Below are 288,358 nucleotides of genomic sequence, written 5' to 3'. Positions count from 1 at the left end.
CCTCTCCCTTTCCGCTGCCTCCTTCTGCGTTATCACAATCTCGCAGAAGGAGGCAAACGCTGCTCTTGACCTCTCGCTGCCGATCATGTGGTCGACCACGACCGGCAACGAGAGGTCCATACCAATAACGCCCCTTAGGTCTCTGTGCGGTGCCGACCAAGCTGGACATTCTTCCAGCGTATGCCGCGCAGAGTCCTGGGCCTCCTCGCAGTGGTGGCACTGCGATCCTCCCAGTGCCAGTTATGAACACACAGTTTGAGGAAACGGCTGTATGCAGGTAATTTAACGTATGCGCATGCATTGCTGCAACGTGTGCTGTATAATTTACAATTTTGTTACCGCGCCATCCGATTTTTATACATGTGCAAATACTCGTACACGCTGCATTGTATTTTTTTCCGCACGCGACAAGGAGGGGACAGAGGCGAGTTCCGGCTCGCGTCTGTCCCCTCCCCCCGTCCCGCCCCCCACGTCGACCCGCATAAAACTTAAAAATACGATAAAATAATAGATAAAATCAATAAATGAAAACGTTTATAGATAAAATAGATAAAATAAAAGTCAATAAATAAATAAATAATAATAAGTAAATAAATACATCGGACAAAACACAACAAACATAAGAAGGGGTGGCAAAATAAAGGGGAATAATAGATAAAGATAAAATTTATAATATAGAATATAAAATATATATAGAATAAAATGAAATATTAAAAAATAAAAGGAGGGGGGTCGACCGGCAGGTCTCATCTTTGTAGAGGGGGGGAGGGGATTATTGCTCCACCTCGCCCCCCGCGACCTGCCCACCCCAGGGGCGCCTTAACGGCCAGCCCCCCTTGGCGGCGGTGGAAGTACTAAGTAGTCCCACCGCCGCCATTACGTCTGCGGCCCCTTACAGGGGGCCGTCGGCCTCGTCGGGGTTGCCCCGCCGATGCTAACCTCCTGGCGGAGAGGGGGCCGGCATCCCTCTCCTTCTGCGTTATCACAATCTCGCAGAAGGAGGCAAACGCTGCTCTTGACGTCTCGCTGCCGATCATGTGTTCGACCACGACCGGCAACGAGAGGTCCATCCCAATAACGCCCCTTAGGTCTCTTCGCGGCGCCGACCACGCTGGACATTCTTCCAGCGTATGCCGCGCAGAGTCCTGGGCCTCCTCGCAGTGGTGGCACTGCGATCCTCCCAGTGCCAGTTATGAACACACAGTTTGAGGAAACGGCTGTATGCAGGTAATTTAACTTATGCGCATGCATTGCTGCAACTTGTGCTGTATAATTTAGAATTTTTGTTACCGCGCCATCCGATCTTTATACATGTGCAAATACTCGTACACGCTGCATTGTATTTTTTTCCGCACGCGACAAGGAGGGGACAGAGGCGAGTTCCGGCTCGCGTCTGTCCCCTCCCCCCGTCCCGCCCCCCAGGTCGGCCCGCATAAAACTTAAAAATACGATAAAATAATAGATAAAATCAATAAATGAAAACGTGTATAGATAAAATAGATAAAATAAAAGTCAATAAATAAATAAATAATAATAAATAAATAAATATACTGGACAAAACACAACAAACATAAGAAGGGGTGGCAAAATAAAGGGGATTAAAAGATAAAGATAAAATTTATAATATAGAATATAAAATATATATTGGACAAAATGAAATATTAAAAAATAAAAGGAGGGGGGTCGACCGGCAGGTCTCATCTTTGTAGAGGGGGGGGAGGGGATTATTGCTCCACCTCGCCCCCCGCGACCTGCCCACCCCAGGGGCGCCTTAACGGCCAGCCCCTCTTGGCGGCGGTGGAAGTACTAAGTAGTCCCACCGCCGCCATTACCTCTGCGGCCCCTTACAGGGGGCCGTCGGCCTCGTCGGGGTTGCCCCGCCGATGCTAACCTCCTGGCGGAGAGGGGGCCGGCATCCCTCTCCCTTTCCGCTGCCTCCTTCTGCGTTATCACAATCTCGCAGAAGGAGGCAAACGCTGCTCTTGACGTCTCGCTGCCGATCATGTGTTCGACCACGACCGGCAACGAGAGGTCCATCCCAATAACGCCCCTTAGGTCTCTTCGCGGCGCCGACCACGCTGGACATTCTTCCAGCGTATGCCGCGCAGAGTCCTGGGCCTCCTCGCAGTGGTGGCACTGCGATCCTCCCAGTGCCAGTTATGAACACACAGTTTGAGGAAACGGCTGTATGCAGGTAATTTAACTTATGCGCATGCATTGCTGCAACTTGTGCTGTATAATTTAGAATTTTTGTTACCGCGCCATCCGATCTTTATACATGTGCAAATACTCGTACACGCTGCATTGTATTTTTTTCCGCACGCGACAAGGAGGGGACAGAGGCGAGTTCCGGCTCGCGTCTGTCCCCTCCCCCCGTCCCGCCCCCCAGGTCGGCCCGCATAAAACTTAAAAATACGATAAAATAATAGATAAAATCAATAAATGAAAACGTGTATAGATAAAATAGATAAAATAAAAGTCAATAAATAAATAAATAATAATAAATAAATAAATATACTGGACAAAACACAACAAACATAAGAAGGGGTGGCAAAATAAAGGGGATTAAAAGATAAAGATAAAATTTATAATATAGAATATAAAATATATATAGGACAAAATGAAATATTAAAAAATAAAAGGAGGGGGGTCGACCGGCAGGTCTCATCTTTGTAGAGGGGGGGGAGGGGATTATTGCTCCACCTCGCCCCCCGCGACCTGCCCACCCCAGGGGCGCCTTAACGGCCAGCCCCTCTTGGCGGCGGTGGAAGTACTAAGTAGTCCCACCGCCGCCATTACCTCTGCGGACCCTTACAGGGGGCCGTCGGCCTCGTCGGGGTTGCCCCGCCGATGCTAACCTCCTGGCGGAGAGGGGGCCGGCATCCCTCTCCCTTTCCGCTGCCTCCTTCTGCGTTATCACAATCTCGCAGAAGGAGGCAAACGCTGCTCTTGACGTCTCGCTGCCGATCATGTGTTCGACCACGACCGGCAACGAGAGGTCCATCCCAATAACGCCCCTTAGGTCTCTTCGCGGCGCCGACCACGCTGGACATTCTTCCAGCGTATGCCGCGCAGAGTCCTGGGCCTCCTCGCAGTGGTGGCACTGCGATCCTCCCAGTGCCAGTTATGAACACACAGTTTGAGGAAACGGCTGTATGCAGGTAATTTAACTTATGCGCATGCATTGCTGCAACTTGTGCTGTATAATTTAGAATTTTTGTTACCGCGCCATCCGATCTTTAACATTTGCAAATACTCGTACACGGTGCATTGTATTTTTTTCCGCACGCGACAAGGAGGGGACAGAGGCGAGTTCCGGCTCGCGTCTGTCCCCTCCCCCCGTCCCACCCCCCAGGTCGGCCCGCATAAAACTTAAAAATACGATAAAATAATAGATAAAATCAATAAATGAAAACGTGTATAGATAAAATAGATAAAATAAAAGTCAATAAATAAATAAATAATAATAAATAAATAAATATACTGGACAAAACACAACAAACATAAGAAGGGGTGGCAAAATAAAGGGGATTAAAAGATAAAGATAAAATTTATAATATAGAATATAAAATATATATAGGACAAAATGAAATATTAAAAAATAAAAGGAGGGTGGTCGACCGGCAGGTCTCATCTTTGTAGAGGGGGGGGGAGGGGATTATTGCTCCACCTCGCCCCCCGCGACCTGCCGACCACAGGGGCGCCTTAACGGCCAGCCCCTCTTGGCGGCGGTGGAAGTACTAAGTAGTCCCACCGCCGCCATTACCTCTGCGGCCCCTTACAGGGGGCCGTCGGCCTCGTCGGGGTTGCCCCGCCGATGCTAACCTCCTGGCGGAGAGGGGGCCGGCATCCCTCTCCCTTTCCGCTGCCTCCTTCTGCGTTATCACGATCTCGCAGAAGGAGGCAAACGCTGCTCTTGACGTCTCGCTGCCGATCATGTGTTCGACCACGACCGGCAACGAGAGGTCCATCCCAATAACGCCCCTTAGGACTCTGCGCGGCGCCGACCACGTTGGACATTCTTCCAGCGTATGCCGCGCAGAGTCCTGGGCCTCCTCGCAGTGGTGGCACTGCGATCCTCCCAGTGCCAGTTATGAACACACAGTTTGAGGAAACGGCGGTATGCAGGTAATTTAACTTATGCGCATGCATTGCCGCAACTTGTGCTGTATAATTTAGAATTTTTGTTACCGCGCCATCCGATTTTTATACATGTGCAAATACTCGTACACGCTGCATTGTATTTTTTTCCGCACGCGACAAGGAGGGGACAGAGGCGAGTTCCGGCTCGCGTCTGTCCCCTCCCCCCGTCCCGCCCCCCTGGTCGACCCGCATAAAACTTAAAAATACGATAAAATAAAAGATAAAATCAATAAATGAAAACGTGTATAGATAAAATAGATGAAATAAAAGTCAATAAATAAATAAATAATAATAAGTAAATAAACTCAATGGACAAAACACAACAAACATAAGAAGGGGGGCAAAATAAAGTGGATTAAAAGATAAAGATAAAATTTATAATATAGAATATAAAATATATATAGAATAAAATGAAATATTATAAAATAAAAGGAGGGGGGTCGACCGGCAGGTCGCATCTTTGTAGAGGGGGGAGGGGATTATTGCTCCACCTCGCCCCCCGCGACCTGTCCACCTCTGGGGCGCCTTAATGGCCACCCCCCTTGGAGCCGGTGGAAGTACTAAGTAGTACCACCGCCGCCATTACGTCTGCGGCCCCTTACAGGGGGCCGTCGGCCTCGTCGGGGTTGCCCCGCCGATGCTAGCCTCCTGGCGGAGAGCGGGTCGGCTTCCCTCTCCCTCTCCGCTGCCTCCTTCTGCGTTATCACAATCTCGCAGAAGGAGGCAAACGCTGCTCTTGACCTCTCGCTGCCGATCATGTGTTCAACCACGACCGGCAACGAGAGGTCCATCCCAATAACGCCCCTTAGGTCTCTGAGCGGCGCCGACCACGCTGGACATTCTTCCAGCGTATGCCGCGCAGAGTCCTGGGCCTCCTCGCAGTGGTGGCACTGCGATCCTCCCAGTGCCAGTTATGAACACACAGTTTGAGGAAACGGCTGTATGCAGGTAATTTAACTTATGCGCATGCATTGCTAAAACTTGTGCTGTATAATTTAGAATTTTTGTTACCGCGCCATCCGATTTTTATACATGTGCAAATACTCGTACACGCTGCATTGTATTTTTTTCCGCACGCGACAAGGAGGGGACAGAGGCGAGTTCCGGCTCGCGTCTGTCCCCTCCCCCCGTCCCACCCCCCACGTCGACCCGCATAAAACTTAAAAATACGATAAAATAATAGATAAAATCAATAAATGAAAACGTGTATAGATAAAATAGATAAAATAAAAGTCAATAAATAAATAAATAATAATAAGTAAATAACTACAATGGACAAAACACAACAAACATAAGAAGGGGGGCAAAATAAAGGGGATTAAAAGATATAGATAAAATTTATAATATAGAATATAAAATATATATAGGATAAAATGAAATATTATAAAATAAAAGGAGGGGGGTCGACCGGCAGGTCTCATCTTTGTAGAGGGGGGGTGGGGATTATTGCTCCACCTCGCCCCACGCGACCTGCCCACCCCAGGGGCGCCTTAACGGCCAGTCCCCCTTGGCGGCGGTGGAAGTACTAAGTAGTCCCACCGCCGCCATTACGTCTGCGGCCCCTTACAGGGGGCCGTCGGCCTCGTCGAGGTTGGCCCCGCCGATGCTAACCACCTGGCGGAGAGGGGGCCGGCTTCCCTCTCCCTTTCCGCTGCCTCCTTCTGCGTTATCACAATCTCGCAAAAGGAGGCAAACGCTGCTCTGGACCTCTCGCTGCCGATCATGTGGTCGGCCACGACCGGCAACGAGAGGTCCATACCAATTACGCCCCTTAGGTCTCTGCGCGGTGCCGACCACGCTGGACATTCTTCCAGCGTATGCCGCGCAGAGTCCTGGGCCTCCTCGCAGTGGTGGCACTGCGATCCTCCCAGTGCCAGTTATGAACACACAGTTTGAGGAAACGGCTGTATGCAGGTAATTTAACTTATGCGCATGCATTGCTGCAACTTGTGCTGTATAATTTAGAATTTTTGTTACCGCGCCATCCGATTTTTATACATGTGCAAATACTCGTACACGCTGCATTGTATTTTTTTCCGCACGCGACAAGGAGGGGACAGAGGCGAGTTCCGGCTCGCGTCTGTCCCCTCCCCCCGTCCCGCCCCCCAGGTCGGCCCGCATAAAACTGAAAAATACGATATAATAATAGATAAAATCAATAAATGAAAACGTGTATAGATAAAATAGATAAAATAAAAGTCAATAAATAAATAAATAATAATAAGTAAATAAATACAATGGACAAAACACAACAAACATAAGAAGGGGGGCAAAATAAAGGGGATTAAAAGATAAAGATAAAGTTTATAATATAGAATATAAAATATATATAGAATAAAATGAAATATTATAAAATAAAAGGAGGGGGTTCGACCGGCAGGTGGCATCTTTGTAGAGGGGGGGGAGGGGATTATTGCTCCACCTCGCCCCCCGCGACCTGCCCACCCCGGCGGCGCCTTAACGGCCAGCCCCCCTTGGCGGCGGTGGAAGTACTAAGTAGTACCACCGCCGCCATTACGTCTGCGGCCCCTTACAGGGGGCCGTCGGCCTCGTCGGGGTTGCCCCGCCGATGCTAGCCTCCTGGCGGAGAGCGGGTCGGCTTCCCTCTCCCTCTCCGCTGCCTCCTTCTGCGTTATCACAATCTCGCAGAAGGAGGCAAACGCTGCTCTTGACCTCTCGCTGCCGATCATGTGTTCAACCACGACCGGCAACGAGAGGTCCATCCCAATAACGCCCCTTAGGTCTCTGAGCGGCGCCGACCACGCTGGACATTCTTCCAGCGTATGCCGCGCAGAGTCCTGGGCCTCCTCGCAGTGGTGGCACTGCGATCCTCCCAGTGCCAGTTATGAACACACAGTTTGAGGAAACGGCTGTATGCAGGTAATTTAACTTATGCGCATGCATTGCTGCAACTTGTGCTGTATAATTTAGAATTTTTGTTACCGCGCCATCCGATTTTTATACATGTGCAAATACTCGTACACGCTGCATTGTATTTTTTTCCGCACGCGACAAGGAGGGGACAGAGGCGAGTTCCGGCTCGCGTCTGTCCCCTCCCCCCGTCCCACCCCCCACGTCGACCCGCATAAAACTTAAAAATACGATAAAATAATAGATAAAATCAATAAATGAAAACGTGTATAGATAAAATAGATAAAATAAAAGTCAATAAATAAATAAATAATAATAAGTAAATAACTACAATGGACAAAACACAACAAACATAAGAAGGGGGGCAAAATAAAGGGGATTAAAAGATATAGATAAAATTTATAATATAGAATATAAAATATATATAGGATAAAATGAAATATTATAAAATAAAAGGAGGGGGGTCGACCGGCAGGTCTCATCTTTGTAGAGGGGGGGTGGGGATTATTGCTCCACCTCGCCCCACGCGACCTGCCCACCCCAGGGGCGCCTTAACGGCCAGTCCCCCTTGGCGGCGGTGGAAGTACTAAGTAGTCCCACCGCCGCCATTACGTCTGCGGCCCCTTACAGGGGGCCGTCGGCCTCGTCGAGGTTGGCCCCGCCGATGCTAACCACCTGGCGGAGAGGGGGCCGGCTTCCCTCTCCCTTTCCGCTGCCTCCTTCTGCGTTATCACAATCTCGCAAAAGGAGGCAAACGCTGCTCTGGACCTCTCGCTGCCGATCATGTGGTCGACCACGACCGGCAACGAGAGGTCCATACCAATTACGCCCCTTAGGTCTCTGCGCGGTGCCGACCACGCTGGACATTCTTCCAGCGTATGCCGCGCAGAGTCCTGGGCCTCCTCGCAGTGGTGGCACTGCGATCCTCCCAGTGCCAGTTATGAACACACAGTTTGAGGAAACGGCTGTATGCAGGTAATTTAACTTATGCGCATGCATTGCTGCAACTTGTGCTGTATAATTTAGAATTTTTGTTACCGCGCCATCCGATTTTTATACATGTGCAAATACTCGTACACGCTGCATTGTATTTTTTTCCGCACGCGACAAGGAGGGGACAGAGGCGAGTTCCGGCTCGCGTCTGTCCTCTCCCCCCGTCCCGCCCCCACGTCGACCCGCATAAAACTTAAAAATACGATAAAATAATAGATAAAATCAATAAATGACAACGTGTATAGATAAAATAGATAAAATAAAAGTCAATAAATAAATAAATAATAATAAGTAAATAAATACATTGGACAAAACACAACAAACATAAGAAGGGGTGGCAAAATAAAGGGGAATAATAGATAAAGATAAAATTTATAATATAGAATATAAAATATATATAGAATAAAATGAAATATTATAAAATAAAAGGAGGGGGTTCGACCGGCAGGTGGCATCTTTGTAGAGGGGGGGGAGAGGATTATTGCTCCACCTCGCCCCCGCGACCTGCTCACCCCGGGGGCGCCTTAACGGCCAGCCCCCCTTGGCGGCGGTGGAAGTACTAAGTAGTACCACCGCCGCCATTACGTCTGCGGCCCCTTACAGGGGGCCGTCGGCCTCGTCGGGGTTGCCCGCAGATGCTAGCCTCCTGGCGGAGAGCGGGTCGGCTTCCCTCTCCCTCTCCGCTGCCTCCTTCTGCGTTATCACAATCTCGCAGAAGGAGGCAAACGCTGCTCTTGGCCTCTCGCTGCCGATCATGTGTTCGACCACGACCGGCAACGAGAGGTCCATCCCAATAACGCCCCTTAGGTCTCTGCGCGGCGCCGACCACGCTGGACATTCTTCCAGCGTATGCCGCGCAGAGTCCTGGGCCTCCTCGCAGTGGTGGCACTGCGATCCTCCCAGTGCCAGTTATGAACACACAGTTTGAGGAAACGGCGGTATGCAGGTAATTTAACTTATGCGCATGCATTGCTGCAACTTGTGCTGTATAATTTAGAATTTTTGTTACCGCGCCATCCGATTTTTACACATGTGCAAATACTCGTACACGCTGCATTGTATTTTTTTCCGCACGCGACAAGGAGGGGACAGAGGCGAGTTCCGGCTCGCGTCTGTCCCCTCCCCCCGTCCCGCCCCCCAGGTCGGCCCGCATAAAACTGAAAAATACGATAAAATAATAGATAAAATCAATAAATGAAAACGTGTATAGATAAAATAGATAAAATAAAAGTCAATAAATAAATAAATAATAATAAATAAATAAATATACTGGACAAAACACAACAAACATAAGAAGGGGTGGCAAAATAAAGGGGATTAAAAGATAAAGATAAAATTTATAATATAGAATATAAAATATATATAGGACAAAATGAAATATTAAAAAATAAAAGGCGGGGGGTCGACCGGCAGGTCTCATCTTTGTAGAGGGGGGGGAGGGGATTATTGCTCCACCTCGCCCCCCGCGACCTGCCCACCCCAGGGGCGCCTTAACGGCCAGCCCCTCTTGGCGGCGGTAGAAGTACTAAGTAGTCCCACCGCCGCCATTACGTCTGCGGCCCCTTACAGGGGGCCGTCGGCCTCGTCGGGGTTGCCCCGCCGATGCTAACCTCCTGGCGGAGAGGGGGCCGGCATCCCTCTCCCTTTCCGCTGCCTCCTTCTGCGTTATCACAATCCCGCAGAAGGAGGCAAACGCTGCTCTTGACGTCTCGCTGCCGATCATGTGTTCGACCACGACCGGCAACGAGAGGTCCATCCCAATAACGCCCCTTAGGTCTCTGCGCGGCGCCGACCACGCTGGACATTCTTCCAGCGTATGCCGCGCAGAGTCCTGGGCCTCCTCGCAGTGGTGGCACTGCGATCCTCCCAGTGCCAGTTATGAACACACAGTTTGAGGAAACGGCGGTATGCAGGTAATTTAACTTATGCGCATGCATTGCTGCAACTTGTGCTGTATAATTTAGAATTTTTGTTACCGCGCCATCCGATTTTTATACATGTGCAAATACTCGTACACGCTGCATTGTATTTTTTTCCGCACGCGACAAGGAGGGGACAGAGGAGAGTTCCGGCTCGCGTCTGTCCCCTCCCCCCGTCCCGCCCCCCTGGTCGACCAGCGTAAAACTTAAAAATACGATAAAATAAAAGATAAAATCAATAAATGAAAACGTGTATAGATAAAATAGATGAAATAAAAGTCAATAAATAAATAAATAATAATAAGTAAATAAATACAATGGACAAAACACAACAAACATAAGAAGGGGGGCAAAATAAAGGGGATTAAAAGATAAAGATAAAATTTATAATATAGAATATAAAATATATATAGAATAAAATGAAATATTATAAAATAAAAGGAGGGGGGTCGACCGGCAGGTCGCATCTTTGTAGAGGGGGGAGGGGATTATTGCTCCACCTCGCCCCCCGCGACCTGTCCACCTCTGTGGCGCCTTAAGGGCCACCCCCCTTGGCGGCGGTGGAAGTACTAAGTAGTCCCACCGCCGCCATTACGTCTGCGGCCCCTTACAGGTGGCCGTCGGCCTCGTCGGGGTTGCCCCGCCGATGCTAACCTCCTGGCGGAGAGGGGGCCGGCATCCCTCTCCCTTTCCGCTGCCTCCTTCTGCGTTATCACAATCTCGCAGAAGGAGGCAAACGCTGCTCTTGACCTCTCGCTGCCGATCATGTGTTCGACCACGACCGGCAACGAGAGGTCCATCCCAATAACGCCCCTTAGGTCTCTGCGCGGCGCCGACCACGCTGGACATTCTTCCAGCGTATGCCGCGCAGAGTCCTGGGCCTCCTCGCAGTTGTGGCACTGCGATCCTCCCAGTGCCAGTTATGAACACACAGTTTGAGGAAACGGCTGTATGCAGGTAATTTAACTGATGCGCATGCATTGCTGCAACTTGTGCTGTATAATTTAGAATTTTTGTTACCGCGCCATCCGATTTTTATACATGTGCAAATACTCGTACACGCTGCATTGTATTTTTTTCCGCACGCGACAAGGAGGGGACAGAGGCGAGTTCCGGCTCGCGTCTGTCCCCTCCCCCCGTCCCGCCACCCAGGTCGGCCCGCATAAAACTTAAAAATACGATAAAATAAAAGATAAAATCAATAAATGAAAACGTGTATAGATAAAATAGATAAAATAAAAGTCAATAAATAAATAAATAATAATAAATAAATAAATATACTGGACAAAACACAACAAACATAAGAAGGGGTGGCAAAATAAAGGGGATTAAAAGATAAAGATAAAATTTATAATATAGAATATAAAATATATATAGGACAAAATGAAATATTAAAAAATAAAAGGAGGGGGGTCGACCGGCAGGTCTCATCTTTGTAGAGGGGGGGAGGGGATTATTGCTCCACCTCGCCCCCCGCGACCTGCCCATCCCAGGGGCGCCTTAACGGCCAGCCCCCCTTGGCGGCGGTGGAAGCACTAAGTAGTCCCACCGCCGCCATTACGTCTGCGGCCCCTTACAGGGGGCCGTCGGCCTCGTCGGGGTTGCCCCGCCGATGCTAACCTCCAGGCGGAGAGGGGGCCGGCATCCCTCTCCCTTTCCGCTGCCTCCTTCTGCGTTATCACAATCTCGCAGAAGGAGGCAAACGCTGCTCTTGACCTCTCGCTGCCGATCATGTGTTCGACCACGACCGGCAACGAGAGGTCCATCCCAATAACGCCCCTTAGGTCTCTGCGCGGCGCCGACCACGCTGGACATTGTTCCAGCGTATGCCGCGCAGAGTCCTGGGCCTCCTCGCAGTGGTGGCACTGCGATCCTCCCAGTGCCAGTTATGAACACACAGTTTGAGGAAACGGCGGTATGCAGGTAATTTAACTTATGCGCATGCATTGCTGCAACTTGTGCTGTATAATTTAGAATTTTTGTCACCGCGCCATCCGATTTGTATACATGTGCAAATACTCGTACACGCTGCATTGTATTTTTTTCCGCACGCGACAAGGAGGGGACAGAGGCGAGTTCCGGCTCGCGTCTGTCCCCTCCCCCCGTCCCGCCCCCCAGGTCGGCCCGCATAAAACTTAAAAATACGATAAAATAATAGATAAAATCAATAAATGAAAACGTGTATAGATAAAATAGATAAAATAAAAGTCAATAAATAAATAAATAATAATAAATAAATAAATATATTGGACAAAACACAACAAACATAAGAAGGGGTGGCAAAATAAAGGGGATTAAAAGATAAAGATAAAATTTATAATATAGAATATAAAATATATATAGGACAAAATGAAATATTAAAAAATAAAAGGAGGGGGGTCGACCGGCAGGTCTCATCTTTGTAGAGGGGGGGGAGGGGATTATTGCTCCACCTCGCCCCCCGCGACCTGCCCACCCCAGGGGCGCCTTAACGGCCAGCCCCCCTTGGCGGCGGTGGAAGTACTAAGTAGTCCCACCGCCGCCATTACGTCTGCGGCCCCTTACAGGGGGCCGTCGGCCTCGTCGGGGTTGCCCCGCCGATGCTAACCTCCTGGCGGAGAGGGGGCCGGCATCCCTCTCCCTTTCCGCTGCCTCCTTCTGCGTTATCACAATCTCGCAGAAGGAGGCAAACGCTGCTCTTGACCTCTCGCTGCCGATCATGTGGTCGACCACGACCGGCAACGAGAGGTCCATACCAATAACGCCCCTTAGGTCTCTGTGCGGTGCCGACCAAGCTGGACATTCTTCCAGCGTATGCCGCGCAGAGTCCTGGGCCTCCTCGCAGTGGTGGCACTGCGATCCTCCCAGTGCCAGTTATGAACACACAGTTTGAGGAAACGGCTGTATGCAGGTAATTTAACGTATGCGCATGCATTGCTGCAACGTGTGCTGTATAATTTACAATTTTGTTACCGCGCCATCCGATTTTTATACATGTGCAAATACTCGTACACGCTGCATTGTATTTTTTCCGCACGCGACAAGGAGGGGACAGAGGCGAGTTCCGGCTCGCGTCTGTCCCCTCCCCCCGTCCCGCCCCCCACGTCGACCCGCATAAAACTTAAAAATACGATAAAATAATAGATAAAATCAATAAATGAAAACGTTTATAGATAAAATAGATAAAATAAAAGTCAATAAATAAATAAATAATAATAAGTAAATAAATACATCGGACAAAACACAACAAACATAAGAAGGGGTGGCAAAATAAAGGGGAATAATAGATAAAGATAAAATTTATAATATAGAATATAAAATATATATAGAATAAAATGAAATATTAAAAAATAAAAGGAGGGGGGTCGACCGGCAGGTCTCATCTTTGTAGAGGGGGGGAGGGGATTATTGCTCCACCTCGCCCCCCGCGACCTGCCCACCCCAGGGGCGCCTTAACGGCCAGCCCCCCTTGGCGGCGGTGGAAGTACTAAGTAGTCCCACCGCCGCCATTACGTCTGCGGCCCCTTACAGGGGGCCGTCGGCCTCGTCGGGGTTGCCCCGCCGATGCTAACCTCCTGGCGGAGAGGGGGCCGGCATCCCTCTCCTTCTGCGTTATCACAATCTCGCAGAAGGAGGCAAACGCTGCTCTTGACGTCTCGCTGCCGATCATGTGTTCGACCACGACCGGCAACGAGAGGTCCATCCCAATAACGCCCCTTAGGTCTCTTCGCGGCGCCGACCACGCTGGACATTCTTCCAGCGTATGCCGCGCAGAGTCCTGGGCCTCCTCGCAGTGGTGGCACTGCGATCCTCCCAGTGCCAGTTATGAACACACAGTTTGAGGAAACGGCTGTATGCAGGTAATTTAACTTATGCGCATGCATTGCTGCAACTTGTGCTGTATAATTTAGAATTTTTGTTACCGCGCCATCCGATCTTTATACATGTGCAAATACTCGTACACGCTGCATTGTATTTTTTTCCGCACGCGACAAGGAGGGGACAGAGGCGAGTTCCGGCTCGCGTCTGTCCCCTCCCCCCGTCCCGCCCCCCAGGTCGGCCCGCATAAAACTTAAAAATACGATAAAATAATAGATAAAATCAATAAATGAAAACGTGTATAGATAAAATAGATAAAATAAAAGTCAATAAATAAATAAATAATAATAAATAAATAAATATACTGGACAAAACACAACAAACATAAGAAGGGGTGGCAAAATAAAGGGGATTAAAAGATAAAGATAAAATTTATAATATAGAATATAAAATATATATAGGACAAAATGAAATATTAAAAAATAAAAGGAGGGGGGTCGACCGGCAGGTCTCATCTTTGTAGAGGGGGGGGAGGGGATTATTGCTCCACGTCGCCCCCCGCGACCTGCCCACCCCAGGGGCGCCTTAACGGCCAGCCCCTCTTGGCGGCGGTGGAAGTACTAAGTAGTCCCACCGCCGCCATTACCTCTGCGGCCCCTTACAGGGGGCCGTCGGCCTCGTCGGGGTTGCCCCGCCGATGCTAACCTCCTGGCGGAGAGGGGGCCGGCATCCCTCTCCCTTTCCGCTGCCTCCTTCTGCGTTATCACAATCTCGCAGAAGGAGGCAAACGCTGCTCTTGACGTCTCGCTGCCGATCATGTGTTCGACCACGACCGGCAACGAGAGGTCCATCCCAATAACGCCCCTTAGGTCTCATCGCGGCGCCGACCACGCTGGACATTCTTCCAGCGTATGCCGCGCAGAGTCCTGGGCCTCCTCGCAGTGGTGGCACTGCGATCCTCCCAGTGCCAGTTATGAACACACAGTTTGAGGAAACGGCTGTATGCAGGTAATTTAACTTATGCGCATGCATTGCTGCAACTTGTGCTGTATAATTTAGAATTTTTGTTACCGCGCCATCCGATCTTTAACATTTGCAAATACTCGTACACGGTGCATTGTATTTTTTTCCGCACGCGACAAGGAGGGGACAGAGGCGAGTTCCGGCTCGCGTCTGTCCCCTCCCCCCGTCCCACCCCCCAGGTCGGCCCGCATAAAACTTAAAAATACGATAAAATAATAGATAAAATCAATAAATGAAAACGTGTATAGATAAAATAGATAAAATAAAAGTCAATAAATAAATAAATAATAATAAATAAATAAATATACTGGACAAAACACAACAAACATAAGAAGGGGTGGCAAAATAAAGGGGATTAAAAGATAAAGATAAAATTTATAATATAGAATATAAAATATATATAGGACAAAATGAAATATTAAAAAATAAAAGGAGGGTGGTCGACCGGCAGGTCTCATCTTTGTAGAGGGGGGGGAGGGGATTATTGCTCCACCTCGCCCCCCGCGACCTGCCGACCCCAGGGGCGCCTTAACGGCCAGCCCCTCTTGGCGGCGGTGGAAGTACTAAGTAGTCCCACCGCCGCCATTACCTCTGCGGCCCCTTACAGGGGGCCGTCGGCCTCGTCGGGGTTGCCCCGCCGATGCTAACCTCCTGGCGGAGAGGGGGCCGGCATCCCTCTCCCTTTCCGCTGCCTCCTTCTGCGTTATCACGATCTCGCAGAAGGAGGCAAACGCTGCTCTTGACGTCTCGCTGCCGATCATGTGTTCGACCACGACCGGCAACGAGAGGTCCATCCCAATAACGCCCCTTAGGACTCTGCGCGGCGCCGACCACGTTGGACATTCTTCCAGCGTATGCCGCGCAGAGTCCTGGGCCTCCTCGCAGTGGTGGCACTGCGATCCTCCCAGTGCCAGTTATGAACACACAGTTTGAGGAAACGGCGGTATGCAGGTAATTTAACTTATGCGCATGCATTGCCGCAACTTGTGCTGTATAATTTAGAATTTTTGTTACCGCGCCATCCGATTTTTATACATGTGCAAATACTCGTACACGCTGCATTGTATTTTTTTCCGCACGCGACAAGGAGGGGACAGAGGCGAGTTCCGGCTCGCGTCTGTCCCCTCCCCCCGTCCCGCCCCCCTGGTCGACCCGCATAAAACTTAAAAATACGATAAAATAAAAGATAAAATCAATAAATGAAAACGTGTATAGATAAAATAGATGAAATAAAAGTCAATAAATAAATAAATAATAATAAGTAAATAAACTCAATGGACAAAACACAACAAACATAAGAAGGGGGGCAAAATAAAGTGGATTAAAAGATAAAGATAAAATTTATAATATAGAATATAAAATATATATAGAATAAAATGAAATATTATAAAATAAAAGGAGGGGGGTCGACCGGCAGGTCGCATCTTTGTAGAGGGGGGAGGGGATTATTGCTCCACCTCGCCCCCCGCGACCTGTCCACCTCTGGGGCGCCTTAATGGCCACCCCCCTTGGAGCCGGTGGAAGTACTAAGTAGTACCACCGCCGCCATTACGTCTGCGGCCCCTTACAGGGGGCCGTCGGCCTCGTCGGGGTTGCCCCGCCGATGCTAGCCTCCTGGCGGAGAGCGGGTCGGCTTCCCTCTCCCTCTCCGCTGCCTCCTTCTGCGTTATCACAATCTCGCAGAAGGAGGCAAACGCTGCTCTTGACCTCTCGCTGCCGATCATGTGGTCGACCACGAGCGGCAACGAGAGGTCCATACCAATTACGCCCCTTAGGTCTCTGTGCGGTGCCGACCACGCTGGACATTCTTCCAGCGTATGCCGCGCAGAGTCCTGGGCCTCCTCGCAGTGGTGGCACTGCGATCCTCCCAGTGCCAGTTATGAACACACAGTTTGAGGAAACGGCTGTATGCAGGTAATTTAACGTATGCGCATGCATTGCTGCAACGTGTGCTGTATAATTTACAATTTTGTTACCGCGCCATCCGATTTTTATACATGTGCAAATACTCGCACACGCTGCATTGAATTTTTTCCGCACGCGACAAGGAGGGGACAGAGGCGAGTTCCGGCTCGCGTCTGTCCCCTCCCCCCGTCCCGCCCCCCACGTCGACCCGGATAAAACTTAAAAATACGATAAAATAATAGATAAAATCAATAAATGAAAACGTGTATAGATAAAATAGATAAAATAAAAGTCAATAAATAAATAAATAATAATAAGTAAATAAATACATCGGACAAAACACAACAAACATAAGAAGGGGTGGAAAAATAAAGGGGAATAATAGATAAAGATAAAATTTATAATATAGAATATAAAATATATATAGAATAAAATGAAATATTATAAAATAAAAGGAGGGGGGTCGACCGGCAGGTGGCATCTTTGAAGAGGGGGGGGATTATTGCTCCACCTCGCCCCCCGCGACCTGTCCACCCCAGGGGCGCCTTAACGGCCAGCCCCCCTTGGCGGCGGTGGAAGTACTAAGTAGTCCCACCGCCGCCATTACGTCTGCGGCCCCTTACAGGGGGCCGTCGGCCTCGTCGGGGTTGCCCCGCCGATGCTAACCTCCTGGCGGAGAGCGGGTCGGCTTCCCTCTCCCTTTCCGCTGCCTCCTTCTGCGTTATCACAATCTCGCAGAAGGAGGCAAACGCTGCTCTTGACCTCTCGCTGCCGATCATGTGGTCGACCACGACTGGCAACGAGAGGTCCATACCAATAACGCCCCTTAGGTCTCTGTGCGGTGCCGACCAAGCTGGACATTCTTCCAGCGTATGCCGCGCAGAGTCCTGGGCCTCCTCGCAGTGGTGGCACTGCGATCCTCCCAGTGCCAGTTATGAACACACAGTTTGAGGAAACGGCTGTATGCAGGTAATTTAACGTATGCGCATGCATTGCTGCAACGTGTGCTGTATAATTTACAATTTTGTTACCGCGCCATCCGATTTTTATACATGTGCAAATACTCGTACACGCTGCATTGTATTTTTTTCCGCACGCGACAAGGAGGGGACAGAGGCGAGTTCCGGCTCGCGTCTGTCCCCTCCCCCCGTCCCGCCCCCCACGTCGACCCGCATAAAACTTAAAAATACGATAAAATAATAGATAAAATCAATAAATGAAAACGTTTATAGATAAAATAGATAAAATAAAAGTCAATAAATAAATAAATAATAATAAGTAAATAAATACATCGGACAAAACACAACAAACATAAGAAGGGGTGGCAAAATAAAGGGGAATAATAGATAAAGATAAAATTTATAATATAGAATATAAAATATATATAGAATAAAATGAAATATTATAAAATAAAAGGAGGGGGGTCGACCGGCAGGTGGCATCTTTGAAGAGGGGGGGGGGATTATTGCTCCACCTCGCCCCCCGCGACCTGTCCACCCCAGGGGCGCCTTAACGGCCAGCCCCCCTTGGCGGCGGTGGAAGTACTAAGTAGTCCCACCGCCGCCATTACGTCTGAGGCCCCTTACAGGGGGCCGTCGGCCTCGTCGGGGTTGCCCCGCCGATGCTAACCTCCTGGCGGAGAGCGGGTCGGCTTCCCTCTCCCTTTCCGCTGCCTCCTTCTGCGTTATCACAATCTCGCAGAAGGAGGCAAACGCTGCTCTTGACGTCTCGCTGCCGATCATGTGTTCGACCACGACCGGCAACGAGAGGTCCATCCCAATAACGCCCCTTAGGTCTCTGCGCGGCGCCGACCACGCTGGACATTCTTCCAGCGTATGCCGCGCAGAGTCCTGGGCCTCCTCGCAGTGGTGGCACTGCGATCCTCCCAGTGCCAGTTATGAACACACAGTTTGAGGAAACGGCTGTATGCAGGTAATTTAACTTATGCGCATGCATTGCTGCAACTTGTGCTGTATAATTTAGAATTTTTGTTACCGCGCCATCCGATTTTTATACATGTGCAAATACTCGTACACGCTGCATTGTTTTTTTTTCCGCACGCGACAAGGAGGGGACAGAGGCGAGTTCCGGCTCGCGTCTGTCCCCTCCCCCCGTCCCGCCCCCCACGTCGACCCGCATAAAACTTAAAAATACGATAAAATAATAGATAAAATCAATAAATGAAAACGTGTATAGATAAAATAGATAAAATAAAAGTCAATAAATAAATAAATAATAATAAGTAAATAAATACAATGGACAAAACACAACAAACATAAGAAGGGGGGGCAAAATAAAGGGGATTAAAAGATAAAGATAAAATTTATAATATAGAATATAAAATATATATAGGATAAAATGAAATATTATAAAATAAAAGGAGGGGGATCCACCGGCAGGTCTCATCTTTGTAGAGGGGGGGAGGGGATTATTGCTCCACCTCGCCCCCCGCGACCTGCCCACCTCAGGGGCGCCTTAACGGCCAGCCCCCCTTGGCGGCGGTGGAAGTACTAAGTAGTCCCACCGCCGCCATTACGTCTGCGGCCCCTTACAGGGGACCGTCCGCCTCGTCGGGGTTGCCCCGCCGATGCTAGCCTCCTGGCGGAGAGCGGGTCGGCTTCCCTCTCCCTTTCCGCTGCCTCCTTCTGCGTTATCACAATCTCGCAGAAGGAGGCAAACGCTGCTCTTGACCTCTCGCTGCCGATCATGTGGTCGACCACGACCGGCAACGAGAGGTCCATCCCAATAACGCCCCTTAGGTCTCTGCGCGGTGCCGACCACGCTGGACATTCTTCCAGCGTATGCCGCGCAGAGTCCTGGGCCTCCTCGCAGTGGTGGCACTGCGATCCTCCCAGTGCCAGTTATGAACACACAGTTTGAGGAAACGGCTGTATGCAGGTAATTTAACGTATGCGCATGCATTGCTGCAACGTGTGCTGTATAATTTACAATTTTGTTACCGCGCCATCCGATTTTTATACATGTGCAAATACTCGCACACGCTGCATTGAATTTTTTCCGCACGCGACAAGGAGGGGACAGAGGCGAGTTCCGGCTCGCGTCTGTCCCCTCCCCCCGTCCCGCCCCCCACGTCGACCCGCATAAAACTTAAAAATACGATAAAATAATAGATAAAATCAATAAATGAAAACGTGTATAGATAAAATAGATAAAATAAAAGTCAATAAATAAATAAATAATAATAAGTAAATAAATACATCGGACAAAACACAACAAACATAAGAAGGGGTGGCAAAATAAAGGGGAATAATAGATAAAGATAAAATTTATAATATAGAATATAAAATATATATAGAATAAAATGAAATATTATAAAATAAAAGGAGGGGGGTCGACCGGCAGGTGGCATCTTTGAAGAGGGGGGGGGATTATTGCTCCACCTCGCCCCCCGCGACCTGTCCACCCCAGGGGCGCCTTAACGGCCAGCCCCCCTTGGCGGCGGTGGAAGTACTAAGTAGTCCCACCGCCGCCATTACGTCTGCGGCCCCTTACAGGGGGCCGTCGGCCTCGTCGGGGTTGCCCCGCCGATGCTAACCTCCTGGCGGAGAGGGGGCCGGCATCCCTCTCCCTTTCCGCTGCCTCCTTCTGCGTTATCACAATCTCGCAGAAGGAGGCAAACGCTGCTCTTGACCTCTCGCTGCCGATCATGTGTTCGACCACGATCGGCAACGAGAGGTCCATCCCAATAACGCCCCTTAGGTCTCTGCGCGGCGCCGACCACGCTGGACATTCTTCCAGCGTATGCCGCGCAGAGTCCTGGGCCTTCTCGCAGTGGTGGCACTGCGATCCTCCCAGTGCCAGTTATGTACACACAGTTTGAGGAAACGGCGGTATGCAGGTAATTTAACTTATGCGCATGCATTGCTGCAACTTGTGCTGTATAATTTAGAATTTTTGTTACCGCGCCATCCGATTTTTATACATGTGCAAATACTCGTACACGCTGCATTGTATTTTTTTCCGCACGCGACAAGGAGGGGACAGAGGCGAGTTCCGGCTCGCGTCTGTCCCCTCCCCCCGTCCCACCCCCCACGTCGACCCGCATAAAACTTAAAAATACAATAAAATAATAGATAAAATCAATAAATAAAAACGTGTATAGATAAAATAGATAAAATAAAAGTCAATAAATAAATAAATAATAATAAGTAAATAAATACAATGGACAAAACACAACAAACATAAGAAGGGGGGCAAAATAAAGGGGATTAAAAGATAAAGATAAAATTTATAATATAGAATATAAAATATATATAGAATAAAATGAAATATTATAAAATAAAAGGAGGGGGATCGACCGGCAGGTCGCATCTTTGTAGAGGGGGGAGGGGATTATTGCTCCACCTCGCCCCCCGCGACCTGTCCACCTCTGGGGCGCCTGAATGGCCACCCCCCTTGGCGGCAGTGGAAGTACTAAGTAGTACCACCGCCGCCATTACGTCTGCGGCCCCTTACCGGGGGCCGTCGGCCTCGCCGGGGTTGCCCCGCCGATGCTAGCCTCCTGGCGGAGAGCGGGTCGGCTTCCCTCTCCCTCTCCGCTGCCTCCTTCAGCGTTATCACAATCTCGCCGAAGGAGGCAAACGCTGCTCTTGACCTCTCGCTGCCAATCATGTGGTCGACCACGACCGGCAACGAGAGGTCCATCCCAATAACGCCCCTTAGGTCTCTGCGCGGTGCCGACCACGCTGGACATTCTTCCAGCGTATGCCGCGCAGAGTCCTGGGCCTCCTCGCAGTGGTGGCACTGCGATCCTCCCAGTGCCATTTATGAACACACAGTTTGAGGAAACGGCTTTATGCAGGTTATTTAACTTATGCGCATGCATTGCTGCAACTTGTGCTGTATAATTTAGAATTTTTGTTACCGCGCCATCCGTTTTTTATACATGTGCAAATACTCGTACACGCTGCATTGTACTTTTTTCCGCACGCGACAAGGAGGGGACAGAGGCGAGTTCCGGCTCGCGTCTGTCCTCTCCCCCCGTCCCAACCCCCACGTCGACCCGCATAAAACTTAAAAATACGATAAAATAATAGATAAAATCAATAAATGAAAACGTGTATAGATAAAATAGATAAAATAAAAGTCAATAAATAAATAAATACTAATAAGTAAATAAATACATCGGACAAAACACAACAAACATAAGAAGGGGTGGCGGGGGCGCCAGGAGGCACTGAGAGAGTAAAGACGTGTGTTAGAGTGTTAAGCGATTTTTTGGAGTTTTAAGTGGGAAAACTAACGGAGAAAAATCAGAGAGCAAAGGTAGAGGAGGCGGAAGCATCAAGGGAAGGAGCCAGATGTAAGAGAAAGTAAGGAGAAACAACGTTTAGGCAGAAATAGGAGGAAAAACCTCTCCATAACACGTGGCAAGTAAGAAACAGTCGGTATAGTGACGTGTGACAAGCAATTAAGCAGCGAGATAATAGGTGGAGCCAGGTGAGAGGATCAAGAGGAGTAGAAATATTGACCGATAAGGCATCGATCGGTCGATAAGGTGGGTAGCCGGAAAAGATTTAGGATAACTAAAAATAGCACCTGCTAATGAGCTCCACAGATAAAAACAACAACGATAAACTAAGAAAGAAAGGAAGACCAACGTTGGCGGTACAGCTAGGACGTCAAAGAGCTGGGAGCGTGGGAAGTATAGAGGAATCTTTCAAAAGAAAAAGAGAGGGGGATAGAGAGAGAGAAAAGGCAGAAAAGGAAATATTAGAAAACTTCCAAAAACAAAGAAAGATAGGAAGATCACCACCTAAGAAAGAAAAAGAGGGGGAAGGAACCAAAGAAGAGAGAGATACGTGTACCGCGGCAGAAGACAAAGACAAAAATATGGAAGAATTAACTGAATTAATAAAATCAATAAAGAAAGACACAATGGAAATAAAACAAGAGAACAGTGAGATAAAACAAGAATTGAAAAACCTAAAAGAAGATTGGATCCGTAGACAAGCAGAATGGGAAAAAGAAAAAAGAGAAATAGAAGAAAGAATAAAAGGCTTGGAATCGAAGGAAAAAGAACATCAAGATCTGCTGGAAAGAATAAAAAGAATAGAAAAAGGTGAAGAGGAGAGAGAAAAAAGAGTGAGAAAAAACAACATAATAATTAAAGGGGAAGACCTGAAAATAGAGGCAACCCCAAAGCAAACAGCGGAGAAGTTAATAAAGGACGAATTACAAGAGGAGGTAGAAATAGAAGATGCATTCTGGATAAAGAAGAACCAAGGAGAAAACATACTGTTAGCGAAAGCAAAGAACTGGCAACAGAAAAAGATGATAATGCTGAAGAAAAATAAACTCAAAGGTAAAAAAATCTATATAGAGAACGATCTAACTAAAAGGGAGAGAGAAATTCAGAGAGAAATCTACGAAATAGCAAGAACAGAAAAAAATAAAGGAGAGAAAGTTAAAATAGGCTACAAAAAACTGCAAATCGGAGAAAAATTTTTTCACTGGAAAGAAGACGAAACAGGAGTCGAAGAAAAAAAATTCTGGAGCAGACAGCACACGAGGAATCTCTAAACAACGGGAGAACATCGAGCCAGGGCAGACAAACATGAACACGTCCACACCCGGAATGCACATGACAATTTACAACCAAGGTGAAGTGGCTAAGGAAATCAGATCAAATGATGTAAATAAGGAGAAAACAAAAGCCAAATACGAGTATAGTACAGTTAAAATAGGATTCTGGAATATAGCTGGTCTAACAAATAAAGATAAGAATTTTTGGGATTTTGTTAAGCAATGGGATTTTATTGGACTAATAGAGACATGGATAGAAGAAAAACAATGGGAAAAAATAAAAGGAATCTTACCACACGAATTTAATTGGAATTGTAAATATGTAACCAGAGAAAACAAGAAAGGTAGAGCGAGCGGAGGAATTATTACCGGCCTAAGGAAAAGCATACAAGAAGAGGAAACAGGAAAAGAATTAAACTTTGGAGAAGAGAGAAGAATAAGGATAGAAGACGAAAGATGGAGAATAATAACAGTATATAGCAAAGATATGGGAAGCACAAAGGAAGAAATACAACGGGGGATAAGGGAAATAGAGGAAGGAAAATTGATAGTGGGAGGGGATTTCAATGCGAGAACAGGCCGGGAAGGTAATATCTACCAATTCGGAGAAAAAAACAAGACAAGGAATTCTAAAGACAAAAAGATAAATTCGGAAGGCAAACTATTATTGGAATTAACGGAGGAGAGAGGGTGGAACATACTAAATGGTAACACGGAAGGAGATGAGGCAGGAGAATTCACGTATGTCGGCCCAAGAGGAAGCACGGTGATAGACTATGTAATAGCGAACGCAGAGACGACTGAAAATATCAAGAAACTAACAGTAGAAGAAAGAATCGAGTCAGACCATATGCCCGTTATAGTAGAACTGTACAAGAAAATGGAAAGACAAAAAGAGCAAAGCGAAAAAAGCAATAGAATAAAGAGTGTCTGGACAGAAGATAGCATACGGGAGTTCCAAAAGGAACTAGAAAAAAGAAACTTTAACAAGTCACACATTGACGACATGGTCGAAGAATTAACAGATAGTATAAATAAAGCAGTGCAGAGAAAAGTAATCCAGATAAAGAAATGGAGAATAGGAAGCTTTAAATGGTGGAACGCGGAATGTACAAATAAGAAAAGGGAGGCGAGAAAAGCCCTGAGAAAATGGAAGAAAGGAAATGGTGAAAAAGAAAATTACCAGGAAAAGAAAAGGGAATTCAAGAAAGTATGCGAAGAAAGAAAAAGAGAACTACAGGAGAACATGGAGAAAGAGATAAGCCAGATCAAAGACGAGAATCAAATCTGGGATTTCATAAACAAAGAAAGAAGAAAGAGAATAGGAATCACAGAAAAAATAGGAATGGAGGAATGGAAAGAATACTTTAAAGAGTTATTAGAAGGGGAAGATGACTACAACAGAAAAGAAAAGGAGGAAGAAGAAATCGAGACTAGCAGAGAGGAGGAAATAACAGAACTAGAAGTAAGGGATCAAATAAAGAAATTGAAAAAGAAAAAGGCAGCCGGAGAGGATAGAATTGAAAACGAAGCCTGGATTTTCGGAAATGCAAAAATAATAAGAAGGCTAACAGAAATTTTCAATGAGGTATGGAAAGGTAAAGGGTTTCCAGAGAGATGGAAAGAAGGGGTGATTTCACCCATTTTTAAGAAGGGTGACAGAGAGAAAATAAGTAATTATCGAGGAATAACAATTCTCAACACTGCTTACAAGATATACGCAATGGTCTTAGAGAAACGACTAAAGGACGAATTGGAAATGAAGAATATAATCCCTGACACCCAAGCAGGTTTTAGAAGCGGTAGATCAACAATAGACAACATTTTTATTCTAAATTACATAGTAAACAGGGAGATACAGACCAAAGGAGGGAAATTGTATACATGCTTTATAGATTTGAGTGCAGCCTTCGATAAAATAAATAGAGAAAAATTAAAGAAAACTATGGAAAAACAAGACATCAGTAGACGGCTAAGGATAAGAATCGGAGAAATCTATGAGGAAACAAGGAACATAGTAAGAATCAACGGACAAACGACATCAAAATTCTGGACAACAAAGGGTGTAAGACAAGGTTGCCCACTGAGTCCGACTCTATTTAACTTGTACATAGCGGACCTAGAAGAGACAATGAGGAAAAACCAAGCGGGAGGTATTGTAATACGGAGAGAAAAAATTTGGACGTTAGCGTATGCTGACGATATGGCGTTACTAGCGAAAGACCCTCAAGATCTGAAAGATATGATAAAAAGAGTCGCAAAATACTTCGATGACAAAGAACTACAGCTGAATACGGATAAAACCAAAATTATGATATTCCATAAAGGGAGGGGGAAGAAGAAAAAAGAGGAATGGGAATACCAAGGACAAAAACTAGAGGAAGTGAAGGAGTTTAAATATCTAGGATACCATTTCCAGAAAAACGGAAGCAGCGAAGCACATGTAAGAGAAACAACGAAAAAAGCAAGAATAGCTATGGCACAAGTATGGGGAATAGGTCAAAGAAAGTTTAGAAACAACTATGAGAGGCGAATGAAGATGTTTAACAGTTTAGTTAAAAGTATTTTACTGTACGCTTCATAGATATGGGGATGGATGGAGGCTGAGAAAATGGAAAAAATACAGGAGAAGTATATACGCTGGACCTTAGGACTAGATTTTAACACACCTGCATATCTAATACTAGAAGAAACAAAAACGGACAAAATAAGAATAGAAGCAGGAAGAAGAGCATTAAGATACGAGGAGAAAACCAAAAGTCAGAGTAGCAACGCAATTATAAGAGAAAGTTGGAAAGAGATAGACAGGAAACAAGAAAAGAGGAAGTCAAAATGGGAAAAAACAAGAGACTCATATTATTTCAACAAAGGAATAGACATGGAAACAATGGAAGCGGAAAGAAGAGAAGGTAAAAAGTACGAAGAATTTCTGATACAAACCGATAGAGCGGAGCAGTTACAATGGCAATATGACAAAATAACAGAAAGCAGATACAACAAACAGTATAGAGAAATCAGGGAGGCTCAGATGGCTGGATACCTATGCAAAGCATACGAGGGCAGAGACCAAAGAATGATTGCCAGATTCAGATGTGGGAATGAGGAACAGAACAACAAGTACTGGACTAAGGAGAAGGATAGAGTCTGCAGACTATGTAAAGAGAAGCCAGAGACCCTAATCCACATGGTAAGAGAATGTAAGGAGCTGAAAAGAGTAGACATAGGAGTGCGAGGAATTCTGAAAGGAGACAAAGAGGGCACAGAGTGGATGAGGAGAGTTTTAGAAAAAAGGAAGAATAAGTTAGAAAATATTCAAATAAACATACACTGACACAAACACACATGTACCCCCCATTTTAAGGCCGAAAGGCAAACAAAATAAATCTATTTACTACTACATAAGAAGGGGTGGCAAAATAAAGGGGAATAATAGATAAAGATAAAATTTATAATATAGAATATAAAATATATATAGAATAAAATGAAATATTATAAAATAAAAGGAGGGGGGTCGACCGGCAGGTGGCATCTTTGAAGAGGGGGGGAGGGGATTATTGCTCCACCTCGCCCCCCGCGACCTGCCCACCCCAGGGGCGCCTTAACGACCAGTCCCCCTTGGCGGCGGTGGAAGTACTAAGTAGTCCCACCGCCGCCATTACGTCTGCGGCCCCTTACCGGGGGCCGTCGGCCTCGCCGGGGTTGCCCCGCCGATGCTAGCCTCCTGGCGGAGAGCGGGTCGGCTTCCCTCTCCCTCTCCGCTGCCTCCTTCAGCGTTATCACAATCTCGCCGAAGGAGGCAAACGCTGCTCTTGACCTCTCGCTGCCAATCATGTGGTCGACCACGACCGGCAACGAGAGGTCCATCCCAATAACGCCCCTTAGGTCTCTGCGCGGTGCCGACCACGCTGGACATTCTTCCAGCGTATGCCGCGCAGAGTCCTGGGCCTCCTCGCAGTGGTGGCACTGCGATCCTCCCAGTGCCATTTATGAACACACAGTTTGAGGAAACGGCTTTATGCAGGTTATTTAACTTATGCGCATGCATTGCTGCAACTTGTGCTGTATAATTTAGAATTTTTGTTACCGCGCCATCCGTTTTTTATACATGTGCAAATACTCGTACACGCTGCATTGTACTTTTTTCCGCACGCGACAAGGAGGGGACAGAGGCGAGTTCCGGCTCGCGTCTGTCCTCTCCCCCCGTCCCAACCCCCACGTCGACCCGCATAAAACTTAAAAATACGATAAAATAATAGATAAAATCAATAAATGAAAACGTGTATAGATAAAATAGATAAAATAAAAGTCAATAAATAAATAAATACTAATAAGTAAATAAATACATCGGACAAAACACAACAAACATAAGAAGGGGTGGCGGGGGCGCCAGGAGGCACTGAGAGAGTAAAGACGTGTGTTAGAGTGTTAAGCGATTTTTTGGAGTTTTAAGTGGGAAAACTAACGGAGAAAAATCAGAGAGCAAAGGTAGAGGAGGCGGAAGCATCAAGGGAAGGAGCCAGATGTAAGAGAAAGTAAGGAGAAACAACGTTTAGGCAGAAATAGGAGGAAAAACCTCTCCATAACACGTGGCAAGTAAGAAACAGTCGGTATAGTGACGTGTGACAAGCAATTAAGCAGCGAGATAATAGGTGGAGCCAGGTGAGAGGATCAAGAGGAGTAGAAATATTGACCGATAAGGCATCGATCGGTCGATAAGGTGGGTAGCCGGAAAAGATTTAGGATAACTAAAAATAGCACCTGCTAATGAGCTCCACAGATAAAAACAACAACGATAAACTAAGAAAGAAAGGAAGACCAACGTTGGCGGTACAGCTAGGACGTCAAAGAGCTGGGAGCGTGGGAAGTATAGAGGAATCTTTCAAAAGAAAAAGAGAGGGGGATAGAGAGAGAGAAAAGGCAGAAAAGGAAATATTAGAAAACTTCCAAAAACAAAGAAAGATAGGAAGATCACCACCTAAGAAAGAAAAAGAGGGGGAAGGAACCAAAGAAGAGAGAGATACGTGTACCGCGGCAGAAGACAAAGACAAAAATATGGAAGAATTAACTGAATTAATAAAATCAATAAAGAAAGACACAATGGAAATAAAACAAGAGAACAGTGAGATAAAACAAGAATTGAAAAACCTAAAAGAAGATTGGATCCGTAGACAAGCAGAATGGGAAAAAGAAAAAAGAGAAATAGAAGAAAGAATAAAAGGCTTGGAATCGAAGGAAAAAGAACATCAAGATCTGCTGGAAAGAATAAAAAGAATAGAAAAAGGTGAAGAGGAGAGAGAAAAAAGAGTGAGAAAAAACAACATAATAATTAAAGGGGAAGACCTGAAAATAGAGGCAACCCCAAAGCAAACAGCGGAGAAGTTAATAAAGGACGAATTACAAGAGGAGGTAGAAATAGAAGATGCATTCTGGATAAAGAAGAACCAAGGAGAAAACATACTGTTAGCGAAAGCAAAGAACTGGCAACAGAAAAAGATGATAATGCTGAAGAAAAATAAACTCAAAGGTAAAAAAATCTATATAGAGAACGATCTAACTAAAAGGGAGAGAGAAATTCAGAGAGAAATCTACGAAATAGCAAGAACAGAAAAAAATAAAGGAGAGAAAGTTAAAATAGGCTACAAAAAACTGCAAATCGGAGAAAAATTTTTTCACTGGAAAGAAGACGAAACAGGAGTCGAAGAAAAAAAATTCTGGAGCAGACAGCACACGAGGAATCTCTAAACAACGGGAGAACATCGAGCCAGGGCAGACAAACATGAACACGTCCACACCCGGAATGCACATGACAATTTACAACCAAGGTGAAGTGGCTAAGGAAATCAGATCAAATGATGTAAATAAGGAGAAAACAAAAGCCAAATACGAGTATAGTACAGTTAAAATAGGATTCTGGAATATAGCTGGTCTAACAAATAAAGATAAGAATTTTTGGGATTTTGTTAAGCAATGGGATTTTATTGGACTAATAGAGACATGGATAGAAGAAAAACAATGGGAAAAAATAAAAGGAATCTTACCACACGAATTTAATTGGAATTGTAAATATGTAACCAGAGAAAACAAGAAAGGTAGAGCGAGCGGAGGAATTATTACCGGCCTAAGGAAAAGCATACAAGAAGAGGAAACAGGAAAAGAATTAAACTTTGGAGAAGAGAGAAGAATAAGGATAGAAGACGAAAGATGGAGAATAATAACAGTATATAGCAAAGATATGGGAAGCACAAAGGAAGAAATACAACGGGGGATAAGGGAAATAGAGGAAGGAAAATTGATAGTGGGAGGGGATTTCAATGCGAGAACAGGCCGGGAAGGTAATATCTACCAATTCGGAGAAAAAAACAAGACAAGGAATTCTAAAGACAAAAAGATAAATTCGGAAGGCAAACTATTATTGGAATTAACGGAGGAGAGAGGGTGGAACATACTAAATGGTAACACGGAAGGAGATGAGGCAGGAGAATTCACGTATGTCGGCCCAAGAGGAAGCACGGTGATAGACTATGTAATAGCGAACGCAGAGACGACTGAAAATATCAAGAAACTAACAGTAGAAGAAAGAATCGAGTCAGACCATATGCCCGTTATAGTAGAACTGTACAAGAAAATGGAAAGACAAAAAGAGCAAAGCGAAAAAAGCAATAGAATAAAGAGTGTCTGGACAGAAGATAGCATACGGGAGTTCCAAAAGGAACTAGAAAAAAGAAACTTTAACAAGTCACACATTGACGACATGGTCGAAGAATTAACAGATAGTATAAATAAAGCAGTGCAGAGAAAAGTAATCCAGATAAAGAAATGGAGAATAGGAAGCTTTAAATGGTGGAACGCGGAATGTACAAATAAGAAAAGGGAGGCGAGAAAAGCCCTGAGAAAATGGAAGAAAGGAAATGGTGAAAAAGAAAATTACCAGGAAAAGAAAAGGGAATTCAAGAAAGTATGCGAAGAAAGAAAAAGAGAACTACAGGAGAACATGGAGAAAGAGATAAGCCAGATCAAAGACGAGAATCAAATCTGGGATTTCATAAACAAAGAAAGAAGAAAGAGAATAGGAATCACAGAAAAAATAGGAATGGAGGAATGGAAAGAATACTTTAAAGAGTTATTAGAAGGGGAAGATGACTACAACAGAAAAGAAAAGGAGGAAGAAGAAATCGAGACTAGCAGAGAGGAGGAAATAACAGAACTAGAAGTAAGGGATCAAATAAAGAAATTGAAAAAGAAAAAGGCAGCCGGAGAGGATAGAATTGAAAACGAAGCCTGGATTTTCGGAAATGCAAAAATAATAAGAAGGCTAACAGAAATTTTCAATGAGGTATGGAAAGGTAAAGGGTTTCCAGAGAGATGGAAAGAAGGGGTGATTTCACCCATTTTTAAGAAGGGTGACAGAGAGAAAATAAGTAATTATCGAGGAATAACAATTCTCAACACTGCTTACAAGATATACGCAATGGTCTTAGAGAAACGACTAAAGGACGAATTGGAAATGAAGAATATAATCCCTGACACCCAAGCAGGTTTTAGAAGCGGTAGATCAACAATAGACAACATTTTTATTCTAAATTACATAGTAAACAGGGAGATACAGACCAAAGGAGGGAAATTGTATACATGCTTTATAGATTTGAGTGCAGCCTTCGATAAAATAAATAGAGAAAAATTAAAGAAAACTATGGAAAAACAAGACATCAGTAGACGGCTAAGGATAAGAATCGGAGAAATCTATGAGGAAACAAGGAACATAGTAAGAATCAACGGACAAACGACATCAAAATTCTGGACAACAAAGGGTGTAAGACAAGGTTGCCCACTGAGTCCGACTCTATTTAACTTGTACATAGCGGACCTAGAAGAGACAATGAGGAAAAACCAAGCGGGAGGTATTGTAATACGGAGAGAAAAAATTTGGACGTTAGCGTATGCTGACGATATGGCGTTACTAGCGAAAGACCCTCAAGATCTGAAAGATATGATAAAAAGAGTCGCAAAATACTTCGATGACAAAGAACTACAGCTGAATACGGATAAAACCAAAATTATGATATTCCATAAAGGGAGGGGGAAGAAGAAAAAAGAGGAATGGGAATACCAAGGACAAAAACTAGAGGAAGTGAAGGAGTTTAAATATCTAGGATACCATTTCCAGAAAAACGGAAGCAGCGAAGCACATGTAAGAGAAACAACGAAAAAAGCAAGAATAGCTATGGCACAAGTATGGGGAATAGGTCAAAGAAAGTTTAGAAACAACTATGAGAGGCGAATGAAGATGTTTAACAGTTTAGTTAAAAGTATTTTACTGTACGCTTCATAGATATGGGGATGGATGGAGGCTGAGAAAATGGAAAAAATACAGGAGAAGTATATACGCTGGACCTTAGGACTAGATTTTAACACACCTGCATATCTAATACTAGAAGAAACAAAAACGGACAAAATAAGAATAGAAGCAGGAAGAAGAGCATTAAGATACGAGGAGAAAACCAAAAGTCAGAGTAGCAACGCAATTATAAGAGAAAGTTGGAAAGAGATAGACAGGAAACAAGAAAAGAGGAAGTCAAAATGGGAAAAAACAAGAGACTCATATTATTTCAACAAAGGAATAGACATGGAAACAATGGAAGCGGAAAGAAGAGAAGGTAAAAAGTACGAAGAATTTCTGATACAAACCGATAGAGCGGAGCAGTTACAATGGCAATATGACAAAATAACAGAAAGCAGATACAACAAACAGTATAGAGAAATCAGGGAGGCTCAGATGGCTGGATACCTATGCAAAGCATACGAGGGCAGAGACCAAAGAATGATTGCCAGATTCAGATGTGGGAATGAGGAACAGAACAACAAGTACTGGACTAAGGAGAAGGATAGAGTCTGCAGACTATGTAAAGAGAAGCCAGAGACCCTAATCCACATGGTAAGAGAATGTAAGGAGCTGAAAAGAGTAGACATAGGAGTGCGAGGAATTCTGAAAGGAGACAAAGAGGGCACAGAGTGGATGAGGAGAGTTTTAGAAAAAAGGAAGAATAAGTTAGAAAATATTCAAATAAACATACACTGACACAAACACACATGTACCCCCCATTTTAAGGCCGAAAGGCAAACAAAATAAATCTATTTACTACTACATAAGAAGGGGTGGCAAAATAAAGGGGAATAATAGATAAAGATAAAATTTATAATATAGAATATAAAATATATATAGAATAAAATGAAATATTATAAAATAAAAGGAGGGGGGTCGACCGGCAGGTGGCATCTTTGAAGAGGGGGGGGAGGGGATTATTGCTCCACCTCGCCCCCCGCGACCTGCCCACCCCAGGGGCGCCTTAACGACCAGTCCCCCTTGGCGGCGGTGGAAGTACTAAGTAGTCCCACCGCCGCCATTACGTCTGCGGCCCCTTACAGGGGGCCGTCGGCCTCGTCGGGGTTGCCCCGCCGATGCTAACCACCTGGCGGAGAGGGGGCCGGCTTCCCTCTCCCTTTCCGCTGCCTCCTTCTGCGTTATCACAATCTCGCCGAAGGAGGCGAACGCTGCTCTTGACCTCTCGCTGCCGATCATGTGTTCGACCACGACCGGCAACGAGAGGTCCATCCCAATAACGCCCCTTAGGTCTCTGCGCGGCGCCGACCACGCTGGACATTCTTCCAGCGTATGCCGCGCAGAGTCCTGGGCCTCCTCGCAGTGGTGGCACTGCGATCCTCCCAGTGCCAGTTATGTACACACAGTTTGAGGAAACGGCGGTATGCAGGTAATTTAACTTATGCGCATGCATTGCTGCAACTTGTGCTGTATACTTTAGAATTTTTGTTACCGCTCCATCCGATTTTTATACATGTGCAAATACTCGTACACGCTGCATTGTATTTTTTTCCGCACGCGACAAGGAGGGGACAGAGGCGAGTTCCGGCTCGCGTCTGTCCCCTCCCCCCGTCCCGCCCCCCACGTCGACCCGCATAAAACTTAAAAATACGATAAAATAATAGATAAAATCAATAAATGAAAACGTGTATAGATAAAATAGATAAAATAAAAGTCAATAAATAAATAAATAATAATAAGTAAATAAATACATCGGACAAAACACAACAAACATAAGAAGGGGTGGAAAAATAAAGGGGAATAATAGATAAAGATAAAATTTATAATATAGAATATAAAATATATATAGAATAAAATGAAATATTATAAAATAAAAGGAGGGGGGTCGACCGGCAGGTGGCATCTTTGAAGAGGGGGGGGGATTATTGCTCCACCTCGCCCCCCGCGACCTGTCCACCCCAGGGGCGCCTTAACGGCCAGCCCCCCTTGGCGGCGGTGGAAGTACTAAGTAGTCCCACCGCCGCCATTACGTCTGCGGCCCCTTACAGGGGGCCGTCGGCCTCGTCGGGGTTGCCCCGCCGATGCTAACCTCCTGGCGGAGAGGGGGCCGGCATCCCTCTCCCTTTCCGCTGCCTCCTTCTGCGTTATCACAATCTCGCAGAAGGAGGCAAACGCTGCTCTTGACGTCTCGCTGCCGATCATGTGTTCGACCACGACCGGCAACGAGAGGTCCATCCCAATAACGCCCCTTAGGTCTCTGCGCGGCGCCGACCACGCTGGACATTCTTCCAGCGTATGCCGCGCAGAGTCCTGGGCCTCCTCGCAGTGGTGGCACTGCGATCCTCCCAGTGCCAGTTATGAACACACAGTTTGAGGAAACGGCTGTATGCAGGTAATTTAACTTATGCGCATGCATTGCTGCAACTTGTGCTGTATAATTTAGAATTTTTGTTACCGCGCCATCCGATTTTTATACATGTGCAAATACTCGTACACGCTGCATTGTTTTTTTTCCGCACGCGACAAGGAGGGGACAGAGGCGAGTTCCGGCTCGCGTCTGTCCCCTCCCCCCGTCCCGCCCCCCACGTCGACCCGCATAAAACTTAAAAATACGATAAAATAATAGATAAAATCAATAAATGAAAACGTGTATAGATAAAATAGATAAAATAAAAGTCAATAAATAAATAAATAATAATAAGTAAATAAATACAATGGACAAAACACAACAAACATAAGAAGGGGGGGCAAAATAAAGGGGATTAAAAGATAAAGATAAAATTTATAATATAGAATATAAAATATATATAGGATAAAATGAAATATTATAAAATAAAAGGAGGGGGATCGACCGGCAGGTCTCATCTTTGTAGAGGGGGGGAGGGGATTATTGCTCCACCTCGCCCCCCGCGACCTGCCCACCCCAGGGGCGCCTTAACGGCCAGCCCCCCTTGGCGGCGGTGGAAGTACTAAGTAGTCCCACCGCCGCCATTACGTCTGCGGCCCCTTACAGGGGGCCGTCGGCCTCGTCGGGGTTGCCCCGCCGATGCTAGCCTCCTGGCGGAGAGCGGGTCGGCTTCCCTCTCCCTTTCCGCTGCCTCCTTCTGCGTTATCACAATCTCGCAGAAGGAGGCAAACGCTGCTCTTGACGTCTCGCTGCCGATCATGTGTTCGACCACGACCGGCAACGAGAAGTCCATCCCAATAACGCCCCTTAGGTCTCTGCGCGGCGCCGACCACGCTGGACATTCTTCCAGCGTATGCCGCGCAGAGTCCTGGGCCTCCTCGCAGTGGTGGCACTGCGATCCTCCCAGTGCCAGTTATGAACACACAGTTTGAGGAAACGGCGGTATGCAGGTAATTTAACTTATGCGCATGCATTGCTGCAACTTGTGCTGTATAATTTAGAATTTTTGTTACCGCGCCATCCGATTTTTATACATGTGCAAATACTCGTACACGCTGCATTGTATTTTTTTCCGCACGCGACAAGGAGGGGACAGAGGCGAGTTCCGGCTCGCGTCTGTCCCCTCCCCCCGTCCCGCCCCCCACGTCGACCCGCATAAAACTTAAAAATACGATAAAATAATAGATAAAATCAATAAATGAAAACGTGTATAGATAAAATAGATAAAATAAAAGTCAATAAATAAATAAATAATAATAAGTAAATAAATACAATGGACAAAACACAACAAACATAAGAAGGGGGGGCAAAATAAAGGGGATTAAAAGATAAAGATAAAATTTATAATATATAATATAAAATATATATAGGATAAAATGAAATATTATAAAATAAAAGGAGGGGGATCCACCGGCACGTCTCATCTTTGTAGAGGGGGGGAGGGGATTATTGCTCCACCTCGCCCCCCGCGACGTGTTCACCTCTGGGGCGCCTTAATGGCCACCCCCCTTGTCGGCGGTGGAAGTACTAAGTAGTACCACCGCCGCCATTACGTCTGCGGCCACTTACAGGGGGCCGTCAGCCTCGTCGGGGTTGCCCCGCCGATGCTAGCCTCATGGCGGAGAGCGGGCCGGCTTCCCTCTCCCTCTCCGCTGCCTCATTCTGCGTTATCACAATCTCGCAGAAGGAGGCAAACGCTGCTCTTGACCTCTCGCTGCCGATCATGTGGTCGACCACGACCGGCAACGAGAGGTCCATACCAATAACGCCCCTTAGGTCTCTGCGCGGTGCCGACCACGCTGGACATTCTTCCAGCGTATGCCGCGCAGAGTCCTGGGCCTCCTCGCAGTGGTGGCACTACGATCCTCCCAGTGCCAGTTATGAACACACAGTTTGAGGAAACGGCTGTATGCAGGTAATTTAACTTATGCGCATGCATTGCTGCAACTTGTGCTGTATAATTTAGAATTTTTGTTACCGCGCCATCCGATTTTTATACATGTGCAAATACTCGTACACGCTGCATTGTATTTTTTCCGCACGCGACAAGGAGGGGACAGAGGCGAGTTCCGGCTCGCGTCTGTCCCCTCCCCCCGTCCCGCCCCCCACGTCGACCCGCATAAAACTTAAAAATACGATAAAATAATAGATAAAATCAATAAATGAAAACGTGTATAGATAAAATAGATAAAATAAAAGTCAATAAATAAATAAATAATAATAAGTAAATAAATATACTGGACAAAACACAACAAACATAAGAAGGGGTGGCAAAATAAAGGGGATTAAAAGATAAAGTTAAAATTTATAATATAGAATATAAAATATATATAGAACAAAATGAAATATTAAAAAATAAAAGGAGGGAGGTCGACCGGCAGGTCTCATCTTTGTAGAGGGGGGGGAGGGGATTATTGCTCCACCTCGCCCCCCGCGACCTGCCCACCCCAGGGGCGCCTTAACGGCCAGCCCCCCTTGGCGGCGGTGGAAGTACTAAGTAGTCCCACCGCCGCCATTACGTCTGCGGCCCCTTACAGGGGGCCGTCGGCCTCGTCGGGGTTGCCCCGCCGATGCTAACCTCCTGGCGGAGAGGGGGCCGGCATCCCTCTCCCTTTCCGCTGCCTCCTTCTGCGATATCACAATCTCGCAGAAGGAGGCAAACGCTGCTCTTGACCTCTCGCTGCCGATCATGTGGTCGACCACGACCGGCAACGAGAGGTCCATACCAATAACGCCCCTTAGGTCTCTGCGCGGTGCCGACCACGCTGGACATTCTTCCAGCATATGCCGCGCAGAGTCCTGGGCCTCCTCGCAGTGGTGGCACTGCGATCCTCCCAGTGCCAGTTATGAACACACAGTTTGAGGAAACGGCTGTATGCAGGTAATTTAACTTATGCGCATGCATTGCTGCAACTTGTGCTGTATAATTTAGAATTTTTGTTACCGCGCCATCCGATTTTTATACATGTGCAAATACTCGTACACGCTGCATTGTATTTTTTTCCGCACGCGACAAGGATGGGACAGAGGCGAGTTCCGGCTCGCGTCTGTCCCCTCCCCCCGTCCCACCCCCCACGTCGACCCGCATAAAACTTAAAAATACAATAAAATAATAGATAAAATCAATAAATGAAAACGTGTATAGATAAAATAGATAAAATAAAAGTCCATAAATAAATAAATAATAATAAGTAAATAAATACAATGGACAAAACACAACAAACATAAGAAGGGGGGCAAAATAAAGGGGATTAAAAGATAAAGATAAAATTTATAATATAGAATATAAAATATATATAGGATAAAATGAAGTATTATAAAATAAAAGGAGGGGGGTCGACCGGCAGGTCTCATCTTTGTAGAGGGGGGAGGGGATTATTGCTCCACCTCGCCCCCCGCGACCTGCCCACCCCAGGGGCGCCTTAACGGCCAGTCCCCCTTGGCGGCGGTGGAAGTACTAAGTAGTCCCACCGCCGCCATTACGTCTGCGGCCCCTTACAGGGGGCCGTCGGCCTCGTCGGGGTTGCCCCGCCGATGTTAGCCTCATGGCGGAGAGCGGGCCGGCTTCCCTCTCCCTCTCCGCTGCCTCCTTCTGCGTTATCACAATCTCGCAGAAGGAGGCAAACGCTGCTCTTGACATCTCGCTGCCAATCATGTGGTCGACCACGACCGGCAACGAGAGGTCCATCCCAATAACGCCCCTTAGGTCTCTGCGCGGTGCCGACCACGCTGGACATTCATCCAGCGTATGCCGCGCAGAGTCCTGGGCCTCCTCGCAGTGGTGGCACTGCGATTCTCCCAGTGCCATTTATGAACACACAGTTTGAGGAAACGGCTGTATGCAGGTTATTTAACTTATGCGCATGCATTGCTGCAACTTGTGCTGTATAATTTAGAATTTTTGTTACCGCGCCATCCGATTTTTATACATGTGCAAATACTCGTACACGCTGCATTGTACTTTTTTCCGCACGCGACAAGGAGGGGACAGAGGCGAGTTCCGGCTCGCGTCTGTCCTCTCCCCCCGTCCCAACCCCCACGTCGACCCGCATAAAACTTAAAAATACGATAAAATAATAGATAAAATCAATAAATGAAAACGTGTATAGATAAAATAGATAAAATAAAAGTCAATAAATAAATAAATACTAATAAGTAAATAAATACATCGGACAAAACACAACAAACATAAGAAGGGGTGGCAAAATAAAGGGGAATAATAGATAAAGATAAAATTTATAATATAGAATATAAAATATATATAGAATAAAATGAAATATTATAAAATAAAAGGAGGGGGGTCGATCGGCAGGTGGCATCTTTGAAGAGGGGGGGGAGGGGATTATTGCTCCACCTCGCCCCCCGCGACCTGTCCACCCCGGGGGCGCCTTAACGGCCAGCCCCCCTTGGCGGCGGTGGAAGTACTAAGTAGTCCCACCGCCGCCATTACGTCTGAGGCCCCTTACAGGGGGCCGTCGGCTTCGTCGGGGTTGCCCCGCCGATGCTAGCCTCCTGGCGGAGAGCGGGTCGGCTTCCCTCTCCCTCTCCGCTGCCTCCTTCTGCGTTATCACAATCTCGCAGAAGGAGGCAAACGCTGCTCTTGACCTCTCGCTGCCGATCATGTGGTCGACCACGATCGGCAAGGAGAGGTCCATACCAATTACGCCCCTTAGGTCTCTGTGCGGTGCCGACCACGCTGGACATTCTTCCAGCGTATGCCGCGCAGAGTCCTGGGCCTCCTCGCAGTGGTGGCGCTACGATCCTCCCAGTGCCAGTTATGAACACACAGTTTGAGGAAACGGCTGTATGCAGGTAATTTAACTTATGCGCATGCATTGCTGCAACTTGTGCTGTATAATTTAGAATTTTTGTTACCGCGCCATCCGATTTTTATACATGTGCAAATACTCGTACACGCTGCATTGTATTTTTTTCCGCACGCGACAAGGAGGGGACAGAGGCGAGTTCCGGCTCGCGTCTGTCCCCTCCCCCCGTCCCAACCCCCACGTCGACCCGCATAAAACTTAAAAATACGATAAAATAATAGATAAAATCAATAAATGAAAACGTGTATAGATAAAATAGATAAAATAAAAGTCAATAAATAAATAAATAATAATAAGTAAATAAATACAATGGACAAAACACAACAAACATAAGAAGGGGGGGCAAAATAAAGGGGATTACAAGATAAAGATAAAATTTATAATATAGAATATAAAATATATATAGGATAAAATGAAATATTATAAAATAAAAGGAGGGGGATCGACCGGCAGGTCTCATCTTTGTAGAGGGGGGAGGGGATTATTGCTCCACCTCGCCCCCCGCGACCTGCCCACCTGAGGGGCGCCTTAACGGCCAGCCCCCCTTGGCGGCGGTGGAAGTACTAAGTAGTCCCACCGCCGCCATTACGTCTGCGGCCCCTTACAGGGGGCCGTCGGCCTCGTCGGGGTTGCCCCGCCGATGCTAGCCTCCTGGCGGAGAGCGGGTCGGCTTCCCTCTCCCTTTCCGCTGCCTCCTTCTGCGTTATCACAATCTCGCAGAAGGAGGCAAACGCTGCTCTTGACGTCTCGCTGCCGATCATGTGTTCGACCACGACCGGCAACGAGAGGTCCATCCCAATAACGCCCCTTAGGTCTCTGCGCGGCGCCGACCACGCTGGACATTCTTCCAGCGTATGCCGCGCAGAGTCCTGGGCCTCCTCGCAGTGGTGGCACTGCGATCCTCCCAGTGCCAGTTATGAACACACAGTTTGAGGAAACGGCGGTATGCAGGTAATTTAACTTATGCGCATGCATTGCTGCAACTTGTGCTGTATAATTTAGAATTTTTGTTACCGCGCCATCCGATTTTTATACATGTGCAAATACTCGTACACGCTGCATAGTATTTTTTCCGCACGCGACAAGGAGGGGACAGAGGCGAGTTCCGGCTCGCGTCTGTACCCTCCCACCGTCCCACACCCCACGTCGACCCCCATAAAACTTAAAAATACGATAAAATAATAGATAAAATCAATAAATGAAAACGTGTATAGATAAAATAGATAAAATAAAAGTCAAAAAATAAATAAATAATAATAAGTAAATAAATATACTGGACAAAACACAACAAACATAAGAAGGGATGGCAAAATAAAGGGGATTAAAAGATAAAGTTAAAATTTATAATATAGAATATAAAATATATATAGGACAAAATGAAATATTAAAAAATAAAAGGAGGGAGGTCGACCGGCAGGTCTCATCTTTGTAGAGGGGGGGGGAGGGGATTATTGCTCCACCTCGCCCCCCGCGACCTGCCCACCCCAGGGGCGCCTTAACGGCCAGCCCCCCTTGGCGGCGGTGGAAGTACTAAGTAGTCCCACCGCCGCCATTACGTCTGCGGCCCCTTACAGGGGGCCGTCGGCCTCGTCGGGGTTGCCCCGCCGATGCTAGCCTCCTGGCGGAGAGCGGGTCGGCTTCCCTCTCCCTTTCCGCTGCCTCCTTCTGCGTTATCACAATCTCGCAGAAGGAGGCAAACGCTGCTCTTGACGTCTCGCTGCCGATCATGTGTTCGACCACGACCGGCAACGAGAGGTCCATCCCAATAACGCCCCTTAGGTCTCTGCGCGGCGCCGACCACGCTGGACATTCTTCCAGCGTATGCCGCGCAGAGTCCTGGGCCTCCTCGCAGTGGTGGCACTGCGATCCTCCCAGTGCCAGTTATGAACACACAGTTTGAGGAAACGGCGGTATGCAGGTAATTTAACTTATGCGCATGCATTGCTGCAACTTGTGCTGTATAATTTAGAATTTTTGTTACCGCGCCATCCGATTTTTATACATGTGCAAATACTCGTACACGCTGCATAGTATTTTTTCCGCACGCGACAAGGAGGGGACAGAGGCGAGTTCCGGCTCGCGTCTGTACCCTCCCACCGTCCCACACCCCACGTCGACCCCCATAAAACTTAAAAATACGATAAAATAATAGATAAAATCAATAAATGAAAACGTGTATAGATAAAATAGATAAAATAAAAGTCAAAAAATAAATAAATAATAATAAGTAAATAAATATACTGGACAAAACACAACAAACATAAGAAGGGATGGCAAAATAAAGGGGATTAAAAGATAAAGTTAAAATTTATAATATAGAATATAAAATATATATAGGACAAAATGAAATATTAAAAAATAAAAGGAGGGAGGTCGACCGGCAGGTCTCATCTTTGTAGAGGGGGGGGGAGGGGATTATTGCTCCACCTCGCCCCCCGCGACCTGCCCACCCCAGGGGCGCCTTAACGGCCAGCCCCCCTTGGCGGCGGTGGAAGTACTAAGTAGTCCCACCGCCGCCATTACGTCTGCGGCCCCTTACAGGGGGCCGTCGGCCTCGTCGGGGTTGCCCCGCCGATGCTAACCTCCTGGCGGAGAGGGGGCCGGCATCCCTCTCCCTTTCCGCTGCCTCCTTCTGCGTTATCACAATCTCGCAGAAGGAGGCAAACGCTGCTCTTGACCTCTCGCTGCCGATCATGTGGTCGACCACGACCGGCAACGAGAGGTCCATACCAATAACGCCCCTTAGGTCTCTGCGCGGTGCCGACCACGCTGGACATTCTTCCAGCGTATGCCGCGCAGAGTCCTGGGCCTCCTCGCAGTGGTGGCACTGCGATCCTCCCAGTGCCAGTTATGAACACACAGTTTGAGGAAACGGCTGTATGCAGGTAATTTAACTTATGCGCATGCATTGCTGCAACTTGTGCTGTATAATTTAGAATTTTTGTTACCGCGCCATCCGATTTTTATACATGTGCAAATACTCGTACACGCTGCATAGTATTTTTTCCGCACGCGACAAGGAGGGGACAGAGGCGAGTTCCGGCTCGCGTCTGTACCCTCCCACCGTCCCACACCCCACGTCGACCCCCATAAAACTTAAAAATACGATAAAATAATAGATAAAATCAATAAATGAAAACGTGTATAGATAAAATAGATAAAATAAAAGTCAAAAAATAAATAAATAATAATAAGTAAATAAATATACTGGACAAAACACAACAAACATAAGAAGGGATGGCAAAATAAAGGGGATTAAAAGATAAAGTTAAAATTTATAATATAGAATATAAAATATATATAGGACAAAATGAAATATTAAAAAATAAAAGGAGGGAGGTCGACCGGCAGGTCTCATCTTTGTAGAGGGGGGGGAAGGGGATTATTGCTCCACCTCGCCCCCCGCGACCTGCCCACCCCAGGGGCGCCTTAACGGCCAGCCCCCCTTGGCGGCGGTGGAAGTACTAAGTAGTCCCACCGCCGCCATTACGTCTGCGGCCCCTTACAGGGGGCCGTCGGCCTCGTCGGGGTTGCCCCGCCGATGCTAACCTCCTGGCGGAGAGGGGGCCGGCATCCCTCTCCCTTTCCGCTGCCTCCTTCTGCGTTATCACAATCTCGCAGAAGGAGGCAAACGCTGCTCTTGACCTCTCGCTGCCGATCATGTGTTCAACCACGACCGGCAACGAGAGGTCCATCCCAATTACGCCCCTTAGGTCTCTGCGCGTCGCCGACCACGCTGGACATTCTTCCAGCGTATGCCGCGCAGAGTCCTGGGCCTCCTCGCAGTGGTGGCACTGCGATCCTCCCAGTGCCAGTTATGAACACACAGTTTGAGGAAACGGCGGTATGCAGGTAATTTAACTTATGCGCATGCATTGCTGCAACTTGTGCTGTATAATTTAGAATTTTTGTTACCGCGCCATCCGATTTTTATACATGTGCAAATACTCGTACACGCTGCATTGTATTTTTTTCCGCACGCGACAAGGAGGGGACAGAGGCGAGTTCCGGCTCGCGTCTGTCCCCTCCCCCCGTCCCGCCCCCCACGTCGACCCGCATAAAACTTAAAAATACGATAAAATAATAGATAAAATCAATAAATGAAAACGTGTATAGATAAAATAGATAAAATAAAAGTCAATAAATAAATAAATAATAATAAGTAAATAAATACAATGGACAAAACACAACAAACATAAGAAGGGGGGGCAAAATAAAGGGGATTAAAAGATAAAGATAAAATTTATAATATAGAATATAAAATATATATAGGATAAAATGAAATATTATAAAATAAAAGGAGGGGGATCGACCGGCAGGTCTCATCTTTGTAGAGGGGGGGAAGGGATTATTGCTCCACCTCGCCCCCCGCGACCTGCCCACCTCAGGGGCGCCTTAACGGCCAGCCCCCCTTGGCGGCGGTGGAAGTACTAAGTAGTCCCACCGCCGCCATTACGTCTGCGGCCCCTTACAGGGGGCCGTCGGCCTCGTCGGGGTTGCCCCGCCGATGCTAGCCTCCTGGCGGAGAGCGGGTCGGCTTCCCTCTCCCTTTCCGCTGCCTCCTTCTGCGTTATCACAATCTCGCAGATGGAGGCAAACGCTGCTCTTGACCTCTCGCTGCCGATCATGTGGTCGACCACGACCGGCAACGAGAGGTCCATCCCAATAACGCCCCTTAGGTCTCTGTGCGGTGCCGACCACGCTGGACATTCTTCCAGCGTATGCCGCGCAGAGTCCTGGGCCTCCTCGCAGTGGTGGCACTGCGATCCTCCAAGTGCCAGTTATGTACACACAGTTTGAGGAAACGGCGGTATGCAGGTAATTTGACTTATGCGCATGCATTGCTGCAACTTGTGCTGTATAATTTAGAATATTTGTTACCGCGCCATCCGATTTTTATACATGTGCAAATACTCGTACACGCTTCATTGTATTTTTTTCCGCACGCGACAAGGAGGGGACAGAGGCGAGTTCCGGCTCGCGTCTGTCCTCTCCCCCCGTCCCAACCCCCACGTCGACCCGCATAAAACTTAAAAATACGATAAAATAATAGATAAAATCAATAAATGAAAACGTGTATAGATAAAATAGATAAAATAAAAGTCAATAAATAAATAAATAATAATAAGTAAATAAATACAATGGACAAAACACAACAAACATAAGAAGGGGGGGCAAAATAAAGGGGATTAAAAGATAAAGATAAAATTTATAATATAGAATATAAAATATATATAGGATAAAATGAAATATTATAAAATAAAAGGAGGGGGATCCACCGGCAGGCCTCATCTTTGTAGAGGGGGGGAGGGGATTATTGCTCCACCTCGCCCCCCGCGACCTGCCCACCCCAGGGGCGCCTTAACGGCCAGCCCCCCTTGGCGGCGGTGGAAGTACTAAGTAGTCCCACCGCCGCCATTACGTCTGCGGCCCCTTACAGGGGGCCGTCGGCCTCGTCGGGGTTGCCCCGCCGATGCTAACCTCCTGGCGGAGAGGGGGCCGGCATCCCTCTCCCTTTCCGCTGCCTCCTTCTGCGTTATCACAATCTCGCAGAAGGAGGCAAACGCTGCTCTTGACCTCTCGCTGCCGATCATGTGGTCGACCACGACCGGCAACGAGAGGTCCATACCAATAACGCCCCTTAGGTCTCTGCGCGGTGCCGACCACGCTGGACATTCTTCCAGCGTATGCCGCGCAGAGTCCTGGGCCTCCTCGCAGTGGTGGCACTGCGATCCTCCCAGTGCCAGTTATGAACACACAGTTTGAGGAAACGGCTGTATGCAGGTAATTTAACTTATGCGCATGCATTGCTGCAACTTGTGCTGTATAATTTAGAATTTTTGTTACCGCGCCATCCGATTTTTATACATGTGCAAATACTCGTACACGCTGCATAGTATTTTTTCCGCACGCGACAAGGAGGGGACAGAGGCGAGTTCCGGCTCGCGTCTGTACCCTCCCACCGTCCCACACCCCACGTCGACCCCCATAAAACTTAAAAATACGATAAAATAATAGATAAAATCAATAAATGAAAACGTGTATAGATAAAATAGATAAAATAAAAGTCAAAAAATAAATAAATAATAATAAGTAAATAAATATACTGGACAAAACACAACAAACATAAGAAGGGATGGCAAAATAAAGGGGATTAAAAGATAAAGTTAAAATTTATAATATAGAATATAAAATATATATAGGACAAAATGAAATATTAAAAAATAAAAGGAGGGAGGTCGACCGGCAGGTCTCATCTTTGTAGAGGGGGGGGGAGGGGATTATTGCTCCACCTCGCCCCCCGCGACCTGCCCACCCCAGGGGCGCCTTAACGGCCAGCCCCCCTTGGCGGCGGTGGAAGTACTAAGTAGTCCCACCGCCGCCATTACGTCTGCGGCCCCTTACAGGGGGCCGTCGGCCTCGTCGGGGTTGCCCCGCCGATGCTAACCTCCTGGCGGAGAGGGGGCCGGCATCCCTCTCCCTTTCCGCTGCCTCCTTCTGCGTTATCACAATCTCGCAGAAGGAGGCAAACGCTGCTCTTGACCTCTCGCTGCCGATCATGTGTTCAACCACGACCGGCAACGAGAGGTCCATCCCAATTACGCCCCTTAGGTCTCTGCGCGTCGCCGACCACGCTGGACATTCTTCCAGCGTATGCCGCGCAGAGTCCTGGGCCTCCTCGCAGTGGTGGCACTGCGATCCTCCCAGTGCCAGTTATGAACACACAGTTTGAGGAAACGGCGGTATGCAGGTAATTTAACTTATGCGCATGCATTGCTGCAACTTGTGCTGTATAATTTAGAATTTTTGTTACCGCGCCATCCGATTTTTATACATGTGCAAATACTCGTACACGCTGCATTGTATTTTTTTCCGCACGCGACAAGGAGGGGACAGAGGCGAGTTCCGGCTCGCGTCTGTCCCCTCCCCCCGTCCCGCCCCCCACGTCGACCCGCATAAAACTTAAAAATACGATAAAATAATAGATAAAATCAATAAATGAAAACGTGTATAGATAAAATAGATAAAATAAAAGTCAATAAATAAATAAATAATAATAAGTAAATAAATACAATGGACAAAACACAACAAACATAAGAAGGGGGGGCAAAATAAAGGGGATTAAAAGATAAAGATAAAATTTATAATATAGAATATAAAATATATATAGGATAAAATGAAATATTATAAAATAAAAGGAGGGGGATCGACCGGCAGGTCTCATCTTTGTAGAGGGGGGGAAGGGATTATTGCTCCACCTCGCCCCCCGCGACCTGCCCACCTCAGGGGCGCCTTAACGGCCAGCCCCCCTTGGCGGCGGTGGAAGTACTAAGTAGTCCCACCGCCGCCATTACGTCTGCGGCCCCTTACAGGGGGCCGTCGGCCTCGTCGGGGTTGCCCCGCCGATGCTAGCCTCCTGGCTGAGAGCGGGTCGGCTTCCCTCTCCCTTTCCGCTGCCTCCTTCTGCGTTATCACAATCTCGCAGATGGAGGCAAACGCTGCTCTTGACCTCTCGCTGCCGATCATGTGGTCGACCACGACCGGCAACGAGAGGTCCATACCAATAACGCCCCTTAGGTCTCTGTGCGGTGCCGACCACGCTGGACATTCTTCCAGCGTATGCCGCGCAGAGTCCTGGGCCTCCTCGCAGTGGTGGCACTACGATCCTCCCAGTGCCAGTTATGAACACACAGATTGAGGAAACGGCTGTATGCAGGTTATTTAACTTATGCGCATGCATTGCTGCAACTTGTGCTGTATAATTTAGAATTTTTGTTACCGCGCCATCCGATTTTTATACATGTGCAAATACTCGTACACGCTGCATTGTATTTTTTTCCGCACGCGACAAGGAGGGGACAGAGGCGAGTTCCGGCTCGCGTCTGTCCCCTCCCCCCGTCCCAACCCCCACGTCGACCCGCATAAAACTTAAAAATACGATAAAATAATAGATAAAATCAATAAATGAAAACGTGTATAGATAAAATAGATAAAATAAAAGTCAATAAATAAATAAATAATAATAAGTAAATAAATACAATGGACAAAACACAACAAACATAAGAAGGGGGGGCAAAATAATGGGGATTAAAAGATAAAGTTAAAATTTATAATATAGAATATAAAATATATATAGGACAAAATGAAATATCAAAAAATAAAAGGAGGGATGTCGACCGGCAGGTCTCATCTTTGTAGAGGGGGGGGAGGGGATTATTGCTCCACCTCACCCCCCGCGACCTGCCCACCCCAGGGGCGCCTTAACGGCCAGCCCCCCTTGGCGGCGGTGGAAGTACTAAGTAGTCCCACCGCCGCCATTACGTCTGCGGCCCCTTACAGGGGGCCGTCGGCCTCGTCGGGGTTGCCCCGCCGATGCTAACCTCCTGGCGGAGAGGGGGCCGGCATCCCTCTCCCTTTCCGCTGCCTCCTTCTGCGTTATCACAATCTCGCAGAAGGAGGCAAACGCTGCTCTTGACCTCTCGCTGCCGATCATGTGTTCGACCACGACCGGCAACGAGAGGTCCATCCCAATAACGCCCCTTAGGTCTCTGTGCGGTGCCGACCACGCTGGACATTCTTCCAGCGTATGCCGCGCAGAGTCCTGGGCCTCCTCGCAGTGGTGGCACTGCGATCCTCCCAGTGCCAGTTATGTACACACAGTTTGAGGAAACGGCGGTATGCAGGTAATTTGACTTATGCGCATGCATTGCTGCAACTTGTGCTGTATAATTTAGAATATTTGTTACCGCGCCATCCGATTTTTATACATGTGCAAATACTCGTACACGCTGCATTGTATTTTTTTCCGCACGCGACAAGGAGGGGACAGAGGCGAGTTCCGGCTCGCGTCTGTCCCCTCCCCCCGTCCCAACCCCCACGTCGACCCGCATAAAACTTAAAAATACGATAAAATAATAGATAAAATCAATAAATGAAAACGTGTATAGATAAAATAGATAAAATAAAAGTCAATAAATAAATAAATAATAATAAGTAAATAAATACAATGGACAAAACACAACAAACATAAGAAGGGGGGGCAAAATAATGGGGATTAAAAGATAAAGTTAAAATTTATAATATAGAATATAAAATATATATAGGACAAAATGAAATATTAAAAAATAAAAGGAGGGATGTCGACCGGCAGGTCTCATCTTTGTAGAGGGGGGGGAGGGGATTATTGCTCCACCTCGCCCCCCGCGACCTGCCCACCCCAGGGGCGCCTTAACGGCCAGCCCCCCTTGGCGGCGGTGGAAGTACTAAGTAGTCCCACCGCCGCCATTACGTCTGCGGCCCCTTACAGGGGGCCGTCGGCCTCGTCGGGGTTGCCCCGCCGATGCTAACCTCCTGGCGGAGAGGGGGCCGGCATCCCTCTCCCTTTCCGCTGCCTCCTTCTGCGTTATCACAATCTCGCAGAAGGAGGCAAACGCTGCTCTTGACCTCTCGCTGCCGATCATGTGTTCGACCACGACCGGCAACGAGAGGTCCATCCCAATAACGCCCCTTAGGTCTCTGTGCGGTGCCGACCACGCTGGACATTCTTCCAGCGTATGCCGCGCAGAGTCCTGGGCCTCCTCGCAGTGGTGGCACTGCGATCCTCCCAGTGCCAGTTATGTACACACAGTTTGAGGAAACGGCGGTATGCAGGTAATTTGACTTATGCGCATGCATTGCTGCAACTTGTGCTGTATAATTTAGAATATTTGTTACCGCGCCATCCGATTTTTATACATGTGCAAATACTCGTACACGCTGCATTGTATTTTTTTCCGCACGCGACAAGGAGGGGACAGAGGCGAGTTCCGGCTCGCGTCTGTCCTCTCCCCCCGTCCCAACCCCCACGTCGACCCGCATAAAACTTAAAAATACGATAAAATAATAGATAAAATCAATAAATGAAAACGTGTATAGATAAAATAGATAAAATAAAAGTTAATAAATAAATAAATACTAATAAGTAAATAAATACATCGGACAAAACACAACAAACATAAGAAGGGGGGGCAAAATAAAGGGGATTAAAAGATAAAGATAAAATTTATAATATAGAATATAAAATATATATAGGATAAAATGAAATATTATAAAATAAAAGGAGGGGGATCCACCGGCAGGCCTCATCTTTGTAGAGGGGGGGAGGGGATTATTGCTCCACCTCGCCCCCCGCGACCTGCCCACCTCAGGGGCGCCTTAACGGCCAGCCCCCCTTGGCGGCGGTGGAAGTACTAAGTAGTCCCACCGCCGCCATTACGTCTGCGGCCCCTTACAGGGGGCCGTCGGCCTCGTCGGGGTTGCTCCGCCGATGCTAGCCTCCTGGCGGAGAGCGGGTCGGCTTCCCTCTCCCTTTCCGCTGCCTCCTTCTGCGTTATCACAATCTCGCAGAAGGAGGCAAACGCTGCTCCTGACGTCTCGCTGCCGATCATGTGTTCGACCACGACCGGCAACGAGAGGTCCATCCCAATAACGCCCCTTAGGTCTCTGCGCGGCGCCGACCACGCCGGACATTCTTCCAGCGTATGCCGCGCAGAGTCCTGGGCCTCCTCGCAGTGGTGGCACTGCGATCCTCCCAGTGCCAGTTATGAACACACAGTTTGAGGAAACGGCGGTATGCAGGTAATTTAACTTATGCGCATGCATTGCTGCAACTTGTGCTGTATAATTTAGAATTTTTGTTACCGCGCCATCCGATTTTTATACATGTGCAAATACTCGTACACGCTGCATTGTATTTTTTTCCGCACGCGACAAGGAGGGGACAGAGGCGAGTTCCGGCTCGCGTCTGTCCCCTCCCCCCGTCCCGCCCCCCACGTCGACCCGCATAAAACTTAAAAATACGATAAAATAATAGATAAAATCAATAAATGAAAACGTGTATAGATAAAATAGATAAAATAAAAGTCAATAAATAAATAAATAATAATAAGTAAATAAATACAATGGACAAAACACAACAAACATAAGAAGGGGGGGCAAAATAAAGGGGATTAAAAGATAAAGATAAAATTTATAATATATAATATAAAATATATATAGGATAAAATGAAATATTATAAAATAAAAGGAGGGGGATCGACCGGCAGGTCTCATCTTTGTAGAGGGGGGGAAGGGATTATTGCTCCACCTCGCCCCCCGCGACCTGCCCACCTCAGGGGCGCCTTAACGGCCAGCCCCCCTTGGCGGCGGTGGAAGTACTAAGTAGTCCCACCGCCGCCATTACGTCTGCGGCCCCTTACAGGGGGCCGTCGGCCTCGTCGGGGTTGCCCCGCCGATGCTAGCCTCCTGGCTGAGAGCGGGTCGGCTTCCCTCTCCCTTTCCGCTGCCTCCTTCTGCGTTATCACAATCTCGCAGATGGAGGCAAACGCTGCTCTTGACCTCTCGCTGCCGATCATGTGGTCGACCACGACCGGCAACGAGAGGTCCATCCCAATAACGCCCCTTAGGTCTCTGCGCGGCGCCGACCACGCTGGACATTCTTCCAGCGTATGCCGCGCAGAGTCCTGGGCCTCCTCGCAGTGGTGGCACTGCGATCCTCCCAGTGCCAGTTATGAACACACAGTTTGAGGAAACGGCGGTATGCAGGTAATTTAACTTATGCGCATGCATTGCTGCAACTTGTGCTGTATAATTTAGAATTTTTGTTACCGCGCCATCCGATTTTTATACATGTGCAAATACTCGTACACGCTGCATTGTATTTTTTTCCGCACGCGACAAGGAGGGGACAGAGGCGAGTTCCGGCTCGCGTCTGTCCCCTCCCCCCGTCCCGCCCCCCACGTCGACCCGCATAAAACTTAAAAATACGATAAAATAATAGATAAAATCAATAAATGAAAACGTGTATAGATAAAATAGATAAAATAAAAGTCAATAAATAAATAAATAATAATAAGTAAATAAATACAATGGACAAAACACAACAAACATAAGAAGGGGGGGCAAAATAAAGGGGATTAAAAGATAAAGATAAAATTTATAATATATAATATAAAATATATATAGGATAAAATGAAATATTATAAAATAAAAGGAGGGGGATCCACCGGCAGGTCTCATCTTTGTAGAGGGGGGGAGGGGATTATTGCTCCACCTCGCCCCCCGCGACGTGTTCACCTCTGGGGCGCCTTAATGGCCACCCCCCTTGGCGGCGGTGGAAGTACTAAGTAGTACCACCGCCGCCATTACGTCTGCGGCCACTTACAGGGGGCCGTCAGCCTCGTCGGGGTTGCCCCGCCGATGCTAGCCTCATGGCGGAGAGCGGGCCGGCTTCCCTCTCCCTCTCCGCTGCCTCCTTCTGCGTTATCACAATCTCGCAGAAGGAGGCAAACGCTGCTCTTGACCTCTCGCTGCCGATCATGTGGTCGACCACGACCGGCAACGAGAGGTCCATACCAATAACGCCCCTTAGGTCTCTGCGCGGTGCCGACCACGCTGGACATTCTTCCAGCGTATGCCGCGCAGAGTCCTGGGCCTCCTCGCAGTGGTGGCACTACGATCCTCCCAGTGCCAGTTATGAACACACAGTTTGAGGAAACGGCTGTATGCAGGTAATTTAACTTATGCGCATGCATTGCTGCAACTTGTGCTGTATAATTTAGAATTTTTGTTACCGCGCCATCCGATTTTTATACATGTGCAAATACTCGTACACGCTGCATTGTATTTTTTCCGCACGCGACAAGGAGGGGACAGAGGCGAGTTCCGGCTCGCGTCTGTACCCTCCCACCGTCCCACACCCCACGTCGACCCGCATAAAACTTAAAAATACGATAAAATAATAGATAAAATCAATAAATGAAAACGTGTATAGATAAAATAGATAAAATAAAAGTCAATAAATAAATAAATAATAATAAGTAAATAAATATGCTGGACAAAACACAACAAACATAAGAAGGGGTGGCAAAATAAAGGGGATTAGAAGATAAAGTTAAAATTTATAATATAGAATATAAAATATATATAGAACAAAATGAAATATTAAAAAATAAAAGGAGGGAGGTCGACCGGCAGGTCTCATCTTTGTAGAGGGGGGGGAGGGGATTATTGCTCCACCTCGCCCCCCCGCGACCTGCCCACCCCAGGGGCGCCTTAACGGCCAGCCCCCCTTGGCGGCGGTGGAAGTACTAAGTAGTCCCACCGCCGCCATTACGTCTGCGGCCCCTTACAGGGGGCCGTCGGCCTCGTCGGGGATGCCCCACCGATGCTAACCTCCTGGCGGAGAGGGGGCCGGCATCCCTCTCCCTTTCCGCTGCCTCCTTCTGCGTTATCAGAATCTCGCAGAAGGAGGCAAACGCTGCTCTTGACCTCTCGCTGCCGATCATGTGGTCGACCACGACCGGCAACGAGAGGTCCATACCAATAACGCCCCTTAGGTCTCTGCGCGGTGCCGACCACGCTGGACATTCTTCCAGCGTATGCCGCGCAGAGTCCTGGGCCTCCTCGCAGTGGTGGCACTGCGATCCTCCCAGTGCCAGTTATGAACACACAGTTTGAGGAAACGGCTGTATGCAGGTAATTTAACTTATGCGCATGCATTGCTGCAACTTGTGCTGTATAATTTAGAATTTTTGTTACCGCGCCATCCGATTTTTATACATGTGCAAATACTCGTACACGCTGCATAGTATTTTTTCCGCACGCGACAAGGAGGGGACAGAGGCGAGTTCCGGCTCGCGTCTGTACCCTCCCACCGTCCCACACCCCACGTCGACCCCCATAAAACTTAAAAATACGATAAAATAATAGATAAAATCAATAAATGAAAACGTGTATAGATAAAATAGATAAAATAAAAGTCAAAAAATAAATAAATAATAATAAGTAAATAAATATACTGGACAAAACACAACAAACATAAGAAGGGATGGCAAAATAAAGGGGATTAAAAGATAAAGTTAAAATTTATAATATAGAATATAAAATATATATAGGACAAAATGAAATATTAAAAAATAAAAGGAGGGAGGTCGACCGGCAGGTCTCATCTTTGTAGAGGGGGGGGGAGGGGATTATTGCTCCACCTCGCCCCCCGCGACCTGCCCACCCCAGGGGCGCCTTAACGGCCAGCCCCCCTTGGCGGCGGTGGAAGTACTAAGTAGTCCCACCGCCGCCATTACGTCTGCGGCCCCTTACAGGGGGCTGTCGGCCTCGTCGGGGTTGCCCCGCCGATGCTAACCTCCTGGCGGAGAGGGGGCCGGCATCCCTCTCCCTTTCCGCTGCCTCCTTCTGCGTTATCACAATCTCGCAGAAGGAGGCAAACGCTGCTCTTGACCTCTCGCTGCCGATCATGTGGTCGACCACGACCGGCAACGAGAGGTCCATACCAATAACGCCCCTTAGGTCTCTGCGCGGTGCCGACCACGCTGGACATTCTTCCAGCGTATGCCGCGCAGAGTCCTGGGCCTCCTCGCAGTGGTGGCACTGCGATCCTCCCAGTGCCAGTTATGAACACACAGTTTGAGGAAACGGCTGTATGCAGGTAATTTAACTTATGCGCATGCATTGCTGCAACTTGTGCTGTATAATTTAGAATTTTTGTTACCGCGCCATCCGATTTTTATACATGTGCAAATACTCGTACACGCTGCATTGTACTTTTTTCCGCACGCGACAAGGAGGGGACAGAGGCGAGTTCCGGCTCGCGTCTGTCCTCTCCCCCCGTCCCAACCCCCACGTCGACCCGCATAAAACTTAAAAATACGATAAAATAATAGATAAAATCAATAAATGAAAACGTGTATAGATAAAATAGATAAAATAAAAGTCAATAAATAAATAAATACTAATAAGTAAATAAATACATCGGACAAAACACAACAAACATAAGAAGGGGTGGCAAAATAAAGGGGAATAATAGATAAAGATAAAATTTATAATATAGAATATAAAATATATATAGAATAAAATGAAATATTATAAAATAAAAGGAGGGGGGTCGATCGGCAGGTGGCATCTTTGAAGAGGGGGGGGAGGGGATTATTGCTCCACCTCGCCCCCCGCGACCTGTCCACCCCGGGGGCGCCTTAACGGCCAGCCCCCCTTGGCGGCGGTGGAAGTACTAAGTAGTCCCACCGCCGCCATTACGTCTGAGGCCCCTTACAGGGGGCCGTCGGCTTCGTCGGGGTTGCCCCGCCGATGCTAGCCTCCTGGCGGAGAGCGGGTCGGCTTCCCTCTCCCTCTCCGCTGCCTCCTTCTGCGTTATCACAATCTCGCAGAAGGAGGCAAACGCTGCTCTTGACCTCTCGCTGCCGATCATGTGGTCGACCACGATCGGCAAGGAGAGGTCCATACCAATTACGCCCCTTAGGTCTCTGTGCGGTGCCGACCACGCTGGACATTCTTCCAGCGTATGCCGCGCAGAGTCCTGGGCCTCCTCGCAGTGGTGGCGCTACGATCCTCCCAGTGCCAGTTATGAACACACAGTTTGAGGAAACGGCTGTATGCAGGTAATTTAACTTATGCGCATGCATTGCTGCAACTTGTGCTGTATAATTTAGAATTTTTGTTACCGCGCCATCCGATTTTTATACATGTGCAAATACTCGTACACGCTGCATTGTATTTTTTTCCGCACGCGACAAGGAGGGGACAGAGGCGAGTTCCGGCTCGCGTCTGTCCCCTCCCCCCGTCCCAACCCCCACGTCGACCCGCATAAAACTTAAAAATACGATAAAATAATAGATAAAATCAATAAATGAAAACGTGTATAGATAAAATAGATAAAATAAAAGTCAATAAATAAATAAATAATAATAAGTAAATAAATACAATGGACAAAACACAACAAACATAAGAAGGGGGGGCAAAATAAAGGGGATTACAAGATAAAGATAAAATTTATAATATAGAATATAAAATATATATAGGATAAAATGAAATATTATAAAATAAAAGGAGGGGGATCGACCGGCAGGTCTCATCTTTGTAGAGGGGGGAGGGGATTATTGCTCCACCTCGCCCCCCGCGACCTGCCCACCTCAGGGGCGCCTTAACGGCCAGCCCCCCTTGGCGGCGGTGGAAGTACTAAGTAGTCCCACCGCCGCCATTACGTCTGCGGCCCCTTACAGGGGGCCGTCGGCCTCGTCGGGGTTGCCCCGCCGATGCTAGCCTCCTGGCGGAGAGCGGGTCGGCTTCCCTCTCCCTTTCCGCTGCCTCCTTCTGCGTTATCACAATCTCGCAGAAGGAGGCAAACGCTGCTCTTGACGTCTCGCTGCCGATCATGTGTTCGACCACGACCGGCAACGAGAGGTCCATCCCAATAACGCCCCTTAGGTCTCTGCGCGGCGCCGACCACGCTGGACATTCTTCCAGCGTATGCCGCGCAGAGTCCTGGGCCTCCTCGCAGTGGTGGCACTGCGATCCTCCCAGTGCCAGTTATGAACACACAGTTTGAGGAAACGGCGGTATGCAGGTAATTTAACTTATGCGCATGCATTGCTGCAACTTGTGCTGTATAATTTAGAATTTTTGTTACCGCGCCATCCGATTTTTATACATGTGCAAATACTCGTACACGCTGCATTGTATTTTTTTCCGCACGCGACAAGGAGGGGACAGAGGCGAGTTCCGGCTCGCGTCTGTCCCCTCCCCCCGTCCCGCCCCCCACGTCGACCCGCATAAAACTTAAAAATACGATAAAATAATAGATAAAATCAATAAATGAAAACGTGTATAGATAAAATAGATAAAATAAAAGTCAATAAATAAATAAATAATAATAAGTAAATAAATACAATGGACAAAACACAACAAACATAAGAAGGGGGGGCAAAATAAAGGGGATTAAAAGATAAAGATAAAATTTATAATATATAATATAAAATATATATAGGATAAAATGAAATATTATAAAATAAAAGGAGGGGGATCCACCGGCAGGTCTCATCTTTGTAGAGGGGGGGAGGGGATTATTGCTCCACCTCGCCCCCCGCGACGTGTTCACCTCTGGGGCGCCTTAATGGCCACCCCCCTTGGCGGCGGTGGAAGTACTAAGTAGTACCACCGCCGCCATTACGTCTGCGGCCACTTACAGGGGGCCGTCAGCCTCGTCGGGGTTGCCCCGCCGATGCTAGCCTCATGGCGGAGAGCGGGCCGGCTTCCCTCTCCCTCGCCGCTGCCTCCTTCTGCGTTATCACAATCTCGCAGAAGGAGGCAAACGCTGCTCTTGACCTCTCGCTGCCGATCATGTGGTCGACCACGACCGGCAACGAGAGGTCCATACCAATAACGCCCCTTAGGTCTCTGCGCGGTGCCGACCACGCTGGACATTCTTCCAGCGTATGCCGCGCAGAGTCCTGGGCCTCCTCGCAGTGGTGGCACTACGATCCTCCCAGTGCCAGTTATGAACACACAGTTTGAGGAAACGGCTGTATGCAGGTAATTTAACTTATGCGCATGCATTGCTGCAACTTGTGCTGTATAATTTAGAATTTTTGTTACCGCGCCATCCGATTTTTATACATGTGCTGCGACGTTGTCCCTTTTTCGAACGGTTTTATGGCCGACGAAAAACGGTCAACCCCGAGATTTTATAGGCTCTGAGACCGGGCCGTGCGCGGCCGTGCGGACACGGTCCTCTCGGTGCAAAGGCGGAACTCGATGGAGGCTTGAACGAACAACGCGACGATAGTTCGGGCGCCAGGTATTTAGAAAATACCACGCGAAACACGATGGTGACCTCGAACTCGGGGAAGCCGAGTCCGAGAGTCAAGCCTCCACGAAACGCGGTCTGAAATAATGACGCGAACGGCCAGATGATTCGAGCGCAGGAGATAACGGGGACAGCCCTCACGGCAGGACGGATCTCGCAGGTGAAGAAACAACAAACGGAATTGGCTCTTAATCTTTAATGGTCACGAAAGTAAAAGATACAGGTGAGCGGCCACGAGGCCGCGAACCGGGAGCCCGCGCTCCTTGTACACTTTAGCGGAAGATGATCGTTCGCTGAGCGCGTTAGTCTATCGTGATTCTATCGCGGACGTACGATGCTACGGTACAATATACGATTTGTTCGTCGATACAAGATTCCGCGAGGCGCGGATGAACGGCGCAATTCCTACGACTGTTGCGAGAGTCCGAGGCGAAGCGAAATTGCCGACGTGCGATGGATAATCCACGGCCGTACGCGGGATTCGAGGCGCGTAGACCGCCGCGGTTCACGCGTAATTCCGCCTACGCTTCTATCGTCGCCGACTATCCGAACCGAAGACTATTCGAGACTTATTCGATACCGACACAACTCCCGAGGAAGACTTCCGATTTACGCAATTAAGGGAACTCTTGTCGCGAAGGCTCACAGCGTCCTTCAGAAGGACGCGAGCGAAGGCTCGAGGCGCCCTGCGCCTCGGCTCTTACGAAATCTCCGAGGACGAGACGAACACGTGTCGTCCTCGCGCGAATAACACGAGCCACCACGATTAACGAATCGAGGAATCACAGAATCGACTTACCGTTGACGATATTTGTTCGAACCGTTCACCAGACTTCTGGACCCTCGTAGTAGGTCGTTTCTCGTTACAATTTCCGCGGTGAAAGGAACCCGGAATAAAGCCACCCGCGACGCGATACAACTACGGTATTTGCGGGATTCGGTAGTCGGAAAGAACGATATTGATGGAGCGTAAATACGACTGTACTCAAGGAGTCTCGGTGCGACAGTGGTTCCTCGATCCGCATCGACGGAACGCATCGATCCTGGTTCCCCCCACTCTGAGCGTATTGCCGAATTTTCCGATAGGTGCCGTACGCAACGCGACTAGGTTGTCGCAGGATCGCAACTACGAAAAAGTCCTAGGGCCCCAGACTTTACGCGACCACTTAATTTACCGCGACCTTTGAATTCCCGCTCGCCCTCGGCGAGCGGTTCGCATAATCCTCGGCAGCCAATTCGACACACCACCCACGCTGAGATCCTAGTTGAGCGGGATGAGACGACGGCGGGACTCGGGCATGCTGTTGTTCGCTATAGGATCTCTTCGTCCCACGACGGCGCCTCCGGGTTTGTTCGCCCGTGTGTGGTGACTTGTTTTGCTGCTTCCGGCGCCGGATTTGTTCGTTGGCCATCCTTTTATTCGGTATTTGATCCTTTGGCACCTTTTCGGACTCGTACGCTTTCTTTAGGATCGATAATTGCCTGAAACGTCGTACTCCGTACGCACAACAGATGGCATTAGTACGGTGCCCGAAATCGGAAGATTTTCCTCTCGGAGTGCTCTTATGGCCTGCGGGTGGCTTTCGTAACCGAAAAAGGTCGGTCCGGTCCACACGTAATTCGGCTGTTTGACCGAGTTCAAACGGCGAAGTGACGTCGCACGCTTGCAACGTCACAACTCCCCCCCCCTTAAAAATGGACCGGACTGCCCCGTGGCTTGTCGACTCTGTGACTTTATGGCTCGCCAAATAAGAGCATTCCCTTCGGAAGTCAACCTTTACAGTAGAGCCTCCACCAGTGGACAAACACATACCCAATTCTTACCCTTCGATTACCGCTATCTTCTTCATGCTTTTTCCTTCTACTTCGGACGAGACCTGTTCACAACACCAAAAACGGAGGGAGAAGGTTCGCGAACTCGCAATGAATGTTACTACCTGTTACATACGAAAATATAAAGTTTTATTTATTCCCGCCTAACGGTCGGGACTGTCAACTTTCCGCTGCTGCGGATTTACAACCAGTGGATCGGGTCCGTATGGAACTGAAATCTATACTAAACAAAACGATTTTGATTCGATTTTTAAAGTAACTCTTTGGCAAACTCTTTGGGTGACCGAAGTTGTTTCGGGAGTCGGTATTGCTCCTCACGCTTCTATACTTCGTAATATTCCCTTTTTGGGGCCCCGATCTTCGCGCGGTATTCTTCATTCATTTTCCGCCAAGCAGGTCCGCACGTCGGACACGTGCGCACCGACTTGCCGGGCTGGCCGCATTTGTAACAGTGCTCCTCCGCTTCCTTCTTACACTGGCTGCGGACGTGGCCATATTCACCGCAATTCCAGCAAGCGTCCGGGTCTTTGGCCCTGCTGGTGCTCGTCCCCTCGATCCTGGCCTCGAACTGCTTCCAGTTCGGGAGTTGGCGGCGGGGTTTATGGTACTCCGGTACCTCCGCGGTCGCTTGCTGGGGTGGATTCGGTGTCGGTGGCCGTGCCGACGGTGCGGGTGCCGAGATTGGCAATTCCTCTCTCCTCGGGGCTGTTGCCATTAGCCCGTACGGGGCTGCTCGTCTGGCCTCACAAACGGGGCACTTCGGTTCCGTTTTTGGAGGCTGGCGGAAGTATTCTCTCACGGCCCTCAAGTGCTGGATGGCCTTGCCGAAGTCCTTGGCTACCGCCTGGTAGCAACTGTCCAGCTCCGGCCGGACTATTAAGGCCTCCTCTTCTGGTTCATCGCGTGGTTCCTCCGTCATGGTCCCCTTCTCCACTGAGACCGGCTCGGGAGTAAGCAGTAACGTCAAGTTACTCTCCTCTTCGACCAAGGGTCCCAATAAATCGTCGATCGGGACTTCCTCGTTGGTCTTGGTCGGCGGACGGAGTGCCAACTCGAGACCTTCGAGAGTTTTCTCGAGTGACTCGAGGTCGGAGTCGATTTGGCGGTACTGCTCCCGCACCTCCGGATTCACCTCGAGATTCTGCATCTGTAATTGATTCCGTTGTCGTATCGAGTTGTTCTTCCTCGCTCTGCTTCGGCGGGGTGTATGTCTTAAGGTCTGACACGTGTGCTTTTCCTACGTCTTTGCCTTCCATTGTGGTCAGGCCGTAAACTACCGTCGAAAGTTTTTTCGCAATTCGCAACGGTCCGGCGTATTTCGGACATAATTTCGCAGCTATGTTCTGCGCTGCGGATGACAATACGCGATTTCGTCGCAGCACTAAGTCTCCTACCTCAAAACGCGTGTCCCTATGCCGTAGATTGTAATACCGCGATTGCGTTTCGTACGCCCTATCCAGATTTTCGGTTACCCAATGTCGTAGGGTCGCGAGGTGAGTCATGCGATCCCTCCACTCTCCTGTGAACGATACTTCGAGATCTACCGGCGGTTCCTGTTCCGCTCGACAACATTTTGCAGGTCTCGGCTCTCGTCCGAAGTTTAGGAACGCTGGCGATGTTTGCAGTACTGTGTGGTGTGCGGTATTGTATGCGAATCGAAATTTCGAGATATTCGCATCCCAATCGCGATGGTCTTTTCCGATATACGCGACGATCATTGTTTTCAATATCCTATTAACCCGTTCGACGGGATTTGCTTGGGGATGGTACGGCGGAGTTGTCGCGATTGTTATCCCGTAATCTTCTGCCAATTCGTGAATGGCCTTATTGACAAATTCGGTACCGTTGTCTGTTAGTAATACGTCGGGGGTTCCCCATCGCGAAAATATTTGATCTTCTAATACTTCGGAAATTTTCGGTCCCGTGGCTCTACGGAGGGGGCAACATTCAACCCATTTCGTGAATAAATCTTGCATTACTAATAGATACGAGAATCCAGCACGACTGGGTGGAAGCGGGCCCATTATATCAGTGGCTACGACCATCCATGGTGCTGCGATGCGACGCCTTCCCATGAGCCCGGAGGGGAGGGATTGTTCCACCTTCGTAGCTTGGCACGTAGGGCAGCGTCGCACGTATTCCACGGCGGTTCGAAACATCCCCGGCCAATAATACTTGGTCGCGATGCGATGATATGTTTTCTCTACCCCTGGGTGCGCCGCTTGCACTTCGTCGTGTGCCTCTCTTAGTATCTCGGTTCTTTCGGCTAACGGGACTACGAGTTTCCACTCATTTAAATCTCCCCCAAGAATTTCCGAAATCAATGGGTCGGTACGACGGTGATATAGCCTACCCTCGCGAATTGACCAGTCGGGGTATTTTTCCGGATTCGATTCTACTACTTTGAATCTCTCGTCATGCCAGTCTAACTGTGTCGCGGCTACTATCGGAATCTGTTCCCCTTCTCCTTCTGTTCCTTCGAACATTCGCGAAAGTGCGTCTGGTACGTGATTTAACGCTCCTTGTCGGTATGTAATGTCGAAATCATACTCTAGCAGTTGTAATGCCCACCGCGCGAGCCTTCCCGAAGGGTTTTTCAATTGCCGTAACCAACGCAAACTACTATGATCCGTAATGATCGTAAAATGATACCCTTCGAGGTATGCTCGAAATTTTTCCACGGCCCACACGATAGCGAGACACTCTAATTCCGTCGCGGAGTACTTTCGTTCGGCGGAATTCAACGAGCGGCTCGCGAACGCGACTACTCTTTCCTCTCCCTCGATTTCTTGAACCAGTACTGCACCGAGCCCTACCGTGCTTGCGTCGGTCTGCAGGACGAATGGGATGTCAAAATGTGGACAAGCGAGAGTTGGCGCGGTTGCCACTAATGATCTTAATTTTTCGAAGGCGGTTTGTTGTCCGTCCTCCCATTTCCACGTCTTGCCTTTCCGTAGTAAGATATTTAAGGGCTCCGCTACAGTCGCGAAATCCGGAATAAATCTTCGATACCACGAAGCCATTCCGAGAAATCGTCGTAACTGTTTTAAGTTCTTAGGAGCTGGGAAAGACAAGACGGGTTCAATTTTATCCGCGTCAACTTTTAACCCTTCGCGACTCACTACAAATCCCAGGTACCGAACTTCTTCCCTGCAGAACTCGCATTTTTCGGGATTTATAATTAATCCAGCTGATTTTATTTTATTTAATACCCGACGCAGCCACTCGAGGTGCTTTTCGAAAGTTGTTGTTGCGATAATTATATCGTCCAGATACGCAAAAACATGTGGCTCCATTTCTGGACCGATCAATCGATCTAACAGTCTCTGAAATGTTGCCGGTGCTCCGGTGAGTCCGTACGGCATTCGCTTAAATTGAAATAGCCCTTTTCCGGGGACTGTAAACGCGGTAATCTCACGGCTGTCTTTCTCTAGCGGTATTTGGAAATAAGCCTGGCTCAGATCGAGAGTGGAAATGTAGCGCGCGGCGCGTAATTTATCGAGAATGCTCGTCATTATCGGTAGCGGGTACGCGTCCTTCTTGGAAACCGCATTGACTTTGCGAAAATCTAGACAAAATCGGTATTTGCCGTTGGGTTTTTTCACCATTACTACCGGACTGGACCATTCACTTTCAGATGGTTCAATAATATCGTTGGCCAGTAACGAATCTACCTCCTTGTAAATCGCTTCCTGTACCATAGGTGAGACAGGATAGTACCTTTGTTTAATAGGCCTATTCTCTCCCACATCAATTCTGTGAGTAGTCAAAGTGGTTAATCCCGGTACTTTGGCAAAGTCACTGAGTTCCTTTTCCAAGAATTCGCATAATTGTTCTTTTTCACCGCCCGATAATATTTGTAGGCCGCAGCAAAGTTGCTCGTTCGAAATTGAACCGAAAGGGAATTCGATTCTCGGTCGCGACGCGAAGTACCAGCTTCCCCGGTGGTATTCGACAACGATACCGAATTGCGCTATTACGTCAATCCCTAGCAACAATGGATTCACAAGGTTATCGAGAACGCGGACGAAAATTTTTCGAGTTTCGTTCCGTATTGTTATATCTAATTCGGCCTGTTCCGAAGCTCTATCTACGGCCCCTGTTGCTAACAGAAAGTAGCAAGGTCTCTCCGAGATTGTTAACTTCGCGTGATTTCCGACAGCTTGTATTAACGCTCGATTAGCAAACGAAATGGATGATCCGGAATCTATTAACGCTCGTGCCCTGTACGTGCCGATTTGCGCGTCGATAATTAATAAAGACGGTCGAGACTTGGAATCGTTCTCCGCGTTAGTTTCCGAAATTCGGGCCGAGATTATCATTTGGGAAACCGTTCCGACCCCTACGAGCGGTTCCGTCGGTAGTTTTCCGACTTCCGATCGCATTTACGACAGTCGCGAGTTGTTACGTCCGGTTCTCCGCAGCGATAGCAATGAATACGCGGTTTTTCCTTGCAATTCCTGGATCGATGACCAGGTTTAGTGCAATTCCAGCAAAGCTCGTTGCTTCTCGGTTTGAATTCCGAGGAGCAGATAGCGCAGATGGTTTCGTATTCGACGCGTTTGCTATTCGGCTGATTTCGGGAGTTCCCGCGCCTACTCGGATTTTCTCTCTGGCACGCGTGTCGTGTTACCGGACGGGACTGTTCGCGGAAACGGGGATTCCGTCCTCGGCAACCTCCCTTACATTCGGTCTCGGCGATGGCGTTTACCGATTCGTAACGCGGATTTCGATAAAATCTACCGCGACCAGATTCCTTCGACTGATTACTATCCTTCGGCGGTTGATAGGCATAAATTTTATTGGCGATCTGCTGCGATCGATAATTATCTGCTCTACCGGGCGACACGTTGCTTTCCGCTTCGCGTAGTTTCTTTTCTACCTCTTTCATCGTTTTGATGTTATCGATCCCTAATACATTTCGAAGCTTTTCCCTCGCGTTCCAGATTATTCTCTTTACGCATTTTTCCTCCGACCACGGTTTATCTAATCGGCTCATCATAATTTCCATGCAAGCAAGATAATCTCGTACCGGTTCTTCTTCGCCCTGTTTCCGTACTCGTAAATCGTGTTCTAATAATTCCTGATAATCGGGATCGAAAAAATTTTGTCGCCACTCGGAGACGAATTCGGCCCACGAGGTTAATCTTCCGCGAGTCTTATACCAGAAGGCCGCGTTTCCCGAAAAACAAATTGGTAGACAGTCGAGGAGGTCTTCGTCCTCGATTTTCGAACTCGATCTCAAATCCTCTAGAGTGGAGAGAAACGTTTCCGCGTCCTCGTCCGCTCTCCCGGCAAAATTCAAACGCCACTTTCTAATGGTGTCGAATGCTGCTGAGGATTTATCTCGCTCATCGTCTGATGATTCGGAACTATCGTCTGTCCTTCCTCCTCGAATCTCCGGTACTTTACGCGATCCGTATTGACGTGGGGACGGGCGTGGTGGCCGAAGTCTCGTATTATCGCTAGCTTTCGTTTCGTTTACGGTCTCTTCCTGTATGAATGGACCGTGCGAGGGAGGATCGCGAGACGTCCCTTCTCCCGGATCATAATCGCTATCGCTGTAAGCGGAGCGATAGTCTCTGTCCATTTTCGAGTCACCCGATATATTCGGTACGAAATTCGGATGTTTATTTTCCCTACGATAGCTAGCGCGCGGTCCTTCGTCGCCAAGGCCTTCGGTCGCTCGCGTTGTTTACTTTCCGCGTCCGGACGCTCTATCTCCCCGTACGAGATCTCTTGTTACGCTCTGTCGCCACGCGGCTCGAAATTGTCTCTCGAAAGTGTCTTTGTTCTCGATAACCCTGACTCTCGAATTTGAAACCGTTGCCACACAGTACGCCTATTGTTCCTATTACCTTGAAGCGTTCTTGCTTCAACAAGGTCGCGAAGACAAAAAATTTTACCGATCGCGTAAATATTCTGTTCACGAACAAAGACGTGTACGACGAAATTCTAGGCTACGAAATTCTGGCCCAGCACCGTAAGACGTACACTCCCGTAATACAATTTATTACAATTTCACAATTATTACACGAAAATCAGTAAATCATGGCAATAAAATTGCTCGTCAATTTTGTACACAGAATATTTCGTGCTGGCTCTCCGGAATCTTCCTCGCCAGACTCGCAACGAATCGAAATCAAAATTTTTCGCTTTCGAATTGAGTGTGTTTCTCGTGTCTCACTGGGTCGGATCGAACAGTCTCTTTCGAACGTTCGCGATTTCACGATTCTACGAGAATACGACCTCGAGATTCCCGTAATTTACCACGATCAGGTAGTACCGTACGCTACCTGCGAGAGTCACCCGTTATTTTCCTGTGCCTCTCTCCGTTGTCGGGAAAAACCCTTGCGAGAGAGAGGTCCCTGTTCGGGCGCCAATTTGCGACGTTGTCCCTTTTTCGAACGGTTTTATGGCCGACGAAAAACGGTCAACCCCGAGATTTTATAGGCTCTGAGACCGGGCCGTGCGCGGCCGTGCGGACACGGTCCTCTCGGTGCAAAGGCGGAACTCGATGGAGGCTTGAACGAACAACGCGACGATAGTTCGGGCGCCAGGTATTTAGAAAATACCACGCGAAACACGATGGTGACCTCGAACTCGGGGAAGCCGAGTCCGAGAGTCAAGCCTCCACGAAACGCGGTCTGAAATAATGACGCGAACGGCCAGATGATTCGAGCGCAGGAGATAACGGGGACAGCCCTCACGGCAGGACGGATCTCGCAGGTGAAGAAACAACAAACGGAATTGGCTCTTAATCTTTAATGGTCACGAAAGTAAAAGATACAGGTGAGCGGCCACGAGGCCGCGAACCGGGAGCCCGCGCTCCTTGTACACTTTAGCGGAAGATGATCGTTCGCTGAGCGCGTTAGTCTATCGTGATTCTATCGCGGACGTACGATGCTACGGTACAATATACGATTTGTTCGTCGATACAAGATTCCGCGAGGCGCGGATGAACGGCGCAATTCCTACGACTGTTGCGAGAGTCCGAGGCGAAGCGAAATTGCCGACGTGCGATGGATAATCCACGGCCGTACGCGGGATTCGAGGCGCGTAGACCGCCGCGGTTCACGCGTAATTCCGCCTACGCTTCTATCGTCGCCGACTATCCGAACCGAAGACTATTCGAGACTTATTCGATACCGACACAACTCCCGAGGAAGACTTCCGATTTACGCAATTAAGGGAACTCTTGTCGCGAAGGCTCACAGCGTCCTTCAGAAGGACGCGAGCGAAGGCTCGAGGCGCCCTGCGCCTCGGCTCTTACGAAATCTCCGAGGACGAGACGAACACGTGTCGTCCTCGCGCGAATAACACGAGCCACCACGATTAACGAATCGAGGAATCACAGAATCGACTTACCGTTGACGATATTTGTTCGAACCGTTCACCAGACTTCTGGACCCTCGTAGTAGGTCGTTTCTCGTTACAATTTCCGCGGTGAAAGGAACCCGGAATAAAGCCACCCGCGACGCGATACAACTACGGTATTTGCGGGATTCGGTAGTCGGAAAGAACGATATTGATGGAGCGTAAATACGACTGTACTCAAGGAGTCTCGGTGCGACAGTGGTTCCTCGATCCGCATCGACGGAACGCATCGATCCTGGTTCCCCCCACTCTGAGCGTATTGCCGAATTTTCCGATAGGTGCCGTACGCAACGCGACTAGGTTGTCGCAGGATCGCAACTACGAAAAAGTCCTAGGGCCCCAGACTTTACGCGACCACTTAATTTACCGCGACCTTTGAATTCCCGCTCGCCCTCGGCGAGCGGTTCGCATAATCCTCGGCAGCCAATTCGACACACCACCCACGCTGAGATCCTAGTTGAGCGGGATGAGACGACGGCGGGACTCGGGCATGCTGTTGTTCGCTATAGGATCTCTTCGTCCCACGACGGCGCCTCCGGGTTTGTTCGCCCGTGTGTGGTGACTTGTTTTGCTGCTTCCGGCGCCGGATTTGTTCGTTGGCCATCCTTTTATTCGGTATTTGATCCTTTGGCACCTTTTCGGACTCGTACGCTTTCTTTAGGATCGATAATTGCCTGAAACGTCGTACTCCGTACGCACAACAGATGGCATTAGTACGGTGCCCGAAATCGGAAGATTTTCCTCTCGGAGTGCTCTTATGGCCTGCGGGTGGCTTTCGTAACCGAAAAAGGTCGGTCCGGTCCACACGTAATTCGGCTGTTTGACCGAGTTCAAACGGCGAAGTGACGTCGCACGCTTGCAACGTCACAGTGCAAATACTCGTACACGCTGCATTGTATTTTTTCCGCACGCGACAAGGAGGGGACAGAGGCGAGTTCCGGCACGCGTCTGTACCCTCCCACCGTCCCACACCCCACGTCGACCCGCATAAAACTTAAAAATACGATAAAATAATAGATAAAATCAATAAATGAAAACGTGTATAGATAAAATAGATAAAATAAAAGTCAATAAATAAATAAATAATAATAAGTAAATAAATATACTGGACAAAACACAACAAACATAAGAAGGGGTGGCAAAATAAAGGGGATTAAAAGATAAAGTTAAAATTTATAATATAGAATATAAAATATATATAGAACAAAATGAAATATTAAAAAATAAAAGGAGGGAGGTCGACCGGCAGGTCTCATCTTTGTAGAGGGGGGGAGGGGATTATTGCTCCACCTCGCCCCCCGCGACCTGCCCACCCCAGGGGCGCCTTAACGGCCAGCCCCCCTTGGCGGCGGTGGAAGTACTAAGTAGTCCCACCGCCGCCATTACGTCTGCGGCCCCTTACAGGGGGCCGTCGGCCTCGTCGGGGTTGCCCCGCCGATGCTAACCTCCTGGCGGAGAGGGGGCCGGCATCCCTCTCCCTTTCCGCTGCCTCCTTCTGCGTTATCACAATCTCGCAGAAGGAGGCAAACGCTGCTCTTGACCTCTCGCTGCCGATCATGTGGTCGACCACGACCGGCAACGAGAGGTCCATACCAATAACGCCCCTTAGGTCTCTGCGCGGTGCCGACCACGCTGGACATTCTTCCAGCGTATGCCGCGCAGAGTCCTGGGCCTCCTCGCAGTGGTGGCACTGCGATCCTCCCAGTGCCAGTTATGAACACACAGTTTGAGGAAACGGCTGTATGCAGGTAATTTAACTTATGCGCATGCATTGCTGCAACTTGTGCTGTATAATTTAGAATTTTTGTTACCGCGCCATCCGATTTTTATACATGTGCAAATACTCGTACACGCTGCATAGTATTTTTTCCGCACGCGACAAGGAGGGGACAGAGGCGAGTTCCGGCTCGCGTCTGTACCCTCCCACCGTCCCACACCCCACGTCGACCCCCATAAAACTTAAAAATACGATAAAATAATAGATAAAATCAATAAATGAAAACGTGTATAGATAAAATAGATAAAATAAAAGTCAAAAAATAAATAAATAATAATAAGTAAATAAATATACTGGACAAAACACAACAAACATAAGAAGGGATGGCAAAATAAAGGGGATTAAAAGATAAAGTTAAAATTTATAATATAGAATATAAAATATATATAGGACAAAATGAAATATTAAAAAATAAAAGGAGGGAGGTCGACCGGCAGGTCTCATCTTTGTAGAGGGGGGGGGAGGGGATTATTGCTCCACCTCGCCCCCCGCGACCTGCCCACCCCAGGGGCGCCTTAACGGCCAGCCCCCCTTGGCGGTGGTGGAAGTACTAAGTAGTCCCACCGCCGCCATTACGTCTGCGGCCCCTTACAGGGGGCCGTCGGCCTCGTCGGGGTTGCCCCGCCGATGCTAACCTCCTGGCGGAGAGGGGGCCGGCATCCCTCTCCCTTTCCGCTGCCTCCTTCTGCGTTATCACAATCTCGCAGAAGGAGGCAAACGCTGCTCTTGACCTCTCGCTGCCGATCATGTGTTCAACCACGACCGGCAACGAGAGGTCCATCCCAATTACGCCCCTTAGGTCTCTGCGCGTCGCCGACCACGCTGGACATTCTTCCAGCGTATGCCGCGCAGAGTCCTGGGCCTCCTCGCAGTGGTGGCACTGCGATCCTCCCAGTGCCAGTTATGAACACACAGTTTGAGGAAACGGCGGTATGCAGGTAATTTAACTTATGCGCATGCATTGCTGCAACTTGTGCTGTATAATTTAGAATTTTTGTTACCGCGCCATCCGATTTTTATACATGTGCAAATACTCGTACACGCTGCATTGTATTTTTTTCCGCACGCGACAAGGAGGGGACAGAGGCGAGTTCCGGCTCGCGTCTGTCCCCTCCCCCCGTCCCGCCCCCCACGTCGACCCGCATAAAACTTAAAAATACGATAAAATAATAGATAAAATCAATAAATGAAAACGTGTATAGATAAAATAGATAAAATAAAAGTCAATAAATAAATAAATAATAATAAGTAAATAAATACAATGGACAAAACACAACAAACATAAGAAGGGGGGGCAAAATAAAGGGGATTAAAAGATAAAGATAAAATTTATAATATAGAATATAAAATATATATAGGATAAAATGAAATATTATAAAATAAAAGGAGGGGGATCGACCGGCAGGTCTCATCTTTGTAGAGGGGGGGAAGGGATTATTGCTCCACCTCGCCCCCCGCGACCTGCCCACCTCAGGGGCGCCTTAACGGCCAGCCCCCCTTGGCGGCGGTGGAAGTACTAAGTAGTCCCACCGCCGCCATTACGTCTGCGGCCCCTTACAGGGGGCCGTCGGCCTCGTCGGGGTTGCCCCGCCGATGCTAGCCTCCTGGCGGAGAGCGGGTCGGCTTCCCTCTCCCTTTCCGCTGCCTCCTTCTGCGTTATCACAATCTCGCAGATGGAGGCAAACGCTGCTCTTGACCTCTCGCTGCCGATCATGTGGTCGACCACGACCGGCAACGAGAGGTCCATCCCAATAACGCCCCTTAGGTCTCTGTGCGGTGCCGACCACGCTGGACATTCTTCCAGCGTATGCCGCGCAGAGTCCTGGGCCTCCTCGCAGTGGTGGCACTGCGATCCTCCAAGTGCCAGTTATGTACACACAGTTTGAGGAAACGGCGGTATGCAGGTAATTTGACTTATGCGCATGCATTGCTGCAACTTGTGCTGTATAATTTAGAATATTTGTTACCGCGCCATCCGATTTTTATACATGTGCAAATACTCGTACACGCTTCATTGTATTTTTTTCCGCACGCGACAAGGAGGGGACAGAGGCGAGTTCCGGCTCGCGTCTGTCCTCTCCCCCCGTCCCAACCCCCACGTCGACCCGCATAAAACTTAAAAATACGATAAAATAATAGATAAAATCAATAAATGAAAACGTGTATAGATAAAATAGATAAAATAAAAGTCAATAAATAAATAAATAATAATAAGTAAATAAATACAATGGACAAAACACAACAAACATAAGAAGGGGGGGCAAAATAAAGGGGATTAAAAGATAAAGATAAAATTTATAATATAGAATATAAAATATATATAGGATAAAATGAAATATTATAAAATAAAAGGAGGGGGATCCACCGGCAGGCCTCATCTTTGTAGAGGGGGGGAGGGGATTATTGCTCCACCTCGCCCCCCGCGACCTGCCCACCCCAGGGGCGCCTTAACGGCCAGCCCCCCTTGGCGGCGGTGGAAGTACTAAGTAGTCCCACCGCCGCCATTACGTCTGCGGCCCCTTACAGGGGGCCGTCGGCCTCGTCGGGGTTGCCCCGCCGATGCTAACCTCCTGGCGGAGAGGGGGCCGGCATCCCTCTCCCTTTCCGCTGCCTCCTTCTGCGTTATCACAATCTCGCAGAAGGAGGCAAACGCTGCTCTTGACCTCTCGCTGCCGATCATGTGGTCGACCACGACCGGCAACGAGAGGTCCATACCAATAACGCCCCTTAGGTCTCTGCGCGGTGCCGACCACGCTGGACATTCTTCCAGCGTATGCCGCGCAGAGTCCTGGGCCTCCTCGCAGTGGTGGCACTGCGATCCTCCCAGTGCCAGTTATGAACACACAGTTTGAGGAAACGGCTGTATGCAGGCAATTTAACTTATGCGCATGCATTGCTGCAACTTGTGCTGTATAATTTAGAATTTTTGTTACCGCGCCATCCGATTTTTATACATGTGCAAATACTCGTACACGCTGCATAGTATTTTTTCCGCACGCGACAAGGAGGGGACAGAGGCGAGTTCCGGCTCGCGTCTGTACCCTCCCACCGTCCCACACCCCACGTCGACCCCCATAAAACTTAAAAATACGATAAAATAATAGATAAAATCAATAAATGAAAACGTGTATAGATAAAATAGATAAAATAAAAGTCAAAAAATAAATAAATAATAATAAGTAAATAAATATACTGGACAAAACACAACAAACATAAGAAGGGATGGCAAAATAAAGGGGATTAAAAGATAAAGTTAAAATTTATAATATAGAATATAAAATATATATAGGACAAAATGAAATATTAAAAAATAAAAGGAGGGAGGTCGACCGGCAGGTCTCATCTTTGTAGAGGGGGGGGGAGGGGATTATTGCTCCACCTCGCCCCCCGCGACCTGCCCACCCCAGGGGCGCCTTAACGGCCAGCCCCCCTTGGCGGCGGTGGAAGTACTAAGTAGTCCCACCGCCGCCATTACGTCTGCGGCCCCTTACAGGGGGCCGTCGGCCTCGTCGGGGTTGCCCCGCCGATGCTAACCTCCTGGCGGAGAGGGGGCCGGCATCCCTCTCCCTTTCCGCTGCCTCCTTCTGCGTTATCACAATCTCGCAGAAGGAGGCAAACGCTGCTCTTGACCTCTCGCTGCCGATCATGTGTTCAACCACGACCGGCAACGAGAGGTCCATCCCAATTACGCCCCTTAGGTCTCTGCGCGTCGCCGACCACGCTGGACATTCTTCCAGCGTATGCCGCGCAGAGTCCTGGGCCTCCTCGCAGTGGTGGCACTGCGATCCTCCCAGTGCCAGTTATGAACACACAGTTTGAGGAAACGGCGGTATGCAGGTAATTTAACTTATGCGCATGCATTGCTGCAACTTGTGCTGTATAATTTAGAATTTTTGTTACCGCGCCATCCGATTTTTATACATGTGCAAATACTCGTACACGCTGCATTGTATTTTTTTCCGCACGCGACAAGGAGGGGACAGAGGCGAGTTCCGGCTCGCGTCTGTCCCCTCCCCCCGTCCCGCCCCCCACGTCGACCCGCATAAAACTTAAAAATACGATAAAATAATAGATAAAATCAATAAATGAAAACGTGTATAGATAAAATAGATAAAATAAAAGTCAATAAATAAACAAATAATAATAAGTAAATAAATACAATGGACAAAACACAACAAACATAAGAAGGGGGGGCAAAATAAAGGGGATTAAAAGATAAAGATAAAATTTATAATATAGAATATAAAATATATATAGGATAAAATGAAATATTATAAAATAAAAGGAGGGGGATCGACCGGCAGGTCTCATCTTTGTAGAGGGGGGGAAGGGATTATTGCTCCACCTCGCCCCCCGCGACCTGCCCACCTCAGGGGCGCCTTAACGGCCAGCCCCCCTTGGCGGCGGTGGAAGTACTAAGTAGTCCCACCGCCGCCATTACGTCTGCGGCCCCTTACAGGGGGCCGTCGGCCTCGTCGGGGTTGCCCCGCCGATGCTAGCCTCCTGGCGGAGAGCGGGTCGGCTTCCCTCTCCCTTTCCGCTGCCTCCTTCTGCGTTATCACAATCTCGCAGATGGAGGCAAACGCTGCTCTTGACCTCTCGCTGCCGATCATGTGGTCGACCACGACCGGCAACGAGAGGTCCATACCAATAACGCCCCTTAGGTCTCTGTGCGGTGCCGACCACGCTGGACATTCTTCCAGCGTATGCCGCGCAGAGTCCTGGGCCTCCTCGCAGTGGTGGCACTACGATCCTCCCAGTGCCAGTTATGAACACACAGTTTGAGGAAACGGCTGTATGCAGGTTATTTAACTTATGCGCATGCATTGCTGCAACTTGTGCTGTATAATTTAGAATTTTTGTTACCGCGCCATCCGATTTTTATACATGTGCAAATACTCGTACACGCTGCATTGTATTTTTTTCCGCACGCGACAAGGAGGGGACAGAGGCGAGTTCCGGCTCGCGTCTGTCCCCTCCCCCCGTCCCAACCCCCACGTCGACCCGCATAAAACTTAAAAATACGATAAAATAATAGATAAAATCAATAAATGAAAACGTGTATAGATAAAATAGATAAAATAAAAGTCAATAAATAAATAAATAATAATAAGTAAATAAATACAATGGACAAAACACAACAAACATAAGAAGGGGGGGCAAAATAAAGGGGATTAAAAGATAAAGTTAAAATTTATAATATAGAATATAAAATATATATAGGACAAAATGAAATATTAAAAAATAAAAGGAGGGATGTCGACCGGCAGGTCTCATCTTTGTAGAGGGGGGGGAGGGGATTATTGCTCCACCTCGCCCCCCGCGACCTGCCCACCCCAGGGGCGCCTTAACGGCCAGCCCCCCTTGGCGGCGGTGGAAGTACTAAGTAGTCCCACCGCCGCCATTACGTCTGCGGCCCCTTACAGGGGGCCGTCGGCCTCGTCGGGGTTGCCCCGCCGATGCTAACCTCCTGGCGGAGAGGGGGCCGGCATCCCTCTCCCTTTCCGCTGCCTCCTTCTGCGTTATCACAATCTCGCAGAAGGAGGCAAACGCTGCTCTTGACCTCTCGCTGCCGATCATGTGTTCGACCACGACCGGCAACGAGAGGTCCATCCCAATAACGCCCCTTAGGTCTCTGTGCGGTGCCGACCACGCTGGACATTCTTCCAGCGTATGCCGCGCAGAGTCCTGGGCCTCCTCGCAGTGGTGGCACTGCGATCCTCCCAGTGCCAGTTATGTACACACAGTTTGAGGAAACGGCGGTATGCAGGTAATTTGACTTATGCGCATGCATTGCTGCAACTTGTGCTGTATAATTTAGAATATTTGTTACCGCGCCATCCGATTTTTATACATGTGCAAATACTCGTACACGCTGCATTGTATTTTTTTCCGCACGCGACAAGGAGGGGACAGAGGCGAGTTCCGGCTCGCGTCTGTCCTCTCCCCCCGTCCCAACCCCCACGTCGACCCGCATAAAACTTAAAAATACGATAAAATAATAGATAAAATCAATAAATGAAAACGTGTATAGATAAAATAGATAAAATAAAAGTCAAAAAATAAATAAATAATAATAAGTAAATAAATACATCGGACAAAACACAACAAACATAAGAAGGGGTGGCAAAATAAAGGGGATTAAAAGATAAAGTTAAAATTTATAATATAGAATATAAAATATATATAGGACAAAATGAAATATTAAAAAATAAAAGGAGGGAGGTCGACCGGCAGGTCTCATCTTTGTAGAGGGGGGGGGAGGGGATTATTGCTCCACCTCGCCCCCCGCGACCTGCCCACCCCAGGGGCGCCTTAACGGCCAGCCCCCCTTGGCGGTGGTGGAAGTACTAAGTAGTCCCACCGCCGCCATTACGTCTGCGGCCCCTTACAGGGGGCCGTCGGCCTCGTCGGGGTTGCCCCGCCGATGCTAACCTCCTGGCGGAGAGGGGGCCGGCATCCCTCTCCCTTTCCGCTGCCTCCTTCTGCGTTATCACAATCTCGCAGAAGGAGGCAAACGCTGCTCTTGACCTCTCGCTGCCGATCATGTGTTCGACCACGACCGGCAACGAGAGGTCCATCCCAATAACGCCCCTTAGGTCTCTGTGCGGTGCCGACCACGCTGGACATTCTTCCAGCGTATGCCGCGCAGAGTCCTGGGCCTCCTCGCAGTGGTGGCACTGCGATCCTCCCAGTGCCAGTTATGTACACACAGTTTGAGGAAACGGCGGTATGCAGGTAATTTGACTTATGCGCATGCATTGCTGCAACTTGTGCTGTATAATTTAGAATATTTGTTACCGCGCCATCCGATTTTTATACATGTGCAAATACTCGTACACGCTGCATTGTATTTTTTTCCGCACGCGACAAGGAGGGGACAGAGGCGAGTTCCGGCTCGCGTCTGTCCTCTCCCCCCGTCCCAACCCCCACGTCGACCCGCATAAAACTTAAAAATACGATAAAATAATAGATAAAATCAATAAATGAAAACGTGTATAGATAAAATAGATAAAATAAAAGTCAAAAAATAAATAAATAATAATAAGTAAATAAATACATCGGACAAAACACAACAAACATAAGAAGGGGTGGCAAAATAAAGGGGATTAAAAGATAAAGTTAAAATTTATAATATAGAATATAAAATATATATAGGACAAAATGAAATATTAAAAAATAAAAGGAGGGAGGTCGACCGGCAGGTCTCATCTTTGTAGAGGGGGGGGGAGGGGATTATTGCTCCACCTCGCCCCCCGCGACCTGCCCACCCCAGGGGCGCCTTAACGGCCAGCCCCCCTTGGCGGTGGTGGAAGTACTAAGTAGTCCCACCGCCGCCATTACGTCTGCGGCCCCTTACAGGGGGCCGTCGGCCTCGTCGGGGTTGCCCCGCCGATGCTAACCTCCTGGCGGAGAGGGGGCCGGCATCCCTCTCCCTTTCCGCTGCCTCCTTCTGCGTTATCACAATCTCGCAGAAGGAGGCAAACGCTGCTCTTGACCTCTCGCTGCCGATCATGTGTTCAACCACGACCGGCAACGAGAGGTCCATCCCAATTACGCCCCTTAGGTCTCTGCGCGTCGCCGACCACGCTGGACATTCTTCCAGCGTATGCCGCGCAGAGTCCTGGGCCTCCTCGCAGTGGTGGCACTGCGATCCTCCCAGTGCCAGTTATGAACACACAGTTTGAGGAAACGGCGGTATGCAGGTAATTTAACTTATGCGCATGCATTGCTGCAACTTGTGCTGTATAATTTAGAATTTTTGTTACCGCGCCATCCGATTTTTATACATGTGCAAATACTCGTACACGCTGCATTGTATTTTTTTCCGCACGCGACAAGGAGGGGACAGAGGCGAGTTCCGGCTCGCGTCTGTCCCCTCCCCCCGTCCCGCCCCCCACGTCGACCCGCATAAAACTTAAAAATACGATAAAATAATAGATAAAATCAATAAATGAAAACGTGTATAGATAAAATAGATAAAATAAAAGTCAATAAATAAATAAATAATAATAAGTAAATAAATACAATGGACAAAACACAACAAACATAAGAAGGGGGGGCAAAATAAAGGGGATTAAAAGATAAAGATAAAATTTATAATATAGAATATAAAATATATATAGGATAAAATGAAATATTATAAAATAAAAGGAGGGGGATCGACCGGCAGGTCTCATCTTTGTAGAGGGGGGGAAGGGATTATTGCTCCACCTCGCCCCCCGCGACCTGCCCACCTCAGGGGCGCCTTAACGGCCAGCCCCCCTTGGCGGCGGTGGAAGTACTAAGTAGTCCCACCGCCGCCATTACGTCTGCGGCCCCTTACAGGGGGCCGTCGGCCTCGTCGGGGTTGCCCCGCCGATGCTAGCCTCCTGGCGGAGAGCGGGTCGGCTTCCCTCTCCCTTTCCGCTGCCTCCTTCTGCGTTATCACAATCTCGCAGATGGAGGCAAACGCTGCTCTTGACCTCTCGCTGCCGATCATGTGGTCGACCACGACCGGCAACGAGAGGTCCATCCCAATAACGCCCCTTAGGTCTCTGTGCGGTGCCGACCACGCTGGACATTCTTCCAGCGTATGCCGCGCAGAGTCCTGGGCCTCCTCGCAGTGGTGGCACTGCGATCCTCCAAGTGCCAGTTATGTACACACAGTTTGAGGAAACGGCGGTATGCAGGTAATTTGACTTATGCGCATGCATTGCTGCAACTTGTGCTGTATAATTTAGAATATTTGTTACCGCGCCATCCGATTTTTATACATGTGCAAATACTCGTACACGCTTCATTGTATTTTTTTCCGCACGCGACAAGGAGGGGACAGAGGCGAGTTCCGGCTCGCGTCTGTCCTCTCCCCCCGTCCCAACCCCCACGTCGACCCGCATAAAACTTAAAAATACGATAAAATAATAGATAAAATCAATAAATGAAAACGTGTATAGATAAAATAGATAAAATAAAAGTCAATAAATAAATAAATAATAATAAGTAAATAAATACAATGGACAAAACACAACAAACATAAGAAGGGGGGGCAAAATAAAGGGGATTAAAAGATAAAGATAAAATTTATAATATAGAATATAAAATATATATAGGATAAAATGAAATATTATAAAATAAAAGGAGGGGGATCCACCGGCAGGCCTCATCTTTGTAGAGGGGGGGAGGGGATTATTGCTCCACCTCGCCCCCCGCGACCTGCCCACCCCAGGGGCGCCTTAACGGCCAGCCCCCCTTGGCGGCGGTGGAAGTACTAAGTAGTCCCACCGCCGCCATTACGTCTGCGGCCCCTTACAGGGGGCCGTCGGCCTCGTCGGGGTTGCCCCGCCGATGCTAACCTCCTGGCGGAGAGGGGGCCGGCATCCCTCTCCCTTTCCGCTGCCTCCTTCTGCGTTATCACAATCTCGCAGAAGGAGGCAAACGCTGCTCTTGACCTCTCGCTGCCGATCATGTGGTCGACCACGACCGGCAACGAGAGGTCCATACCAATAACGCCCCTTAGGTCTCTGCGCGGTGCCGACCACGCTGGACATTCTTCCAGCGTATGCCGCGCAGAGTCCTGGGCCTCCTCGCAGTGGTGGCACTGCGATCCTCCCAGTGCCAGTTATGAACACACAGTTTGAGGAAACGGCTGTATGCAGGTAATTTAACTTATGCGCATGCATTGCTGCAACTTGTGCTGTATAATTTAGAATTTTTGTTACCGCGCCATCCGATTTTTATACATGTGCAAATACTCGTACACGCTGCATAGTATTTTTTCCGCACGCGACAAGGAGGGGACAGAGGCGAGTTCCGGCTCGCGTCTGTACCCTCCCACCGTCCCACACCCCACGTCGACCCCCATAAAACTTAAAAATACGATAAAATAATAGATAAAATCAATAAATGAAAACGTGTATAGATAAAATAGATAAAATAAAAGTCAAAAAATAAATAAATAATAATAAGTAAATAAATATACTGGACAAAACACAACATACATAAGAAGGGATGGCAAAATAAAGGGGATTAAAAGATAAAGTTAAAATTTATAATATAGAATATAAAATATATATAGGACAAAATGAAATATTAAAAAATAAAAGGAGGGAGGTCGACCGGCAGGTCTCATCTTTGTAGAGGGGGGGGGGAGGGGATTATTGCTCCACCTCGCCCCCCGCGACCTGCCCACCCCAGGGGCGCCTTAACGGCCAGCCCCCCTTGGCGGCGGTGGAAGTACTAAGTAGTCCCACCGCCGCCATTACGTCTGCGGCCCCTTACAGGGGGCCGTCGGCCTCGTCGGGGTTGCCCCGCCGATGCTAACCTCCTGGCGGAGAGGGGGCCGGCATCCCTCTCCCTTTCCGCTGCCTCCTTCTGCGTTATCACAATCTCGCAGAAGGAGGCAAACGCTGCTCTTGACCTCTCGCTGCCGATCATGTGTTCAACCACGACCGGCAACGAGAGGTCCATCCCAATTACGCCCCTTAGGTCTCTGCGCGTCGCCGACCACGCTGGACATTCTTCCAGCGTATGCCGCGCAGAGTCCTGGGCCTCCTCGCAGTGGTGGCACTGCGATCCTCCCAGTGCCAGTTATGAACACACAGTTTGAGGAAACGGCTGTATGCAGGTAATTTAACTTATGCGCATGCATTGCTGCAACTTGTGCTGTATAATTTAGAATTTTTGTTACCGCGCCATCCGATTTTTATACATGTGCAAATACTCGTACACGCTGCATAGTATTTTTTCCGCACGCGACAAGGAGGGGACAGAGGCGAGTTCCGGCTCGCGTCTGTACCCTCCCACCGTCCCACACCCCACGTCGACCCCCATAAAACTTAAAAATACGATAAAATAATAGATAAAATCAATAAATGAAAACGTGTATAGATAAAATAGATAAAATAAAAGTCAAAAAATAAATAAATAATAATAAGTAAATAAATATACTGGACAAAACACAACAAACATAAGAAGGGATGGCAAAATAAAGGGGATTAAAAGATAAAGTTAAAATTTATAATATAGAATATAAAATATATATAGGACAAAATGAAATATTAAAAAATAAAAGGAGGGAGGTCGACCGGCAGGTCTCATCTTTGTAGAGGGGGGGGGGGAGGGGATTATTGCTCCACCTCGCCCCCCGCGACCTGCCCACCCCAGGGGCGCCTTAACGGCCAGCCCCCCTTGGCGGCGGTGGAAGTACTAAGTAGTCCCACCGCCGCCATTACGTCTGCGGCCCCTTACAGGGGGCCGTCGGCCTCGTCGGGGTTGCCCCGCCGATGCTAACCTCCTGGCGGAGAGGGGGCCGGCATCCCTCTCCCTTTCCGCTGCCTCCTTCTGCGTTATCACAATCTCGCAGAAGGAGGCAAACGCTGCTCTTGACCTCTCGCTGCCGATCATGTGTTCGACCACGACCGGCAACGAGAGGTCCATCCCAATAACGCCCCTTAGGTCTCTGTGCGGTGCCGACCACGCTGGACATTCTTCCAGCGTATGCCGCGCAGAGTCCTGGGCCTCCTCGCAGTGGTGGCACTGCGATCCTCCCAGTGCCAGTTATGTACACACAGTTTGAGGAAACGGCGGTATGCAGGTAATTTGACTTATGCGCATGCATTGCTGCAACTTGTGCTGTATAATTTAGAATATTTGTTACCGCGCCATCCGATTTTTATACATGTGCAAATACTCGTACACGCTGCATTGTATTTTTTTCCGCACGCGACAAGGAGGGGACAGAGGCGAGTTCCGGCTCGCGTCTGTCCTCTCCCCCCGTCCCAACCCCCACGTCGACCCGCATAAAACTTAAAAATACGATAAAATAATAGATAAAATCAATAAATGAAAACGTGTATAGATAAAATAGATAAAATAAAAGTTAATAAATAAATAAATACTAATAAGTAAATAAATACATCGGACAAAACACAACAAACATAAGAAGGGGTGGCAAAATAAAGGGGAATAATAGATAAAGATAAAATTTATAATATAGAATATAAAATATATATAGAATAAAATGAAATATTATAAAATAAAAGGAGGGGGGTCGACCGGCAGGTGGCATCTTTGAAGAGGGGGGGGAGGGGATTATTGCTCCACCTCGCCCCCCGCGACCTGTCCACCCCGGGGGCGCCTTAACGGCCAGCCCCCCTTGGCGGCGGTGGAAGTACTAAGTAGTCCCACCGCCGCCATTACGTCTGAGGCCCCTTACAGGGGGCCGTCGGCTTCGTCGGGGTTGCCCCGCCGATGCTAGCCTCCTGGCGGAGAGCGGGTCGGCTTCCCTCTCCCTCTCCGCTGCCTCCTTCTGCGTTATCACAATCTCGCAGAAGGAGGCAAACGCTGCTCTTGACCTCTCGCTGCCGATCATGTGGTCGACCACGATCGGCAAGGAGAGGTCCATACCAATTACGCCCCTTAGGTCTCTGTGCGGTGCCGACCACGCTGGACATTCTTCCAGCGTATGCCGCGCAGAGTCCTGGGCCTCCTCGCAGTGGTGGCGCTACGATCCTCCCAGTGCCAGTTATGAACACACAGTTTGAGGAAACGGCTGTATGCAGGTAATTTAACTTATGCGCATGCATTGCTGCAACTTGTGCTGTATAATTTAGAATTTTTGTTACCGCGCCATCCGATTTTTATACATGTGCAAATACTCGTACACGCTGCATTGTATTTTTTTCCGCACGCGACAAGGAGGGGACAGAGGCGAGTTCCGGCTCGCGTCTGTCCCCTCCCCCCGTCCCAACCCCCACGTCGACCCGCATAAAACTTAAAAATACGATAAAATAATAGATAAAATCAATAAATGAAAACGTGTATAGATAAAATAGATAAAATAAAAGTCAATAAATAAATAAATAATAATAAGTAAATAAATACAATGGACAAAACACAACAAACATAAGAAGGGGGGGCAAAATAAAGGGGATTAAAAGATAAAGATAAAATTTATAATATAGAATATAAAATATATATAGGATAAAATGAAATATTATAAAATAAAAGGAGGGGGATCCACCGGCAGGCCTCATCTTTGTAGAGGGGGGGAAGGGATTATTGCTCCACCTCGCCCCCCGCGACCTGCCCACCTCAGGGGCGCCTTAACGGCCAGCCCCCCTTGGCGGCGGTGGAAGTACTAAGTAGTCCCACCGCCGCCATTACGTCTGCGGCCCCTTACAGGGGGCCGTCGGCCTCGTCGGGGTTGCCCCGCCGATGCTAGCCTCCTGGCGGAGAGCGGGTCGGCTTCCCTCTCCCTTTCCGCTGCCTCCTTCTGCGTTATCACAATCTCGCAGATGGAGGCAAACGCTGCTCTTGACCTCTCGCTGCCGATCATGTGGTCGACCACGACCGGCAACGAGAGGTCCATCCCAATAACGCCCCTTAGGTCTCTGTGCGGTGCCGACCACGCTGGACATTCTTCCAGCGTATGCCGCGCAGAGTCCTGGGCCTCCTCGCAGTGGTGGCACTGCGATCCTCCAAGTGCCAGTTATGTACACACAGTTTGAGGAAACGGCGGTATGCAGGTAATTTGACTTATGCGCATGCATTGCTGCAACTTGTGCTGTATAATTTAGAATATTTGTTACCGCGCCATCCGATTTTTATACATGTGCAAATACTCGTACACGCTTCATTGTATTTTTTTCCGCACGCGACAAGGAGGGGACAGAGGCGAGTTCCGGCTCGCGTCTGTCCTCTCCCCCCGTCCCAACCCCCACGTCGACCCGCATAAAACTTAAAAATACGATAAAATAATAGATAAAATCAATAAATGAAAACGTGTATAGATAAAATAGATAAAATAAAAGTCAATAAATAAATAAATAATAATAAGTAAATAAATACAATGGACAAAACACAACAAACATAAGAAGGGGGGGCAAAATAAAGGGGATTAAAAGATAAAGATAAAATTTATAATATAGAATATAAAATATATATAGGATAAAATGAAATATTATAAAATAAAAGGAGGGGGATCCACCGGCAGGCCTCATCTTTGTAGAGGGGGGGAGGGGATTATTGCTCCACCTCGCCCCCCGCGACCTGCCCACCCCAGGGGCGCCTTAACGGCCAGCCCCCCTTGGCGGCGGTGGAAGTACTAAGTAGTCCCACCGCCGCCATTACGTCTGCGGCCCCTTAAAGGGGGCCGTCGGCCTCGTCGGGGTTGCCCCGCCGATGCTAACCTCCTGGCGGAGAGGGGGCCGGCATCCCTCTCCCTTTCCGCTGCCTCCTTCTGCGTTATCACAATCTCGCAGAAGGAGGCAAACGCTGCTCTTGACCTCTCGCTGCCGATCATGTGGTCGACCACGACCGGCAACGAGAGGTCCATACCAATAACGCCCCTTAGGTCTCTGCGCGGTGCCGACCACGCTGGACATTCTTCCAGCGTATGCCGCGCAGAGTCCTGGGCCTCCTCGCAGTGGTGGCACTGCGATCCTCCCAGTGCCAGTTATGAACACACAGTTTGAGGAAACGGCTGTATGCAGGTAATTTAACTTATGCGCATGCATTGCTGCAACTTGTGCTGTATAATTTAGAATTTTTGTTACCGCGCCATCCGATTTTTATACATGTGCAAATACTCGTACACGCTGCATAGTATTTTTTCCGCACGCGACAAGGAGGGGACAGAGGCGAGTTCCGGCTCGCGTCTGTACCCTCCCACCGTCCCACACCCCACGTCGACCCCCATAAAACTTAAAAATACGATAAAATAATAGATAAAATCAATAAATGAAAACGTGTATAGATAAAATAGATAAAATAAAAGTCAAAAAATAAATAAATAATAATAAGTAAATAAATATACTGGACAAAACACAACAAACATAAGAAGGGATGGCAAAATAAAGGGGATTAAAAGATAAAGTTAAAATTTATAATATAGAATATAAAATATATATAGGACAAAATGAAATATTAAAAAATAAAAGGAGGGAGGTCGACCGGCAGGTCTCATCTTTGTAGAGGGGGGGGGAGGGGATTATTGCTCCACCTCGCCCCCCGCGACCTGCCCACCCCAGGGGCGCCTTAACGGCCAGCCCCCCTTGGCGGCGGTGGAAGTACTAAGTAGTCCCACCGCCGCCATTACGTCTGCGGCCCCTTACAGGGGGCCGTCGGCCTCGTCGGGGTTGCCCCGCCGATGCTAACCTCCTGGCGGAGAGGGGGCCGGCATCCCTCTCCCTTTCCGCTGCCTCCTTCTGCGTTATCACAATCTCGCAGAAGGAGGCAAACGCTGCTCTTGACCTCTCGCTGCCGATCATGTGTTCAACCACGACCGGCAACGAGAGGTCCATCCCAATTACGCCCCTTAGGTCTCTGCGCGTCGCCGACCACGCTGGACATTCTTCCAGCGTATGCCGCGCAGAGTCCTGGGCCTCCTCGCAGTGGTGGCACTGCGATCCTCCCAGTGCCAGTTATGAACACACAGTTTGAGGAAACGGCGGTATGCAGGTAATTTAACTTATGCGCATGCATTGCTGCAACTTGTGCTGTATAATTTAGAATTTTTGTTACCGCGCCATCCGATTTTTATACATGTGCAAATACTCGTACACGCTGCATTGTATTTTTTTCCGCACGCGACAAGGAGGGGACAGAGGCGAGTTCCGGCTCGCGTCTGTCCCCTCCCCCCGTCCCAACCCCCACGTCGACCCGCATAAAACTTAAAAATACGATAAAATAATAGATAAAATCAATAAATGAAAACGTGTATAGATAAAATAGATAAAATAAAAGTCAATAAATAAATAAATAATAATAAGTAAATAAATACAATGGACAAAACACAACAAACATAAGAAGGGGGGGCAAAATAAAGGGGATTAAAAGATAAAGATAAAATTTATAATATAGAATATAAAATATATATAGGATAAAATGAAATATTATAAAATAAAAGGAGGGGGATCGACCGGCAGGTCTCATCTTTGTAGAGGGGGGGAAGGGATTATTGCTCCACCTCGCCCCCCGCGACCTGCCCACCTCAGGGGCGCCTTAACGGCCAGCCCCCCTTGGCGGCGGTGGAAGTACTAAGTAGTCCCACCGCCGCCATTACGTCTGCGGCCCCTTACAGGGGGCCGTCGGCCTCGTCGGGGTTGCCCCGCCGATGCTAACCTCCTGGCGGAGAGGGGGCCGGCATCCCTCTCCCTTTCCGCTGCCTCCTTCTGCGTTATCACAATCTCGCAGAAGGAGGCAAACGCTGCTCTTGACCTCTCGCTGCCGATCATGTGTTCGACCACGACCGGCAACGAGAGGTCCATCCCAATAACGCCCCTTAGGTCTCTGTGCGGTGCCGACCACGCTGGACATTCTTCCAGCGTATGCCGCGCAGAGTCCTGGGCCTCCTCGCAGTGGTGGCACTGCGATCCTCCCAGTGCCAGTTATGTACACACAGTTTGAGGAAACGGCGGTATGCAGGTAATTTGACTTATGCGCATGCATTGCTGCAACTTGTGCTGTATAATTTAGAATATTTGTTACCGCGCCATCCGATTTTTATACATGTGCAAATACTCGTACACGCTGCATTGTATTTTTTTCCGCACGCGACAAGGAGGGGACAGAGGCGAGTTCCGGCTCGCGTCTGTCCTCTCCCCCCGTCCCAACCCCCACGTCGACCCGCATAAAACTTAAAAATACGATAAAATAATAGATAAAATCAATAAATGAAAACGTGTATAGATAAAATAGATAAAATAAAAGTTAATAAATAAATAAATACTAATAAGTAAATAAATACATCGGACAAAACACAACAAACATAAGAAGGGGTGGCAAAATAAAGGGGAATAATAGATAAAGATAAAATTTATAATATAGAATATAAAATATATATAGAATAAAATGAAATATTATAAAATAAAAGGAGGGGGGTCGACCGGCAGGTGGCATCTTTGAAGAGGGGGGGGAGGGGATTATTGCTCCACCTCGCCCCCCGCGACCTGTCCACCCCGGGGGCGCCTTAACGGCCAGCCCCCCTTGGCGGCGGTGGAAGTACTAAGTAGTCCCACCGCCGCCATTACGTCTGAGGCCCCTTACAGGGGGCCGTCGGCTTCGTCGGGGTTGCCCCGCCGATGCTAGCCTCCTGGCGGAGAGCGGGTCGGCTTCCCTCTCCCTCTCCGCTGCCTCCTTCTGCGTTATCACAATCTCGCAGAAGGAGGCAAACGCTGCTCTTGACCTCTCGCTGCCGATCATGTGGTCGACCACGATCGGCAAGGAGAGGTCCATACCAATTACGCCCCTTAGGTCTCTGTGCGGTGCCGACCACGCTGGACATTCTTCCAGCGTATGCCGCGCAGAGTCCTGGGCCTCCTCGCAGTGGTGGCGCTACGATCCTCCCAGTGCCAGTTATGAACACACAGTTTGAGGAAACGGCTGTATGCAGGTAATTTAACTTATGCGCATGCATTGCTGCAACTTGTGCTGTATAATTTAGAATTTTTGTTACCGCGCCATCCGATTTTTATACATGTGCAAATACTCGTACACGCTGCATTGTATTTTTTTCCGCACGCGACAAGGAGGGGACAGAGGCGAGTTCCGGCTCGCGTCTGTCCCCTCCCCCCGTCCCAACCCCCACGTCGACCCGCATAAAACTTAAAAATACGATAAAATAATAGATAAAATCAATAAATGAAAACGTGTATAGATAAAATAGATAAAATAAAAGTCAATAAATAAATAAATAATAATAAGTAAATAAATACAATGGACAAAACACAACAAACATAAGAAGGGGGGGCAAAATAAAGGGGATTAAAAGATAAAGATAAAATTTATAATATAGAATATAAAATATATATAGGATAAAATGAAATATTATAAAATAAAAGGAGGGGGATCCACCGGCAGGCCTCATCTTTGTAGAGGGGGGGAGGGGATTATTGCTCCACCTCGCCCCCCGCGACCTGCCCACCTCAGGGGCGCCTTAACGGCCAGCCCCCCTTGGCGGCGGTGGAAGTACTAAGTAGTCCCACCGCCGCCATTACGTCTGCGGCCCCTTACAGGGGGCCGTCGGCCTCGTCGGGGTTGCTCCGCCGATGCTAGCCTCCTGGCGGAGAGCGGGTCGGCTTCCCTCTCCCTTTCCGCTGCCTCCTTCTGCGTTATCACAATCTCGCAGAAGGAGGCAAACGCTGCTCCTGACGTCTCGCTGCCGATCATGTGTTCGACCACGACCGGCAACGAGAGGTCCATCCCAATAACGCCCCTTAGGTCTCTGCGCGGCGCCGACCACGCTGGACATTCTTCCAGCGTATGCCGCGCAGAGTCCTGGGCCTCCTCGCAGTGGTGGCACTGCGATCCTCCCAGTGCCAGTTATGAACACACAGTTTGAGGAAACGGCGGTATGCAGGTAATTTAACTTATGCGCATGCATTGCTGCAACTTGTGCTGTATAATTTAGAATTTTTGTTACCGCGCCATCCGATTTTTATACATGTTTAAATACTCGTACACGCTGCATTGTATTTTTTTCCGCACGCGACAAGGAGGGGACAGAGGCGAGTTCCGGCTCGCGTCTGTCCCCTCCCCCCGTCCCGCCCCCCACGTCGACCCGCATAAAACTTAAAAATACGATAAAATAATAGATAAAATCAATAAATGAAAACGTGTATAGATAATATAGATAAAATAAAAGTCAATAAATAAATAAATAATAATAAGTAAATAAATACAATGGACAAAACACAACAAACATAAGAAGGGGGGGCAAAATAAAGGGGATTAAAAGATAAAGATAAAATTTATAATATATAATATAAAATATATATAGGATAAAATGAAATATTATAAAATAAAAGGAGGGGGATCCACCGGCAGGTCTCATCTTTGTAGAGGGGGGGAGGGGATTATTGCTCCACCTCGCCCCCCGCGACGTGTTCACCTCTGGGGCGCCTTAATGGCCACCCCCCTTGGCGGCGGTGGAAGTACTAAGTAGTACCACCGCCGCCATTACGTCTGCGGCCACTTACAGGGGGCCGTCAGCCTCGTCGGGGTTGCCCCGCCGATGCTAGCCTCATGGCGGAGAGCGGGCCGGCTTCCCTCTCCCTCTCCGCTGCCTCCTTCTGCGTTATCACAATCTCGCAGAAGGAGGCAAACGCTGCTCTTGACCTCTCGCTGCCGATCATGTGGTCGACCACGACCGGCAACGAGAGGTCCATACCAATAACGCCCCTTAGGTCTCTGCGCGGTGCCGACCACGCTGGACATTCTTCCAGCGTATGCCGCGCAGAGTCCTGGGCCTCCTCGCAGTGGTGGCACTACGATCCTCCCAGTGCCAGTTATGAACACACAGTTTGAGGAAACGGCTGTATGCAGGTAATTTAACTTATGCGCATGCATTGCTGCAACTTGTGCTGTATAATTTAGAATTTTTGTTACCGCGCCATCCGATTTTTATACATGTGCAAATACTCGTACACGCTGCATTGTATTTTTTCCGCACGCGACAAGGAGGGGACAGAGGCGAGTTCCGGCTCGCGTCTGTACCCTCCCACCGTCCCACACCCCACGTCGACCCGCATAAAACTTAAAAATACGATAAAATAATAGATAAAATCAATAAATGAAAACGTGTATAGATAAAATAGATAAAATAAAAGTCAATAAATAAATAAATAATAATAAGTAAATAAATATGCTGGACAAAACACAACAAACATAAGAAGGGGTGGCAAAATAAAGGGGATTAGAAGATAAAGTTAAAATTTATAATATAGAATATAAAATATATATAGAACAAAATGAAATATTAAAAAATAAAAGGAGGGAGGTCGACCGGCAGGTCTCATCTTTGTAGAGGGGGGGGAGGGGATTATTGCTCCACCTCGCCCCCCGCGACCTGCCCACCCCAGGGGCGCCTTAACGGCCAGCCCCCCTTGGCGGCGGTGGAAGTACTAAGTAGTCCCACCGCCGCCATTACGTCTGCGGCCCCTTACAGGGGGCCGTCGGCCTCGTCGGGGATGCCCCGCCGATGCTAACCTCCTGGCGGAGAGGGGGCCGGCATCCCTCTCCCTTTCCGCTGCCTCCTTCTGCGTTATCACAATCTCGCAGAAGGAGGCAAACGCTGCTCTTGACCTCTCGCTGCCGATCATGTGGTCGACCACGACCGGCAACGAGAGGTCCATACCAATAACGCCCCTTAGGTCTCTGCGCGGTGCCGACCACGCTGGACATTCTTCCAGCGTATGCCGCGCAGAGTCCTGGGCCTCCTCGCAGTGGTGGCACTGCGATCCTCCCAGTGCCAGTTATGAACACACAGTTTGAGGAAACGGCTGTATGCAGGTAATTTAACTTATGCGCATGCATTGCTGCAACTTGTGCTGTATAATTTAGAATTTTTGTTACCGCGCCATCCGATTTTTATACATGTGCAAATACTCGTACACGCTGCATAGTATTTTTTCCGCACGCGACAAGGAGGGGACAGAGGCGAGTTCCGGCTCGCGTCTGTACCCTCCCACCGTCCCACACCCCACGTCGACCCCCATAAAACTTAAAAATACGATAAAATAATAGATAAAATCAATAAATGAAAACGTGTATAGATAAAATAGATAAAATAAAAGTCAAAAAATAAATAAATAATAATAAGTAAATAAATATACTGGACAAAACACAACAAACATAAGAAGGGATGGCAAAATAAAGGGGATTAAAAGATAAAGTTAAAATTTATAATATAGAATATAAAATATATATAGGACAAAATGAAATATTAAAAAATAAAAGGAGGGAGGTCGACCGGCAGGTCTCATCTTTGTAGAGGGGGGGGGGAGGGGATTATTGCTCCACCTCGCCCCCCGCGACCTGCCCACCCCAGGGGCGCCTTAACGGCCAGCCCCCCTTGGCGGTGGTGGAAGTACTAAGTAGTCCCACCGCCGCCATTACGTCTGCGGCCCCTTACAGGGGGCCGTCGGCCTCGTCGGGGTTGCCCCGCCGATGCTAACCTCCTGGCGGAGAGGGGGCCGGCATCCCTCTCCCTTTCCGCTGCCTCCTTCTGCGTTATCACAATCTCGCAGAAGGAGGCAAACGCTGCTCTTGACCTCTCGCTGCCGATCATGTGTTCAACCACGACCGGCAACGAGAGGTCCATCCCAATTACGCCCCTTAGGTCTCTGCGCGTCGCCGACCACGCTGGACATTCTTCCAGCGTATGCCGCGCAGAGTCCTGGGCCTCCTCGCAGTGGTGGCACTGCGATCCTCCCAGTGCCAGTTATGAACACACAGTTTGAGGAAACGGCGGTATGCAGGTAATTTAACTTATGCGCATGCATTGCTGCAACTTGTGCTGTATAATTTAGAATTTTTGTTACCGCGCCATCCGATTTTTATACATGTGCAAATACTCGTACACGCTGCATTGTATTTTTTTCCGCACGCGACAAGGAGGGGACAGAGGCGAGTTCCGGCTCGCGTCTGTCCCCTCCCCCCGTCCCGCCCCCCACGTCGACCCGCATAAAACTTAAAAATACGATAAAATAATAGATAAAATCAATAAATGAAAACGTGTATAGATAAAATAGATAAAATAAAAGTCAATAAATAAATAAATAATAATAAGTAAATAAATACAATGGACAAAACACAACAAACATAAGAAGGGGGGGCAAAATAAAGGGGATTAAAAGATAAAGATAAAATTTATAATATAGAATATAAAATATATATAGGATAAAATGAAATATTATAAAATAAAAGGAGGGGGATCGACCGGCAGGTCTCATCTTTGTAGAGGGGGGGAAGGGATTATTGCTCCACCTCGCCCCCCGCGACCTGCCCACCTCAGGGGCGCCTTAACGGCCAGCCCCCCTTGGCGGCGGTGGAAGTACTAAGTAGTCCCACCGCCGCCATTACGTCTGCGGCCCCTTACAGGGGGCCGTCGGCCTCGTCGGGGTTGCCCCGCCGATGCTAGCCTCCTGGCGGAGAGCGGGTCGGCTTCCCTCTCCCTTTCCGCTGCCTCCTTCTGCGTTATCACAATCTCGCAGATGGAGGCAAACGCTGCTCTTGACCTCTCGCTGCCGATCATGTGGTCGACCACGACCGGCAACGAGAGGTCCATCCCAATAACGCCCCTTAGGTCTCTGTGCGGTGCCGACCACGCTGGACATTCTTCCAGCGTATGCCGCGCAGAGTCCTGGGCCTCCTCGCAGTGGTGGCACTGCGATCCTCCAAGTGCCAGTTATGTACACACAGTTTGAGGAAACGGCGGTATGCAGGTAATTTGACTTATGCGCATGCATTGCTGCAACTTGTGCTGTATAATTTAGAATATTTGTTACCGCGCCATCCGATTTTTATACATGTGCAAATACTCGTACACGCTTCATTGTATTTTTTTCCGCACGCGACAAGGAGGGGACAGAGGCGAGTTCCGGCTCGCGTCTGTCCTCTCCCCCCGTCCCAACCCCCACGTCGACCCGCATAAAACTTAAAAATACGATAAAATAATAGATAAAATCAATAAATGAAAACGTGTATAGATAAAATAGATAAAATAAAAGTCAATAAATAAATAAATAATAATAAGTAAATAAATACAATGGACAAAACACAACAAACATAAGAAGGGGGGGCAAAATAAAGGGGATTAAAAGATAAAGATAAAATTTATAATATAGAATATAAAATATATATAGGATAAAATGAAATATTATAAAATAAAAGGAGGGGGATCCACCGGCAGGCCTCATCTTTGTAGAGGGGGGGAGGGGATTATTGCTCCACCTCGCCCCCCGCGACCTGCCCACCCCAGGGGCGCCTTAACGGCCAGCCCCCCTTGGCGGCGGTGGAAGTACTAAGTAGTCCCACCGCCGCCATTACGTCTGCGGCCCCTTACAGGGGGCCGTCGGCCTCGTCGGGGTTGCCCCGCCGATGCTAACCTCCTGGCGGAGAGGGGGCCGGCATCCCTCTCCCTTTCCGCTGCCTCCTTCTGCGTTATCACAATCTCGCAGAAGGAGGCAAACGCTGCTCTTGACCTCTCGCTGCCGATCATGTGGTCGACCACGACCGGCAACGAGAGGTCCATACCAATAACGCCCCTTAGGTCTCTGCGCGGTGCCGACCACGCTGGACATTCTTCCAGCGTATGCCGCGCAGAGTCCTGGGCCTCCTCGCAGTGGTGGCACTGCGATCCTCCCAGTGCCAGTTATGAACACACAGTTTGAGGAAACGGCTGTATGCAGGTAATTTAACTTATGCGCATGCATTGCTGCAACTTGTGCTGTATAATTTAGAATTTTTGTTACCGCGCCATCCGATTTTTATACATGTGCAAATACTCGTACACGCTGCATAGTATTTTTTCCGCACGCGACAAGGAGGGGACAGAGGCGAGTTCCGGCTCGCGTCTGTACCCTCCCACCGTCCCACACCCCACGTCGACCCCCATAAAACTTAAAAATACGATAAAATAATAGATAAAATCAATAAATGAAAACGTGTATAGATAAAATAGATAAAATAAAAGTCAAAAAATAAATAAATAATAATAAGTAAATAAATATACTGGACAAAACACAACAAACATAAGAAGGGATGGCAAAATAAAGGGGATTAAAAGATAAAGTTAAAATTTATAATATAGAATATAAAATATATATAGGACAAAATGAAATATTAAAAAATAAAAGGAGGGAGGTCGACCGGCAGGTCTCATCTTTGTAGAGGGGGGGGGAGGGGATTATTGCTCCACCTCGCCCCCCGCGACCTGCCCACCCCAGGGGCGCCTTAACGGCCAGCCCCCCTTGGCGGCGGTGGAAGTACTAAGTAGTCCCACCGCCGCCATTACGTCTGCGGCCCCTTACAGGGGGCCGTCGGCCTCGTCGGGGTTGCCCCGCCGATGCTAACCTCCTGGCGGAGAGGGGGCCGGCATCCCTCTCCCTTTCCGCTGCCTCCTTCTGCGTTATCACAATCTCGCAGAAGGAGGCAAACGCTGCTCTTGACCTCTCGCTGCCGATCATGTGTTCAACCACGACCGGCAACGAGAGGTCCATCCCAATTACGCCCCTTAGGTCTCTGCGCGTCGCCGACCACGCTGGACATTCTTCCAGCGTATGCCGCGCAGAGTCCTGGGCCTCCTCGCAGTGGTGGCACTGCGATCCTCCCAGTGCCAGTTATGAACACACAGTTTGAGGAAACGGCGGTATGCAGGTAATTTAACTTATGCGCATGCATTGCTGCAACTTGTGCTGTATAATTTAGAATTTTTGTTACCGCGCCATCCGATTTTTATACATGTGCAAATACTCGTACACGCTGCATTGTATTTTTTTCCGCACGCGACAAGGAGGGGACAGAGGCGAGTTCCGGCTCGCGTCTGTCCCCTCCCCCCGTCCCGCCCCCCACGTCGACCCGCATAAAACTTAAAAATACGATAAAATAATAGATAAAATCAATAAATGAAAACGTGTATAGATAAAATAGATAAAATAAAAGTCAATAAATAAATAAATAATAATAAGTAAATAAATACAATGGACAAAACACAACAAACATAAGAAGGGGGGGCAAAATAAAGGGGATTAAAAGATAAAGATAAAATTTATAATATAGAATATAAAATATATATAGGATAAAATGAAATATTATAAAATAAAAGGAGGGGGATCGACCGGCAGGTCTCATCTTTGTAGAGGGGGGGAAGGGATTATTGCTCCACCTCGCCCCCCGCGACCTGCCCACCTCAGGGGCGCCTTAACGGCCAGCCCCCCTTGGCGGCGGTGGAAGTACTAAGTAGTCCCACCGCCGCCATTACGTCTGCGGCCCCTTACAGGGGGCCGTCGGCCTCGTCGGGGTTGCCCCGCCGATGCTAGCCTCCTGGCGGAGAGCGGGTCGGCTTCCCTCTCCCTTTCCGCTGCCTCCTTCTGCGTTATCACAATCTCGCAGATGGAGGCAAACGCTGCTCTTGACCTCTCGCTGCCGATCATGTGGTCGACCACGACCGGCAACGAGAGGTCCATACCAATAACGCCCCTTAGGTCTCTGTGCGGTGCCGACCACGCTGGACATTCTTCCAGCGTATGCCGCGCAGAGTCCTGGGCCTCCTCGCAGTGGTGGCACTACGATCCTCCCAGTGCCAGTTATGAACACACAGTTTGAGGAAACGGCTGTATGCAGGTTATTTAACTTATGCGCATGCATTGCTGCAACTTGTGCTGTATAATTTAGAATTTTTGTTACCGCGCCATCCGATTTTTATACATGTGCAAATACTCGTACACGCTGCATTGTATTTTTTTCCGCACGCGACAAGGAGGGGACAGAGGCGAGTTCCGGCTCGCGTCTGTCCCCTCCCCCCGTCCCAACCCCCACGTCGACCCGCATAAAACTTAAAAATACGATAAAATAATAGATAAAATCAATAAATGAAAACGTGTATAGATAAAATAGATAAAATAAAAGTCAATAAATAAATAAATAATAATAAGTAAATAAATACAATGGACAAAACACAACAAACATAAGAAGGGGGGGCAAAATAAAGGGGATTAAAAGATAAAGTTAAAATTTATAATATAGAATATAAAATATATATAGGACAAAATGAAATATTAAAAAATAAAAGGAGGGATGTCGACCGGCAGGTCTCATCTTTGTAGAGGGGGGGGAGGGGATTATTGCTCCACCTCGCCCCCCGCGACCTGCCCACCCCAGGGGCGCCTTAACGGCCAGCCCCCCTTGGCGGCGGTGGAAGTACTAAGTAGTCCCACCGCCGCCATTACGTCTGCGGCCCCTTACAGGGGGCCGTCGGCCTCGTCGGGGTTGCCCCGCCGATGCTAACCTCCTGGCGGAGAGGGGGCCGGCATCCCTCTCCCTTTCCGCTGCCTCCTTCTGCGTTATCACAATCTCGCAGAAGGAGGCAAACGCTGCTCTTGACCTCTCGCTGCCGATCATGTGTTCGACCACGACCGGCAACGAGAGGTCCATCCCAATAACGCCCCTTAGGTCTCTGTGCGGTGCCGACCACGCTGGACATTCTTCCAGCGTATGCCGCGCAGAGTCCTGGGCCTCCTCGCAGTGGTGGCACTGCGATCCTCCCAGTGCCAGTTATGTACACACAGTTTGAGGAAACGGCGGTATGCAGGTAATTTGACTTATGCGCATGCATTGCTGCAACTTGTGCTGTATAATTTAGAATATTTGTTACCGCGCCATCCGATTTTTATACATGTGCAAATACTCGTACACGCTGCATTGTATTTTTTTCCGCACGCGACAAGGAGGGGACAGAGGCGAGTTCCGGCTCGCTTCTGTCCTCTCCCCCCGTCCCAACCCCCACGTCGACCCGCATAAAACTTAAAAATACGATAAAATAATAGATAAAATCAATAAATGAAAACGTGTATAGATAAAATAGATAAAATAAAAGTCAATAAATAAATAAATAATAATAAGTAAATAAATACAATGGACAAAACACAACAAACATAAGAAGGGGGGGCAAAATAAAGGGGATTAAAAGATAAAGATAAAATTTATAATATAGAATATAAAATATATATAGGATAAAATGAAATATTATAAAATAAAAGGAGGGGGATCCACCGGCAGGCCTCATCTTTGTAGAGGGGGGGAAGGGATTATTGCTCCACCTCGCCCCCCGCGACCTGCCCACCTCAGGGGCGCCTTAACGGCCAGCCCCCCTTGGCGGCGGTGGAAGTACTAAGTAGTCCCACCGCCGCCATTACGTCTGCGGCCCCTTACAGGGGGCCGTCGGCCTCGTCGGGGTTGCCCCGCCGATGCTAGCCTCCTGGCGGAGAGCGGGTCGGCTTCCCTCTCCCTTTCCGCTGCCTCCTTCTGCGTTATCACAATCTCGCAGATGGAGGCAAACGCTGCTCTTGACCTCTCGCTGCCGATCATGTGGTCGACCACGACCGGCAACGAGAGGTCCATCCCAATAACGCCCCTTAGGTCTCTGTGCGGTGCCGACCACGCTGGACATTCTTCCAGCGTATGCCGCGCAGAGTCCTGGGCCTCCTCGCAGTGGTGGCACTGCGATCCTCCAAGTGCCAGTTATGTACACACAGTTTGAGGAAACGGCGGTATGCAGGTAATTTGACTTATGCGCATGCATTGCTGCAACTTGTGCTGTATAATTTAGAATATTTGTTACCGCGCCATCCGATTTTTATACATGTGCAAATACTCGTACACGCTTCATTGTATTTTTTTCCGCACGCGACAAGGAGGGGACAGAGGCGAGTTCCGGCTCGCGTCTGTCCTCTCCCCCCGTCCCAACCCCCACGTCGACCCGCATAAAACTTAAAAATACGATAAAATAATAGATAAAATCAATAAATGAAAACGTGTATAGATAAAATAGATAAAATAAAAGTCAATAAATAAATAAATAATAATAAGTAAATAAATACAATGGACAAAACACAACAAACATAAGAAGGGGGGGCAAAATAAAGGGGATTAAAAGATAAAGATAAAATTTATAATATAGAATATAAAATATATATAGGATAAAATGAAATATTATAAAATAAAAGGAGGGGGATCCACCGGCAGGCCTCATCTTTGTAGAGGGGGGAGGGGATTATTGCTCCACCTCGCCCCCCGCGACCTGCCCACCCCAGGGGCGCCTTAACGGCCAGCCCCCCTTGGCGGCGGTGGAAGTACTAAGTAGTCCCACCGCCGCCATTACGTCTGCGGCCCCTTACAGGGGGCCGTCGGCCTCGTCGGGGTTGCCCCGCCGATGCTAACCTCCTGGCGGAGAGGGGGCCGGCATCCCTCTCCCTTTCCGCTGCCTCCTTCTGCGTTATCACAATCTCGCAGAAGGAGGCAAACGCTGCTCTTGACCTCTCGCTGCCGATCATGTGGTCGACCACGACCGGCAACGAGAGGTCCATACCAATAACGCCCCTTAGGTCTCTGCGCGGTGCCGACCACGCTGGACATTCTTCCAGCGTATGCCGCGCAGAGTCCTGGGCCTCCTCGCAGTGGTGGCACTGCGATCCTCCCAGTGCCAGTTATGAACACACAGTTTGAGGAAACGGCTGTATGCAGGTAATTTAACTTATGCGCATGCATTGCTGCAACTTGTGCTGTATAATTTAGAATTTTTGTTACCGCGCCATCCGATTTTTATACATGTGCAAATACTCGTACACGCTGCATAGTATTTTTTCCGCACGCGACAAGGAGGGGACAGAGGCGAGTTCCGGCTCGCGTCTGTACCCTCCCACCGTCCCACACCCCACGTCGACCCCCATAAAACTTAAAAATACGATAAAATAATAGATAAAATCAATAAATGAAAACGTGTATAGATAAAATAGATAAAATAAAAGTCAAAAAATAAATAAATAATAATAAGTAAATAAATATACTGGACAAAACACAACAAACATAAGAAGGGATGGCAAAATAAAGGGGATTAAAAGATAAAGTTAAAATTTATAATATAGAATATAAAATATATATAGGACAAAATGAAATATTAAAAAATAAAAGGAGGGAGGTCGACCGGCAGGTCTCATCTTTGTAGAGGGGGGGGGAGGGGATTATTGCTCCACCTCGCCCCCCGCGACCTGCCCACCCCAGGGGCGCCTTAACGGCCAGCCCCCCTTGGCGGCGGTGGAAGTACTAAGTAGTCCCACCGCCGCCATTACGTCTGCGGCCCCTTACAGGGGGCCGTCGGCCTCGTCGGGGTTGCCCCGCCGATGCTAACCTCCTGGCGGAGAGGGGGCCGGCATCCCTCTCCCTTTCCGCTGCCTCCTTCTGCGTTATCACAATCTCGCAGAAGGAGGCAAACGCTGCTCTTGACCTCTCGCTGCCGATCATGTGTTCAACCACGACCGGCAACGAGAGGTCCATCCCAATTACGCCCCTTAGGTCTCTGCGCGTCGCCGACCACGCTGGACATTCTTCCAGCGTATGCCGCGCAGAGTCCTGGGCCTCCTCGCAGTGGTGGCACTGCGATCCTCCCAGTGCCAGTTATGAACACACAGTTTGAGGAAACGGCGGTATGCAGGTAATTTAACTTATGCGCATGCATTGCTGCAACTTGTGCTGTATAATTTAGAATTTTTGTTACCGCGCCATCCGATTTTTATACATGTGCAAATACTCGTACACGCTGCATTGTATTTTTTTCCGCACGCGACAAGGAGGGGACAGAGGCGAGTTCCGGCTCGCGTCTGTCCCCTCCCCCCGTCCCGCCCCCCACGTCGACCCGCATAAAACTTAAAAATACGATAAAATAATAGATAAAATCAATAAATGAAAACGTGTATAGATAAAATAGATAAAATAAAAGTCAATAAATAAATAAATAATAATAAGTAAATAAATACAATGGACAAAACACAACAAACATAAGAAGGGGGGGCAAAATAAAGGGGATTAAAAGATAAAGATAAAATTTATAATATAGAATATAAAATATATATAGGATAAAATGAAATATTATAAAATAAAAGGAGGGGGATCGACCGGCAGGTCTCATCTTTGTAGAGGGGGGGAAGGGATTATTGCTCCACCTCGCCCCCCGCGACCTGCCCACCTCAGGGGCGCCTTAACGGCCAGCCCCCCTTGGCGGCGGTGGAAGTACTAAGTAGTCCCACCGCCGCCATTACGTCTGCGGCCCCTTACAGGGGGCCGTCGGCCTCGTCGGGGTTGCCCCGCCGATGCTAGCCTCCTGGCGGAGAGCGGGTCGGCTTCCCTCTCCCTTTCCGCTGCCTCCTTCTGCGTTATCACAATCTCGCAGATGGAGGCAAACGCTGCTCTTGACCTCTCGCTGCCGATCATGTGGTCGACCACGACCGGCAACGAGAGGTCCATACCAATAACGCCCCTTAGGTCTCTGTGCGGTGCCGACCACGCTGGACATTCTTCCAGCGTATGCCGCGCAGAGTCCTGGGCCTCCTCGCAGTGGTGGCACTACGATCCTCCCAGTGCCAGTTATGAACACACAGTTTGAGGAAACGGCTGTATGCAGGTTATTTAACTTATGCGCATGCATTGCTGCAACTTGTGCTGTATAATTTAGAATTTTTGTTACCGCGCCATCCGATTTTTATACATGTGCAAATACTCGTACACGCTGCATTGTATTTTTTTCCGCACGCGACAAGGAGGGGACAGAGGCGAGTTCCGGCTCGCGTCTGTCCCCTCCCCCCGTCCCAACCCCCACGTCGACCCGCATAAAACTTAAAAATACGATAAAATAATAGATAAAATCAATAAATGAAAACGTGTATAGATAAAATAGATAAAATAAAAGTCAATAAATAAATAAATAATAATAAGTAAATAAATACAATGGACAAAACACAACAAACATAAGAAGGGGGGGCAAAATAAAGGGGATTAAAAGATAAAGTTAAAATTTATAATATAGAATATAAAATATATATAGGACAAAATGAAATATTAAAAAATAAAAGGAGGGATGTCGACCGGCAGGTCTCATCTTTGTAGAGGGGGGGGAGGGGATTATTGCTCCACCTCGCCCCCCGCGACCTGCCCACCCCAGGGGCGCCTTAACGGCCAGCCCCCCTTGGCGGCGGTGGAAGTACTAAGTAGTCCCACCGCCGCCATTACGTCTGCGGCCCCTTACAGGGGGCCGTCGGCCTCGTCGGGGTTGCCCCGCCGATGCTAACCTCCTGGCGGAGAGGGGGCCGGCATCCCTCTCCCTTTCCGCTGCCTCCTTCTGCGTTATCACAATCTCGCAGAAGGAGGCAAACGCTGCTCTTGACCTCTCGCTGCCGATCATGTGTTCGACCACGACCGGCAACGAGAGGTCCATCCCAATAACGCCCCTTAGGTCTCTGTGCGGTGCCGACCACGCTGGACATTCTTCCAGCGTATGCCGCGCAGAGTCCTGGGCCTCCTCGCAGTGGTGGCACTGCGATCCTCCCAGTGCCAGTTATGTACACACAGTTTGAGGAAACGGCGGTATGCAGGTAATTTGACTTATGCGCATGCATTGCTGCAACTTGTGCTGTATAATTTAGAATATTTGTTACCGCGCCATCCGATTTTTATACATGTGCAAATACTCGTACACGCTGCATTGTATTTTTTTCCGCACGCGACAAGGAGGGGACAGAGGCGAGTTCCGGCTCGCGTCTGTCCTCTCCCCCCGTCCCAACCCCCACGTCGACCCGCATAAAACTTAAAAATACGATAAAATAATAGATAAAATCAATAAATGAAAACGTGTATAGATAAAATAGATAAAATAAAAGTTAATAAATAAATAAATACTAATAAGTAAATAAATACATCGGACAAAACACAACAAACATAAGAAGGGGTGGCAAAATAAAGGGGAATAATAGATAAAGATAAAATTTATAATATAGAATATAAAATATATATAGAATAAAATGAAATATTATAAAATAAAAGGAGGGGGGTCGACCGGCAGGTGGCATCTTTGAAGAGGGGGGGGAGGGGATTATTGCTCCACCTCGCCCCCCGCGACCTGTCCACCCCGGGGGCGCCTTAACGGCCAGCCCCCCTTGGCGGCGGTGGAAGTACTAAGTAGTCCCACCGCCGCCATTACGTCTGAGGCCCCTTACAGGGGGCCGTCGGCTTCGTCGGGGTTGCCCCGCCGATGCTAGCCTCCTGGCGGAGAGCGGGTCGGCTTCCCTCTCCCTCTCCGCTGCCTCCTTCTGCGTTATCACAATCTCGCAGAAGGAGGCAAACGCTGCTCTTGACCTCTCGCTGCCGATCATGTGGTCGACCACGATCGGCAAGGAGAGGTCCATACCAATTACGCCCCTTAGGTCTCTGTGCGGTGCCGACCACGCTGGACATTCTTCCAGCGTATGCCGCGCAGAGTCCTGGGCCTCCTCGCAGTGGTGGCGCTACGATCCTCCCAGTGCCAGTTATGAACACACAGTTTGAGGAAACGGCTGTATGCAGGTAATTTAACTTATGCGCATGCATTGCTGCAACTTGTGCTGTATAATTTAGAATTTTTGTTACCGCGCCATCCGATTTTTATACATGTGCAAATACTCGTACACGCTGCATTGTATTTTTTTCCGCACGCGACAAGGAGGGGACAGAGGCGAGTTCCGGCTCGCGTCTGTCCCCTCCCCCCGTCCCAACCCCCACGTCGACCCGCATAAAACTTAAAAATACGATAAAATAATAGATAAAATCAATAAATGAAAACGTGTATAGATAAAATAGATAAAATAAAAGTCAATAAATAAATAAATAATAATAAGTAAATAAATACAATGGACAAAACACAACAAACATAAGAAGGGGGGGCAAAATAAAGGGGATTAAAAGATAAAGATAAAATTTATAATATAGAATATAAAATATATATAGGATAAAATGAAATATTATAAAATAAAAGGAGGGGGATCCACCGGCAGGCCTCATCTTTGTAGAGGGGGGGAGGGGATTATTGCTCCACCTCGCCCCCCGCGACCTGCCCACCTCAGGGGCGCCTTAACGGCCAGCCCCCCTTGGCGGCGGTGGAAGTACTAAGTAGTCCCACCGCCGCCATTACGTCTGCGGCCCCTTACAGGGGGCCGTCGGCCTCGTCGGGGTTGCTCCGCCGATGCTAGCCTCCTGGCGGAGAGCGGGTCGGCTTCCCTCTCCCTTTCCGCTGCCTCCTTCTGCGTTATCACAATCTCGCAGAAGGAGGCAAACGCTGCTCCTGACGTCTCGCTGCCGATCATGTGTTCGACCACGACCGGCAACGAGAGGTCCATCCCAATAACGCCCCTTAGGTCTCTGCGCGGCGCCGATCACGCTGGACATTCTTCCAGCGTATGCCGCGCAGAGTCCTGGGCCTCCTCGCAGTGGTGGCACTGCGATCCTCCCAGTGCCAGTTATGAACACACAGTTTGAGGAAACGGCGGTATGCAGGTAATTTAACTTATGCGCATGCATTGCTGCAACTTGTGCTGTATAATTTAGAATTTTTGTTACCGCGCCATCCGATTTTTATACATGTGCAAATACTCGTACACGCTGCATTGTATTTTTTTCCGCACGCGACAAGGAGGGGACAGAGGCGAGTTCCGGCTCGCGTCTGTCCCCTCCCCCCGTCCCGCCCCCCACGTCGACCCGCATAAAACTTAAAAATACGATAAAATAATAGATAAAATCAATAAATGAAAACGTGTATAGATAATATAGATAAAATAAAAGTCAATAAATAAATAAATAATAATAAGTAAATAAATACAATGGACAAAACACAACAAACATAAGAAGGGGGGGCAAAATAAAGGGGATTAAAAGATAAAGATAAAATTTATAATATATAATATAAAATATATATAGGATAAAATGAAATATTATAAAATAAAAGGAGGGGGATCCACCGGCAGGTCTCATCTTTGTAGAGGGGGGGAGGGGATTATTGCTCCACCTCGCCCCCCGCGACGTGTTCACCTCTGGGGCGCCTTAATGGCCACCCCCCTTGGCGGCGGTGGAAGTACTAAGTAGTACCACCGCCGCCATTACGTCTGCGGCCACTTACAGGGGGCCGTCAGCCTCGTCGGGGTTGCCCCGCCGATGCTAGCCTCATGGCGGAGAGCGGGCCGGCTTCCCTCTCCCTCTCCGCTGCCTCCTTCTGCGTTATCACAATCTCGCAGAAGGAGGCAAACGCTGCTCTTGACCTCTCGCTGCCGATCATGTGGTCGACCACGACCGGCAACGAGAGGTCCATACCAATAACGCCCCTTAGGTCTCTGCGCGGTGCCGACCACGCTGGACATTCTTCCAGCGTATGCCGCGCAGAGTCCTGGGCCTCCTCGCAGTGGTGGCACTACGATCCTCCCAGTGCCAGTTATGAACACACAGTTTGAGGAAACGGCTGTATGCAGGTAATTTAACTTATGCGCATGCATTGCTGCAACTTGTGCTGTATAATTTAGAATTTTTGTTACCGCGCCATCCGATTTTTATACATGTGCAAATACTCGTACACGCTGCATTGTATTTTTTCCGCACGCGACAAGGAGGGGACAGAGGCGAGTTCCGGCTCGCGTCTGTACCCTCCCACCGTCCCACACCCCACGTCGACCCGCATAAAACTTAAAAATACGATAAAATAATAGATAAAATCAATAAATGAAAACGTGTATAGATAAAATAGATAAAATAAAAGTCAATAAATAAATAAATAATAATAAGTAAATAAATATGCTGGACAAAACACAACAAACATAAGAAGGGGTGGCAAAATAAAGGGGATTAGAAGATAAAGTTAAAATTTATAATATAGAATATAAAATATATATAGAACAAAATGAAATATTAAAAAATAAAAGGAGGGAGGTCGACCGGCAGGTCTCATCTTTGTAGAGGGGGGGGAGGGGATTATTGCTCCACCTCGCCCCCCGCGACCTGCCCACCCCAGGGGCGCCTTAACGGCCAGCCCCCCTTGGCGGCGGTGGAAGTACTAAGTAGTCCCACCGCCGCCATTACGTCTGCGGCCCCTTACAGGGGGCCGTCGGCCTCGTCGGGGATGCCCCGCCGATGCTAACCTCCTGGCGGAGAGGGGGCCGGCATCCCTCTCCCTTTCCGCTGCCTCCTTCTGCGTTATCACAATCTCGCAGAAGGAGGCAAACGCTGCTCTTGACCTCTCGCTGCCGATCATGTGGTCGACCACGACCGGCAACGAGAGGTCCATACCAATAACGCCCCTTAGGTCTCTGCGCGGTGCCGACCACGCTGGACATTCTTCCAGCGTATGCCGCGCAGAGTCCTGGGCCTCCTCGCAGTGGTGGCACTGCGATCCTCCCAGTGCCAGTTATGAACACACAGTTTGAGGAAACGGCTGTATGCAGGTAATTTAACTTATGCGCATGCATTGCTGCAACTTGTGCTGTATAATTTAGAATTTTTGTTACCGCGCCATCCGATTTTTATACATGTGCAAATACTCGTACACGCTGCATAGTATTTTTTCCGCACGCGACAAGGAGGGGACAGAGGCGAGTTCCGGCTCGCGTCTGTACCCTCCCACCGTCCCACACCCCACGTCGACCCCCATAAAACTTAAAAATACGATAAAATAATAGATAAAATCAATAAATGAAAACGTGTATAGATAAAATAGATAAAATAAAAGTCAAAAAATAAATAAATAATAATAAGTAAATAATTATACTGGACAAAACACAACAAACATAAGAAGGGATGGCAAAATAAAGGGGATTAAAAGATAAAGTTAAAATTTATAATATAGAATATAAAATATATATAGGACAAAATGAAATATTAAAAAATAAAAGGAGGGAGGTCGACCGGCAGGTCTCATCTTTGTAGAGGGGGGGGGGGAGGGGATTATTGCTCCACCTCGCCCCCCGCGACCTGCCCACCCAAGGGGCGCCTTAACGGCCAGCCCCCCTTGGCGGCGGTGGAAGTACTAAGTAGTCCCACCGCCGCCATTACGTCTGCGGCCCCTTACAGGGGGCCGTCGGCCTCGTCGGGGTTGCCCCGCCGATGCTAACCTCCTGGCGGAGAGGGGGCCGGCATCCCTCTCCCTTTCCGCTGCCTCCTTCTGCGTTATCACAATCTCGCAGAAGGAGGCAAACGCTGCTCTTGACCTCTCGCTGCCGATCATGTGGTCGACCACGACCGGCAACGAGAGGTCCATACCAATAACGCCCCTTAGGTCTCTGCGCGGTGCCGACCACGCTGGACATTCTTCCAGCGTATGCCGCGCAGAGTCCTGGGCCTCCTCGCAGTGGTGGCACTGCGATCCTCCCAGTGCCAGTTATGAACACACAGTTTGAGGAAACGGCTGTATGCAGGTAATTTAACTTATGCGCATGCATTGCTGCAACTTGTGCTGTATAATTTAGAATTTTTGTTACCGCGCCATCCGATTTTTATACATGTGCAAATACTCGTACACGCTGCATAGTATTTTTTCCGCACGCGACAAGGAGGGGACAGAGGCGAGTTCCGGCTCGCGTCTGTACCCTCCCACCGTCCCACACCCCACGTCGACCCCCATAAAACTTAAAAATACGATAAAATAATAGATAAAATCAATAAATGAAAACGTGTATAGATAAAATAGATAAAATAAAAGTCAAAAAATAAATAAATAATAATAAGTAAATAAATATACTGGACAAAACACAACAAACATAAGAAGGGATGGCAAAATAAAGGGGATTAAAAGATAAAGTTAAAATTTATAATATAGAATATAAAATATATATAGGACAAAATGAAATATTAAAAAATAAAAGGAGGGAGGTCGACCGGCAGGTCTCATCTTTGTAGAGGGGGGGGGAGGGGATTATTGCTCCACCTCGCCCCCCGCGACCTGCCCACCCCAGGGGCGCCTTAACGGCCAGCCCCCCTTGGCGGCGGTGGAAGTACTAAGTAGTCCCACCGCCGCCATTACGTCTGCGGCCCCTTACAGGGGGCCGTCGGCCTCGTCGGGGTTGCCCCGCCGATGCTAACCTCCTGGCGGAGAGGGGGCCGGCATCCCTCTCCCTTTCCGCTGCCTCCTTCTGCGTTATCACAATCTCGCAGAAGGAGGCAAACGCTGCTCTTGACCTCTCGCTGCCGATCATGTGGTCGACCACGACCGGCAACGAGAGGTCCATACCAATAACGCCCCTTAGGTCTCTGCGCGGTGCCGACCACGCTGGATATTCTTCCAGCGTATGCCGCGCAGAGTCCTGGGCCTCCTCGCAGTGGTGGCACTGCGATCCTCCCAGTGCCAGTTATGAACACACAGTTTGAGGAAACGGCGGTATGCAGGTAATTTAACTTATGCGCATGCATTGCTGCAACTTGTGCTGTATAATTTAGAATTTTTGTTACCGCGCCATCCGATTTTTATACATGTGCAAATACTCGTACACGCTGCATTGTATTTTTTTCCGCACGCGACAAGGAGGGGACAGAGGCGAGTTCCGGCTCGCGTCTGTCCCCTCCCCCCGTCCCGCCCCCCACGTCGACCCGCATAAAACTTAAAAATACGATAAAATAATAGATAACATAGATAAAATAAAAGTCAATAAATAAATAAATAATAATAAGTAAATAAATACAATGGACAAAACACAACAAACATAAGAAGGGGGGGCAAAATAAAGGGGATTAAAAGATAAAGATAAAATTTATAATATAGAATATAAAATATATATAGGATAAAATGAAATATTATAAAATAAAAGGAGGGGGATCGACCGGCAGGTCTCATCTTTGTAGAGGGGGGGAAGGGATTATTGCTCCACCTCGCCCCCCGCGACCTGCCCACCTCAGGGGCGCCTTAACGGCCAGCCCCCCTTGGCGGCGGTGGAAGTACTAAGTAGTACCACCACCGCCATTACGTCTGCGGCCCCTTACAGGGGGCCGTCGGCCTCGTCGGGGTTGCCCCGCCGATGCTAGCCTCCTGGCGGAGAGCGGGTCGGCTTCCCTCTCCCTCTCCGCTGCCTCCTTCAGCGTTATCACAATCTCGCCGAAGGAGGCAAACGCTGCTCTTGACCTCTCGCTGCCAATCATGTGGTCGACCACGACCGGCAACGAGAGGTCCATCCCAATAACGCCCCTTAGGTCTCTGCGCGGTGCCGACCACGCTGGACATTCTTCCAGCGTATGCCGCGCAGAGTCCTGGGCCTCCTCGCAGTGGTGGCACTGCGATCCTCCCAGTGCCATTTATGAACACACAGTTTGAGGAAACGGCTGTATGCAGGTTATTTAACTTATGCGCATGCATTGCTGCAACTTGTGCTGTATAATTTAGAATTTTTGTTACCGCGCCATCCGATTTTTATACATGTGCAAATACTCGTACACGCTGCATTGTATTTTTTTCCGCACGCGACAAGGAGGGGACAGAGGCGAGTTCCGGCTCGCGTCTGTCCCCTCCCCCCGTCCCGCCCCCCACGTCGACCCGCATAAAACTTAAAAATACGATAAAATAATAGATAAAATCAATAAATGAAAACGTGTATAAATAAAATAGATAAAATAAAAGTCAATAAATAAATAAATAATAATAAGTAAATAAATACAATGGACAAAACACAACAAACATAAGAAGGGGTGGCAAAATAAAGGGGAATAATAGATAAAGATAAAATTTATAATATAGAATATAAAATATATATAGGACAAAATGAAATATTAAAAAATAAAAGGAGGGGGGTCGACCGGCAGGTCTCATCTTTGTAGAGGGGGGTGGAGGGGATTATTGCTCCACCTCGCCCCCCGCGACCTGTCCACCTCTGGGGCGCCTTAATGGCCACCCCCCTTGGCGGCGGTGGAAGTACTAAGTAGTACCACCGCCGCCATTACGTCTGCGGCCCCTTACAGGGGGCCGTCGGCCTCGTCGGGGTTGCCCCGCCGATGATAGCCTCCTGGCGGAGAGCGGGTCGGCTTTCCTCTCCCTCTCCGCTGCCTCCTTCAGCGTTATCACAATCTCGCCGAAGGAGGCTAACGCTGCACTTGACCTCTCGCTGCCAATCATGTGGTCGACCACGACCGGCAACGAGAGGTCCATCCCAATAACGCCCCTTAGGTCTCTGCGCGGTGCCGACCACGCTGGACATTCTTCCAGCGTATGCCGCGCAGAGTTTTGGGCCTCCTCGCAGTGGTGGCACTACGATCCTCCCAGTGCCAGTTATGAACACACAGTTTGAGGAAACGGCTGTATGCAGGTTATTTAACTTATGCGCATGCATTGCTGCAACTTGTGCTGTATAATTTAGAATTTTTGTTACCGCGCCATCCGATTTTTATACATGTGCAAATACTCGTACACGCTGCATTGTATTTTTTTCCGCACGCGACAAGGAGGGGACAGAGGCGAGTTCCGGCTCGCGTCTGTCCCCTCCCCCCGTCCCAACCCCCACGTCGACCCGCATAAAACTTAAAAATACGATAAAATAATAGATAAAATCAATAAATGAAAACGTGTATAGATAAAATAGATAAAATAAAAGTCAATAAATAAATAAATAATAATAAGTAAATAAATACAATGGACAAAACACAACAAACATAAGAAGGGGGGGCAAAATAAAGGGGATTAAAAGATAAAGATAAAATTTATAATATAGAATATAAAATATATATAGGATAAAATGAAATATTATAAAATAAAAGGAGGGGGATCCACCGGCAGGCCTCATCTTTGTAGAGGGGGGGAGGGGATTATTGCTCCACCTCGCCCCCCGCGACCTGCCCACCTCAGGGGCGCCTTAACGGCCAGCCCCCCTTGGCGGCGGTGGAAGTACTAAGTAGTCCCACCGCCGCCATTACGTCTGCGGCCCCTTACAGGGGGCCGTCGGCCTCGTCGGGTTTGCCCCGCCGATGCTAGCCTCCTGGCGGAGAGCGGGTCGGCTTCCCTCTCCCTTTCCACTGCCTCCTTCTGCGTTATCACAATCTCGCAGAAGGAGGCAAACGCTGCTCTTGACCTCTCGCTGCCGATCATGTGGTCGACCACGACCGGCAACGAGAGGTCCATACCAATAACGCCCCTTAGGTCTCTGCGCGGTGCCGACCACGCTGGATATTCTTCCAGCGTATGCCGCGCAGAGTCCTGGGCCTCCTCGCAGTGGTGGCACTACGATCCTCCCAGTGCCAGTTATGAACACACAGTTTGAGGAAACGGCTGTATGCAGGTAATTTAACTTATGCGCATGCATTGCTGCAACTTGTGCTGTATAATTTAGAATTTTTGTTACCGCGCCATCCGATTTTTATACATGTGCAAATACTCGTACACGCTGCATTGTATTTTTTCCGCACGCGACAAGGAGGGGACAGAGGCGAGTTCCGGCTCGCGTCTGTCCCCTCCCCCCGTCCCAACCCCCACGTCGACCCGCATAAAACTTAAAAATACGATAAAATAATAGATAAAATCAATAAATGAAAACGTGTATAGATAAAATAGATAAAATAAAAGTCAATAAATAAATAAATAATAATAAGTAAATAAATACAATGGACAAAACACAACAAACATAAGAAGGGGGGGCAAAATAAAGGGGATTAAAAGATAAAGATAAAATTTATAATATATAATATAAAATATATATAGGATAAAATGAAATATTATAAAATAAAAGGAGGGGGATCCACCGGCAGGTCTCATCTTTGTAGAGGGGGGGAGGGGATTATTGCTCCACCTCGCCCCCCGCGACGTGTTCACCTCTGGGGCGCCTTAATGGCCACCCCCCTTGGCGGCGGTGGAAGTACTAAGTAGTACCACCGCCGCCATTACGTCTGCGGCCACTTACAGGGGGCCGTCAGCCTCGTCGGGGTTGCCCCGCCGATGCTAGCCTCATGGCGGAGAGCGGGCCGGCTTCCCTCTCCCTCTCCGCTGCCTCCTTCTGCGTTATCACAATCTCGCAGAAGGAGGCAAACGCTGCTCTTGACCTCTCGCTGCCGATCATGTGGTCGACCACGACCGGCAACGAGAGGTCCATACCAATAACGCCCCTTAGGTCTCTGCGCGGTGCCGACCACGCTGGACATTCTTCCAGCGTATGCCGCGCAGAGTCCTGGGCCTCCTCGCAGTGGTGGCACTACGATCCTCCCAGTGCCAGTTATGAACACACAGTTTGAGGAAACGGCTGTATGCAGGTAATTTAACTTATGCGCATGCATTGCTGCAACTTGTGCTGTATAATTTAGAATTTTTGTTACCGCGCCATCCGATTTTTATACATGTGCAAATACTCGTACACGCTGCATTGTATTTTTTCCGCACGCGACAAGGAGGGGACAGAGGCGAGTTCCGGCTCGCGTCTGTACCCTCCCACCGTCCCACACCCCACGTCGACCCGCATAAAACTTAAAAATACGATAAAATAATAGATAAAATCAATAAATGAAAACGTGTATAGATAAAATAGATAAAATAAAAGTCAATAAATAAATAAATAATAATAAGTAAATAAATATACTGGACAAAACACAACAAACATAAGAAGGGGTGGCAAAATAAAGGGGATTAAAAGATAAAGTTAAAATTTATAATATAGAATATAAAATATATATAGAACAAAATGAAATATTAAAAAATAAAAGGAGGGAGGTCGACCGGCAGGTCTCATCTTTGTAGAGGGGGGGGAGGGGATTATTGCTCCACCTCGCCCCCCGCGACCTGCCCACCCCAGGGGCGCCTTAACGGCCAGCCCCCCTTGGCGGCGGTGGAAGTACTAAGTAGTCCCACCGCCGCCATTACGTCTGCGGCCCCTTACAGGGGGCCGTCGGCCTCGTCGGGGTTGCCCCGCCGATGCTAACCTCCTGGCGGAGAGGGGGCCGGCATCCCTCTCCCTTTCCGCTGCCTCCTTCTGCGTTATCACAATCTCGCAGAAGGAGGCAAACGCTGCTCTTGACCTCTCGCTGCCGATCATGTGGTCGACCACGACCGGCAACGAGAGGTCCATACCAATAACGCCCCTTAGGTCTCTGCGCGGTGCCGACCACGCTGGACATTCTTCCAGCGTATGCCGCGCAGAGTCCTGGGCCTCCTCGCAGTGGTGGCACTGCGATCCTCCCAGTGCCAGTTATGAACACACAGTTTGAGGAAACGGCTGTATGCAGGTAATTTAACTTATGCGCATGCATTGCTGCAACTTGTGCTGTATAATTTAGAATTTTTGTTACCGCGCCATCCGATTTTTATACATGTGCAAATACTCGTACACGCTGCATAGTATTTTTTCCGCACGCGACAAGGAGGGGACAGAGGCGAGTTCCGGCTCGCGTCTGTACCCTCCCACCGTCCCACACCCCACGTCGACCCGCATAAAACTTAAAAATACGATAAAATAATAGATAAAATCAATAAATGAAAACGTGTATAGATAAAATAGATAAAATAAAAGTCAATAAATTAATAAATAATAATAAGTAAATAAATATACTGGACAAAACACAACAAACATAAGAAGGGGTGGCAAAATAAAGGGGATTAAAAGATAAAGTTAAAATTTATAATATAGAATATAAAATATATATAGAACAAAATGAAATATTAAAAAATAAAAGGAGGGAGGTCGACCGGCAGGTCTCATCTTTGTAGAGGGGGGGGAGGGGATTATTGCTCCACCTCGCCCCCCGCGACCTGCCCACCCCAGGGGCGCATTAACGGCCAGCCCCCCTCGGCGGTGGAAGTACTAAGTAGTCCCACCGCCGCCATTACGTCTGCGGCCCCTTACAGGGGGCCGTCGGCCTCGTCGGGGTTGCCCCGCCGATGCTAACCTCCTGGCGGAGAGGGGGCCGGCATCCCTCTCCCTTTCCGCTGCCTCCTTCTGCGTTATCACAATCTCGCAGAAGGAGGCAAACGCTGCTCTTGACCTCTCGCTGCCGATCATGTGGTCGACCACGACCGGCAACGAGAGGTCCATACCAATAACGCCCCTTAGGTCTCTGCGCGGTGCCGACCACGCTGGACATTCTTCCAGCGTATGCCGCGCAGAGTCCTGGGCCTCCTCGCAGTGGTGGCACTGCGATCCTCCCAGTGCCAGTTATGAACACACAGTTTGAGGAAACGGCTGTATGCAGGTAATTTAACTTATGCGCATGCATTGCTGCAACTTGTGCTGTATAATTTAGAATTTTTGTTACCGCGCCATCCGATTTTTATACATGTGCAAATACTCGTACACGCTGCATAGTATTTTTTCCGCACGCGACAAGGAGGGGACAGAGGCGAGTTCCGGCTCGCGTCTGTACCCTCCCACCGTCCCACACCCCACGTCGACCCCCATAAAACTTAAAAATACGATAAAATAATAGATAAAATCAATAAATGAAAACGTGTATAGATAAAATAGATAAAATAAAAGTCAAAAAATAAATAAATAATAATAAATAAATAAATATACTGGACAAAACACAACAAACATAAGAAGGGATGGCAAAATAAAGGGGATTAAAAGATAAAGTTAAAATTTATAATATAGAATATAAAATATATATAGGACAAAATGAAATATTAAAAAATAAAAGGAGGGAGGTCGACCGGCAGGTCTCATCTTTGTAGAGGGGGGGGGAGGGGATTATTGCTCCACCTCGCCCCCCGCGACCTGCCCACCCCAGGGGCGCCTTAACGGCCAGCCCCCCTTGGCGGCGGTGGAAGTACTAAGTAGTCCCACCGCCGCCATTACGTCTGCGGCCCCTTACAGGGGGCCGTCGGCCTCGTCGGGGTTGCCCCGCCGATGCTAACCTCCTGGCGGAGAGGGGGCCGGCATCCCTCTCCCTTTCCGCTGCCTCCTTCTGCGTTATCACAATCTCGCAGAAGGAGGCAAACGCTGCTCTTGACCTCTCGCTGCCGATCATGTGGTCGACCACGACCGGCAACGAGAGGTCCATACCAATAACGCCCCTTATGTCTCTGCGCGGTGCCGACCACGCTGGACATTCTTCCAGCGTATGCCGCGCAGAGTCCTGGGCCTCCTCGCAGTGGTGGCACTGCGATCCTCCCAGTGCCAGTTATGAACACACAGTTTGAGGAAACGGCTGTATGCAGGTAATTTAACTTATGCGCATGCATTGCTGCAACTTGTGCTGTATAATTTAGAATTTTTGTTACCGCGCCATCCGATTTTTATACATGTGCAAATACTCGTACACGCTGCATAGTATTTTTTCCGCACGCGACAAGGAGGGGACAGAGGCGAGTTCCGGCTCGCGTCTGTACCCTCCCACCGTCCCACACCCCACGTCGACCCCCATAAAACTTAAAAATACGATAAAATAATAGATAAAATCAATAAATGAAAACGTGTATAGATAAAATAGATAAAATAAAAGTCAAAAAATAAATAAATAATAATAAGTAAATAAATATACTGGACAAAACACAACAAACATAAGAAGGGATGGCAAAATAAAGGGGATTAAAAGATAAAGTTAAAATTTATAATATAGAATATAAAATATATATAGGACAAAATGAAATATTAAAAAATAAAAGGAGGGAGGTCGACCGGCAGGTCTCATCTTTGTAGAGGGGGGGGGAGGGGATTATTGCTCCACCTCGCCCCCCGCGACCTGCCCACCCCAGGGGCGCCTTAACGGCCAGCCCCCCTTGGCGGCGGTGGAAGTACTAAGTAGTCCCACCGCCGCCATTACGTCTGCGGCCCCTTACAGGGGGCCGTCGGCCTCGTCGGGGTTGCCCCGCCGATGCTAACCTCCTGGCGGAGAGGGGGCCGGCATCCCTCTCCCTTTCCGCTGCCTCCTTCTGCGTTATCACAATCTCGCAGAAGGAGGCAAACGCTGCTCTTGACCTCTCGCTGCCGATCATGTGGTCGACCACGACCGGCAACGAGAGGTCCATACCAATAACGCCCCTTAGGTCTCTGCGCGGTGCCGACCACGCTGGACATTCTTCCAGCGTATGCCGCGCAGAGTCCTGGGCCTCCTCGCAGTGGTGGCACTGCGATCCTCCCAGTGCCAGTTATGAACACACAGTTTGAGGAAACGGCTGTATGCAGGTAATTTAACTTATGCGCATGCATTGCTGCAACTTGTGCTGTATAATTTAGAATTTTTGTTACCGCGCCATCCGATTTTTATACATGTGCAAATACTCGTACACGCTGCATAGTATTTTTTCCGCACGCGACAAGGAGGGGACAGAGGCGAGTTCCGGCTCGCGTCTGTACCCTCCCACCGTCCCACACCCCACGTCGACCCCCATAAAACTTAAAAATACGATAAAATAATAGATAAAATCAATAAATGAAAACGTGTATAGATAAAATAGATAAAATAAAAGTCAAAAAATAAATAAATAATAATAAGTAAATAAATATACTGGACAAAACACAACAAACATAAGAAGGGATGGCAAAATAAAGGGGATTAAAAGATAAAGTTAAAATTTATAATATAGAATATAAAATATATATAGGACAAAATGAAATATTAAAAAATAAAAGGAGGGAGGTCGACCGGCAGGTCTCATCTTTGTAGAGGGGGGGGGGGAGGGGATTATTGCTCCACCTCGCCCCCCGCGACCTGCCCACCCCAGGGGCGCCTTAACGGCCAGCCCCCCTTGGCGGCGGTGGAAGTACTAAGTAGTCCCACCGCCGCCATTACGTCTGCGGCCCCTTACAGGGGGCCGTCGGCCTCGTCGGGGTTGCCCCGCCGATGCTAACCTCCTGGCGGAGAGGGGGCCGGCATCCCTCTCCCTTTCCGCTGCCTCCTTCTGCGTTATCACAATCTCGCAGAAGGAGGCAAACGCTGCTCTTGACCTCTCGCTGCCGATCATGTGGTCGACCACGACCGGCAACGAGAGGTCCATACCAATAACGCCCCTTAGGTCTCTGCGCGGTGCCGACCACGCTGGACATTCTTCCAGCGTATGCCGCGCAGAGTCCTGGGCCTCCTCGCAGTGGTGGCACTGCGATCCTCCCAGTGCCAGTTATGAACACACAGTTTGAGGAAACGGCGGTATGCAGGTAATTTAACTTATGCGCATGCATTGCTGCAACTTGTGCTGTATAATTTAGAATTTTTGTTACCGCGCCATCCGATTTTTATACATGTGCAAATACTCGTACACGCTGCATTGTATTTTTTTCCGCACGCGACAAGGAGGGGACAGAGGCGAGTTCCGGCTCGCGTCTGTCCCCTCCCCCCGTCCCGCCCCCCACGTCGACCCGCATAAAACTTAAAAATACGATAAAATAATAGATAAAATAGATAAAATAAAAGTCAATAAATAAATAAATAATAATAAGTAAATAAATACAATGGACAAAACACAACAAACATAAGAAGGGGTGGCAAAATAAAGGGGAATAATAGATAAAGATAAAATTTATAATATAGAATATAAAATGTATATAGGACAAAATGAAATATTAAAAAATAAAAGGAGGGGGGTCGACCGGCAGGTCTCATCTTTGTAGAGGGGGGTGGAGGGGATTATTGCTCCACCTCGCCCCCCGCGACCTGTCCACCTCTGGGGCGCCTTAATGGCCACCCCCCTTGGCGGCGGTGGAAGTACTAAGTAGTACCACCGCCGCCATTACGTCTGCGGCCCCTTACAGGGGGCCGTCGGCCTCGTCGGGGTTGCCCCGCCGATGACAGCCTCCTGGCGGAGAGCGGGTCGGCTTTCCTCTCCCTCTCCGCTGCCTCCTTCAGCGTTATCACAATCTCGCCGAAGGAGGCTAACGCTGCACTTGACCTCTCGCTGCCAATTATGTGGTCGACCACGACCGGCAACGAGAGGTCCATACCAATAACGCCCCTTAGGTCTCTGCGCGGTGCCGACCACGCTGGATATTCTTCCAGCGTATGCCGCGCAGAGTCCTGGGCCTCCTCGCAGTGGTGGCACTACGATCCTCCCAGTGCCAGATATGAACACACAGTTTGAGGAAACGGCTGTATGCAGGTAATTTAACTTATGCGCATGCATTGTTGCAACTTGTGCTGTATAATTTAGAATTTTTGTTACCGCGCCATCCGATTTTTATACATGTGCAAATACTCGTACACGCTGCATAGTATTTTTTCCGCACGCGACAAGGAGGGGACAGAGGCGAGTTCCGGCTCGCGTCTGTACCCTCCCACCGTCCCACACCCCACGTCGACCCGCATAAAACTTAAAAATACGATAAAATAATAGATAAAATCAATAAATGAAAACGTGTATAGATAAAATAGATAAAATAAAAGTCAATAAATAAATAAATAATAATAAGTAAATAAATATACTGGACAAAACACAACAAACATAAGAAGGGGTGGCAAAATAAAGGGGATTAAAAGATAAAGTTAAAATTTATAATATAGAATATAAAATATATATAGAACAAAATGAAATATTAAAAAATAAAAGGAGGGAGGTCGACCGGCAGGTCTCATCTTTGTAGAGGGGGGGGAGGGGATTATTGCTCCACCTCGCCCCCCGCGACCTGCCCACCCCAGGGGCGCCTTAACGGCCAGCCCCCCTTGGCGGCGGTGGAAGTACTAAGTAGTCCCACCGCCGCCATTACGTCTGCGGCCCCTTACAGGGGGCCGTCGGCCTCGTCGGGGTTGCCCCGCCGATGCTAACCTCCTGGCGGAGAGGGGGCCGGCATCCCTCTCCCTTTCCGCTGCCTCCTTCTGCGTTATCACAATCTCGCAGAAGGAGGCAAACGCTGCTCTTGACCTCTCGCTGCCGATCATGTGTTCGACCACGACCGGCAACGAGAGGTCCATCCCAATAACGCCCCTTAGGTCTCTGCGCGGTGCCGACCATGCTGGACATTCTTCCAGCGTATGCCGCGCAGAGTCCTGGGCCTCCTCGCAGTGGTGGCACTGCGATCCTCCCAGTGCCAGTTATGTACACACAGTTTGAGGAAACGGCGGTATGCAGGTAATTTAACTTATGCGCATGCATTGCTGCAACTTGTGCTGTATAATTTAGAATTTTTGTTACCGCGCCATCCGATTTTTATACATGTGCAAATACTCGTACACGCTGCATTGTATTTTTTTCCGCACGCGACAAGGAGGGGACAGAGGCGAGTTCCGGCTCGCGTCTGTCCCCTCCCCCCCTCCCACCCCCCACGTCGACCCGCATAAAACTTAAAAATACGATAAAATAATAGATAAAATCAATAAATGAAAACGTGTATAGATAAAATAGATAAAATAAAAGTCAATAAATAAATAAATAATAATAAGTAAATAAATACAATGGACAAAACACAACAAACATAAGAAGGGGGGGCAAAATAAAGGGGATTAAAAGATAAAGTTAAAATTTATAATATAGAATATAAAATATATATAGGACAAAATGAAATATTAAAAAATAAAAGGAGGGATGTCGACCGGCAGGTCTCATCTTTGTAGAGGGGGGGGGAGGGGATTATTGCTCCACCTCGCCCCCCGCGACCTGCTCACCCCAGGGGCGCCTTAACGGCCAGCCCCCCTTGGCGGCGGTGGAAGTACTAAGTAGTCCCACCGCCGCCATTACGTCTGCGGCCCCTTACAGGGGGCCGTCGGCCTCGTCGGGGTTGCCCCGCCGATGCTAACCTCCTGGCGGAGAGGGGGCCGGCATCCCTCTCCCTTTCCGCTGCCTCCTTCTGCGTTATCACAATCTCGCAGAAGGAGGCAAACGCTGCTCTTGACCTCTCGCTGCCGATCATGTGTTCGACCACGACCGGCAACGAGAGGTCCATCCCAATAACGCCCCTTAGGTCTCTGCGCGGTGCCGACCTCGCTGGACATTCTTCCAGCGTATGCCGCGCAGAGTCCTGGGCCTCCTCGCAGTGGTGGCACTACGATCCTCCCAGTGCCAGTTATGAACACACAGTTTGAGGAAACGGCTGTATGCAGGTAATTTAACTTATGCGCATGCATTGCTGCAACTTGTGCTGTATAATTTAGAATTTTTGTTACCGCGCCATCCGATTTTTATACATGTGCAAATACTCGTACACGCTGCATTGTATTTTTTTCCGCACGCGACAAGGAGGGGACAGAGGCGAGTTCCGGCTCGCGTCTGTCCCCTCCCCCCGTCCCGCCCCCCACGTCGACCCGCATAAAACTTAAAAATACGATAAAATAATAGATAAAATCAATAAATGAAAACGTGTATAGATAAAATAGATAAAATAAAAGTCAATAAATAAATAAATAATTATAAGTAAATAAATACAATGGACAAAACACAACAAACATAAGAAGGGGAGGCAAAATAAAGGGGATTAAAAGATAAAGTTAAAATTTATAATATAGAATATAAAATATATATAGGACAAAATGAAATATTAAAAAATAAAAGGAGGGATGTCGACCGGCAGGTCTCATCTTTGTAGAAGGGGGGGAGGGGATTATTGCTCCACCTCGCCCCCCGCGACCTGCCCACCCCAGGGGCGCCTTAACGGCCAGCCCCCCTTGGCGGCGGTGGAAGTACTAAGTAGTCCCACCGCCGCCATTACGTCTGCGGCCCCTTACAGGGGGCCGTCGGCCTCGTCGGGGTTGCCCCGCCGATGCTAACCTCCTGGCGGAGAGGGGGCCGGCATCCCTCTCCCTTTCCGCTGCCTCCTTCTGCGTTATCACAATCTCGCAGAAGGAGGCAAACGCTGCTCTTGACCTCTCGCTGCCGATCATGTGTTCGACCACGACCGGCAACGAGAGGTCCATCCCAATAACGCCCCTTAGGTCTCTGCGCGGTGCCGACCTCGCTGGACATTCTTCCAGCGTATGCCGCGCAGAGTCCTGGGCCTCCTCGCAGTGGTGGCACTACGATCCTCCCAGTGCCAGTTATGAACACACAGTTTGAGGAAACGGCTGTATGCAGGTAATTTAACTTATGCGCATGCATTGCTGCAACTTGTGCTGTATAATTTAGAATTTTTGTTACCGCGCCATCCGATTTTTATACATGTGCAAATACTCGTACACGCTGCATTGTATTTTTTTCCGCACGCGACAAGGAGGGGACAGAGGCGAGTTCCGGCTCGCGTCTGTCCCCTCCCCCCGTCCCGCCCCCCACGTCGACCCGCATAAAACTTAAAAATACGATAAAATAATAGATAAAATCAATAAATGAAAACGTGTATAGATAAAATAGATAAAATAAAAGTCAATAAATAAATAAATAATTATAAGTAAATAAATACAATGGACAAAACACAACAAACATAAGAAGGGGAGGCAAAATAAAGGGGATTAAAAGATAAAGTTAAAATTTATAATATAGAATATAAAATATATATAGGACAAAATGAAATATTAAAAAATAAAAGGAGGGATGTCGACCGGCAGGTCTCATCTTTGTAGAAGGGGGGGAGGGGATTATTGCTCCACCTCGCCCCCCGCGACCTGCCCACCCCAGGGGCGCCTTAACGGCCAGCCCCCCTTGGCGGCGGTGGAAGTACTAAGTAGTCCCACCGCCGCCATTACGTCTGCGGCCCCTTACAGGGGGCCGTCGGCCTCGTCGGGGTTGCCCCGCCGATGCTAACCTCCTGGCGGAGAGGGGGCCGGCATCCCTCTCCCTTTCCGCTGCCTCCTTCTGCGTTATCACAATCTCGCAGAAGGAGGCAAACGCTGCTCTTGACCTCTCGCTGCCGATCATGTGTTCGACCACGACCGGCAACGAGAGGTCCATCCCAATAACGCCCCTTAGGTCTCTGCGCGGTGCCGACCACGCTGGACATTCTTCCAGCGTATGCCGCGCAGAGTCCTGGGCCTCCTCGCAGTGGTGGCACTGCGATCCTCCCAGTGCCAGTTATGTACACACAGTTTGAGGAAACGGCGGTATGCAGGTAATTTGACTTATGCGCATGCATTGCTGCAACTTGTGCTGTATAATTTAGAATTTTTGTTACCGCGCCATCCGATTTTTATACATGTGCAAATACTCGTACACGCTGCATTGTATTTTTTTCCGCACGCGACAAGGAGGGGACAGAGGCGAGTTCCGGCTCGCGTCTGTCCCCTCCCCCCGTCCCGCCCCCCACGTCGACCCGCATAAAACTTAAAAATACAATAAAATAATAGATAAAATCAATAAATGAAAACGTGTATAGATAAAATAGATAAAATAAAAGTCAATAAATAAATAAATAATAATAAGTAAATAAATACAATGGACAAAACACAACAAACATAAGAAGGGGGGCAAAATAAAGGGGATTAAAAGATAAAGATAAAATTTATAATATAGAATATAAAATATATATAGAATAAAATGAAATATTATAAAATAAAAGGAGGGGGGTCGACCGGCAGGTCGCATCTTTGTAGAGGGGGGAGGGGATTATTGCTCCACCTCGCCCCCCGCGACCTGTCCACCTCTGGGGCGCCTGAATGGCCACCCCCCTTGGCGGCGGTGGAAGTACTAAGTAGTACCACCACCGCCATTACGTCTGCGGCCCCTTACAGGGGGCCGTCGGCCTCGTCGGGGTTGCCCCGCCGATGCTAGCCTCCTGGCGGAGAGCGGGTCGGCTTCCCTCTCCCTCTCCGCTGCCTCCTTCAGCGTTATCACAATCTCGCCGAAGGAGGCAAACGCTGCTCTTGACCTCTCGCTGCCAATCATGTGGTCGACCACGACCGGCAACGAGAGGTCCATCCCAATAACGCCCCTTAGGTCTCTGCGCGGTGCCGACCACGCTGGACATTCTTCCAGCGTATGCCGCGCAGAGTCCTGGGCCTCCTCGCAGTGGTGGCACTGCGATCCTCCCAGTGCCATTTATGAACACACAGTTTGAGGAAACGGGTGTATGCAGGTTATTTAACTTATGCGCATGCATTGCTGCAACTTGTGCTGTATAATTTAGAATTTTTGTTACCGCGCCATCCGATTTTTATACATGTGCAAATACTCGTACACGCTGCATTGTATTTTTTTCCGCACGCGACAAGGAGGGGACAGAGGCGAGTTCCGGCTCGCGTCTGTCCCCTCCCCCCGTCCCGCCCCCCACGTCGACCCGCATAAAACTTAAAAATACGATAAAATAATAGATAAAATCAATAAATGAAAACGTGTATAAATAAAATAGATAAAATAAAAGTCAATAAATAAATAAATAATAATAAGTAAATAAATACAATGGACAAAACACAACAAACATAAGAAGGGGTGGCAAAATAAAGGGGAATAATAGATAAAGATAAAATTTATAATATAGAATATAAAATATATATAGGACAAAATGAAATATTAAAAAATAAAAGGAGGGGGTTCGACCGGCAGGTCTCATCTTTGTAGAGGGGGGTGGAGGGGATTATTGCTCCACCTCGCCCCCCGCGACCTGTCCACCTCTGGGGCGCCTTAATGGCCACCCCCCTTGGCGGCGGTGGAAGTACTAAGTAGTACCACCGCCGCCATTACGTCTGCGGCCCCTTACAGGGGGCCGTCGGCCTCGTCGGGGTTGCCCCGCCGATGATAGCCTCCTGGCGGAGAGCGGGTCGGCTTCCCTCTCCCTCTCCGCTGCCTCCTTCAGCGTTATCACAATCTCGCCGAAGGAGGCAAACGCTGCACTTGACCTCTCGCTGCCAATCATGTGGTCGACCACGACCGGCAACGAGAGGTCCATCCCAATAACGCCCCTTAGGTCTCTGCGCGGTGCCGACCACGCTGGACATTCTTCCAGCGTATGCCGCGCAGAGTCCTGGGCCTCCTCGCAGTGGTGGCACTGCGATCCTCCCAGTGCCATTTATGAACACACAGTTTGAGGAAACGGGTGTATGCAGGTTATTTAACTTATGCGCATGCATTGCTGCAACTTGTGCTGTATAATTTAGAATTTTTGTTACCGCGCCATCCGATTTTTATACATGTGCAAATACTCGTACACGCTGCATTGTATTTTTTTCCGCACGCGACAAGGAGGGGACAGAGGCGAGTTCCGGCTCGCGTCTGTCCCCTCCCCCCGTCCCGCCCCCCACGTCGACCCGCATAAAACTTAAAAATACGATAAAATAATAGATAAAATCAATAAATGAAAACGTGTATAAATAAAATAGATAAAATAAAAGTCAATAAATAAATAAATAATAATAAGTAAATAAATACAATGGACAAAACACAACAAACATAAGAAGGGGTGGCAAAATAAAGGGGAATAATAGATAAAGATAAAATTTATAATATAGAATATAAAATATATATAGGACAAAATGAAATATTAAAAAATAAAAGGAGGGGGTTCGACCGGCAGGTCTCATCTTTGTAGAGGGGGGTGGAGGGGATTATTGCTCCACCTCGCCCCCCGCGACCTGTCCACCTCTGGGGCGCCTTAATGGCCACCCCCCTTGGCGGCGGTGGAAGTACTAAGTAGTACCACCGCCGCCATTACGTCTGCGGCCCCTTACAGGGGGCCGTCGGCCTCGTCGGGGTTGCCCCGCCGATGATAGCCTCCTGGCGGAGAGCGGGTCGGCTTCCCTCTCCCTCTCCGCTGCCTCCTTCAGCGTTATCACAATCTCGCCGAAGGAGGCTAACGCTGCACTTGACCTCTCGCTGCCAATCATGTGGTCGACCACGACCGGCAACGAGAGGTCCATCCCAATAACGCCCCTTAGGTCTCTGCGCGGTGCCGACCACGCTGGACATTCTTCCAGCGTATGCCGCGCAGAGTTTTGGGCCTCCTCGCAGTGGTGGCACTACGATCCTCCCAGTGCCAGTTATGAACACACAGTTTGAGGAAACGGCTGTATGCAGGTTATTTAACTTATGCGCATGCATTGCTGCAACTTGTGCTGTATAATTTAGAATTTTTGTTACCGCGCCATCCGATTTTTATACATGTGCAAATACTCGTACACGCTGCATTGTATTTTTTTCCGCACGCGACAAGGAGGGGACAGAGGCGAGTTCCGGCTCGCGTCTGTCCCCTCCCCCCGTCCCGCCCCCCACGTCGACCCGCATAAAACTTAAAAATACGATAAAATAATAGATAAAATCAATAAATGAAAACGTGTATAAATAAAATAGATAAAATAAAAGTCAATAAATAAATAAATAATAATAAGTAAATAAATACAATGGACAAAACACAACAAACATAAGAAGGGGTGGCAAAATAAAGGGGAATAATAGATAAAGATAAAATTTATAATATAGAATATAAAATATATATAGGACAAAATGAAATATTAAAAAATAAAAGGAGGGGGGTCGACCGGCAGGTCTCATCTTTGTAGAGGGGGGTGGAGGGGATTATTGCTCCACCTCGCCCCCCGCGACCTGTCCACCTCTGGGGCGCCTTAATGGCCACCCCCCTTGGCGGCGGTGGAAGTACTAAGTAGTACCACCGCCGCCATTACGTCTGCGGCCCCTTACAGGGGGCCGTCGGCCTCGTCGGGGTTGCCCCGCCGATGATAGCCTCCTGGCGGAGAGCGGGTCGGCTTTCCTCTCCCTCTCCGCTGCCTCCTTCAGCGTTATCACAATCTCGCCGAAGGAGGCTAACGCTGCACTTGACCTCTCGCTGCCAATCATGTGGTCGACCACGACCGGCAACGAGAGGTCCATCCCAATAACGCCCCTTAGGTCTCTGCGCGGTGCCGACCACGCTGGATATTCTTCCAGCGTATGCCGCGCAGAGTCCTGGGCCTCCTCGCAGTGGTGGCACTACGATCCTCCCAGTGCCAGTTATGAACACACAGTTTGAGGAAACGGCTGTATGCAGGTAATTTAACTTATGCGCATGCATTGCTGCAACTTGTGCTGTATAATTTAGAATTTTTGTTACCGCGCCATCCGATTTTTATACATGTGCAAATACTCGTACACGCTGCATTGTATTTTTTCCGCACGCGACAAGGAGGGGACAGAGGCGAGTTCCGGCTCGCGTCTGTACCCTCCCACCGTCCCACACCCCACGTCGACCCGCATAAAACTTAAAAATACGATAAAATAATAGATAAAATCAATAAATGAAAACGTGTATAGATAAAATAGATAAAATAAAAATCAATAAATAAATAAATAATAATAAGTAAATAAATATACTGGACAAAACACAACAAACATAAGAAGGGGTGGCAAAATAAAGGGGATTAAAAGATAAAGTTAAAATTTATAATATAGAATATAAAATATATATAGAACAAAATGAAATATTAAAAAATAAAAGGAGGGAGGTCGACCGGCAGGTCTCATCTTTGTAGAGGGGGGGGAGGGGATTATTGCTCCACCTCGCCCCCCGCGACCTGCCCACCCCAGGGGCGCCTTAACGGCCAGCCCCCCTTGGCGGCGGTGGAAGTACTAAGTAGTCCCACCGCCGCCATTACGTCTGCGGCCCCTTACAGGGGGCCGTCGGCCTCGTCGGGGTTGCCCCGCCGATGCTAACCTCCTGGCGGAGAGGGGGCCGGCATCCCTCTCCCTTTCCGCTGCCTCCTTCTGCGTTATCACAATCTCGCAGAAGGAGGCAAACGCTGCTCTTGACCTCTCGCTGCCGATCATGTGTTCGACCACGACCGGCAACGAGAGGTCCATCCCAATAACGCCCCTTAGGTCTCTGCGCGGTGCCGACCACGCTGGACATTCTTCCAGCGTATGCCGCGCAGAGTCCTGGGCCTCCTCGCAGTGGTGGCACTGCGATCCTCCCAGTGCCAGTTATGTACACACAGTTTGAGGAAACGGCGGTATGCAGGTAATTTAACTTATGCGCATGCATTGCTGCAACTTGTGCTGTATAATTTAGAATTTTTGTTACCGCGCCATCCGATTTTTATACATGTGCAAATACTCGTACACGCTGCATTGTATTTTTTTCCGCACGCGACAAGGAGGGGACAGAGGCGAGTTCCGGCTCGCGTCTGTCCCCTCCCCCCCTCCCACCCCCCACGTCGACCCGCATAAAACTTAAAAATACGATAAAATAATAGATAAAATCAATAAATGAAAACGTGTATAGATAAAATAGATAAAATAAAAGTCACTAAATAAATAAATAATAATAAGTAAATAAATACAATGGACAAAACACAACAAACATAAGAAGGGGGGGCAAAATAAAGGGGATTAAAAGATAAAGTTAAAATTTATAATATAGAATATAAAATATATATAGGACATAATGAAATATTAAAAAATAAATGGAGGGATGTCGACCGGCAGGTCTCATCTTTGTAGAGGGGGGGGAGGGGATTATTGCTCCACCTCGCCCCCCGCGACCTGCCCACCCCAGGGGCGCCTTAACGGCCAGCCCCCCTTGGCGGCGGTGGAAGTACTAAGTAGTCCCACCGCCGCCATTTCGTCTGCGGCCCCTTACAGGGGGCCGTCGGCCTCGTCGGGGTTGCCCCGCCGATGCTAACCTCCTGGCGGAGAGGGGGCCGGCATCCCTCTCCCTTTCCGCTGCCTCCTTCTGCGTTATCACAATCTCGCAGAAGGAGGCAAACGCTGCTCTTGACCTCTCGCTGCCGATCATGTGTTCGACCACGACCGGCAACGAGAGGTCCATCCCAATAACGCCCCTTAGGTCTCTGCGCGGTGCCGACCTCGCTGGACATTCTTCCAGCGTATGCCGCGCAGAGTCCTGGGCCTCCTCGCAGTGGTGGCACTACGATCCTCCCAGTGCCAGTTATGAACACACAGTTTGAGGAAACGGCTGTATGCAGGTAATTTAACTTATGCGCATGCATTGCTGCAACTTGTGCTGTATAATTTAGAATTTTTGTTACCGCGCCATCCGATTTTTATACATGTGCAAATACTCGTACACGCTGCATTGTATTTTTTCCGCACGCGACAAGGAGGGGACAGAGGCGAGTTCCGGCTCGCGTCTGTACCCTCCCACCGTCCCACACCCCACGTCGACCCGCATAAAACTTAAAAATACGATAAAATAATAGATAAAATCAATAAATGAAAACGTGTATAGATAAAATAGATAAAATAAAAGTCAATAAATAAATAAATAATAATAAGTAAATAAATATACTGGACAAAACACAACAAACATAAGAAGGGGTGGCAAAATAAAGGGGATTAAAAGATAAAGTTAAAATTTATAATATAGAATATAAAATATATATAGAACAAAATGAAATATTAAAAAATAAAAGGAGGGAGGTCGACCGGCAGGTCTCATCTTTGTAGAGGGGGGGGAGGGGATTATTGCTCCACCTCGCCCCCCGCGACCTGCCCACCCCAGGGGCGCCTTAACGGCCAGCCCCCCTTGGCGGCGGTGGAAGTACTAAGTAGTCCCACCGCCGCCATTACGTCTGCGGCCCCTTACAGGGGGCCGTCGGCCTCGTCGGGGTTGCCCCGCCGATGCTAACCTCCTGGCGGAGAGGGGGCCGGCATCCCTCTCCCTTTCCGCTGCCTCCTTCTGCGTTATCACAATCTCGCAGAAGGAGGCAAACGCTGCTCTTGACCTCTCGCTGCCGATCATGTGTTCGACCACGACCGGCAACGAGAGGTCCATCCCAATAACGCCCCTTAGGTCTCTGCGCGGTGCCGACCTCGCTGGACATTCTTCCAGCGTATGCCGCGCAGAGTCCTGGGCCTCCTCGCAGTGGTGGCACTACGATCCTCCCAGTGCCAGTTATGAACACACAGTTTGAGGAAACGGCTGTATGCAGGTAATTTAACTTATGCGCATGCATTGCTGCAACTTGTGCTGTATAATTTAGAATTTTTGTTACCGCGCCATCCGATTTTTATACATGTGCAAATACTCGTACACGCTGCATTGTATTTTTTTCCGCACGCGACAAGGAGGGGACAGAGGCGAGTTCCGGCTCGCGTCTGTCCCCTCCCCCCGTCCCGCCCCCCACGTCGACCCGCATAAAACTTAAAAATACGATAAAATAATAGATAAAATCAATAAATGAAAACGTGTATAGATAAAATAGATAAAATAAAAGTCAATAAATAAATAAATAATTATAAGTAAATAAATACAATGGACAAAACACAACAAACATAAGAAGGGGAGGCAAAATAAAGGGGATTAAAAGATAAAGTTAAAATTTATAATATAGAATATAAAATATATATAGGACAAAATGAAATATTAAAAAATAAAATGAGGGATGTCGACCGGCAGGTCTCATCTTTGTAGAGGGGGGGGAGGGGATTATTGCTCCACCTCGCCCCCCGCGACCTGCCCACCCCAGGGGCGCCTTAACGGCCAGCCCCCCTTGGCGGCGGTGGAAGTACTAAGTAGTCCCACCGCCGCCATTACGTCTGCGGCCCCTTACAGGGGGCCGTCGGCCTCGTCGGGGTTGCCCCGCCGATGCTAACCTCCTGGCGGAGAGGGGGCCGGCATCCCTCTCCCTTTCCGCTGCCTCCTTCTGCGTTATCACAATCTCGCAGAAGGAGGCAAACGCTGCTCTTGACCTCTCGCTGCCGATCATGTGTTCGACCACGACCGGCAACGAGAGGTCCATACCAATAACGCCCCTTAGGTCTCTGCGCGGTGCCGACCACGCTGGACATTCTTCCAGCGTATGCCGCGCAGAGTCCTGGGCCTCCTCGCAGTGGTGGCACTGCGATCCTCCCAGTGCCAGTTATGTACACACAGTTTGAGGAAACGGCGGTATGCAGGTAATTTAACTTATGCGCATGCATTGCTGCAACTTGTGCTGTATAATTTAGAATTTTTGTTACCGCGCCATCCGATTTTTATACATGTGCAAATACTCGTACACGCTGCATTGTATTTTTTTCCGCACGCGACAAGGAGGGGACAGAGGCGAGTTCCGGCTCGCGTCTGTCCCCTCCCCCCCTCCCACCCCCCACGTCGACCCGCATAAAACTTAAAAATACGATAAAATAATAGATAAAATCAATAAATGAAAACGTGTATAGATAAAATAGATAAAATAAAAGTCACTAAATAAATAAATAATAATAAGTAAATAAATACAATGGACAAAACACAACAAACATAAGAAGGGGGGGCAAAATAAAGGGGATTAAAAGATAAAGTTAAAATTTATAATATAGAATATAAAATATATATAGGACAAAATGAAATATTAAAAAATAAATGGAGGGATGTCGACCGGCAGGTCTCATCTTTGTAGAGGGGGGGGAGGGGATTATTGCTCCACCTCGCCCCCCGCGACCTGCCCACCCCAGGGGCGCCTTAACGGCCAGCCCCCCTTGGCGGCGGTGGAAGTACTAAGTAGTCCCACCGCCGCCATTTCGTCTGCGGCCCCTTACAGGGGGCCGTCGGCCTCGTCGGGGTTGCCCCGCCGATGCTAACCTCCTGGCGGAGAGGGGGCCGGCATCCCTCTCCCTTTCCGCTGCCTCCTTCTGCGTTATCACAATCTCGCAGAAGGAGGCAAACGCTGCTCTTGACCTCTCGCTGCCGATCATGTGTTCGACCACGACCGGCAACGAGAGGTCCATCCCAATAACGCCCCTTAGGTCTCTGCGCGGTGCCGACCTCGCTGGACATTCTTCCAGCGTATGCCGCGCAGAGTCCTGGGCCTCCTCGCAGTGGTGGCACTACGATCCTCCCAGTGCCAGTTATGAACACACAGTTTGAGGAAACGGCTGTATGCAGGTAATTTAACTTATGCGCATGCATTGCTGCAACTTGTGCTGTATAATTTAGAATTTTTGTTACCGCGCCATCCGATTTTTATACATGTGCAAATACTCGTACACGCTGCATTGTATTTTTTCCGCACGCGACAAGGAGGGGACAGAGGCGAGTTCCGGCTCGCGTCTGTACCCTCCCACCGTCCCACACCCCACGTCGACCCGCATAAAACTTAAAAATACGATAAAATAATAGATAAAATCAATAAATGAAAACGTGTATAGATAAAATAGATAAAATAAAAGTCAATAAATAAATAAATAATAATAAGTAAATAAATATACTGGACAAAACACAACAAACATAAGAAGGGGTGGCAAAATAAAGGGGATTAAAAGATAAAGTTAAAATTTATAATATAGAATATAAAATATATATAGAACAAAATGAAATATTAAAAAATAAAAGGAGGGAGGTCGACCGGCAGGTCTCATCTTTGTAGAGGGGGGGGAGGGGATTATTGCTCCACCTCGCCCCCCGCGACCTGCCCACCCCAGGGGCGCCTTAACGGCCAGCCCCCCTTGGCGGCGGTGGAAGTACTAAGTAGTCCCACCGCCGCCATTACGTCTGCGGCCCCTTACAGGGGGCCGTCGGCCTCGTCGGGGTTGCCCCGCCGATGCTAACCTCCTGGCGGAGAGGGGGCCGGCATCCCTCTCCCTTTCCGCTGCCTCCTTCTGCGTTATCACAATCTCGCAGAAGGAGGCAAACGCTGCTCTTGACCTCTCGCTGCCGATCATGTGTTCGACCACGACCGGCAACGAGAGGTCCATCCCAATAACGCCCCTTAGGTCTCTGCGCGGTGCCGACCTCGCTGGACATTCTTCCAGCGTATGCCGCGCAGAGTCCTGGGCCTCCTCGCAGTGGTGGCACTACGATCCTCCCAGTGCCAGTTATGAACACACAGTTTGAGGAAACGGCTGTATGCAGGTAATTTAACTTATGCGCATGCATTGCTGCAACTTGTGCTGTATAATTTAGAATTTTTGTTACCGCGCCATCCGATTTTTATACATGTGCAAATACTCGTACACGCTGCATTGTATTTTTTCCGCACGCGACAAGGAGGGGACAGAGGCGAGTTCCGGCTCGCGTCTGTCCCCTCCCCCCGTCCCGCCCCCCACGTCGACCCGCATAAAACTTAAAAATACGATAAAATAATAGATAAAATCAATAAATGAAAACGTGTATAGATAAAATAGATAAAATAAAAGTCAATAAATAAATAAATAATTATAAGTAAATAAATACAATGGACAAAACACAACAAACATAAGAAGGGGAGGCAAAATAAAGGGGATTAAAAGATAAAGTTAAAATTTATAATATAGAATATAAAATATATATAGGACAAAATGAAATATTAAAAAATAAAATGAGGGATGTCGACCGGCAGGTCTCATCTTTGTAGAGGGGGGGGAGGGGATTATTGCTCCACCTCGCCCCCCGCGACCTGCCCACCCCAGGGGCGCCTTAACGGCCAGCCCCCCTTGGCGGCGGTGGAAGTACTAAGTAGTCCCACCGCCGCCATTACGTCTGCGGCCCCTTACAGGGGGCCGTCGGCCTCGTCGGGGTTGCCCCGCCGATGCTAACCTCCTGGCGGAGAGGGGGCCGGCATCCCTCTCCCTTTCCGCTGCCTCCTTCTGCGTTATCACAATCTCGCAGAAGGAGGCAAACGCTGCTCTTGACCTCTCGCTGCCGATCATGTGTTCGACCACGACCGGCAACGAGAGGTCCATACCAATAACGCCCCTTAGGTCTCTGCGCGGTGCCGACCACGCTGGACATTCTTCCAGCGTATGCCGCGCAGAGTCCTGGGCCTCCTCGCAGTGGTGGCACTGCGATCCTCCCAGTGACAGTTATGTACACACAGTTTGAGGAAACGGCGGTATGCAGGTAATTTGACTTATGCGCATGCATTGCTGCAACTTGTGCTGTATAATTTAGAATTTTTGTTACCGCGCCATCCGATTTTTATACATGTGCAAATACTCGTACACGCTGCATTGTATTTTTTTCCGCACGCGACAAGGAGGGGACAGAGGCGAGTTCCGGCTCGCGTCTGTCCCCTCCCCCCGTCCCGCCCCCCACGTCGACCCGCATAAAACTTAAAAATACAATAAAATAATAGATAAAATCAATAAATGAAAACGTGTATAGATAAAATAGATAAAATAAAAGTCAATAAATAAATAAATAATAATAAGTAAATAAATACAATGGACAAAACACAACAAACATAAGAAGGGGGGCAAAATAAAGGGGATTAAAAGATAAAGATAAAATTTATAATATAGAATATAAAATATATATAGAATAAAATGAAATATTATAAAATAAAAGGAGGGGGGTCGACCGGCAGGTCGCATCTTTGTAGAGGGGGGAGGGGATTATTGCTCCACCTCGCCCCCCGCGACCTGTCCACCTCTGGGGCGCCTGAATGGCCACCCCCCTTGGCGGCGGTGGAAGTACTAAGTAGTACCACCACCGCCATTACGTCTGCGGCCCCTTACAGGGGGCCGTCGGCCTCGTCGGGGTTGCCCCGCCGATGCTAGCCTCCTGGCGGAGAGCGGGTCCGCTTTCCTCTCCCTCTCCGCTGCCTCCTTCAGCGTTATCACAATCTCGCCGAAGGAGGCAAACGCTGCTCTTGACCTCTCGCTGCCAATCATGTGGTCGACCACGACCGGCAACGAGAGGTCCATCCCAATAACGCCCCTTAGGTCTCTGCGCGGTGCCGACCACGCTGGACATTCTTCCAGCGTATGCCGCGCAGAGTCCTGGGCCTCCTCGCAGTGGTGGCACTGCGATCCTCCCAGTGCCATTTATGAACACACAGTTTGAGGAAACGGCTGTATGCAGGTTATTTAACTTATGCGCATGCATTGCTGCAACTTGTGCTGTATAATTTAGAATTTTTGTTACCGCGCCATCCGATTTTTATACATGTGCAAATACTCGTACACGCTGCATTGTATTTTTTTCCGCACGCGACAAGGAGGGGACAGAGGCGAGTTCCGGCTCGCGTCTGTCCCCTCCCCCCGTCCCGCCCCCCACGTCGACCCGCATAAAACTTAAAAATACGATAAAATAATAGATAAAATCAATAAATGAAAACGTGTATAAATAAAATAGATAAAATAAAAGTCAATAAATAAATAAATAATAATAAGTAAATAAATACAATGGACAAAACACAACAAACATAAGAAGGGGTGGCAAAATAAAGGGGAATAATAGATAAAGATAAAATTTATAATATAGAATATAAAATATATATAGGACAAAATGAAATATTAAAAAATAAAAGGAGGGGGTTCGACCGGCAGGTCTCATCTTTGTAGAGGGGGGTGGAGGGGATTATTGCTCCACCTCGCCCCCCGCGACCTGTCCACCTCTGGGGCGCCTTAATGGCCACCCCCCTTGGCGGCGGTGGAAGTACTAAGTAGTACCACCGCCGCCATTACGTCTGCGGCCCCTTACAGGGGGCCGTCGGCCTCGTCGGGGTTGCCCCGCCGATGATAGCCTCCTGGCGGAGAGCGGGTCGGCTTCCCTCTCCCTCTCCGCTGCCTCCTTCAGCGTTATCACAATCTCGCCGAAGGAGGCTAACGCTGCACTTGACCTCTCGCTGCCAATCATGTGGTCGACCACGACCGGCAACGAGAGGTCCATCCCAATAACGCCCCTTAGGTCTCTGCGCGGTGCCGACCACGCTGGACATTCTTCCAGCGTATGCCGCGCAGAGTTTTGGGCCTCCTCGCAGTGGTGGCACTACGATCCTCCCAGTGCCAGTTATGAACACACAGTTTGAGGAAACGGCTGTATGCAGGTTATTTAACTTATGCGCATGCATTGCTGCAACTTGTGCTGTATAATTTAGAATTTTTGTTACCGCGCCATCCGATTTTTATACATGTGCAAATACTCGTACACGCTGCATTGTATTTTTTTCCGCACGCGACAAGGAGGGGACAGAGGCGAGTTCCGGCTCGCGTCTGTCCCCTCCCCCCGTCCCAACCCCCACGTCGACCCGCATAAAACTTAAAAATACGATAAAATAATAGATAAAATCAATAAATGAAAACGTGTATAGATAAAATAGATAAAATAAAAGTCAATAAATAAATAAATAATAATAAGTAAATAAATACAATGGACAAAACACAACAAACATAAGAAGGGGGGGCAAAATAAAGGGGATTAAAAGATAAAGATAAAATTTATAATATAGAATATAAAATATATATAGGATAAAATGAAATATTATAAAATAAAAGGAGGGCGATCCACCGGCAGGCCTCATCTTTGTAGAGGGGGGGAGGGGATTATTGCTCCACCTCGCCCCCCGCGACCTGCCCACCTCAGGGGCGCCTTAACGGCCAGCCCCCCTTGGCGGCGGTGGAAGTACTAAGTAGTCCCACCGCCGCCATTACGTCTGCGGCCCCTTACAGGGGGCCGTCGGCCTCGTCGGGTTTGCCCCGCCGCTGCTAGCCTCCTGGCGGAGAGCGGGTCGGCTTCCCTCTCCCTTTCCACTGCCTCCTTCTGCGTTATCACAATCTCGCAGAAGGAGGCAAACGCTGCTCTTGACCTCTCGCTGCCGATCATGTGGTCGACCACGACCGGCAACGAGAGGTCCATACCAATAACGCCCCTTAGGTCTCTGCGCGGTGCCGACCACGCTGGACATTCTTCCAGCGTATGCCGCGCAGAGTCCTGGGCCTCCTCGCAGTGGTGGCACTACGATCCTCCCAGTGCCAGTTATGAACACACAGTTTGAGGAAACGGCTGTATGCAGGTAATTTAACTTATGCGCATGCATTGCTGCAACTTGTGCTGTATAATTTAGAATTTTTGTTACCGCGCCATCCGATTTTTATACATGTGCAAATACTCGTACACGCTGCATTGTATTTTTTCCGCACGCGACAAGGAGGGGACAGAGGCGAGTTCCGGCTCGCGTCTGTACCCTCCCACCGTCCCACACCGCACGTCGACCCGCATAAAACTTAAAAATACGATAAAATAATAGATAAAATCAATAAATGAAAACGTGTATAGATAAAATAGATAAAATAAAAGTCAATAAATAAATAAATAATAATAAGTAAATAAATATACTGGACAAAACACAACAAACATAAGAAGGGGTGGCAAAATAAAGGGGATTAAAAGATAAAGTTAAAATTTATAATATAGAATATAAAATATATATAGAACAAAATGAAATATTAAAAAATAAAAGGAGGGAGGTCGACCGGCAGGTCTCATCTTTGTAGAGGGGGGGGAGGGGATTATTGCTCCACCTCGCCCCCCGCGACCTGCCCACCCCAGGGGCGCCTTAACGGCCAGCCCCCCTTGGCGGCGGTGGAAGTACTAAGTAGTACCACCGCCGCCATTACGTCTGCGGCCCCTTACAGGGGGCCGTCGGCCTCGTCGGGGTTGCCCCGCCGATGATAGCCTCCTGGCGGAGAGCGGGTCGGCTTCCCTCTCCCTCTCCGCTGCCTCCTTCAGCGTTATCACAATCTCGCCGAAGGAGGCTAACGCTGCACTTGACCTCTCGCTGCCAATCATGTGGTCGACCACGACCGGCAACGAGAGGTCCATCCCAATAACGCCCCTTAGGTCTCTGCGCGGTGCCGACCACGCTGGACATTCTTCCAGCGTATGCCGCGCAGAGTCCTGGGCCTCCTCGCAGTGGTGGCACTGCGATCCTCCCAGTGCCAGTTATGTACACACAGTTTGAGGAAACGGCGGTATGCAGGTAATTTAACTTATGCGCATGCATTGCTGCAACTTGTGCTGTATAATTTAGAATTTTTGTTACCGCGCCATCCGATTTTTATACATGTGCAAATACTCGTACACGCTGCATTGTATTTTTTTCCGCACGCGACAAGGAGGGGACAGAGGCGAGTTCCGGCTCGCGTCTGTCCCCTCCCCCCCTCCCAACCCCCACGTCGACCCGCATAAAACTTAAAAATACGATAAAATAATAGATAAAATCAATAAATGAAAACGTGTATAGATAAAATAGATAAAATAAAAGTCAATAAATAAATAAATAATAATAAGTAAATAAATACAATGGACAAAACACAACAAACATAAGAAGGGGGGGCAAAATAAAGGGGATTAAAAGATAAAGTTAAAATTTATAATATAGAATATAAAATATATATAGGACAAAATGAAATATTAAAAAATAAAAGGAGGGAGGTCGACCGGCAGGCCTCATCTTTGTAGAGGGGGGGAGGGGATTATTGCTCCACCTCGCCCCCCGCGACCTGCCCACCTCAGGGGCGCCTTAACGGCCAGCCCCCCTTGGCGGCGGTGGAAGTACTAAGTAGTCCCACCGCCGCCATTACGTCTGCGGCCCCTTACAGGGGGCCGTCGGCCTCGTCGGGGTTGCCCCGCCGATGCTAACCTCCTGGCGGAGAGGGGGCCGGCATCCCTCTCCCTTTCCGCTGCCTCCTTCTGCGTTATCACAATCTCGCAGAAGGAGGCAAACGCTGCTCTTGACCTCTCGCTGCCGATCATGTGTTCGACCACGACCGGCAACGAGAGGTCCATCCCAATAACGCCCCTTAGGTCTCTGCGCGGTGCCGACCACGCTGGACATTCTTCCAGCGTATGCCGCGCAGAGTCCTGGGCCTCCTCGCAGTGGTGGCACTGCGATCCTCCCAGTGCCAGTTATGTACACACAGTTTGAGGAAACGGCGGTATGCAGGTAATTTAACTTATGCGCATGCATTGCTGCAACTTGTGCTGTATAATTTAGAATTTTTGTTACCGCGCCATCCGATTTTTATACATGTGCAAATACTCGTACACGCTGCATTGTATTTTTTTCCGCACGCGACAAGGAGGGGACAGAGGCGAGTTCCGGCTCGCGTCTGTCCCCTCCCCCCGTCCCACCCCCCTGGTCGACCCTCGTAAAACTTAAAAATACGATAAAATAAAAGATAAAATCAATAAATGAAAACGTGTATAGATAAAATAGATGAAATAAAAGTCAATAAATAAATAAATAATAATAAGTAAATAAATACAATGGACAAAACACAACAAACATAAGAAGGGGGGCAAAATAAAGGGGATTAAAAGATAAAGATAAAATTTATAATATAGAATATAAAATATATATAGAATAAAATGAAATATTATAAAATAAAAGGAGGGGGGTCGACCGGCAGGTCGCATCTTTGTAGAGGGGGGAGGGGATTATTGCTCCACCTCGCCCCCCGCGACCTGTCCACCTCTGGGGCGTCTTAATGGCCACCCCCCTTGGCGGCGGTGGAAGTACTAAGTAGTACCACCGCCGCCATTACGTCTGCGGCCCCTTACAGGGGGCCGTCGGCCTCGTCGGGGTTGCCCCGCCGATGCTAGCCTCATGGCGGAGAGCGGGCCGGCTTCCCTCTCCCTCTCCGCTGCCTCCTTCTGCGTTATCACAATCTCGCAGAAGGAGGCAAACGCTGCTCTTGACCTCTCGCTGCCGATCATGTGGTCGACCATTACCGGCAATGAGAGGTCCATCCCAATAACGCCCCTTAGGTCTCTGCGCGGTGCCGACCTCGCTGGACATTCTTCCAGCGTATGCCGCGCAGAGTCCTGGGCCTCCTCGCAGTGGTGGCACTGCGATCCTCCCAGTGCCAGTTATGAACACGCAGTTTGAGGAAACGGCGGTATGCAGGTAATTTAACTTATGCGCATGCATTGCTGCAACTTGTGCTGTATAATTTAGAAATTTTTGTTACCGCGCCATCCGATTTTTATACATGTGCAAATACTCGTACACGCTGCATTGTATTTTTTTCCGCACGCGACAAGGAGGGGACAGAGGCGAGTTCCGGCTCGCGTCTGTCCCCTCCCCCCGACCCACCCCCCTGGTCGACCCTCGTAAAACTTAAAAATACTATAAAATAAAAGATAAAATCAATAAATGAAAACGTGTATAGATAAAATAGATGAAATAAAAGTCAATAAATAAATAAATAATAATAAGTAAATAAATACAATGGACAAAACACAACAAACATAAGAAGGGGGGCAAAATAAAGGGGATTAAAAGATAAAGATAAAATTTATAATATAGAATATAAAATATATATAGAATAAAATGAAATATTATAAAATAAAAGGAGGGGGGTCGACCGGCAGGTCGCATCTTTGTAGAGGGGGGAGGGGATTATTGCTCCACCTCGCCCCCCGCGACCTGTCCACCTCTGGGGCGCCTTAATGGCCCCCCCCTTGGCGGCGGTGGAAGTACTAAGTAGTACCACCGCCGCCATTACGTCTGCGGCCCCTTACAGGGGGCCGTCGGCCTCGTCGGGGTTGCCCCGCCGATGCTAGCCTCATGGCGGAGAGCGGGCCGGCTTCCCTCTCCCTCTCCGCTGCCTCCTTCTGCGTTATCACAATCTCGCAGAAGGAGGCAAACGCTGCTCTTGACCTCTCGCTGCCGATCATGTGGTCGACCATTACCGGCAATGAGAGGTCCATCCCAATAACGCCCCTTAGGTCTCTGCGCGGTGCCGACCTCGCTGGACATTCTTCCAGCGTATGCCGCGCAGAGTCCTGGGCCTCCTCGCAGTGGTGGCACTACGATCCTCCCAGTGCCAGTTATGAACACACAGTTTGAGGAAACGGCTGTATGCAGGTAATTTAACTTATGCGCATGCATTGCTGCAACTTGTGCTGTATAATTTAGAATTTTTGTTACCGCGCCATCCGATTTTTATACATGTGCAAATACTCGTACACGCTGCATTGTATTTTTTCCGCACGCGACAAGGAGGGGACAGAGGCGAGTTCCGGCTCGCGTCTGTACCCTCCCACCGTCCCACACCCCACGTCGACCCGCATAAAACTTAAAAATACGATAAACTAATAGATAAAATCAATAAATGAAAACGTGTATAGATAAAATAGATGAAATAAAAGTCAATAAATAAATAAATAATAATAAGTAAATAAATACAATGGACAAAACACAACAAACATAAGAAGGGGGGCAAAATAAAGGGGATTAAAAGATAAAGATAACATTTATAATATAGAATATAAAATATATATAGAATAAAATGAAATATTATAAAATAAAAGGAGGGGGGTCGACCGGCAGGTCGCATCTTTGTAGAGGGGGGAGGGGATTATTGCTCCACCTCGCCCCCCGCGACCTGTCCACCTCTGGGGCGCCTTAATGGCCCCCCCCTTGGCGGCGGTGGAAGTACTAAGTAGTACCACCGCCGCCATTACGTCTGCGGCCCCTTACAGGGGGCCGTCGGCCTCGTCGGGGTTGCCCCGCCGATGCTAGCCTCATGGCGGAGAGCGGGCCGGCTTCCCTCTCCCTCTCCGCTGCCTCCTTCTGCGTTATCACAATCTCGCAGAAGGAGGCAAACGCTGCTCTTGACCTCTCGCTGCCGATCATGTGGTCGACCATTACCGGCAATGAGAGGTCCATCCCAATAACGCCCCTTAGGTCTCTGCGCGGTGCCGACCTCGCTGGACATTCTTCCAGCGTATGCCGCGCAGAGTCCTGGGCCTCCTCGCAGTGGTGGCACTACGATCCTCCCAGTGCCAGTTATGAACACACAGTTTGAGGAAACGGCTGTATGCAGGTAATTTAACTTATGCGCATGCATTGCTGCAACTTGTGCTGTATAATTTAGAATTTTTGTTACCGCGCCATCCGATTTTTATACATGTGCAAATACTCGTACACGCTGCATTGTATTTTTTCCGCACGCGACAAGGAGGGGACAGAGGCGAGTTCCGGCTCGCGTCTGTACCCTCCCACCGTCCCACACCCCACGTCGACCCGCATAAAACTTAAAAATACGATAAACTAATAGATAAAATCAATAAATGAAAACGTGTATAGATAAAATAGATGAAATAAAAGTCAATAAATAAATAAATAATAATAAGTAAATAAATACAATGGACAAAACACAACAAACATAAGAAGGGGGGCAAAATAAAGGGGATTAAAAGATAAAGATAACATTTATAATATAGAATATAAAATATATATAGAATAAAATGAAATATTATAAAATAAAAGGAGGGGGGTCGACCGGCAGGTCGCATCTTTGTAGAGGGGGGAGGGGATTATTGCTCCACCTCGCCCCCCGCGACCTGTCCACCTCTGGGGCGCCTTAATGGCCCCCCCCTTGGCGGCGGTGGAAGTACTAAGTAGTACCACCGCCGCCATTACGTCTGCGGCCCCTTACAGGGGGCCGTCGGCCTCGTCGGGGTTGCCCCGCCGATGCTAGCCTCATGGCGGAGAGCGGGCCGGCTTCCCTCTCCCTCTCCGCTGCCTCCTTCTGCGTTATCACAATCTCGCAGAAGGAGGCAAACGCTGCTCTTGACCTCTCGCTGCCGATCATGTGGTCGACCATTACCGGCAATGAGAGGTCCATCCCAATAACGCCCCTTAGGTCTCTGCGCGGTGCCGACCTCGCTGGACATTCTTCCAGCGTATGCCGCGCAGAGTCCTGGGCCTCCTCGCAGTGGTGGCACTACGATCCTCCCAGTGCCAGTTATGAACACACAGTTTGAGGAAACGGCTGTATGCAGGTAATTTAACTTATGCGCATGCATTGCTGCAACTTGTGCTGTATAATTTAGAATTTTTGTTACCGCGCCATCCGATTTTTATACATGTGCAAATACTCGTACACGCTGCATTGTATTTTTTCCGCACGCGACAAGGAGGGGACAGAGGCGAGTTCCGGCTCGCGTCTGTACCCTCCCACCGTCCCACACCCCACGTCGACCCGCATAAAACTTAAAAATACGATAAAATAATAGATAAAATCAATAAATGAAAACGTGTATAGATAAAATAGATAAAATAAAAGTCAATAAATAAATAAATAATAATAAGTAAATAAATATACTGGACAAAACACAACAAACATAAGAAGGGGTGGCAAAATAAAGGGGATTAAAAGATAAAGTTAAAATTTATAATATAGAATATAAAATATATATAGGACAAAATGTAATATTAAAAAATAAAAGGAGGGAGGTCGACCGGCAGGTCTCATCTTTGTAGAGGGGGGGGGAGGGGATTATTGCTCCACCTCGCCCCCCGCGACCTGCCCACCCCAGGGGCGCCTTAACGGCCAGCCCCCCTTGGCGGCGGTGGAAGTACTAAGTAGTCCCACCGCCGCCATTACGTCTGCGGCCCCTTACAGGGGGCCGTCGGCCTCGTCGGGGTTGCCCCGCCGATGCTAACCTCCTGGCGGAGAGGGGGCCGGCATCCCTCTCCCTTTCCGCTGCCTCCTTCTGCGTTATCACAATCTCGCAGAAGGAGGCAAACGCTGCTCTTGACCTCTCGCTGCCGATCATGTGTTCGACCACGACCGGCAACGAGAGGTCCATCCCAATAACGCCCCTTAGGTCTCTGCGCGGTGCCGACCACGCTGGACATTCTTCCAGCGTATGCCGCGCAGAGTCCTGGGCCTCCTCGCAGTGGTGGCACTGCGATCCTCCCAGTGCCAGTTATGTACACACAGTTTGAGGAAACGGCGGTATGCAGGTAATTTAACTTATGCGCATGCATTGCTGCAACTTGTGCTGTATAATTTAGAATTTTTGTTACCGCGCCATCCGATTTTTATACATGTGCAAATACTCGTACACGCTGCATTGTATTTTTTTCCGCACGCGACAAGGAGGGGACAGAGGCGAGTTCCGGCTCGCGTCTGTCCCCTCCCCCCGTCCCACCCCCCACATCGACCCGCATAAAACTTAAAAATACAATAAAATAATAGATAAAATCAATAAATGAAAACGTGTATAGATAAAATAGATAAAATAAAAGACAATAAATAAATAAATAATAATAAGTAAATAAATACAATGGACAAAACACAACAAACATAAGAAGGGGGGCAAAATAAAGGGGATTAAAAGATAAAGATAAAATTTATAATATAGAATATAAAATATATATAGAATAAAATGAAATATTATAAAATAAAAGGAGAGGGGTCGACCGGCAGGTGGCATCTTTGTAGAGGGGGGAGGGGATTATTGCTCCACCTCGCCCCCCGCGACCTGTCCACCCCGGGGGCGCCTTAACGGCCAGCCCCCCTTGGCGGCGGTGGAAGTACTAAGTAGTCCCACCGCCGCCATTACGTCTGAGGCCCCTTACAGGGGGCCGTCGGCTTCGTCGGGGTTGCCCCGCCGATGCTAGCCTCCTGGCGGAGAGCGGGTCGGCTTCCCTCTCCCTCTCCGCTGCCTCCTTCTGCGTTATCACAATCTCGCAGAAGGAGGCAAACGCTGCTCTTGACCTCTCGCTGCCGATCATGTGGTCGACCACGATCGGCAAGGAGAGGTCCATACCAATTACGCCCCTTAGGTCTCTGTGCGGTGCCGACCACGCTGGACATTCTCCCAGCGTATGCCGCGCAGAGTCCTGGGCCTCCTCGCAGTGGTGGCACTGCGATCCTCCCAGTGCCATTTATGAACACACAGTTTGAGGAAACGGCTGTATGCAGGTTATTTAACTTATGCGCATGCATTGCTGCAACTTGTGCTGTATAATTTAGAATTTTTGTTACCGCGCCATCCGATTTTTATACATGTGCAAATACTCGTACACGCTGCATTGTATTTTTTTCCGCACGCGACAAGGAGGGGACAGAGGCGAGTTCCGGCTCGCGTCTGTCCCCTCCCCCCGTCCCGCCCCCCACGTCGACCCGCATAAAACTTAAAAATACGATAAAATAATAGATAAAATCAATAAATGAAAACGTGTATAAATAAAATAGATAAAATAAAAGTCAATAAATAAATAAATAATAATAAGTAAATAAATACAATGGACAAAACACAACAAACATAAGAAGGGGTGGCAAAATAAAGGGGAATAATAGATAAAGATAAAATTTATAATATAGAATATAAAATATATATAGGACAAAATGAAATATTAAAAAATAAAAGGAGGGGGGTCGACCGGCAGGTCTCATCTTTGTAGAGGGGGGTGGAGGGGATTATTGCTCCACCTCGCCCCCCGCGACCTGTCCACCTCTGGGGCGCCTTAATGGCCACCCCCCTTGGCGGCGGTGGAAGTACTAAGTAGTACCACCGCCGCCATTACGTCTGCGGCCCCTTACAGGGGGCCGTCGGCCTCGTCGGGGTTGCCCCGCCGATGATAGCCTCCTGGCGGAGAGCGGGTCGGCTTCCCTCTCCCTCTCCGCTGCCTCCTTCAGCGTTATCACAATCTCGCCGAAGGAGGCTAACGCTGCACTTGACCTCTCGCTGCCAATCATGTGGTCGACCACGACCGGCAACGAGAGGTCCATCCCAATAACGCCCCTTAGGTCTCTGCGCGGTGCCGACCACGCTGGACATCCTTCCAGCGTATGCCGCGCAGAGTTTTGGGCCTCCTCGCAGTGGTGGCACTACGATCCTCCCAGTGCCAGTTATGAACACACAGTTTGAGGAAACGGCTGTATGCAGGTAATTTAACTTATGCGCATGCATTGCAGCAACTTGTGCTGTATAATTTAATATTTTTGTTACCGCGCCATCCGATTTTTATACATGTGCAAATACTCGTACACGCTGCATTGTATTTTTTTCCGCACGCGACAAGGAGGGGACAGAGGCGAGTTCCGGCTCGCGTCTGCCCCCTCCCCCCGTCCCGCCCCCCACGTCGACCCGCATAAAACTTAAAAATACAATAAAATAATAGATAAAATCAATAAATGAAAACGTGTATAGATAAAATAGATAAAATAAAAGTCAATAAATAAATAAATAATAATAAGTAAATAAATACGATGGACAAAACACAACAAACATAAGAAGGGGGGCAAAATAAAGGGGATTAAAAGATAAAGATAAAATTTATAATATAGAATATAAAATATATATAGAATAAAATGAAATATTATAAAATAAAAGGAGGGGGGTCGACCGGCAGGTCGCATCTTTGTAGAGGGGGGAGGGGATTATTGCTCCACCTCGCCCCCCGCGACCTGTCCACCTCTGGGGCGCCTGAATGGCCACCCCCTTGGCGGCGGTGGAAGTACTAAGTAGTACCACCGCCGCCATTACGTCTGCGGCCCCTTACAGGGGGCCGTCGGCCTCGTCGGGGTTGCCCCGCCGATGCTAGCCTCCTGGCGGAGAGCGGGTCGGCTTCCCTCTCCCTCTCCGCTGCCTCCTTCAGCGTTATCACAATCTCGCCGAAGGAGGCAAACGCTGCTCTTGACCTCTCGCTGCCAATCATGTGGTCGACCACGACCGGCAACGAGAGGTCCATCCCAATAACGCCCCTTAGGTCTCTGCGCGGTGCCGACCACGCTGGACATTCTTCCAGCGTATGCCGCGCAGAGTTTTGGGCCTCCTCGCAGTGGTGGCACTACGATCCTCCCAGTGCCAGTTATGAACACACAGTTTGAGGAAACGGCTGTATGCAGGTTATTTAACTTATGCGCATGCATTGCTGCAACTTGTGCTGTATAATTTAGAATTTTTGTTACCGCGCCATCCGATTTTTATACATGTGCAAATACTCGTACACGCTGCATTGTACTTTTTTCCGCACGCGACAAGGAGGGGACAGAGGCGAGTTCCGGCTCGCGTCTGTCCCCTCCCCCCGTCCCAACCCCCACGTCGACCCGCATAAAACTTAAAAATACGATAAAATAATAGATAAAATTAATAAATGAAAACGTGTATAGATAAAATAGATAAAATAAAAGTCAATAAATAAATAAATAATAATAAGTAAATAAATACAATGGACAAAACACAACAAACATAAGAAGGGGGGGCAAAATAAAGGGGATTAAAAGATAAAGATAAAATTTATAATATAGAATATAAAATATATATAGGATAAAATGAAATATTATAAAATAAAAGGAGGGGGATCGACCGGCAGTTCTCATCTTTGTAGAGGGGGGGAGGGGATTATTGCTCCACCTCGCCCCCCGCGACCTGCCCACCTCAGGGGCGCCTTAACGGCCAGCCCCCCTTGGCGGCGGTGGAAGTACTAAGTAGTCCCACCGCCGCCATTACGTCTGCGGCCCCTTACAGGGGGCCGTCGGCCTCGTCGGGGTTGCCCCGCCGATGCTAACCTCCTGGCGGAGAGGGGGCCGGCATCCCTCTCCCTTTCCGCTGCCTCCTTCTGCGTTATCACAATCTCGCAGAAGGAGGCAAACGCTGCTCTTGACCTCTCGCTGCCGATCATGTGTTCGACCACGACCGGCAACGAGAGGTCCATCCCAATAACGCCCCTTAGGTCTCTGCGCGGTGCCGACCACGCTGGACATTCTTCCAGCGTATGCCGCGCAGAGTCCTGGGCCTCCTCGCAGTGGTGGCACTGCGATCCTCCCAGTGCCAGTTATGTACACACAGTTTGAGGAAACGGCGGTATGCAGGTAATTTAACTTATGCGCATGCATTGCTGCAACTTGTGCTGTATAATTTAGAATTTTTGTTACCGCGCCATCCGATTTTTATACATGTGCAAATACTCGTACACGCTGCATCGTATTTTTTCCGCACGCGACAAGGAGGGGACAGAGGCGAGTTCCGGCTCGCCTCTGTCCCCTCCCCCCGTCCCACCCCCCTGGTCGACCCTCGTAAAACTTAAAAATACGATAAAATAAAAGATAAAATCAATAAATGAAAACGTGTATAGATAAAATAGATGAAATAAAAGTCAATAAATAAATAAATAATAATAAGTAAATAAATACAATGGACAAAACACAACAAACATAAGAAGGGGGGCAAAATAAAGGGGATTAAAAGATAAAGATAAAATTTATAATATAGAATATAAAATATATATAGAATAAAATGAAATATTATAAAATAAAAGGAGGGGGGTCGACCGGCAGGTCGCATCTTTGTAGAGGGGGGAGGGGATTATTGCTCCACCTCGCCCCCCGCGACCTGTCCACCTCTGGGGCGTCTTAATGGCCACCCCCCTTGGCGGCGGTGGAAGTACTAAGTAGTACCTCCGCCGCCATTACGTCTGCGGCCCCTTACAGGGGGCCGTCGGCCTCGTCGGGGTTGCCCCGCCGATGCTAGCCTCATGGCGGAGAGCGGGCCGGCTTCCCTCTCCCTCTCCGCTGCCTCCTTCTGCGTTATCACAATCTCGCAGAAGGAGGCAAACGCTGCTCTTGACCTCTCGCTGCCGATCATGTGTTCAACCACGACCGGCAACGAGAGGTCCATCCCAATAACGCCCCTTAGGTCTCTGCGCGGTGCCGACCTCGCTGGACATTCTTCCAGCGTATGCCGCGCAGAGTCCTGGGCCTCCTCGCAGTGGTGGCACTACGATCCTCCCAGTGCCAGTTATGAACACACAGTTTGAGGAAACGGCTGTATGCAGGTAATTTAACTTATGCGCATGCATTGCTGCAACTTGTGCTGTATAATTTAGAATTTTTGTTACCGCGCCATCCGATTTTTATACATGTGCAAATACTCGTACACGCTGCATTGTATTTTTTCCGCACGCGACAAGGAGGGGACAGAGGCGAGTTCCGGCTCGCGTCTGTACCCTCCCACCGTCCCACACCCCACGTCGACCCGCATAAAACTTAAAAATACGATAAAATAATAGATAAAATCAATAAATGAAAACGTGTATAGATAAAATAGATAAAATAAAAGTCAATAAATAAATAAATAATAATAAGTAAATAAATATACTGGACAAAACACAACAAACATAAGAAGGGGTGGCAAAATAAAGGGGATTAAAAGATAAAGTTAAAATTTATAATATAGAATATAAAATATATATACAATAAAATGAAATATTATAAAATAAAAGGAGAGGGGTCGACCGGCAGGTGGCATCTTTGAAGAGGGGGGGGAGGGGATTATTGCTCCACCTCGCCCCCCGCGACCTGTCCACCCCGGGGGCGCCTTAACGGCCAGCCCCCCTTGGCGGCGGTGGAAGTACTAAGTAGTCCCACCGCCGCCATTACGTCTGAGGCCCCTCACAGGGGGCCGTCGGCTTCGTCGGGGTTGCCCCGCCGATGCTAGCCTCCTGGCGGAGAGCGGGTCGGCTTCCCTCTCCCTCTCCGCTGCCTCCTTCTGCGTTATCACAATCTCGCAGAAGGAGGCAAACGCTGCTCTTGACCTCTCGCTGCCGATCATGTGGTCGACCACGATCGGCAAGGAGAGGTCCATACCAATTACGCCCCTTAGGTCTCTGTGCGGTGCCGACCACGCTGGACATTCTTCCAGCGTATGCCGCGCAGAGTCCTGGGCCTCCTCGCAGTGGTGGCACTGCGATCCTCCCAGTGCCAGTTATGAACACACAGTTTGAGGAAACGGCTGTATGCAGGTAATTTAACTTATGCGCATGCATTGCTGCAACTTGTGCTGTATAATTTAGAATTTTTGTTACCGCGCCATCCGATTTTTATACATGTGCAAATACTCGTACACGCTGCATTGTATTTTTTTCCGCACGCGACAAGGAGGGGACAGAGGCGAGTTCCGGCTCGCGTCTGTCCCCTCCCCCCGTCCCAACCCCCACGTCGACCCGCATAAAACTTAAAAATACGATAAAATAATAGATAAAATCAATAAATGAAAACGTGTATAGATAAAATAGATAAAATAAAAGTCAATAAATAAATAAATAATAATAAGTAAATAAATATACTGGACAAAACACAACAAACATAAGAAGGGGTGGCAAAATAAAGGGGATTAAAAGATAAAGTTAAAATTTATAATATAGAATATAAAATATATATAGGACAAAATGAAATATTAAAAAATAAAAGGAGGGAGGTCGACCGGCAGGTCTCATCTTTGTAGAGGGGGGGGGGAGGGGATTATTGCTCCACCTCGCCCCCCGCGACCTGCCCACCCCAGGGGCGCCTTAACGGCCAGCCCCCCTTGGCGGCGGTGGAAGTACTAAGTAGTCCCACCGCCGCCATTACGTCTGCGGCCCCTTACAGGGGGCCGTCGGCCTCGTCGGGGTTGCCCCGCCGATGCTAACCTCCTGGCGGAGAGGGGGCCGGCATCCCTCTCCCTTTCCGCTGCCTCCTTCTGCGTTATCACAATCTCGCAGAAGGAGGCAAACGCTGCTCTTGACCTCTCGCTGCCGATCATGTGTTCAACCACGACCGGCAACGAGAGGTCCATCCCAATAACGCCCCTTAGGTCTCTGCGCGGTGCCGACCTCGCTGGACATTCTTCCAGCGTATGCCGCGCAGAGTCCTGGGCCTCCTCGCAGTGGTGGCACTACGATCCTCCCAGTGCCAGTTATGAACACACAGTTTGAGGAAACGGCTGTAGGCAGGTAATTTAACTTATGCGCATGCATTGCTGCAACTTGTGCTGTATAATTTAGAATTTTTGTTACCGCGCCATCCGATTTTTATACATGTGCAAATACTCGTACACGCTGCATCGTATTTTTTCCGCACGCGACAAGGAGGGGACAGAGGCGAGTTCCGGCTCGCGTCTGTACCCTCCCACCGTCCCACACCCCACGTCGACCCGCATAAAACTTAAAAATACGATAAAATAATAGATAAAATCAATAAATGAAAACGTGTATAGATAAAATAGATAAAATAAAAGTCAATAAATAAATAAATAATAATAAGTAAATAAATATACTGGACAAAACACAACAAACATAAGAAGGGGTGGCAAAATAAAGGGGATTAAAAGATAAAGTTAAAATTTATAATATAGAATATAAAATATATATAGGACAAAATGAAATATTAAAAAATAAAAGGAGGGAGGTCGACCGGCAGGTCTCATCTTTGTAGAGGGGGGGAGGGGATTATTGCTCCACCTCGCCCCCCGCGACCTGCCCACCCCAGGGGCGCCTTAACGGCCAGCCCCCCTTGGCGGCGGTGGAAGTACTAAGTAGTCCCACCGCCGCCATTACGTCTGCGGCCCCTTACAGGGGGCCGTCGGCCTCGTCGGGGTTGCCCCGCCGATGCTAACCTCCTGGCGGAGAGGGGGCCGGCATCCCTCTCCCTTTCCGCTGCCTCCTTCTGCGTTATCACAATCTCGCAGAAGGAGGCAAACGCTGCTCTTGACCTCTCGCTGCCGATCATGTGTTCGACCACGACCGGCAACGAGAGGTCCATCCCAATAACGCCCCTTAGGTCTCTGCGCGGTGCGGACCACGCTGGACATTCTTCCAGCGTATGCCGCGCAGAGTCCTGGGCCTCCTCGCAGTGGTGGCACTGCGATCCTCCCAGTGCCAGTTATGTACACACAGTTTGAGGAAACGGCGGTATGCAGGTAATTTAACTTATGCGCATGCATTGCTGCAACTTGTGCTGTATAATTTAGAATTTTTGTTACCGCGCCATACGATTTTTATACATGTGCAAATACTCGTACACGCTGCATTGTATTTTTTTCCGCACGCGACAAGGAGGGGACAGAGGCGAGTTCCGGCTCGCGTCTGTCCCCTCCCCCCGTCCCACCCCCCTGGTCGACCCTCGTAAAACTTAAAAATACGATAAAATAAAAGATAAAATCAATAAATGAAGACGTGTATAGATAAAATAGATGAAATAAAAGTCAATAAATAAATAAATAATAATAAGTAAATAAATACAATGGACAAAACACAACAAACATAAGAAGGGGGGCAAAATAAAGGGGATTAAAAGATAAAGATAAAATTTATAATATAGAATATAAAATATATATAGAATAAAATGAAATATTATAAAATAAAAGGAGGGGGGTCGACCGGCAGGTCGCATCTTTGTAGAGGGGGGAGGGGATTATTGCTCCACCTCGCCCCCCGCGACCTGTCCACCTCTGGGGCGCCTGAATGGCCACCCCCCTTGGCGGCGGTGGAAGTACTAAGTAGTACCACCACCGCCATTACGTCTGCGGCCCCTTACAGGGGGCCGTCGGCCTCGGTGGGGTTGCCCCGCCGATGCTAACCTCCTGGCGGAGAGGGGGCCGGCATCCCTCTCCCTTTCCGCTGCCTCCTTCTGCGTTATCACAATCTCGCAGAAGGAGGCAAACGCTGCTCTTGACCTCTCGCTGCCGATCATGTGTTCAACCACGACCGGCAACGAGAGGTCCATCCCAATAACGCCCCTTAGGTCTCTGCGCGGTGCCGACCTCGCTGGACATTCTTCCAGCGTATGCCGCGCAGAGTCCTGGGCCTCCTCGCAGTGGTGGCACTACGATCCTCCCAGTGCCAGTTATGAACACACAGTTTGAGGAAACGGCTGTAGGCAGGTAATTTAACTTATGCGCATGCATTGCTGCAACTTGTGCTGTATAATTTAGAATTTTTGTTACCGCGCCATCCGATTTTTATACATGTGCAAATACTCGTACACGCTGCATCGTATTTTTTCCGCACGCGACAAGGAGGGGACAGAGGCGAGTTCCGGCTCGCGTCTGTACCCTCCCACCGTCCCACACCCCATGTCGACCCGCATAAAACTTAAAAATACGATAAAATAATAGATAAAATCAATAAATGAAAACGTGTATAGATAAAATAGATAAAATAAAAGTCAATAAATAAATAAATAATAATAAGTAAATAAATATACTGGACAAAACACAACAAACATAAGAAGGGGTGGCAAAATAAAGGGGATTAAAAGATAAAGTTAAAATTTATAATACAGAATATAAAATATATATAGGACAAAATGAAATATTAAAAAATAAAAGGAGGGAGGTCGACCGGCAGGTCTCATCTTTGTAGAGGGGGGGGAGGGGATTATTGCTCCACCTCGCCCCCCGCGACCTGCCCACCCCAGGGGCGCCTTAACGGCCAGCCCCCCTTGGCGGCGGTGGAAGTACTAAGTAGTCCCACCGCCGCCATTACGTCTGCGGCCCCTTACAGGGGGCCGTCGGCCTCGTCGGGGTTGCCCCGCCGATGCTAACCTCCTGGCGGAGAGGGGGCCGGCATCCCTCTCCCTTTCCGCTGCCTCCTTCTGCGTTATCACAATCTCGCAGAAGGAGGCAAACGCTGCTCTTGACCTCTCGCTGCCGATCATGTGTTCGACCACGACCGGCAACGAGAGGTCCATCCCAATAACGCCCCTTAGGTCTCTGCGCGGTGCCGACCAGGCTGGACATTCTTCCAGCGTATGCCGCGCAGAGTCCTGGGCCTCCTCGCAGTGGTGGCACTGCGATCCTCCCAGTGCCAGTTATGTACACACAGTTTGAGGAAACGGCGGTATGCAGGTAATTTAACTTATGCGCATGCATTGCTGCAACTTGTGCTGTATAATTTAGAATTTTTGTTACCGCGCCATCCGATTTTTATACATGTGCAAATACTCGTACACGCTGCATTGTATTTTTTTCCGCACGCGACAAGGAGGGGACAGAGGCGAGTTCCGGCTCGCGTCTGTCCCCTCCCCCCGTCCCACCCCCCTGGTCGACCCTCGTAAAACTTAAAAATACGATAAAATAAAAGATAAAATCAATAAATGAAAACGTGTATAGATAAAAATAGATGAAATAAAAGTCAATAAATAAATAAATAATAATAAGTAAATAAATACAATGGACAAAACACAACAAACATAAGAAGGGGGGCAAAATAAAGGGGATTAAAAGATAAAGATAAAATTTATAATATAGAATATAAAATATATATAGAATAAAATGAAATATTATAAAATAAAAGGAGGGGGGTCGACCGGCAGGTCGCATCTTTGTAGAGGGGGGAGGGGATTATTGCTCCACCTCGCCCCCCGCGACCTGTCCACCTCTGGGGCGCCTGAATGGCCACCCCCCTTGGCGGCGGTGGAAGTACTAAGTAGTACCACCACCGCCATTACGTCTGCGGCCCCTTACAGGGGGCCGTCGGCCTCGTTGGGGTTGCCCCGCCGATGCTAACCTCCTGGCGGAGAGGGGGCCGGCATCCCTCTCCCTTTCCGCTGCCTCCTTCTGCGTTATCACAATCTCGCAGAAGGAGGCAAACGCTGCTCTTGACCTCTCGCTGCCGATCATGTGTTCGACCACGACCGGCAACGAGAGGTCCATCCCAATAACGCCCCTTAGGTCTCTGCGCGGTGCCGACCACGCTGGACATTCTTCCAGCGTATGCCGCGCAGAGTCCTGGGCCTCCTCGCAGTGGTGGCACTGCGATCCTCCCAGTGCCAGTTATGTACACACAGTTTGAGGAAACGGCGGTATGCAGGTAATTTAACTTATGCGCATGCATTGCTGCAACTTGTGCTGTATAATTTAGAATTTTTGTTACCGCGCCATCCGATTTTTATACATGTGCAAATACTCGTACACGCTGCATTGTATTTTTTTCCGCACGCGACAAGGAGGGGACAGAGGCGAGTTCCGGCTCGCGTCTGTCCCCTCCCCCCGTCCCACCCCCCTGGTCGACCCTCGTAAAACTTAAAAATACGATAAAATAAAAGATAAAATCAATAAATGAAAACGTGTATAGATAAAATAGATGAAATAAAAGTCAATAAATAAATAAATAATAATAAGTAAATAAATACAATGGACAAAACACAACAAACATAAGAAGGGGGGCAAAATAAAGGGGATTAAAAGATAAAGATAAAATTTATAATATAGAATATAAAATATATATAGAATAAATTGAAATATTATAAAATAAAAGGAGGGGGGTCGACCGGCAGGTCGCATATTTGTAGAGGGGGGAGGGGATTATTGCTCCACCTCGCCCCCCGCGACCTGTCCACCTCTGGGGCGCCTGAATGGCCACCCCCCTTGGCGGCGGTGGAAGTACTAAGTAGTACCACCACCGCCATTACGTCTGCGGCCCCTTACAGGGGGCCGTCGGCCTCGTCGGGGTTGCCCCGCCGATGCTAGCCTCCTGGCGGAGAGCGGGTCGGCATCCCTCTCCCTCTCCGCTGCCTCCTTCAGCGTTATCACAATTTCGCCGAAGGAGGCAAACGCTGCTCTTGACCTCTCGCTGCCAATCATGTGGTCGACCACGACCGGCAACGAGAGGTCCATCCCAATAACGCCCCTTAGGTCTCTGCGCGGTGCCGACCACGCTGGACATTCTTCCAGCGTATGCCGCGCAGAGTCCTGGGCCTCCTCGCAGTGGTGGCACTGCGATCCTCCCAGTGCCATTTATGAACACACAGTTTGAGGAAACGGCTGTATGCAGGTTATTTAACTTATGCGCATGCATTGCTGCAACTTGTGCTGTATAATTTAGAATTTTTGTTACCGCGCCATCCGATTTTTATACATGTGCAAATACTCGTACACGCTGCATTGTACTTTTTTCCGCACGCGACAAGGAGGGGACAGAGGCGAGTTCCGGCTCGCGTCTGTCCCCTCCCCCCGTCCCAACCCCCACGTCGACCCGCATAAAACTTAAAAATACGATAAAATAATAGATAAAATCAATAAATGAAAACGTGTATAGATAAAATAGATAAAATAAAAGTCAATAAATAAATAAATAATAATAAGTAAATAAATACAATGGACAAAACACAACAAACATAAGAAGGGGGGGCAAAATAAAGGGGATTAAAAGATAAAGATAAAATTTATAATATAGAATATAAAATATATATAGGATAAAATGAAATATTATAAAATAAAAGGAAGGGGATCCACCGGCAGGTCTCATCTTTGTAGAGGGGGGGAGGGGATTATTGCTCCACCTCGCCCTCCGCGACGTGTTCACCTCTGGGGTGCCTTAATGGCCACCCCCCTTGGCGGCGGTGGAAGTACTAAGTAGTACCACCGCCGCCATTACGTCTGCGGCCCCTTACAGGGGGCCGTCAGCCTCGTCGGGGTTGCCCCGCCGATGCTAGCCTCATGGCGGAGAGCGGGCCGGCTTCCCTCTCCCTCTCCGCTGCCTCCTTCTGCGTTATCACAATCTCGCAGAAGGAGGCAAACGCTGCTCTTGACCTCTCGCTGCCGAGCATGTGGTCGACCACGACCGGCAACGAGAGGTCCATACCAATAACGCCCCTTAGGTCTCTGCGCGGTGCCGACCACGCTGGACATTCTTCCAGCGTATGCCGCGCAGAGTCCTGGGCCTCCTCGCAGTGGTGGCACTACGATCCTCCCAGTGCCAGTTATGAACACACTGTTTGAGGAAACGGCTGTATGCAGGTAATTTAACTTATGCGCATGCATTGCTGCAACTTGTGCTGTATAATTTAGAATTTTTGTTACCGCGCCATCCGATTTTTATACATGTGCAAATACTCGTACACGCTGCATTGTATTTTTTCCGCACGCGACAAGGAGGGGACAGAGGCGAGTTCCGGCTCGCGTCTGTACCCTCCCACCGTCCCACACCCCACGTCGACCCGCATAAAACTTAAAAATACGATAAAATAATAGATAAAATCAATAAATGAAAACGTGTATAGATAAAATAGATAAAATAAAAGTCAATAAATAAATAAATAATAATAAGTAAATAAATATACTGGACAAAACACAACAAACATAAGAAGGGGTGGCAAAATAAAGGCGATTAAAAGATAAAGTTAAAATTTATAATATAGAATATAAAATATATATAGGACAAAATGAAATATTAAAAAATAAAAGGAGGGAGGTCGACCGGCAGGTCTCATCTTTGTAGAGGGGGGGGAGGGGATTATTGCTCCACCTCGCCCCCCGCGACCTGCCCACCCCAGGGGCGCCTTAACGGCCAGCCCCCCTTGGCGGCGGTGGAAGTACTAAGTAGTCCCACCGCCGCCATTACGTCTGCGGCCCCTTACAGGGGGCCGTCGGCCTCGTCGGGGTTGCCCCGCCGATGCTAACCTCCTGGCGGAGAGGGGGCCGGCATCCCTCTCCCTTTCCGCTGCCTCCTTCTGCGTTATCACAATCTCGCAGAAGGAGGCAAACGCTGCTCTTGACCTCTCGCTGCCGATCATGTGTTCAACCACGACCGGCAACGAGAGGTCCATCCCAATAACGCCCCTTAGGTCTCTGCGCGGTGCCGACCTCGCTGGACATTCTTCCAGCGTATGCCGCGCAGAGTCCTGGGCCTCCTCGCAGTGGTGGCACTACGATCCTCCCAGTGCCAGTTATGAACACACAGTTTGAGGAAACGGCTGTATACAGGTAATTTAACTTATGCGCATGCATTGCTGCAACTTGTGCTGTATAATTTAGAATTTTTGTTACCGCGCCATCCGATTTTTATACATGTGCAAATACTCGTACACGCTGCATCGTATTTTTTCCGCACGCGACAAGGAGGGGACAGAGGCGAGTTCCGGCTCGCGTCTGTACCCTCCCACCGTCCCACACCCCACGTCGACCCGCATAAAACTTAAAAATACGATAAAATAATAGATAAAATCAATAAATGAAAACGTGTATAGATAAAATAGATAAAATAAAAGTCAATAAATAAATAAATAATAATAAGTAAATAAATATACTGGACAAAACACAACAAACATAAGAAGGGGTGGCAAAATAAAGGGGATTAAAAGATAAAGTTAAAATTTATAATATAGAATATAAAATATATATAGGACAAAATGAAATATTAAAAAATAAAAGGAGGGAGGTCGACCGGCAGGTCTCATCTTTGTAGAGGGGGGGAGGGGATTATTGCTCCACCTCGCCCCCCGCGACCTGCCCACCCCAGTGGCGCCTTAACGGCCAGCCCCCCTTGGCGGCGGTGGAAGTACTAAGTAGTCCCACCGCCGCCATTACGTCTGCGGCCCCTCACAGGGGGCCGTCGGCCTCGTCGGGGTTGCCCCGCCGATGCTAACCTCCTGGCGGAGAGGGGGCCGGCATCCCTCTCCCTTTCCGCTGCCTCCTTCTGCGTTATCACAATCTCGCAGAAGGAGGCAAACGCTGCTCTTGACCTCTCGCTGCCGATCATGTGGTCGACCACGACCGGCAACGAGAGGTCCATACCAATAACGCCCCTTAGGTCTCTGCGCGGTGCCGACCTCGCTGGACATTCTTCCAGCGTATGCCGCGCAGAGTCCTGGACCTCCTCGCAGTGGTGGCACTACGATCCTCCCAGTGCCAGTTATGAACACACTGTTTGAGGAAACGGCTGTATGCAGGTAATTTAACTTATGCGCATGCATTGCTGCAACTTGTGCTGTATAATTTAGAATTTTTGTTACCGCGCCATCCGATTTTTATACATGTGCAAATACTCGTACACGCTGCATTGTATTTTTTCCGCACGCTACAAGGAGGGGACAGAGGCGAGTTCCGGCTCGCGTCTGTCCCCTCCCCCCGTCCCACCCCCCACGTCGACCCGCATAAAACTTAAAAATACGATAAAATAATAGATAAAATCAATAAATGAAAACGTGTATAGATAAAATAGATGAAATAAAAGTCAATAAATAAATAAATAATAATAAGTAAATAAATACAATGGACAAAACACAACAAACATAAGAAGGGGGGCAAAATAAAGGGGATTAAAAGATAAAGATAAAATTTATAATATAGAATATAAAATATATATAGAATAAAATGAAATATTATAAAATAAAAGGAGGGGGGTCGACCGGCAGGTCGCGTCTTTGTAGAGGGGGGAGGGGATTATTGCTCCACCTCGCCCCCCGCGACCTGTCCACCTCTGGGGCGCCTTAATGGCCACCCCCCTTGGCGGCGGTGGAAGTACTAAGTAGTACCACCGCCGCCATTACGTCTGCGGCCCCTTACAGGGGGCCGTCGGCCTCGTCGGGGTTGCCCCGCCGATGCTAGCCTCATGGCGGAGAGCGGGCCGGCTTCCCTCTCCCTCTCCGCTGCCTCCTTCTGCGTTATCACAATCTCGCAGAAGGAGGCAAACGCTGCTCTTGACCTCTCGCTGCCGATCATGTGGTCGACCATTACCGGCAATGAGAGGTCCATCCCAATAACGCCCCTTAGGTCTCTGCGCGGTGCCGACCACGCTGGACATTCTTCCAGCGTATGCCGCGCAGAGTCCTGGGCCTCCTCGCAGTGGTGGCACTGCGATCCTCCCAGTGCCAGTTATGTACACACAGTTTGAGGAAACGGCGGTATGCAGGTAATTTAACTTATGCGCATGCATTGCTGCAACTTGTGCTGTATAATTTAGAATTTTTGTTACCGCGCCATCCGATTTTTATACATGTGCAAATACTCGTACACGCTGCATTGTATTTTTTTCCGCACGCGACAAGGAGGGGACAGAGGCGAGTTCCGGCTCGCGTCTGTCCCCTCCCCCCGTCCCACCCCCCTGGTCGACCCTCGTAAAACTTAAAAATACGATAAAATAAAAGATAAAATCAATAAATGAAAACGTGTATAGATAAAATAGATGAAATAAAAGTCAATAAATAAATAAATAATAATAAGTAAATAAATACAATGGACAAAACACAACAAACATAAGAGGGGGGGCAAAATAAAGGAGATTAAAAGATAAAGATAAAATTTATAATATAGAATATAAAATATATATAGAATAAAATGAAATATTATAAAATAAAAGGAGGGGGGTCGACCGCCAGGTCGCATCTTTGTAGAGGGGGGAGGGGATTATTGCTCCACCTCGCCCCCCGCGACCTGTCCACCTCTGGGGCGCCTTAATGGCCACCCCCCTTGGCGGCGGTGGAAGTACTAAGTAGTACCACCGCCGCCATTACGTCTGCGGCCCCTTACAGGGGGCCGTCGGCCTCGTCGGGGTTGCCCCGCCGATGCTAGCCTCATGACGGAGAGCGGGCCGGCTTCCCTCTCCCTCTCCGCTGCCTCCTTCTGCGTTATCACAATCTCGCAGAAGGAGGCAAACGCTGCTCTTGACCTCTCGCTGCCGATCATGTGGTCGACCATTACCGGCAATGAGAGGTCCATCCCAATAACGCCCCTTAGGTCTCTGCGCGGTGCCGACCTCGCTGGACATTCTTCCAGCGTATGCCGCGCAGAGTCCTGGGCCTCCTCGCAGTGGTGGCACTATGATCCTCCCAGTGCCAGTTATGAACACACAGTTTGAGGAAACGGCTGTATGCAGGTAATTTAACTTATGCGCATGCATTGCTGCAACTTGTGCTGTATAATTTAGAATTTTTGTTACCGCGCCATCCGATTTTTATACATGTGCAAATACTCGTACACGCTGCATTGTATTTTTTCCGCACGCGACAAGGAGGGGACAGAGGCGAGTTCCGGCTCGCGTCTGTACCCTCCCACCGTCCCACACCCCACGTCGACCCGCATAAAACTTAAAAATACGATAAAATAATAGATAAAATCAATAAATGAAAACGTGTATAGATAAAATAGATAAAATAAAAGTCAATAAATAAATAAATAATAATAAGTAAATAAATATACTGGACAAAACACAACAAACATAAGAAGGGGTGGCAAAATAAAGGGGATTAAAAGATAAAGTTAAAATTTATAATATAGAATATAAAATATATATAGGACAAAATGAAATATTAAAAAATAAAAGGAGGGAGGTCGACCGGCAGGTCTCATCTTTGTAGAGGGGGGGGGAGGGGATTATTGCTCCACCTCGCCCCCCGCGACCTGCCCACCCCAGGGGCGCCTTAACGGCCAGCCCCCCTTGGCGGCGGTGGAAGTACTAAGTAGTCCCACCGCCGCCATTACGTCTGCGGCCCCTTACAGGGGGCCGTCGGCCTCGTCGGGGTTGCCCCGCCGATGCTAACCTCCTGGCGGAGAGGGGGCCGGCATCCCTCTCCCTTTCCGCTGCCTCATTCTGCGTTATCACAATCTCGCAGAAGGAGGCAAACGCTGCTCTTGACCTCTCGCTGCCGATCATGTGTTCAACCACGACCGGCAACGAGAGGTCCATCCCAATAACGCCCCTTAGGTCTCTGCGCGGTGCCGACCTCGCTGGACATTCTTCCAGCGTATGCCGCGCAGAGTCCTGGGCCTCCTCGCAGTGGTGGCACTATGATCCTCCCAGTGCCAGTTATGAACACACAGTTTGAGGAAACGGCTGTATGCAGGTAATTTAACTTATGCGCATGCATTGCTGCAACTTGTGCTGTATAATTTAGAATTTTTGTTACCGCGCCATCCGATTTTTATACATGTGCAAATACTCGTACACGCTGCATCGTATTTTTTCCGCACGCGACAAGGACGGGACAGAGGCGAGTTCCGGCTCGCGTCTGTACCCTCCCACCGTCCCACACCCCACGTCGACCCGCATAAAACTTAAAAATACGATAAAATAATAGATAAAATCAATAAATGAAAACGTGTATAGATAAAATAGATAAAATAAAAGTCAATAAATAAATAAATAATAATAAGTAAATAAATATACTGGACAAAACACAACAAACATAAGAAGGGGTGGCAAAATAAAGGGGATTAAAAGATAAAGTTAAAATTTATAATATAGAATATAAAATATATATAGGACAAAATGAAATATTAAAAAATAAAAGTAGGGAGGTCGACCGGCAGGTCTCCTCTTTGTAGAGGGGGGGGAGGGGATTATTGCTCCACCTCGCCCCCCGCGACCTGCCCACCCCAGGGGCGCCTTAACGGCCAGCCCCCCTTGGCGGCGGTGGAAGTACTAAGTAGTCCCACCGCCGCCATTACGTCTGCGGCCCCTTACAGGGGGCCGTCGGCCTCGTCGGGGTTGCCCCGCCGATGCTAACCTCCTGGCGGAGAGGGGGCCGGCATCCCTCTCCCTTTCCGCTGCTTCCTTCTGCGTTATCACAATCTCGCAGAAGGAGGCAAACGCTGCTCTTGACCTCTCGCTGCCGATCATGTGGTCGACCACGACCGGCAACGAGAGGTCCATACCAATAACGCCCCTTAGGTCTCTGCGCGGTGCCGACCACGCTGGACATTCTTCCAGCGTATGCCGCGCAGAGTCCTGGGCCTCCTCGCAGTGGTGGCACTGCGATCCTCCCAGTGCCAGTTATGAACACACAGTTTGAGGAAACGGCTGTATGCAGGTAATTTAACTTATGCGCATGCATTGCTGCAACTTGTGCTGTATAATTTAGAATTTTTGTTACCGCGCCATACGATTTTTATACATGTGCAAATACTCGTACACGCTGCATTGTATTTTTTTCCGCACGCGACAAGGAGGGGACAGAGGCGAGTTCCGGCTCGCGTCTGTCCCCTCCCCCCGTCCCACCCCCCTGGTCGACCCGCGTAAAACTTAAAAATACGACAAAATAAAAGATAAAATCAATAAATGAAAACGTGTGTAGATAAAATAGATGAAATAAAAGTCAATAAATAAATAAATAATAATAAGTAAATAAATACAATGGACAAAAAACAACAAACATAAGAAGGGGGGCAAAATAAAGTGGATTAAAAGATAAAGATAAAATTTATAATATAGAATATAAAATATATATAGAATAAAATGAAATATTATAAAATAAAGGAGGGGGGTCGACCGGCAGGTCGCATCTTTGTAGAGGGGGGAGGGGATTATTGCTCCACCTCGCCCCCCGCGACCTGTCCACCTCTGGGGCGCCTGAATGGCCACCCCCCTTGGCGGCGGTGGAAGTACTAAGTAGTACCACCGCCGCCATTACGTCTGCGGCCCCTTACAGGGAGCCGTCGGCCTCGTCGGGGTTGCCCCGCCGATGCTAGCCTCATGGCGGAGAGCGGGCCGGCTTCCCTCTCCCTCTCCGCTGCCTCCTTCTGCATTATCACAATCTCGCAGAAGGAGGCAAACGCTGCTCTTGACCTCTCGCTGCCGATCATGTGGTCGACCACGACCGGCAACGAGAGGTCCATCCCAATAACGCCCCTTAGGTCTCTGCGCGGTGCCGACCACGCTGGACATTCTTCCAGCGTATGCCGCGCAGAGTCCTGGGCCTCCTCGCAGTGGTGGCACTGCGATCCTCCCAGTGCCAGTTATGAACACACAGTTTGAGGAAACGGCTGTATGCAGGTTATTTAACTTATGCGCATGCATTGCTGCAACTTGTGCTGTATAATTTAGAATTTTTGTTACCGCGCCATCCGATTTTTATACATGTGCAAATACTCGTACACGCTGCATAGTATTTTTTCCGCACGCGACAAGGAGGGGACAGAGGCGAGTTCCGGCTCGCGTCTGTACCCTCCCACCGTCCCACACCCCACGTCGACCCGCATAAAACTTAAAAATACGATAAAATAATAGATAAAATCAATAAATGAAAACGTGTATAGATAAAATAGATAAAATAAAAGTCAACTAGAGGGTTATTGTTGCTCGCTCGCTTCGCTCGCTCGCGAGTAGGGTTGTTTTTGCTCGCTCGCTTTGCTCGCTCGCGGATAGGACTGCTCTTGCGAAAGGGTTAGTGTTACGCATGGCTAGTAGTACCTATAGCTATTAATGTTTTTTTTTTTATTTGGTGTGTGACTCTCCACGAGCCACACAAAGAACTTCCCGATTCGTTAGTTGCAGTATATTATTATCATTATTAAGTGTACGTTTTAAGAAGATTATACGTTTTCAGGGAAATTCAATAGTTTTCTACTTATCAAAATGTTTGCTATATGGCGTCGCATTAAACCAACATCGTATGCTCGTTGCTCGCTTGGTTCCTTGTTATAGCAGAGTAATGTTGCAAAATAAATTGCAAATGCTCCACAATCAAACGTATTGTTTTGATATTGTACTCTGTGATATATATATTTCTTATTATATTTGTAAAGGGCATTCAAATAATCTATTACATCATGGTTCAAATGATTAGCATTAAAACTATCATAAATGTGTACATTGCCGTTACCATCAGATCTTGTGCAAATCCAATGTCCTACTACCTTTTTTCCAATTTCACCACTGTATATTATCTGAATATTCGTCTCATGTTCTGGGATCTCTTGTAAATTATTCAAAAAAGCTCGAACGTAACCAGTATCTTGAGCAAAGTTGTATATTCCACGCTCGTTTAGATTTCTGTTCATAATTTCGTGAAATAAATTAATATGTTTATCTTGTAAATAACAATCAGGTTTTATGACTTCTTTACATTCGGCTGTTTCTAAAGCATAGTTATAACCATCATTGAGGAAACATTCTGCAGGCACTGCATATTCATGATTAATTTGCTCGATATGCTGGTCCGAGATCATTATACATTCATCAAAATTTGTAAAATTTTCAGGATTCATTTTTTGATTTGTGATTGTTACATCTGTTATCTCTACATTCTCTTCTTTTCTATATTTGACAACCTTCTTATCGAGGATTGCATAAATGGGCTTATGATAGCTGAAATATGTTTCATAAACACCGCAATCTATATCATCAACATTTGAGAAAATGATATCTATTTGCGTATTCAAATTGGTCGTTATACTATTGGATGGTAATTTAGTTTTTAAATTGTACTTGTTCAAAAGGTTAATCAAATAATTATTATCATTATCCTTGCAATTTAATATATTGTAATTGAAATCACCTATCAAAATCTTTTCACTTTCAATTGTAATTTTATTCATTATTCGTTGTACAACGCTACCAAACATAGAATTAGTAGCTTTTGGTGATTTATAACCACTTATTATATAATAATTTCTGATTCTAAAAGTAAACAGTTCTACATGCGCATTTGAACTAAATTCCTGTTCAACAAATAATTTTTCTATTAATAATTCTGTTTTTCCATAACAAATTAATCCGCGGCTGTTGTTGTCAATGTCGGATCGGAATAATATGTCATAATTTAAAATATTCAACTCATCATCTGTTTTCGTTAATGTTTCACTAAAAATTAATATATCGCTTCGCTGAAACCATGAATCTTTATTTATATGAATTAATTTACTTGTCAAAGTACCAATATTTTGATATATAACTATTAATCCGTTCTCATTGACCAAATTATTGAATGATAATTTTAATTGTTTAGTTTTTCGCAAACGATACAATTCATCGTTAGCCGGGTTTGCAGTATTGAACTTGGTTTTCTTCGATACTGTTAATTTAAATTGTCCCAAAATATATAAACCGCTCAATTTTGAAACTCTGCTCAGTGCTACATACAACATTTGTAAAGTTCGCCTTTCTGATTTTTTAAAATCCAAACATACTTTCTCGTATGTTTGTCCCTGACTTTTATGAATTGTAATCGCTTCAGCAGGAACCACTGGAAATTGACTACGTGTGATTTGATATTTTTCCTCACTCGACATATTTACTTGATTCGATACTTTTATTATTGGTGTTAAATTTTGATCAATATTTGCATTTTTCATATAATTACGATAACGAGTTCTTACTTTCACTCCTACTCTGGGCAATTGAAAATCTAACCACAATATAGACGGAATTTTAGTATTTTCTTGAAAAGTAATAAATTTTAATATTCCGCATGCTCCATTAACCAATCCGTCTTCAACATCAATGTTATTAATTATCATATATTTTATATTAATTTTCAATTTAATCTCAGTTAATAATTCGTTTTGAACTGATTGTGTTTTTAAAGATTGTAATATAAATTTTTTTGTACTTTCATCGATATTCTTCGAAAATGTATTCTCGGCAGTAGAGATGATTAACTCACTCTTGCATTGGGATATTTTTCGATTATTGTAAGCGGTAACATTAGCATTAGTTGCATATAATCTTATTGCTATATCTGGAACATCATTTTGATTTTTAATTTCTCTCGATTTAATTAATTTTATGTCATCTTCAGACATTTCTCCAAGAGCTAAATTATTTAGAGCATTTATAAACGCCAAATCATCTTTTTGTCGCATAACTTCCGTCAATTCATAAAATTCAAATTCGTTCCATAGTGGATTAATATCAATAAAGGGAGCCATTTCGTTTCGTCTCGAGACTTGATAAACAGGTTTATCTCGTACAGGTGGTAATTGATTTAAATCCCCAACTGCTAATACAGAAAGACCACCAAATGATTCATTTATACCATTTATTTGCCTTAAACGTGTATCAATGTAGCCTAGTATTGTGCAACTTACCATCGATATTTCATCAATTATGAGTAATTGTACTTTTGATAATTTTTCACGAATATTGTTGGCTAAGTCGCTTGACAATTGTGGTAAACTAACTCCAAATTGATTAATTGGTAAAGCGAAAGCAGAATGAATTGTTACTCCATTAATTAAAAAAGCAGCCTTGCCGGAAGGAGCACATAATAATACTATTATTTTATCCATATCTCCGCCGGGCAATTTATCAAAATAATTAGTTATTAATTGATATAGTGTTTTAATCACTCTACTTTTTCCAACACCAGCTGAACCACTTAAAAAAATTTTAAATGGAACTTTATGCAATTTAAAACAATTCAATGTATGCATTACAAATTCTTTTTGTTTACAATTTAATTCTTTTACCATATCATGAAGTTCATTTTCGTTTACTCTTGCCGGACATGTGTATCTACTTTTATGAGAATCTTTTTTTATATTTTTTTCTTTAGCATTGTCTTGTTCACCACCTTGTTTGAATATATCAATATGTTGAGTACACGAATTTTCTTTAGCAACATATTGTTCTGCTTTCTGGTTCTCTATTTCACGATTATCATTTCCCACTTGTTCCAAAGCATCATCCATAGCTTTATCACTAATTATTGAAAATTTTTCTTGATTTGTTTCAATAACATTTATATTATTTTTATAAACCATTTCATGATCAATATTTTCAACTTCACTTGGTTCATCAAGCCAAGGCATGAATAACAATATTCTCTCTCTATAATAATTTGATGGATCTTGTTTCAAGTTATATCGTCTGTATCTAATAATAGCTGTTTGATGCCGAAATCTGAAATCATTTACTTCGTCATTTTCATCATTATTGTCAGCATCACCTTCCTCTTGTTTCTTTTTCCTGATCTTTTGGTAATTAGCTGCAAAATCAGCGAGGCACATATCATGTAAATCAATATCTCTTCTACTATAATTATCAAATATATCATCCATATAAATTTCGGTGGAGTCTTCATTTAATTTTTTTAAAGCATTCTCAGATTTTAACATTAATACACGTTCTGATATCGGATTGGTATTAATGTATACTGTCTTTCTACTTTGTTTTGATAAAGGTAATGATAAAACATGATAGGCTGCTTCTTGTGCAGACATTAAATTACTATTTAAAAAAACATTGGTAATATTTCGAAATTTTTCTCTAACAGTCTTATTGTTATTATCACAATCGATAGCAGCTTCCCTTAATAATTTTGATAAACCTCCTTCAATTTTACTAATGTAATTAGTTACATAACTCACCGCCGAATATTCGTCAAGTACAAACTGTAAATCCATATTCGATTCGAATAATTGTAAAATATCTGCATTATAACCATTAATATTTACTTCAAGGCTGGATCGTTTTAAGAATACCCGTTTTTGTTTTAAACTACTTCGAATAGCTAATAGGTATTCTTCATCAGTCATATTCAGTTTCTCTAGAATTTCATCATAGCTCATAACTATTTTTTTCTTATAAATTTCATTTAATAATTCATCAATAAGTTTATAGGATTTAGGTGCTATTTCATTTTTATTTAATGGTTCCAGAATCATCGTTCTTCTCATTACTGGATAAGGGATATGAAATCGACACCGCTTATTTTTTTGTCCTTTGTAACAACTATGATTATGTTTGTGCATTTGAAATTTAATATATGGATTATTTTCGTCATATCTACATGTGATAAATCGGTCAATTAAATCAATCAATTCTTTGTTATCAACATGATCGTGTCTATCTTTAACACTATTGTACATAGGTGCTCCTTTCAACCACAGAAAAATATGTTCATGTGGACTTCCACGTTGCTGAATTTCCACTCGTTCATAACTATCCACAACCTCATATTCTCCGAAAATACTTTGTTTTTGTCTTAATAACCACATAAGCTTATGTGCTTTATGATCGAAATATCGAGCGCATGTAACGGGATCATTTCTAATTAGATCAGTTTTGGTATTGTAATCCAAATTGAATGCGTCTTGTACAGATAACGTTTTTCCATCATCGCGATATTTCATCAATGTCTGCAATAACTCAGGCCAGTAACTTTCTGCAGCCGACACTGTCATAAAGAAAGTGGGTTTACCCAATTGACGGATCATTGCTAGTAACTCTTTCTTTTTTTGTTCCCAATATGCTGGCGATGAACGAATATTTTTAAGTAACTTGAATCCGTCATCAAATTCAATCAAATTATTCATAAAATCCGGATTCAAAACATCTTGAGCACGTAAATTCTTATTCGTATTCATTTTTATTCGTCTCAAACAGACATTTATACTAGATAAACATGATATCTCTAAACATTTTTTAGCCATAAATAAAATCCTAGAAGGAATGCATGATCTTCGATCATACCGTCTAACTTCGGATCTTATACGATCCGAATAGGATACTGATTTCGGCAAATTGAAAGAATATCCAGCAAATATTCTTGGGAAACACAATTCATCCAAATCATCCATTTTATGCCATGGTAATGGATATTTTCCCTGTCCTGGTGCAATAATATTCACAACGGAAGAATGCCCTTCTGCTACTGCAGCATTATTATCAACAAGTAATACTTCATCATTATTTATTTGATCTAAACTGATTGCATTTTTATTTTCCAATTCCATATTGTCAATCATTTCTTTCTCATCTACTTCATCATTATTGTCAACTATGAAATTAATTTCTTCGCTACCATAACTTGCATAATTTTGAAAATACTTTTCATCTACTTTAATAGCATATTTCACATACAATGGTGTTTTCACTAAATGTTGTAATGCTTTACAAATTACTCCTGGTCTGACTGATTCGAACATATAATCACTTTTATGATCTATATGACGTTTTAATTTCAGTTGAATTGTTTCCATTTCCGTAAATTTTCGAGGCAATACTTCTAACATATTATTCACATCGATTTGAATATTAACAACACTACCTTTGAGGCCTAATTGTGGATTTAAAGCATATGGTTTCAGTGCGCGAATTTGCATAAAATTCAAAATCGGTGATACCATTCTTTCTTCAAGATCAGTCAATTCTTTCACTGATTTTGGAACTGTGGGAAACTTGAGACCATTGCTTGTTGACAACTTATATACCTTGCCTCTATAAGCATAATTTTTACAAGTTCCACAAATAAAACCTGACGGAAAATTATTTATTTGAGATAATATTTTTTCATCATTTGCTTTATCGATTCTCAATACATTTAATTTTACAACGGCAGATTTAAAAAAAAGACCTTCACAACAGCAACATATGAACGAAGGCGTTTCCATACGACATTTGATAAATTGCCATTTCAATTTCGCAGTGGTATTATCATCTTTTTGATTCAATAAACAGTTATATAAATTATCTCGAAACTTTAATACATCAATGTCTCTCTTTTCTTGTTGACATATTGTTTTTTTTAATGATTCTTGATATTTATATCTCAAGCTATGTCTTAATTTTCGTATTCTTAGAACATTATTAAGTCTTTCTTTACATTTGTATTTTTTATGTTTCCTCATTATTCTCATGTGGTTAATATTTTGTTGTAATTCATTTTTCTTATACACAAGATTCGTCCGCAACATCTTATTTCGTGCAATATTTTCAGCAAGTTCTCGGGACTTATATGCATCATTATGCCGTAGTATTTTATTTCGTGCAATATTTTCAGCAAGTTCTCGGGACTTATATGCATCATTATGCCGTAGTATTTTATTTCGTGCAATATTTTCAGCAAGTTCTCGGGACTTATATGCATCATTATGCCGTAGTATTTTATTTCGTGCAATATTTTCAGCAAGTTCTCGGGACTTATATGCATCATTATGCCGTAGTATTTTATTTCGTGCAATATTTTCAGCAAGTTCTCGGGACTTATATGCATCATTATGCCGTAGTATCTTATTTCTTGCAGAATTTTTGGCAATTTCTTTTGCAATATAATTTATTCTTTGTCTCAATATCTTCATCCTACGTAGTGTTATTCTATTTTCCAAATGTTTGAAATCTGGATTTTCTCGTTTACGTTTAATTCGATGTAAATTTCTTTCATTCTCTTTGTTACGATAATCGTCATGTTCTCTTTTACGTTTCTTTCGATTTAGCTCTTTTTCATTTTCTTTTTTACGAAAATCGTCTTTCAGTCGTTTCCGTTGTAGTTGTTTGCGAGTAGATTCAATGTGTTTTTTCCTCCAATCAATATTATCACGATATATTTGTCTGTTTCGCATTCGATTTTTCAAATTTTCATCATTTTTATATGTACTTTTAGACCGTAATTTTTTCTTGGCCTGTCTTATTTGTTTATTACGTTTTTCTTCTTTTTCGCTCTCATTCACAACATTATTATTAAGGGAGAGATAATCATATTTTCGTTTTTTATTGATGGCTTTTCGTGATTGACGTTTTACCTTCATTTTCGTATTGTCGGAAAATTGTATACTATTTATTATTCAAAAGGTGTCGCCCCTGGCTGACAATTGTATTTTTTTCAAAAATTGGTGTCGCCTTGGCTGACAAGACAATATTTTTTTATTTAGTACTTTGTGTCGCCTATGGCTGACAATTGTATTTTATTCAAAAATGAGTGTCGCCCTTGGCTGACAAGACAATATTTTTTTATTCAGTACTTTGTGTCGCCTACGGCTGACAATTGTATTTTATTCAAAAATGAGTGTCGCCCTTGGCTGACAAGACAATATTTTTTATTTAGTACTTTGTGTCGCCTACGGCTGACAATTGTATGTTATTTATTAGTACTTTGTGTCGCCTACGGCTGACAATTGTATGTTATTTTTTATTAGTACTTTGTGTCGCCTACGGCTGACAATTGTATGTTATTTATTAGTACTTTGTGTCGCCTACGGCTGACAATTGTATGTTATTCAAAAATGTCTATTATATACAAATATATAATATAAATGTATGTATATTATAGACAATATAAAAATGTATGTATATTATATATAATCGGGAAGTTAAGAATAATTTGTATATAAGCAGACAAAATTCTTACCTGTTTCAATATGAAAAGAAACTCATAAGTTATATTCACTCATATACGAAGTGATCACCATGAGTGTCACAGTAGTACTGATAATGAAAATATTTACAGTGAATTCCTCACTCATCCACATCCACACTCAAATATATTTCGTCGTTTGTTTTCTTTAATTGATTAGAATGTACCAGGTACAGTAGGTGAGACAAAGGTGAGACGTTCACGGGCAAGGAAAAAAGTACTGCTACCATAAACGAGCGCAGGGCCGCTCGTAGATGAATAAATCTAATATATAAAAAAAAATGGATGTTTGTGTATACAGTAATTCTTCGATCGGAGTCCTGGGGGGTGTCTTCCATCGGAGTCCAGTGCCTACTCACTCCACTGCCGGCCAACGCTGCTCCGCGCCGTAGAGCGGCGATGATTGATCTCGGCTCGGGTATATCGGTGTGAACACCACACATTGACTCGAGTGAATCGAGTTCTCAAACTTCTTAATTTTAATGATCGGTTTATGGGACTTTTACTAGCTTATTCCTGGCGTTTCTCTGATTAAAATGATACCAAACACGATATAATTTCAACGTTATTTAGTGGTTTAATCGACGGTAAAAGTTTCGAACGCAACGAAGAAGAGCGTATTGGAAAGAAAGAGATGCGAACCGGCGGCGGCTACTGTTCGTGTTTCTTTCTTTCCAATACGCTCTTCTTCGTTGCGTTCGAAACTTTCATCGTCGATTAAACCACTAAATATTGGCTAAATTATATCGTGTTTGGTATCATTTTAATCAGAGAAATGCCACGATTATGTTGGTGAAAGTTCCATAATGATATCATAGAAAATAAATAAGCTGAGGTCTTGGTGTTTCATTGTGATGACGCATGGGCCTTTAAACTGTGCCGGCGACGACGACACGCGATCCTATTTCATGCTGTCCTTCTCTATGTTCGGCTCGTCGTTTGCGGTCTCGGCGCGGTAGACGCAGTCATAAAAAAAAATATATATAGCCACTGTACCCTACCGAAGTCCGTCCAAAACCCAGGTGTTGAGACTCCGATCGAAAAATTACTGTATACAGTAATTCTTCGATCGGAATCTTGGGGGGTGTCTCCGATCGGAGTCCAGTGCCTACTCACTCCACTGCCGGCCAACGCTGCTCCGCGCCGTAGAGCGGCGATGATTGATCTCGGCTCGGGTATATCGGTGTAAACACCACACATTGACTCGAGTGAATCGAGTTCTCAAACTTCTTAATTTTAATGATCGGTTTATGGGACTTTTACTAGCTTATTCCTGGCGTTTCTCTGATTAAAATGATACCAAACACGATATAATTTCAACGTTATTTAGTGGTTTAATCGACGGTAAAAGTTTCGAACGCAACGAAGAAGAGCGTATTGGAAAGAAAGAGATGCGAACCAGCGGCGGCTACTGTTCTCGTCTCTTTCTTTCCAATACGCTCTTCTTCGTTGCGTTCGAAACTTTCATCGTCGATTAAACCACTAAATATTGGCCAAATTATATCGTGTTTGGTATCATTTTAATCAGAGAAATGCCACGATTATGTTGGTGAAAGTTCCATAATGATATCATAGAAAATAAATAAGCTGAGGTCTTGGTGTTTCATTGTGATGACGCATGGGCCTTTAAACTGTGCCGGCGACGACGACACGCGATCCTATTTCATGCTGTCCTTCTCTATGTTCGGCTCGTCGTTTGCGGTCTCGGCGCGGTAGACGCAGTCATAAAAAAAAATATATATAGCCACTGTACCCTACCGAAGTCCGTCCAAAACCCAGGTGTTGAGACTCCGATCGAAAAATTACTGTATACAGTAATTCTTCGATCGGAATCTTGGGGGGTGTCTCCGATCGGAGTCCAGTGCCTACTCACTCCACTGCCGGCCAACGCTGCTCCGCGCCGTAGAGCGGCGATGATTGATCTCGGCTCGGGTATATCGGTGTAAACACCACACATTGACTCGAGTGAATCGAGTTCTCAAACTTCTTAATTTTAATGATCGGTTTATGGGACTTTTACTAGCTTATTCCTGGCGTTTCTCTGATTAAAATGATACCAAACACGATATAATTTCAACGTTATTTAGTGGTTTAATCGACGGTAAAAGTTTCGAACGCAACGAAGAAGAGCGTATTGGAAAGAAAGAGATGCGAACCAGCGGCGGCTACTGTTCTCGTCTCTTTCTTTCCAATACGCTCTTCTTCGTTGCGTTCGAAACTTTCATCGTCGATTAAACCACTAAATATTGGCCAAATTATATCGTGTTTGGTATCATTTTAATCAGAGAAATGCCACGAATATGTTGGTGAAAGTTCCATAATGATATCATAGAAAATAAGAAAGCTGAGGTCTTGGTGTTTCATTGTTATGACGCACGGGCCTTTAAACTGTGCCGGCGACGGTGACACGCGATCCTATTTCATTCTGTCCTTCTCTATGTTCGGCTCATCGTTTGAAGTCTCGGCGAGGTAGACGCAGTCATAAAAATATAGCCTCCGTACTCTACCCAAGTCCGTCCAACTCCCGGGTGTGGAGACTCCGATCGAAAAATTACTGTATATATATAATTAATAGACTTCGAAACTGTTTAACCGATCAACATGAAACTTGGCACATATATGTATTTTTTCATGGAGAAGGTTTTTACGCTATTCAATTTGTTGTAACTCGCCGCTGTAGATGGCGCTGCAATACATCAACTTCTATACCGTTGAACCTATCGCTATGAAAATTGGTATACATAGGTATTTGAGAACGAGGAATCTTCTATATAAATAATATAATATACATAAAATCGTGTCTGTCTCTCTGTATGTATGTATGTACGTATGTACATATGTATGTTTGTAACGGCATCACTTGAGAACGGCTCAACGTAGAAAGATGGGGCTTGAACCATTAGACGCGGCGTTTCTTCGGGAAGGTTTAGGAACAAACCGCATTCAAAAAAGTCTATTGGTTCAAAAGTCGTCACGTCATTAGTGAAAAAAGTCAACTTTTTCGCTCTCTTTTGGGCACGTTTCTGCTTATAACTTTTCAACAAATGGACTTTTTTGAATGCGGTTTGCTCTAATTCCTTGCCGAAGAAACGCCGCGTCTAACGGTTCAAACCGCAGCTTTCTACGTAGGTGAGTGCGAGAGAGAGAGAGAGAGCTACAAAGCAACACGAAAAGCGAAATGGAATTGAACGAAATAGATTATCACAAACACGTTCAATACATATGCTTTTAAAAAATACTGTGCCACAGCAACGCATGGCGGGGGAAAGCTAGTATAGTATAAATGATAAGAAATCATGACATTCACACACACACAATCACTTCATAAACGTATAACTAATTACAATACTACTACTACTACTAATAATAATAATATATCGGGAAGTTAATAATAATAACAATAATAAAAAATCGGAAAGTTAATAATTCTTTATTTTTATTAATTAATTAATATTTATTATTTACAAACATTAACCGTAATGGAAATGTTGCGTTACGGTAACATTGGTACCTCCACCACGGCCACGGCCTCTTCCTCTTCCCCCACGACCAGCTCCTCTACCCCTTCGTCCATTGGTACGATGGAGCCAACGCTCCCGCGATGCGCCGCCATTGGTGCCACGATCTGAAAAAGAAAAAAACATTAATTATATATATAAAATTCATTCTCAAATATATGCCTTTCGGCGTTACATTTTTTTCTCTTCCTCCTGCATTTCGACATTTCTTACATAATTACATTTTACTCTCTCTCTCTCTCTCTCTCTCTCTCTCTCTCTCTCTCTCTCTCTCTCTCTCTCTCTCTCTCTCTCACCACACACACACACATTCCACCTTCCTCTCCCTCCCTTGTCCTTCTCCTAGTCTTCGTTTTGCCAGTTCCCTCATTTTACTTGTATCCACGTCTCCACCAGTGGCATTGCATTCCTTCTTCCTAGATCTTTCCAGGGTCCATCGTCTTTTCCTATCTTTTCTGCTCTACCTCCCGGAGAATCTGCTTTTCTTCCTTATGCCTACATCTCTTTTCTAATGTCTTCATATCTTTGTTTTATTTTTATTATCTTTTTCATCTCCCCCTCCCATTCCTTCTCCTTCTCTCTCCATTCGTTTCCTTCTCTGTCCCTCAGTACTTCTTCTTTCTCGTCCCACTTCCACATCTTCCCTTCTATCCATAATTTCATATATCCTGTTTTGACTATTTTCCCCCTTTCCTCTTTCCTTCTCCGTTACCTATCTTAACCTCCATTGCACTTTTCTTTCTTCCCATGTGAGGTCGTCTTCTATCCTTTCTTTTCTCCCTGCCAATCTCTTTTTTTCTGCCATTATTCTTGTTTTCTGTTCCATTGTCGCTATTTTTACCACCGCCCATTCTCCCTTTCCTATCCCCTTTCTGCCCCCTCTCCTGACTTCTTCAATTTCGATCTTTTCTCCTATCACCCCTATTAAGTTCCGTACTTCTTCTTGTCCATCTCCACTATCTTTCATTTCTATACCCTTTATTATTATATTCCTTTTCCTTATCTCCCTTTCCTTTCTTTCCCACTTCATCTGCAGCACCTTCAGCCTACTTTCCAATTCTTCACTTTTCCTTTCCCCATGTTCTTTTCCTGTCTTATTCTCTATCTCTTCTAGCCTTTCTTCTATTTTTTATCCTCTATTTTCCCTTTCATCTCTATCTTCCCTTTCATCTCTATCTTCTTTATGCTCTCTTCTATTTCCCTCAGCGATTTTCTGTCCTTTTTCCTTTCCTTTTCCCACTCTTCTCTCATTTCTTTCAGATCGTTCATCACTCCCTTTATCTCTTTCCATCCTTGTCTCCACGTCTCTCTTATTCCCTCCTTAATTTCTTCCCATATCATCTCTCTGATTTCTTCCATCCAAGTCCTTTCTTGCTTGCCTTCTTTATCCTTTTTTTCCGGCTTTCTTTCTATCCTTTGGCTTACCTTAATTACTTCCTCTTCCTTTTCTTCTCTTCCCTCACTCTATCTCACTTTTCCTTTTTCCTCTATCCTTCTCTCTATTTCCGTAATGTATCACTGCTTTTTCTTCCATGTTCTTCCATCTTCTTTGCCTTTCTTACGCTTTCTCTTTCCTTTCCTTCCTTTTCTGTTCCTTCCTTTTCTTTTCTTTCCCCCATGTTGAAGTCCCTCCACCATGTCTGGTTCGTCTGTTCCCTTAGCCACTCTCTGATTTCTCTAAATTCACTCCTTCCTCCGTCTTCCTCCGTCCCACTCTTATCTTGCCTGTCCTCTCCATCCTTTTTTACTGTCATTCCTGTTCTTTCCTGTTCTTTCCTAACCTCTGTGTTAATTTTTTCGTTTTGTTTTCTTATTTATTTCCCGTCTTTATCTGCCTTCCCGTCTTCTGTCCTCTGCCCTTCGTTCTTTTCCCGTACGATGTAGCTCTCTTCACCGTCACTTCTGTCTCTGCACGCCTCTACCGCCTTTTTCTCACTGCACTCCTAACCTCAATTTCTGCTCACTTATCTTTTTCTCCTCTCTTCTTCTCCAACTTATTTTTTTTCACATTCTTATTTCCAACCTCTTCTCAGTACTTCTTTTTCTTATTGCGCCACTTTCCTGCTCTTCCTCCCTGCCTTTCTCTTGTTAACATCACATCTTTCTCCCACACTCGAAAACAAACACCTTCTCACCATGCTCTCGGAAACGGACAAAACATTAATTATATATTCCCATATTATTATGTCTGCCCGGATTTTTTTCGAAAATATGACCCATATATATCCTGAAAAATTCAAGGAAACACTTACTTTTATTCTGCACTTCCAAAGCTTGGAGGAGGCGTTGCATTAATGCAACGGGAACCTCCACATTGTGCTCAACAACGGTCGTATCCGTCGTATCCCTCCGTGCTGGCAGTGGAGGAGGTGGTGACGGTGGTCGCAGAGGAAGTGGCGGTTGTGCTTCGCTGTGGCCCGCTGAGGTGCCCGGTGAGGGAGGCGCCCCCATAATCATGACCTCCATTTGTTTCTGTAAATCTTGAATAAAAAAAAATGTTAAACAGCATTGATGAAGAAAAGAATTATTTTATAGGAAATATATGATTAGTGTTAATATTATATACTTACTGGTCACCTCTTCATTTGGATTCCGTTCCATATTTTTTGTTGATACTGTTAGTCAGCCTTTTTTTCAATCTGGAATTACAGTAACTTGGAAGTTAATATGGATATGAATCGGGAAGTTAAAAATAAACTTGTTAGAAAATCAGATTAGTGTACCTATGGAGACTTACCTGTAAACCGTACAGCTCGAGAAGCACTATCAAACTGATGCTATAAGTACACATGTTTCGCGAATTCCCCACTGAGGACAACGATTCATACTTCGTTTCCTTTATTTTGTTCGATACGACAACCGTGTTGACAACAGCGTTAGCCGCATACCATCGGCAGATGCGAAATATAAAACAGAAAACATCACAGCACGTGATGTCCGAAATTTCAACGCGCAAGCGTCGTCCAAATTAATTATATTTTTCAATATGATATCAATTCATTATATATGTATAAATATTAATTCTGGATACAATCAAATTATATATATATATATATATATATATATATATATATATATATATCTCGCGCTCTCTCTCCCTCCCACTCTCTCTCTCTCGCCCACTCTCTCTCTCTCTATCTCCATGGCGCTCAATTTTCGGTTCCGCTACAGTAGGCAACCCGATTCTAAATTTTCGGTTCTCCTTCGGAAGGCAACCCACTCGGCGTCTTATCGTGACAGAACTATTTTATATAATAGAGAAAATGTAATGTAAAATTTTTTTTTTGTACTTTCATCGATATTCTTCGAAAATGTATTCTCGGCAGTAGAGATGATTAACTCACTCTTGCATTGGGATGTTTTTTGATTATTGTAAGCGGTAACATTAGCATTAGTTGCATAATTAAAAAAAAAATTTTTTTTAATTAAAAAAAAGTTAATTATTTTTTCGCAAACGATACAACTTCTCATTATCCGGGTTTGCAGTATTGATCTTGGTTTTCTTCGATACTGTTAAGTTAAATTGTCCCAAAATATATAAACCGCGCTCAATTTTGAAACTCTGCCCAGTGCTACATACAACATTTGTAAAGTTCGCCTTTCTGATTTTTTAAAATCCAAACATACTTTCTCGTATGTTTGTCCCTGAATTTTATGAATTGTAATCGCTTCAGCAGGAACCACTGGAAATTGACTACGTGTGATTTGATATTTTTCCTCACTCGACATATTTACTTGATTCGATACTTTTATTATTGGTGTTAAATTTTGATCAATATTTGCATTTTTCATATAATTACGATAACGAGTTCTTACTTTCACTCCTACTCTGGGCAATTGAAAATCTAACCACAATATAGACGGAATTTTAGTATTTTCTTGAAAAGTAATAAATTTTAATATTCCGCATGCTCCATTAACCAATACGTCTTCAACATCAATGTTATTAATTATCATATATTTTTTTATATTAATTTTCAATTTAATCTCAGTTAATAATTCGTTTTGAACTGATTGTGTTTTTAAAGATTGTAATATAAATTTTTTTGTACTTTCATCGATATTCTTCGAAAATGTATTCTCGGCAGTAGAGATGGTTAACTCACTCTTGCAGTGGGATATTTTTCGATTATTGTAAGCGGTAACATCATCGTAAGGTATAAAAAAAAATTTAAAAAAAAATTTTTTTTTTTAATTTTAAAAAAATCGAAAAAAAATTTTTTTGTGTAATTACGTTTGTTTCTTCGGTGGAAACTTTCCGTTCTCTCGTATAAATTGCATTGTTGAATGAACTTCTTTCGAAAAAAACTAAAAAAACTAAAAAACTACTTGACCAAAATGGACCAAAATCTAATCAGCTCTAAGTTACAGCGGGGCACATCGATTGCATCATACATCATCCTGATCGCGTTGTTACTTTTTCTGAAAACGTTAACGAAAAATTTGATACCATAGAAACAGACATACGCACACACACACACACACACACACACACACACACACACACACACACATACGAACATTTTGCTGAAAATAGTCTAAAATGACTGCAATGACCGTGAAACGTGAAGATCTGCTAAAAAATCGATTTTCGATTTTCGGGGTCATTACAATAACTTCCCTATAAAATCGGGAAGTTAATAAATAAATAAATAATAATAAGTAAATAAATATACTGGACAAAACACAACAAACATAAGAAGGGGTGGCAAAATAAAGGGGATTAAAAGATAAAGTTAAAATTTATAATATAGAATATAAAATATATATAGGACAAAATGAAATATTAAAAAATAAAAGGAGGGAGGTCGACCGGCAGGTCTCATCTTTGTAGAGGGGGGGGAGGGGATTATTGCTCCACCTCGCCCCCCGCGACCTGCCCACCCCAGGGGCGCCTTAACGGCCAGCCCCCCTTGGCGGCGGTGGAAGTACTAAGTAGTCCCACCGCCGCCATTACGTCTGCGACCCCTTACAGGGGGCCGTCGGCCTCGTCGGGGTTGCCCCGCCGATGCTAACCTCCTGGCGGAGAGGGGGCCGGCATCCCTCTCCCTTTCCGCTGCCTCCTTCTGCGTTATCACAATCTCGCAGAAGGAGGCAAACGCTGCTCTTGACCTCTCGCTGCCGATCATGTGTTCAACCACGACCGGCAACGAGAGGTCCATCCCAATAACGCCCCTTAGGTCTCTGCGCGGTGCCGACCTCGCTGGACATTCTTCCAGCGTATGCCGCGCAGAGTCCTGGGCCTCCTCGCAGTGGTGGCACTACGATCCTCCCAGTGCCAGTTATGAACACACAGTTTGAGGAAACGGCTGTATACAGGTAATTTAACTTATGCGCATGCATTGCTGCAACTTGTGCTGTATAATTTAGAATTTTTGTTACCGCGCCATCCGATTTTTATACATGTGCAAATACTCGTACACGCTGCATCGTATTTTTTCCGCACGCGACAAGGAGGGGACAGAGGCGAGTTCCGGCTCGCGCCTGTACCCTCCCCCCGTCCCACCACCCACGTCGACCCGCATAAAACTTAAAAATACGATAAAATACAAGATAAAATCAATAAATGAAAACGTGTATAGATAAAATAGATAAAATAAAAGTCAATAAATAAATAAATAATAATAAGTAAATAAATATACTGGACAAAACACAACAAACATAAGAAGGGGTGGCAAAATAAAGGGGATTAAAAGATAAAGATAAAATTTATAATATAGAATATAAAATATATATAGAATAAAATGAAATATTATAAAATAAAAGGACGGGGGTCGACCGGCAGGTCGCATCTTTGTAGAGGGGGGGGAGGGGATTATTGCTCCACCTCGCCCCCCGCGACCTGTCCACCTCTGGGGCGCCTGAATGGCCACCCCCCTTGGCGGCGGTGGAAGTACTAAGTAGTACCACCGCCGCCATTACGTCTGCGGCCCCTTACAGGGGGCCGTCGGCCTCGTCGGGGTTGCCCCGCCGATGCTAGCCTCCTGGCGGAGAGCGGGTCGGCTTCCCTCTCCCTCTCCGCTGCCTCCTTCAGCGTTATCACAATCTCGCAGAAGGAGGCAAACGCTGCTCTTGACCTCTCGCTGCCAATCATGTGGTCGACCACGACCGGCAACGAGAGGTCCATCCCAATAACGCCCCTTAGGTCTCTGCGCGGTGCCGACCACGCTGGACATTCTTACAGCGTATGCCGCGCAGAGTCCTGGGCCTCCTCGCAGTGGTGGCACTGCGATCCTCCCAGTGCCATTTATGAACACACAGTTTGAGGAAACGGCTGTATGCAGGTTATTTAACTTATGCGCATGCATTGCTGCAACTTGTGCTGTATAATTTAGAATTTTTGTTACCGCGCCATCCGATTTTTATACATGTGCAAATACTCGTACACGCTGCATTGTATTTTTTCCGCACGCGACAAGGAGGGGACAGAGGCGAGTTCCGGCTCGCGTCTGTACCCTCCCACCGTCCCACACCCCACGTCGACCCGCATAAAACTTAAAAATACGATAAAATAATAGATAAAATCAATAAATGAAAACGTGTATAGATAAAATAGATAAAATAAAAGTCAATAAATAAATAAATAATAATAAGTAAATAAATATACTGGACAAAACACAACAAACATAAGAAGGGGTGGCAAAATAAAGGGGATTAAAAGATAAAGATAAAATTTATAATATAGAATATAAAATATATATAGAATAAAATGAAATATTATAAAATAAAAGGACGGGGGTCGACCGGCAGGTCGCATCTTTGTAGAGGGGGGAGGGGATTATTGCTCCACCTCGCCCCCCGCGACCTGTCCACCTCTGGGGCGCCTTAATGGCCACCCCCCTTGGCGGCGGTGGAAGTACTAAGTAGTACCACCGCCGCCATTACGTCTGCGGCCCCTTACAGGGGGCCGTCGGCCTCGTCGGGGTTGCCCCGCCGATGCTAGCCTCATGGCGGAGAGCGGGCCGGCTTCCCTCTCCCTCTCCGCTGCCTCCATCTGCATTATCACAATCTCGCAGAAGGAGGCAAACGCTGCTCTTGACCTCTCGCTGCCGATCATGTGGTCGACCACGACCGGCAACGAGAGGTCCATCCCAATAACGCCCCTTAGGTCTCTGCGCGGTGCCGACCACGCTGGACATTCTTCCAGCGTATGCCGCGCAGAGTCCTGGGCCTCCTCGCAGTGGTGGCACTGCGATCCTCCCAGTGCCAGTTATGAACACACAGTTTGAGGAAACGGCTGTATGCAGGTTATTTAACTTATGCGCATGCATTGCTGCAACTTGTGCTGTATAATTTAGAATTATTGTTACCGCGCCATCCGATTTTTATACATGTGCAAATACTCGTACACGCTGCATAGTATTTTTTCCGCACGCGACAAGGAGGGGACAGAGGCGAGTTCCGGCTCGCGTCTGTACCCTCCCACCGTCCCACACCCCACGTCGACCCGCATAAAACTTAAAAATACGATAAAATAATAGATAAAATCAATAAATGTAAACGTGTATAGATAAAATAGATAAAATAAAAGTCAATAAATAAATAAATAATAATAAGTAAATAAATATACCGGACAAAACACAACAAACATAAGAAGGGGTGGCAAAATAAAGGGGATTAAAAGATAAAGTTAAAATTTATAATATAGAATATAAAATATATATAGGACAAAATGAAATATTAAAAAATAAAAGGAGGGAGGTCGACCGGCAGGTCTCATCTTTGTAGAGGGGGGGAGGGGATTATTGCTCCACCTCGCCCCCCGCGACCTGCCCACCCCAGGGGCGCCTTAACGGCCAGCCCCCCTTGGCGGCGGTGGAAGTACTAAGTAGTCCCACCGCCGCCATTACGTCTGCGGCCCCTTACAGGGGGCCGTCGGCCTCGTCGGGGTTGCCCCGCTGATGCTAACCTCCTGGCGGAGAGGGGGCCGGCATCCCTCTCCCTTTCCGCTGCCTCCTTCTGCGTTATCACAATCTCGCAGAAGGAGGCAAACGCTGCTCTTGACCTCTCGCTGCCGATCATGTGTTCAACCACGACCGGCAACGAGAGGTCCATCCCAATAACGCCCCCTAGGTCTCTGCGCGGTGCCGACCTCGCTGGACATTCTTCCAGCGTATGCCGCGCAGAGTCCTGGGCCTCCTCGCAGTGGTGGCACTACGATCCTCCCAGTGCCAGTTATGAACACACAGTTTGAGGAAACGGCTGTATGCAGGTAATTTAACTTATGCGCATGCATTGCTGCAACTTGTGCTGTATAATTTAGAATTTTTGTTACCGCGCCATCCGATTTTTATACATGTGCAAATACTCGTACACGCTGCATAGTATTTTTTCCGCACGCGACAAGGAGGGGACAGAGGCGAGTTCCGGCTCGCGTCTGTACCCTCCCACCGTCCCACACCCCACGTCGACCCGCATAAAACTTAAAAATACGATAAAATAATAGATAAAATCAATAAATGAAAACGTGTATAGATAAAATAGATAAAATAAAAGTCAATAAATAAATAAATAATAATAAGTAAATAAATATACTGGACAAAACACAACAAACATAAGAAGGGGTGGCAAAATAAAGGGGATTAAAAGATAAAGTTAAAATTTATAATATAGAATATAAAATATATATAGGACAAAATGAAATATTAAAAAATAAAAGGAGGGAGGTCGACCGGCAGGTCTCATCTTTGTAGAGGGGGGGGGGAGGGGATTATTGCTCCACCTCGCCCCCCGCGACCTGCCCACCCCAGGGGCGCCTTAACGGCCAGCCCCCCTTGGCGGCGGTGGAAGTACTAAGTAGTCCCACCGCCGCCATTACGTCTGCGGCCCCTTACAGGGGGCCGTCGGCCTCGTCGGGGTTGCCCCGCTGATGCTAACCTCCTGGCGGAGAGGGGGCCGGCATCCCTCTCCCTTTCCGCTGCCTCCTTCTGCGTTATCACAATCTCGCAGAAGGAGGCAAACGCTGCTCTTGACCTCTCGCTGCCGATCATGTTTTCAACCACGACCGGCAACGAGAGGTCCATCCCAATAACGCCCCTTAGGTCTCTGCGCGGTGCCGACCTCGCTGGACATTCTTCCAGCGTATGCCGCGCAGAGTCCTGGGCCTCCTCGCAGTGGTGGCACTACGATCCTCCCAGTGCCAGTTATGAACACACAGTTTGAGGAAACGGCTGTATGCAGGTAATTTAACTTATGCGCATGCATTGCTGCAACTTGTGCTGTATAATTTAGAATTTTTGTAACCGCGCCATCCGATTTTTATACATGTGCAAATACTCGTACACGCTGCATCGTATTTTTTCCGCACGCGACAAGGAGGGGACAGAGGCGAGTTCCGGCTCGCGTCTGTCCCCTCCCCCCGTCCCACACCCCACGTCGACCCGCATAAAACTTAAAAATACGATAAAATAATAGATAAAATCAATAAATGAAAACGTGTATAGATAAAATAGATAAAATAAAAGTCAATAAATAAATAAATAATAATAAGTAAATAAATACAATGGACAAAACACAACAAACATAAGAAGGGGGGCAAAATAAAGGGGATTAAAAGATAAAGATAAAATTTATAATATAGAATATAAAATATATATAGGATAAAATGAAATATTATAAAATAAAAGGAGGGGGGTCGACCGGCAGGTCTCATCTTTGTAGAGGGGGGGGAGGGGATTATTGCTCCACCTCGCCCCACGCGACCTGCCCACCCCAGGGGCGCCTTAACGGCCAGTCCCCCTTGGCGGCGGTGGAAGTACTAAGTAGTACCACCGCCGCCATTACGTCTGCGGCCCCTTACAGGGGGCCGTCGGCCTCGTCGGGGTTGCCCCGCCGATGCTAGCCTCCTGGCGGAGAGCGGGTCGGCTTCCCTCTCCCTCTCCGCTGCCTCCTTCAGCGTTATCACAATCTCGCCGAAGGAGGCAAACGCTGCTCTTGACCTCTCGCTGCCAATCATGTGGTCGACCACGACCGGCAACGAGAGGTCCATCCCAATAACGCCCCTTAGGTCTCTGCGCGGTGCCGACCACGCTGGACATTCTTCCAGCGTATGCCGCGCAGAGTCCTGGACCTCCTCGCAGTGGTGGCACTGCGATCCTCCCAGTGCCATTTATGAACACACAGTTTGAGGAAACGGCTGTATGCAGGTTATTTAACTTATGCGCATGCATTGCTGCAACTTGTGCTGTATAATTTAGAATTTTTGTTACCGCGCCATCCGATTTTTATACATGTGCAAATACTCGTACACGCTGCATTGTACTTTTTTCCGCACGCGACAAGGAGGGGACGGGGGCGAGTTCCGGCTCGCGTCTGTCCCCTCCCCCCGTCCCAACCCCCACGTCGACCCGCATAAAACTTAAAAATACGATAAAATAATAGATAAAATCAATAAATGAAAACGTGTATAGATAAAATAGATAAAATAAAAGTCAATAAATAAATAAATACTAATAAGTAAATAAATACATCGGACAAAACACAACAAACATAAGAAGGGGTGGCAAAATAAAGGGGAATAATAGATAAAGATAAAATTTATAATATAGAATATAAAATATATATAGAATAAAATGAAATATTATAAAATAAAAGAAGGGGGGTCGACCGGCAGGTGGCATCTTTGAAGAGGGGGGGGGGAGGGGATTATTGCTCCACCTCGCCCCCCGCGACCTGTCCACCCCGGGGGCGCCTTAACGGCCAGCCCCCCTTGGCGGCGGTGGAAGTACTAAGCAGTCCCACCGCCGCCATTACGTCGGCGGCCCCTTACAGGGGGCCGTCGGCCTCGTCGGGGTTGCCCCGCCGATGCTAACCACCTGGCGGAGAGGGGGCCGGCTTCCCTCTCCCTTTCCGCTGCCTCCTTCTGCGTTATCACAATCTCGCCGAAGGAGGCAAACGCTGCTCTTGACCTCTCGCTGCCGATCATGTGGTCGACCACGACCGGCAACGAGAGGTCCATCCCAATAACGCCCCTTAGGTCTCTGTGCGGTGCCGACCACGCTGGACATTCTTCCAGCGTATGCCGCGCAGAGTCCTGGGCCTCCTCGCAGTGGTGACACTGCGATCCTCCCAGTGCCATTTATGAACACACAGTTTGAGGAAACGGCGGTATGCAGGTAATTTAACCTATGCGCATGCATTGCTGCAACTTGTGCTGTATAATTTAGAATTTTTGTTACCGCGCCATCCGATTTTTATACATGTGCAAATACTCGTACACGCTGCATTGTATTTTTTTCCGCACGCGACAAGGAGGGGACAGAGGCGAGTTCCGGCTCGCGTCTGTCCCCTCCCCCCGTCCCGCCCCCTGGTCGACCCGCGTAAAACTTAAAAATACGATAAAATAAAAGATAAAATCAATCAATGAAAACGTGTATAGATAAAATAGATGAAATAAAAGTCAATAAATAAATAAATAATAATAAGTAAATAAATACAATGGACAAAACACAACAAACATAAGAAGGGGGGCAAAATAAAGGGGATTAAAAGATAAAGATAAAATTTATAATATAGAATATAAAATATATATAGAATAAAATGAAATATTATAAAATAAAAGGAGGGGGGTCGACCGGCAGGTCGCATCTTTGTAGAGGGGGGAGGGGATTATTGCTCCACCTCGCCCCCCGCGACCTGTCCACCTCTGGGACGCCTGAATGGCCACCCCCCTTGGCGGCGGTGGAAGTACTAAGTAGTACCACCGCCGCCATTACGTCTGCGGCCCCTTACAGGGGGCCGTCGGCCTCGTCGGGGTTGCCCCGCCGATGCTAGCCTCCTGGCGGAGAGCGGGTCGGCTTCCCTCTCCCTCTCCGCTGCCTCCTTCAGCGTTATCACAATCTCGCCGAAGGAGGCAAACGCTGCTCTTGACCTCTCGCTGCCAATCATGTGGTCGACCACGACCGGCAACGAGAGGTCCATCCCAATAACGCCCCATAGGTCTCTGCGCGGTGCCGACCACGCTGGACATTCTTCCAGCGTATGCCGCGCAGAGTCCTGGACCTCCTCGCAGTGGTGGCACTGCGATCCTCCCAGTGCCATTTATGAACACACAGTTTGAGGAAACGGCTGTATGCAGGTTATTTAACTTATGCGCATGCATTGCTGCAACTTGTGCTGTATAATTTAGAATTTTTGTTACCGCGCCATCCGATTTTTATACATGTGCAAATTCTCGTACACGCTGCATTGTACTTTTTTCCGCACGCGACAAGGAGGGGACAGAGGCGAGTTCCGGCTCGCGTCTGTCCCCTCCCCCCGTCCCAACCCCCACGTCGACCCGCATAAAACTTAAAAATACGATAAAATAATAGATAAAATCAATAAATGAAAACGTGTATAGATAAAATAGATAAAATAAAAGTCAATAAATAAATAAATACTAATAAGTAAATAAATACATCGGACAAAACACAACAAACATAAGAAGGGGTGGCAAAATAAAGGGGAATAATAGATAAAGATAAAATTTATAATATAGAATATAAAATATATATAGAATAAAATGAAATATTATAAAATAAAAGGAGGGGGGTCGACCGGCAGGTGGCATCTTTGAAGAGGGGGGGGAGGGGATTATTGCTCCACCTCGCCCCCCGCGACCTGTCCACCCCGGGGGCGCCTTAACGGCCAGCCCCCCTTGGCGGCGGTGGAAGTACTAAGTTGTCCCACCGCCGCCATTACGTCTGAGGCCCCTTACAGGGGGCCGTCGGCTTCGTCGGGGTTGCCCCGCCGATGCTAGCCTCCTGGCGGAGAGCGGGTCGGCTTCCCTCTCCCTCTCCGCTGCCTCCTTCTGCGTTATCACAATCTCGCAGAAGGAGGCAAACGCTGCTCTTGACCTCTCGCTGCCGATCATGTGGTCGACCACGATCGGCAAGGAGAGGTCCATACCAATTACGCCCCTTAGGTCTCTGTGCGGTGCCGACCACGCTGGACATTCTTCCAGCGTATGCCGCGCAGAGTCCTGGGCCTCCTCGCAGTGGTGGCACTGCGATCCTCCCAGTGCCAGTTATGAACACACAGTTTGTGGAAACGGCTGTATGCAGGTAATTTAACTTATGCGCATGCATTGCTGCAACTTGTGCTGTATAATTTAGAATTTTTGTTACCGCGCCATCCGATTTTTATACATGTGCAAATACTCGTACACGCTGCATTGTATTTTTTTCCGCACGCGACAAGGAGGGGACAGAGGCGAGTTCCGGCTCGCGTCTGTCCCCTCCCCCCGTCCCGCCCCCCTGGTCGACCCGCGTAAAACTTAAAAATACGATAAAATAAAAGATAAAATCAATAAATGAAAACGTGTATAGATAAAATAGATGAAATAAAAGTCAATAAATAAATAAATAATAATAAGTAAATAAATACAATGGACAAAACACAACAAACATAAGAAGGGGGGCAAAATAAAGGGGATTAAAAGATAAAGATAAAATTTATAATATAGAATATAAAATATATATAGAATAAAATGAAATATTATAAAATAAAAGGAGGGGGGTCGACCGGCAGGTCGCATCTTTGTAGAGGGGGAGGGGATTATTGCTCCACCTCGCCCCCCGCGACCTGTCCACCTCTGGGACGCCTGAATGGCCACCCCCCTTGGCGGCGGTGGAAGTACTAAGTAGTACCACCGCCGCCATTACGTCTGCGGCCCCTTACAGGGGGCCGTCGGCCTCGTCGGGGTTGCCCCGCCGATGCTAGCCTCCTGGCGGTGAGCGGGTCGGCTTCCCTCTCCCTCTCCGCTGCCTCCTTCAGCGTTATCACAATCTCGCCGAAGGAGGCAAACGCTGCTCTTGACCTCTCGCTGCCAATCATGTGGTCGACCACGACCGGCAACGAGAGGTCCATCCCAATAACGCCCCTTAGGTCTCTGCGCGGTGCCGACCACGCTGGACATTCTTCCAGCGTATGCCGCGCAGAGTCCTGGACCTCCTCGCAGTGGTGGCACTGCGATCCTCCCAGTGCCATTTATGAACACACAGTTTGAGGAAACGGCTGTATGCAGGTTATTTAACTTATGCGCATGCATTGCTGCAACTTGTGCTGTATAATTTAGAATTTTTGTTACCGCGCCATCCGATTTTTATACATGTGCAAATACTCGTACACGCTGCATTGTATTTTTTTCCGCACGCGACAAGGAGGGGACAGAGGCGAGTTCCGGCTCGCGTCTGTCCCCTCCCCCGTCCCACCCCCCACGTCGACCCGCATAAAACTTAAAAAAACGATAAAATAATAGATAAAATCAATAAATGAAAACGTGTATAGATAAAATAGATAAAATAAAAGTCAATAAATAAATAAATAATAATAAGTAAATAAATACAATGGACAAAACACAACAAACATAAGAAGGGGGGCAAAATAAAGGGGATTAAAAGATAAAGATAAAATTTATAATATAGAATATAAAATATATATAGGATAAAATGAAATATTATAAAATAAAAGGAGGGGGGTCGACCGGCAGGTCTCATCTTTGTAGAGGGGGGGGAGGGGATTATTGCTCCACCTCGCCCCACGCGACCTGCCCACCCCAGGGGCGCCTTAACGGCCAGTCCCCCTTGGCGGCGGTGGAAGTACTAAGTAGTACCACCGCCGCCATTACGTCTGCGGCCCCTTACAGGGGGCCGTCGGCCTCGTCGAGGTTGGCCCCGCCGATGCTAACCACCTGGCGGAGAGGGGGCCGGCTTCCCTCTCCCTTTCCGCTGCCTCCTTCTGCGTTATCTCAATCTCGCAGAAGGAGGCAAACGCTGCTCTTGACCTCTCGCTGCCGATCATGTGGTCGACCACGACCGGCAACGAGAGGTCCATACCAATAACGCCCCTTAGGTCTCTGTGCGGTGCCGACCACGCTGGACATTCTTCCAGCGTATGCCGCGCAGAGTCCTGGGCCTCCTCGCAGTGGTGGCACTGCGATCCTCCCAGTGCCAGATATGAACACACAGTTTGAGGAAACGGCGGTATGTAGGTAATTTAACTTATGCGCATGCATTGCTGCAACTTGTGCTGTATTATTTAGAATTTTTGTTACCGCGCCATCCGATTTTTATACATGTGCAAATACTCGTACACGCTGCATTGTATTTTTTTCCGCACGCGACAAGGAGGGGACAGAGGCGAGTTCCGGCTCGCGTCTGTCCCCTCCCCCCGTCCCACCCCCAACGTCGACCCGCATAAAACTTAAAAATACGATAAAATAATAGATAAAATCAATAAATGAAAACGTGTATAGATAAAATAGATAAAATGAAAGTCAATAAATAAATAAATAATAATAAGTAAATAAATACAATGGACAAAACACAACAAACATAAGAAGTGGGGCAAAATAAAGGGGATTAAAAGATAAAGATAAAATTTATAATATAGAATATAAAATATATATAGGATAAAATGAAATATTAAAAAATAAAAGGAGGGAGTCGACCGGCAGGTCTCATCTTTGTAGAGGGGGGGGGAGGGGATTATTGCTCCACCTCGCCCCCCGCGACCTGCCCACCCCAGGGGCGCCTTAACGGCCAGCCCCCCTTGGCGACGGTGGAAGTACTAAGTAGTCCCACCGCCGCCATTACGTCTGCGGCCCCTTACAGGGGGCCGTCGGCTTCGTCGGGGTTGCCCCGCCGATGCTAGCCTCCTGGCGGACAGCGGGTCGGCTTCCCTCTCCCTCTCCGCTGCCTCCTTCTGCGTTATCACAATCTCGCAGAAGGAGGCAAACGCTGCTCTTGACCTCTCGCTGCCAATCATGTGGTCGACCACGACCGGCAACGAGAGGTCCATCCCAATAACGCCCATTAGGTCTCTGCGCGGCGCCGACCACGCTGGACATTCTTCCAGCGTATGCCGCGCAGAGTCCTGGGCCTCCTCGCAGTGGTGGCACTGCGATCCTCCCAGTGCCATTTATGAACACACAGTTTGAGGAAACGGCTGTATGCAGGTTATTTAACTTATGCGCATGCATTGCTGCAACTTGTGCTGTATAATTTAGAATTTTTGTTACCGCGCCATCCGATTTTTATACATGTGCAAATACTCGTACACGCTGCATTGTACTTTTTTCCGCACGCGACAAGGAGGGGACAGAGGCGAGTTCCGGCTCGCGTCTGTGCCCTCCCCCCGTCCCACCCCCCTGTCAACCCGCATAAAACTTAAAAATATGATAAAATACAAGATAAAATCAATAATTGAAAAGGTGTATAGATGAAATAAAAGTCAATAAATAAATAATAATAAGTAAATAAATACATCGGACAAAACACAACAAACATAAGAAGGGGTGGCAAAATAAAGGGGAATAATAGATAAAGATAAAATTTATAATATAGAATATAAAATATATATAGAATAAAATGAAATATTATAAAATAAAAGGAGGGGGGTCGACCGACAGGTGGCATCTTTGAAGAGGGGGGGGGAGGGGATTATTGCTCCACCTCGCCCCCCGCGACCTGTCCACCCCGGGGGCGCCTTAACGGCCAGCCCCCCTTGGCGGCGGTGGAAGTACTAAGTAGTACCACCGCCGCCATTACGTCTGCGGCCCCTTACAGGGGGCCGTCGGCCTCGTCGGGGTTGACCCGCCGATGCTAGCCTCCTGGCGGAGAGCGGGTCGGCTTCCCTCTCCCTCTCCGCTGCCTCCTTCAGCGTTATCACAATCTCGCCGAAGGAGGCAAACGCTGCTCTTGACCTCTCGCTGCCAATCATGTGGTCGACCACGACCGGCAACGAGAGGTCCATCCCAATAACGCCCCTTAGGTCTCTGCGCGGTGCCGACCACGCTGGACATTCTTCCAGCGTATGCCGCGCAGAGTCCTGGGCCTCCTCGCAGTGGTGGCACTGCGATCCTCCCAGTGCCATTTATGAACACACAGTTTGAGGAAACGGCTGTATGCAGGTTATTTAACTTATGCGCATGCATTGCTGCAACTTGTGCTGTATAATTTAGAATTTTTGTTACCGCGCCATCCGATTTTTATACATGTGCAAATACTCGTACACGCTGCACTGTACTTTTTTCCGCACGCGACAAGGAGGGGACAGAGGCGAGTTCCGGCTCGCGTCTGTCCCCTCCCCCCGTCCCAACCCCCACGTCGACCCGCATAAAACTTAAAAATACGATAAAATAATAGATAAAATCAATAAATGAAAACGTGTATAGATAAAATAGATAAAATAAAAGTCAATAAATAAATAAATACTAATAAGTAAATAAATACATCGGACAAAACACAACAAACATAAGAAGGGGTGGCAAAATAAAGGGGAATAATAGATAAAGATAAAATTTATAATATAGAATATAAAATATATATACAATAAAATGAAATATTATAAAATAAAAGGAGGGGGGTCGACCGGCAGGTGGCATCTTTGAAGAGGGGGGGAGGGGATTATTGCTCCACCTCGCCCCCCGCGACCTGTCCACCCCGGGGGCGCCTTAACGGCCAGCCCCCCTTGGCGGCGGTGGAAGTACTAAGTAGTCCCACCGCCGCCATTACGTCTGAGGCCCCTTACAGGGGGCCGTCGGCTTCGTCGGGGTTGCCCCGCCGATGCTAGCCTCCTGGCGGAGAGCGGGTCGGCTTCCCTCTCCCTCTCCGCTGCCTCCTTCTGCGTTATCACAATCTCGCAGAAGGAGGCAAACGCTGCTCTTGACCTCTCGCTGCCGATCATGTGGTCGACCACGATCGGCAAGGAGAGGTCCATACCAATTACGCCCCTTAGGTCTCTGTGCGGTGCCGACCACGCTGGACATTCTTCCAGCGTATGCGTATGGACATTCTTCCAGCGTATGCCTCGCAGAGTCCTGGGCCTCCTCGCAGTGGTGGCACTGCGATCCTCCCAGTGCCAGTTATGAACACACAGTTTGAGGAAACGGCGGTATGCAGGTAATTTAACTTATGCGCATGCATTGCTGCAACTTGTGCTGTATAATTTAGAATTTTTGTTACCGCGCCATCCGATTTTTATACATGTGCAAATACTCGTACACGCTACATTGTATTTTTTTCCGCACGCGACAAGGAGGGGACAGAGGCGAGTTCCGGCTCGCGTCTGTCCCCTCCCTCCGTCCCACCCCCCACGTCGACCCGCATAGAACTTAAAAATACGATAAAATAATAGATAAAATCAATAAATGAAAACGTGTATAAATAAAATAGATAAAATAAAAGTCAATAAATAAATAAATAATAATAAGTAAATAAATACAATGGACAAAACACAACAAACATAAGAAGGGGTGGCAAAATAAAGGGGATTAAAAGATAAAGATAAAATTTATAATATAGAATATAAAATATGTATAGGATAAAATGAAATATTATAAAATAAAAGGAGGGGGGTCGATCGGCAGGTCTCATCTTTCTAGAGGGGGGGGTGGATTATTGCTCCACCTCGCCTCCCGCGACCTGCCCACGCCGGGGGCGCCTTAACGGCCAGCCCCCCTTGGCGGCGGTGGAAGTATTAAGTAGTCCCACCGCCGCCATTACGTCTGCGGCCCCTTACAGGGGGCCGTCGGCCTCGTCGGGGTTGCCCCGCCGATGCTAACCTCCTGGCGGAGAGGGGGTCGGCTTCCCTCTCCCTTTCCGCTGCCTCCTTCTGCGTTATCACAATCTCGCAGAAGGAGGCAAACGCTGCTCTTGACCTCTCGCTGCCGATCATGTGGTCGACCACGACCGGCAACGAGAGGTCCATCCCAATAACGCCCCTTAGGTCTCTGTGCGGTGCCGACCACGCTGGACATTCTTCCAGCGTATGCCGCGCAGAGTCCTGGGCCTCCTCGCAGTGGTGACACTGCGATCCTCCCAGTGCCATTTATGAACACACAGTTTGAGGAAACGGCTGTATGCAGGTTATTTAACTTATGCGCATGCATTGCTGCAACTTGTGCTGTATAATTTAGAATTTTTGTTACCGCGCCATCCGATTTTTATACATGTGCAAATTCTCGTACACGCTGCATTGTACTTTTTTCCGCACGCGACAAGGAGGGGACAGAGGCGAGTTCCGGCTCGCGTCTGTCCCCTCCCCCCGTCCCAACCCCCACGTCGACCCGCATAAAACTTAAAAATACGATAAAATAATAGATAAAATCAATAAATGAAAACGTGTATAGATAAAATAGATAAAATAAAAGTCAATAAATAAATAAATACTAATAAGTAAATAAATACATCGGACAAAACACAACAAACATAAGAAGGGGTGGCAAAATAAAGGGGAATAATAGATAAAGATAAAATTTACAATATAGAATATAAAATATATATAGAATAAAATGAAATATTATAAAATAAAAGGAGCGGGGTCGACCGGCAGGTGGCATCTTTGAAGAGGGGGGGGGAGGGGATTATTGCTCCACCTCGCCCCCCGCGACCTGTCCACCCCGGGGGCGCCTTAACGGCCAGCCCCCCTTGGCGGCGGTGGAAGTACTAAGTAGTCCCACCGCCGCCATTACGTCTGAGGCCCCTTACAGGGGGCCGTCGGCTTCGTCGGGGTTGCCCCGCCGATGCTAGCCTCCTGGCGGAGAGCGGGTCGGCTTCCCTCTCCCTCTCCGCTGCCTCCTTCTGCGTTATCACAATCTCGCAGAAGGAGGCAAACGCTGCTCTTGACCTCTCGCTGCCGATCATGTGGTCGACCACGATCGGCAAGGAGAGGTCCATACCAATTACGCCCCTTAGGTCTCTGTGCGGTGCCGACCACGCTGGACATTCTTCCAGCGTATGCCGCGCAGAGTCCTGGGCCTCCTCGCAGTGGTGGCACTGCGATCCTCCCAGTGCCAGTTATGAACACACAGTTTGAGGAAACGGCAGTATGCAGGTTATTTAACTTATGCGCATGCATTGCTGCAACTTGTGCTGTATAATTTAGAATTTTTGTTACCGCGCCATCCGATTTTTATACATGTGCAAATACTCGTACACGCTGCATTGTACTTTTTTCCGCACGGGACAAGGAGGGGACAGAGGCGAGTTCCGGCTCGCGTCTGTCCCCTCCCCCCGTCCCAACCCCCACGTCGACCCGCATAAAACTTAAAAAAACGATAAAATAATAGATAAAATCAATAAATGAAAACGTGTATAGATAAAATAGATAAAATAAAAGTCAATAAATAAATAAATAATAATAAGTAAATAAATACAATGGACAAAACACAACAAACATAAGAAGGGGGGCAAAATAAAGGGGATTAAAAGATAAAGATAAAATTTATAATATAGAATATAAAATATATATAGGATAAAATGAAATATTATAAAATAAAAGGAGGGGGGTCGACCGGCAGGTCTCATCTTTGTAGAGGGGGGGGAGGGGATTATTGCTCCACCTCGCCCCACGCGACCTGCCCACCCCAGGGGCGCCTTAACGGCCAGTCCCCCTTGGCGGCGGTGGAAGTACTAAGTAGTACCACCGCCGCCATTACGTCTGCGGCCCCTTACAGGGGGCCGTCGGCCTCGTCGAGGTTGGCCCCGCCGATGCTAACCACCTGGCGGAGAGGGGGCCGGCTTCCCTCTCCCTTTCCGCTGCCTCCTTCTGCGTTATCTCAATCTCGCAGAAGGAGGCAAACGCTGCTCTTGACCTCTCGCTGCCGATCATGTGGTCGACCACGACCGGCAACGAGAGGTCCATACCAATAACGCCCCTTAGGTCTCTGTGCGGTGCCGACCACGCTGGACATTCTTCCAGCGTATGCCGCGCAGAGTCCTGGGCCTCCTCGCAGTGGTGGCACTGCGATCCTCCCAGTGCCAGATATGAACACACAGTTTGAGGAAACGGCGGTATGTAGGTAATTTAACTTATGCGCATGCATTGCTGCAACTTGTGCTGTATTATTTAGAATTTTTGTTACCGCGCCATCCGATTTTTATACATGTGCAAATACTCGTACACGCTGCATTGTATTTTTTTCCGCACGCGACAAGGAGGGGACAGAGGCGAGTTCCGGCTCGCGTCTGTCCCCTCCCCCCGTCCCACCCCCAACGTCGACCCGCATAAAACTTAAAAATACGATAAAATAATAGATAAAATCAATAAATGAAAACGTGTATAGATAAAATAGATAAAATGAAAGTCAATAAATAAATAAATAATAATAAGTAAATAAATACAATGGACAAAACACAACAAACATAAGAAGTGGGGCAAAATAAAGGGGATTAAAAGATAAAGATAAAATTTATAATATAGAATATAAAATATATATAGGATAAAATGAAATATTAAAAAATAAAAGGAGGGGGGTCGACCGGCAGGTCTCATCTTTGTAGAGGGGGGGAGGGGATTATTGCTCCACCTCGCCTCCCGCGACCTGCCCACCCCAGGGGCGCCTTAACGGCCAGCCCCCCTTGGCGGCGGTGGAAGTACTAAGTAGTCCCACCGCCGCCATTACGTCTGCGGCCCCTTACAGGGGGCCGTCGGCCTCCTCGGGGTTGCCCCGCCGATGCTAACCACCTGGCGGAGAGGGGGCCGGCTTCCCTCTCCCTTTCCGCTGCCTCCTTCTGCGTTATCTCAATCTCGCAGAAGGAGGCAAACGCTGCTCTTGACCTCTCGCTGCCGATCATGTGGTCGACCACGACCGGCAACGAGAGGTCCATACCAATAACGCCCCTTAGGTCTCTGTGCGGTGCCGACCACGCTGGACATTCTTCCAGCGTATGCCGCGCAGAGTCCTGGGCCTCCTCGCAGTGGTGGCACTGCGATCCTCCCAGTGCCAGATATGAACACACAGTTTGAGGAAACGGCGGTATGTAGGTAATTTAACTTATGCGCATGCATTGCTGCAACTTGTGCTGTATTATTTAGAATTTTTGTTACCGCGCCATCCGATTTTTATACATGTGCAAATACTCGTACACGCTGCATTGTATTTTTTTCCGCACGCGACAAGGAGGGGACAGAGGCGAGTTCCGGCTCGCGTCTGTCCCCTCCCCCCGTCCCACCCCCAACGTCGACCCGCATAAAACTTAAAAATACGATAAAATAATAGATAAAATCAATAAATGAAAACGTGTATAGATAAAATAGATAAAATGAAAGTCAATAAATAAATAAATAATAATAAGTAAATAAATACTGTATCGGAAACGATCGACGACCGAACGATACGTGATGGAGGAGGCGCCGGAATCGCACAGCGCTGTGCGCGAAGTTAAACTTTAGAAATAAAGAACGATAACAATGAGTAGAAGTGGACTGTATTCTGAATTGTGTTCCTTGTACAAGCGTAATGAGCGTAAAGAGCCGACAAGACTCGCGGAGACTTCGTAAACCGAGCTGGATTCACGTCATCGGGATCGCGGATTGGTCATTAAGGATCATCCGATAATTAGCGATCGGTGATTGGGACACGATCGATAGACCCTAAAGGGGGAAACGGGGTAACGCGGATTCTTACCACGGTTCGCTATGAGAGCGGTCGGCGGCTGACGTCACGACGAAGAGAGAGAGCGGCGCGTGACGAGGATACAACCTCGAACGTTCACGCGATCGCGAACATACCGCCCGCCTTGAAACGTTGCTTTCAAAGAGAGCGACGAGTTAACGCCGCCGCATCGCATACAGAATTTTGTTGTTTGACGCAAAACGAACACTCACGACGCAAACATGAATAGCACTCTTCTCTGGAACCGAAGGTTCGCTGTCGAACATCTATTCCCCGTCTAACGCCTTTTCCAAGACCGCGTTCGGCTAACAAAGAGTGTTCGCATTCAGCTAGAGCGGTATACAAACTAGCTTATAGTAGTTCGTGCTCCTAATTAATGCGTAATCGTCTATAGTGACTCGAGAACGTGTACAGTCGTTACAGAGGAATCATTATCGTTTGGTTTTTAGTGGTGGCGTCGCGCAGCCACGCAAGTTTCATTTTCGGCGCACGCGAACTTAAAGCTAACGCAGAACTCAACTAACGAGTCGAGATAATACAATTTTATCTACAGGAGTGACTGTACAAAGTTAGGTAGAAGCGGAAACAATTGGCAGCGGGCACAGCTTCACAATCGGACGGGTCAGTTCGGTTGAAGAGGTCTTGACGGTGACCACGCGAACCCGACCGTCTGCCCCTGGATGCACGGTTTTCACGCGACCGAGTTCCCATTTGCACGGGGGAAGCGCGGAGTTCCGGATTAAGACGAGCTGACCGGGTTCGATTGATGGCTGCTCCTGTCGCCACTTGCTTCGCTGCTGGAGGGTGTTTAAATAGCCGTTCACCCAGCGCTTCCAGAAATGTTCCGTCACAGATCTGACGAGCTGCCAACGCGTGAGGCGATTCTCGGACAGTTCGAGGACGGACGGTTGTGGGGGTGCCGTGAGCGGGGAGCCTATTATGAAGTGTCCAGGCGTGAGGACATCAAAATCGTCCACGGAGTCTCGCAATGGAGCTAGAGGTCGCGAATTTAGGCAGCATTCAATGGAGCATAGCAAAGTGCTAAACTCCTCGAACGTAAAGGTTCGAGCACCGACAACCCGCCTCAGATGGTGTTTGAGGCTCTTCACTCCGGCTTCCCACAAACCTCCGAAATGCGGTGCGGAGGGGGGAATAAAATGCCAAACGATACAGTCGCTGGCGGTTTTATTTAGAAAGTCCGGATTCCGTAGGGTCGCTCGGTACATTCGACATAATTCACGGTCCGCGCCGACGAATGTGGTCCCGTTATCGGAATACATGGCGCAAGGTATTCCACGTCGAGAACAAAATCGATCAAATGCGCGAATGAAAGCTGGGGTGGAATAGTCGGATACTAGTTCGAGGTGAATTGCCTTCGTGGCTAGGCACACGAACAGAGACACATACGCTTTGCGCGACGTAATACCGCGCCCGGACGACGCGCGGATTTGAAACGGACCAGCATAATCCACTCCACAGTGAGAAAAACATCTGGACGAAGGGGAGACGCGTGGAGTCGGAAGTTGGCCCATCAACTGAGCTGGGACAGCGGCCCGTTCGCGAACACACACTACGCAAGCATGAATTGTGCTCTTGACCAAACTGCGAGCACGGAGTATCCAGAAGGTTTGCCGCAGCGTATGTAGGGTCAATTGAAGGCCTGCGTGTAGGGCGCGTAGATGAGCATGCTCGATGATTTGCTTGACCAATGGGTGTGACGCGAGTATGATTGGGTGTTTGACACTGAATGCCACCGGAGCGTGTCGTAGACGTCCACCGACTCGAAGAATTCCGTCGTCATCGACGAACGGATCGAGAGCTAACAGCGAACTTTTTGGGGAGAGACTGCGGCGCTGACGGAGCGCATCGACTTCGGAAGGGAAACAATCGCGTTGAATGCAATTGATCCAGAAGATTCGCGCGGCGGCACAGTTCTCGGCCGACAGAGTTCGGCCTGGCGTCGAGGGAGCGAGAGAACGCGAGCGGCGTGGGCGACAAGCGCGCAAGAATTTAAATAGATATCCCGTAACGCGAAGAAGTTTCGGCCACGACGAATATCTGGACGACAAGTCCCAAGGTTCGGAAGTGACTGTAGCCACGGACACCGCAGCCTTTTCCTCCCTACAGACCAAGTCGATCGGCGTAACTGACGTGGGTTCGGAAGGCCATTGTTCCTCGGATGAGCCTAGCCAGTAAGGTCCTGACCACCACAGAGAATGCGCTGCGAGCTCGCCTCCTAGTATGCCGCGTGACGCACAATCGGCCGGATTGTCTTCCGAGGGCACGTAGCGCCAAACGACGTCGGGAGCGCGAATTTGAATTTCGTGCACACGGTGGGCCACGAACGTTTTCCAACGTGACGGACTGTCGCGCAGCCATGCAAGCACGATAGTGGAGTCACCCCAGCAAAAACATGAGTGAGGGCGACCGTTTAGGGAATTCCGAACGAATTCGAGAAGGCGCGCGAGGAGCAGAGCAGCGGACAATTCTAAGCGCGGTATCGTTAGGGGGGATATGGGAGCTACCTTAGACTTGCTCGCCAAGAGAGACACGTTGACCACACCGGATTTGGAGGTGGTCTTCAAATAAACGACTGCAGCGTATGCGTGGGACGAAGCATCGCAGAAACCGTGCAGTTCGACCGGACCTGAACTGGAGTCGAGGCCGGTCCAGCGAGGCAGCGATAATGCTTTCAGCGATTCTAATCCGGTGTAAACGGAATTCCACCGTACTCGAATTTCATTTTGTAGAGCCTCATCCCAGGAGACGCGCAGACGCCAGAGATCCTGGAGGAGGATTTTGGCTGTGATTGTAACGGGGGTCACCCAGCCCAACGGATCATAAATTTTCGAAATCGCCGATAAAATCGCTCGCTTTGTTTCGGGAACGGTCGTCGGGATATTTAATTGAATTTGGAATGCGTCGTCCAACGGATTCCACCCGATCCCGAGCACCTTGACGTGGTCATCGACGGCCAATGACCTGGTGCAGGCCAATCCATGGTCGGACGGATCTATGTCGCTAAGAAGTTCCGTGCAGTTACTCGACCACTTTCGAAGCTCGAACTTTCCGCGGCGAAGTAGCCCTACGACTTGATCGCGGCGCGCGCGGACAAGTTCGACAGAATCGCCACCAAAGAGGACATCGTCGACGTAAATCTGATCGCGTAGAATGGGCACCGCAAGAGGGAAATTTGCCCCCTCGAGTTCACGGAGGCGCTGAATGACTCGAAGCGCAATGAACGGAGCGCACGTCATGCCGTATGTGACCGTGAGCAGGACGTGGTCGATAGGGGATTTTGTAATGGCATCTAGCCAAAGAATGCGTTGAAAATTGACGTCGCGAGGATCGACCAAAATCTGTCGATACATTTTTGCGACGTCAGCACTGTAAACGTACCGGTGATGACGCCATTTCAGAATTACAGACGGCAGGTCTGTCTGTAATTTTGGGCCTGCTAGGAGCAGGTCATTGAGCGAGTGACCGTTAGAGGTCAAGCTTGATGCATTAAAGACTACGCGCAAATGTGACGTTGCGCTCCCGGGCCGAAATACAGGATGGTGGGGAATGTAGACAGCCTGTGTGGCCGGGGGGAGTTCCGCGGTCACGCGTCGCATGTGGCCGAGGGCTTCGTATTCGCGCATAAAATCGCAGTATTCTCGTTCGAGTTCGGTATCTTTGCGGAATTTGTTGGTCAATGCGAATAGTATGCGTCCTGCCGAGTGCCGAGAGTGACCTATTTCAAGCGGAGGATCGCGAGTGAACGGGAGACGAACTACGAACCGTCCGTCTGGATTGCGCGAGTGAGTGGTCATAAAATGTTCTTCGCATTGTCGTTCTGTTGAAGACAGCGGAGAGCACCGAGGGAGTTCTTCCACCTCCCAGAACCGACGCAGCTCCGACTCCAAAGAGGAAGAGCAGTGGTGCGAGAATGCGATCGAAGAGGACCGATTCTTCTTGCACGATGAAACTTCTACACACGAAAAGGAAGAGTTCGTGGTGGAGGAACCGTCGCGATCGACGGAAGAAGATGGAATGGGCCCCGAAATAACCCACCCGAAAATTGAATTCTGGGCTATCGGTTGTCCCTGACGTCCTTTACGAATCCCGTCTAGGATTACATCGCCATATAGATCTGCTCCGAGGATCATTTGAATGGACTCGGAATTTGTGGGCACCGGGTCTGCCCACTGAAGATCTTTCAAATGTTGGAATGAAGACGGATCTGCAGTGCATTGTGCGTTATAAGCTGTTAACGTTGGCATAACCAACGCAGTTGTGACCAGCGACGGAGTAGTCGAGTGGACTGGACTCACGTGAATTTCGACAGACGATCGCACAGTTTCCACGTGGGCTCCGCCGACCGCGGAAATCGTAACATTTCTACGGGTCTTTTTTGCACGAAGCAATTGAGCTAAATTTTCCGTGACAAGTGTGACTTCGGAGCCCTGATCAAGGAGAGCTCTTACTATCGTGGTACGGCCTGACGAAGCACGTATCTTGAGCCTCGCTGTCGCCAAGAGTACGAGTGAGGGGGGACGACGGGGAGTCATCGCAGACAACGATACAACGGTAGAGCAGCCCGGTAATGGAGGTGAAGAGCGGGGCGCGGACGGATCGACTAGGTTCGCGCGACTTTTCGACGCGTCGTGAAGAGAGGAATGGTGAGTTTGTTGACAAACGCGACATTTGAATTTGCTCGAACAATCAGACACCGCGTGTCGTTCGCTTAGGCAATTATAACATCGCGAGAGCCGGTTTACAATTTCGCGTCGCTTTTCCGGAGATTCGGCTAGGTATTGCGGACATGAACTCAGAAAGTGTCGTGAATGACAGAGTGGGCAAGACGATTGCGAAAACGGAGTATTCGTCTTTCCCGTATTATCTGATCTCCGCCGCAATTCTGAGGAAGCGCTCGGACGCTCGGACGATTGCGAGGTCGTGACGGCGTGTACGCGAGGGCATGACGTCGTCTTCGACGTCACAGAATCGCAGGGTTCGACGGACATTTCATCGAGCGCACGCGCACGAGCGAATAGGAAAGTCGTTAATTCGGTAAATGATTTTGGCGTGTCGGACTGAGATGAAGCGATGCACCAGGCTTTCGACGTAACTGGATCAAGTTTTCGCGATACTAAAAGAACTAACATATCCGTCCACAATTCTTCTGGAGAGCGATCCAGTTTCGACAGTGATGTGTTCGCTACGTTCGCTCGATCAATCAAAGAGTGCAGATCGACTGCAGGTTCGCGCTCAACCGCTGGTAAATCGATCAGATTCGACAAATGCATTTTAATCAGTCGACGTTTGCTCTCGAATCGCGTAGTCAGAGTGCGCCACGCTGTCGAAAAGTTGTCGGCGGTTATCGGAATGTTTCCGAGGGCTTCGAGCGCGGGCCCTGTAAGCGACGACACTAAATAATGCATGCGCATGAAATCCGTTAATTCGCGATTTGACATGATAAGCGACTTGAACCGATCTCGAAATGACTCCCATTCGTTTGGGTCGCCGCTAAACGGAGGAAGATGCGCAAGCGCGACGGAAGGCTTGAGTAGACTCGTGGAGGAGTTGTCCGGAGAATGCAATGTTGGACTCACGTGTGACCCCAGGTTATCGAGGGCGTCCAGTAGAACATCCCTGGAGCTGATGTAAGTATCCTCAGTTGTCTGGAAGTGGTCGTCCGTGAAATAAGATACAGTCGGGTGGTCTTCCTCAGGTACATTGGTGAGCAGCTGCACGTGGCCATCACTGAACGCAGTCCAAGCGTTTTCGAGAGAAGAGAGTCGCGCTTGAACTTTGCTGATTGTGAGGTTGGCTTTCCCGATCTTTCGAAAATTCTCAACCGTCCGCAGGATCGTCCGTTGCAGCATGGCTTGCCGGTGGAAGTCCGCCATCTTGAGAGAGCACGTGTGAACTCCGAAATTTGCCGTTTACTCTAACTTCGAATCCGGCTCGAAGGACCACTTTTATGTATCGGAAACGATCGACGACCGAACGATACGTGATGGAGGAGGCGCCGGAATCGCACAGCGCTGTGCGCGAAGTTAAACTTTAGAAATAAAGAACGATAACAATGAGTAGAAGTGGACTGTATTCTGAATTGTGTTCCTTGTACAAGCGTAATGAGCGTAAAGAGCCGACAAGACTCGCGGAGACTTCGTAAACCGAGCTGGAATCACGTCATCGGGATCGCGGATTGGTCCTTAAGGATCATCCGATAATTAGCGATCGGTGATTGGGACACGATCGATAGACCCTAAAGGGGGAAACGGGGTAACGCGGATTCTTACCACGGTTCGCTATGAGAGCGGTCGGCGGCTGACGTCACGACGAAGAGAGAGAGCGGCGCGTGACGAGGATACAACCTCGAACGTTCACGCGATCGCGAACAAATACAATGGACAAAACACAACAAACATAAGAAGTGGGGCAAAATAAAGGGGATTAAAAGATAAAGATAAAATTTATAATATAGAATATAAAATATATATAGGATAAAATGAAATATTAAAAAATAAAAGGAGGGGGGTCGACCGGCAGGTCTCATCTTTGTAGAGGGGGGGGAGGGGATTATTGCTCCACCTCGCCTCCCGCGACCTGCCCACCCCAGGGGCGCCTTAACGGCCAGCCCCCCTTGGCGGCGGTGGAAGTACTAAGTAGTCCCACCGCCGCCATTACGTCTGCGGCCCCTTACAGGGGGCCGTCGGCCTCCTCGGGGTTGCCCCGCCGATGCTAACCTCCTGGCGGAGAGGGGGCCGGCATCCCTCTCCCTTTCCGCTGCCTCCTTCTGCGTTATCACAATCTCGCAGAAGGAGGCAAACGCTGCTCTTGACCTCTCGCTGCCGATCATGTGTTCGACCACGACCGGCAACGAGAGGTCCATCCCAATAACGCCCCTTAGGTCTCTGCGCGGTGCCGACCACGCTGGACATTCTTCCAGCGTATGCCGCGCAGAGTCCTGGACCTCCTCGCAGTGGTGGCACTGCGATCCTCCCAGTGCCATTTATGAACACACAGTTTGAGGAAACGGCTGTATGCAGGTTATTTAACTTATGCGCATGCATTGCTGCAACTTGTGCTGTATAATTTAGAATTTTTGTTACCGCGCCATCCGATTTTTATACATGTGCAAATACTCGTACACGCTGCATTGTACTTTTTTCCGCACGCGACAAGGAGGGGACAGAGGCGAGTTCCGGCTCGCGTCTGTCCCCTCCCCCCGTCCCAACCCCCACGTCGACCCGCATAAAACTTAAAAAAACGATAAAATAATAGATAAAATCAATAAATGAAAACGTGTATAGATAAAATAGATAAAATAAAAGTCAATAAATAAATAAATAATAATAAGTAAATAAATACAATGGACAAAACACAACAAACATAAGAAGGGGGGCAAAATAAAGGGGATTAAAAGATAAAGATAAAATTTATAATATAGAATATAAAATATATATAGGATAAAATGAAATATTATAAAATAAAAGGAGGGGGGTCGACCGGCAGGTCTCATCTTTGTAGAGGGGGGGGAGGGGATTATTGCTCCACCTCGCCCCACGCGACCTGCCCACCCCAGGGGCGCCTTAACGGCCAGTCCCCCTTGGCGGCGGTGGAAGTACTAAGTAGTACCACCGCCGCCATTACGTCTGCGGCCCCTTACAGGGGGCCGTCGGCCTCGTCGAGGTTGGCCCCGCCGATGCTGACCACCTGGCGGAGAGGGGGCCGGCTTCCCTCTCCCTTTCCGCTGCCTCCTTCTGCGTTATCTCAATCTCGCAGAAGGAGGCAAACGCTGCTCTTGACCTCTCGCTGCCGATCATGTGGTCGACCACGACCGGCAACGAGAGGTCCATACCAATAACGCCCCTTAGGTCTCTGTGCGGTGCCGACCACGCTGGACATTCTTCCAGCGTATGCCGCGCAGAGTCCTGGGCCTCCTCGCAGTGGTGGCACTGCGATCCTCCCAGTGCCAGATATGAACACACAGTTTGAGGAAACGGCGGTATGTAGGTAATTTAACTTATGCGCATGCATTGCTGCAACTTGTGCTGTATAATTTAGAATTTTTGTAACCGCGCCATCCGATTTTTATACATGTGCAAATACTCGTACACGCTGCATTGTATTTTTTTCCGCACGCGACAAGGAGGGGACAGAGGCGAGTTCCGGCTCGCGTCTGTCCCCTCCCCCCGTCCCACCCCCACGTCGACCCGCATAAAACTTAAAAATACAATAAAATAATAGATAAAATCAATAAATGAAAACGTGTATAGATAAAATAGATAAAATAAAAGTCAATAAATAAATAAATAATAATAAGTAAATAAATACAATGGACAAAACACTACAAACATAAGAAGGGGGGCAAAATAAAGGAGATTAAAAGATAAAGATAAAATTTATAATATAGAATATAAAATATATATAGGATAAAATGAAGTATTATAAAATAAAAGGAGGGGGGTCGACCGGCAGGTCTCATCTTTGTAGAGGGGGGAGGGGATTATTGCTCCACCTCGCCCCCCGCGACCTGCCCACCCCAGGAGCGCCTTAACGGCCAGTCCCCCTTGGCGGCGGTGGAAGTACTAAGTAGTCCCACCGCCGCCATTACGTCTGCGGCCCCTTACAGGGGGCCGTCGGCCTCGTCGGGGTTGCCCCGCCGATGCTAGCCTCATGGCGGAGAGCGGGCCGGCTTCCCTCTCCCACTCCGCTGCCTCCTTCTGCGTTATCACAATCTCGCAGAAGGAGGCAAACGCTGCTCTTGACCTCTCGCTGCCGATCATGTGGTCGACCACGACCGGCAACGAGAGGTCCATCCCAATAACGCCCCTTAGGTCTCTGCGCGGTGCCGACCACGCTGGACATTCTTCCAGCGTATGCCGCGCAGAGTCCTGGGCCACCTCGCAGTGGTGGCACTACGATCCTCCCAGTGCCAGTTATGAACACACAGTTTGAGGAAACGGCTGTATGCAGGTAATTTAACTTATGCGCATGCATTGCTGCAACTTGTGCTGTATAATTTAGAATTTTTGTTACCGCGCCATCCGATTTTGATACATGTGCAAATACTCGTACACGCTGCATTGTATTTTTTCCGCACGCGACAAGGACGGGACAGAGGCGAGTTCCGGCTCGCGTCTGTACCCTCCCACCGTCCCACCCCCAACGTCGACCCGCATAAAACTTAAAAATACGATAAAATAATAGATAAAATCAATAAATGAAAACGTGAATAGATAAAATAGATAAAATGAAAGTCAATAAATAAATAAATAATAATAAGTAAATAAATACAATGGACAAAACACTACAAACATAAGAAGGGGGGCAAAATAAAGGGGATTAAAAGATAAAGATAAAATTTATAATATAGAATATAAAATATATATAGGATAAAATGAAGTATTATAAAATAAAAGGAGGGAGGTCGACCGGCTGGTCTCATCTTTGTAGAGGGGGGGGAGGGGATTATTGCTCCACCTCGCCCCCCGCGACTGCCCACCCCAGGGGCGCCTTAACGGCCAGCCCCCCTTGGCGGCGGTGGAAGTACTAAGTAGTCCCACCGCCGCCATTACGTCTGCGGCCCCTTACAGGGGGCCGTCGGCCTCGTCGGGGTTGCCCCGCCGATGCTAACCTCCTGGCGGAGAGGGGGCCGGCATCCCTCTCCCTTTCCGCTGCCTCCTTCTGCGTTATCTCAATCTCGCAGAAGGAGGCAAACGCTGCTCTTGACCTCTCGCTGCCGATCATGTGGTCGACCACGACCGGCAACGAGAGGTCCATACCAATAACGCCCCTTAGGTCTCTGTGCGGTGCCGACCACGCTGGACATTCTTCCAGCGTATGCCGCGCAGAGTCCTGGGCCTCCTCGCAGTGGTGGCACTGCGATCCTCCCAGTGCCAGATATGAACACACAGTTTGAGGAAACGGCGGTATGTAGGTAATTTAACTTATGCGCATGCATTGCTGCAACTTGTGCTGTATAATTTAGAATTTTTGTAACCGCGCCATCCGATTTTTATACATGTGCAAATACTCGTACACGCTGCATTGTATTTTTTTCCGCACGCGACAAGGAGGGGACAGAGGCGAGTTCCGGCTCGCGTCTGTCCCCTCCCCCCGTCCCACCCCCACGTCGACCCGCATAAAACTTAAAAATACAATAAAATAATAGATAAAATCAATAAATGAAAACGTGTATAGATAATATAGATAAAATAAAAGTCAATAAATAAATAAATAATAATAAGTAAATAAATACAATGGACAAAACACTACAAACATAAGAAGGGGGGCAAAATAAAGGGGATTAAAAGATAAAGATAAAATTTATAATATAGAATATAAAATATATATAGGATAAAATGAAGTATTATAAAATAAAAGGAGGGGGGTCGACCGGCAGGTCTCATCTTTGTAGAGGGGGGAGGGGATTATTGCTCCACCTCGCCCCCCGCGACCTGCCCACCCCAGGAGCGCCTTAACGGCCAGTCCCCCTTGGCGGCGGTGGAAGTACTAAGTAGTCCCACCGCCGCTATTACGTCTGCGGCCCCTTACAGGGGGCCGTCGGCCTCGTCGGGGTTGCCCCGCCGATGCTAGCCTCATGGCGGAGAGCGGGCCGGCTTCCCTCTCCCTCTCCGCTGCCTCCTTCTGCGTTATCACAATCTCGCAGAAGGAGGCAAACGCTGCTCTTGACCTCTCGCTGCCGATCATGTGGTCGACCACGACCGGCAACGAGAGGTCCATCCCAATAACGCCCCTTAGGTCTCTGCGCGGTGCCGACCACGCTGGACATTCTTCCAGCGTATGCCGCGCAGAGTCCTGGGCCACCTCGCAGTGGTGGCACTACGATCCTCCCAGTGCCAGTTATGAACACACAGTTTGAGGAAACGGCTGTATGCAGGTAATTTAACTTATGCGCATGCATTGCTGCAACTTGTGCTGTATAATTTAGAATTTTTGTTACCGCGCCATCCGATTTTGATACATGTGCAAATACTCGTACACGCTGCATTGTATTTTTTCCGCACGCGACAAGGAGGGGACAGAGGCGAGTTCCGGCTCGCGTCTGTACCCTCCCACCGTCCCACACCCCACGTCGACCCGCATAAAACTTAAAAATACGATAAAATAATAGATAAAATCAATAAATGAAAACATGTATAGATAAAATAGATCAAATAAAAGTCAATAAATAAATAAATAATAATAAGTAAATAAATACAATGGACAAAACACAACAAACATAAGAAGGGGGGCAAAATGAAGGGGATTAAAAGATAAAGATAAAATTTATAATATAGAATATAAAATATATATAGGATAAAATGAAATATTATAAAATAAAAGGAGGGGGGTCGACCGGCAGGTCTCATCTTTGTAGAGGGGGGGGAGGGGATTATTGCTCCACCTCGCCTCCCGCGACCTGCCCACCCCAGGGGCGCCTTAACGGCCAGCCCCCCTTGGCGGCGGTGGAAGTACTAAGTAGTCCCACCGCCGCCATTACGTCTGCGGCCCCTTACAGGGGGCCGTCGGCCTCCTCGGGGTTGCCCCGCCCATGCTAACCTCCTGGCGGAGAGGGGGCCGGCATCCCTCTCCCTTTCCGCTGCCTCCTTCTGCGTTATCACAATCTCGCAGAAGGAGGCAAACGCTGCTCTTGACCTCTCGCTGCCGATCATGTGTTCGACCACGACCGGCAACGAGAGGTCCATCCCAATAACGCCCCTTAGGTCTCTGTGCGGTGCCGACCACGCTGGACATTCTTCCAGCGTATGCCGCGCAGAGTCCTGGGCCTCCTCGCAGTGGTGGCACTGCGATCCTCCCAGTGCCAGTTATGAACACACAGTTTGAGGAAACGGCTGTATGCAGGTAATTTAACTTATGCGCATGCATTGCTGCAACTTGTGCTGTATAATTTAGAATTTTTGTTACCGCGCCATCCGATTTTTATACATGTGCAAATACTCGTACACGCTGCATTGTATTTTTTTCCGCACGCGACAAGGAGGGGACAGAGGCGAGTTCCGGCTCGCGTCTGTCCCCTCCCCCCGTCCCACCCCCACGTCGACCCGCATAAAACTTAAAAATACAATAAAATAATAGATAAAATCAATAAATGAAAACGTGTATAGATAAAATAGATAAAATAAAAGTCAATAAATAAATAAATAATAATAAGTAAATAAATACAATGGACAAAACACTACAAACATAAGAAGGGGGGCAAAATGAAGGGGATTAAAAGATAAAGATAAAATTTATAATATAGAATATAAAATATATATAGAATAAAATGAAATATTATAAAATAAAAGGAGGGGGGTCGACCGGCAGGTCTCATCTTTGTAGAGGGGGGGAGGGGATTATTGCTCCACCTCGCCTCCCGCGACCTGCCCACCCCAGGGGCGCCTTAACGGCCAGCCCCCCTTGGCGGCGGTGGAAGTACTAAGTAGTCCCACCGCCGCCATTACGTCTGCGGCCCCTTACAGGGGGCCGTCGGCCTCCTCGGGGTTGCCCCGCCGATGCTAACCTCCTGGCGGAGAGGGGGCCGGCATCCCTCTCCCTTTCCGCTGCCTCCTTCTGCGTTATCACAATCTCGCAGAAGGAGGCAAACGCTGCTCTTGACCTCTCGCTGCCGATCATGTGTTCGACCACGACCGGCAACGAGAGGTCCATCCCAATAACGCCCCTTAGGTCTCTGTGCGGTGCCGACCACGCTGGACATTCTTCCAGCGTATGCCGCGCAGAGTCCTCGGCCTCCTCGCAGTGGTGGCACTGCGATCCTCCCAGTGCCAGATATGAACACACAGTTTGAGGAAACGGCGGTATGCAGGTAATTTAACTTATGCGCATGCATTGCTGCAACTTGTGCTGTATAATTTAGAATTTTTGTAACCGCGCCATCCGATTTTTATACATGTGCAAATACTCGTACACGCTGCATTGTATTTTTTTCCGCACGCGACAAGGAGGGGACAGAGGCGAGTTCCGGCTCGCGTCTGTCCCCTCCCCCCGTCCCACCCCCACGTCGACCCGCATAAAACTTAAAAATACAATAAAATAATAGATAAAATCAATAAATGAAAACGTGTATAGATAAAATAGATAAAATAAAAGTCAATAAATAAATAAATAATAATAAGTAAATAAATACAATGGACAAAACACTACAAACATAAGAAGGGGGGCAAAATAAAGGGGATTAAAAGATAAAGATAAAATTTATAATATAGAATATAAAATATATATAGCATAAAATGAAGTATTATAAAATAAAAGGAGGGAGGTCGACCGGCTGGTCTCATCTTTGTAGAGGGGGGGGGAGGGGATTATTGCTCCACCTCGCCCCCCGCGACCTGCCCACCCCAGGGGCGCCTTAACGGCCAGCCCCCCTTGGCGGCGGTGGAAGTACTAAGTAGTCCCACCGCCGCCATTACGTCTGCGGCCCCTTACAGGGGGCCGTCGGCCTCCTCGGGGTTGCCCCGCCCATGCTAACCTCCTGGCGGAGAGGGGGCCGGCATCCCTCTCCCTTTCCGCTGCCTCCTTCTGCGTTATCACAATCTCGCAAAAGGAGGCAAACGCTGCTCTTGACCTCTCGCTGCCGATCATGTGGTCGACCACGACCGGCAACGAGAGGTCCATACCAATAACGCCCCTTAGGTCTCTGTGCGGTGCCGACCACGCTGGACATTCTTCCAGCGTATGCCGCGCAGAGTCCTGGGCCTCCTCGCAGTGGTGGCACTGCGATCCTCCCAGTGCCAGTTATGAACACACAGTTTGAGGAAACGGCTGTATGCAGGTAATTTAACTTATGCGCATGCATTGCTGCAACTTGTGTTGTATAATTTAGAATTTTTGTTACCGCGCCATCCGATTTTTATACATGTGCAAATACTCGTACACGCTGCATTGTATTTTTTTCCGCACGCGACAAGGAGGGGACAGAGGCGAGTTCCGGCTCGCGTCTGTCCCCTCCCCCCGTCCCGCCCCCCAGGTCGGCCCGCATAAAACTTAAAAATACGACAAAATAATAGATAAAATCAATAAATGAAAACGTGTATAGATAAAATAGATAAAATAAAAGTCAATAAATAAATAAATAATAATAAATAAATAAATACAATGGACAAAACACAACAAACATAAGAAGGGGGGCAAAATAAAGGGGATTAAAAGATAAAGATAAAATTTATAATATAGAATATAAAATATATATAGGATAAAATGAAATATTATAAAATAAAAGGAGGGGGGTCGACCGGCAGGTCTCATCTTTGTAGAGGGGGGGAAGGGATTATTGCTCCACCTCGCCCCACGCGACCTGCCCACCCCAGGGGCGCCTTAACGGCCAGTCCCCCTTGGCGGCGGTGGAAGTACTAAGTAGTACCACCGCCGCCATTACGTCTGCGGCCCCTCACATGGGGCCGTCGGCCTCGTCGAGGTTGGCCCCGCCGATGCTAACCACCTGGCGGAGAGGGGGCCGGCTTCCCTCTCCCTTTCCGCTGCCTCCTTCTGCGTTATCACAATCTCGCAGAAGGAGGCAAACGCTGCTCTTGACCTCTCGCTGCCGATCATGTGGTCGACCACGACCGGCAACGAGAGGTCCATACCAATAACGCCCCTTAGGTCTCTGTGCGGTGCCGACCACGCTGGACATTCTTCCAGCGTATGCCGCGCAGAGTCCTGGGCCTCCTCGCAGTGGTGGCACTGCGATCCTCCCAGTGCCAGATATGAACACACAGTTTGAGGAAACGGCGGTATGCAGGTAATTTAACTTATGCGCATGCATTGCTGCAACTTGTGCTGTATAATTTAGAATTTTTGTAACCGCGCCATCCGATTTTTATACATGTGCAAATACTCGTACACGCTGCATTGTATTTTTTTCCGCACGCGACAAGGAGGGGACAGAGGCGAGTTCCGGCTCGCGTCTGTCCCCTCCCCCCGTCCCACCCCCACGTCGACCCGCGTAAAACTTAAAAATACAATAAAATAATAGATAAAATTAATAAATGAAAACGTGTATAGATAAAATAGATAAAATAAAAGTCAATAAATAAATAAATAATAATAAGTAAATAAATACAATGGACAAAACACTACAAACATAAGAAGGGGGGCAAAATAAAGGGGATTAAAAGATAAAGATAAAATTTATAATATAGAATATAAAATATATATAGGATAAAATGAAGTATTATAAAATAAAAGGAGGGAGGTCGACCGGCTGGTCTCATCTTTGTAGAGGGGGGGGGGGAGGGGATTATTGCTCCACCTCGCCCCCCGCGACCTGCCCACCCCAGGGGCGCCTTAACGGCCAGCCCCCCTTGGCGGCGGTGGAAGTACTAAGTAGTCCCACCGCCGCCATTACGTCTGCGGCCCCTTACAGGGGGCCGTCGGCCTCCTCGGGGTTGCCCCGCCCATGCTAACCTCCTGGCGGAGAGGGGGCCGGCATCCCTCTCCCTTTCCGCTGCCTCCTTCTGCGTTATCACAATCTCGCAGAAGGAGGCAAACGCTGCTCTTGACCTCTCGCTGCCGATCATGTGTTCGACCACGACCGGCAACGAGAGGTCCATCCCAATAACGCCCCTTAGGTCTCTGTGCGGTGCCGACCACGCTGGACATTCTTCCAGCGTATGCCGCGCAGAGTCCTGGGCCTCCTCGCAGTGGTGGCACTGCGATCCTCCCAGTGCCAGTTATGAACACACAGTTTGAGGAAACGGCTGTATGCAGGTAATTTAACTTATGCGCATGCATTGCTGCAACTTGTGCTGTATAATTTAGAATTTTTGTTACCGCGCCATCCGATTTTTATACATGTGCAAATACTCGTACACGCTGCATTGTATTTTTTTCCGCACGCGACAAGGAGGGGACAGAGGCGAGTTCCGGCTCGCGTCTGTCCCCTCCCCCCGTCCCACCCCCACGTCGACCCGCATAAAACTTAAAAATACAATAAAATAATAGATAAAATTAATAAATGAAAACGTGTATAGATAAAATAGATAAAATAAAAGTCAATAAATAAATAAATAATAATAAGTAAATAAATACAATGGACAAAACACTACAAACATAAGAAGGGGGGCAAAATAAAGGGGATTAAAAGATAAAGATAAAATTTATAATATAGAATATAAAATATATATAGGATAAAATGAAGTATTATAAAATAAAAGGAGGGAGGTCGACCGGCTGGTCTCATCTTTGTAGAGGGGGGGGGAGGGGATTATTGCTCCACCTCGCCCCCCGCGACCTGCCCACCCCAGGGGCGCCTTAACGGCCAGCCCCCCTTGGCGGCGGTGGAAGTACTAAGTAGTCCCACCGCCGCCATTACGTCTGCGGCCCCTTACAGGGGGCCGTCGGCCTCCTCGGGGTTGCCCCGCCCATGCTAACCTCCTGGCGGAGAGGGGGCCGGCATCCCTCTCCCTTTCCGCTGCCTCCTTCTGCGTTATCACAATCTCGCAGAAGGAGGCAAACGCTGCTCTTGACCTCTCGCTGCCGATCATGTGTTCGACCACGACCGGCAACGAGAGGTCCATCCCAATAACGCCCCTTAGGTCTCTGTGCGGTGCCGACCACGCTGGACATTCTTCCAGCGTATGCCGCGCAGAGTCCTGGGCCTCCTCGCAGTGGTGGCACTGCGATCCTCCCAGTGCCAGTTATGAACACACAGTTTGAGGAAACGGCTGTATGCAGGTAATTTAACTTATGCGCATGCATTGCTGCAACTTGTGCTGTATAATTTAGAATTTTTGTTACCGCGCCATCCGATTTTTATACATGTGCAAATACTCGTACACGCTGCATTGTATTTTTTTCCGCACGCGACAAGGAGGGGACAGAGGCGAGTTCCGGCTCGCGTCTGTCCCCTCCCCCCGTCCCGCCCCCCAGGTCGGCCCGCATAAAACTTAAAAATACGATAAAATAATAGATAAAATCAATAAATGAAAACGTGTATAGATAAAATAGATAAAATAAAAGTCAATAAATAAATAAATAATAATAAGTAAATAAATACAATGGACAAAACACAACAAACATAAGAAGGGGGGCAAAATGAAGGGGATTAAAAGATAAAGATAAAATTTATAATATAGAATATAAAATATATATAGGATAAAATGAAATATTATAAAATAAAAGGAGGGGGGTCGACCGGCAGGTCTCATCTTTGTAGAGGGGGGGGGAGGGGATTATTGCTCCACCTCGCCTCCCGCGACCTGCCCACCCCAGGGGCGCCTTAACGGCCAGCCCCCCTTGGCGGCGGTGGAAGTACTAAGTAGTCCCACCGTCGCCATTACGTCTGCGGCCCCTTACAGGGGGCCGTCGGCCTCCTCGGGGTTGCCCCGCCCATGCTAACCTCCTGGCGGAGAGGGGGCCGGCATCCCTCTCCCTTTCCGCTGCCTCCTTCTGCGTTATCACAATCTCGCAAAAGGAGGCAAACGCTGCTCTTGACCTCTCGCTGCCGATCATGTGGTCGACCACGACCGGCAACGAGAGGTCCATACCAATAACGCCCCTTAGGTCTCTGTGCGGTGCCGACCACGCTGGACATTCTTCCAGCGTATGCCGCGCAGAGTCCTGGGCCTCCTCGCAGTGGTGGCACTGCGATCCTCCCAGTGCCAGTTATGAACACACAGTTTGAGGAAACGGCTGTATGCAGGTAATTTAACTTATGCGCATGCATTGCTGCAACTTGTGTTGTATAATTTAGAATTTTTGTTACCGCGCCATCCGATTTTTATACATGTGCAAATACTCGTACACGCTGCATTGTATTTTTTTCCGCACGCGACAAGGAGGGGACAGAGGCGAGTTCCGGCTCGCGTCTGTCCCCTCCCCCCGTCCCGCCCCCCAGGTCGGCCCGCATAAAACTTAAAAATACGACAAAATAATAGATAAAATCAATAAATGAAAACGTGTATAGATAAAATAGATAAAATAAAAGTCAATAAATAAATAAATAATAATAAATAAATAAATACAATGGACAAAACACAACAAACATAAGAAGGGGGGCAAAATAAAGGGGATTAAAAGATAAAGATAAAATTTATAATATAGAATATAAAATATATATAGGATAAAATGAAATATTATAAAATAAAAGGAGGGGGGTCGACCGGCAGGTCTCATCTTTGTAGAGGGGGGGAAGGGATTATTGCTCCACCTCGCCCCACGCGACCTGCCCACCCCAGGGGCGCCTTAACGGCCAGTCCCCCTTGGCGGCGGTGGAAGTACTAAGTAGTACCACCGCCGCCATTACGTCTGCGGCCCCTCACATGGGGCCGTCGGCCTCGTCGAGGTTGGCCCCGCCGATGCTAACCACCTGGCGGAGAGGGGGCCGGCTTCCCTCTCCCTTTCCGCTGCCTCCTTCTGCGTTATCACAATCTCGCAGAAGGAGGCAAACGCTGCTCTTGACCTCTCGCTGCCGATCATGTGGTCGACCACGACCGGCAACGAGAGGTCCATACCAATAACGCCCCTTAGGTCTCTGTGCGGTGCCGACCACGCTGGACATTCTTCCAGCGTATGCCGCGCAGAGTCCTGGGCCTCCTCGCAGTGGTGGCACTGCGATCCTCCCAGTGCCAGATATGAACACACAGTTTGAGGAAACGGCGGTATGCAGGTAATTTAACTTATGCGCATGCATTGCTGCAACTTGTGCTGTATAATTTAGAATTTTTGTAACCGCGCCATCCGATTTTTATACATGTGCAAATACTCGTACACGCTGCATTGTATTTTTTTCCGCACGCGACAAGGTGGGGACAGAGGCGAGTTCCGGCTCGCGTCTGTCCCCTCCCCCCGTCCCACCCCCACGTCGACCCGCGTAAAACTTAAAAATACAATAAAATAATAGATAAAATTAATAAATGAAAACGTGTATAGATAAAATAGATAAAATAAAAGTCAATAAATAAATAAATAATAATAAGTAAATAAATACAATGGACAAAACACTACAAACATAAGAAGGGGGGCAAAATAAAGGGGATTAAAAGATAAAGATAAAATTTATAATATAGAATATAAAATATATATAGGATAAAATGAAGTATTATAAAATAAAAGGAGGGAGGTCGACCGGCTGGTCTCATCTTTGTAGAGGGGGGGGGAGGGGATTATTGCTCCACCTCGCCCCCCGCGACCTGCCCACCCCAGGGGCGCCTTAACGGCCAGCCCCCCTTGGCGGCGGTGGAAGTACTAAGTAGTCCCACCGCCGCCATTACGTCTGCGGCCCCTTACAGGGGGCCGTCGGCCTCCTCGGGGTTGCCCCGCCCATGCTAACCTCCTGGCGGAGAGGGGGCCGGCATCCCTCTCCCTTTCCGCTGCCTCCTTCTGCGTTATCACAATCTCGCAGAAGGAGGCAAACGCTGCTCTTGACCTCTCGCTGCCGATCATGTGTTCGACCACGACCGGCAACGAGAGGTCCATCCCAATAACGCCCCTTAGGTCTCTGTGCGGTGCCGACCACGCTGGACATTCTTCCAGCGTATGCCTCGCAGAGTCCTGGGCCTCCTCGCAGTGGTGGCACTGCGATCCTCCCAGTGCCAGTTATGAACACACAGTTTGAGGAAACGGCTGTATGCAGGTAATTTAACTTATGCGCATGCATTGCTGCAACTTGTGCTGTATAATTTAGAATTTTTGTTACCGCGCCATCCGATTTTCATACATGTGCAAATACTCGTACACGCTGCATTGTATTTTTTTCCGCACGCGACAAGGAGGGGACAGAGGCGAGTTCCGGCTCGCGTCTGTCCCCTCCCCCCGTCCCGCCCCCCAGGTCGACCCGCATAAAACTTAAAAATACGATAAAATAATAGATAAAATCAATAAATGAAAACGTGTATAGATAAAATAGATAAAATAAAAGTCAATAAATAAATAAATAATAATAAGTAAATAAATACAATGGACAAAACACAACAAACATAAGAAGGGGGGCAAAATGAAGGGGATTAAAAGATAAAGATAAAATTTATAATATAGAATATAAAATATATATAGGATAAAATGAAATATTATAAAATAAAAGGAGGGGGGTCGACCGGCAGGTCTCATCTTTGTAGAGGGGGGGGAGGGGATTATTGCTCCACCTCGCCTCCCGCGACCTGCCCACCCCAGGGGCGCCTTAACGGCCAGCCCCCCTTGGCGGCGGTGGAAGTACTAAGTAGTCCCACCGCCGCCATTACGTCTGCGGCCCCTTACAGGGGGCCGTCGGCCTCCTCGGGGTTGCCCCGCCCATGCTAACCTCCTGGCGGAGAGGGGGCCGGCATCCCTCTCCCTTTCCGCTGCCTCCTTCTGCGTTATCACAATCTCGCAAAAGGAGGCAAACGCTGCTCTTGACCTCTCGCTGCCAATCATGTGGTCGACCACGACCGGCAACGAGAGGTCCATACCAATAACGCCCCTTAGGTCTCTGTGCGGTGCCGACCACGCTGGACATTCTTCCAGCGTATGCCGCGCAGAGTCCTGGGCCTCCTCGCAGTGGTGGCACTGCGATCCTCCCAGTGCCAGTTATGAACACACAGTTTGAGGAAACGGCTGTATGCAGGTAATTTAACTTATGCGCATGCATTGCTGCAACTTGTGCTGTATAATTTAGAATTTTTGTTACCGCGCCATCCGATTTTTATACATGTGCAAATACTCGTACACGCTGCATTGTATTTTTTTCCGCACGCGACAAGGAGGGGACAGAGGCGAGTTCCGGCTCGCGTCTGTCCCCTCCCCCCGTCCCGCCCCCCAGGTCGGCCCGCATAAAACTTAAAAATACGACAAAATAATAGATAAAATCAATAAATGAAAACGTGTATAGATAAAATAGATAAAATAAAAGTCAATAAATAAATAAATAATAATAAATAAATAAATACAATGGACAAAACACAACAAACATAAGAAGGGGGGCAAAATAAAGGGGATAAAAAGATAAAGATAAAATTTATAATATAGAATATAAAATATATATAGGATAAAATGAAATATTATAAAATAAAAGGAGGGGGGTCGACCGGCAGGTCTCATCTTTGTAGAGGGGGGGAAGGGATTATTGCTCCACCTCGCCCCACGCGACCTGCCCACCCCAGGGGCGCCTTAACGGCCAGTCCCCCTTGGCGGCGGTGGAAGTACTAAGTAGTACCACCGCCGCCATTACGTCTGCGGCCCCTCACATGGGGCCGTCGGCCTCGTCGAGGTTGGCCCCGCCGATGCTAACCACCTGGCGGAGAGGGGGCCGGCTTCCCTCTCCCTTTCCGCTGCCTCCTTCTGCGTTATCACAATCTCGCAGAAGGAGGCAAACGCTGCTCTTGACCTCTCGCTGCCGATCATGTGGTCGACCACGACCGGCAACGAGAGGTCCATACCAATAACGCCCCTTAGGTCTCTGTGCGGTGCCGACCACGCTGGACATTCTTCCAGCGTATGCCGCGCAGAGTCCTGGGCCTCCTCGCAGTGGTGGCACTGCGATCCTCCCAGTGCCAGATATGAACACACAGTTTGAGGAAACGGCGGTATGTAGGTAATTTAACTTATGCGCATGTATTGCTGCAACTTGTGCTGTATAATTTAGAATTTTTGTAACCGCGCCATCCGATTTTTATACATGTGCAAATACTCGTACACGCTGCATTGTATTTTTTTCCGCACGCGACAAGGAGGGGACAGAGGCGAGTTCCGGCTCGCGTCTGTCCCCTCCCCCCGTCCCACCCCCACGTCGACCCGCATAAAACTTAAAAATACAATAAAATAATAGATAAAATCAATAAATGAAAACGTGTATAGATAAAATAGATAAAATAAAAGTCAATAAATAAATAAATAATAATAAGTAAATAAATACAATGGACAAAACACTACAAACATAAGAAGGGGGGCAAAATGAAGGGGATTAAAAGATAAAGATAAAATTTATAATATAGAATATAAAATATATATAGAATAAAATGAAATATTATAAAATAAAAGGAGGGGGGTCGACCGGCAGGTCTCATCTTTGTAGAGGGGGGGAGGGGATTATTGCTCCACCTCGCCTCCCGCGACCTGCCCACCCCAGGGGCGCCTTAACGGCCAGCCCCCCTTGGCGGCGGTGGAAGTACTAAGTAGTCCCACCGCCGCCATTACGTCTGCGGCCCCTTACAGGGGGCCGTCGGCCTCCTCGGGGTTGCCCCGCCGATGCTAACCTCCTGGCGGAGAGGGGGCCGGCATCCCTCTCCCTTTCCGCTGCCTCCTTCTGCGTTATCACAATCTCGCAGAAGGAGGCAAACGCTGCTCTTGACCTCTCGCTGCCGATCATGTGTTCGACCACGACCGGCAACGAGAGGACCATCCCAATAACGCCCCTTAGGTCTCTGTGCGGTGCCGACCACGCTGGACATTCTTCCAGCGTATGCCGCGCAGAGTCCTCGGCCTCCTCGCAGTGGTGGCACTGCGATCCTCCCAGTGCCAGATATGAACACACAGTTTGAGGAAACGGCGGTATGCAGGTAATTTAACTTATGCGCATGCATTGCTGCAACTTGTGCTGTATAATTTAGAATTTTTGTAACCGCGCCATCCGATTTTTATACATGTGCAAATACTCGTACACGCTGCATTGTATTTTTTTCCGCACGCGACAAGGAGGGGACAGAGGCGAGTTCCGGCTCGCGTCTGTCCCCTCCCCCCGTCCCACCCCCACGTCGACCCGCATAAAACTTAAAAATACAATAAAATAATAGATAAAATCAATAAATGAAAACGTGTATAGATAAAATAGATAAAATAAAAGTCAATAAATAAATAAATAATAATAAGTAAATAAATACAATGGACAAAACACTACAAACATAAGAAGGGGGGCAAAATGAAGGGGATTAAAAGATAAAGATAAAATTTATAATATAGAATATAAAATATATATAGAATAAAATGAAATATTATAAAATAAAAGGAGGGGGGTCGACCGGCAGGTCTCATCTTTGTAGAGGGGGGGAGGGGATTATTGCTCCACCTCGCCTCCCGCGACCTGCCCACCCCAGGGGCGCCTTAACGGCCAGCCCCCCTTGGCGGCGGTGGAAGTACTAAGTAGTCCCACCGCCGCCATTACGTCTGCGGCCCCTTACAGGGGGCCGTCGGCCTCCTCGGGGTTGCCCCGCCGATGCTAACCTCCTGGCGGAGAGGGGGCCGGCATCCCTCTCCCTTTCCGCTGCCTCCTTCTGCGTTATCACAATCTCGCAGAAGGAGGCAAACGCTGCTCTTGACCTCTCGCTGCCGATCATGTGTTCGACCACGACCGGCAACGAGAGGACCATCCCAATAACGCCCCTTAGGTCTCTGTGCGGTGCCGACCACGCTGGACATTCTTCCAGCGTATGCCGCGCAGAGTCCTCGGCCTCCTCGCAGTGGTGGCACTGCGATCCTCCCAGTGCCAGATATGAACACACAGTTTGAGGAAACGGCGGTATGCAGGTAATTTAACTTATGCGCATGCATTGCTGCAACTTGTGCTGTATAATTTAGAATTTTTGTAACCGCGCCATCCGATTTTTATACATGTGCAAATACTCGTACACGCTGCATTGTATTTTTTTCCGCACGCGACAAGGAGGGGACAGAGGCGAGTTCCGGCTCGCGTCTGTCCCCTCCCCCCGTCCCACCCCCACGTCGACCCGCATAAAACTTAAAAATACAATAAAATAATAGATAAAATTAATAAATGAAAACGTGTATAGATAAAATAGATAAAATAAAAGTCAATAAATAAATAAATAATAATAAGTAAATAAATACAATGGACAAAACACTACAAACATAAGAAGGGGGGCAAAATAAAGGGGATTAAAAGATAAAGATAAAATTTATAATATAGAATATAAAATATATATAGGATAAAATGAAGTATTATAAAATAAAAGGAGGGAGGTCGACCGGCTGGTCTCATCTTTGTAGAGGGGGGGGGAGGGGATTATTGCTCCACCTCGCCCCCCGCGACCTGCCCACCCCAGGGGCGCCTTAACGGCCAGCCCCCCTTGGCGGCGGTGGAAGTACTAAGTAGTCCCACCGCCGCCATTACGTCTGCGGCCCCTTACAGGGGGCCGTCGGCCTCGTCGGGGTTGCCCCGCCGATGCTAACCTCCTGGCGGAGAGGGGGCCGGCATCCCTCTCCCTTTCCGCTGCCTCCTTCTGCGTTATCACAATCTCGCAGAAGGAGGCAAACGCTGCTCTTGACCTCTCGCTGCCGATCATGTGTTCGACCACGACCGCCCAACGAGAGGTCCATCCCAATAACGCCCCTTAGGTCTCTGCGCGGCGCCGACCACGCTGGACATTCTTCCAGCGTATGCCGCGCAGAGTCCTGGGCCTCCTCGCAGTGGTGGCACTGCGATCCTCCCAGTGCCAGTTATGAACACACAGTTTGAGGAAACGGCGGTATGCAGGTAATTTAACTTATGCGCATGCATTGCTGCAACTTGTGCTGTATAATTTAGAATTTTTGTTACCGCGCCATCCGATTTTTATACATGTGCAAATACTCGTACACGCTGCATTGTATTTTTTTCCGCACGCGACAAGGAGGGGACAGAGGCGAGTTCCGGCTCGCGTCTGTCCCCTCCCCCCGTCCCGCCCCCCAGGTCGGCCCGCATAAAACTTAAAAATACGACAAAATAATAGATAAAATCAATAAATGAAAACGTGTATAGATAAAATAGATAAAATAAAAGTCAATAAATAAATAAATAATAATAAATAAATAAATATACTGGACAAAACACAACAAACATAAGAAGGGGGGGCAAAATAAAGGGGATTAAAAGATAAAGATAAAATTTATAATATAGAATATAAAATATATATAGGACAAAATGAAATATTAAAAAATAAAAGGAGGGGGGTCGACCGGCAGGTCTCATCTTTGTAGAGGGGGGGAGGGGATTATTGCTCCACCTCGCCCCACGCGACCTGCCCACCCCAGGGGCGCCTTAACGGTCAGTCCCCCTTGGCGGCAGTGGAAGTACTAAGTAGTACCACCGCCGCCATTACGTCTGCGGCCCCTTACAGGGGGCCGTCGGCCTCGTCGAGGTTGGCCCCGCCGATGCTAACCACCTGGCGGAGAGGGGGCCGGCTTCCCTCTCCCTTTCCGCTGCCTCCTTCTGCGTTATCACAATCTCGCAGAAGGAGGCAAGCGCTGCTCTTGACCTCTCGCTGCCGATCATGTGGTCGACCACGACCGGCAACGGGAGGTCCATACCAATAACGCCCCTTAGGTCTCTGTGCGGTGCCGACCACGCTAGACATTCTTCCAGCGTATGCCGCGCAGAGTCCTGGGCCTCCTCGCAGTGGTGGCACTGCGATCCTCCCAGTGCCAGATATGAACACACAGTTTGAGGAAACGGCGGTATGTAGGTAATTTAACTTATGCGCATGCATTGCTGCAACTTGTGCTGTATAATTTAGAATTTTTGTTACCGCGCCATCCGATTTTTATACATGTGCAAATACTCGTACACGCTGCATTGTATTTTTTCCGCACGCGACAAGGAGGGGACAGAGGCGAGTTCCGGCTCGCGTCTGTACCCTCCCACCGTCCCACACCCCCCGTCGACCCGCATAAAACTTAAAAATACGATAAAATAATAGATAAAATCAATAAATGAAAACGTGTATAGATAAAATAGATGAAATAAAAGTCAATAAATAAATAAATAATAATAAGTAAATAAATACAATGGACAAAACACAACAAACATAAGAAGGGGGGCAAAATAAAGGGGATTAAAAGATAAAGATAAAATTTATAATATAGAATATAAAATATATATAGAATAAAATGAAATATTATAAAATAAAAGGAGGGGGGTCGACCGGCAGGTCTCATCTTTGTAGAGGGGGGGAGGGGATTATTGCTCCACCTCGCCTCCCGCGACCTGCCCACGCCGGGGGCGCCTTAACGGCCAGCCCCCCTTGGCGGCGGTGGAAGTACTAAGTAGTCCCACCGCCGCCATTACGTCTGCGGCCCCTTACAGGGGGCCGTCGGCCTCGTCGGGGTTGCCCCGCCGATGCTAACCTCCTGGCGGAGATGGGGCCGGCATCCCTCTCCCTTTCCGCTGCCTCCTTCTGCGTTATCACAATCTCGCAAAAGGAGGCAAACGCTGCTCTTGACCTCTCGCTGCCGATCATGTGGTCGACCACGACCGGCAACGAGAGGTCCATACCAATAACGCCCCTTAGGTCTCTGTGCGGTGCCGACCACGCTGGACATTCTTCCAGCGTATGCCGCGCAGAGTCCTGGGCCTCCTCGCAGTGGTGGCACTGCGATCCTCCCAGTGCCAGTTATGAACACACAGTTTGAGGAAACGGCTGTATGCAGGTAATTTAACTTATGCGCATGCATTGCTGCAACTTGTGCTGTATAATTTAGAATTTTTGTTACCGCGCCATCCGATTTTTATACATGTGCAAATACTCGTACACGCTGCATTGTATTTTTTTCCGCACGCGACAAGGAGGGGACAGAGGCGAGTTCCGGCTCGCGTCTGTCCCCTCCCCCCGTCCCGCCCCCCAGGTCGGCCCGCATAAAACTTAAAAATACGACAAAATAATAGATAAAATCAATAAATGAAAACGTGTATAGATAAAATAGATAAAATAAAAGTCAATAAATAAATAAATAATAATAAATAAATAAATATACTGGACAAAACACAACAAACATAAGAAGGGGGGGCAAAATAAAGGGGATTAAAAGATAAAGATAAAATTTATAATATAGAATATAAAATATATATAGGACAAAATGAAATATTAAAAAATAAAAGGAGGGGGGTCGACCGGCAGGTCTCATCTTTGTAGAGGGGGGGAGGGGATTATTGCTCCACCTCGCCCCACGCGACCTGCCCACCCCAGGGGCGCCTTAACGGTCAGTCCCCCTTGGCGGCAGTGGAAGTACTAAGTAGTACCACCGCCGCCATTACGTCTGCGGCCCCTTACAGGGGGCCGTCGGCCTCGTCGAGGTTGGCCCCGCCGATGCTAACCACCTGGCGGAGAGGGGGCCGGCTTCCCTCTCCCTTTCCGCTGCCTCCTTCTGCGTTATCACAATCTCGCAGAAGGAGGCAAGCGCTGCTCTTGACCTCTCGCTGCCGATCATGTGGTCGACCACGACCGGCAACGGGAGGTCCATACCAATAACGCCCCTTAGGTCTCTGTGCGGTGCCGACCACGCTAGACATTCTTCCAGCGTATGCCGCGCAGAGTCCTGGGCCTCCTCGCAGTGGTGGCACTGCGATCCTCCCAGTGCCAGATATGAACACACAGTTTGAGGAAACGGCGGTATGTAGGTAATTTAACTTATGCGCATGCATTGCTGCAACTTGTGCTGTATAATTTAGAATTTTTGTTACCGCGCCATCCGATTTTTATACATGTGCAAATACTCGTACACGCTGCATTGTATTTTTTTCCGCACGCGACAAGGAGGGGACAGAGGCGAGTTCCGGCTCGCGTCTGTCCCCTCCCCCCGTCCCACCCCCACGTCGACCCGCATAAAACTTAAAAATACAATAAAATAATAGATAAAATCAATAAATGAAAACGTGTATAGATAAAATAGATAAAATAAAAGTCAATAAATAAATAAATAATAATAAGTAAATAAATACAATGGACAAAACACTACAAACATAAGAAGGGGGGCAAAATGAAGGGGATTAAAAGATAAAGATAAAATTTATAATATAGAATATAAAATATATATAGAATAAAATGAAATATTATAAAATAAAAGGAGGGGGGTCGACCGGCAGGTCTCATCTTTGTAGAGGGGGGGAGGGGATTATTGCTCCACCTCGCCTCCCGCGACCTGCCCACCCCAGGGGCGCCTTAACGGCCAGCCCCCCTTGGCGGCGGTGGAAGTACTAAGTAGTCCCACCGCCGCCATTACGTCTGCGGCCCCTTACAGGGGGCCGTCGGCCTCCTCGGGGTTGCCCCGCCGATGCTAACCTCCTGGCGGAGAGGGGGCCGGCATCCCTCTCCCTTTCCGCTGCCTCCTTCTGCGTTATCACAATCTCGCAGAAGGAGGCAAACGCTGCTCTTGACCTCTCGCTGCCGATCATGTGTTCGACCACGACCGGCAACGAGAGGACCATCCCAATAACGCCCCTTAGGTCTCTGTGCGGTGCCGACCACGCTGGACATTCTTCCAGCGTATGCCGCGCAGAGTCCTCGGCCTCCTCGCAGTGGTGGCACTGCGATCCTCCCAGTGCCAGATATGAACACACAGTTTGAGGAAACGGCGGTATGCAGGTAATTTAACTTATGCGCATGCATTGCTGCAACTTGTGCTGTATAATTTAGAATTTTTGTAACCGCGCCATCCGATTTTTATACATGTGCAAATACTCGTACACGCTGCATTGTATTTTTTTCCGCACGCGACAAGGAGGGGACAGAGGCGAGTTCCGGCTCGCGTCTGTCCCCTCCCCCCGTCCCACCCCCACGTCGACCCGCATAAAACTTAAAAATACAATAAAATAATAGATAAAATTAATAAATGAAAACGTGTATAGATAAAATAGATAAAATAAAAGTCAATAAATAAATAAATAATAATAAGTAAATAAATACAATGGACAAAACACTACAAACATAAGAAGGGGGGCAAAATAAAGGGGATTAAAAGATAAAGATAAAATTTATAATATAGAATATAAAATATATATAGGATAAAATGAAGTATTATAAAATAAAAGGAGGGAGGTCGACCGGCTGGTCTCATCTTTGTAGAGGGGGGGGGAGGGGATTATTGCTCCACCTCGCCCCCCGCGACCTGCCCACCCCAGGGGCGCCTTAACGGCCAGCCCCCCTTGGCGGCGGTGGAAGTACTAAGTAGTCCCACCGCCGCCATTACGTCTGCGGCCCCTTACAGGGGGCCGTCGGCCTCGTCGGGGTTGCCCCGCCGATGCTAACCTCCTGGCGGAGAGGGGGCCGGCATCCCTCTCCCTTTCCGCTGCCTCCTTCTGCGTTATCACAATCTCGCAGAAGGAGGCAAACGCTGCTCTTGACCTCTCGCTGCCGATCATGTGTTCGACCACGACCGCCCAACGAGAGGTCCATCCCAATAACGCCCCTTAGGTCTCTGCGCGGCGCCGACCACGCTGGACATTCTTCCAGCGTATGCCGCGCAGAGTCCTGGGCCTCCTCGCAGTGGTGGCACTGCGATCCTCCCAGTGCCAGTTATGAACACACAGTTTGAGGAAACGGCGGTATGCAGGTAATTTAACTTATGCGCATGCATTGCTGCAACTTGTGCTGTATAATTTAGAATTTTTGTTACCGCGCCATCCGATTTTTATACATGTGCAAATACTCGTACACGCTGCATTGTATTTTTTTCCGCACGCGACAAGGAGGGGACAGAGGCGAGTTCCGGCTCGCGTCTGTCCCCTCCCCCCGTCCCGCCCCCCAGGTCGGCCCGCATAAAACTTAAAAATACGACAAAATAATAGATAAAATCAATAAATGAAAACGTGTATAGATAAAATAGATAAAATAAAAGTCAATAAATAAATAAATAATAATAAATAAATAAATATACTGGACAAAACACAACAAACATAAGAAGGGGGGGCAAAATAAAGGGGATTAAAAGATAAAGATAAAATTTATAATATAGAATATAAAATATATATAGGACAAAATGAAATATTAAAAAATAAAAGGAGGGGGGTCGACCGGCAGGTCTCATCTTTGTAGAGGGGGGGAGGGGATTATTGCTCCACCTCGCCCCACGCGACCTGCCCACCCCAGGGGCGCCTTAACGGTCAGTCCCCCTTGGCGGCAGTGGAAGTACTAAGTAGTACCACCGCCGCCATTACGTCTGCGGCCCCTTACAGGGGGCCGTCGGCCTCGTCGAGGTTGGCCCCGCCGATGCTAACCACCTGGCGGAGAGGGGGCCGGCTTCCCTCTCCCTTTCCGCTGCCTCCTTCTGCGTTATCACAATCTCGCAGAAGGAGGCAAGCGCTGCTCTTGACCTCTCGCTGCCGATCATGTGGTCGACCACGACCGGCAACGGGAGGTCCATACCAATAACGCCCCTTAGGTCTCTGTGCGGTGCCGACCACGCTAGACATTCTTCCAGCGTATGCCGCGCAGAGTCCTGGGCCTCCTCGCAGTGGTGGCACTGCGATCCTCCCAGTGCCAGATATGAACACACAGTTTGAGGAAACGGCGGTATGTAGGTAATTTAACTTATGCGCATGCATTGCTGCAACTTGTGCTGTATAATTTAGAATTTTTGTTACCGCGCCATCCGATTTTTATACATGTGCAAATACTCGTACACGCTGCATTGTATTTTTTCCGCACGCGACAAGGAGGGGACAGAGGCGAGTTCCGGCTCGCGTCTGTACCCTCCCACCGTCCCACACCCCCCGTCGACCCGCATAAAACTTAAAAATACGATAAAATAATAGATAAAATCAATAAATGAAAACGTGTATAGATAAAATAGATGAAATAAAAGTCAATAAATAAATAAATAATAATAAGTAAATAAATACAATGGACAAAACACAACAAACATAAGAAGGGGGGCAAAATAAAGGGGATTAAAAGATAAAGATAAAATTTATAATATAGAATATAAAATATATATAGAATAAAATGAAATATTATAAAATAAAAGGAGGGGGGTCGACCGGCAGGTCTCATCTTTGTAGAGGGGGGGAGGGGATTATTGCTCCACCTCGCCTCCCGCGACCTGCCCACGCCGGGGGCGCCTTAACGGCCAGCCCCCCTTGGCGGCGGTGGAAGTACTAAGTAGTCCCACCGCCGCCATTACGTCTGCGGCCCCTTACAGGGGGCCGTCGGCCTCGTCGGGGTTGCCCCGCCGATGCTAACCTCCTGGCGGAGATGGGGCCGGCATCCCTCTCCCTTTCCGCTGCCTCCTTCTGCGTTATCACAATCTCGCAAAAGGAGGCAAACGCTGCTCTTGACCTCTCGCTGCCGATCATGTGGTCGACCACGACCGGCAACGAGAGGTCCATACCAATAACGCCCCTTAGGTCTCTGTGCGGTGCCGACCACGCTGGACATTCTTCCAGCGTATGCCGCGCAGAGTCCTGGGCCTCCTCGCAGTGGTGGCACTGCGATCCTCCCAGTGCCAGTTATGAACACACAGTTTGAGGAAACGGCTGTATGCAGGTAATTTAACTTATGCGCATGCATTGCTGCAACTTGTGCTGTATAATTTAGAATTTTTGTTACCGCGCCATCCGATTTTTATACATGTGCAAATACTCGTACACGCTGCATTGTATTTTTTTCCGCACGCGACAAGGAGGGGACAGAGGCGAGTTCCGGCTCGCGTCTGTCCCCTCCCCCCGTCCCGCCCCCCAGGTCGGCCCGCATAAAACTTAAAAATACGACAAAATAATAGATAAAATCAATAAATGAAAACGTGTATAGATAAAATAGATAAAATAAAAGTCAATAAATAAATAAATAATAATAAATAAATAAATATACTGGACAAAACACAACAAACATAAGAAGGGGGGGCAAAATAAAGGGGATTAAAAGATAAAGATAAAATTTATAATATAGAATATAAAATATATATAGGACAAAATGAAATATTAAAAAATAAAAGGAGGGGGGTCGACCGGCAGGTCTCATCTTTGTAGAGGGGGGGAGGGGATTATTGCTCCACCTCGCCCCACGCGACCTGCCCACCCCAGGGGCGCCTTAACGGTCAGTCCCCCTTGGCGGCAGTGGAAGTACTAAGTAGTACCACCGCCGCCATTACGTCTGCGGCCCCTTACAGGGGGCCGTCGGCCTCGTCGAGGTTGGCCCCGCCGATGCTAACCACCTGGCGGAGAGGGGGCCGGCTTCCCTCTCCCTTTCCGCTGCCTCCTTCTGCGTTATCACAATCTCGCAGAAGGAGGCAAGCGCTGCTCTTGACCTCTCGCTGCCGATCATGTGGTCGACCACGACCGGCAACGGGAGGTCCATACCAATAACGCCCCTTAGGTCTCTGTGCGGTGCCGACCACGCTAGACATTCTTCCAGCGTATGCCGCGCAGAGTCCTGGGCCTCCTCGCAGTGGTGGCACTGCGATCCTCCCAGTGCCAGATATGAACACACAGTTTGAGGAAACGGCGGTATGTAGGTAATTTAACTTATGCGCATGCATTGCTGCAACTTGTGCTGTATAATTTAGAATTTTTGTTACCGCGCCATCCGATTTTTATACATGTGCAAATACTCGTACACGCTGCATTGTATTTTTTCCGCACGCGACAAGGAGGGGACAGAGGCGAGTTCCGGCTCGCGTCTGTACCCTCCCACCGTCCCACACCCCCCGTCGACCCGCATAAAACTTAAAAATACGATAAAATAATAGATAAAATCAATAAATGAAAACGTGTATAGATAAAATAGATAAAATAAAAGTCAATAAATAAATAAATAATAATAAGTAAATAAATATACTGGACAAAACACAACAAACATAAGAAGGGGTGGCAAAATAAAGGGGATTAAAAGATAAAGTTAAAATTTATAATATAGAATATAAAATATATATAGGACAAAATGAAATATTAAAAAATAAAAGGAGGTAGGTCGACCGGCTGGTCTCATCTTTGTAGAGGGTGGGGAGGGGATTATTGCTCCACCTCGCCCCCCGCGACCTGCCCACCCCAGGGGCGCCTTAACGGCCAGCCCCCCTTGGCGGCGGTGGAAGTACTAAGTAGTCCCACCGCCGCCATTACGTCTGCGGCCCCTTACAGGGGGCCGTCGGCCTCCTCGGGGTTGCCCCGCCCATGCTAACCTCCTGGCGGAGAGGGGGCCGGCATCCCTCTCCCTTTCCGCTGCCTCCTTCTGCGTTATCACAATCTCGCAAAAGGAGGCAAACGCTGCTCTTGACCTCTCGCTGCCAATCATGTGGTCGACCACGACCGGCAACGAGAGGTCCATACCAATAACGCCCCTTAGGTCTCTGTGCGGTGCCGACCACGCTGGACATTCTTCCAGCGTATGCCGCGCAGAGTCCTGGGCCTCCTCGCAGTGGTGGCACTGCGATCCTCCCAGTGCCAGTTATGAACACACAGTTTGAGGAAACGGCTGTATGCAGGTAATTTAACTTATGCGCATGCATTGCTGCAACTTGTGCTGTATAATTTAGAATTTTTGTTACCGCGCCATCCGATTTTTATACATGTGCAAATACTCGTACACGCTGCATTGTATTTTTTTCCGCACGCGACAAGGAGGGGACAGAGGCGAGTTCCGGCTCGCGTCTGTCCCCTCCCCCCGTCCCGCCCCCCAGGTCGGCCCGCATAAAACTTAAAAATACGACAAAATAATAGATAAAATCAATAAATGAAAACGTGTATAGATAAAATAGATAAAATAAAAGTCAATAAATAAATAAATAATAATAAATAAATAAATACAATGGACAAAACACAACAAACATAAGAAGGGGGGCAAAATAAAGGGGATAAAAAGATAAAGATAAAATTTATAATATAGAATATAAAATATATATAGGATAAAATGAAATATTATAAAATAAAAGGAGGGGGGTCGACCGGCAGGTCTCATCTTTGTAGAGGGGGGGAAGGGATTATTGCTCCACCTCGCCCCACGCGACCTGCCCACCCCAGGGGCGCCTTAACGGCCAGTCCCCCTTGGCGGCGGTGGAAGTACTAAGTAGTACCACCGCCGCCATTACGTCTGCGGCCCCTCACATGGGGCCGTCGGCCTCGTCGAGGTTGGCCCCGCCGATGCTAACCACCTGGCGGAGAGGGGGCCGGCTTCCCTCTCCCTTTCCGCTGCCTCCTTCTGCGTTATCACAATCTCGCAGAAGGAGGCAAACGCTGCTCTTGACCTCTCGCTGCCGATCATGTGGTCGACCACGACCGGCAACGAGAGGTCCATACCAATAACGCCCCTTAGGTCTCTGTGCGGTGCCGACCACGCTGGACATTCTTCCAGCGTATGCCGCGCAGAGTCCTGGGCCTCCTCGCAGTGGTGGCACTGCGATCCTCCCAGTGCCAGATATGAACACACAGTTTGAGGAAACGGCGGTATGTAGGTAATTTAACTTATGCGCATGTATTGCTGCAACTTGTGCTGTATAATTTAGAATTTTTGTAACCGCGCCATCCGATTTTTATACATGTGCAAATACTCGTACACGCTGCATTGTATTTTTTTCCGCACGCGACAAGGAGGGGACAGAGGCGAGTTCCGGCTCGCGTCTGTCCCCTCCCCCCGTCCCACCCCCACGTCGACCCGCATAAAACTTAAAAATACAATAAAATAATAGATAAAATCAATAAATGAAAACGTGTATAGATAAAATAGATAAAATAAAAGTCAATAAATAAATAAATAATAATAAGTAAATAAATACAATGGACAAAACACTACAAACATAAGAAGGGGGGCAAAATGAAGGGGATTAAAAGATAAAGATAAAATTTATAATATAGAATATAAAATATATATAGAATAAAATGAAATATTATAAAATAAAAGGAGGGGGGTCGACCGGCAGGTCTCATCTTTGTAGAGGGGGGGAGGGGATTATTGCTCCACCTCGCCTCCCGCGACCTGCCCACCCCAGGGGCGCCTTAACGGCCAGCCCCCCTTGGCGGCGGTGGAAGTACTAAGTAGTCCCACCGCCGCCATTACGTCTGCGGCCCCTTACAGGGGGCCGTCGGCCTCCTCGGGGTTGCCCCGCCGATGCTAACCTCCTGGCGGAGAGGGGGCCGGCATCCCTCTCCCTTTCCGCTGCCTCCTTCTGCGTTATCACAATCTCGCAGAAGGAGGCAAACGCTGCTCTTGACCTCTCGCTGCCGATCATGTGTTCGACCACGACCGGCAACGAGAGGACCATCCCAATAACGCCCCTTAGGTCTCTGTGCGGTGCCGACCACGCTGGACATTCTTCCAGCGTATGCCGCGCAGAGTCCTCGGCCTCCTCGCAGTGGTGGCACTGCGATCCTCCCAGTGCCAGATATGAACACACAGTTTGAGGAAACGGCGGTATGCAGGTAATTTAACTTATGCGCATGCATTGCTGCAACTTGTGCTGTATAATTTAGAATTTTTGTAACCGCGCCATCCGATTTTTATACATGTGCAAATACTCGTACACGCTGCATTGTATTTTTTTCCGCACGCGACAAGGAGGGGACAGAGGCGAGTTCCGGCTCGCGTCTGTCCCCTCCCCCCGTCCCACCCCCACGTCGACCCGCATAAAACTTAAAAATACAATAAAATAATAGATAAAATTAATAAATGAAAACGTGTATAGATAAAATAGATAAAATAAAAGTCAATAAATAAATAAATAATAATAAGTAAATAAATACAATGGACAAAACACTACAAACATAAGAAGGGGGGCAAAATAAAGGGGATTAAAAGATAAAGATAAAATTTATAATATAGAATATAAAATATATATAGGATAAAATGAAGTATTATAAAATAAAAGGAGGGAGGTCGACCGGCTGGTCTCATCTTTGTAGAGGGGGGGGGAGGGGATTATTGCTCCACCTCGCCCCCCGCGACCTGCCCACCCCAGGGGCGCCTTAACGGCCAGCCCCCCTTGGCGGCGGTGGAAGTACTAAGTAGTCCCACCGCCGCCATTACGTCTGCGGCCCCTTACAGGGGGCCGTCGGCCTCGTCGGGGTTGCCCCGCCGATGCTAACCTCCTGGCGGAGAGGGGGCCGGCATCCCTCTCCCTTTCCGCTGCCTCCTTCTGCGTTATCACAATCTCGCAGAAGGAGGCAAACGCTGCTCTTGACCTCTCGCTGCCGATCATGTGTTCGACCACGACCGCCCAACGAGAGGTCCATCCCAATAACGCCCCTTAGGTCTCTGCGCGGCGCCGACCACGCTGGACATTCTTCCAGCGTATGCCGCGCAGAGTCCTGGGCCTCCTCGCAGTGGTGGCACTGCGATCCTCCCAGTGCCAGTTATGAACACACAGTTTGAGGAAACGGCGGTATGCAGGTAATTTAACTTATGCGCATGCATTGCTGCAACTTGTGCTGTATAATTTAGAATTTTTGTTACCGCGCCATCCGATTTTTATACATGTGCAAATACTCGTACACGCTGCATTGTATTTTTTTCCGCACGCGACAAGGAGGGGACAGAGGCGAGTTCCGGCTCGCGTCTGTCCCCTCCCCCCGTCCCGCCCCCCTGGTCGACCCGCGTAAAACTTAAAAATACGATAAAATAAAAGATAAAATCAATAAATGAAAACGTGTATAGATAAAATAGATGAAATAAAAGTCAATAAATAAATAAATAATAATAAGTAAATAAATACAATGGACAAAACACAACAAACATAAGAAGGGGGGCAAAATAAAGGGGATTAAAAGATAAAGATAAAATTTATAATATAGAATATAAAATATATATAGAATAAAATGAAATATTATAAAATAAAAGGAGGGGGGTCGACCGGCAGGTCTCATCTTTGTAGAGGGGGGGAGGGGATTATTGCTCCACCTCGCCTCCCGCGACCTGCCCACGCCGGGGGCGCCTTAACGGCCAGCCCCCCTTGGCGGCGGTGGAAGTACTAAGTAGTCCCACCGCCGCCATTACGTCTGCGGCCCCTTACAGGGGGCCGTCGGCCTCGTCGGGGTTGCCCCGCCGATGCTAACCTCCTGGCGGAGATGGGGCCGGCATCCCTCTCCCTTTCCGCTGCCTCCTTCTGCGTTATCACAATCTCGCAAAAGGAGGCAAACGCTGCTCTTGACCTCTCGCTGCCGATCATGTGGTCGACCACGACCGGCAACGAGAGGTCCATACCAATAACGCCCCTTAGGTCTCTGTGCGGTGCCGACCACGCTGGACATTCTTCCAGCGTATGCCGCGCAGAGTCCTGGGCCTCCTCGCAGTGGTGGCACTGCGATCCTCCCAGTGCCAGTTATGAACACACAGTTTGAGGAAACGGCTGTATGCAGGTAATTTAACTTATGCGCATGCATTGCTGCAACTTGTGCTGTATAATTTAGAATTTTTGTTACCGCGCCATCCGATTTTTATACATGTGCAAATACTCGTACACGCTGCATTGTATTTTTTTCCGCACGCGACAAGGAGGGGACAGAGGCGAGTTCCGGCTCGCGTCTGTCCCCTCCCCCCGTCCCGCCCCCCAGGTCGGCCCGCATAAAACTTAAAAATACGACAAAATAATAGATAAAATCAATAAATGAAAACGTGTATAGATAAAATAGATAAAATAAAAGTCAATAAATAAATAAATAATAATAAATAAATAAATATACTGGACAAAACACAACAAACATAAGAAGGGGGGGCAAAATAAAGGGGATTAAAAGATAAAGATAAAATTTATAATATAGAATATAAAATATATATAGGACAAAATGAAATATTAAAAAATAAAAGGAGGGGGGTCGACCGGCAGGTCTCATCTTTGTAGAGGGGGGGAGGGGATTATTGCTCCACCTCGCCCCACGCGACCTGCCCACCCCAGGGGCGCCTTAACGGTCAGTCCCCCTTGGCGGCAGTGGAAGTACTAAGTAGTACCACCGCCGCCATTACGTCTGCGGCCCCTTACAGGGGGCCGTCGGCCTCGTCGAGGTTGGCCCCGCCGATGCTAACCACCTGGCGGAGAGGGGGCCGGCTTCCCTCTCCCTTTCCGCTGCCTCCTTCTGCGTTATCACAATCTCGCAGAAGGAGGCAAGCGCTGCTCTTGACCTCTCGCTGCCGATCATGTGGTCGACCACGACCGGCAACGGGAGGTCCATACCAATAACGCCCCTTAGGTCTCTGTGCGGTGCCGACCACGCTAGACATTCTTCCAGCGTATGCCGCGCAGAGTCCTGGGCCTCCTCGCAGTGGTGGCACTGCGATCCTCCCAGTGCCAGATATGAACACACAGTTTGAGGAAACGGCGGTATGTAGGTAATTTAACTTATGCGCATGCATTGCTGCAACTTGTGCTGTATAATTTAGAATTTTTGTTACCGCGCCATCCGATTTTTATACATGTGCAAATACTCGTACACGCTGCATTGTATTTTTTCCGCACGCGACAAGGAGGGGACAGAGGCGAGTTCCGGCTCGCGTCTGTACCCTCCCACCGTCCCACACCCCCCGTCGACCCGCATAAAACTTAAAAATACGATAAAATAATAGATAAAATCAATAAATGAAAACGTGTATAGATAAAATAGATGAAATAAAAGTCAATAAATAAATAAATAATAATAAGTAAATAAATACAATGGACAAAACACAACAAACATAAGAAGGGGGGCAAAATAAAGGGGATTAAAAGATAAAGATAAAATTTATAATATAGAATATAAAATATATATAGAATAAAATGAAATATTATAAAATAAAAGGAGGGGGGTCGACCGGCAGGTCTCATCTTTGTAGAGGGGGGGAGGGGATTATTGCTCCACCTCGCCTCCCGCGACCTGCCCACGCCGGGGGCGCCTTAACGGCCAGCCCCCCTTGGCGGCGGTGGAAGTACTAAGTAGTCCCACCGCCGCCATTACGTCTGCGGCCCCTTACAGGGGGCCGTCGGCCTCGTCGGGGTTGCCCCGCCGATGCTAACCTCCTGGCGGAGATGGGGCCGGCATCCCTCTCCCTTTCCGCTGCCTCCTTCTGCGTTATCACAATCTCGCAAAAGGAGGCAAACGCTGCTCTTGACCTCTCGCTGCCGATCATGTGGTCGACCACGACCGGCAACGAGAGGTCCATACCAATAACGCCCCTTAGGTCTCTGTGCGGTGCCGACCACGCTGGACATTCTTCCAGCGTATGCCGCGCAGAGTCCTGGGCCTCCTCGCAGTGGTGGCACTGCGATCCTCCCAGTGCCAGTTATGAACACACAGTTTGAGGAAACGGCTGTATGCAGGTAATTTAACTTATGCGCATGCATTGCTGCAACTTGTGCTGTATAATTTAGAATTTTTGTTACCGCGCCATCCGATTTTTATACATGTGCAAATACTCGTACACGCTGCATTGTATTTTTTTCCGCACGCGACAAGGAGGGGACAGAGGCGAGTTCCGGCTCGCGTCTGTCCCCTCCCCCCGTCCCGCCCCCCAGGTCGGCCCGCATAAAACTTAAAAATACGACAAAATAATAGATAAAATCAATAAATGAAAACGTGTATAGATAAAATAGATAAAATAAAAGTCAATAAATAAATAAATAATAATAAATAAATAAATATACTGGACAAAACACAACAAACATAAGAAGGGGGGGCAAAATAAAGGGGATTAAAAGATAAAGATAAAATTTATAATATAGAATATAAAATATATATAGGACAAAATGAAATATTAAAAAATAAAAGGAGGGGGGTCGACCGGCAGGTCTCATCTTTGTAGAGGGGGGGAGGGGATTATTGCTCCACCTCGCCCCACGCGACCTGCCCACCCCAGGGGCGCCTTAACGGTCAGTCCCCCTTGGCGGCAGTGGAAGTACTAAGTAGTACCACCGCCGCCATTACGTCTGCGGCCCCTTACAGGGGGCCGTCGGCCTCGTCGAGGTTGGCCCCGCCGATGCTAACCACCTGGCGGAGAGGGGGCCGGCTTCCCTCTCCCTTTCCGCTGCCTCCTTCTGCGTTATCACAATCTCGCAGAAGGAGGCAAGCGCTGCTCTTGACCTCTCGCTGCCGATCATGTGGTCGACCACGACCGGCAACGGGAGGTCCATACCAATAACGCCCCTTAGGTCTCTGTGCGGTGCCGACCACGCTAGACATTCTTCCAGCGTATGCCGCGCAGAGTCCTGGGCCTCCTCGCAGTGGTGGCACTGCGATCCTCCCAGTGCCAGATATGAATACACAGTTTGAGGAAACGGCGGTATGTAGGTAATTTAACTTATGCGCATGCATTGCTGCAACTTGTGCTGTATAATTTAGAATTTTTGTTACCGCGCCATCCGATTTTTATACATGTGCAAATACTCGTACACGCTGCATTGTATTTTTTCCGCACGCGACAAGGAGGGGACAGAGGCGAGTTCCGGCTCGCGTCTGTACCCTCCCACCGTCCCACACCCCCCGTCGACCCGCATAAAACTTAAAAATACGATAAAATAATAGATAAAATCAATAAATGAAAACGTGTATAGATAAAATAGATAAAATAAAAGTCAATAAATAAATAAATAATAATAAGTAAATAAATATACTGGACAAAACACAACAAACATAAGAAGGGGTGGCAAAATAAAGGGGATTAAAAGATAAAGTTAAAATTTATAATATAGAATATAAAATATATATAGGACAAAATGAAATATTAAAAAATAAAAGGAGGTAGGTCGACCGGCTGGTCTCATCTTTGTAGAGGGTGGGGAGGGGATTATTGCTCCACCTCGCCCCCCGCGACCTGCCCACCCCAGGGGCGCCTTAACGGCCAGCCCCCCTTGGCGGCGGTGGAAGTACTAAGTAGTCCCACCGCCGCCATTACGTCTGCGGCCCCTTACAGGGGGCCGTCGGCCTCGTCGGGGTTGCCCCGCCGATGCTAACCTCCTGGCGGAGAGGGGGCCGGCATCCCTCTCCCTTTCCGCTGCCTCCTTCTGCGTTATCACAATCTCGCAGAAGGAGGCAAACGCTGCTCTTGACCTCTCGCTGCCGATCATGTGGTCGACCACGACCGGCAACGGGAGGTCCATACCAATAACGCCCCTTAGGTCTCTGTGCGGTGCCGACCACGCTGGACATTCTTCCAGCGTATGCCGCGCAGAGTCCTGGGCCTCCTCGCAGTGGTGGCACTGCGATCCTCCCAGTGCCAGATATGAACACACAGTTTGAGGAAACGGCGGTATGTAGGTAATTTAACTTATGCGCATGCATTGCTGCAACTTGTGCTGTATAATTTAGAATTTTTGTTACCGCGCCATCCGATTTTTATACATGTGCAAATACTCGTACACGCTGCATTGTATTTTTTCCGCACGCGACAAGGAGGGGACAGAGGCGAGTTCCGGCTCGCGTCTGTACCCTCCCACCGTCCCACACCCCACGTCGACCCGCATAAAACTTAAAAATACAATAAAATAATAGATAAAATCAATAAATGAAAACGTGTATAGATAAAATAGATAAAATAAAAGTCAATAAATAAATAAATAATAATAAGTAAATAAATACAATGGACAAAACACTACAAACATAAGAAGGGGGGCAAAATGAAGGGGATTAAAAGATAAAGATAAAATTTATAATATAGAATATAAAATATATATAGAATAAAATGAAATATTATAAAATAAAAGGAGGGGGGTCGACCGGCAGGTCTCATCTTTGTAGAGGGGGGGAGGGGATTATTGCTCCACCTCGCCTCCCGCGACCTGCCCACCCCAGGGGCGCCTTAACGGCCAGCCCCCCTTGGCGGCGGTGGAAGTACTAAGTAGTCCCACCGCCGCCATTACGTCTGCGGCCCCTTACAGGGGGCCGTCGGCCTCCTCGGGGTTGCCCCGCCGATGCTAACCTCCTGGCGGAGAGGGGGCCGGCATCCCTCTCCCTTTCCGCTGCCTCCTTCTGCGTTATCACAATCTCGCAGAAGGAGGCAAACGCTGCTCTTGACCTCTCGCTGCCGATCATGTGTTCGACCACGACCGGCAACGAGAGGTCCATCCCAATAACGCCCCTTAGGTCTCTGTGCGGTGCCGACCACGCTGGACATTCTTCCAGCGTATGCCGCGCAGAGTCCTCGGCCTCCTCGCAGTGGTGGCACTGCGATCCTCCCAGTGCCAGATATGAACACACAGTTTGAGGAAACGGCGGTATGCAGGTAATTTAACTTATGCGCATGCATTGCTGCAACTTGTGCTGTATAATTTAGAATTTTTGTAACCGCGCCATCCGATTTTTATACATGTGCAAATACTCGTACACGCTGCATTGTATTTTTTTCCGCACGCGACAAGGAGGGGACAGAGGCGAGTTCCGGCTCGCGTCTGTCCCCTCCCCCCGTCCCACCCCCACGTCGACCCGCATAAAACTTAAAAATACAATAAAATAATAGATAAAATTAATAAATGAAAACGTGTATAGATAAAATAGATAAAATAAAAGTCAATAAATAAATAAATAATAATAAGTAAATAAATACAATGGACAAAACACTACAAACATAAGAAGGGGGGCAAAATAAAGGGGATTAAAAGATAAAGATAAAATTTATAATATAGAATATAAAATATATATAGGATAAAATGAAGTATTATAAAATAAAAGGAGGGAGGTCGACCGGCTGGTCTCATCTTTGTAGAGGGGGGGGGAGGGGATTATTGCTCCACCTCGCCTCCCGCGACCTGCCCACCCCAGGGGCGCCTTAACGGCCAGCCCCCCTTGGCGGCGGTGGAAGTACTAAGTAGTCCCACCGTCGCCATTACGTCTGCGGCCCCTTACAGGGGGGCGTCGGCCTCCTCGGGGTTGCCCCGCCCATGCTAACCTCCTGGCGGAGAGGGGGCCGGCATCCCTCTCCCTTTCCGCTGCCTCCTTCTGCGTTATCACAATCTCGCAAAAGGAGGCAAACGCTGCTCTTGACCTCTCGCTGCCGATCATGTGGTCGACCACGACCGGCAACGAGAGGTCCATACCAATAACGCCCCTTAGGTCTCTGTGCGGTGCCGACCACGCTGGACATTCTTCCAGCGTATGCCGCGCAGAGTCCTGGGCCTCCTCGCAGTGGTGGCACTGCGATCCTCCCAGTGCCAGTTATGAACACACAGTTTGAGGAAACGGCTGTATGCAGGTAATTTAACTTATGCGCATGCATTGCTGCAACTTGTGTTGTATAATTTAGAATTTTTGTTACCGCGCCATCCGATTTTTATACATGTGCAAATACTCGTACACGCTGCATTGTATTTTTTTCCGCACGCGACAAGGAGGGGACAGAGGCGAGTTCCGGCTCGCGTCTGTCCCCTCCCCCCGTCCCGCCCCCCAGGTCGGCCCGCATAAAACTTAAAAATACGACAAAATAATAGATAAAATCAATAAATGAAAACGTGTATAGATAAAATAGATAAAATAAAAGTCAATAAATAAATAAATAATAATAAATAAATAAATACAATGGACAAAACACAACAAACATAAGAAGGGGGGCAAAATAAAGGGGATTAAAAGATAAAGATAAAATTTATAATATAGAATATAAAATATATATAGGATAAAATGAAATATTATAAAATAAAAGGAGGGGGGTCGACCGGCAGGTCTCATCTTTGTAGAGGGGGGGAAGGGATTATTGCTCCACCTCGCCCCACGCGACCTGCCCACCCCAGGGGCGCCTTAACGGCCAGTCCCCCTTGGCGGCGGTGGAAGTACTAAGTAGTACCACCGCCGCCATTACGTCTGCGGCCCCTCACATGGGGCCGTCGGCCTCGTCGAGGTTGGCCCCGCCGATGCTAACCACCTGGCGGAGAGGGGGCCGGCTTCCCTCTCCCTTTCCGCTGCCTCCTTCTGCGTTATCACAATCTCGCAGAAGGAGGCAAACGCTGCTCTTGACCTCTCGCTGCCGATCATGTGGTCGACCACGACCGGCAACGAGAGGTCCATACCAATAACGCCCCTTAGGTCTCTGTGCGGTGCCGACCACGCTGGACATTCTTCCAGCGTATGCCGCGCAGAGTCCTGGGCCTCCTCGCAGTGGTGGCACTGCGATCCTCCCAGTGCCAGATATGAACACACAGTTTGAGGAAACGGCGGTATGCAGGTAATTTAACTTATGCGCATGCATTGCTGCAACTTGTGCTGTATAATTTAGAATTTTTGTAACCGCGCCATCCGATTTTTATACATGTGCAAATACTCGTACACGCTGCATTGTATTTTTTTCCGCACGCGACAAGGAGGGGACAGAGGCGAGTTCCGGCTCGCGTCTGTCCCCTCCCCCCGTCCCACCCCCACGTCGACCCGCGTAAAACTTAAAAATACAATAAAATAATAGATAAAATTAATAAATGAAAACGTGTATAGATAAAATAGATAAAATAAAAGTCAATAAATAAATAAATAATAATAAGTAAATAAATACAATGGACAAAACACTACAAACATAAGAAGGGGGGCAAAATAAAGGGGATTAAAAGATAAAGATAAAATTTATAATATAGAATATAAAATATATATAGGATAAAATGAAGTATTATAAAATAAAAGGAGGGAGGTCGACCGGCTGGTCTCATCTTTGTAGAGGGGGGGGGAGGGGATTATTGCTCCACCTCGCCCCCCGCGACCTGCCCACCCCAGGGGCGCCTTAACGGCCAGCCCCCCTTGGCGGCGGTGGAAGTACTAAGTAGTCCCACCGCCGCCATTACGTCTGCGGCCCCTTACAGGGGGCCGTCGGCCTCCTCGGGGTTGCCCCGCCCATGCTAACCTCCTGGGGGAGAGGGGGCCGGCATCCCTCTCCCTTTCCGCTGCCTCCTTCTGCGTTATCACAATCTCGCAGAAGGAGGCAAACGCTGCTCTTGACCTCTCGCTGCCGATCATGTGTTCGACCACGACCGGCAACGAGAGGTCCATCCCAATAACGCCCCTTAGGTCTCTGTGCGGTGCCGACCACGCTGGACATTCTTCCAGCGTATGCCGCGCAGAGTCCTGGGCCTCCTCGCAGTGGTGGCACTGCGATCCTCCCAGTGCCAGTTATGAACACACAGTTTGAGGAAACGGCTGTATGCAGGTAATTTAACTTATGCGCATGCATTGCTGCAACTTGTGCTGTATAATTTAGAATTTTTGTTACCGCGCCATCCGATTTTCATACATGTGCAAATACTCGTACACGCTGCATTGTATTTTTTTCCGCACGCGACAAGGAGGGGACAGAGGCGAGTTCCGGCTCGCGTCTGTCCCCTCCCCCCGTCCCGCCCCCCAGGTCGGCCCGCATAAAACTTAAAAATACGATAAAATAATAGATAAAATCAATAAATGAAAACGTGTATAGATAAAATAGATAAAATAAAAGTCAATAAATAAATAAATAATAATAAGTAAATAAATACAATGGACAAAACACAACAAACATAAGAAGGGGGGCAAAATGAAGGGGATTAAAAGATAAAGATAAAATTTATAATATAGAATATAAAATATATATAGGATAAAATGAAATATTATAAAATAAAAGGAGGGGGGTCGACCGGCAGGTCTCATCTTTGTAGAGGGGGGGGAGGGGATTATTGCTCCACCTCGCCTCCCGCGACCTGCCCACCCCAGGGGCGCCTTAACGGCCAGCCCCCCTTGGCGGCGGTGGAAGTACTAAGTAGTCCCACCGCCGCCATTACGTCTGCGGCCCCTTACAGGGGGCCGTCGGCCTCCTCGGGGTTGCCCCGCCCATGCTAACCTCCTGGCGGAGAGGGGGCCGGCATCCCTCTCCCTTTCCGCTGCCTCCTTCTGCGTTATCACAATCTCGCAAAAGGAGGCAAACGCTGCTCTTGACCTCTCGCTGCCGATCATGTGGTCGACCACGACCGGCAACGAGAGGTCCATACCAATAACGCCCCTTAGGTCTCTGTGCGGTGCCGACCACGCTGGACATTCTTCCAGCGTATGCCGCGCAGAGTCCTGGGCCTCCTCGCAGTGGTGGCACTGCGATCCTCCCAGTGCCAGTTATGAACACACAGTTTGAGGAAACGGCTGTATGCAGGTAATTTAACTTATGCGCATGCATTGCTGCAACTTGTGCTGTATAATTTAGAATTTTTGTTACCGCGCCATCCGATTTTTATACATGTGCAAATACTCGTACACGCTGCATTGTATTTTTTTCCGCACGCGACAAGGAGGGGACAGAGGCGAGTTCCGGCTCGCGTCTGTCCCCTCCCCCCGTCCCGCCCCCCAGGTCGGCCCGCATAAAACTTAAAAATACGACAAAATAATAGATAAAATCAATAAATGAAAACGTGTATAGATAAAATAGATAAAATAAAAGTCAATAAATAAATAAATAATAATAAATAAATAAATACAATGGACAAAACACAACAAACATAAGAAGGGGGGCAAAATAAAGGGGATAAAAAGATAAAGATAAAATTTATAATATAGAATATAAAATATATATAGGATAAAATGAAATATTATAAAATAAAAGGAGGGGGGTCGACCGGCAGGTCTCATCTTTGTAGAGGGGGGGAAGGGATTATTGCTCCACCTCGCCCCACGCGACCTGCCCACCCCAGGGGCGCCTTAACGGCCAGTCCCCCTTGGCGGCGGTGGAAGTACTAAGTAGTACCACCGCCGCCATTACGTCTGCGGCCCCTCACATGGGGCCGTCGGCCTCGTCGAGGTTGGCCCCGCCGATGCTAACCACCTGGCGGAGAGGGGGCCGGCTTCCCTCTCCCTTTCCGCTGCCTCCTTCTGCGTTATCACAATCTCGCAGAAGGAGGCAAACGCTGCTCTTGACCTCTCGCTGCCGATCATGTGGTCGACCACGACCGGCAACGAGAGGTCCATACCAATAACGCCCCTTAGGTCTCTGTGCGGTGCCGACCACGCTGGACATTCTTCCAGCGTATGCCGCGCAGAGTCCTGGGCCTCCTCGCAGTGGTGGCACTGCGATCCTCCCAGTGCCAGATATGAACACACAGTTTGAGGAAACGGCGGTATGTAGGTAATTTAACTTATGCGCATGCATTGCTGCAACTTGTGCTGTATAATTTAGAATTTTTGTAACCGCGCCATCCGATTTTTATACATGTGCAAATACTCGTACACGCTGCATTGTATTTTTTTCCGCACGCGACAAGGAGGGGACAGAGGCGAGTTCCGGCTCGCGTCTGTCCCCTCCCCCCGTCCCGCCCCCCTGGTCGACCCGCGTAAAACTTAAAAATACGATAAAATAAAAGATAAAATCAATAAATGAAAACGTGTATAGATAAAATAGATGAAATAAAAGTCAATAAATAAATAAATAATAATAAGTAAATAAATACAATGGACAAAACACAACAAACATAAGAAGGGGGGCAAAATAAAGGGGATTAAAAGATAAAGATAAAATTTATAATATAGAATATAAAATATATATAGAATAAAATGAAATATTATAAAATAAAAGGAGGGGGGTCGACCGGCAGGTCTCATCTTTGTAGAGGGGGGGAGGGGATTATTGCTCCACCTCGCCTCCCGCGACCTGCCCACGCCGGGGGCGCCTTAACGGCCAGCCCCCCTTGGCGGCGGTGGAAGTACTAAGTAGTCCCACCGCCGCCATTACGTCTGCGGCCCCTTACAGGGGGCCGTCGGCCTCGTCGGGGTTGCCCCGCCGATGCTAACCTCCTGGCGGAGATGGGGCCGGCATCCCTCTCCCTTTCCGCTGCCTCCTTCTGCGTTATCACAATCTCGCAAAAGGAGGCAAACGCTGCTCTTGACCTCTCGCTGCCGATCATGTGGTCGACCACGACCGGCAACGAGAGGTCCATACCAATAACGCCCCTTAGGTCTCTGTGCGGTGCCGACCACGCTGGACATTCTTCCAGCGTATGCCGCGCAGAGTCCTGGGCCTCCTCGCAGTGGTGGCACTGCGATCCTCCCAGTGCCAGTTATGAACACACAGTTTGAGGAAACGGCTGTATGCAGGTAATTTAACTTATGCGCATGCATTGCTGCAACTTGTGCTGTATAATTTAGAATTTTTGTTACCGCGCCATCCGATTTTTATACATGTGCAAATACTCGTACACGCTGCATTGTATTTTTTTCCGCACGCGACAAGGAGGGGACAGAGGCGAGTTCCGGCTCGCGTCTGTCCCCTCCCCCCGTCCCGCCCCCCAGGTCGGCCCGCATAAAACTTAAAAATACGACAAAATAATAGATAAAATCAATAAATGAAAACGTGTATAGATAAAATAGATAAAATAAAAGTCAATAAATAAATAAATAATAATAAGTAAATAAATATACTGGACAAAACACAACAAACATAAGAAGGGGTGGCAAAATAAAGGGGATTAAAAGATAAAGTTAAAATTTATAATATAGAATATAAAATATATATAGGACAAAATGAAATATTAAAAAATAAAAGGAGGTAGGTCGACCGGCTGGTCTCATCTTTGTAGAGGGTGGGGAGGGGATTATTGCTCCACCTCGCCCCCCGCGACCTGCCCACCCCAGGGGCGCCTTAACGGCCAGCCCCCCTTGGCGGCGGTGGAAGTACTAAGTAGTCCCACCGCCGCCATTACGTCTGCGGCCCCTTACAGGGGGCCGTCGGCCTCGTCGGGGTTGCCCCGCCGATGCTAACCTCCTGGCGGAGAGGGGGCCGGCATCCCTCTCCCTTTCCGCTGCCTCCTTCTGCGTTATCACAATCTCGCAGAAGGAGGCAAACGCTGCTCTTGACCTCTCGCTGCCGATCATGTGTTCGACCACGACCGCCCAACGAGAGGTCCATCCCAATAACGCCCCTTAGGTCTCTGCGCGGCGCCGACCACGCTGGACATTCTTGCAGCGTATGCCGCGCAGAGTCCTGGGCCTCCTCGCAGTGGTGGCACTGCGATCCTCCCAGTGCCAGTTATGAACACACAGTTTGAGGAAACGGCGGTATGCAGGTAATTTAACTTATGCGCATGCATTGCTGCAACTTGTGCTGTATAATTTAGAATTTTTGTTACCGCGCCATCCGATTTTTATACATGTGCAAATACTCGTACACGCTGCATTGTATTTTTTTCCGCACGCGACAAGGAGGGGACAGAGGCGAGTTCCGGCTCGCGTCTGTCCCCTCCCCCCGTCCCGCCCCCCAGGTCGGCCCGCGTAAAACTTAAAAATACGATAAAATAAAAGATAAAATCAATAAATGAAAACGTGTATAGATAAAATAGATGAAATAAAAGTCAATAAATAAATAAATAATAATAAGTAAATAAATACAATGGACAAAACACAACAAACATAAGAAGGGGGGCAAAATGAAGGGGATTAAAAGATAAAGATAAAATTTATAATATAGAATATAAAATATATATAGAATAAAATGAAATATTATAAAATAGAAGGAGGGGGGTCGACCGGCAGGTCTCATCTTTGTAGAGGGGGGGAGGGGATTATTGCTCCACCTCGCCTCCCGCGACCTGCCCACGCCGGGGGCGCCTTAACGGCCAGTCCCCCTTGGCGGCAGTGGAAGTACTAAGTAGTACCACCGCCGCCATTACGTCTGCGGCCCCTTACAGGGGGCCGTCGGCCTCGTCGAGGTTGGCCCCGCCGATGCTAACCACCTGGCGGAGAGGGGGCCGGCTTCCCTCTCCCTTTCCGCTGCCTCCTTCTGCGTTATCACAATCTCGCAGAAGGAGGCAAGCGCTGCTCTTGACCTCTCGCTGCCGATCATGTGGTCGACCACGACCGGCAACGGGAGGTCCATACCAATAACGCCCCTTAGGTCTCTGTGCGGTGCCGACCACGCTAGACATTCTTCCAGCGTATGCCGCGCAGAGTCCTGGGCCTCCTCGCAGTGGTGGCACTGCGATCCTCCCAGTGCCAGATATGAACACACAGTTTGAGGAAACGGCGGTATGTAGGTAATTTAACTTATGCGCATGCATTGCTGCAACTTGTGCTGTATAATTTAGAATTTTTGTTACCGCGCCATCCGATTTTTATACATGTGCAAATACTCGTACACGCTGCATTGTATTTTTTCCGCACGCGACAAGGAGGGGACAGAGGCGAGTTCCGGCTCGCGTCTGTACCCTCCCACCGTCCCACACCCCCCGTCGACCCGCATAAAACTTAAAAATACGATAAAATAATAGATAAAATCAATAAATGAAAACGTGTATAGATAAAATAGATAAAATAAAAGTCAATAAATAAATAAATAATAATAAGTAAATAAATATACTGGACAAAACACAACAAACATAAGAAGGGGTGGCAAAATAAAGGGGATTAAAAGATAAAGTTAAAATTTATAATATAGAATATAAAATATATATAGGACAAAATGAAATATTAAAAAATAAAAGGAGGTAGGTCGACCGGCTGGTCTCATCTTTGTAGAGGGTGGGGAGGGGATTATTGCTCCACCTCGCCCCCCGCGACCTGCCCACCCCAGGGGCGCCTTAACGGCCAGCCCCCCTTGGCGGCGGTGGAAGTACTAAGTAGTCCCACCGCCGCCATTACGTCTGCGGCCCCTTACAGGGGGCCGTCGGCCTCGTCGGGGTTGCCCCGCCGATGCTAACCTCCTGGCGGAGAGGGGGCCGGCATCCCTCTCCCTTTCCGCTGCCTCCTTCTGCGTTATCACAATCTCGCAGAAGGAGGCAAACGCTGCTCTTGACCTCTCGCTGCCGATCATGTGGTCGACCACGACCGGCAACGGGAGGTCCATACCAATAACGCCCCTTAGGTCTCTGTGCGGTGCCGACCACGCTGGACATTCTTCCAGCGTATGCCGCGCAGAGTCCTGGGCCTCCTCGCAGTGGTGGCACTGCGATCCTCCCAGTGCCAGATATGAACACACAGTTTGAGGAAACGGCGGTATGTAGGTAATTTAACTTATGCGCATGCATTGCTGCAACTTGTGCTGTATAATTTAGAATTTTTGTTACCGCGCCATCCGATTTTTATACATGTGCAAATACTCGTACACGCTGCATTGTATTTTTTCCGCACGCGACAAGGAGGGGACAGAGGCGAGTTCCGGCTCGCGTCTGTACCCTCCCACCGTCCCACACCCCACGTCGACCCGCATAAAACTTAAAAATACGATAAAATAATAGATAAAATCAATAAATGAAAACGTGTATAGATAAAATAGATAAAATAAAAGTCAATAAATAAATAAATAATAATAAGTAAATAAATATACTGGACAAAACACAACAAACATAAGAAGGGGTGGCAAAATAAAGGGGATTAAAAGATAAAGTTAAAATTTATAATATAGAATATAAAATATGTATAGGACAAAATGAAATATTAAAAAATAAAAGGAGGGAGGTCGACCGGCTGGTCTCATCTTTGTAGAGGGGGGGGAGGGGATTATTGCTCCACCTCGCCCCCCGCGACCTGCCCACCCCAGGGGCGCCTTAACGGCCAGCCCCCCTTGGCGGCGGTGGAAGTACTAAGTAGTCCCACCGCCGCCATTACGTCTGCGGCCCCTTACAGGGGGCCGTCGGCCTCGTCGGGGTTGCCCCGCCGATGCTAACCTCCTGGCGGAGAGGGGGCCGGCATCCCTCTCCCTTTCCGCTGCCTCCTTCTGCGTTATCACAATCTCGCAGAAGGAGGCAAACGCTGCTCTTGACCTCTCGCTGCCGATCATGTGTTCGACCACGACCGCCCAACGAGAGGTCCATCCCAATAACGCCCCTTAGGTCTCTGCGCGGCGCCGACCACGCTGGACATTCTTGCAGCGTATGCCGCGCAGAGTCCTGGGCCTCCTCGCAGTGGTGGCACTGCGATCCTCCCAGTGCCAGTTATGAACACACAGTTTGAGGAAACGGCGGTATGCAGGTAATTTAACTTATGCGCATGCATTGCTGCAACTTGTGCTGTATAATTTAGAATTTTTGTTACCGCGCCATCCGATTTTTATACATGTGCAAATACTCGTACACGCTGCATTGTATTTTTTTCCGCACGCGACAAGGAGGGGACAGAGGCGAGTTCCGGCTCGCGTCTGTCCCCTCCCCCCGTCCCGCCCCCCAGGTCGGCCCGCGTAAAACTTAAAAATACGATAAAATAAAAGATAAAATCAATAAATGAAAACGTGTATAGATAAAATAGATGAAATAAAAGTCAATAAATAAATAAATAATAATAAGTAAATAAATACAATGGACAAAACACAACAAACATAAGAAGGGGGGCAAAATGAAGGGGATTAAAAGATAAAGATAAAATTTATAATATAGAATATAAAATATATATAGAATAAAATGAAATATTATAAAATAGAAGGAGGGGGGTCGACCGGCAGGTCTCATCTTTGTAGAGGGGGGGAGGGGATTATTGCTCCACCTCGCCTCCCGCGACCTGCCCACGCCGGGGGCGCCTTAACGGCCAGTCCCCCTTGGCGGCGGTGGAAGTACTAAGTAGTCCCACCGCCGCCATTACGTCTGCGGCCCCTTACAGGGGGCCGTCAACCTCGTCGAGGTTGGCCCCGCCGATGCTAACCACCTGGCGGAGAGGGGGCCGGCTTCCCTCTCCCTTTCCGCTGCCTCCTTCTGCGTTATCACAATCTCGCAAAAGGAGGCAAACGCTGCTCTTGACCTCTCGCTGCCGATCATGTGGTCGACCACGACCGGCAACGAGAGGTCCATACCAATAACGCCCCTTAGGTCTCTGTGCGGTGCCGACCACGCTGGACATTCTTCCAGCGTATGCCGCGCAGAGTCCTGGGCCTCCTCGCAGTGGTGGCACTGCGATCCTCCCAGTGCCAGTTATGAACACACAGTTTGAGGAAACGGCTGTATGCAGGTAATTTAACTTATGCGCATGCATTGCTGCAACTTGTGCTGTATAATTTAGAATTTTTGTTACCGCGCCATCCGATTTTTATACATGTGCAAATACTCGTACACGCTGCATTGTATTTTTTTCCGCACGCGACAAGGAGGGGACAGAGGCGAGTTCCGGCTCGCGTCTGTCCCCTCCCCCCGTCCCGCCCCCCAGGTCGGCCCGCACAAAACTTAAAAATACGATAAAATAATAGATAAAATCAATAAATGAAAACGTGTATAGATAAAATAGATAAAATAAAAGTCAATAAATAAATAAATAATAATAAATAAATAAATATACTGGACAAAACACAACAAACATAAGAAGGGGTGGCAAAATAAAGGGGATTAAAAGATAAAGATAAAATTTATAATATAGAATATAAAATATATATAGGACAAAATGAAATATTAAAAAATAAAAGGAGGGGGGTCGACCGGCAGGTCTCATCTTTGTAGAGGGGGGGGAGGGGATTATTGCTCCACCTCGCCCCCCGCGACCTGCCCACCCCAGGGGCGCCTTAACGGCCAGCCCCCCTTGGCGGCGGTGGAAGTACTAAGTAGTCCCACCGCCGCCATTACGTCTGCGGCCCCTTACAGGGGGCCGTCGGCCTCGTCGAGGTTGGCCCCGCCGATGCTAACCACCTGGCGGAGAGGGGGCCGGCTTCCCTCTCCCTTTCCGCTGCCTCCTTCTGCGTTATCACAATCTCGCAAAAGGAGGCAAACGCTGCTCTTGACCTCTCGCTGCCGATCATGTGGTCGACCACGACCGGCAACGAGAGGTCCATACCAATAACGCCCCTTAGGTCTCTGTGCGGTGCCGACCACGCTGGACATTCTTCCAGCGTATGCCGCGCAGAGTCCTGGGCCTCCTCGCAGTGGTGGCACTGCGATCCTCCCAGTGCCAGTTATGAACACACAGTTTGAGGAAACGGCTGTATGCAGGTAATTTAACTTATGCGCATGCATTGCTGCAACTTGTGCTGTATAATTTAGAATTTTTGTTACCGCGCCATCCGATTTTTATACATGTGCAAATACTCGTACACGCTGCATTGTATTTTTTTCCGCACGCGACAAGGAGGGGACAGAGGCGAGTTCCGGCTCGCGTCTGTCCCCTCCCCCCGTCCCGCCCCCCAGGTCGGCCCGCACAAAACTTAAAAATACGATAAAATAATAGATAAAATCAATAAATGAAAACGTGTATAGATAAAATAGATAAAATAAAAGTCAATAAATAAATAAATAATAATAAATAAATAAATATACTGGACAAAACACAACAAACATAAGAAGGGGTGGCAAAATAAAGGGGATTAAAAGATAAAGATAAAATTTATAATATAGAATATAAAATATATATAGGACAAAATGAAATATTAAAAAATAAAAGGAGGGGGGTCGACCGGCAGGTCTCATCTTTGTAGAGGGGGGGAGGGGATTATTGCTCCACCTCGCCCCACGCGACCTGCCCACCCCAGGGGCGCCTTAACGGCCAGTCCCCCTTGGCGGCAGTGGAAGTACTAAGTAGTACCACCGCCGCCATTACGTCTGCGGCCCCTTACAGGGGGCCGTCGGCCTCGTCGAGGTTGGCCCCGCCGATGCTAACCACCTGGCGGAGAGGGGGCCGGCTTCCCTCTCCCTTTCCGCTGCCTCCTTCTGCGTTATCACAATCTCGCAGAAGGAGGCAAGCGCTGCTCTTGACCTCTCGCTGCCGATCATGTGGTCGACCACGACCGGCAACGGGAGGTCCATACCAATAACGCCCCTTAGGTCTCTGTGCGGTGCCGACCACGCTGGACATTCTTCCAGCGTATGCCGCGCAGAGTCCTGGGCCTCCTCGCAGTGGTGGCACTGCGATCCTCCCAGTGCCAGATATGAACACACAGTTTGAGGAAACGGCGGTATGTAGGTAATTTAACTTATGCGCATGCATTGCTGCAACTTGTGCTGTATAATTTAGAATTTTTGTTACCGCGCCATCCGATTTTTATACATGTGCAAATACTCGTACACGCTGCATTGTATTTTTTCCGCACGCGACAAGGAGGGGACAGAGGCGAGTTCCAGCTCGCGTCTGTACCCTCCCACCGTCCCACACCCCACGTCGACCCGCATAAAACTTAAAAATACGATAAAATAATAGATAAAATCAATAAATGAAAACGTGTATAGATAAAATAGATAAAATAAAAGTCAATAAATAAATAAATAATAATAAGTAAATAAATATACTGGACAAAACACAACAAACATAAGAAGGGGTGGCAAAATAAAGGGGATTAAAAGATAAAGTTAAAATTTATAATATAGAATATAAAATATATATAGGACAAAATGAAATATTAAAAAATAAAAGGAGGGAGGTCGACCGGCTGGTCTCATCTTTGTAGAGGGGGGGAGGGGATTATTGCTCCACCTCGCCTCCCGCGACCTGCCCACGCCGGGGGCGCCTTAACGGCCAGTCCCCCTTGGCGGCGGTGGAAGTACTAAGTAGTCCCACCGCCGCCATTACGTCTGCGGCCCCTTACAGGGGGCCGTCAACCTCGTCGAGGTTGGCCCCGCCGATGCTAACCACCTGGCGGAGAGGGGGCCGGCTTCCCTCTCCCTTTCCGCTGCCTCCTTCTGCGTTATCACAATCTCGCAAAAGGAGGCAAACGCTGCTCTTGACCTCTCGCTGCCGATCATGTGGTCGACCACGACCGGCAACGAGAGGTCCATACCAATAACGCCCCTTAGGTCTCTGTGCGGTGCCGACCACGCTGGACATTCTTCCAGCGTATGCCGCGCGGAGTCCTGGGCCTCCTCGCAGTGGTGGCACTGCGATCCTCCCAGTGCCAGTTATGAACACACAGTTTGAGGAAACGGCTGTATGCAGGTAATTTAACTTATGCGCATGCATTGCTGCAACTTGTGCTGTATAATTTAGAATTTTTGTTACCGCGCCATCCGATTTTTATACATGTGCAAATACTCGTAGACGCTGCATTGTATTTTTTTCCGCACGCGACAAGGAGGGGACAGAGGCGAGTTCCGGCTCGCGTCTGTCCCCTCCCCCCGTCCCGCCCCCCAGGTCGGCCCGCACAAAACTTAAAAATACGATAAAATAATAGATAAAATCAATAAATGAAAACGTGTATAGATAAAATAGATAAAATAAAAGTCAATAAATAAATAAATAATAATAAGTAAATAAATACAATGGACAAAACACAACAAACATAAGAAGGGGGGCAAAATAAAGGGGATTAAAAGATAAAGATAAAATTTATAATATAGAATATAAAATATATATAGGATAAAATGAAATATTATAAAATAAAAGGAGGGGGGTCGACCGGCAGGTCTCATCTTTGTAGAGGGGGGGAGGGGATTATTGCTCCACCTCGCCCCACGCGACCTGCCCACCCCAGGGGCGCCTTAACGGCCAGTCCCCCTTGGCGGCGGTGGAAGTACTAAGTAGTCCCACCGCCGCCATTACGTCTGCGGCCCCTTACAGGGGGCCGTCGGCCTCGTCGGGGTTGCCCCGCCGATGCTAACCTCCTGGCGGAGAGGGGGCCGGCATCCCTCTCCCTTTCCGCTGCCTCCTTCTGCGTTATCACAATCTCGCAGAAGGAGGCAAACGCTGCTCTTGACCTCTCGCTGCCGATCATGTGTTCGACCACGACCGCCCAACGAGAGGTCCATCCCAATAACGCCCCTTAGGTCTCTGCGCGGCGCCGACCACGCTGGACATTCTTCCAGCGTATGCCGCGCAGAGTCCTGGGCCTCCTCGCAGTGGTGGCACTGCGATCCTCCCAGTGCCAGTTATGAACACACAGTTTGAGGAAACGGCCGTATGCAGGTAATTTAACTTATGCGCATGCATTGCTGCAACTTGTGCTGTATAATTTAGAATTTTTGTTACCGCGCCATCCGATTTTTATACATGTGCAAATACTCGTACACGCTGCATTGTATTTTTTTCCGCACGCGACAAGGAGGGGACAGAGGCGAGTTCCGGCTCGCGTCTGTCCCCTCCCCCCGTCCCGCCCCCCAGGTCGGCCCGCGTAAAACTTAAAAATACGATAAAATAAAAGATAAAATCAATAAATGAAAACGTGTATAGATAAAATAGATGAAATAAAAGTCAATAAATAAATAAATAATAATAAGTAAATAAATACAATGGACAAAACACAACAAACATAAGAAGGGGGGCAAAATGAAGGGGATTAAAAGATAAAGATAAAATTTATAATATAGAATATAAAATATATATAGAATAAAATGAAATATTATAAAATAGAAGGAGGGGGGTCGACCGGCCGGTCTCATCTTTGTAGAGGGGGGGAGGGGATTATTGCTCCACCTCGCCTCCCGCGACCTGCCCACGCCGGGGGCGCCTTAACGGCCAGTCCCCCTTGGCGGCGGTGGAAGTACTAAGTAGTCCCACCGCCGCCATTACGTCTGCGGCCCCTTACAGGGGGCCGTCAACCTCGTCGAGGTTGGCCCCGCCGATGCTAACCACCTGGCGGAGAGGGGGCCGGCTTCCCTCTCCCTTTCCGCTGCCTCCTTCTGCGTTATCACAATCTCGCAAAAGGAGGCAAACGCTGCTCTTGACCTCTCGCTGCCGATCATGTGGTCGACCACGACCGGCAACGAGAGGTCCATACCAATAACGCCCCTTAGGTCTCTGTGCGGTGCCGACCACGCTGGACATTCTTCCAGCGTATGCCGCGCAGAGTCCTGGGCCTCCTCGCAGTGGTGGCACTACGATCCTCCCAGTGCCAGTTATGAACACACAGTTTGAGGAAACGGCTGTATGCAGGTAATTTAACTTATGCGCATGCATTGCTGCAACTTGTGCTGTATAATTTAGAATTTTTGTTACCGCGCCATCCGATTTTTATACATGTGCAAATACTCGTAGACGCTGCATTGTATTTTTTTCCGCACGCGACAAGGAGGGGACAGAGGCGAGTTCCGGCTCGCGTCTGTCCCCTCCCCCCGTCCCGCCCCCCAGGTCGGCCCGCACAAAACTTAAAAATACGATAAAATAATAGATAAAATCAATAAATGAAAACGTGTATAGATAAAATAGATAAAATAAAAGTCAATAAATAAATAAATAATAATAAGTAAATAAATACAATGGACAAAACACAACAAACATAAGAAGGGGGGCAAAATAAAGGGGATTAAAAGATAAAGATAAAATTTATAATATAGAATATAAAATATATATAGGATAAAATGAAATATTATAAAATAAAAGGAGGGGGGTCGACCGGCAGGTCTCATCTTTGTAGAGGGGGGGAGGGGATTATTGCTCCACCTCGCCCCACGCGACCTGCCCACCCCAGGGGCGCCTTAACGGCCAGTCCCCCTTGGCGGCGGTGGAAGTACTAAGTAGTACCACCGCCGCCATTACGTCTGCGGCCCCTTACAGGGGGCCGTCGGCCTCGTCGGGGTTGCCCCGCCGATGCTAACCTCCTGGCGGAGAGGGGGCCGGCATCCCTCTCCCTTTCCGCTGCCTCCTTCTGCGTTATCACAATCTCGCAGAAGGAGGCAAACGCTGCTCTTGACCTCTCGCTGCCGATCATGTGGTCGACCACGACCGGCAACGAGAGGTCCATACCAATAACGCCCCTTAGGTCTCTGTGCGGTGCCGACCACGCTGGACATTCTTCCAGCGTATGCCGCGCAGAGTCCTGGGCCTCCTCGCAGTGGTGGCACTGCGATCCTCCCAGTGCCAGTTATGAACACACAGTTTGAGGAAACGGCTGTATGCAGGTAATTTAACTTATGCGCATGCATTGCTGCAACTTGTGCTGTATAATTTAGAATTTTTGTTACCGCGCCATCCGATTTTTATACATGTGCAAATACTCGTAGACGCTGCATTGTATTTTTTTCCGCACGCGACAAGGAGGGGACAGAGGCGAGTTCCGGCTCGCGTCTGTCCCCTCCCCCCGTCCCGCCCCCCAGGTCGGCCCGCACAAAACTTAAAAATACGATAAAATAATAGATAAAATCAATAAATGAAAACGTGTATAGATAAAATAGATAAAATAAAAGTCAATAAATAAATAAATAATAATAAGTAAATAAATACAATGGACAAAACACAACAAACATAAGAAGGGGGGCAAAATAAAGGGGATTAAAAGATAAAGATAAAATTTATAATATAGAATATAAAATATATATAGGATAAAATGAAATATTATAAAATAAAAGGAGGGGGGTCGACCGGCAGGTCTCATCTTTGTAGAGGGGGGGAGGGGATTATTGCTCCACCTCGCCCCACGCGACCTGCCCACCCCAGGGGCGCCTTAACGGCCAGTCCCCCTTGGCGGCGGTGGAAGTACTAAGTAGTCCCACCGCCGCCATTACGTCTGCGGCCCCTTACAGGGGGCCGTCGGCCTCGTCGGGGTTGCCCCGCCGATGCTAACCTCCTGGCGGAGAGGGGGCCGGCATCCCTCTCCCTTTCCGCTGCCTCCTTCTGCGTTATCACAATCTCGCAGAAGGAGGCAAACGCTGCTCTTGACCTCTCGCTGCCGATCATGTGTTCGACCACGACCGCCCAACGAGAGGTCCATCCCAATAACGCCCCTTAGGTCTCTGCGCGGCGCCGACCACGCTGGACATTCTTCCAGCGTATGCCGCGCAGAGTCCTGGGCCTCCTCGCAGTGGTGGCACTGCGATCCTCCCAGTGCCAGTTATGAACACACAGTTTGAGGAAACGGCGGTATGCAGGTAATTTAACTTATGCGCATGCATTGCTGCAACTTGTGCTGTATAATTTAGAATTTTTGTTACCGCGCCATCCGATTTTTATACATGTGCAAATACTCGTACACGCTGCATTGTATTTTTTTCCGCACGCGACAAGGAGGGGACAGAGGCGAGTTCCGGCTCGCGTCTGTCCCCTCCCCCCGTCCCGCCCCCCAGGTCGGCCCGCGTAAAACTTAAAAATACGATAAAATAAAAGATAAAATCAATAAATGAAAACGTGTATAGATAAAATAGATGAAATAAAAGTCAATAAATAAATAAATAATAATAAGTAAATAAATACAATGGACAAAACACAACAAACATAAGAAGGGGGCAAAATGAAGGGGATTAAAAGATAAAGATAAAATTTATAATATAGAATATAAAATATATATAGAATAAAATGAAATATTATAAAATAGAAGGAGGGGGGTCGACCGGCAGGTCTCATCTTTGTAGAGGGGGGGAGGGGATTATTGCTCCACCTCGGCTCCCGCGACCTGCCCACGCCGGGGGCGCCTTAACGGCCAGTCCCCCTTGGCGGCGGTGGAAGTACTAAGTAGTCCCACCGCCGCCATTACGTCTGCGGCCCCTTACAGGGGGCCGTCAACCTCGTCGAGGTTGGCCCCGCCGATGCTAACCACCTGGCGGAGAGGGGGCCGGCTTCCCTCTCCCTTTCCGCTGCCTCCTTCTGCGTTATCACAATCTCGCAAAAGGAGGCAAACGCTGCTCTTGACCTCTCGCTGCCGATCATGTGGTCGACCACGACCGGCAACGAGAGGTCCATACCAATAACGCCCCTTAGGTCTCTGTGCGGTGCCGACCACGCTGGACATTCTTCCAGCGTATGCCGCGCAGAGTCCTGGGCCTCCTCGCAGTGGTGGCACTACGATCCTCCCAGTGCCAGTTATGAACACACAGTTTGAGGAAACGGCTGTATGCAGGTAATTTAACTTATGCGCATGCATTGCTGCAACTTGTGCTGTATAATTTAGAATTTTTGTTACCGCGCCATCCGATTTTTATACATGTGCAAATACTCGTAGACGCTGCATTGTATTTTTTTCCGCACGCGACAAGGAGGGGACAGAGGCGAGTTCCGGCTCGCGTCTGTCCCCTCCCCCCGTCCCGCCCCCCAGGTCGGCCCGCACAAAACTTAAAAATACGATAATATAATAGATAAAATCAATAAATGAAAACGTGTATAGATAAAATAGACAAAATAAAAGTCAATAAATAAATAAATAATAATAAGTAAATAAATACAATGGACAAAACACAACAAACATAAGAAGGGGGGCAAAATGAAGGGGATTAAAAGATAAAGATAAAATTTATAATATAGAATATAAAATATATATAGAATAAAATGAAATATTATAAAATAGAAGGAGGGGGGTCGACCGGCCGGTCTCATCTTTGTAGAGGGGGGGAGGGGATTATTGCTCCACCTCGCCTCCCGCGACCTGCCCACGCCGGGGGCGCCTTAACGGCCAGTCCCCCTTGGCGGCGGTGGAAGTACTAAGTAGTCCCACCGCCGCCATTACGTCTGCGGCCCCTTACAGGGGGCCGTCAACCTCGTCGAGGTTGGCCCCGCCGATGCTAACCACCTGGCGGAGAGGGGGCCGGCTTCCCTCTCCCTTTCCGCTGCCTCCTTCTGCGTTATCACAATCTCGCAAAAGGAGGCAAACGCTGCTCTTGACCTCTCGCTGCCGATCATGTGGTCGACCACGACCGGCAACGAGAGGTCCATACCAATAACGCCCCTTAGGTCTCTGTGCGGTGCCGACCACGCTGGACATTCTTCCAGCGTATGCCGCGCAGAGTCCTGGGCCTCCTCGCAGTGGTGGCACTACGATCCTCCCAGTGCCAGTTATGAACACACAGTTTGAGGAAACGGCTGTATGCAGGTAATTTAACTTATGCGCATGCATTGCTGCAACTTGTGCTGTATAATTTAGAATTTTTGTTACCGCGCCATCCGATTTTTATACATGTGCAAATACTCGTAGACGCTGCATTGTATTTTTTTCCGCACGCGACAAGGAGGGGACAGAGGCGAGTTCCGGCTCGCGTCTGTCCCCTCCCCCCGTCCCGCCCCCCAGGTCGGCCCGCACAAAACTTAAAAATACGATAAAATAATAGATAAAATCAATAAATGAAAACGTGTATAGATAAAATAGATAAAATAAAAGTCAATAAATAAATAAATAATAATAAGTAAATAAATACAATGGACAAAACACAACAAACATAAGAAGGGGGGCAAAATAAAGGGGATTAAAAGATAAAGATAAAATTTATAATATAGAATATAAAATATATATAGGATAAAATGAAATATTATAAAATAAAAGGAGGGGGGTCGACCGGCAGGTCTCATCTTTGTAGAGGGGGGGAGGGGATTATTGCTCCACCTCGCCCCACGCGACCTGCCCACCCCAGGGGCGCCTTAACGGCCAGTCCCCCTTGGCGGCGGTGGAAGTACTAAGTAGTACCACCGCCGCCATTACGTCTGCGGCCCCTTACAGGGGGCCGTCGGCCTCGTCGGGGTTGCCCCGCCGATGCTAACCTCCTGGCGGAGAGGGGGCCGGCATCCCTCTCCCTTTCCGCTGCCTCCTTCTGCGTTATCACAATCTCGCAGAAGGAGGCAAACGCTGCTCTTGACCTCTCGCTGCCGATCATGTGGTCGACCACGACCGGCAACGAGAGGTCCATACCAATAACGCCCCTTAGGTCTCTGTGCGGTGCCGACCACGCTGGACATTCTTCCAGCGTATGCCGCGCAGAGTCCTGGGCCTCCTCGCAGTGGTGGCACTGCGATCCTCCCAGTGCCAGTTATGAACACACAGTTTGAGGAAACGGCTGTATGCAGGTAATTTAACTTATGCGCATGCATTGCTGCAACTTGTGCTGTATAATTTAGAATTTTTGTTACCGCGCCATCCGATTTTTATACATGTGCAAATACTCGTAGACGCTGCATTGTATTTTTTTCCGCACGCGACAAGGAGGGGACAGAGGCGAGTTCCGGCTCGCGTCTGTCCCCTCCCCCCGTCCCGCCCCCCAGGTCGGCCCGCACAAAACTTAAAAATACGATAAAATAATAGATAAAATCAATAAATGAAAACGTGTATAGATAAAATAGATAAAATAAAAGTCAATAAATAAATAAATAATAATAAGTAAATAAATACAATGGACAAAACACAACAAACATAAGAAGGGGGGCAAAATAAAGGGGATTAAAAGATAAAGATAAAATTTATAATATAGAATATAAAATATATATAGGATAAAATGAAATATTATAAAATAAAAGGAGGGGGGTCGACCGGCAGGTCTCATCTTTGTAGAGGGGGGGAGGGGATTATTGCTCCACCTCGCCCCACGCGACCTGCCCACCCCAGGGGCGCCTTAACGGCCAGTCCCCCTTGGCGGCGGTGGAAGTACTAAGTAGTCCCACCGCCGCCATTACGTCTGCGGCCCCTTACAGGGGGCCGTCGGCCTCGTCGGGGTTGCCCCGCCGATGCTAACCTCCTGGCGGAGAGGGGGCCGGCATCCCTCTCCCTTTCCGCTGCCTCCTTCTGCGTTATCACAATCTCGCAGAAGGAGGCAAACGCTGCTCTTGACCTCTCGCTGCCGATCATGTGGTCGACCACGACCGCCCAACGAGAGGTCCATCCCAATAACGCCCCTTAGGTCTCTGCGCGGCGCCGACCACGCTGGACATTCTTCCAGCGTATGCCGCGCAGAGTCCTGGGCCTCCTCGCAGTGGTGGCACTGCGATCCTCCCAGTGCCAGTTATGAACACACAGTTTGAGGAAACGGCGGTATGCAGGTAATTTAACTTATGCGCATGCATTGCTGCAACTTGTGCTGTATAATTTAGAATTTTTGTTACCGCGCCATCCGATTTTTATACATGTGCAAATACTCGTACACGCTGCATTGTATTTTTTTCCGCACGCGACAAGGAGGGGACAGAGGCGAGTTCCGGCTCGCGTCTGTCCCCTCCCCCCGTCCCGCCCCCCAGGTCGGCCCGCGTAAAACTTAAAAATACGATAAAATAAAAGATAAAATCAATAAATGAAAACGTGTATAGATAAAATAGATGAAATAAAAGTCAATAAATAAATAAATAATAATAAGTAAATAAATACAATGGACAAAACACAACAAACATAAGAAGGGGGCAAAATGAAGGGGATTAAAAGATAAAGATAAAATTTATAATATAGAATATAAAATATATATAGAATAAAATGAAATATTATAAAATAGAAGGAGGGGGGTCGACCGGCAGGTCTCATCTTTGTAGAGGGGGGGAGGGGATTATTGCTCCACCTCGGCTCCCGCGACCTGCCCACGCCGGGGGCGCCTTAACGGCCAGTCCCCCTTGGCGGCGGTGGAAGTACTAAGTAGTCCCACCGCCGCCATTACGTCTGCGGCCCCTTACAGGGGGCCGTCAACCTCGTCGAGGTTGGCCCCGCCGATGCTAACCACCTGGCGGAGAGGGGGCCGGCTTCCCTCTCCCTTTCCGCTGCCTCCTTCTGCGTTATCACAATCTCGCAAAAGGAGGCAAACGCTGCTCTTGACCTCTCGCTGCCGATCATGTGGTCGACCACGACCGGCAACGAGAGGTCCATACCAATAACGCCCCTTAGGTCTCTGTGCGGTGCCGACCACGCTGGACATTCTTCCAGCGTATGCCGCGCAGAGTCCTGGGCCTCCTCGCAGTGGTGGCACTACGATCCTCCCAGTGCCAGTTATGAACACACAGTTTGAGGAAACGGCTGTATGCAGGTAATTTAACTTATGCGCATGCATTGCTGCAACTTGTGCTGTATAATTTAGAATTTTTGTTACCGCGCCATCCGATTTTTATACATGTGCAAATACTCGTAGACGCTGCATTGTATTTTTTTCCGCACGCGACAAGGAGGGGACAGAGGCGAGTTCCGGCTCGCGTCTGTCCCCTCCCCCCGTCCCGCCCCCCAGGTCGGCCCGCACAAAACTTAAAAATACGATAATATAATAGATAAAATCAATAAATGAAAACGTGTATAGATAAAATAGACAAAATAAAAGTCAATAAATAAATAAATAATAATAAGTAAATAAATACAATGGACAAAACACAACAAACATAAGAAGGGGGGCAAAATAAAGGGGATTAAAAGATAAAGATAAAATTTATAATATAGAATATAAAATATATATAGGATAAAATGAAATATTATAAAATAAAAGGAGGGGGGTCGACCGGCAGGTCTCATCTTTGTAGAGGGGGGGAGGGGATTATTGCTCCACCTCGCCTCCCGCGACCTGCCCACGCCGGGGGCGCCTTAACGGCCAGTCCCCCTTGGCGGCGGTGGAAGTACTAAGTAGTCCCACCGCCGCCATTACGTCTGCGGCCCCTTACAGGGGGCCGTCAACCTCGTCGAGGTTGGCCCCGCCGATGCTAACCACCTGGCGGAGAGGGGGCCGGCTTCCCTCTCCCTTTCCGCTGCCTCCTTCTGCGTTATCACAATCTCGCAAAAGGAGGCAAACGCTGCTCTTGACCTCTCGCTGCCGATCATGTGGTCGACCACGACCGGCAACGAGAGGTCCATACCAATAACGCCCCTTAGGTCTCTGTGCGGTGCCGACCACGCTGGACATTCTTCCAGCGTATGCCGCGCAGAGTCCTGGGCCTCCTCGCAGTGGTGGCACTACGATCCTCCCAGTGCCAGTTATGAACACACAGTTTGAGGAAACGGCTGTATGCAGGTAATTTAACTTATGCGCATGCATTGCTGCAACTTGTGCTGTATAATTTAGAATTTTTGTTACCGCGCCATCCGATTTTTATACATGTGCAAATACTCGTAGACGCTGCATTGTATTTTTTTCCGCACGCGACAAGGAGGGGACAGAGGCGAGTTCCGGCTCGCGTCTGTCCCCTCCCCCCGTCCCGCCCCCCAGGTCGGCCCGCACAAAACTTAAAAATACGATAAAATAATAGATAAAATCAATAAATGAAAACGTGTATAGATAAAATAGATAAAATAAAAGTCAATAAATAAATAAATAATAATAAGTAAATAAATACAATGGACAAAACACAACAAACATAAGAAGGGGGGCAAAATAAAGGGGATTAAAAGATAAAGATAAAATTTATAATATAGAATATAAAATATATATAGGATAAAATGAAATATTATAAAATAAAAGGAGGGGGGTCGACCGGCAGGTCTCATCTTTGTAGAGGGGGGGAGGGGATTATTGCTCCACCTCGCCCCACGCGACCTGCCCACCCCAGGGGCGCCTTAACGGCCAGTCCCCCTTGGCGGCGGTGGAAGTACTAAGTAGTACCACCGCCGCCATTACGTCTGCGGCCCCTTACAGGGGGCCGTCGGCCTCGTCGGGGTTGCCCCGCCGATGCTAACCTCCTGGCGGAGAGGGGGCCGGCATCCCTCTCCCTTTCCGCTGCCTCCTTCTGCGTTATCACAATCTCGCAGAAGGAGGCAAACGCTGCTCTTGACCTCTCGCTGCCGATCATGTGGTCGACCACGACCGGCAACGAGAGGTCCATACCAATAACGCCCCTTAGGTCTCTGTGCGGTGCCGACCACGCTGGACATTCTTCCAGCGTATGCCGCGCAGAGTCCTGGGCCTCCTCGCAGTGGTGGCACTGCGATCCTCCCAGTGCCAGTTATGAACACACAGTTTGAGGAAACGTCTGTATGCAGGTAATTTAACTTATGCGCATGCATTGCTGCAACTTGTGCTGTATAATTTAGAATTTTTGTTACCGCGCCATCCGATTTTTATACATGTGCAAATACTCGTAGACGCTGCATTGTATTTTTTTCCGCACGCGACAAGGAGGGGACAGAGGCGAGTTCCGGCTCGCGTCTGTCCCCTCCCCCCGTCCCGCCCCCCAGGTCGGCCCGCACAAAACTTAAAAATACGATAAAATAATAGATAAAATCAATAAATGAAAACGTGTATAGATAAAATAGATAAAATAAAAGTCAATAAATAAATAAATAATAATAAGTAAATAAATACAATGGACAAAACACAACAAACATAAGAAGGGGGGCAAAATAAAGGGGATTAAAAGATAAAGATAAAATTTATAATATAGAATATAAAATATATATAGGATAAAATGAAATATTATAAAATAAAAGGAGGGGGGTCGACCGGCAGGTCTCATCTTTGTAGAGTGGGGGAGGGGATTATTGCTCCACCTCGCCCCACGCGACCTGCCCACCCCAGGGGCGCCTTAACGGCCAGTCCCCCTTGGCGGCGGTGGAAGTACTAAGTAGTCCCACCGCCGCCATTACGTCTGCGGCCCCTTACAGGGGGCCGTCGGCCTCGTCGGGGTTGCCCCGCCGATGCTAACCTCCTGGCGGAGAGGGGGCCGGCATCCCTCTCCCTTTCCGCTGCCTCCTTCTGCGTTATCACAATCTCGCAGAAGGAGGCAAACGCTGCTCTTGACCTCTCGCTGCCGATCATGTGTTCGACCACGACCGCCCAACGAGAGGTCCATCCCAATAACGCCCCTTAGGTCTCTGCGCGGCGCCGACCACGCTGGACATTCTTCCAGCGTATGCCGCGCAGAGTCCTGGGCCTCCTCGCAGTGGTGGCACTGCGATCCTCCCAGTGCCAGTTATGAACACACAGTTTGAGGAAACGGCGGTATGCAGGTAATTTAACTTATGCGCATGCATTGCTGCAACTTGTGCTGTATAATTTAGAATTTTTGTTACCGCGCCATCCGATTTTTATACATGTGCAAATACTCGTACACGCTGCATTGTATTTTTTTCCGCACACGACAAGGAGGGGACAGAGGCGAGTTCCGGCTCGCGTCTGTCCCCTCCCCCCGTCCCGCCCCCCAGGTCGGCCCGCGTAAAACTTAAAAATACGATAAAATAAAAGATAAAATCAATAAATGAAAACGTGTATAGATAAAATAGATGAAATAAAAGTCAATAAATAAATAAATAATAATAAGTAAATAAATACAATGGACAAAACACAACAAACATAAGAAGGGGGACAAAATGAAGGGGATTAAAAGATAAAGATAAAATTTATAATATAGAATATAAAATATATATAGAATAAAATGAAATATTATAAAATAGAAGGAGGGGGGTCGACCGGCAGGTCTCATCTTTGTAGAGGGGGGGAGGGGATTATTGCTCCACCTCGCCTCCCGCGACCTGCCCACGCCGGGGGCGCCTTAACGGCCAGTCCCCCTTGGCGGCGGTGGAAGTACTAAGTAGTCCCACCGCCGCCATTACGTCTGCGGCCCCTTACAGGGGGCCGTCAACCTCGTCGAGGTTGGCCCCGCCGATGCTAACCACCTGGCGGAGAGGGGGCCGGCTTCCCTCTCCCTTTCCGCTGCCTCCTTCTGCGTTATCACAATCTCGCAAAAGGAGGCAAACGCTGCTCTTGACCTCTCGCTGCCGATCATGTGGTCGACCACGACCGGCAACGAGAGGTCCATACCAATAACGCCCCTTAGGTCTCTGTGCGGTGCCGACCACGCTGGACATTCTTCCAGCGTATGCCGCGCAGAGTCCTGGGCCTCCTCGCAGTGGTGGCACTGCGATCCTCCCAGTGCCAGTTATGAACACACAGTTTGAGGAAACGGCTGTATGCAGGTAATTTAACTTATGCGCATGCATTGCTGCAACTTGTGCTGTATAATTTAGAATTTTTGTTACCGCGCCATCCGATTTTTATACATGTGCAAATACTCGTAGACGCTGCATTGTATTTTTTTCCGCACGCGACAAGGAGGGGACAGAGGCGAGTTCCGGCTCGCGTCTGTCCCCTCCCCCCGTCCCGCCCCCCAGGTCGGCCCGCACAAAACTTAAAAATACGATAAAATAATAGATAAAATCAATAAATGAAAACGTGTATAGATAAAATAGATAAAATAAAAGTCAATAAATAAATAAATAATAATAAGTAAATAAATACAATGGACAAAACACAACAAACATAAGAAGGGGGGCAAAATAAAGGGGATTAAAAGATAAAGATAAAATTTATAATATAGAATATAAAATATATATAGGATAAAATGAAATATTATAAAATAAAAGGAGGGGGGTCGACCGGCAGGTCTCATCTTTGTAGAGGGGGGGAGGGGATTATTGCTCCACCTCGCCTCCCGCGACCTGCCCACCCCAGGGGCGCCTTAACGGCCAGCCCCCCTTGGCGGCGGTGGAAGTACTAAGTAGTCCCACCGCCGCCATTACGTCTGCGGCCCCTTACAGGGGGCCGTCGGCCTCGTCGAGGTTGGCCCCGCCGATGCTAACCACCTGGCGGAGAGGGGGCCGGCTTCCCTCTCCCTTTCCGCTGCCTCCTTCTGCGTTATCACAATCTCGCAAAAGGAGGCAAACGCTGCTCTTGACCTCTCGCTGCCGATCATGTGGTCGACCACGACCGGCAACGAGAGGTCCATACCAATAACGCCCCTTAGGTCTCTGTGCGGTGCCGACCACGCTGGACATTCTTCCAGCGTATGCCGCGCAGAGTCCTGGGCCTCCTCGCAGTGGTGGCACTGCGATCCTCCCAGTGCCAGTTATGAACACACAGTTTGAGGAAACGGCTGTATGCAGGTAATTTAACTTATGCGCATGCATTGCTGCAACTTGTGCTGTATAATTTAGAATTTTTGTTACCGCGCCATCCGATTTTTATACATGTGCAAATACTCGTACACGCTGCATTGTATTTTTTTCCGCACGCGACAAGGAGGGGACAGAGGCGAGTTCCGGCTCGCGTCTGTCCCCTCCCCCCGTCCCGCCCCCCAGGTCGGCCCGCACAAAACTTAAAAATACGATAAAATAATAGATAAAATCAATAAATGAAAACGTGTATAGATAAAATAGATAAAATAAAAGTCAATAAATAAATAAATAATAATAAGTAAATAAATACAATGGACAAAACACAACAAACATAAGAAGGGGGGCAAAATAAAGGGGATTAAAAGATAAAGATAAAATTTATAATATAGAATATAAAATATATATAGGATAAAATGAAATATTATAAAATAAAAGGAGGGGGGTCGACCGGCAGGTCTCATCTTTGTAGAGGGGGGGAGGGGATTATTGCTCCACCTCGCCCCACGCGACCTGCCCACCCCAGGGGCGCCTTAACGGCCAGTCCCCCTTGGCGGCGGTGGAAGTACTAAGTAGTACCACCGCCGCCATTACGTCTGCGGCCCCTTACAGGGGGCCGTCGGCCTCGTCGGGGTTGCCCCGCCGATGCTAACCTCCTGGCGGAGAGGGGGCCGGCATCCCTCTCCCTTTCCGCTGCCTCCTTCTGCGTTATCACAATCTCGCAGAAGGAGGCAAACGCTGCTCTTGACCTCTCGCTGCCGATCATGTGTTCGACCACGACCGCCCAACGAGAGGTCCATCCCAATAACGCCCCTTAGGTCTCTGCGCGGCGCCGACCACGCTGGACATTCTTCCAGCGTATGCCGCGCAGAGTCCTGGGCCTCCTCGCAGTGGTGGCACTGCGATCCTCCCAGTGCCAGTTATGAACACACAGTTTGAGGAAACGGCGGTATGCAGGTAATTTAACTTATGCGCATGCATTGCTGCAACTTGTGCTGTATAATTTAGAATTTTTGTTACCGCGCCATCCGATTTTTATACATGTGCAAATACTCGTACACGCTGCATTGTATTTTTTTCCGCACACGACAAGGAGGGGACAGAGGCGAGTTCCGGCTCGCGTCTGTCCCCTCCCCCCGTCCCGCCCCCCAGGTCGGCCCGCGTAAAACTTAAAAATACGATAAAATAAAAGATAAAATCAATAAATGAAAACGTGTATAGATAAAATAGATGAAATAAAAGTCAATAAATAAATAAATAATAATAAGTAAATAAATACAATGGACAAAACACAACAAACATAAGAAGGGGGACAAAATGAAGGGGATTAAAAGATAAAGATAAAATTTATAATATAGAATATAAAATATATATAGAATAAAATGAAATATTATAAAATAGAAGGAGGGGGGTCGACCGGCAGGTCTCATCTTTGTAGAGGGGGGGAGGGGATTATTGCTCCACCTCGCCTCCCGCGACCTGCCCACGCCGGGGGCGCCTTAACGGCCAGTCCCCCTTGGCGGCGGTGGAAGTACTAAGTAGTCCCACCGCCGCCATTACGTCTGCGGCCCCTTACAGGGGGCCGTCAACCTCGTCGAGGTTGGCCCCGCCGATGCTAACCACCTGGCGGAGAGGGGGCCGGCTTCCCTCTCCCTTTCCACTGCCTCCTTCTGCGTTATCACAATCTCGCAAAAGGAGGCAAACGCTGCTCTTGACCTCTCGCTGCCGATCATGTGGTCGACCACGACCGGCAACGAGAGGTCCATACCAATAACGCCCCTTAGGTCTCTGTGCGGTGCCGACCACGCTGGACATTCTTCCAGCGTATGCCGCGCAGAGTCCTGGGCCTCCTCGCAGTGGTGGCACTGCGATCCTCCCAGTGCCAGTTATGAACACACAGTTTGAGGAAACGGCTGTATGCAGGTAATTTAACTTATGCGCATGCATTGCTGCAACTTGTGCTGTATAATTTAGAATTTTTGTTACCGCGCCATCCGATTTTTATACATGTGCAAATACTCGTAGACGCTGCATTGTATTTTTTTCCGCACGCGACAAGGAGGGGACAGAGGCGAGTTCCGGCTCGCGTCTGTCCCCTCCCCCCGTCCCGCCCCCCAGGTCGGCCCGCACAAAACTTAAAAATACGATAAAATAATAGATAAAATCAATAAATGAAAACGTGTATAGATAAAATAGATAAAATAAAAGTCAATAAATAAATAAATAATAATAAGTAAATAAATACAATGGACAAAACACAACAAACATAAGAAGGGGGGCAAAATAAAGGGGATTAAAAGATAAAGATAAAATTTATAATATAGAATATAAAATATATATAGGATAAAATGAAATATTATAAAATAAAAGGAGGGGGGTCGACCGGCAGGTCTCATCTTTGTAGAGGGGGGGAGGGGATTATTGCTCCACCTCGCCTCCCGCGACCTGCCCACCCCAGGGGCGCCTTAACGGCCAGCCCCCCTTGGCGGCGGTGGAAGTACTAAGTAGTCCCACCGCCGCCATTACGTCTGCGGCCCCTTACAGGGGGCCGTCGGCCTCGTCGAGGTTGGCCCCGCCGATGCTAACCACCTGGCGGAGAGGGGGCCGGCTTCCCTCTCCCTTTCCGCTGCCTCCTTCTGCGTTATCACAATCTCGCAAAAGGAGGCAAACGCTGCTCTTGACCTCTCGCTGCCGATCATGTGGTCGACCACGACCGGCAACGAGAGGTCCATACCAATAACGCCCCTTAGGTCTCTGTGCGGTGCCGACCACGCTGGACATTCTTCCAGCGTATGCCGCGCAGAGTCCTGGGCCTCCTCGCAGTGGTGGCACTGCGATCCTCCCAGTGCCAGTTATGAACACACAGTTTGAGGAAACGGCTGTATGCAGGTAATTTAACTTATGCGCATGCATTGCTGCAACTTGTGCTGTATAATTTAGAATTTTTGTTACCGCGCCATCCGATTTTTATACATGTGCAAATACTCGTACACGCTGCATTGTATTTTTTTCCGCACGCGACAAGGAGGGGACAGAGGCGAGTTTCGGCTCGCGTCTGTCCCCTCCCCCCGTCCCGCCCCCCAGGTCGGCCCGCACAAAACTTAAAAATACGATAAAATAATAGATAAAATCAATAAATGAAAACGTGTATAGATAAAATAGATAAAATAAAAGTCAATAAATAAATAAATAATAATAAGTAAATAAATACAATGGACAAAACACAACAAACATAAGAAGGGGGGCAAAATAAAGGGGATTAAAAGATAAAGATAAAATTTATAATATAGAATATAAAATATATATAGGATAAAATGAAATATTATAAAATAAAAGGAGGGGGGTCGACCGGCAGGTCTCATCTTTGTAGAGGGGGGGAGGGGATTATTGCTCCACCTCGCCCCACGCGACCTGCCCACCCAAGGGGCGCCTTAACGGCCAGTCCCCCTTGGCGGCGGTGGAAGTACTAAGTAGTACCACCGCCGCCATTACGTCTGCGGCCCCTTACAGGGGGCCGTCGGCCTCGTCGAGGTTGGCCCCGCCGATGCTAACCACCTGGCGGAGAGGGGGCCGGCTTCCCTCTCCCTTTCCGCTGCCTCCTTCTGCGTTATCACAATCTCGCAGAAGGAGGCAAACGCTGCTCTTGACCTCTCGCTGCCGATCATGTGGTCGACCACGACCGGCAACGAGAGGTCCATACCAATAACGCCCCTTAGGTCTCTGTGCGGTGCCGACCACGCTGGACATTCTTCCAGCGTATGCCGCGCAGAGTCCTGGGCCTCCTCGCAGTGGTGGCACTGCGATCCTCCCAGTGCCAGATATGAACACACAGTTTGAGGAAACGGCGGTATGTAGGTAATTTAACTTATGCGCATGCATTGCTGCAACTTGTGCTGTATTATTTAAAATTTTTGTTACCGCGCCATCCGATTTTTATACATGTGCAAATACTCGTACACGCTGCATTGTAGTTTTTTCCGCACGCGACACGGAGGGGACAGAGGCGAGTTCCGGCTCGCGTCTGTCCCCTCCCCCCGTCCCGCCCCCCAGGTCGGCCCGCACAAAACTTAAAAATACGATAAAATAATAGATAAAATCAATAAATGAAAACGTGTATAGATAAAATAGATAAAATAAAAGTCAATAAATAAATAAATAATAATAAGTAAATAAATACAATGGACAAAACACAACAAACATAAGAAGGGGGGCAAAATAATGGGGATTAAAAGATAAAGATAAAATTTATGATATAGAATATAAAATATATATAGGACAAAATGAAATATTAAAAAATAAAAGGAGGGAGGTCGACCGGCTGGTCTCATCTTTGTAGAGGGGGGGGAGGGGATTATTGCTCCACCTCGCCCCCCGCGACCTGCCCACCCCAGGGGCGCCTTAACGGCCAGCCCCCCTTGGCGGCGGTGGAAGTACTAAGTAGTCCCACCGCCGCCATTACGTCTGCGGCCCCTTACAGGGGGCCGTCGGCCTCGTCGGGGTTGCCCCGCCGATGCTAACCTCCTGGCGGAGAGGGGGCCGGCATCCCTCTCCCTTTCCGCTGCCTCCTTCTGCGTTATCACAATCTCGCAGAAGGAGGCAAACGCTGCTCTTGACCTCTCGCTGGCGATCATGTGTTCGACCACGACCGCCCAACGAGAGGTCCATCCCAATAACGCCCCTTAGGTCTCTGCGCGGCGCCGACCACGCTGGACATTCTTCCAGCGTATGCCGCGCAGAGTGCTGGGCCTCCTCGCAGTGGTGGCACTGCGATCCTCCCAGTGCCAGTTATGAACACACAGTTTGAGGAAACGGCGGTATGCAGGTAATTTAACTTATGCGCATGCATTGCTGCAACTTGTGCTGTATAATTTAGAATTTTTGTTACCGCGCCATCCGATTTTTATACATGTGCAAATACTCGTACACGCTGCATTGTATTTTTTTCCGCACGCGACACGGAGGGGACAGAGGCGAGTTCCGGCTCGCGTCTGTCCCCTCCCCCCGTCCCGCCCCCCTGGTCGACCCGCGTAAAACTTAAAAATACGATAAAATAAAAGATAAAATCAATAAATGAAAACGTGTATAGATAAAATAGATGAAATAAAAGTCAATAAATAAATAAATAATAATAAGTAAATAAATACAATGGACAAAACACAACAAACATAAGAAGTGGGGCAAAATAAAGGGGATTAAAAGATAAAGATAAAATTTATAATATAGAATATAAAATATATATAGGATAAAATGAAATATTATAAAATAAAAGGAGGGGGGTCGACCGGCAGGTCCCATCTTTGTAGAGGGGGGGAGGGGATTATTGCTCCACCTCGCCTCCCGCGACCTGCCCACGCCGGGGGCGCCTTAACGGCCAGTCCCCCTTGGCGGCGGTGGAAGTACTAAGTAGTCCCACCGCCGCCATTACGTCTGCGGCCCCTTACAGGGGGCCGTCGACCTCGTCGAGGTTGGCCCCGCCGATGCTAACCACCTGGCGGAGAGGGGGCCGGCTTCCCTCTCCCTTTCCGCTGCCTCCTTCTGCGTTATCACAATCTCGCAAAAGGAGGCAAACGCTGCTCTTGACCTCTCGCTGCCGATCATGTGGTCGACCACGACCGGCAACGAGAGGTCCATACCAATAACGCCCCTTAGGTCTCTGTGCGGTGCCGACCACGCTGGACATTCTTCCAGCGTATGCCGCGCAGAGTCCTGGGCCTCCTCGCAGTGGTGGCACTGCGATCCTCCCAGTGCCAGTTATGAACACACAGTTTGAGGAAACGGCTGTATGCAGGTAATTTAACTTATGCGCATGCATTGCTGCAACTTGTGCTGTATAATTTAGAATTTTTGTTACCGCGGCATCCGATTTTTATACATGTGCAAATACTCGTACACGCTGCATTGTATTTTTTTCCGCACGCGACAAGGAGGGGACAGAGGCGAGTTCCGGCTCGCGTCTGTCCCCTCCCCCCGTCCCGCCCCCCAGGTCGGCCCGCATAAAACTTAAAAATACGACAAAATAATAGATAAAATCAATAAATGAAAACGTGTATAGATAAAATAGATAAAGTAAAAGTCAATAAATAAATAAATAATAATAAATAAATAAATATACTGGACAAAACACAACAAACATAAGAAGGGGTGGCAAAATAAAGGGGATTAAAAGATAAAGATAAAACTTATAATATAGAATATAAAATATATATAGGACAAAATGAAATATTAAAAAATAAAAGGTGGGGGGTCGACCGGCAGGTCTCATCTTTGTAGAGGGGGGGAGGGGATTATTGCTCCACCTCGCCTCACGCGACCTGCCCACCCCAGGGGCCCCTTAACGGCCAGTCCCCCTTGGCGGCAGTGGAAGTACTAAGTAGTAACACCGCCGCCATTACGTCTGCGGCCCCTTACAGGGGGCCGTCGGCCTTGTCGAGGTTGGCCGTCGGCCTCGTCGAGGTTGGCCCCGCCGATGCTAACCACCTGGCGGAGAGGGGGCCGGCTTCCCTCTCCCTTTCCGCTGCCTCCTTCTGCGTTATCACAATCTCGCAAAAGGAGGCAAACGCTGCTCTTGACCTCTCGCTGCCGATCATGTGGTCGACCACGACCGGCAACGAGAGGTCCATACCAATAACGCCCCTTAGGTCTCTGTGCGGTGCCGACCACGCTGGACATTCTTCCAGCGTATGCCGCGCAGAGTCCTGGGCCTCCTCGCAGTGGTGGCACTGCGATCCTCCCAGTGCCAGTTATGAACACACAGTTTGAGGAAACGGCTGTATGCAGGTAATTTAACTTATGCGCATGCATTGCTGCAACTTGTGCTGTATAATTTAGAATTTTTGTTACCGCGCCATCCGATTTTTATACATGTGCAAATACTCGTACACGCTGCATTGTATTTTTTTCCGCACGCGACAAGGAGGGGACAGAGGCGAGTTCCGGCTCGCGTCTGTCCCCTCCCCCCGTCCCGCCCCCCAGGTCGGCCCGCACAAAACTTAAAAATACGATAAAATAATAGATAAAATCAATAAATGAAAACGTGTATAGATAAAATAGATAAAATAAAAGTCAATAAATAAATAAATAATAATAAGTAAATAAATACAATGGACAAAACACAACAAACATAAGAAGGGGGGCAAAATAAAGGGGATTAAAAGATAAAGATAAAATTTATAATATAGAATATAAAATATATATAGGATAAAATGAAATATTATAAAATAAAAGGAGGGGGGTCGACCGGCAGGTCTCATCTTTGTAGAGGGGGGGAGGGGATTATTGCTCCACCTCGCCCCACGCGACCTGCCCACCCCAGGGGCGCCTTAACGGCCAGTCCCCCTTGGCGGCGGTGGAAGTACTAAGTAGTACCACCGCCGCCATTACGTCTGCGGCCCCTTACAGGGGGCCGTCGGCCTCGTCGGGGTTGCCCCGCCGATGCTAACCTCCTGGCGGAGAGGGGGCCGGCATCCCTCTCCCTTTCCGCTGCCTCCTTCTGCGTTATCACAATCTCGCAGAAGGAGGCAAACGCTGCTCTTGACCTCTCGCTGCCGATCATGTGGTCGACCACGACCGGCAACGAGAGGTCCATACCAATAACGCCCCTTAGGTCTCTGTGCGGTGCCGACCACGCTGGACATTCTTCCAGCGTATGCCGCGCAGAGTCCTGGGCCTCCTCGCAGTGGTGGCACTGCGATCCTCCCAGTGCCAGTTATGAACACACAGTTTGAGGAAACGTCTGTATGCAGGTAATTTAACTTATGCGCATGCATTGCTGCAACTTGTGCTGTATAATTTAGAATTTTTGTTACCGCGCCATCCGATTTTTATACATGTGCAAATACTCGTAGACGCTGCATTGTATTTTTTTCCGCACGCGACAAGGAGGGGACAGAGGCGAGTTCCGGCTCGCGTCTGTCCCCTCCCCCCGTCCCGCCCCCCAGGTCGGCCCGCACAAAACTTAAAAATACGATAAAATAATAGATAAAATCAATAAATGAAAACGTGTATAGATAAAATAGATAAAATAAAAGTCAATAAATAAATAAATAATAATAAGTAAATAAATACAATGGACAAAACACAACAAACATAAGAAGGGGGGCAAAATAAAGGGGATTAAAAGATAAAGATAAAATTTATAATATAGAATATAAAATATATATAGGATAAAATGAAATATTATAAAATAAAAGGAGGGGGGTCGACCGGCAGGTCTCATCTTTGTAGAGTGGGGGAGGGGATTATTGCTCCACCTCGCCCCACGCGACCTGCCCACCCCAGGGGCGCCTTAACGGCCAGTCCCCCTTGGCGGCGGTGGAAGTACTAAGTAGTCCCACCGCCGCCATTACGTCTGCGGCCCCTTACAGGGGGCCGTCGGCCTCGTCGGGGTTGCCCCGCCGATGCTAACCTCCTGGCGGAGAGGGGGCCGGCATCCCTCTCCCTTTCCGCTGCCTCCTTCTGCGTTATCACAATCTCGCAGAAGGAGGCAAACGCTGCTCTTGACCTCTCGCTGCCGATCATGTGTTCGACCACGACCGCCCAACGAGAGGTCCATCCCAATAACGCCCCTTAGGTCTCTGCGCGGCGCCGACCACGCTGGACATTCTTCCAGCGTATGCCGCGCAGAGTCCTGGGCCTCCTCGCAGTGGTGGCACTGCGATCCTCCCAGTGCCAGTTATGAACACACAGTTTGAGGAAACGGCGGTATGCAGGTAATTTAACTTATGCGCATGCATTGCTGCAACTTGTGCTGTATAATTTAGAATTTTTGTTACCGCGCCATCCGATTTTTATACATGTGCAAATACTCGTACACGCTGCATTGTATTTTTTTCCGCACACGACAAGGAGGGGACAGAGGCGAGTTCCGGCTCGCGTCTGTCCCCTCCCCCCGTCCCGCCCCCCAGGTCGGCCCGCGTAAAACTTAAAAATACGATAAAATAAAAGATAAAATCAATAAATGAAAACGTGTATAGATAAAATAGATGAAATAAAAGTCAATAAATAAATAAATAATAATAAGTAAATAAATACAATGGACAAAACACAACAAACATAAGAAGGGGGACAAAATGAAGGGGATTAAAAGATAAAGATAAAATTTATAATATAGAATATAAAATATATATAGAATAAAATGAAATATTATAAAATAGAAGGAGGGGGGTCGACCGGCAGGTCTCATCTTTGTAGAGGGGGGGAGGGGATTATTGCTCCACCTCGCCTCCCGCGACCTGCCCACGCCGGGGGCGCCTTAACGGCCAGTCCCCCTTGGCGGCGGTGGAAGTACTAAGTAGTCCCACCGCCGCCATTACGTCTGCGGCCCCTTACAGGGGGCCGTCAACCTCGTCGAGGTTGGCCCCGCCGATGCTAACCACCTGGCGGAGAGGGGGCCGGCTTCCCTCTCCCTTTCCGCTGCCTCCTTCTGCGTTATCACAATCTCGCAAAAGGAGGCAAACGCTGCTCTTGACCTCTCGCTGCCGATCATGTGGTCGACCACGACCGGCAACGAGAGGTCCATACCAATAACGCCCCTTAGGTCTCTGTGCGGTGCCGACCACGCTGGACATTCTTCCAGCGTATGCCGCGCAGAGTCCTGGGCCTCCTCGCAGTGGTGGCACTGCGATCCTCCCAGTGCCAGTTATGAACACACAGTTTGAGGAAACGGCTGTATGCAGGTAATTTAACTTATGCGCATGCATTGCTGCAACTTGTGCTGTATAATTTAGAATTTTTGTTACCGCGCCATCCGATTTTTATACATGTGCAAATACTCGTAGACGCTGCATTGTATTTTTTTCCGCACGCGACAAGGAGGGGACAGAGGCGAGTTCCGGCTCGCGTCTGTCCCCTCCCCCCGTCCCGCCCCCCAGGTCGGCCCGCACAAAACTTAAAAATACGATAAAATAATAGATAAAATCAATAAATGAAAACGTGTATAGATAAAATAGATAAAATAAAAGTCAATAAATAAATAAATAATAATAAGTAAATAAATACAATGGACAAAACACAACAAACATAAGAAGGGGGGCAAAATAAAGGGGATTAAAAGATAAAGATAAAATTTATAATATAGAATATAAAATATATATAGGATAAAATGAAATATTATAAAATAAAAGGAGGGGGGTCGACCGGCAGGTCTCATCTTTGTAGAGGGGGGGAGGGGATTATTGCTCCACCTCGCCTCCCGCGACCTGCCCACCCCAGGGGCGCCTTAACGGCCAGCCCCCCTTGGCGGCGGTGGAAGTACTAAGTAGTCCCACCGCCGCCATTACGTCTGCGGCCCCTTACAGGGGGCCGTCGGCCTCGTCGAGGTTGGCCCCGCCGATGCTAACCACCTGGCGGAGAGGGGGCCGGCTTCCCTCTCCCTTTCCGCTGCCTCCTTCTGCGTTATCACAATCTCGCAAAAGGAGGCAAACGCTGCTCTTGACCTCTCGCTGCCGATCATGTGGTCGACCACGACCGGCAACGAGAGGTCCATACCAATAACGCCCCTTAGGTCTCTGTGCGGTGCCGACCACGCTGGACATTCTTCCAGCGTATGCCGCGCAGAGTCCTGGGCCTCCTCGCAGTGGTGGCACTGCGATCCTCCCAGTGCCAGTTATGAACACACAGTTTGAGGAAACGGCTGTATGCAGGTAATTTAACTTATGCGCATGCATTGCTGCAACTTGTGCTGTATAATTTAGAATTTTTGTTACCGCGCCATCCGATTTTTATACATGTGCAAATACTCGTACACGCTGCATTGTATTTTTTTCCGCACGCGACAAGGAGGGGACAGAGGCGAGTTCCGGCTCGCGTCTGTCCCCTCCCCCCGTCCCGCCCCCCAGGTCGGCCCGCACAAAACTTAAAAATACGATAAAATAATAGATAAAATCAATAAATGAAAACGTGTATAGATAAAATAGATAAAATAAAAGTCAATAAATAAATAAATAATAATAAGTAAATAAATACAATGGACAAAACACAACAAACATAAGAAGGGGGGCAAAATAAAGGGGATTAAAAGATAAAGATAAAATTTATAATATAGAATATAAAATATATATAGGATAAAATGAAATATTATAAAATAAAAGGAGGGGGGTCGACCGGCAGGTCTCATCTTTGTAGAGGGGGGGAGGGGATTATTGCTCCACCTCGCCCCACGCGACCTGCCCACCCAAGGGGCGCCTTAACGGCCAGTCCCCCTTGGCGGCGGTGGAAGTACTAAGTAGTACCACCGCCGCCATTACGTCTGCGGCCCCTTACAGGGGGCCGTCGGCCTCGTCGAGGTTGGCCCCGCCGATGCTAACCACCTGGCGGAGAGGGGGCCGGCTTCCCTCTCCCTTTCCGCTGCCTCCTTCTGCGTTATCACAATCTCGCAGAAGGAGGCAAACGCTGCTCTTGACCTCTCGCTGCCGATCATGTGGTCGACCACGACCGGCAACGAGAGGTCCATACCAATAACGCCCCTTAGGTCTCTGTGCGGTGCCGACCACGCTGGACATTCTTCCAGCGTATGCCGCGCAGAGTCCTGGGCCTCCTCGCAGTGGTGGCACTGCGATCCTCCCAGTGCCAGATATGAACACACAGTTTGAGGAAACGGCGGTATGTAGGTAATTTAACTTATGCGCATGCATTGCTGCAACTTGTGCTGTATTATTTAAAATTTTTGTTACCGCGCCATCCGATTTTTATACATGTGCAAATACTCGTACACGCTGCATTGTAGTTTTTTCCGCACGCGACACGGAGGGGACAGAGGCGAGTTCCGGCTCGCGTCTGTCCCCTCCCCCCGTCCCGCCCCCCAGGTCGGCCCGCACAAAACTTAAAAATACGATAAAATAATAGATAAAATCAATAAATGAAAACGTGTATAGATAAAATAGATAAAATAAAAGTCAATAAATAAATAAATAATAATAAGTAAATAAATACAATGGACAAAACACAACAAACATAAGAAGGGGGGCAAAATAATGGGGATTAAAAGATAAAGATAAAATTTATGATATAGAATATAAAATATATATAGGACAAAATGAAATATTAAAAAATAAAAGGAGGGAGGTCGACCGGCTGGTCTCATCTTTGTAGAGGGGGGGGAGGGGATTATTGCTCCACCTCGCCCCCCGCGACCTGCCCACCCCAGGGGCGCCTTAACGGCCAGCCCCCCTTGGCGGCGGTGGAAGTACTAAGTAGTCCCACCGCCGCCATTACGTCTGCGGCCCCTTACAGGGGGCCGTCGGCCTCGTCGGGGTTGCCCCGCCGATGCTAACCTCCTGGCGGAGAGGGGGCCGGCATCCCTCTCCCTTTCCGCTGCCTCCTTCTGCGTTATCACAATCTCGCAGAAGGAGGCAAACGCTGCTCTTGACCTCTCGCTGGCGATCATGTGTTCGACCACGACCGCCCAACGAGAGGTCCATCCCAATAACGCCCCTTAGGTCTCTGCGCGGCGCCGACCACGCTGGACATTCTTCCAGCGTATGCCGCGCAGAGTGCTGGGCCTCCTCGCAGTGGTGGCACTGCGATCCTCCCAGTGCCAGTTATGAACACACAGTTTGAGGAAACGGCGGTATGCAGGTAATTTAACTTATGCGCATGCATTGCTGCAACTTGTGCTGTATAATTTAGAATTTTTGTTACCGCGCCATCCGATTTTTATACATGTGCAAATACTCGTACACGCTGCATTGTATTTTTTTCCGCACGCGACACGGAGGGGACAGAGGCGAGTTCCGGCTCGCGTCTGTCCCCTCCCCCCGTCCCGCCCCCCTGGTCGACCCGCGTAAAACTTAAAAATACGATAAAATAAAAGATAAAATCAATAAATGAAAACGTGTATAGATAAAATAGATGAAATAAAAGTCAATAAATAAATAAATAATAATAAGTAAATAAATACAATGGACAAAACACAACAAACATAAGAAGTGGGGCAAAATAAAGGGGATTAAAAGATAAAGATAAAATTTATAATATAGAATATAAAATATATATAGGATAAAATGAAATATTATAAAATAAAAGGAGGGGGGTCGACCGGCAGGTCCCATCTTTGTAGAGGGGGGGAGGGGATTATTGCTCCACCTCGCCTCCCGCGACCTGCCCACGCCGGGGGCGCCTTAACGGCCAGTCCCCCTTGGCGGCGGTGGAAGTACTAAGTAGTCCCACCGCCGCCATTACGTCTGCGGCCCCTTACAGGGGGCCGTCGACCTCGTCGAGGTTGGCCCCGCCGATGCTAACCACCTGGCGGAGAGGGGGCCGGCTTCCCTCTCCCTTTCCGCTGCCTCCTTCTGCGTTATCACAATCTCGCAAAAGGAGGCAAACGCTGCTCTTGACCTCTCGCTGCCGATCATGTGGTCGACCACGACCGGCAACGAGAGGTCCATACCAATAACGCCCCTTAGGTCTCTGTGCGGTGCCGACCACGCTGGACATTCTTCCAGCGTATGCCGCGCAGAGTCCTGGGCCTCCTCGCAGTGGTGGCACTGCGATCCTCCCAGTGCCAGTTATGAACACACAGTTTGAGGAAACGGCTGTATGCAGGTAATTTAACTTATGCGCATGCATTGCTGCAACTTGTGCTGTATAATTTAGAATTTTTGTTACCGCGGCATCCGATTTTTATACATGTGCAAATACTCGTACACGCTGCATTGTATTTTTTTCCGCACGCGACAAGGAGGGGACAGAGGCGAGTTCCGGCTCGCGTCTGTCCCCTCCCCCCGTCCCGCCCCCCAGGTCGGCCCGCATAAAACTTAAAAATACGACAAAATAATAGATAAAATCAATAAATGAAAACGTGTATAGATAAAATAGATAAAGTAAAAGTCAATAAATAAATAAATAATAATAAATAAATAAATATACTGGACAAAACACAACAAACATAAGAAGGGGTGGCAAAATAAAGGGGATTAAAAGATAAAGATAAAACTTATAATATAGAATATAAAATATATATAGGACAAAATGAAATATTAAAAAATAAAAGGTGGGGGGTCGACCGGCAGGTCTCATCTTTGTAGAGGGGGGGAGGGGATTATTGCTCCACCTCGCCTCACGCGACCTGCCCACCCCAGGGGCCCCTTAACGGCCAGTCCCCCTTGGCGGCAGTGGAAGTACTAAGTAGTAACACCGCCGCCATTACGTCTGCGGCCCCTTACAGGGGGCCGTCGGCCTTGTCGAGGTTGGCCGTCGGCCTCGTCGAGGTTGGCCCCGCCGATGCTAACCACCTGGCGGAGAGGGGGCCGGCTTCCCTCTCCCTTTCCGCTGCCTCCTTCTGCGTTATCACAATCTCGCAAAAGGAGGCAAACGCTGCTCTTGACCTCTCGCTGCCGATCATGTGGTCGACCACGACCGGCAACGAGAGGTCCATACCAATAACGCCCCTTAGGTCTCTGTGCGGTGCCGACCACGCTGGACATTCTTCCAGCGTATGCCGCGCAGAGTCCTGGGCCTCCTCGCAGTGGTGGCACTGCGATCCTCCCAGTGTCAGTTATGAACACACAGTTTGAGGAAACGGCTGTATGCAGGTAATTTAACTTATGCGCATGCATTGCTGCAACTTGTGCTGTATAATTTAGAATTTTTGTTACCGCGCCATCCGATTTTTATACATGTGCAAATACTCGTACACGCTGCATTGTATTTTTTTCCGCACGCGACAAGGAGGGGACAGAGGCGAGTTCCGGCTCGCGTCTGTCCCCTCCCCCCGTCCCGCCCCCCAGGTCGGCCCGCATAAAACTTAAAAATACGATAAAATAATAGATAAAATCAATAAATGAAAACGTGTATAGATAAAATAGATAAAATAAAAGTCAATAAATAAATAAATAATAATAAATAAATAAATATGCTGGACAAAACACAACAAACATAAGAAGGGGTGGCAAAATAAAGGGGATTAAAAGATAAAGATAAAATTTATAATATAGAATATAAAATATATATAGGACAAAATGAAATATTAAAAAATAAAAGGAGGGGGGTCGACCGGCAGGTCTCATCTTTGTAGAGGGGGGGAGGGGATTATTGCTCCACCTCGCCCCACGCGACCTGCCCACCCCAGGGGCGCCTTAACGGCCAGTCCCCCTTGGCGGCGGTGGAAGTACTAAGCAGTACCACCGCCGCCGTTACGTCTGCGGCCCCTTACAGGGGGCCGTCGGCCTCGTCGAGGTTGGCCCCGCCGATGCTAGCCTCCTGGCGGAGAGCGGGTCGGCTTCCCTCTCCCTCTCCGCTGCCTCCTTCAGCGTTATCACAATCTCGCCGAAGGAGGCAAACGCTGCTCTTGACCTCTCGCTGCCAATCATGTGGTCGACCACGACCGGCAACGAGAGGTCCATCCCAATAACGCCCCTTAGGTCTCTGTGCGGTGCCGACCACGCTGGACATTCTTCCAGCGTATGCCGCGCAGAGTCCTGGGCCTCCTCGCAGTGGTGGCACTGCGATCCTCCCAGTGCCAGATATGAACACACAGTTTGAGGAAACGGCGGTATGCAGGTAATTTAACTTATGCGCATGCATTGCTGCAACTTGTGCTGTATTATTTAGAATTTTTGTTACCGCGCCATCCGATTTTTATACATGTGCAAATACTCGTACACGATGCATTGTATTTTTTTCCGCACGCGACAAGGAGGGGACAGAGGCGAGTTCCGGCTCGCGTCTGTCCCCTCCCCCCGACCCATCCCAACGTCGACCCTCATAAAACTTAAAAATACGATAAAATAATAGATAAAATCAATAAATGAAAACGTGTATAGATAAAATAGATAAAATGAAAGTCAATAAATAAATAAATAATAATAAGTAAATAAATACAATGGACAAAACACAACAAACATAAGAAGTGGGGCAAAATAAAGGGGATTAAAAGATAAAGATAAAATTTATAATATAGAATATAAAATATATATAGGATAAAATGAAATATTATAAAATAAAAGGAGGGGGGTCGACCGGCAGGTCTCATCTTTGTAGAGGGGGGGAGGGGATTATTGCTCCACCTCGCCTCCCGCGACCTGCCCACGCCGGGGGCGCCTTAACGGCCAGTCCCCCTTGGCGGCGGTGGAAGTACTAAGTAGTCCCACCGCCGCCATTACGTCTGCGGCCCCTTACAGGGGGCCGTCGACCTCGTCGAGGTTGGCCCCGCCGATGCTAACCACCTGGCGGAGAGGGGGCCGGCTTCCCTCTCCCTTTCCGCTGCCTCCTTCTGCGTTATCACAATCTCGCAAAAGGAGGCAAACGCTGCTCTTGACCTCTCGCTGCCGATCATGTGGTCGACCACGACCGGCAACGAGAGGTCCATACCAATAACGCCCCTTAGGTCTCTGTGGGGTGCCGACCACGCTGGACATTCTTCCAGCGTATGCCGCGCAGAGTCCTGGGCCTCCTCGCAGTGGTGGCACTGCGATCCTCCCAGTGCCAGTTATGAACACACAGTTTGAGGAAACGGCTGTATGCAGGTAATTTAACTTATGCGCATGCATTGCTGCAACTTGTGCTGTATAATTTAGAATTTTTGTTACCGCGCCATCCGATTTTTATACATGTGCAAATACTCGTACACGCTGCATTGTATTTTTTTCCGCACGCGACAAGGAGGGGACAGAGGCGAGTTCCGGCTCGCGTCTGTCCCCTCCCCCCGTCCCGCCCCCCAGGTCGGCCCGCATAAAACTTAAAAATACGACAAAATAATAGATAAAATCAATAAATGAAAACGTGTATAGATAAAATAGATAAAATGAAAGTCAATAAATAAATAAATAATAATAAGTAAATAAATACAATGGACAAAACACAACAAACATAAGAAGTGGGGCAAAATAAAGGGGAGTAAAAGATAAAGATAAAATTTATAATATAGAATATAAAATATATATAGGATAAAATGAAATATTATAAAATAAAAGGAGGGGGGTCGACCGGCAGGTCTCATCTTTGTAGAGGGGGGGAGGGGATTATTGCTCCACCTCGCCTCCCGCGACCTGCCCACGCCGGGGGCGCCTTAACGGCCAGTCCCCCTTGGCGGCGGTGGAAGTACTAAGTAGTCCCACCGCCGCCATTACGTCTGCGGCCCCTTACAGGGGGCCGTCGGCCTCGTCGGGGTTGCCCCGGCGATGCTAGCCTCCTGGCGGAGAGCGGGTCGGCTTCCCTCTCCCTCTCCGCTGCCTCCTTCAGCGTTATCACAATCTCGCCGAAGGAGGCAAACGCTGCTCTTGACCTCTCGCTGCCAATCATGTGGTCGACCACGACCGGCAACGAGAGGTCCATCCCAATAACGCCCCTTAGGTCTCTGCGCGGTGCCGACCACGCTGGACATTCTTCCAACGTATGCCGCGCAGAGTCCTGGGCCTCCTCGCAGTGGTGGCACTGCGATCCTCCCAGTGCCATTTATGAACACACAGTTTGAGGAAACGGCTGTATGCAGGTTATTTAACTTATGCGCATGCATTGCTGCAACTTGTGCTGTATAATTTAGAATTTTTGTTACCGCGCCATCCGATTTTTATACATGTGCAAATACTCGTACACGCTGCATTGTACTTTTTTCCGCACGCGACAAGGAGGGGACACAGGCGAGTTCCGGCTCGCGTCTGTCCCCTCCCCCCGTCCCACCCCCCTGTCAACCCGCATAAAACTTAAAAATATGATAAAATACAAGATAAAATCAATAATTGAAAAGGTGTATAGATAAAATAGATGAAATAAAAGTCAATAAATAAATAAATAATAATAAGTAAATAAATACAATGGACAAAACACAACAAACATAAGAAGGGGGGTAAAATAAAGGGGATTAAAAGATAAAGATAAAATTTATAATATAGAATATAAAATATATATAGAATAAAATGAAATATTATAAAATAAAAGGAGGGGGGTCGACCGGCAGGTCGCATCTTTGTAGAGGGGGGAGGGGATTATTGCTCCACCTCGCCCCCCGCGACCTGTCCACCTCTGGGGCGCCTGAATGGCCACCCCCCTTGGCGGCGGTGGAAGTACTAAGCAGTACCACCGCCGCCGTTACGTCTGCGGCCCCTTACAGGGGGCCGTCGGCCTCGTCGAGGTTGGCCCCGCCGATGCTAGCCTCCTGGCGGAGAGCGGGTCGGCTTCCCTCTCCCTCTCCGCTGCCTCCTTCAGCGTTATCACAATCTCGCCGAAGGAGGCAAACGCTGCTCTTGACCTCTCGCTGCCAATCATGTGGTCGACCACGACCGGCAACGAGAGGTCCATCCCAATAACGCCCCTTAGGTCTCTGTGCGGTGCCGACCACGCTGGACATTCTTCCAGCGTATGCCGCGCAGAGTCCTGGGCCTCCTCGCAGTGGTGGCACTGCGATCCTCCCAGTGCCAGATATGAACACACAGTTTGAGGAAACGGCGGTATGCAGGTAATTTAACTTATGCGCATGCATTGCTGCAACTTGTGCTGTATTATTTAGAATTTTTGTTACCGCGCCATCCGATTTTTATACATGTGCAAATACTCGTACACGCTGCATTGTATTTTTTTCCGCACGCGACAAGGAGGGGACAGAGGCGAGTTCCGGCTCGCGTCTGTCCCCTCCCCCCGTCCCACCCCCAACGTCGACCCGCATAAAACTTAAAAATACGATAAAATAATAGATAAAATCAATAAAAGAAAACGTGTATAGATAAAATAGATAAAATGAAAGTCAATAAATAAATAAATAATAATAAGTAAATAAATACAATGGACAAAACACAACAAACATAAGAAGTGGGGCAAAATAAAGGGGATTAAAAGATAAAGATAAAATTTATAATATAGAATGTAAAATATATATAGGATAAAATGAAATATTATAAAATAAAAGGAGGTGATTCGACCGGCAGGTCTCATCTTTATAGAGGGGGGGGAGGGGATTATTGCTCCACCTCGCCTCCCGCGACCTGCCCACGCCGGGGGCGCCGTAACGGCCAGTCCCCCTTGGCGGCGGTGGAAGTACTAAGTAGTCCCACCGCCGCCATTACGTCTGCGGCCCCTTACAGGGGGCCGTCAACCTCGTCGAGGTTGGCCCCGCCGATGCTAACCACCTGGCGGAGAGGGGGCCGGCTTCCCTCTCCCTTTCCGCTGCCTCCTTCTGCGTTATCACAATCTCGCAGAAGGAGGCAAACGCTGCTCTTGACCTCTCGCTGCCGATCATGTGGTCGACCACGACCGGCAACGAGAGGTCCATACCAATAACGCCCCTTAGGTCTCTGTGCGGTGCCGACCACGCTGGACATTCTTCCAGCGTATGCCGCGCAGAGTCCTGGACCTCCTCGCAGTGGTGGCACTGCGATCCTCCCAGTGCCAGATATGAACACACAGTTTGAGGAAACGGCGGTATGTAGGTAATTTAACTTATGCGCATGCATTGCTGCAACTTGTGCTGTATTATTTAAAATTTTTGTTACCGCGCCATCCGATTTTTATACATGTGCAAATACTCGTACACGCTGCATTGTAGTTTTTTCCGCACGCGACACGGAGGGGACAGAGGCGAGTTCCGGCTCGCGTCTGTCCCCTCCCCCCGTCCCGCCCCCCAGGTCGGCCCGCACAAAACTTAAAAATACGATAAAATAATAGATAAAATCAATAAATGAAAACGTGTATAGATAAAATAGATAAAATAAAAGTCAATAAATAAATAAATAATAATAAGTAAATAAATACAATGGACAAAACACAACAAACATAAGAAGGGGGGCAAAATAATGGGGATTAAAAGATAAAGATAAAATTTATAATATAGAATATAAAATACATATAGAATAAAATGAAATATTATAAAATAGAAGGAGGGGGGTCGACCGGCAGGTCTCATCTTTGTTACGGATGACGAACAGGTGTTCAATATCATCTCTGGCAGAAACCGTCCTAGATAAACGAACAGAGCTACCCTAGATAAATCTACATAATTGTTTAGGTTAGTTTAGGGGCCAAACGTACGCACGACCAACTGGTCGTTGACAAAATACGAATGTTCACTTGAAGGGTACTGACAAGTACCACCCGTCATTGCAGGGCTATATAAGCCCTTACATTTCTACTCTCGTGGGCTAGTACTGTCGTAATCACGAATAGTGTCGCGTCGTGCTGCATCTCGGAAGTCAACTACCAGTGAGATCGGACGTTCGTTCCTTTTGAATCAAAGTTTAACCGTACAGATTCCGCGAGTTCGGTCTAAAATCTGTTAGGCAGTGACAAGGTTGCTCCGAGTCCCCCGCATTGCCAGTGCGTCAACACCGTGCGTCTTAGCTTAGGTAATATCACCTTTCAATTTCTTTCCTATTCTAAATTCAGTTCATTCGCGACACAAATACACTTGTAGAACGAAACTCTATAGTAAGAATATATTTGTCTTCTTTGATAATTAACTCAAATTCATTAAACCCATAATTATCGTCCAATATCCTAACCAAGTAATTGAACGTCCCCACATGATACAATCTTACCGCTCGGATTGTATCAATTAAATTATACTAGTTACGAGGCTTACTAATTATCCTAGCAACTCCCTGATTAACCATCAGGTTCTTTCGCGACATTCCAATTGTCCGAACAGAGATTTATCCAACCTAGCGGCTCCCCAATTTCTCATTGGGTTCGTCCGCATCCTAACAGCTCCCTGATTTCGCATCAGGTTCGTCTGTGCTATTATACAACCTCCTAGCAGCTCCCCGGTTTTGCATCGGGTTCGTCTGCGTTTGACTCCATTCCTAGAGGCTCCCTGACTTCGCGTCAGGTTCGTCCTCGCTGTCAATAATCCTAGCGGCTCCCCAATTTCGCATTGGGTTCGTCCGCGTTCCTTAACTAACAAATTTATATCATATTCCTAGGGTAATAACCCTTCGCCGGCCACTCGTGCTGCTCGCGGCCCTGGCTCGTAACATCTTTGTAGAGGGGGGGAGGGGATTATTGCTCCACCTCGCCTCCCGCGACCTGCCCACGCCGGGGGCGCCTTAACGGCCAGTCCCCCTTGGCGGCGGTGGAAGTACTAAGTAGTCCCACCGCCGCCATTACGTCTGCGGCCCCTTACAGGGGGCCGTCAACCTCGTCGAGGTTGGCCCCGCCGATGCTAACCACCTGGCGGAGAGGGGGCCGGCTTCCCTCTCCCTTTCCGCTGCCTCCTTCTGCGTTATCACAATCTCGCAAAAGGAGGCAAACGCTGCTCTTGACCTCTCGCTGCCGATCATGTGGTCGACCACGACCGGCAACGAGAGGTCCATACCAATAACGCCCCTTAGGTCTCTGTGCGGTGCCGACCACGCTGGACATTCTTCCAGCGTATGCCGCGCAGAGTCCTGGGCCTCCTCGCAGTGGTGGCACTGCGATCCTCCCAGTGCCAGTTATGAACACACAGTTTGAGGAAACGGCTGTATGCAGGTAATTTAACTTATGCGCATGCATTGCTGCAACTTGTGCTGTATAATTTAGAATTTTTGTTACCGCGCCATCCGATTTTTATACATGTGCAAATACTCGTAGACGCTGCATTGTATTTTTTTCCGCACGCGACAAGGAGGGGACAGAGGCGAGTTCCGGTTCGCGTCTGTCCCCTCCCCCCGTCCCGCCCCCCAGGTCGGCCCGCAGAAAACTTAAAAATACGATAAAATAATAGATAAAATCAATAAATGAAAACGTGTATAGATAAAATAGATAAAATAAAAGTCAATAAATAAATAAATAATAATAAGTAAATAAATACAATGGACAAAACACAACAAACATAAGAAGGGGGGCAAAATAATGGGGATTAAAAGATAAAGATAAAATTTATAATATAGAATATAAAATATATATAGGATAAAATGAAATATTATAAAATAAAAGGAGGGGGGTCGACCGGCAGGTCTCATCTTTGTAGAGGGGGGGAGGGGATTATTGCTCCACCTCGCCCCACGCGACCTGCCCACCCAAGGGGCGCCTTAACGGCCAGTCCCCCTTGGCGGCGGTGGAAGTACTAAGTAGTACCACCGCCGCCATTACGTCTGCGGCCCCTTACAGGGGGCCGTCGGCCTCGTCGAGGTTGGCCCCGCCGATGGTAACCACCTGGCGGAGAGGGGGCCGGCTTCCCTCTCCCTTTCCGCTGCCTCCTTCTGCGTTATCACAATCTCGCAGAAGGAGGCAAACGCTGCTCTTGACCTCTCGCTGCCGATCATGTGGTCGACCACGACCGGCAACGAGAGGTCCATACCAATAACGCCCCTTAGGTCTCTGTGCGGTGCCGACCACGCTGGACATTCTTCCAGCGTATGCCGCGCAGAGTCCTGGACCTCCTCGCAGTGGTGGCACTGCGATCCTCCCAGTGCCAGATATGAACACACAGTTTGAGGAAACGGCGGTATGTAGGTAATTTAACTTATGCGCATGCATTGCTGCAACTTGTGCTGTATTATTTAAAATTTTTGTTACCGCGCCATCCGATTTTTATACATGTGCAAATACTCGTACACGCTGCATTGTAGTTTTTTCCGCACGCGACACGGAGGGGACAGAGGCGAGTTCCGGCTCGCGTCTGTCCCCTCCCCCCGTCCCGCCCCCCAGGTCGGCCCGCACAAAACTTAAAAATACGATAAAATAATAGATAAAATCAATAAATGAAAACGTGTATAGATAAAATAGATAAAATAAAAGTCAATAAATAAATAAATAATAATAAGTAAATAAATACAATGGACAAAACACAACAAACATAAGAAGGGGGGCAAAATAATGGGGATTAAAAGATAAAGATAAAATTTATAATATAGAATATAAAATATATATAGAATAAAATGAAATATTATAAAATAGAAGGAGGGGGGTCGACCGGCAGGTCTCATCTTTGTAGAGGGGGGGAGGGGATTATTGCTCCACCTCACCTCCCGCGACCTGCCCACGCCGGGGGCGCCTTAACGGCCAGTCCCCCTTGGCGGCGGTGGAAGTACTAAGTAGTCCCACCGCCGCCATTACGTCTGCGGCCCCTTACAGGGGGCCGTCAACCTCGTCGAGGTTGGCCCCGCCGATGCTAACCACCTGGCGGAGAGGGGGCCGGCTTCCCTCTCCCTTTCCGCTGCCTCCTTCTGCGTTATCACAATCTCGCAAAAGGAGGCAAACGCTGCTCTTGACCTCTCGCTGCCGATCATGTGGTCGACCACGACCGGCAACGAGAGGTCCATACCAATAACGCCCCTTAGGTCTCTGTGCGGTGCCGACCACGCTGGACATTCTTCCAGCGTATGCCGCGCAGAGTCCTGGGCCTCCTCGCAGTGGTGGCACTGCGATCCTCCCAGTGCCAGTTATGAACACACAGTTTGAGGAAACGGCTGTATGCAGGTAATTTAACTTATGCGCATGCATTGCTGCAACTTGTGCTGTATAATTTAGAATTTTTGTTACCGCGCCATCCGATTTTTATACATGTGCAAATACTCGTAGACGCTGCATTGTATTTTTTTCCGCACGCGACAAGGAGGGGACAGAGGCGAGTTCCGGCTCGCGTCTGTCCCCTCCCCCCGTCCCGCCCCCCAGGTCGGCCCGCAGAAAACTTAAAAATACGATAAAATAATAGATAAAATCAATAAATGAAAACGTGTATAGATAAAATAGATAAAATAAAAGTCAATAAATAAATAAATAATAATAAGTAAATAAATACAATGGACAAAACACAACAAACATAAGAAGGGGGGCAAAATAATGGGGATTAAAAGATAAAGATAAAATTTATAATATAGAATATAAAATATATATAGGATAAAATGAAATATTATAAAATAAAAGGAGGGGGGTCGACCGGCAGGTCTCATCTTTGTAGAGGGGGGGAGGGGATTATTGCTCCACCTCGCCCCACACGACCTGCCCACCCCAGGGGCGCCTTAACGGCCAGTCCCCCTTGGCGGCGGTGGAAGTACTAAGTAGTACCACCGCCGCCATTACGTCTGCGGCCCCTTACAGGGGGCCGTCGGCCTCGTCGGGGTTGCCCCGCCGATGCTAACCTCCTGGCGGAGAGGGGGCCGGCATCCCTCTCCCTTTCCGCTGCCTCCTTCTGCGTTATCACAATCTCGCAGAAGGAGGCAAACGCTGCTCTTGACCTCTCGCTGGCGATCATGTGTTCGACCACGACCGCCCAACGAGAGGTCCATCCCAATAACGCCCCTTAGGTCTCTGCGCGGCGCCGACCACGCTGGACATTCTTCCAGCGTATGCCGCGCAGAGTGCTGGGCCTCCTCGCAGTGGTGGCACTGCGATCCTCCCAGTGCCAGTTATGAACACACAGTTTGAGGAAACGGCGGTATGCAGGTAATTTAACTTATGCGCATGCATTGCAGCAACTTGTGCTGTATAATTTAGAATTTTTGTTACCGCGCCATCCGATTTTTATACATGTGCAAATACTCGTACACGCTGCATTGTATTTTTTTCCGCACGCGACACGGAGGGGACAGAGGCGAGTTCCGGCTCGCGTCTGTCCCCTCCCCCCGTCCCGCCCCCCTGGTCGACCCGCGTAAAACTTAAAAATACGATAAAATAAAAGATAAAATCAATAAATGAAAACGTGTATAGATAAAATAGATGAAATAAAAGTCAATAAATAAATAAATAATAATAAGTAAATAAATACAATGGGCAAAACACAACAAACATAAGAAGTGGGGCAAAATAAAGGGGATTAAAAGATAAAGATAAAATTTATAATATAGAATATAAAACATATATAGGATAAAATGAAATATTATAAAATAAAAGGAGGGGGGTCGACCGGCAGGTCTCATCTTTGTAGAGGGGGGGGAGGGGATTATTGCTCCACCTCGCCTCCCGCGACCTGCCCACCCCAGGGGCGCCTTAACGGCCAGCCCCCCTTGGCGGCGGTGGAAGTACTAAGTAGTCCCACCGCCGCCCTTACGTCTGCGGCCCCTTACAGGGGGCCGTCGGCCTCGTCGAGGTTGGCCCCGCCGATGCTAACCACCTGGCGGAGAGGGGGCCGGCTTCCCTCTCCCTTTCCGCTGCCTCCTTCTGCGTTATCACAATCTCGCAAAAGGAGGCAAACGCTGCTCTTGACCTCTCGCTGCCGATCATGTGGTCGACCACGACCGGCAACGAGAGGTCCATACCAATAACGCCCCTTAGGTCTCTGTGCGGTGCCGACCACGCTGGACATTCTTCCAGCGTATGCCGCGCAGAGTCCTGGGCCTCCTCGCAGTGGTGGCACTGCGATCCTCCCAGTGCCAGTTATGAACACACAGTTTGAGGAAACGGCTGTATGCAGGTAATTTAACTTATGCGCATGCATTGCTGCAACTTGTGCTGTATAATTTAGAATTTTTGTTACCGCGCCATCCGATTTTTATACATGTGCAAATACTCGTACACGCTGCATTGTATTTTTTTCCGCACGCGACAAGGAGGGGACAGAGGCGAGTTCCGGCTCGCGTCTGTCCCCTCCCCCCGTCCCGCCCCCCAGGTCGGCCCGCACAAAACTTAAAAATACGATAAAATAATAGATAAAATCAATAAATGAAAACGTGTATAGATAAAATAGATAAAATAAAAGTCAATAAATAAATAAATAATAATAAGTAAATAAATACAATGGACAAAACACAACAAACATAAGAAGGGGGGCAAAATAAAGGGGATTAAAAGATAAAGATAAAATTTATAATATAGAATATAAAATATATATAGGATAAAATGAAATATTATAAAATAAAAGGAGGGGGGTCGACCGGCAGGTCTCATCTTTGTAGAGGGGGGGAGGGGATTATTGCTCCACCTCGCCCCACGCGACCTGCCCACCCAAGGGGCGCCTTAACGGCCAGTCCCCCTTGGCGGCGGTGGAAGTACTAAGTAGTACCACCGCCGCCATTACGTCTGCGGCCCCTTACAGGGGGCCGTCGGCCTCGTCGAGGTTGGCCCCGCCGATGCTAACCACCTGGCGGAGAGGGGGCCGGCTTCCCTCTCCCTTTCCGCTGCCTCCTTCTGCGTTATCACAATCTCGCAGAAGGAGGCAAGCGCTGCTCTTGACCTCTCGCTGCCGATCATGTGGTCGACCACGACCGGCAACGAGAGGTCCATACCAATAACGCCCCTTAGGTCTCTGTGCGGTGCCGACCACGCTGGACATTCTTCCAGCGTATGCCGCGCAGAGTCCTGGGCCTCCTCGCAGTGGTGGCACTGCGATCCTCCCAGTGCCAGATATGAACACACAGTTTGAGGAAACGGCGGTATGTAGGTAATTTAACTTATGCGCATGCATTGCTGCAACTTGTGCTGTATAATTTAGAATTTTTGTTACCGCGCCATCCGATTTTTATACATGTGCAAATACTCGTACACGCTGCATTGTATTTTTTCCGCACGCGACAAGGAGGGGACAGAGGCGAGTTCCGGCTCGCGTCTGTACCCTCCCACCGTCCCACACCCCACGTCGACCCGCATAAAACTTAAAAATACGATAAAATAATAGATAAAATCAATAAATGAAAACGTGTATAGATAAAATAAAAGTCAATAAATAAATAAATAATAATAAGTAAATAAATATACTGGACAAAACACAACAAACATAAGAAGGGGTGGCAAAATAAAGGGGATTAAAAGATAAAGTTAAAATTTATAATATAGAATATAAAATATATATAGGACAAAATGAAATATTAAAAAATAAAAGGAGGGAGGTCGACCGGCTGGTCTCATCTTTGTAGAGGGGGGGGAGGGGATTATTGCTCCACCTCGCCCCCCGCGACCTGCCCACCCCAGGGGCGCCTTAACGGCCAGCCCCCCTTGGCGGCGGTGGAAGTACTAAGTAGTCCCAACGCCGCCATTACGTCTGCGGCCCCTTACAGGGGGCCGTCGGCCTCGTCGGGGTTGCCCCGCCGATGCTAACCTCCTGGCGGAGAGGGGGCCGGCATCCCTCTCCCTTTCCGCTGCCTCCTTCTGCGTTATCACAATCTCGCAGAAGGAGGCAAACGCTGCTCTTGACCTCTCGCTGCCGATCATGTGTTCGACCACGACCGCCCAACGAGAGGTCCATCCCAATAACGCCCCTTAGGTCTCTGCGCGGCGCCGACCACGCTGGACATTCTTCCAGCGTATGCCGCGCAGAGTCCTGGGCCTCCTCGCAGTGGTGGCACTGCGATCCTCCCAGTGCCATTTATGAACACACAGTTTGAGGAAACGGCTGTATGCAGGTAATTTAACTTATGCGCATGCATTGCTGCAACTTGTGCTGTATAATTTAGAATTTTTGTTACCGCGCCATCCGATTTTTATACATGTGCAAATACTCGTACACGCTGCATTGTATTTTTTTCCGCACGCGACAAGGAGGGGACAGAGGCGAGTTCCGGCTCGCGTCTGTCCCCTCCCCCCGTCCCGCCCCCCAGGTCGGCCCGCGTAAAACTTAAAAATACGATAAAATAAAAGATAAAATCAATAATTGAAAACGTGTATAGATAAAATAGATGAAATAAAAGTCAATAAATAAATAAATAATAATAAGTAAATAAATACAATGGACAAAACACAACAAACATAAGAAGGGGGGCAAAATGAAGGGGATTAAAAGATAAAGATAAAATTTATAATATAGAATATAAAATATATATAGGACAAAATGAAATATTAAAAAATAAAAGGAGGGGGGTCGACCGGCAGGTCTCATCTTTGTAGAGGGGGGGAGGGGATTATTGCTCCACCTCGCCCCACGAGACCTGCCCACCCCAGGGGCGCCTTAACGGCCAGTCCCCCTTGGCGGCGGTGGAAGTACTAAGTAGTACCACCGCCGCCATTACGTCTGCGGCCCCTTACAGGGGGCCGTCGGCCTCGTCGAGGTTGGCCCCGCCAATGCTAACCACCTGGCGGAGAGGGGGCCGGCTTCCCTCTCCCTTTCCGCTGCCTCCTTCTGCGTTATCACAATCTCGCAGAAGGAGGCAAACGCTGCTCATGACCTCTCGCTGCCGATCATGTGGTCGACCACGACCGGCAACGAGAGGTCCATACCAATAACGCCCCTTAGGTCTCTGTGCGGTGCCGACCACGCTGGACATTCTTCCAGCGTATGCCGCGCAGAGTCCTGGGCCTCCTCGCAGTGGTGGCACTGCGATCCTCCCAGTGCCAGATATGAACACACAGTTTGAGGAAACGGCGGTATGTAGGTAATTTAACTTATGCGCATGCATTGCTGCAACTTGTGCTGTATAATTTAGAATTTTTGTTACCGCGCCATCCGATTTTTATACATGTGCAAATACTCGTACACGATGCATTGTATTTTTTTCCGCACGCGACAAGGAGGGGACAGAGGCGAGTTCCGGCTCGCGTCTGTCCCCTCCCCCCGTCCCGCCCCCCAGGTCGGCCCGCAGAAAACTTAAAAATACGATAAAATA

General features: G+C 48.2%; 1 protein-coding gene across 1 annotated transcript; it reads right to left on the bottom strand.

Moving 5' to 3' along the window:
• Positions 1-191,693: 191,693 nt before the first annotated feature.
• Positions 191,694-197,018, bottom strand: LOC143219544 (uncharacterized). Its single transcript, XM_076445477.1, has one exon. It carries the CDS (start codon positions 197,016-197,018, stop codon positions 191,694-191,696), a length of 5,325 nt encoding a protein of 1,774 aa, XP_076301592.1.
• Between the last annotated feature and the right edge of the window lie 91,340 nt (positions 197,019-288,358).

Source organism: Lasioglossum baleicum, unplaced genomic scaffold (genome assembly GCF_051020765.1).
Source record: "Lasioglossum baleicum unplaced genomic scaffold, iyLasBale1 scaffold0051, whole genome shotgun sequence".
Lineage (NCBI taxonomy): Eukaryota > Metazoa > Arthropoda > Insecta > Hymenoptera > Halictidae > Lasioglossum > Lasioglossum baleicum.
The sequence above is the reverse complement of the archived record's forward strand: the minus strand, read 5'-3'. Positions and strand labels throughout refer to the sequence as shown.

Excerpts from the sequence above, each read along its gene's own strand:
- LOC143219544 (XM_076445477.1), bottom strand. The coding sequence starts at position 197,018 with ATGGCGGACTTCCACCGGCAAGCCATGCTGCAACGGACGATCCTGCGG.